The sequence below is a fragment of the Coregonus clupeaformis genome, chromosome 29 (assembly GCF_020615455.1).
Source record: "Coregonus clupeaformis isolate EN_2021a chromosome 29, ASM2061545v1, whole genome shotgun sequence".
Classification (NCBI taxonomy): domain Eukaryota; kingdom Metazoa; phylum Chordata; class Actinopteri; order Salmoniformes; family Salmonidae; genus Coregonus; species Coregonus clupeaformis.
Window position 1 is genome coordinate 30,409,432 of NC_059220.1, and position 288,358 is coordinate 30,697,789.

At 44.3% G+C, this 288,358-nt stretch overlaps 4 protein-coding genes and 1 non-coding gene across 12 annotated transcripts in view; 3 read left to right on the forward strand and 2 right to left on the reverse strand.

Annotated features, from left to right (window-relative positions):
- The first annotated feature begins 14,431 nt into the window (after positions 1-14,431).
- Positions 14,432-112,167, forward strand: LOC121545024 (rho guanine nucleotide exchange factor TIAM2). Of its 2 annotated transcripts, XM_045209156.1 has the most exons (27): positions 14,432-14,533; positions 45,065-45,174; positions 45,871-47,028; positions 50,478-50,940; positions 51,598-51,770; positions 54,524-54,748; positions 57,073-57,258; positions 57,542-57,688; positions 62,048-62,104; positions 67,944-68,111; positions 69,218-69,322; positions 69,460-69,538; positions 69,679-69,768; positions 69,894-70,127; positions 79,740-79,843; positions 95,770-95,964; positions 97,326-97,394; positions 98,905-99,030; positions 99,514-99,622; positions 103,187-103,366; positions 103,460-103,578; positions 103,942-104,050; positions 104,433-104,488; positions 109,551-109,653; positions 109,839-109,926; positions 110,183-110,328; positions 111,162-112,167. In XM_045209156.1, the coding sequence occupies exons 3-27, from the start codon at positions 45,877-45,879 to the stop codon at positions 111,875-111,877; spliced, it is 5,199 nt and encodes a 1,732-aa protein (XP_045065091.1). In that variant the 5' UTR covers positions 14,432-14,533; positions 45,065-45,174; positions 45,871-45,876; the 3' UTR covers positions 111,878-112,167. The 2 variants fall into 2 exon arrangements, with proteins under 2 accessions (XP_045065091.1, XP_045065092.1); XM_045209157.1 differs by lacking the exons at positions 14,432-14,533; positions 45,065-45,174; positions 45,871-47,028 and adding an exon at positions 47,898-47,976.
- Positions 112,168-114,910: 2,743 nt separating this feature from the next.
- LOC121545026 (dimethyladenosine transferase 1, mitochondrial) lies at positions 114,911-159,165 on the reverse strand. Of its 5 annotated transcripts, none has more exons than XM_041855356.2 (8): positions 158,577-159,165; positions 149,852-150,023; positions 147,839-147,990; positions 147,613-147,721; positions 147,296-147,447; positions 147,030-147,149; positions 116,501-116,628; positions 114,911-115,618 (listed from the first exon to the last, which is right to left on the reverse strand). In XM_041855356.2, exons 2-8 carry the CDS (start codon positions 149,982-149,984, stop codon positions 115,372-115,374), a joined length of 1,041 nt encoding a protein of 346 aa, XP_041711290.2. In that variant the 5' UTR covers positions 149,985-150,023; positions 158,577-159,165; the 3' UTR covers positions 114,911-115,371. The 5 variants fall into 5 exon arrangements, with proteins under 5 accessions (XP_041711290.2, XP_041711293.2, XP_041711292.2 ...); XM_041855359.2 differs by having other exon boundaries at positions 149,852-149,997; positions 158,491-159,165; XM_041855358.2 differs by having other exon boundaries at positions 149,852-150,000; positions 158,491-159,165.
- Positions 116,697-130,110, forward strand: LOC121545027 (claudin-20-like). Of its 3 annotated transcripts, XM_041855361.1 has the most exons (5): positions 116,697-117,728; positions 124,167-124,229; positions 124,462-124,517; positions 126,363-126,413; positions 127,032-130,110. In XM_041855361.1, exon 5 carries the CDS (start codon positions 127,185-127,187, stop codon positions 127,908-127,910), a length of 726 nt encoding a protein of 241 aa, XP_041711295.1. In that variant the 5' UTR covers positions 116,697-117,728; positions 124,167-124,229; positions 124,462-124,517; positions 126,363-126,413; positions 127,032-127,184; the 3' UTR covers positions 127,911-130,110. The 3 variants fall into 3 exon arrangements, with proteins under 3 accessions (XP_041711295.1, XP_041711297.1, XP_041711298.1); XM_041855363.2 differs by lacking the exon at positions 116,697-117,728 and having other exon boundaries at positions 122,948-124,517; XM_041855364.1 differs by lacking the exons at positions 116,697-117,728; positions 124,167-124,229; positions 124,462-124,517; positions 126,363-126,413 and adding an exon at positions 126,671-126,924.
- A 32,095-nt stretch (positions 159,166-191,260) lies between the features above and the next one.
- On the reverse strand, positions 191,261-191,336 carry trnat-ugu. Its single transcript has one exon. It is a non-coding gene; the product is annotated as a tRNA-Thr (tRNA).
- Positions 191,337-266,853: 75,517 nt separating this feature from the next.
- Positions 266,854-288,358, forward strand: part of LOC121544480 (AT-rich interactive domain-containing protein 1B-like) — a 257,508-nt gene continuing 236,003 nt past the window's right edge. Inside the window, 1 exon segment of the mRNA XM_045209158.1 lies at positions 266,854-268,403. Within this exon segment, the coding sequence (XP_045065093.1) occupies positions 267,144-268,403 (1,260 nt within the window). The 5' untranslated portion in view covers positions 266,854-267,143.

The window sequence follows — 288,358 nt, forward strand, 5'->3', positions numbered from 1 at the left end:
GGGGAAAAAAGTATTTAGTCAGCCACCAATTGTGCAAGTTCTCCCACTTAAAAAGATGAGAGAGGCCTGTAATTTTCATCATAGGTACACGTCAACTATGACAGACAAATTTAGAGAGAAAAAATCCAGAAAATCACATTGTAGGATTTTTAATGAATTTATTTGCAAATTATGGTGGAAAATAAGTATTTGGTCACCTACATTGAAAAAATTTTTAACAAGCAAGATTTCTGGCTCTCACAGACCTGTAACTTCTTCTTTAAGAGGCTCCTCTGTCCTCCACTCGTTACCTGTATTAATGGCACCTGTTTGAACTTGTTATCAGTATAAAAGACACCTGTCCACAACCTCAAACAGTCACACTCCAAACTCCACTATGGCCAAGACCAAAGAGCTGTCAAAGGACACCAGAAACAAAATTGTAGACCTGCACCAGGCTGGGAAGACTGAATCTGCAATAGGTAAGCAGCTTGGTTTGAAGAAATCAACTGTGGGAGCAATTATTAGGAAATGGAAGACATACAAGACCACTGATAATCTCCCTCGATCTGGGGCTCCACGCAAGATCTCACCCCGTGGGGTCAAAATGATCACAAGAACGGTGAGCAAAAATCCCAGAACCACACGGGGGGACCTAGTGAATGACCTGCAGAGAGCTGGGACCAAAGTAACAAAGCCTACCATCAGTAACACACTACGCCGCCAGGGACTCAAATCCTGCAGTGCCAGACGTGTCCCCCTGCTTAAGCCAGTACATGTCCAGGCCCATCTGAAGTTTGCTAGAGTGCATTTGGATGATCCAGAAGAGGATTGGGAGAATGTCATATGGTCAGATGAAACCAAAATATAACTTTTTGGTAAAAACTCAACTCGTCGTGTCTGGAGGACAAAGAATGCTGAGTTGCATCCAAAGAACACCATACCTACTGTGAAGCATGGGGGTGGAAACACCATGCTTTGGGGCTGTTTTTCTGCAAAGGGACCAGGACGACTGATCCGTGTAAAGGAAAGAATGAATGGGGCCATGTATCGTGAGATTTTGAGTGAAAACCTCCTTCCATCAGCAAGGGCATTAAAGATGAAACGTGGCTGGGTCTTTCAGCATGACAATGATCCCAAACACACCGCCCGGGCAACGAAGGAGTGGCTTCGTAAGAAGCATTTCAAGGTCCTGGAGTGGCCTAGCCAGTCTCCAGATCACAACCCCATAGAAACATCTTTGGAGGGGAATTGAAAGTCTGTGTTGCCCAGCGACAGCCCCAAAACATCACTGCTCTAGAGGAGATCTGCATGGAGGAATGGGCCAAAATACCAGCAACAGTGTGTGAAAACCTTGTGAAGACTTACAGAAAATGTTTGACCTGTGTCATTGCCAACAAAGGGTATATAACTCATGGGCAGCGCACAATTGGCCTAGCGTTGTCCAGGGTAGGGGAGGGAATGGCCGGCAGGGATGTAGCTCAGTTGATAGAGCATGGCGTTTGCAACGCCAGGGTTGTGGGTTCGATTCCCACGGGGGACCAGTATAAAAAATATATATATATATATATATGTGTATATATGTATTCACTAACTGTAAGTCGCTCTGGATAAGAGCGTCTGCTAAATGACTAAAATGTAAATGTAAAATAACAAAGTATTGAGAAACTTTTGTTATTGACCAAATACTTATTTTCCACCATAATTTGCAAATAAATTCATTAAAAATCCTACAATGTGATTTTCTGGGTTTCTTTTCTCATTTTGTCTGTCATAGTTGACGTGTACCTATGATGAAAATTACAGGCCTCTCATCTTTTTAAGTGGGAGAACTTGCACAATTGGTGGCTGACTAAATACTTTTTCCCCCCACTGTATACTAAGGTGAATTCCACACTGTACATCATGTCTCTTACTGTCAAATGTTTCATCAGTGAGGCAATATACTTACCTAGCACTCACATGTTGCACATTACATACATAATGCAAAAAGTCTTATTGACATGGCAGAGGATTGTTCCTCAGAAGATATGCATAAACCAGCCATCTGGTGCTGGCCGTAGCCATATGGACACATAGCAGAACAAAAAGAGAGGAGGGATAGGCTAGAGAGAGTGGGGGGAGGTTGCTGTGTTGCTCGCTGCACCTCCTCCACCACATAGCCCACTGCACCTCCTCCACCACATAGCCCACTGCACCTCCTCCACCACATAGCCCACTGCACCTCCTCCACCACATAGCCCACTGCACCTCCTCCACCACATAGCCCACTGCACCTCCTCCACCACATAGCCCACTGCACCTCCTCCACCACATAGCCCACTGCACCTCCTCCACCACATAGCCCACTGCACCTCCTCCACCACATAGCCCACTGCACCTCCTCCACCACATAGCCCACTGCACCTCCTCCACCACATAGCCCACTGCACTGCCAGATAGGCGCTCTGTGCCGGCTGGGGGAAGTGCTTAGTCAGCAGAGCTCTCTGTCTGTAAGCACATCTCCCCCTGTTTAACGGCAGGAAATAACATCCTTTATGAACTATAGTTAGCTTGTAGTGCTAATCAGATACATGTTAATCAGATACTGTCCCATAGATTTATGTGGCTAGTTATTGTAGGTTATTACTTATATATAGGTCTAGTAAACATTCTCTACCAACTGAGGCACGGTCCTGTGTGGCTCAGTTGGTAGAGCATGGCACTTGCAAGGCCAGGGTTGTCGGTTCGATTCCCACGGGGGACCAGTATGAACAAATATGAAAATGTATGCACTCACTACTGTAAGTCGCTCTGGATAAGAGCATCTGCTAAATGAATAAAATGTATAACAGCAAAGTTAAAAGAGCAGCCCATTGCAACTCGCAGTGTATCTCGATGCAGCATCCTGCATTGCAACCTACTACAGTTGTTTTTCTACCTCAGTCAGTCAATACAGATGAATTATGGAATCATGGCCAGGGTTTGTCATCTCATTCAAGAGGCTTGCACCTGAGTGCAAAGATGAAATCTGTACAGATGAATAGAGATGACTAAATCCTTCCTCCCACCTACTGTATCCCTCCAGGCAGGCAGGTCAGTTCAGTACTTACTTCCCAGCAGGAGAGAAGCAGGCTGAGACCCAACATCTGGCCTCGGGTGGAGGAGAGGAGGCTGCAGTGCACACACACAAAACACACGGGGCTATAAGTTAACATGTTTAATTGGTAGCACTGAATTAAAGTTAGGAGCACATCATACAATTTTGCACCAGAAACAATAATTGTTTAAATTGATTGAGATATAGCCTATATTGGGGCTATGAATTCTAAAGTACATATGGTGCCTTAGAAACGATGTGCTTAATTTGAGCCGGATACTGCCGGAACAATATCCTGCACCTCTGTTTTGGACTGCTGCGTTCCAGAACCTATTTGCCAGCATCCGTTACCTTTCGTGGCATGAACGATATTTCAAAAATCTGAATAAAAACGATCAGAGTTTAATCAGATTGACTCTTTAATTTTTCTGCAATGGAAACACGCAGTGGTGAGATATTCTGTAAGGTAATGTTTCAGCCTATTAATGATAAAACATTAAATAGATGCTGTTACTATATCAAATAGATATCACTATTGTAGGCCAACTACTCTCTATGTACAATCAATGAACCAACATCATCGCTACAGTGTTGTCTCCCAGCCTCATGGATAGAACGTTTAGTGTAGAATAATCTAACTAGTCCATACAGTTTGCATAATAATACATTCCACACTCTTAAGGCCATTTACTAGAGTTTGTTTAATTTTTCAGTAGACCGATTATGTACCAAATACATCTTAAATCTATGGCCTTTTTTGTTTTTCTGCCGCACATAATATGAGGAAGGCTATAGGCTATGTATGCTATTGTATAACAGCACAATACATTTTTAATTCAGGCTTTCTTTGGGGGCTTTGGCTCTAATATGCAAATGAGTGGTACTATATGTGAATTCATCAGGACCTTTTAGAAAGTGCTGTCCATTTCAGCATCATAATAGCCTACCTATTTGATTTGTCCGCTGTGCTGCTGAATTGGTAAAAAGAAAAATCATGCATTCCGGCACCTTGGAGCCCCCCCCCTCCCTCCAGGTCCTGTCTTTTGAACTGTTTGGGCTGGGAACAATACATTTTCTCTGTAGTAATGGTCTCTAACTAATCTCCGCTCACTTATTTTTCTCTGTGGCACTCGGAAACAAAGGTACAGCGAAGCCTAATCATTACATAAATTATCAGGGTGATTTTATTATAGGCTCACTGGTGCTCCCAAATAAACATTTCAGGTCTTACAGCAAAATATTTAGGAGCATATGCGACTAAAATGGTCGCTTTAGAGCCCTGCACACAAACACACACTCAGTAATACACACACGTATACACACATGCATGCACACTCATACAAAAACACAGGCCTATACACACTAAACACAACACACACAGCCAGCCAGCCCTCCCGCACACTGCAATAAAAGCTTAACATCCATGAGAACTCACGCTCTAACAGTATTAGCAGTTATTATGGGAGTGTGGGGGAAAAGGGCAGCCCTGATAATTGAATTCTGTTTCAGTTTGCCTCTGGAATCACTGGTATTCACAGATGGCATAACTAACAAAACACAGCGATTTGAAGGTTGTCTCAAACATAGTGAACTAAGATGTTTTGTTGTATTTTTCTGTAGTATAACCAACACAGCCGAAGGTGTTAATAGTATTAAACCATTTCCAAAGCCCTCCTTTTCCATGTGATTAAGAGCTCGATCTTCACACTAGATGAGGGTAGGAGGGAGATCAGCGTGGTGTCTGTAAATAAGAATGTAGCGTGGGAAGGTATGAAAGTGACTACACGTTTCCATGCTATGTTAAGCCTCAGACAATCCTAGTCCTTGATTACCATCCCTACAGTATAATAGAGCCTGTTTCTGCCCAGAGCCATAGACAGCTAATTTTACTGGAATCCTATGATATCCCAGTGCCAACCAGCCAGGGTGTCTGGTCTGTGCCAAGTGGGTTCATGCCACACACAACCCCCACACAGGCCCAGAGGGGCATAGTAGAGGCTGACCTCTGCCAGGCTGGAGTACCCAGCAGGGGAGGCTGGCACCAGAACTTCCCTAGCTGGCAGTGGTGCCCAGGTGGAGGTGATTATCTGTTGGGTTAGTTTGTGGTCTAATGCCACAAGACTAAGGCAGAGAAGTTCCCTATTGTGAGGAAATTCATTAGTGTTTGGCACACATACAGACTGCAGTAGGTCGTTTTGCAAAGAATGTTTTACTTTTGCATGAGGAGGAATCACCTTATCTCTTCTTCACAATCTATTCATAATTCCGTTTCACAATTGGTCTTTTTTCCCTCTCGGTTCCAGAGCTCTACGAATACTGTTTCTTCCTGTTTTCTCTGTACTAATGAGCATATGACGTCTACAGTACAAGAGTATGAGGACCCTGGATCAAGAACCCATTTTCTGTGACTGTAGTTTAGAAGACAGTGTAGGTACACTAGTTGCCCATTAGGGGTCAGTGTGGGGCTACTGCAGTCACATATCTACGGTATGTGGCTTTGTTCTTCAATCGTGACTTGTGTTGCAACAGACACAGTGCTGAAAATCTGCAGTGCTCACCTCTTATACAGATTGTCACAGTTTAATAGGGAGAATCTCGATTGCGTTTCCTGGATTCCTCGCATCCTTTCTCCTTGCCGCCCAGACAATCTTTACTGAAATCAGCCTGTGTATCTGTAGCTGTTCACTGCATTCCTATCCTGCCTCAGTGCTACAGGGGAGTGTATCAGAGAGAGAGAGAGCAGATAAGTCCACTGAGGATGGTCAGTTGATCGGTTGAATCCCTGTCTGAGCTCAGAGGCTGGCAGGGTAATTATTCCCTCTATGGGACTCAGTATAACTCGGCTGCCTCCAGGAGGACTTGGATGGGGTCTTTTATCACAAACAGCAGGATGGCTAGCTCACCAGCCCACAGAGCTGTCCGCACCTCACCTCACTCAGAGTTCAAGCCCAGTCAAAGATTCACACCTACCGCAATATCTGGGATGGCAAATTAACAGACAAAGAAAGGAGTAAGGTTTTTGAGTCGAGAGGGTAAAGAACATTAATCGTATCTAATTAGTATGGGTGTAGTATCTAGTTACCAAGGAGAACACTAATTTAAGTGAAGAGGGCTCGAATCGTACATTCAGAAGTACATAGTGAATAAGGTGAGCAGCAGTTTGATATTGCTCTGAGTGTGCTAGAGGTATTCAGCTACTCTTGGAAAATGGAAGTTCAATAAAAAAAATGATTTAGCTCTGAGCAGAAGCAGGCAGACGGCTCACAATCTCAGGAAAGGGCTCTGTTTGCAGATCAGTCTCTTAGGATGTTTGCAGAATGGTGGGGGTTTCTTATGAGTTCGCATGGTCATGTCTGCTATCACAGCCTGAATACAAGTGTGTGTCAATATTTCAGTCACCACAATTTAAACCCCTACTACTACACACGTGTGCACGTTCACTGTTAGTGACAGCCTTCTATCAGTTTCTGTGCATGGAATCTCTCAGTAGGGATCACTCCCCTATTCCCCTATCTAATGTGAGATGGCTGAAATATCAGTGAACACTTATCTCAACTATTTGCGTACGACCTTGTCCTCTGTATGCCAGACCGATACAGAGAGATGACATTGTCAGGGATGGTTGGTTTCTCCAACACTATTTAGGCTGTCAGTCTTATTAGTAAACCACCTCTCAGTGATCCTGTCCTTTGTCTGAAACGGACAGGCAGGTCTTAGGGAGAGGCCGGGGTTAGAGTTCAGGGTTCATCACCCCTTCCAGAGTTCAGCAGGTTCAGGGTGGAAGAGCAGAGGACTCTGGGACAGGAGCAGGGAGGTGACCGCAGTCAAAGAGACGATATTAACAAGCTTAACAGAGAGAGAGGGGAGGACTCAATCATATCTCTCTGCTGGCACAGGGTTGGGGAGCATATTAAACCTGCTCAGAGAGCGAGGGAGTGGGAAGGAGAGAAAGACAGGAGCGAAGGATGGAGAGAGGTGGGAAGATGCTGAGTAAGCAAGCAAGTGCTCAACACTACAGTAGGCTTGGAAATTGGGATATTCTAAACAAATGTTGCATGGCAAGACTGACAGAGAGGGATTGGCGATCCACAGTAGGACATTGGTGTCAGTCCTGCACCGACACAGTCACACACACACACACACACACACACGTATCCAATACAGGACCTCAGAACAACGAGTCTGTCGTGGTTTTTGAAGTAACAGTCTGTATAAGCTGCTTGTTATGCTCTCTGACTAACAGTGCCTCAGGGCATGCCACCTGGTGCAGCACCCTCTGAGCATAACGTTTCATTGTTTCCATTAGGGAATGGCTGTGTGAGCCCCGTCAGAGGCTGTCCCTTTCCCCTCACTGCGTTCACATAAAACACACAACTGGTGATTAGCCCTGGAGACGTGCTCATTTTGCTGTTTGTTTATAAGGGGCGGAGCAGATTGCCTCATGGGAATGGGACTTCGCTCAGCATAAACACACACTCTTAAAACGCCAACATCAACGTCCTCTGAGTCATTTGATTCATAAAAATATTGAGGTTACTGATGCAAAATCTGATTCTTTATACACAATTCCAGTTTCTAAGTCGAAAGTTATAGCATCTTTGCATGTTGTGCAATTGATTCAAACAGGAAAAGCCTTTTTTTGCTCAGTATTCCAAAAAGGATGGAGACCAAAGAAAACTCTCTGTCTGATTGGGAACCCTGAAGGTCAGTGTGTAGAGGTCTTCAGGAGAAAAGCCTGCCTTGTGATGCAATCAATTAAAGCCATATCTACCATCTCAATCTCAGTGCCCATGCTCACATGAAGCAGGAAATCCAATGTCGTGCTCATGAGTTAACCCCATGTGGAGTGCTTCAAACCACCTCCCCTCCCGTGGCTCGCTCCAATCTGGCATGTGTGGCTCGTCAATAGGGTTCCTCTACCCCACTGATGGGGATGAAACATTAATGATAATGTTTGTTAATGGCCAGCGGGCATCTGGGGTCCCCTGGGATCCCTTTCCCCCTCCATATTTAATCTGATTGGGCTTCCTTCTCCCTCCTTCACACTGATTAGTATCCATTTCCAATGAGCTCTGAGACTGGGAGTGCTGGAAATGGAAATGGCCGTCGTCAGTTAACGAGGCCTCAGAAATGTATCCACTCATCCGCTAAATAGAGACAGAGGAGCTTCCCTGGTTCCATCCTCTCTGAGGACTGGGGCTGAACTCTCTGAGGGGCTGAGGAATCCATTTGCTCTGGGATGACATCTGTGACAGTCAGGGCCTGTGGCTAGTAGTGTGACAGAAAGTAACAGGGCCTGATCTGGAGCAGATGCCATTAATGTAAGCCAGAGACTGACAAGCCAGAGTTGGTCTATGTCCTAGAGAGCATGGACGATTGAAAAACATGTCTATTCACACTGCCGCATTCTCCCCTCCTCTCAGCCTTACTCCATCCCCAGGGGCATTTTCTCCCATCATGCACTATGTATGTGGAAAACGATGCATGTGCCGGCACACATGGCATCTGCAAATGAGATGACGGATGAGTAATGGGATGACGTATTAGAGTAGTGCTGATGCTGCATATTGTCTACCCTCCCCTCCTCAACAGGTCGATTTATGACCAGACGCTCCTTGTCCCAGTCAGGTGGCCTGACAACAGGGACTTTCTCTGCGTGGGCTGCCTAGCATATTGATCGGGACGAGGAGGTGGGGTGGTAGTGGAGAGGGGCGGTGGTTAGCTTATGCATGAATAAACAGGTTTCTGCCCGGGCGTCTGTCTGCCGGCTGCACCCCTCCTTATACCCTCAGCCCATCCCCTTGTCCCTGGAGAGGTTGGCGAAAATGAGAAACATGAACCTGGCACACGCCAGCAGAGAGCTCGTCTCCAATAAGAGCAACTGTGAGGGGGGCAGAGAGGAGAGCGGGTCAGGCCTGGCTGGGAGGGAAGAGTAGACATTTGTCAAGCTGCTAGGGCCAATGTTACTGGAGGGGAAAGCTCTGTGCCCGATGAGAGGGAAAGGGCAGCAATAGGCTGCTGCAGTGGATCTGATGAATTGGCCTTCAAATACACAGGTTAAGTCCTGCTATATCTCCTACACGCATACAAAGATAACCACACACACACACCGGGTTGGAGTGAATGTCCCACACAGCGGTAGCCGCAGACCCTCGCTGCTGTTATTGGCTATCGGTCAGAGGAGAGGAGAGGAGAGTGGAGTCGGGTCCTTTGCCCTTCTCAAGGAGACTTAAGCGCAAGACACTCGCTCTCTTATCATCTGACTGAGTCAGACTGCCCAGCACAGCAGACAGCCAGCATAGCCCAGCGCAGCAGCTCCACCACTGGGAAGATAATCGGATTTCACAGCCTGAATGAAAACATTTCAGAGCCTCTTGTGTAGCACATTCATTATCTATTAACAGCATAATAAATAGGGTAAGAATTGGTTTGAAGACACAGTTGTATTAGGTATAAACACCTTTAAAATAAGCCTGTACTTATCTAAATTGTTTTCTGTTACGAATGTAGCTGAACTTGTTGGTGTTTCTAGGTTTTTTCAGACTGTAAACACAGTTGCCATGGACACCTCCACAATGCCTATAAACATGCAGGCTAGAGACAGGCTAGCCCAGGTCAGACCGTTATAGAGACCTGCTGGTGCCTTATTAACAACTAGCTCCTCCTGGTCAGTCAGTCATTTCCTATGTCTGTGAGGTGATCTGTCTCTGTGAGACAGACAGACGTGGAGGTTGAGTCATTACTCACTGTTTTCCATTGCCTCTGATTCTGAATTCACTTTCCATTCTTAGAGAGGATTTGATTCATTCTTCATTAGTGAAAGGGAAATTAACAGGGCCACAGTCAATTACTTTAATAAGGTAACTTAACAGGCCTCCGCTCTACTCATTTTGTATGGGTGTGAAAGTAGTGCTTAGCAGGAACTCTGGGTAATGGGGGTGGAGTGTTACTGTACAAAAAAAAACATACTGTCATAAAACAGAAGTCACAATTCTATCAAAACAGCACTTTACGTCCAGCCATTGCTTTATCTGTTTAGTCACTCAAATACCTACCCAGTTGAAATGCTCAATTTACCTCAAACATATTTTCCCTCTTTAGTGCAAGTCACTGTTTTACATTTTCCGTTTTCAAACATAATAGCCTTTTGAGGTTATTAGTTATTTTTAGGTTGTTGCTGCTCTTATTGAGTTACAATAGGGCATAATTGTGCCAATGCCTGATATGTTAAATCATATTAAGCTCCTACGTGTTTAGTGGAATTTAGCTCATTGGAATGAGGCTTGTCCAATTCTGACATAATGGAACCTCAGTTCCCAATCGCTGTTTATTTGCTCTATATGTCCTGTTGACTGTAAGCTTTGAATATTCTACTAACCCAATATTGGCTATGTGTCTATAGAGACACTGTATACGTGTGCCAGACCTGTTACACTAGCCCCTTATGGACTCCTGTGAACTAATAAACTATGTTGGGTTTATACAATATAAGTCATGTAACTAGAAGTTGGTTAACATGATAAGCTAGTCATTTCAACTCTCACGCTATCACTGACACATCTCCTAAGACACCAGCTATTTAAAAGGCTTCAAAGTATTTTGCTTTTATTGAAGTAACATTCTCTGGGCTCTGCAGTCTCTTTCTGAATCACAAATGGCCCTTATTTCAAGACTGAAGACTTTCTCATGCTAAATGTTATATTTGGATGTCTACAGGCCTCTGTGACGCTACAGGGATCATGTTGACTTATATATTAGCTGAGAGGGAATCAGGAAGGCCACTACTGTACATGGTCGTCAGGACATTTTTAGATTACTGAGTGATGTCATGGCCACACATCATGCTGACCACCAAACTTTATATTTTCTTTTCCCATTTTTGGACATGTCTGACCTGCTACTGTGTGCCACAGCATGAATGTTAAGGTCTAACGGCAAGACCAACAGCATTTTTCCGACGGGTAATTTCCAAGAGCGTCCATGGTAAAGTCATGTACCATAGGTTACCAGCAGTATTGCACTGAAACAGCATGGTACCTCCACTACAAAATTTCCCTCTAGAGACAATATCATATGTTTATAATGTAGTAGGCTTTGAGATCTCGACACAAGCAGTAAGGGTTACATTACAACTTGAGATTCTTATAAATAACTCAAACCTCCCAAAAAATCTTCCATTGATATAAATGCATGTGTGAGTGTATCTCTAGTCAGATCACGGCTCCAAGCCTGTAGTGTGGTTCAGGTGAATAGGTCACCTCATAACCATCAGACCTAAAAATATCATTGTACTGTATCTGCATCAATAACGTGACTTGTGGTATTGTGTCACTAGGGGAGAAGTCACACAAGCTTTCATTCTCTCTATCGCACGATCTCGCTCTCTGTCTCTGTCTCGCCTGTGTTAGTTATTGCTCCCACAACATGAGCACAGGGTATCAACATGAACACGTCCTCTCTCCCAGGCTCTCAGTAGTGACACAGTGATGGCTACAGTATATCACCCAGCTGACAGACAGGCAGCCCTCTGGACCAGACAGATCATGAGAGCCGTGAGAGCTAGGTCCATCAGGTCTCGGGGTGTCCTATTCACACTCATCCTGCTTATTGCGTATTTTTGTGTATTTTAACATGTATTTATGCATGGGTAGTTTTAAATGTGTTTATTGTATCTCAATGTGTATTGTGTACACAGGGCTTAATTGGAAAAGAGACCCTCGGTCTCAGTGTTGACTCCCAGTTAAAATAAAGGTTAAATACAAAATAAAAATCCATACAGTTTGATATGTCAGCCCTGACAGAAACCAAACACAATGAGGGATGTCACTCACTTACAAGGAAATCTACCACAGACACTGTCCTAAACCGTTTTACTGTACTGTACTGTACTGTACTTGAATGTCACTGTTGATAAGCTGCTTTGATGCACTTCGCTATTTGTCACCATTGATTCCTCATTAGTTGGCTCATTAGGAGACTGTAAGCTCTATCACTGGGATTGCATTTAAGACCTGTCTTGGTCAATTACATGCAAAAGGCATTTCGAAGGGGTTGGCTTTTACACCACACCCCTGGGTGCGTTCACAGACTTTGTACTGTTGTAGTCTATGCATAGATTCCTAGCTATGTCATTTGTAGTATACCGCAGATGCACAGAGGTTTTATATAGAAGGGGCTTTTTATACAGAATGCTCCATTTAGAAACGGGGACCCAGGCAACCAGTTGTTTTTGGGTGTGGTGAGTGACTTATGTGTCTGATTACAGTCATACAGTAGACACACCAGACCTGGGTTCAAATACTATTTCCGGTATTTCAATTCATTTTCAATGCATTTCAAAACCAGTACTCAACCTATATTTGAAAACTAGTTGTTGAATGTAAATACTCAAATATTTGGACTCAAATACACTCCCATGCATTTAACCCAGGTATTTGAAAATAGTATTTGAAAATACTTTCAAATTACAATTTGGTTGACTAATTGGTTTTTACAAATAACCATTCAAATACTCATACAAGTACTTGTTTTGGGCTGTGTATTAGAAAATACTAAAATACACAGAAAAATGTATTTAAATAACAAATACTCAAATACACATGTATTTTAACCCAGGCCTGACACACAAAGACACTCCCTTTGAAATGACTCTGCATCATCAGACAAAGGTCACTCATTTTTCCCAGATACCCTATTATATACTACATGATAAATTACCATGGCAATTACTGATAGTGAACAGCCCAACTATGGTGTAATAGTGAGTAATAATGACTGGATCACACTGTACAATAGCCACCGGCGAGAAGAGAAGGGTGAGAAAATCACTTAGCAGGGGGCTGCTCCCCTCCTGACGACCCTATTACAGCAGCCATAATTGGAGATTAAACTAGTGCCAGAAGTGAATGGTGGGACTGGATGTCCTGTGCCGGAGTCGTTCTCAAGTCTCAGCCTCAATTCAAACAGGGAAGGTTGATAGCTGGGGAGGGTAGACAGAGGTGTGTGCCTGTGCCTGTAGGGAGAGTGCTAACTGTCTAGCTGGCCTGGATTGGGACATGCCCAGGCTAAACCTTGTCCAGACCAGGACAGTGTTATTATCTGGGGACAGAGAAAGGGCCTGATAGGAGACAGGATGTCCATCAGAGCCTATTAGAGGTAATGAGATGCAGGGTGACTGTGAGCAGCCAGGAGCCCTCCTGAAAGCTGCCAGACGACAGCAGACAAAGGCTCTGCATGTCACTGTCCAGAATGGAAAATATTACAGGACATTACACATATAAAGGGGATCTGTGTCACATCATTTGTTGCCTATATGTTTTACTTATTATAACACCCATTATCTGTCAGTATATACATCAAGATTTCAATGACTATGTAATAAAGAAAATTGGTCCTATTTGAACCAATTATACACTGATTGTATTACTCCGAATAACAGAGCTACATTTTTTAAATTGTATGTATTCAGACATAACCTTTAGCGATTTATCATGTTAACATATTGTAATCCTTTTGGATTTCTAAGAGAGCATAATCAGATATCATATGAATAACATTATATAGCTAGTTTATTAGCCAGAGGGCTTTTTGTATAATCATGTAAATCGCCCCCATGGGCAGCTGTGTGCAGAATGATGATGGTCCTAAATTAAAGAGCAGAGCTAGACATACAGTATCTACCAGAACAATAGACCAGCCACAGATAAACATCTCCATTCAGACCTCAATAGCTGCTGTAAATAAGATGATATGCAGATTTCAGTACTTGTGGCTGCGAGGGAGGAGGCAAACATATAGGTGTGTGTTTGGTGGCAGTCGTGGCTCACAGCAGAACATGAAACACAAGGCCAGATAATGTTTATGAGCATGGGAGACCAGGAAGACCTGTCCTTCTGGTAGTGTTATCTGACAAGCATTTACTGCAGTTTACCTGAGTCACAGCCACATACAATGTATTGTTATCTATCTTCTTTGTCATTTGTCGTGAACAAAACATGTCTGTTTCCTTTTGGTGTGCTTATCTGTTAATCACACAAATGTTTATGTGACAGACAAGACACAGCTGTAAAAGGGATATGGAAAATATGTTCAGGCTGCACTCTGCTGGATTCTGCTTAGGGTCTTAGACAGCTGTAAAGTAGCCTTTATTACTAAGACAAGTTCTTTCAGTAAAAAAAAAAGAGTACCATGAATCAAAGTAGAGATGCATATGTTTCCATGTAATGTTGCATTTGCTCCATGACCGCTTGATAGTCTAGTCCAATTCTAGTGTCCATCAGCTAGAGGCGTGGTTAAGTCCCTCCACATCTGGGAGGAGTCCACTATCTTGGCGCTGGCGGTGACTCCTAACCTAGAGAAGAGACCCTGAGACAGCGCTGGTGTTAACAGCCAAATTACATAGAAAACTACGTGTAGCCGATGTTTATGATTTTACGAAAAATACGGAACACTATTCAACGAATATATTGTAAACCGGTAAGTTGATCAACGAACTTATTTTACTATTATTGTAAAAGAAGACGCGACTTCTTTCATTTAGTCAAGCGTGCGCGTCTCCACATCGTTCACACTAAACACATGATAGGCTAGTATTTCGTTGAATTGCGTTTCTTTGAGTTGCATTATTTCATGAATATTTGAAAATATTTCTGTAAACTTTTATGGAAACCAAAGTACTCAGTCATTGTAATTTTGCGCATTACAGCTGTTGCAGCAGTACCCAAACAATAAAGCTTTATACTTATTTGTGCATTAGCTACTAGCTGTAGACTAGCTGCTCACCAAGTGAACCTGAAAGTGACTATTTAAAAAAAGTTTTGTGGTGATCTCTCTCCCAAGAATGCGTAGATGTGTGTGCAAGTGTCCTTTCTTAGTGTACTTTCCACCACCACCAGAGTTCCTTCCCCTTGACCCCTTTGGTCTCTCTCATTCAACTAAAAGTTTAATCACTGGTGATTTGTCTGAGACAGTCTCTATATTTGCTTTCTTTCCATTCATCATTTGGCTTGTGTGGTTTAGAATGCATAATTTGAGTCACTTCAGGGTCTATACCAAATGATTCCTAGATTTTCTATGACAAACTTCAGTGTGCTGATTTTTTTTTAGCAGTGGTGGCAAAGTTAGGGGGGCGTAGTCAATCAAATCACATTTAGCAGATGTTATTGCGGGTGAAGCGAAACACCATAACTGCATTGAAATAATGGCGCAGTCTGACCAAATATTTTAGAGGCCTTCCTCTTGGCAGCAGAGACAACATTTTTATGTTTTAATGCTAATTTCCTGCAATATTATTTTGTTGTTGCCATGGGCAGAGAGACCCGTTTACAGTTTTAAAGCTAATTTCCTGCAATTCTACACATTTTGCCATGGTTTATGCCGTGTTCTTATGCTATATAAGTGACTCGAACGTTCTAACAAAATATCGCTGCTGCTAAGTGAATACTTTGCTGTAGGCCTTCATAATGATAAAATGCCACATGAGGAGCCCATAGTCAGTTGTAACTACATTTTTAAAAAACACTCACTTCATTGAAATAATTAGGCTATATGCAATAGCATTCTCAGTGCTTGACTTGGGCAGGAGCTCGCTGGCACCTCTAATTTTCTACGGCTTGAGTTCCTGCACCTCTTAAAGAATATTAGCTCAGACGTAATGTTCCTGCACCAAAATAAAAAAAAAGTACCAGCACCCAAAACGGAACCTATTTCAATCCAAGTCAAGCACTGGGCATTCTGCTATGCATAACAATGCCCCAATAGATCAGTGAAAATGCATTAACCTGTGACTATGAAAGGCCTGGGGATGTTCAACATGTAGCTGACATCAGTCTGAGAGGGTGTTTATTGTTTCCTTTTCTGTTTCGCTAATTTACGGGGCCAGAAATGCGCCCAGTGATGACCATAAACTTCCTGGTCCCTCCCTCTGAGTTGTGTTTGGGTTGATTTAAGGCGTCAGCATGCTTCAGTTCGGCTGGTGCCTAGCCAAACTCGGCTAGGCGAATCGAACGAGTGTGCTCGTATACTCCCCTTTAAAAGACATTTGCTTGAAAAACAATAATACTGTTTGTCCTATTTTGAGATGCCGTAGCCAGTATACACTTCTTCAAAATAGTCAGAATTAATCTAAGATAATTTAAGCAATCTGTCATTAATTTTGACGATTTTTCAGAGGAGATCTTAGTCGTGCAATTTTACATTAAAACTAAGATGTCTGGTGCAGTATTTCTCAATGAATGACATGAAGACTTTATTGAAGAATCCCTACTTTTGACCAATCACCGACGAAGGGGCGACGACTTCGGCTACAGACGTCGGCTTGCCACGAGAATTTTGTGTGTGCCCGAACAGCCGGGGGAAAAAGTCCAAAATGCCACAAAACTTTGTCATAATATATGCACAAACTCTTCCAAACTGTTTCGGCTGGGAAGCATGCCGACGCCTTTACCCTCTGTCTTTGATGTTGGGGAAGTGGGGTGGTGGCTGTTGCCCCGTGGAGGTGCTCCGGGGCCACAGAGGCAACAAAAGGGCCCCTGGAACCCTGTAGTGCAGGGCTGGCCAGAGCGAACACACCCAGGGAGCAGAAAGCAGGGACTGGAGGAAGGGCCAGGCATGCCTTTTGGCACAGTGGGCTCACTGTCATGGCAACCCAGCACCCTGGTGTCCGTTTGACTGTCACACACCCTCAGTACTACATGCTGCTGCTGCCTAGAGAAGGCTTTTCATTAAACCACAGGCTAATGTTTTACTGGGAGACTCCACTTATTATTGGTGTTTGTCTGTCTGAAGTCTCCTATGGAGTTATGAGTCCTTGTGGCGCATTCCATACAGGATTTACCCCAGTGTTTTACCCAAAAGGCTCAGACTTTTCTGTTTCCCTCTATGCGGGCCGGCACCCGTGTCTCACTGGGCCATGGCTCCTGCGGATCGGCTATCACTTGGGGCCAAAGCCAAGCCACTGGTACGTTTCAGCTTGCATTTACAAGCTGTTTTGATTATGCAGATGTTGTTGTTTCTGCTCTTCACAAGTCCTCACTGTCAGCCCTAGCTATGGAAACACAATTGCAAGAAGAGAAAAAATGTGCCCGAACAGCCGAAAAAACCCTTGCCGAAGTCCAAAATGAACAAAAACGCCACACAATGTCATCATAATATATGCACAAACTGTTTCGGCTGGGAAGCATGTGGACGCCTTAACGCTGATGTCACAGTTGAAAAGCAGCATTGGTACTGTATGCCTGGGTAGGGAACTGACCTGGCTGCCACTGAACATTTGCTCCTTGAGTTTTCACCCACACTCACACAAAGATGCATTTAAGTTAAACTGCAGAAGGGACCCCAATGCTTATTTAGAAGTTGTAAAGCTTGCATTAATGTCTGTCCAAAGAACATTGTCCAGAAATGAATGTGCAGTTCACTATTATCCAAGAATGTTTAGTGTTTGTTTATTTGAAGGGGTTTATATTTCAGCAGACAGCTCTACTCTACTCCCCTCCTAATGTTCTTTACACAGCACATGCTCATTGACATAATTGTTGTTATTGTCATGAGAAAATAGGAGCCAGCTCTTTCAGAGGGCATTAACAAAACCATAGGGTTAGAGACATGATCCGCATGCCTGGGTCTTTGTGGTTTTATTTTTTACAGCAGAGAAATGTGTGACCACAAGGAACATTGCATTCTATTTGTACTGCCCAAAAGGGTCTACAGTCAGAATTGCTATGGACAGAGTTCCATGATTTTCTTAATGGAAACATACCAAACCATATGATTGTTATTTTCGCTCACTTGATGTGACCTTTCAAGAATGGGATGTGGTCCCCTCGCATCTGCCCCTACCATTTGCTGTCAGAGTTGTTTACCTGTGACAAAGGAGTAAAGGTGGATTTACATTAGTAAAATATGTCTAGTGAGATCTATCTCTCTTCAACATCAGATTTGTTACTTTTCTGTTTGTACTATAGCCTTGGATGTGGTGTGAGCAAAGCCATATTCCTGCTTCATGTGTGAGTGCAGCTATTAGCATACCGTAAATACACTATATATATATACGTGGACACCCCTTCAAATTAGTGGATTCGGCTATTTCAGCCACACCCGTTGCTGACCGGTGTATCGAGTACACAGCCATGCAATCTCCATAGACAAACATTGGCAGTAGAATGGCCTTACTGAAGAGCTTAGTGACTTTCAACGTGGCACCGTCATAGGATTCCATCTTTCCAACAAGTCAGTTCGTCAAATCTCTGCCCTGCTAGAGCTGCCCCAGTCAACTCTAAGTGCTGTTATTGTGAAGTGGAAACGTCTAGGAGCAACAATGGCTCAGCCGGGAAGTGGCTCACAGAACGGGACTGGCGAGTGCTGAAGCACATAGCACGTAAAAATTGTCTGTCCTCGGTTGCAACACTCACTACCGAGTTCCAAACTGCCTCTGGAAGCAACGTCAGCACAAGAACTGTTCGTCGGGAGCTTCATGACATGGGTTTCCATGGCCGAGCAGCCACACACAAGCCTAAGATCACCATGCACAATGCCAAGCGTCGGCTGGAGTGGTGTAAAGCTCACCACTATTGGAATCTGGAGCAATGGAAACACGTTCTCTTGAGTGATGAATCACGCTTCACCATCTGGCAGTCCAACGGACAAATCTGGGTTTGGCGGATGCCAGGAGAACGCTGCCTGCCCCAATGCATATTGCCAACTGTAAAGTTTGGTGGAGGAAGAATAATGGTATGGGGCTGTTTTTCATGGTTCGGGGTAGGCCTCTTAGTTCCAGTGAAGAGAAATCAATGACATTCTAGACAATTCTGTGCTTCCAACTTTGTGGCAACAGTTTGAGGAAGGCCCTTTCCTTTTTCAGCATGACTATGCCCCCGTGCACAAAGCAAGGTCCATACAGAATTGTTTGTCAAGATCGGTGTGGAAGAACTTGACTGGCCTGCACAGAGCCCTGACCTCAACCCCATCAAACACCTTTGGGATGAATTGGAACGCTGACTGCGAGCCAGGCCTAATCACCCCAACATCAGTGCCCAACCTCTCTAATGCTCTTGTGGCTGAATGGAAGCAAGTCCCCACAGAAGTGTTCCAACATCTAGTGGAACGCCTTCCCAGAAGAGTGGAGGCTGTTCTAGCAGCAAAGGGGGGACCAACTCCATATTAATGCCCATGATTTTGGAATGAAATGTTTGACGAGCAGGTGTCCACATACTTTTGGCCATGTAGTGTACCATGGTATATAGACAAACAAAAAAAGAATAGCAATTCAAATTATACAGGATCTTCTCATCCAAACCATATTGCACATAATGTTGCACACTGGATTAATCCAACGATTCACACATGTGTGGATATTTTAAAAGCCTTCCATTTTCCAGAGGTAGTGTGGGAGACATCTCTTAAAGAGAGATTTTAGTCTAGATATGTCTCTTTACACTACACAAGTATCTCTCCTGGACCTAGTTTGTGTCGTCAAAGTCGTGTAGTGTAAAGAGACCCTAAAGTGTTGTTGTAATGTTACCCTCTCACTGGGTGGAACATATGGTCTCGAGAGGCATCTGCAACTCATCGCTCAAATTAATTAACTTAATCAGTGTTGACACACTATGGAGCAATAAAATAATTAAAACAAGCATTTTACACATAGAAAAGTTATTTCCTAATACATAGTGTGCTCATGTTTGTATTATCTGTTAAAGCTGAACCTATTTGGCTAAAGGGAAAGGAGCTATGGACTTCAACAGATAGTGTTTTAGGCCTATGTCAAGCTAGACATCTTGATGTATGGTTGTTCTCCTCCCCATAAGCCAGTTGGAAGGCTGTGTGCTGCGACTGCCCATCGTTAATTCTGAAGTGCTAGCAACTCTCAGAGAAACACAAATGTTTCATGTCTTCCCTCTGCACATTTTTCTCCATATAAGGGGGTCTGGCTGTGAATTATCAGGCGTTGGTAATATCTGTGCTTATTGTCACATTCCGCACGGCAGGAGAAGGCCTTTTACTGTCTGTAGGTAGAGGCACTGTTAGGGGAAACACATAAGCTCTCTCCCTCTCTGCTGTACACCCTGACCCTTACACAATGGAAAACGACCCTGTTTCTCTACTCTATTATTGTTGATAATCTATTCAAGGCAATTTCAAATGTTACACGATTGGACTAATGTACAGATTTATTTGAGCTACTTGGCTACCATGGAAAAGCATAATGGCCTGTATATTGCAGTTTTTTCCCCTGTGGATGAAATTATATTTGGCCTTTGAGGCAATGGGAGAAGTGTGGCATGTGTGCATGTTGGTTGGGAGGGTAGGACAGCAGTGTCTGGAGTAGAGCTATTAAAAGCAGGTGAGCTCAGGCTGGTGACAACAGTGTCCTGGCGGGGACTTCACCAGCGGCCTGGCCACCAGGCTGCCATACTGACAGGCAAATGACTGGCATGACCACCATTTCCTGTCCGTTGGCTCCCTCCCATCACGAAAAGGACACGGGACAACAAACCATAGTTTGTCATTGGCTCACTCATAGGGGCGGATGTACGGACCCAGATTAAGCCTAATTCTGGTCTGAAAAGTCCTTTCAAATCAATGGAGAGTCTCTCTTGTAAGATTCAAAATCTTCAATTTAAGATTTGAAAGTGCTTTTCACTCGAGGGGTAGGCTTAATATCCGTCTGTGAAACAGCCCTATTGATTCCTAAAATGACTTCTGCGAAAGGCCTTGTGTACCAGATGCCCTAGGACTAGGGTTTCTATTAATTTCATTTTGTTCATTGGTCAGACCGTTAAAACATGACCACAATGAAAGATTAACCCAAGGATTTCTTCAATACCTGCCGGTCCTCTATCCTGCAGCATGACTCTTTACATTACAGATGATCACAAATTCTCATCTATGTCCCCTCACATCCATTACCTGTCATAACATGGTAGATCATCTGAAAATACAATCCCAAACCAAGGCTATAGACTTCAGCTATGGAGTGGCAGCTAATGTAACTACAATGTAATATATGTGAGATAAGGCGTAATTTGTCACTGTGGTAAAAGCTCTACTTCAGCAGCAGGACTTCAGGTTGATATACACGCTGCAGTTATGGCTGAGCCCATACATGGTCAGCTCCACATGGTAACAATGGGATAGGGTTGGGGTATTGTACTGTAACGTTATGACATCCTGAGGGCTACAGGTAACAGCCATAAGGGTGCCTTGTGTTCCTCATCCGGTCACCACGCGGTCGTCTCTCAGGGAATCCAGGGGTGTAATACAGATAATGAGTAGCACAACCACTAACACAGGCGTGATACGCGCTGCATGCATATACTTGTCATTGCCAGGTGCGTGTTTGTGTATTTTGTGTGTTTAGGTTTGAATGTGTGTGTGACTGTATGGTATGTGTTTTTGTGTGTGTGTCAGGGAATATCTAAATATATGAACACTAGTCCAGACAGGATGAGGAAAGACAGTTGGTAGTTGCCATAGTGCACCCCCATCCCTGTTTCCTAAGCTACTTTACCAGTCAAGCACAACAATGGTAATTGTGATTGATCTAGCCTAACCCTCCACTATCCATCAGGCCCCAGTGACCATCTACCTCTATTGGAAGAGTAAACACAGCACAGCTGGGACGCTATTGGCTGAAGGGCTCTGTTAGGCGCCATGTGTTGTCCAGTATTGTTCTATGTAATGGATGCAGATGATGAAGTCCAGGGTGCTCTTCCCACCTGCTCATCAGTGGGGCTCTGATGACCTATCTCCATCGACTCACCCTGTCTTATCTCCACCATCAAGGCTAAGAGCAGACGATACCTCTAGTAATAAAACGGACCAAAGTAAACTGTCACGTGTAGGGCTACTGATGGGGGTTAATGATAAAGACTGGTTTTGTTTTGTCCATCACCTACCATGCAGATCAGCTTGCATGAGTCTTCAGCTCAAGGGTTATGGCTGTTTTGGAGACACGTGAAGTGCTGTGGAGACTGGATGAGAGCTTGGCTGCAGCAGCAGCAACTCGTGTGGAATGTGAGATGCATTTTCAGCCTCATTAACGTTGCTCTCTCTCTCTCCCTCTCACATTAGCAGCTTAGTTTGATGCAGGAGTGAAAGCTCCTTTTCCCCCCCAGTCTCAGGCTTTGTCATTCAGTCATTTGGCGTCATACCAATGTAAAGAGTGAAGGCCTTGATTGCTCTAGGTCACCAGCAACCCTGACATCTAAACACTGAATTAGCTCAATTAGAATTCTATAAAGGAGCAAAAGGTATCCAAGTCATGTTTCCTGGAGAGATACTGTCTTTATGGATGGTTTGGCCTGAAGCTCAGCTGCTGAGGGAGAGCCTGTTTGGCATTGGAGGAGCTTCAAGTAAAATTATTGCATAGATGGCTAGTTTAGTTTGCTTTGGCTTACAAACACAAAAACATACTGTTAGAAATGTTGAGAGGCATTCATGGGAAACGGGAGCTGTTAATGTGTATTTGTGTGGGTGTGTCTGTCTGTGCCCTCCGGATGTCAGAGGAGAGCGGCCCATCCTCTGGTTCTCACCACAGTCCACTTGTTTCCCTTCTCCTCACGGCTCAGCATGCACTGTCTGTGCCAAGGCCCAAGGCTGACCTCTTCTATAAGCGTTACATAAGACCAATTGACTCTATATCACTGTTCCCTGGCCAGCAGGACACAGCGGGCTGGCTCATAGTCTCTATACATCCATACCACCCTGCTCTACCCTCGGCTGGGTTCATTTTCTCAGCAGTTGCAGGTGTGAAGGGAGAACATTTAGTTAGTTCTTCTCCAGGAATGAATGAGTCCGTACCAGCTGAGCTGAGCCAGGAGAAGGTGTTCTGGATAAGTGGAGACAGATTTTTTTCTTGATTATGTTCGGAGTGCTACTGTGTGACAGAATATATTTTAGTCTGCACTCTGCAGTGCACGCAGTTCACCTGCTGAAATTGTATTCCACTTCATTTCAGCTACCACAGGAATTGTTCTCATGTAATTAATGGCTCTTGTATCTCAAATGATTTGTGTTCCAGATCAACAGAGTTAGGAAGGGAAGGGTGCTACCTTTAAACAGAATCAACTGGGTAAATATTACCATTGGCAGGTCCCCCTCCTGTTGGTGTCCAGCAGTGGAGGATCGTGCTGAGCCTGGGTGTTAGGCCTACCTTGATTGTGACTGACCCAGCCATTGGTGCAATATTAATGAATCTCATACCCTCAATTGATGTCATCACAGACAGCCGAGCACTTCCATTCTAAATGCCATATTTTAACATTTTAGTAGTCTAGCCAGAGAGGGTTCACTGCCGTGTCACTATTTAAGAAGTGACGGCTCTGCTTTGTGCCCTTTCATTGCCATAACAGTACAGTAAAGAGTAGACATTAACAGTACGTAACAGTACGTAACAGGTGTGTGTGGTGTATAGTAGCACAGTGCAGTATATGCCAGGCTATTCCTGTCTGTCGACATTCAGCCGTCATTTGAGACGGTGGCTCCTAATCTGTAGCCACTCAATCCTAAAGTTGTTAAAGGTATGAGGGCAAAGAAAGAGAGAGCCTCCTTTATCGACTGTCCTCCACTGCTCAGTCCAGCCACTGTCCCTTTAAGAGCAGAATGCTCACCTCTCGCTGAGAAGCTTGCAGTTAGTTGGAAGTGTCCATGCATTTGTGATGTAATACCCCCCTCTGCCCAGGCCTGACACTCTGCTGCCTCTAAGGATTAGTGGCTACTGGTCGTCTCTCACAGTCCCTCGTGGTTTGGTCCACACTCAACAGGCCCTTTGTTGGCAGCTCCAGATGGGCCGGCCTGGACGGGGGGACGGGGGGGACGGGGGGGGGTGTGAGGACACAGTGCCTTCAGTTTAGCCTGGCTCTTTTGGGGAAAGGAAGGACTGAGTCACAGGCGAATATATATTTTTTCATATCCTGTGTGCAATTAAGCAACTGCTGGCCATTGGAGAAGTGTGTGACTGAGAAGTGTGTGACCGTGTGTGTTTTTTCTAGTGAGAGAAACCCTCTCTTCAGAAGTGGTAGTAATGAGTGTGTGGGGAGCAGCAGTAGCACATGTTGTTATGTGGCACTGCTTCTAACTGCATTCCAACCAACTGAGAAATAGGGACTCTGTAAAACCCTGTGGCCTACCATGGACATCCCCTATGTAGATGGAACGGCTGTCATCCAGCCATATGGCTGTGGTTGCTATCTCCTCAATCCTCTGCTTCTCAATGGAAACTCCATTGCCAACTATGCTAAAAACTTTTTCTGAATTCTTTCATTTTGTGTGGTTCATACCCTCAGAACTTGTCTTCTTTTACCAATACAGATTACTCAACTGCAGTGCAATCCCAGATGTGTTTGTGAATGAACAGCAGACTGTTTACTAAGGATGCGGGAAGAAATCGATACAGTTACATATCGGGACATTATTTTTGACATATTGTATCATATCATTTTGACAATATCAGAATATTATTTTTGTGCTAGTTGGCTGTACCTGCACCAACACATAGCTTGTTCTCCATCTTCTTTTTAAATAGGGAGCCAATTTGTTTTCAGCACTTTTATTTCCATGACTGATCAAAACTCACTTTCTTGACCCTCTGCAGCAGACATATGGTGAGCAATATCTAATCGCAAATAAAATCACAGTATCGAATCACAATACATATAGAATCGTGAATTGCAATACATATCGTATCGGCACTTAAGTATTGTGATAATATACACTGCTCAAAAAATAAAGGCAACACAATGTAACTCCAAGTCAATCACACTTCTGTGAAATCAAACTGTCCACTTAGGAAGCAACACTGATTGACAATAAATTTCACATGCTGTTGTGCAAATGGAATAGACAACAGGTGGAAATTATAGGCAATTAGCAAGCCACCCCCAATAAAGGTTTTGCAGGTGGTGTCCACAGACCACTTCTCAGTTCCTATGCTTCCTGGCTGATGTTTTGGTCACTTTTGAATGCTGGCGGTGCTTTCACTCTAGTGGTAGCATGAGACGGAGTCTACAACCCACACAAGTGGCTCAGGTAGTGCAGCTCATCCAGGATGGCACATCAATGCGAGCTGTGGCAAGAAGGTTTGCTGTGTCTGTCAGCGTAGTGTCCAGAGCATGGAGGCGCTACCAGGAGACAGGCCAGTACATCAGGAGACGTGGAGGAGGCCGTAGGAGGGCAACAACTCAGCAGCAGGACTGCTACCTCCGCCTTTGTGCAAGGAGGAGCAGGAGGAGCACTGCCAGAGCCCTGCAAAATGACCTCCAGCAGGCCACAAATGTGCATGTGTTTGCTCAAACGGTCAGAAACAGACTCCATGAGGGTGGTATGAGGGCCTGACGTCCACAGGTGGGGGTTGTGCTTACAGCTCAACACCGTGCAGGACGTTTGGCATTTGCCAGAGAACACCAAGATTGGCAAATTCGCCACTGGCGCCCTGTGCTCTTCACAGATGAAAGCAGGTTCACACTGAGCACATGTGACAGATGTGACAGAGTCTGGAGACGCCGTGGAGAACGTTCTGCTGCCTGCAACATCCTCCAGCATGACCGGTTTGGCGGTGGGTCAGTCATGGTGTGGGGTGGCATTTCTTTGGGGGGCCGCACAGCCCTCCATGTGCTCGCCAGAGGTAGCCTGACTGCCATTAGGTACCGAGATGAGATCCTCAGACCCCTTGTGAGACCATATGCTGGTGTGGTTGGCCCTGGGTTCCTCCTAATGCAAGACAATGCTAGACCTCATGTGGCTGGAGTGTGTCAGCAGTTCCTGCAAGAGGAAGGCATTGATGCTATGGACTGGCCCGCCCATTCCCTAGACCTGAATCCAATTGAGCACATCTGGGACATCATGTCTCGCTCCATCCACCAACGCCACGTTGCACCACAGACTGTCCAGGAGTTGGCGGATGCTTTAGTCCAGGTCTGGGAGGAGATCCCTCAGGAGACCATCCGCCACCTCATCAGGAGCATGCCCAGGCGTTGTAGGGAGGTCATACAGGCACGTGGAGGCCACACACACTACTGAGCCTCATTTTGACTTGTTTTAAGGACATTACATCAAAGTTGATTCAGCCTGTAGTGTGGTTTTCCACTTTAATTTTGAGGGTGACTCCAAATCCAGACCTCAATGGGTTGATACATTTGATTTCCATTGATAATTTTTGTGTGATTTTGTTGTCAGCACATTCAACTATGTAAAGAAAAAAGTATTTAATAAGATTATTTAATTCATTCAGATCTAGGATGTGTTATTTTAGTGTTCCCTTTATTTTTTTGAGCAGTGTAGTATCGTGAGGTCCCTGGCAATTCCCTAATGTTTAATAGTTAAGTGTTCATCTCATCTCATCCTCACATTATAATGGATGTGACTCAACCACTGGCTGTGTAAAATCATTTATTCACAGTTTGATGAGATCAGTGATTAATGGAACACACCCTCTCTGGTGACTCAGAAGCCTGATGTCAGCTGGAACTGTCTGGGAGAGGAGACATGGATGTCTGACAGTACTAGGTGTGCAAGTCTTCATTTAAGTGAATATAGCATAAGCCCAGGCAGTAATATGTTTTGGCATTGGCTTGTTTCTGTCAATCTTAGCTTGAGCTTCAGTAGTCTCTATAATGCAGAGTTAGCAGACAGCTTTTATTAGTACAGATTTGCCCAGTTATCTGACATCCAATGCCAAACTGGCAAGCACGGAATCTTATTATGATAGAATGATTCCATTAGGTATTATTTTTGTCCGTCTAAGTCATTCTGAAGCCGATAGTCTGACTCCTGAGGGCTAATTTAGGCTGGCTGTGTGTTTTCAGTAGAAGTAGGCGGGCTGGGCAGTGGGCAGGAGACTGGAGGGAAAGCAGCAGGGTCTGTGGTTAGCTGCTCGCGTGGAGAGATCAGCCTCACTGGAAACTTTATACTAACAATGCTATTTTACAGTAAATAGGTTCATATCCATGTCCATTTACTGATAATAACAGTGTAGCGAAAAACGAAGGTTTCCTTAAGGTGTAGCCTCGGTCCGAAGCAAACGTTATAGATTCCTGCTATGTTATTACTTTCTGGCTGGTTGGTCTGTTCTACTGCTTTCATTCTCCAGATCAGTGTATTACCTTCATCTAAATGAGGTTTGATGAAAGAGAATGCTCTTACTGGAGAACCTCCTGGTCTAAGTTAATAGGAGAAGCCATTTTAATGCACTCAGAGTATGTATTGTACACCAGGTGGCTGTATCTGACATGGCGATGAGAATGTCGATGAGAGTTATTCTTCATCAGTGGTGGGATGGTTTAATGGCAGACCTGCCTGTTTCTGCTAATTATGCTATCCTATAGTGCTTCTCACAGCAAACCCCACTGGGTTAACAAGAGTATTAACAAGCTTCCATACTCATCTCTCGTCACCCCTCCTCCTCCCCCTTCCTGCCAAGTGTCTGGACTTTTAGCTCTGTCAGAACTGTGCTTACATATTTATAACACAGACACACTACTCTTCTACGCTACATTCCACAGTAGGAGCTCGCTCACTCAACATGCCTTGCATCAGACAACCACACACATTCATCAACAGAGAAACTCATAAATGCAGGCAGTCTGTACTTTAGATATTGTAGGCATACCACAGTGTGTGTCCGACTGTCCATCAGAGCTGGCAGAGTTGGACTGGACTGCTGTCGTGTATGCTTTTCTTGTGATGTCAAATTCCCTTATTTCCTGAGTTCCTGAGTTCCTGAGTTCAACTCCCTCTCAGGAGTCAATGAGTCTGAAGCTGGATGACAGAACACGCTATAGGCTAGTCTAGGGGCAGATAACCTGGAGCTAGAGAGAGAGGAGCTCTCTCTCTCTCTCTGGTTAGTGATGGACCAGTTGCCCTCTCGATCTGCCCACCTATGAGGAGCCAAACAGAATGTGTTCTGTATCAGCAGGGTGTTGGCCTTAGGGGCGGTTAAATAGCCCTCTCTACCCCCCTCCCCCAGATTAAGGAATGAAGGCGCAGAATAAAGACCCCCCTTGTCCTCTTATAAAGGATCAGCTTGACCCCTCTGACCTCCAGGGCTGAAGCATCTGCCTGACCATTACCAGTCTGCTCTATAGGACCACAGGCAGGCCAGTCTCTGGTGCATCTGCCAGAGCACAGTAATACGACAACCCTATTAATACATTAGTATTTATGACTTGGCTGATGATTTTTTTTGCTTTTGTCCTCTAAATGTTCCCTAAGCTCCGTTGTGTCATAGTATTCAACCCCTGTGTGTTTTCTTGTCAGAGTCCTTGCATGACTACCTAACGAGCGTGGGTCTCATTGACATTATTTGGGCTTTTCATGGATGGGTTAATAATGGTCTTGGCATTGGATTTAATTCAATCATGTCAGTTAAAGGCTGCACATGTGGCACAGCTGCTAGTGCTTACCCTCTAGCCGAGGTGCCAGTCTGGTCCTGCATTAGCAATGTCAGCTGCATTGTTGCCCTTTTGAAGTGATAGGTTATGTTCAGAGTATGAAATACTTTGTTTTGCATTGATGTGTTTGACTGTGGTTTAAATCAAATCAGCCTACACTCAGAGATACTGGTTTGGTTATTTTTTTGTGTCAGTGTTTGTTTACCTGTGTCGATCCCAGTGCTCGTTTACCGTCTAGCAGTTGTTTTTGGTTATAGGTTGAGAGGTCTATATATTTATATTTTAATAAATACACATACGCCTACATTGGAAGTGATAATTCAACAGTGAACTATAATTACATTTTAGCCCTGCTCTTTGGATTGGTTTTATGACATTTCTGCCAACTGAAACACTGAGGAGACAAAATGTGTTTCCAATTGAATAGAAGAGAGGCCTGAGGACAACTTCACACACACACGCACACAGAGCGAAAGTCAATAACATTGCATGAATACCAGTGTGTATAGCTTCAGGTCTAGCCTGGCCCTCACACCGTTCTTGTAAGTAACCTGTGTTGCTGGTTGGACGTGGTGCATCTGCTGTATAGTTCTGCAGGTAGTCAAGCTGTTCTGTCCATGAGGCTGAGCTGAGCACTCCTCTGTGGGATGGTCCAGCGTGGCCTCCTTTCTCAGACTGTTAACAAGCAGCCTACTGTATATCCATACAACCAGGGGCTCCCCAGAGCAGAGCTCCCACAACCTGGATGGAACATCCACTCACAGCTGTGTGTTTATGACCAGGTGGAATGAGGTAAAGTCCAATGCAAGTGATTTATAAATGTACTATCTGATCACAGATCTCGGTTAAAGAGCAGGTTGATAATGAGATGGTAATGAGGGAATCATAGTCGTGATTCTCCCATCTGATATCAAATGCATCAGCTTGTCAATAGAATGCGAAGGTTTTCGTTGAAATATTCTGGAAAATTCTCTATAATACAGAATTGCTGTGAGTCAGTGTCCCTCCGTTGGCGTGTGAAGATAGTTTTTACAGGCAGGGTAACCTCTCTTCAGAGAGAGACTCCGGTGTGGTCAGCAGAATTCCTCAGTCAGCTCAGCTCTGTGAAGCGTGTGGACAGACGGACTGAGGCTGGCTCCTGGCCAACACACATTCCACACCATAGACATGTTCACATTGCTGATCAGGCAGAGTGGATCACATTCCTAACCAATGCCTATAGTGCAGCCTGTATCTATTCATCTATCAGGTACACTGGACTTTAAACCGCAATATAGCAAAAGCTTGGTATGTGAAGACACCATTTTAATGACACATGACTAAATGGGTTTGATTAATTGCCTTGGAAATCTGTTTCATTGATGGTGTTTCACTTTCCATGTGTCCTCATTTAACACATATTTTTGTATTGTAGTCGGCACAGGGATATATGAAAACTTAACTCGTACAACTCCTGAGAATAGAGGCAGGTCCCATCATGCTGCAAACAGAACAGACGCATACAGCAGGTTTATAATGTAAGTTGTGCTTCTGTCACTATTTGTGTCAGAAGCTCAGCTACAGTGATTTACATGAATCTACAGAGATTTACATGAACTTTCTGTGTCTCTGGCTGTCTCCTGGGTGGTATAGAGTTCTGTTTACATCGTATTACTGTAACCATGACATCTACTAATTTAGCGTGTGTGTAGGCTCTTAATGTGTGTCTACTTGTCAATGTTTGTATGTGTACTCCAGAAGTGGTATAGACCAGGTGCAGCACGTCATGGCGTGGTATCTAAACAGCTTAAATTAGTCCTGATGGATGGTTTATGTTGTAAAGGGCTGACTGGCCTTTTGTTTACATAGCTCTGATGTAGACCCTGTGCTTGAGGCTGTCAGCACACCGCTATCCATCTAGCCATCTATCTACATCTTAGCCCTCTCCATTGAGGTAACCTAAAGTGTGTTCCATTACATGCATGTGGAACAGCCACAGCATACTGAGTGAGTCCCGGTCAGATCACGGTCAGGCCCCGAGCCACGGTTAGGGCTACACAAGTGCCATCGAGACCGCATAGTGCAGACATGGAAGGGTCTATGACTTTGACCGTTTCATTACCTTTGCCCTACTTTTCAGTTTCATTCATATATTTATCAATTCACATTTTGATTCATTCAATTAAATTATTCACAATCTGCTCGTGTGTCCCTGTCGTATAACCTGGTGCCTCTGGGGAGCTTGTGATCTAGCCAGTGGTCACAAATTGGATCATAGAGTGAATTTAGTGATTCATTGTCTGTGTGGCTTGACTCTGGCTCAGTTTAGAGCCAGAATGGTGACTCCTTTTCCTCAAAAAAGGAACAGAAACCGCCAACTGGAAACCTACAGGCAACATATGGATGCTCTTGGCACAGTGGAGCTGGAACAGTTAAGTCATCATCATTAACGTCAACTTGTCCTTTGGCCTTCCAGTCCCAAAGCCCCCCACGTTGCCAAGCCATCTCAGGGATGGTTCTAGGCCCTGGTCTGAATGTGTAAAACTGGGTCCAGGGCAATGGGTGCTGCTCTCAGCCCAGAGAGAAGCAGTTACCGTGGGGAAGGAAACGAGGGAAACTCCCTGGCGTCAGATCTCCGCGAGAATGTAGAGGGGAGGGGATAACGAATTTCTCTGGCAGTGATGGATGAGTTGGGGCCACGCACGCACACACAGACACAAGCACGCGCACAGCATCTGGATGTACAGTCTTTGGACTTCCCTGCAGCATTACTAGCCAGTGTAGCAGGTACACGTGGCTCTCTGCTGGGACAAAGGCTTGGTGGTCTGCCCTACTAGCCCAGATAAATGAGGAGCACTGCAGTTTCTTTATAACTTACACTAGCTGAAGCCTGAAGCACTCTTAATTGTCTTCAAGCTGTCAATCAATTGAATTGATCGTTTCGCATATCTTTATATCATAGGATGGTGACCACAATAATAACGATGAATGTCTGTGTACTCGTATGTCACTATGTGTGTTATAATCCTCTCTGTGTCAATCCAGTCAAGACTATATTGACCTCTCCCCAGTGCGTGCGTCTCCCTGACCTGTTTTGTTCTCCTCTGGTCAATGTGTCTGATGGATCACCGTAGCTCTGTAGTCTGTCTCCTAGCCTGTGTACTGCAGTAGGCTACACACCACTATGGTAATGAGTGAGTGAGCAGAGAGCTGATTGTATTAATGGTCTCTCACACCAGACGAAGTGATCGATCACCCTACAGCATACACAGGACACCCAGTCAACCTGATTCAATTTAAAGACAACAGTTTGGACACCCCCACCAGCACACCACACACGTGCCCAATGTGTTACATGGTAGTGGAGGGGAAGAGAGGTGGTAGTGGAGGGGTGATGATGGTGGTGTGGGCTGGGGATATTTCTGTATAGATTTGAAGAGTTGACCTTGAGGATTTGAAGAAAAGCTGATCTCACAGGTGTGAGCATCTGCTACAGCCTCTGTATCTCCATTTTCCCTGTAGAGGAGGAAACCGGCATGTTTGGCAGCCATGCCGTGTCTTCCTGGGCTGGCCCCACAGTGCTGGGTGGGGAACTGTTTCCCTGGGCCCCTCTAGCCTCTTATCTGGCCCTCTGGCAATCAGAGCACTCAGACCTAGACCATGGAGCCTGTGGCTGCACTGCTTTCCCATGGGAGGGATGTTGTGTAAGCTCCCAGACCTCAACCTCTGCCCCCCAATGCAAGTGGTCAGAGTAATACAAAGACCACAGGAAATATTCAGTGGTTTAACATACATTTAATACAGTTCAATACTTCTGCTGCAGACATCGAAAAGATTGATACATAATAGCTTCTCCCACAGAGATAATGAGATTGAAGTGAGTCTTTTAAGGCTCAGACTATGAGAGTAAAACATGTTCCAGCTTCTCTTCTGAGTGTCTGAGGGTGTCATCTTCCCCACAGCTGGAGAACGGAAGGTGCACATCAACATTCAATCCGCTTCAGTCCTCATTAAGCTGCCTAATGGACAAAGGTTGTTTTGGGGAAAACGTTTCACACACACGGCACACATACATTACACACACACGGTACACACACACGGTACACACACACGGTACACACACACACGGTACACACACACAGCTTGCTTTTGATCTAGGGCCAGGGTTGTCTGACCTACCCTTCGCTGATTGATTGCAACTTTGAAGGTGTAGATTTCCTATGCAAGCAGCATTCCCTCTCTCTGCTAAACTCACGCACTCGCCCACACACACACACTGCTGACAGCAGCCATGCAAAATGGATAGTGACACTCCTCGAAGGATCACAGGGCTTTCTCTCCACTGAACATGGCAGTAGATGTGCTGTTTACTCCCAGCTCTGACTTTGGGTCTAGTAACGTCTCTGTCAGTGGGGAGTAAAACACACAGGCTGCCTTGAAGTTCTGGGGCTAGAGCATCTCTGACATGCAGCTCTTTGTAGAACGCTGCCACTGGGGCTGTATCTGACAGGGGACTTGACAAAGATGGTTGATCTGGCTGTTGATCTGGGCTTACTGCTTCCACTTTGGTGTAACTGAGGAGAACTAACAGACAGTAGGAGAAGTCAACGAGGAAATAGAGTTCTCACAACATGGCACGGAGAAAGGGAAAGAGAGAGCGGGAATGTGATGACTCTTAGTGATTGGGCTTTGTTCATCAGACATGAATTCATAGCGTAGAATTGCCTCGTTTTTAAGTTGCTTTTTCCACATTAGAGCGCTTTAGTGTCAGGATGTGCTGAGATGTGGCTCTGTAGAGACGTTCTCCATCTGTCTCCACTTGTCTTCCTGAGGCTAACAGACAGACGGACACTAAGCTTAGCCCACAGACGACATCGTCCTCTCAGGAGGAGAGCCAGACCAACATGGCCAGAGACAGGAAGGAGGGAGTTCAGTTCAGAAAGGAACAATAGACCTGATTGACCTCTAAACTCTGATCCTGGATCATTGACATCATGGAGTCTGAATTCTATCTCTCCCTCTCTCCCTCTCTCTCTCTCTCTCTCTCTCTCTCTCCCCCTCTCTCTCTCTCTCTCTCTCTCTCTCTCTCTCTCTCTCTCTCTCTCTCTCTCTCTCTCTCTCAACAGAGTTTTTGTTGTGAATATTTAAATCCCGCTGGGTGTTGCTACTCAATCCCCCATGAGCTGTATAATCAATGGCATCAAATTACAAACAGCTACCAGAATGCATCTGTCACAGTGTTGGGGAGAGGCACTGGGTTATTAGCGTGCTGAGTTAATGCATCTCTCTCTGTTTTCTCTCTCTCCACCTCTCTCTTTGGGTGTATCCCATGGGGTTCAGTGTAAGCCGATAGTTTATTGTAGGGAGGTTTAGACATTATTAATGGGGCTGAGATGAGGTGTGAATTAATTTGACGGCTTTTCCATGAACTGCCATTACACAATCCCCTAAATGAAAGTGTCTACCGTTTACTGTGTCCTGTCTCCTGGAGCACACTGACCTGGAACGTCTGATTTAAGATGGCAAAAGCAGCACCAGCAGACAATTGCATCAGCATCCATACTGCTCTCACTTGGTTCTTCATGACAGTTTGGATATGGAGAAACAGTGATTCACTCCCTACTTTCCTTAACCACCACTCACTGTCTCAGTCTAGGACGAGAGGGCAAGCCGGGTTGGTTTTCTATTGTGATTTATACAGAGGGATGGGAGGAGAGGAGGAAGACTATCAATGGTGGGTGGGAATGTTGAAGTCTGGCCCAGTAGTGTGTCTCCTCTGACTGAGGGGGGTGATTGAACGGTAGAGGCTATCAGGGGTTGAGGGGTATCACAGGGTGCATTATCAGGGTGGTGTGTGAAAGGACTAAACCTACAGTTCACCAAACCTCGGACCTGATACACTCTTTGAACAATGTATCACCTCACACTCTCCCAGCCCTGCACTCCCAAACCCATTGCTATGTAAAGCACTTTTAGACCTAGCTAGTGAAAAGCGCCATATAAATGCAGTCCATTACTATCATTATGTACTACAATGTGCCTCTGCACTTTCAAGTACTTTATCTGTCAGGGTGCTGAGTAGGAGTCAGCCCAAATGGCATGTAGATGTACGTTACATGAGGCTCCTGGATGAGAGCAGAGGAGAGGGGAGAGATTATCCCCTGATTAGATCCTGCCCCCTCAGAGCTCATTCAGCCTGTTAATTGAGCTTAATTATGGTCAGTCCTTTCATTGAGCTCAATGGAATTACCCACACCTGCTCTGTATGAATATGTATTACACCACTCTATCTCTTCCTTCCTCCCTCTCTTTTCTTTATGGTTCTATGCTTCTGAACGTGTGTTTTGACTGTCACTGGTATGACCCTTTTTCTTTTCTTTCTTTCTTTCTTTCTTTCTTTCTTTCTTTCTTTCTTTCTTTCTTTCTTTCTTTCTTTCTTTCTTTCTTTCTTTCTTTCTTTCTTTCTTTCTTTCTTTCTTTCTTTCTTTCTTTCTTTCTTTCTTTCTTTCTTTCTTTCTTTCTTTCTTTCTTTCTTTCTTTCTTTCTTTCTTTCTTTCTTTCTTTCTTTCTTCTTTCTTTCTTTCTGCTTCTCTGCCTCTGAAAGTGTGTTCGCTAACCCTGCACTCCTCAGCCTCTTCAAAAGCCTTTGAGATTTCCCAGACTAGGCCACGAGGGCCATTATCCTGCTGACATTGTTGCTCTTATTGTTGCCAACATTGTGAACCTGACTACTTTTGCCCAAGCAGCCGGCCAAGAACAGCCTCTTATTTTACAGCAATTCATGGACAATGGGCCAACTACAAGCATCATTAGTGGATTTTTTTTGAACTATTAGCTTACAATGTTGGTATTTGTAAGAGTTTCACAAATCAGCTAATTTGGATTGGTCTCAAGTACAGTAGCGGTGCGTGGGTAAAATTACCGGGGAAGCCAAGCCAGGAAAGAAAGCCATATTACAACCTATGTGATGATTGCGTTGTTTGCTCTATAACCTGTTAGTTCTGAATGTGCCTTGCCACCGTGATATATAGGCCTAAGGCCGAGCCAATAAGAAAACACAATGGCAGAATAAATTCAACCACACGTTTGTTTCATCACAAAACCGGAGAGCAACGTCTGTCCGGTGATGTCCACAAAACATATTGCATGTAACAAACGGTTACATGACCTACAGCATGGTCAAGCAAGCTAATGTTTCTGACATTTTTTGACTACTAAACAACTATTGATTTAGAACCATGGAGAGTTACCTCAAGTCACAAATAAAACAGGCACTGCCTCCACTATTCCAGTACCATTTCAACTTCAACATTTCACCATAATCTAATCACCTCTTAGTATAATACAGTGACAACTAAAAGATACCAAAAACGATTTAGTCCAATCAATGTAAGCTTAATATGATGTGGCTGTCCATGGTACTGATTTCTGTGTGTGTGTGTGTGCATGCTTGCATGTAAGTAGAAAAAACATTATGTTGACTCACCCTACTTGTAAAGAAACACCAATGCCATCCTCCTCTTTCATGTTGCCTAAACTGTCCATGACTCTGTCATTCAGTACACGCTTTTACTTTTTGTTGTCTTGCTAGCCTAACTTCCTTTCATGGGAAACGCCAGCTAGTTAACATCTGCCTACTGCATCTAGCTACATGTTGAACTTCCATCCTCTCAGGTGAAGGGCACAATGTATGAAATTATAGTTGGATCAGAATCGCCGTTATAATCATTGGCCAGTACGGAGAATTAAGTAAAACCACAAGTCCAAATCCCTATCTCCATCCATGGCTAATTTAGGAAAGGGACGATTTTAGCTAGCTAGCCACCGGATGACAACGACACAATGAGATGGAACGTTTGGCTTCTGATGTCATGTGATTGGTGTGAAGCCAAATCCAAACTGGCTTCCCTTTACACTTTTTTTTGGTGCGCCAGGACCATTCACAGTTGAGCTCACTCAGTTTAGCTCAACGCTGATTGGCTATTATTTTATAGCAAAGATGATCAGGGCCGAATGCTCGCTAGCTTCCCTTGCATTCAATGCTACGGGCGGCAACAATGTCATACTCTTTTTGACCAGACAGCATCAGATAGATTGGCTACACATACAGAGACAGAGGGGCACTGTTTCGTTTGCTCGGACGCTTTCTCCGGTGAGATACATTCAGCCTCTTGCGAATTGAAGGGAATTTATGGAACACAGAGAGACGAAATATACATTATTTTGATCCTTTTTTTGTGGTCAATTTTTCGGGGAAGCCTGGCTTCCCTTAGCTTCCATAAATACACGCCACTGCTCAAGTGATTGGTTGGATTGTGTGGAGGTTGGCTGTGGTCAGAGAGCAGGGAGGATCATGGGAAGAGCACCCTCTATTGGGTCTGAGTAGGACCTCCACCTTATCAAATAACCACAAGCATTCCTATTTACAGAGGCGTATACTATCTTGAAGGGAATGGTCTTTATATAGTACATTGTATGAGCAGCATTATTGTTGTAAAAAAAAAAAAAATTGTGAGTCTACAAAATGGTGAGTCCCTTATTTTCTGCCCAACGTGAAAATGTTAGTCTTTTGGGATGGTGTTTCGAAGCCAGGAGTCGTGATAAACATTTCTAGCTTCTAATTACCTGCTGAACATCAATTTGCCAACAAATCCTGTGTGGTTAAATCTAAGCAATTAAGTTTGTTTGAGCACCAGAGGTCATTCTCTTCCTCTTAGTACTTAGAAAACCAAGGAGCGGCTCACAAATCCTGGAGGGGAAAAGAAGGAACAGCCTTTGGAATTGTCTGGCATACTTCAGACCAGCAACTGGCCCTGCTGTGCTGTGGCTTTCTCAATAGGCCAGTTTGCGTGAAGGTTCTGTGTAGAGGAGCATGTGTGTTTTAGAAAGGTGGTCACAATTTGGACCCGCCAGGAAAGCATACCATTTGGTCTGCGTTTCAGAGACGTTAATTCCAGGGAATGCATGTGGACTTTTGTCTCTGTGCCTTTTCTCATTCACCTTAATTAGCTTTTTAAAATGGATACAGATCTGGTCCTCTGGCTCTGCATACTCTTCATCCCAACCCCCTCATCCCTCCCTCTGTGTCTCTCATCACTCCTTCTCTTCATCCAGCCCTTAGTCTTTCTAGCTGTCTTAAGGCATCCGTATGCTTCCCATCCGAAATAGTTCGGAACAGTTTGTGCATATACACTGAGTGTACAAAACATTAGGACCACCTTCCTAATATTTTGCCCTCAGAACAGCCTCAATTCGTCGTCTCGGCATGGACTTTACAAGGTGTCGAAAGCGTTCCACAGGGATGCTGGCCCATGTTGACTCCAATGCTTCCCACAGTTATGTCAAGTTGGCTGGATGTCCTTTGGGTGGTGGACCATTCTTGATACACACAGGAAACTTTTGAGCGAGAAAGACACAGCAGCGTTGCAGTTCTTGACATACTCAAATTGGTGGCACCTACTACCATAACCCGTTGAGGCACACCCTCTGAATGACACGCATACACAATCCATGTCTTAATCGACTCAAGGCTTAACAATCCATATTTAATCTGTCTCTTCACCTTCATCTACACTGATTTAACAGGTGACATCAATAAGGGATCATAGCTTTCACCTGGTCAGTCTGTCATGGAAAGAGCAGGTGATCCTAATGTTTTGTACACTCAGTGTATTATGACAACATTTTGTGACGTTTTAGTCTTCGGCAAGGTTTTTTTCCGGCTTTTCGTGCACACATTTCTCTCGAGTCTACGCCCTTTCGTTGGTCATTGGTCAACAGTAGATATCCTTTAATGAAGTGTTTGTTGTCATTTAGCAATAGAGGACTCGTTTTCATGCACATGTTTTCACTTGAGAGATACTGCACCAAACATCTTAGTTAGATGTAAAATTACGCGACTAAGATCTCCACTGCAAAAACATCAACATTTATGACAGATTTCTTCAGTTATTTTAAAATTAATTATGACTATTTTGAGGAAGTGTATACTGGCTACGGCGTCGTAAGATGGACAAATAGTGCTATTGCCGCTTTTTTCTCGTTTATCAAGCTAATCTCTTTTAAAGGAGTATGCGAGCACACTCGTTCGGTTCACCTAGCCGAGTTCTGGTAGGTGCCAGCCGAACTGAAGCATGAGGAAGACTTTATCCTCCTTCTCTCTCTCTGCTCTGTGATCTCCTCAGCCTGGCTTCAGAGCGTTCCATCACAGTGCTCTCTTGGGGTCATTGTGGTATGTTGGGTTTAGTCAAGAGTCCCAGTCATAGCAGCATTCCCTGGTGCCTCGCAGGCATTATACAGCTTCATACGCCAACTTGTCTCGCCCAATAATATCTAGTGCCCATGGAAAACCGCTTTGGGTTTAAAAAAAGCTCTTGCATCCTCTACTGTGGCCAACGGAAAAGCAGGAGAAAGGAGAAACAACGCTGAGGGTGTTCCTATACTAAATAAAACATAACTGGGGCGAGTGAGTGAGGCTGGCTTGACCACTTTTCCTCCTCCTCACCTCGGTCCGTTGCCCCGCGTTACCCTGGAGGATTACGATTCGCTTTGCCTAGAATCTGGATGGAAGGAGAGGAAGTTTCCACATGTGCCTCAGCCAGTGTGTGTGTGTAGTGTGTGCGTGTCACTTTAAGACCGGCAGGCTGACTTCATTGACTCCACATTAAGATCAGAGAGCTCTAGATTCTCCTTGCTTGCTCTTCAAAGAGCTTTTAGATTAAAGCTTTGGACGGAGGTAAGGGACGTTTTTATCTCTCTATTTCATCCTTCCCTTTGTTTCCTCTATTACTAGGATTAAGATAAAACAGGGAAAAAATGTAACTAAGGTTGTCTTTTATCCAGGTGCACAGGTGTGGACATGTCTGTGTGTCTGTGTGTGTCTGGTGCTTTGTTTGTGTACAAGCAGACTTCAACACGACATCTATTGTACTGTTTAGGGATGTTGGCATGTTCACTGCTGTAGTGTAGGCTATAACTCTTTTGGCTCTGTTACTGTAGACCCCAGTGAGGGTGATTATGTAAGGTGATATTTTTCTCCCATAGAGGACCTCGTTATCAACTCTGTACATTTCACTGTTGTCAGCATTCTATTCATTCACAGCAGAGTCAGTCAGACTCACTGATTGTTGTTGCTGTTTGCTACGATGGATTCTTTACATTCTCTGTGGTGTTTCTGGTCTGTCGTATAGCCCAGGATTTAGATCCTATAGTAAAGTTGGCAACAGTACTTTTGGTATAATCAGTGCTCCATTATGTCAACTGTTTTGACTCTGTTGGCATTTGTCTGATTCTGAAATGACTCCCACATATCTCTGTAAATCACTCATAGGGCGTCATGTCATTCTTGGTTCAGAGGATCAGAGCACGTCGAAGGCCTTTAAATGTATAATGAAAAAGTCCAAAAGACACTAACAAGCAGTTTGATTGATGCTCAGTGGCTTTGGCAATACAGTATAATCTACCACACTGTAATATATGCCTGCACTCTATGATTCATGGAGTTTCCTCCTCATAACTGAATGGTCACAGGATCCTCTGTATTCAGCATGTATGACAGAGCTCAGGCAGAAACATATCTCCTTCTTACAACAACATTCTATTGACTTTTGTTTACTTCCTGTTTTTGTCAGTCCGTGTGAATTTGTCTTGTGAAAGTGGGTCTCACTCTCAGACAGTGTTTTCCTGCTTCTAAAACAGCCGTGGATCGATTATACTGTACTGCTCCTTTAAGAGTTAGCTGGGCATTAAGCTAGGCTCTGTGCCACAGGAAGGTGATAATTGATAAGGGAGGAGTCCCCTGGGTACTGATTTGACAGAAGGAAGGTAACATGAGGGAGAGCTGGATAACTCATTATAATAATAGATGACGGTATGGGTCTGAGGGAACAATGAAGTTCATGAGAATTGAAACCTTTTCAATACATCCATTGTGTCCTTTTACATGATTAATGAGACAGTAGTTTTACCTGTTTTATTTTTCTAGTGCACTTAATGTCAGATTGAAGCCAAAACCAAGCTGTCCGTCTGTTTGGATTGATAATTTCCTCTGATAGGGCTATGCAGATCCATTCTTCATGCTGGGATTTTTTCTTGTACAACAAGTTTCTGTGTCCACTTTTGCCTAGCCTTTGAGAAATGCTAAGTGAGTGGTTCCTAATCTATAGGGTTCTGTAGCTTAGTGGGTTAAAAAAGTGCACTAGCATGGAATTGTAGTGATGAGGCTGGGGCTGTGTCCTCCAAGGAAGGCCCAACCCAGCCCAATGTTTCATACTGCTGTGTCTAGGGTTTGCTGAGGCTTTGTTTCTCAAGTTTACCTTCAAGGACAAGAAGGTTTTTCACAGACAGCCTCAGCCTGGCTCAATATGCAACCCTGTGTGAAGTCTGATATAGACTTGGCCTTTTTTTTGTGTGTGTGTGTGTGTGTGTGTGTGTGTGTCTGCGCGCGATTGCAGAGGCATGCACGTGTCTGTAAGGAGTTATATGGGGGCTTTGTGGCTACTGTCTCAAGGTAATGCAGTTTGCTCATGAAGGAAAAATGCAGTGATGACATGGACACCCCACTACTACACCCCCTCCCACTCCTTTCTACAGCATAACTATGCAGTGTTTATACCCTGTGGAAGTGTGTCCTCACTGACTTGGCCCAAGGCTCCATCCCTGAGACACGCTGTCAGACTGAACAGGGAGAGGCGTGGGAGTCATCCTGGGGCATTAGCAGGAGAATGCCAGGTCACCGGGTGTTGGGGGAGGGTGGGCCTGAATAGATGGCCTATCGGAGGGGCTGTTGAGGGGTTCAGTGCTTTGGCTAAGGAAGATGTGTTCCCCTCACAAAACACTGTTACAATGCTCCGGTTCAGCCCACATCAGCAGGTTGACGTATGCATGAATGTGTGTGTATTTGTGGCTTTGAGGCTTTCAAACTTGCAGCCTTCCCTTGCCTGAATAAACAGTCAGAAGTTAGCTCTGTGTCAGAACTAGCATTGAAAGGAACTGGAAGCAGCCATTGTGACAACCTTTCTTCTAACTCCTGCTGCACGCCAGCTGCATTTGTCTATTTGCTCCCAAAGAGCTTTGTTTGGTTTCTCCTCATTCATTTTGAGGGGTTTGGAGCCATTTCCCTGCTTCAAACTCGATGGGCTAATCGTTGTCAATGCTAATCAGAGAGAAGGTTGGGAGGGGGGAGATGAGGAGACTATGGCAGATGGATGGTAAATTTGTCCGTGATAGATGGTGATCCGGTTTTCCCACAGATCCGGAAGGCTGTGGAGGGCAGGCCAGGGACTATTAGCCTAGTGGAGTGGTCAACTGCGGTCGACCAGGCACCCGTGACCTCTGCTGACTCTTAACCTTGGACACGTGGCCTCTGGCCTTAACTTGGCAACCCTGGGAACTCTGGCTGTTAGAGGTCTTAGACTTGGCAACCCTTCTTACTGCATCTGTCAGAGCTAAAGGCCTTAGACTTGGCAACCCTGAGAACACTTTCTGTCAGGAAAGCTGCTTTACCTCTTTGAAACTGAGAACAGCCTCATCCTGGCAGACACATTTAAATTGACCCAGTGGTGCCCTCTCTGTAACAAGTGTATCTTTATCTCTCTGTTATTTCTCATGAGAATAGATGCTAAAGTCTTATTTGCTCAGTTTACTCTCTCTCGAAGTGTCCAGTTCAGTATCATTAGCACCAGTGTCTCTGTACAAGATGTGAGAACATTTATAGCTGGTGATGGCTAGCAGCAGTTTGTAATACACTACATGATCAAAAGTATGTGGACACCTGCTCGTCAAACATCTCATTCCAAAATCATGGGCATTAATATGGAGTTGGCCCCTCTTTGCTGCTATCCTCCACTCTTCTGGGAAGGCTTTCCACTAGATGTTGGAACATTGCTGTGGGGACTTGCTTCCATTCAGCCACAAGAGCATTAGAGAGGTCAGGCACTGATGTTGGGGTGATTAGGCCTGGCTCGCAGTCAGCGTTCCAATTCTTCCCAAGGTGAGGTCAGGGCTTTGTGCAGGCCAGTCAAGTTCTTCCACACCAATCTCGACAAACCATTTCTTTATGGACCTCGCTTTGTGCACAGGGGCATTGTCATGCTGAAACAGGAAAGGGCCTTCCCCAAACTGTTGCCACAAAGTTGGAAGCACAGAATCGTCTAGAATGTCATTGTATACTGTAGCGTTAAGATTTCCCTTCGCTGGAACTAAGTGGCCTAGCCCGAACCATGAAAAACAGCCCCAGACCATTATTCCTCCTCCACCAAACTTTACAGGTGGCACTATGCGTTCTGGCAAGTAGCGTTCTCCTGGCATCCGCCAAACCCAGATTCGTCCATCGGACTGCCAGATTGTGAAGTGTGATTCATCACTCCAGAGAATGCGTTTCCACTGCTCCAAAGTCCAATGGTGGCGAGCTTTACACCACTCCAGCCGATGCTTGGCATTGTGCATGGTGATCTTATGGTTGTGTGCGGCTGCACGGCCATGGAAAGCCATTTCATGAAGCTCCCGATGAACAGTTCTTGTGCTGACATTGCTTCCAGAGGCAGTTTGGAGCTCGGTAGTGAGTGTTGCAACCGAGGACAAACGATTTCTACGTGCTTCAGCACTCGGCGGTCCCGTTCTGAGCTTTTGTGGCCTACCACTTCGCGGCTGAGCCGTTGTTGCTCCTAGACATTTCCACTTCACTATAACAGCCCTTACAGTTGACCGGGGCAGCTCTAGCAGGGCAGAAATTTGACGACCTGACTTGTTGGGAAAGGTGGCATCCTATGATGGTGCCACGTTGAAAGTCACTGAGCTCTTCTGTAAGGCCATTCTACTGCCAATGTGTCGTCTATGGAGATTGCATGGCTGTGCTTGATTTTACACACCTGTCAGCAACGGGTGTGGCTGAAATAGCCGAATCCACTAATTTGAAGGGTTGTCCACATACTTTTGAATATATAGTGTAGGTCAGGACTAAAAACAAACATGGCTAAACTGTTAACCTTGTGCCTGACTGACCCACTTCATAGAAACCTGATTATACACTCTCGTAACCAAGACTTAATGTCCAAGACTTAACACATTGGAAAGGTCACAGGCACCACAATAAAAACATTTTTGTGACCGTGACATCAGACTTATGCTACAGACCTCCTTTACTCTCAATCCGGAGCTTTGGATTCCCATTACCCTCAGCCTATATGCTACAGTACATTACATCTAGTCATTCAGCAGACTGTCTTATCCCCTGCTTGACTCTAAGATCTCTAAAGTCAAGGTACATAAGTATAGTAGGAAGGAGAGATTAAGAGCAGTAATGCCACAGATCAGTTAATCCCCTGGGTTAGGCTGTTGGCAGTGAGCTACATGCATGTAGAAGTTTAATAGTGTACTGGAAGGGTCGTGCTCTTTCCTCAGCTGAGCCCACAGCTACAGTAAGAAAGCTCTCCAGCGGTTTATGTTTTTCAGAATCCGCCCCTGGACAAATCTTGCTGTAGGGGCACAAAAGAAAATGGCTGGAATTCCAGTGTTTAAAAATAAACAGTGGGGCAAACTGTAGCCAGCTTTGGAAAAACTTTCCCAACTGATCAAAGAAGACGTCATTTGAGTTCTGCAGAATTGGAAAAAATGTTTAGGTTGGAGAGGGAAATCAGGAGGTTTTGAGTCAGAGGGGAGGAGTGAGTTTCTACAGTAGTCATAGAACCAGAATGGCACAGCAGCACAGACCTGGGCTGACTCCTTAAGGTTTACTGTGATGGAAATCTGGTGCAGGTTTGAGCCTAACTGGAAACATTTAATATATATATTTTGGGGTATTTTACCCCCTTTCTCTCCCCAATTTCGTGGTATCCAATTGGTAGCTACAATCTTGTCCCATCGCTGCAACTCCTGCACGGACATGGGAGAGGCGAAGGTCGAGAGCCGTGCGTCCTCCGAAACACAACCCAACCCAGCCGCACTGCTTCTTGACACAGTGCCCGCCCAACCCGGAAGCCAGCTGCACCAATGTGCCGGAGGAAACACCGTACACCTGGCGACCGAGTCAGTGTGCACTGCGCCCGGCCCGCCACAGGAGTCGCTAGTGCGCGATGGGACAAGAACATCCCTGCTGGCCAAACCCTCCCCTACCCTGGAAGGCGCTGGGCCAATTGTGCGCCGCCCCATGGGTCTCCCGGTCGGCTGCGACAGAGCTTGGAATCGAACCAGGATCTCTAGTGGCACAGTTAGCACTGCGATGTAGTGCCTTAGACCACTGCGCCACTTGGGAGGCCAATCATTGAATTTCTGTACTGTTTGTCTTTGACAGCAAAAGTTTTTAGTACTAATTCAATTTTAGTGTGTTGTATGCCAAGCATGCCCTTTCTTCGGGTGAGGTACAGTAGCCATAGTGTTATTCCTCTTGTAAACAGACATTGAGGATTTTGTCAAGTTAATCTGCTCCTCAGTATCTTAATGGAGAGTAGTCCTCTGATCAAAGCTGGATGTCCTCTTCTTAACCACTAAAAGACCAATGTCCTCTACCGACCACTGGATTAGGACTCAGCCCTAATTGCAACACCTGTCATCAAACATGGGGGTTTGTCGCAGGCAGTTAACAAAGCTGTGTTGTCATAGCGATAACCCAATCACTAATCCCAACCACTCTCCTTTGTGTGCCCCTCAGATGATCCTGGCTCTGCAGCAGAAGGAGATAGTGTCGTCTGAGAGCAGAGGAGTCCAGGACCACCATGCCCACTGGAGGACCACACTCTGACAAGACACTGTAGGACACAGGTGACTCTATAGTTCTGGCTTCTATAAGTGGTAGTGGTTGTAAGTAAGTCACTTAGCACGTTTAAGCAGTGCAGGGAGTGGAAAATTATAGCTAATGTAGTGTTGCCAACTAGACTGATAATGCATTGACGTTACAGTCAGTGAGCCGTAGCTACCTTCAGGAACACATTACAGTTGACAAACAGTTGTCAAATCAAGCCTCTATATCTCTCAAACCGCACCTTACTGTTCTTTGATTCACTTCCTTCAGATGTCTGGTCATGCCCCTCCTTCCCTAATCTAAAATCCTTTTGAGGTTCTCTGGAAGTCATTTCACACATAACAGCCATGAAGGCTTGTTGGTCACACTGGTGCTGACGCCGCCTTGGTACCTTTCCTGGAAAAGGTCTAAAATAAGAAGAACAGGACGTCTTTGTAATTATTAGATGCTCTCCTGCAAAATGAAGCCTTTTCTTTGGTCTTTTCACTCAGCTGTTATACCTAGTCCGTGACTGATGGCCTCCCATAAGAATCATTAGTCGGTAACAGTGGTGTGGTAATGTCTATTTTGACTGAGTCTGCTCAACCATGACCAATCTGAGTTACAGTAGCCTCTCAGCACAGCAGTGTGACGAGAACTGAAATTATGTCACCCAACAGATGTCTGCCTTGCCTTCCATAGTATCTCTGAAAGAATCTGTCTCCTTTGTCTTCCAGATCGCAATGGGAAACTCTGAGAGCCAGTACAGCCTTCAGGGGCCCAAGGGCACCAGCTTAATCCTCCCCGGGAAACAAAAACCCTACTCACTAAAGTTCCGCTCAACCAAAGAGGAGGTTCTTTCCCCCCATACGTGGTGGAAAGGTGGGCTGGGGGGCTCGGGTTACAAAGCCAGGGCTGTTGGCCGAGGCTGCCTCTCCCCCCCGCAGAGGAGAGGAGAGCCGTACGTCTCCAGACACTACGATTACGTCACCAAGGGTGTGAAGGGTAGTCCAAACTGCCATCGCTGGCATGGCTCCCCACCAGGAGGCCACTCACACCTCCCTGCTGAGAATGGCTGCTGCCCATTTGAGGGCAGTGGAAGCTTGTACAGTAAAGCATCAGGGGAGCTGAACGACCATACTCTGAACGGACACAGGACCCCAGAGAGGATGCGAGGAGAGGCTGAAGAGGGGCTGGAGGAGCAGAGCAGTCCCAGGGTGGTCATCAAGAAGGATGGTAGTCTGAGGGTGGAGTTCACCAACACTAACAGTGGTCTGCCCCTGGACGAGGCCTCTGGGCCGGTGCAGCTGCTCAAATTCTCCCCCACCCTGGAGTCCACCCCAAGCCTTCCTGGCAGCAGTAGGAGGCCTGAGGCCCACCACGGAGCTCCGCAGCCAGCCTCAACCTCCACCACCAGGACCAGCAAGGGCAGCTCGCTGAGCTCCGAGGGGTCCTGGTACGACTCTCCCTGGGGGCCCAGCGCAGAGCTCTGCGACCAGGACCAGTCCTGCTCCTCCAGTAGGACTATGGGAAACAGTAGGGCTGACCAATTGGAGGCCTTCGGCCAACAGTCTCCCCCGGTGTCCATATCAGATCTCTACAGGGACCCCAGTATGGCTGCCACCTTCCCCACTGCTAAGGATCTGTCGGCCCAGTACAGGGAATCCCCCCATCACATCCAGCACCGGGCCTCCTTTGTTTCGGCCCTGGACGTGCCTGCTGAGGAGGAGTGTCCGGAGGCCAGGCAGTACTCGTCCTACACCCTGCCCTGCCGTAAGGCCCGGCCCAGCGGAGAGCGCTCCACCCTGAAGAAGGGCTCTGGCGCTGTCAGGAGCCGCATGCGACGCCTCAGCGACTGGACTGGAAGCCTCAGCAGGAAGAAGAGGAAGACACAGGTGAGTGGGGCTGTCGTCTGGGGTTGTCTGTGTAGGTCAGGGTCCCAGTGCTCAAACAATCTAAGTGTTTTTTACAGTAACATTTGTCACAAAGTGTCCCTAAGTACTAACCCCACAAAGAGCAAGCAGAAGCGACAGTGGCAAGGAAATACGTCCACTGAGGTTCTAAACTGATGTTGTTCTTCACAGGCTGTATACAGATCTATGAACTATCTTCATCGCTTGGTATGTACAACCAGTAGGTCTACAGCTGTGTTTGCAGTTAGTTCTGTACCCATAGCATATTGCTAGTCTCCATGTCAACCTGTAGTCTGTAATAGAGGTACTGCCTTAGATTTACATTTGACATTTTTTGTCATTTAGCAGACACTCTTATCCAGAGCGACTTACAGTAGTGAGTGCATACATTTTCATATTTGTTCATACCGTGAGAATCGAACCCACAACCATGGCATTGCAAGTGCCATGCTCTACCAACTGAGCCACACAGGACCCCTTAGCTGCATGAGGTGTGTCTAGTCTCCTTTGGAATTTCCCTTTGAGATATGAGTGTCTGCAGCTCCACAGGAGAATATGGTTATTATGTGGAGTCTCCCAGTGCTTGGCACAGACCAGTGTTCCAACTATGTTAGTGTCCTGTTAGGGAGGGGGGCAGAGGAAGCAACTCTCTGTCAGATTCTTGGCTGGGGACTGTTACTGGTTATCTGGGCCATGTGCCTCAGCGGTCGGTGTCGTCTCGCCAGGAACACAACGTTGTCCCCGGTCCGAGTACCACAATACCAGCTGTCTGAGGACAGAAAACCACAGGGTACCGCAAAATGAAATGTGCGACGCGGATGGTGCATTGTGTAGGGACTAGAGATGCAGTAGTCTACCGGAGAGTAAAGCATGAAACAGAGAGAGAGGATGAGAAGCCAAGGGGTCTGCAGATTCCATGACTACGTCTGGGTGGGTACAAGAGATCATGTCAGTTTAGTGTTTTTACCAACCTCATGCTAATGGGGGGAATATGCTAAATGCCATGTGTTGGAAGCATAGCTTGCCATTGTAGGTCATTTGCTGTTGAGTGTGATGGTGTTGGTGTGATTGGTTGAAACGACATGTTATTTACCAGTTTACAGCAGGTCTGTATGACGTACAGTGTAGGTCAGTGTTGCAGCATGGGTCAGACAGCTGAGAACTGGACCTGTAAAATGGCACCAGACTGTTTTGTACAACATAAGAGGATAAGAATAACCATGACTTGTATGCCGAATCACTGGATAGTGTGTGTTTGTGTAAATCTGTGTTATGGTTCTGTAATAGCTTATTTAGAGCATTTAGCCTCATAAATGTAAACACCATAGTCATATTTTCTGCAACAAAGTCTAAGTAGGTAATTGCTAAAAATGTGCATTGTTAGATTTTCCCAAATTAGCTTCAAAAATGTGGCCCTCTGACTTTGAGTCTTGAAATCAAACATTATGCTCCAATTCAATAGCTCTTTTAAACTTGAACACACTTTTCAAACAATGCCAAGATAATTGCTGTAAACCTTTACAATCTCTGTTGGAGTGAAACTAAGTCCCAGCTGAAGATTTAGAAACCCTTCCCACTCTTAATTATGTGGTTGTCACGGTGATTAGAATTTGGTGGAGCTGCTCTGGCCTCTACTCACCACCCTGTCCTGCTCTCCAGAGAGCCAGTCCATAGTGTGTACTGTATGGATAGGTACTCGTTCATTAGGGTGTGACCTGTGTTGGCATGAGGGTAAACTTTGGGGCCAGAGCTTTCACTCTAAATTACTAGACCTCACTTAAGCCCTAATAATCTCCTGCCATGTGTTGGGTTTGGGAAGAGACTAGACCTAGGACTCTCAGCTTCCCTGAACTATTGAACTCGTTGACCTTTTCAATGAGAAGGAGGAGGGCTTGTGAAGGACTGTGATTGAAGTTGTTCTGGTTCCCAGCACAGCTTCATAGGTCCATGAGAAACTCTCCAACAAACTCTGGTCTATCAGATTAACACCCAAACACCCAAACCCCCATTCTCCTTTCAACTCCACCCCACCTCAAATATATGTCCTCTGTAGGCGTTAGGCAACCCCAGGCTTCAGGACAGAATAGTTATGAGCAGAGGGACATTTTTAGAAATAAATGGTCTCTTTCAGTGTTCTGACTCAAACTGTGAATTCTTCATGGGCAAATGTTGGAGCGTGATGTTTCCAACTGAGCTCTGGATAGTTTAATTGGAGCCATTCAGAGTTTTTATAGCTTCATGCTGACATGTTCACTGGGTCTCTCTGCACTCTGGTGACTGTGGAGTCCAGGACAGAGCCAGTTCAGGGGCCCACACTGGCCTTGTTCTGCCCCTGTCTGGAGCTCTCCACTGGGTCTCTTGTTTCACCAAGGCCACTTAATCACCCCCTGCTTCCAATTGGCTCATTGAACCATATATCACAGCATCGCAGCCCCTTTTCAATGAGTCAACCCAAATCAGGACTAATTACAGCTCTCGTTCCACTCCACCTGGGCTCCAGAGCTCAGCTTTGGTTTAGGGTCGCACTGTACTCTCCAAGCCAGCCTCTCAGGTCCAGTCCAGGTCCTAATGAGAAACAGCTGGGGAAGAGGGGGAGGAGAGATTAGGGTAGACTGATGGAAGAAAGGGAGACACGGGGTGACAGACTGACAGACAGGCGAGGAAGGGGGTGTAGATTGGGCGAGAGACTGAGGAAGGGTCGCTGGGAAGGGCATCGGAACACTGTTTGTGTTTGAAGTGCACTCAACCCCTGTTGCCAGGGGAGACTAGATGCTGCAATCTATTGGAGTGCAGGTGGGCTTTCATTACCCTTGAAAGAGAAAGAGTTCAATCCCATGAAGTAGTGGTCTACTGGGATCAGGAAACCAGGGTGCCCTCGCTGACTCAATTAAATTGTCTCAGTCTCAAGAACTTTAGTCGCCTGGGTGCCAGGCTCAGGAATTTAAGTGTTTTTGTTGTTATTTGTTGTGGGACTCCTTAGTCTCTCACCTCATCCCACCCTTTCTCCCTACACTCTCCTCACCCTCTCACCTCATCCCATCCTCTCTCCCTACCCTCTCCTCACCCTCTCACCTCATCCCACCCTCTCCCCTACCCTCTCCTCACCCTCTCACCTCATCCCACCCTCTCTCCCTACCCTCTCCTCACCCTCTCACCTCTCACCCTCTCTCTCACCCTCTCACCTCATCCCACCCTCTCTCCCTACCCTCCACTCACCCTCTCACCTCATCCCACCCTCTCTCCCTACCCTCTCCTCACCCTCTCACCTCATCCCACCCTCTCTCCCTACCCTCTCCCTCTCACCTCATCCCACCCTCTCTCCCTACCCTCTCCTCACCCTCTCACCTCAACCCACCCTCTCTCCCTACCCTCCACTCACCCTCTCACTTCGTCCCTCTCTTCACCCTCTTCTCCTCTCTATGCCCTTCCAGGAGCCCAGGTATAAGGACGGCAGCGAGGCCTTTGACAGTGGAGTGGATGGCCTGACAGCTGACACCAGCTCTCCCTCCCAGGTATCCAGCCTGTGGTACCCTGGCGGTGTGGGGGCCTCCCGGGCCCAGTCGGCAGGGGCCCTCCACCACAGCAACGATGCCCTTCGCCAGAACATCTATGAGAACTTCATGCGGGAACTGGAGACTGGACAGGGCAGTAGTGGAGGAGGAGGGGGAGCTGGTGAAAGGAGAGACCCGTCTACGGGGACAGAAGAGGGGGAGAGCAGCAGTGAATCTGCGGGGGGCTCTCTGGAGCAGCTGGACCTGCTGTTTGAGAAGGAGCAGGGGGTGGTGCGCAGGGCTGGTTGGCTCTCCTTCAAACCCCTCCTCACCCTGCATAAGGACAGGAAGCTGGAGATGGTCACACGAAGGAAGTGGAAACAGTACTGGGTCACCCTGAAAGGTGAGTAGGGGTGGGTGAGCAGAGGGAAACAGGGTTTGGGACATTGCCATCTAAGGTCCAGTCGTTCAGAATTTAATTGGACCTTGAATACCTCACTGAAGTCTAGTCGAGCTTGATGCTCTCTAGGTTGGGTCACATTGAAATGTGAGTTTAAGGTGTGAGGAAGAGTAGAGGACAACAGAAGGTCAGAGAGTATTCAATTCTCATGTCCAGTCGATATGACCACTGTATCATGGAATACATCAACTGAAATTTAATTTACGCTGGTAGACAGAGGGGAAGGACAGTTTCCAACTTTAAATCACATTAAAGTTCAAGTAAAACTCTCCTAGAGAGAGTCCAGACGTATCACTTAAGTGAGGGAGGCAGCTTCATGTGGTTTCTGTAGGAGACTAGTCCACCTCCTTTACTTAGCCTGTGCATTACATTTACCATAGACTGATTCTTCACTACCCTAAAAGCTTACAGGGAATTATACTGGTGTATTTATCTGCTAAATGGATAAACCTCAGGCCAGGTGTGTGTGTAGATGTGGACCCTCAGCCTTCCTTCCACTTTACTGTAAAATGACAGAGACAAATAAATGACAGTTTGAGGTCATTCTTCTGAGGTGTGTTCTTCCTCCCTCTAACAACCAACCTCTTCCTCTCCCTGCAGGTTGTACCTTGTTGTTCTATGAGACCTATGGGAAGGGTTCTCCAGAGCAGGAGCTGTCTCCACGCTACGCCCTGTTTGCAGAGGACAGTATCGTCCAGGCCGTTCCTGAACACCCCAAGAAGGAGAACGTCTTCTGTCTCAGCAACACCTACGGAGATGTCTACCTATTCCAGGTGAGGCGGTCCGACTTACCTCACTCTCCAAACTGAACAAAGTACTGTAGATGCCAACAGTAGTTACCCCAATTGACGGAGATGCTGTAGATGCTTAACTGTCTCTTCTGAAAGAAATTCCATGTGTTTTGTATACATACAGTAAGTCTCCATGTGCTCACAGAGGTCACACTACAACTGTTTGAACTGCATTGCTCAGTCCAGCTGGTCACTCCTCCATTTTACTGCCTGCGTGGCGTTAGCTTGGCGTTAGCTCCCTGAACGCATTGTGTGTTGACGGTCTGATTTCCCCCGTCACGCTGCTTGGCTCCCTGTCAAGCTGTGTTCCAGCCAATTCAACACACAATTAAGGAGCAGAAGCTGTTACTTAGTGGGGAATGTTTTGTGAACCCGGAAAGGAAAGTGTGTCCTGTGCTGCTGTGGCAGCTAGCCTGGTTTGATAGCCTCTTCCTGCTTGGCCAGTTAAGCGGAACGTGTTCTGGTGACGTGTCCACAGTGGTGTAGTCTGCTGTTAGATTACACTGACTGTGTCCGACTGTGTCATTTTGGGATTAACATGGGTAACCGGGATTCCGGGACTGTCCCGGGAACACTCTTCACATTTCCCTAAAGAATAAAAGGACAAGACCCGGGAAATAAAATGTTCCCCCAATATCGGAACTAATGCAATTCCAGAAAATACACAACATGCGCAGCATCAGATTATCAAAACAGGTTGTTTCGTGGAAGCCTTTAGTGTAGCGTATTTACGTCACACAAAGTCGCCATAAATTCAAAGCACACGCATAATTGACACTGCACACGCGACCATAATGCAGTTAATAAACCCTACAGGAAACCCCTACAGTATAGCCTAAAAATAGCGTGTGCCTCTTTGAGCTGACATTGTGACTCTTCAGATTTTTGGTAGGCCTATGCACAATTCACTACATAGGCATCTCTGTCAGACATGACGTCTGTTAACAAGTCAGAGGCATCAGGGAACATTCTATCTTCTCCTGTCCTAGAGCCTAGGCTATTTTCCTATCCAGTCCCAATTCCACTGAAGCCCCAAATCCTGACTCCTGTCTCATATGAAAATTCCTAACTTTATTCTGTAATCCATAGGTTGTATTATCAAAGCACGTCTCTTGCCGCAATAACATTTCCCCCACTTCTCTGCACTGTCTCGTACTAGCTGCCAATATGAGAGCTTCAGTGAAGAATGTGTGATCAACATACAGTATGAGAGTAGATATGGATATATTTTTTAAACAGAGTTGGTCCCCGTTAAGAGAGCTTGATATTTAAACTACTTCCACTCTTCATCTCCCTGTTATTAATCAGCTGATCTGTTATCTGTATAATCATCAACTAGATTTTGCCAAATTGAAGGAGGTTATCTAGCAAGCTTAGCAACTTTGGTCATTTGACTTTTTTTGACTGTCGTTACAAAGTTTGTATGATTCCACAGCGTTATACTCGGGATGCGCTCTGTGCGTCCTGAGCGCGCTCTGTGTCGAGATAACCTACGGCTGAATTAATTGAGGAACATGACAATGCTCAGAATTTATGAATGGCCTGTTTCGCAATTCACAACAATGTCATTGGCGATCAAAGATAGTTACTCTATAATGACTAAATATAATTTAATTTGCTCTGAAATCTTTACATAGTTGCGCAGCCAAGTCGAGAAGGTGGCGCAGCGCCCCTCTTGTTTGGAGAGAAATCTGGCATAGTGACCATATCTTGGTTTTAAAAGCTGTAAATGTGTACTGCTGATTTTTTGCTGTATTTCCCGGGACTCTCTGGATAAATATGAATTATTCCCGGTATTGAAACTTGGTAGCTTTTCAGGGAAATAGTTATCCCTAGAGTCAGCTAAACAATAGTGAACAAACACAATATTCAGCATATTCAGGCTGTATAGGAGTGGATGGAGATGTTTTACAAATATAGTCATACACACTCACACACACTTGTTGTGTATTTTTGCACTGTATAATCGAGTAGATCAAGTTAATGATTATAGCTCGTAAATGATTATAAGGAGAAGATTTAAACTCCAGCTGGAGGGTTTCTGTTTGTGTTCATATTTTGATTATCATCTGACTCGCTGACCTTATTTTCACTGTTTGATACAGAGATTCTTGAGGCCTTGACTTGCCCTCTGTAGTTTTCCCCTCTCACATTTACGAGCTTTTCTGAGTGTATCGCATGAAATCCCAGTTGTGGTGTTCGGAGTAAATCTAATAAAATGGTGAAGTGGACTTAACATCACTAGAGAGTCTAAAGAGGTCAGGAAACCACTGACAGTATAAACTGGAGCACTATAAAACCCTGTGGTCTGTGTTCTCTCTCATTGTGTCCTACACGAGTCACTCCTCCCTCATATTCCTAGCAGATTTCCTACCATGTCCTCTGATAATTTAATTGTTTTGTTAAGGTATATTATCCTTTCAAGATTGACTGTATTGACTGTGAAATTACGTAATAGCGTATAGATTGGGGAAATCTGGTATTGTGATGATATGCCATGAGGAGGCTAGGAACACAATATGCGTTAGAGCTGTCAATCATCCGGATATATAGAGCCCAACCCTTAACATGTCGTTCATGACGTCACGATCATCGCTGCGTCTTGCAAGTGTTCATACCATCTCATAAACCATTAAAGAACAAATTATTTTACAGTAATAATCTAGTTTGACCATTTATGGTCTAATCTCAAACCTCCATCATCTAATGTCCTACCTTCACCTCTGTGTGTTCAGGCCAGCAACCAGACAGACATGGAGAACTGGGTGACAGCCATCCACTCTGCCAGTGCCTCTCTGTTCGCTAAGCGTCATGGGAAGGAGGACACAGTACGTCTGCTAAGGAGCCAAATCAGAGGCCTGCTGCAAAAGGTAGACATGGATGGTAAGATGAAGAAGATGGCTGAGCTGCAGCTGTCCATCGTCAGTGACCCTAAGAACAGGAAGGCCATCGAGAACCAGGTGAGGAGGATGATTATGATGAGGATCAGAGGTTGTTATAGTGATAGTGTTGTGGTGTGTCACATGGAAGTATTGGTTAGTGTCCCTGAAAGAAAAACACGTTTTTGTTTTAATGTCCTGTTGTTCTGTTCTGTTAAGTGTGTTTGTTAGGAATCTAGCAGCCCTAAAAATACTTGAATCACACCATGCGACTAAAACCCCATGTCTTATTTTTGGAAGTGGTCTAAATGTAGCTAGTGGCCGTCAAAACACAATACTTAGGGGAGAGAAGAGGCAGGCTGCTTCTTCCCATTGCATCAGATTGGGAATCCAGATGTTGTTCTGTATAATGGCCTCTCAACATGCATTATCCCCTGTAACAGCCTGCCTGAAGAGAAAAACCAGAACCAATCACTGATTCTCACCACAGCTAAAACTGTCCTGTACATGTAATGTAGTGAGCCATGGAGATGGCCAAAGATTAGTTTATCAACTCCCCACCTACTTAAGAGTAGATGTCAGATTTATAGTGAATCTACCTCCACTGCAAGACATGAAAGCTCAACATCTGAAAGCGCACATTTTTCTAATAATCTTATCAATGAGGTAACATTGCTGTGAAAAAGATGAATGGCTCATGGGAATGGCCTGGAGGGCAGTCCCTGTCTTCCAGACTGACTTAGTGTCTGTTTCATGTTAGCTATCACGGCACCTCGGGACAGAGAGACATAGCAGTCTGGAGCCAGTGATAGGGTCAGAGGGGAAAGGGCGGGGTTAGGCCCCGAGACGGGCACCCACGGCTGATGATGGATTTGGGTTAGAGGGCAGGGGGTGCTACAAGGGGCACATTGATGTCTACCCTCCCCCTTCTCAAAATCAGTGCCAGCAGACATTTTTGAACTCTCTCTATTCCCCCTCCATAGTGAAGTCATAATCAGGTTGCCATTTACAACCATTAAGAGATAGAGGGGGCAGATGTTGGAGAGGAAAGTCAAAGGAGGCTGTATCTCTAAGGAAAGGCCCATTCCTGCCTCTTTTAATGGGCCTGAAATGGGAGTAAATAGAGACTAAGTAGGATTGCTCTAAGGCCAGATGGGTGCAATATGCCGTCACTGCGATGATAGTGTCTCTCTGCCTTAGTGCAGGTTTGCCAGCGGTACAGAGGCATACACACACACGCATACCTCTCTCTTAGTCTTAATCTGATAATGGCCATGCTTCTTTGATATGATGAAGGATTAACATTGCCTGACAGAATGTAAATAAGATGTAATCGATCAGACATGGGTTTGAGTGTGGCGCTTCCATTTGTGGCTATGCAGTGTCCAATATTAAACGGTATCAGCTATCAAACCCTAATCCACCTGTCTCCCCATTGTATCCTCTCCTGTCCCCCAGAATACACCATTGTTATGGCTTTAGAGAAGCCATGGGGATACAGGGTTATCGCTGCAGATTTACCAAGCATGACGCTTAGGACAACCTAACACAGCTCTGCCCAGACTCTGACCCTGGGATGACACTATATGAATGACACATGACCATGCACTAGATGTCTGCACACTGGCTCACATTGGCTCCTGAAGGGCATATGTTGATAATGTCATTGGGTTTAACCTTTACGTGTGTTAGCTCTGTCTGAACACACAGCATTGTGCAGCAGGCTCATTGTTGGTCTTTACAGTCCTGTTGTTGTAATGGTGGAATGTTCTAGGCTCAGACTGCTCCCCTCCCCAAGTCATTCCCAACCATGAAGAATTCCATCAATGTGAATCAGTCTTCATGGGAGGACTCCATCCTGTTCTGTATTGTAAATTAACTCTCTTCAGACCAACACTATTAAAGTCAATTGTATAGAGAGTCGTTTAACTCCAGTTTTCTCGTTAAAGTGAACCTCCCAAGCTAACAAAATAAGCACCCTCTCTCACCCTCTCATACTTTACAAAAGGGCATGTGTTCATTCTCTGTGCGTGTGTTTGTTGGTGAGTGTGCTGTGTGTGTATTTAGGGGGAAGGGTTATAGGGTGGTCTGGTGCTCGTCAACTCCCTTCCATGACTTTTATTGCAGAGAATAAGAGAGACTGCATTAAACACACACACACACACACACACACACACTCTACAACCCTCCCTCACTATCATCAACCTTAATGCCCTGCCCTCACCCAGCAGCAGCTTGTGCATACCCCCCCACCACCACATCTGTAAGCAATCCCAGTTTGATGGAATGCACCCTTAACTATCTCCCCGATCTCCCCTCTCTGCCTTTCCCTCCCTCCCTCTTCTCACCCCTCCAACTGTCCCTCTCTCCCTCATCACCCCTCCTCATTCCCTCCCTCCCTACAGATCCAGCAGTGGGAGCAGAACCTGGAGAAGTTTAACATGGACCTGTTCAGGATGCGCTGTTACCTGGCCAGCCTGCAGGGGGGCGAGCTGCCCAACCCCAAGAGTCTGTTAGCTGCAGCCAGCCGGCCCTCCAAGACCACCCTGGGACGCCTGGGCATCTTCTCTGTGTCCTCCTTCCACGCGCTGGTGAGACCCTTCATATGGCAGGTTGAGGGGTAGGGCTGTCTATCCAAATTATATAGAAAGTACTCTAGTTGACCAGAGTTTGTAGTTTTGAAGTCTGGTCTGGAATGAAAGGTTTTCTACAGTAGCTAAAGATGTTCAGTTAAGGTGTAAACTCTCAAAGGTAACCCTTTGACACACACATTGATTGAGTATTGCTATAGGAGACTGAAGTTGAAGCAGGTTGATTGATGTAAGTCTAACTGCTGCGTTTGATCCTAGTCCTGACGGTGTGTTATGTCGTCAGATCTGTTCCAGGGATGAGGCGACAATGAGGAGGCGCTCCATGTCCCTGAGCCAGAGATCACGTAACAAGAGAGGCCTCTTCTCCTCCCTCAAAGGCCTCGACAACCTCACCAAGAGGGGCCGCGACAAGAGACCGTCCACAGAACAGGTACAGTACCTGGACACACTGAACACACACAGACTCCCACACTGGCCCAGTGAGTCCATAACACTCCTGCAAGGAAATCTAATCAAGACTTTCTCACAATTCTTAGAGAAAGTTCCAATGTGGTGTGCGTTTTCCCCAATAAACGAGATTATGTTTATTAAACTCATATTCTTCTCTGGTGAGTTTTAAGTGCATAATCCCACTCTATGTAAACAGCGAGCATTCCAACCACAGGTGCAAGAGGGATAAATTCTCTGTTTAGTAATTACACTTCCACACAGGCTCATTATTTATTGATGTTTTCAGTCCACCCCCCTCTACCCTGAAGGTACTGCTCAGGAGAGTCAGTACAGTAGGTGGTCTATTTTAAGACAAGGAAAAGACCTGGTTTCCATGATCAAGTCTATTATGAAAACCCATACATTTGGATAATGGTGTGGGAATGAGAATGCCAGTACAACACTACAATCTTTCCTCTGATGTAGTTTGACAGTCTTCTTCTTTGAGTTGCATCTGTGCTGGAGGCTTCACTTTGAGGATTCATAAATGTTTCTGCTGCCATGTCTTAGCTGTTACTGGTGCTGACTGACTGACTGACTGGTGTATCTGTGATTGTAGGGAGCATAAAGCACCCATCTAAACTGTAGACACTGCTAACTGCCAGCTCCTTATTCTCCTTAGTCCTCTTCAGAAGAGGAGGCCATCTGTCCTTAATGCAGACAACAGGGTCTTCCCTGCTCCTCCCAGTACTCTCCTCACCCCTCCCCCTCCGCTGGGCTATATATGTGTGTGGTGTTATGTGTGATGTTGTTTAAGGTGTGTTTGGGAGCTCTAGCAGGTTAGCTAATGAGACCCAGTCTGTTTCACAGCGCAGAAGGCTGAGGTGGCGCACGGCGAGTGGGAACAGTGATGTAGCATGAATTATTAAAAGCCATATGTGGTAAATTGCAGCCTGCTGTACCGAGCCCTGCAGCTACAAACAGATGGTTTGTGTAAGTCCACTAAATATTAAACAGCTCCACGCTTTTTCACAGGTTTCACTCCTAAGCGTAGCTCTCCAGTTGGGATATGTTTCTGCCTTCCTATGATGGGCGGCAGGTAGCTTAGTGGTTAAGAGCGTTGTGCCAGTAACCGAAAGGTCGCTGGTTCTAATCCCCGAGCCGACTAGGTGAAAAATCTGTCTGTGCCCTTGAGCAAGGCACTTAACCCTAATTGCTCCTGTAAGTCGCTCTGGATAAGAGCGTCTGCTAAATGACCAATTATTTTTATTTTTTATGTTGATTCCCATTAAAAGAGTGGCTAATTGCTTCAAGGGGGTTGTAGAGTGATGACTCCAGGTACATCTGCTGTCTTGTGTGTGTAGGTAGGGCTGGTGTAGTGTGAGAATTAGTTTCCAATCTTTCCTAGAGACTAGTTGAGCCTCTGTGTGACACCATTGCTCATGACACGTGTTTATTACAGAGGGATTTAGACAGCAGGCTGATCTTTTATGCCAAACTCTCTCTTCTTTACTTTCTCTTTCTCATATCCCCTTTCCTCTTTCTCTGTCCTTAGCTCTCTCCCTCCAGCTCTCCCCTTTCTCTGTTTCTATAGTATAAACATTCACCACCTACCACATCTTCCCACAGTCATCTCATTGAGTCATCTCTGTTGACTAGGCCCAAATCCAATTTACTCTGCTTGGTCATTCCAAAATCAGAACCTCTCCCTCAGCACAGGACAGGCCCTCTTCTCTCCTCTGTCTGATAGACAAAGGGGTGTGGCGTTACCCTAGGAGCTACCTGGCCAGGGTTCAGTGGCGGCAGTAGACAAGACAGAGGAGGGCCCAGGGATTTGTGGGAGAGGTTTAAGAGTTCTAAAATGAGTGGGCTTGTCAGCAGTGTTTACAGTACTATAACAGGACCTGCTCTGTGCTGCATACAGCATGTGTTAGTTACCTCAGTAGCCAGAGGTCAGTGGAGGTCTGAATGTGTCACTACTAGGGCCATCTGTCTGGAGAGGCCATATTCATTTATCATCTGAGTTTCACCTGAAACAAGGCAGAGTGCTGGGTTTAGCTGGGTTGAAGGACAGTAGAGCGGTGGCGTCATCGGTCATCCCGCTGAACCTGCAGAGTCACCCTGCCTAGAGGGCTTAGGGACTCATCGAATGCTTTGCTGCCTGCCACAACACACCTTACGTCAGTCAGGCGGGAGGGAGGGGATCAAGAAGAGCGAGATTAAGGGCCTCTTTACGCTACACTACTTTGACGACACATACTAGTCCCAGGAAAGATATTAAAGGCTTTTAAAATATCCACACATTTGTGAATCATTGCATTAATCAAGTGTGCAACATTATGTGCAATATGGTTAAGATGAGAAGCTCCTGTATAATTTGAATTGCTATTCTTTTTTTTGTTGTCTATATACTATGATATTTACGGTATGCTAATAGGTGCACACACATATAGAGGCTTTGAATGTGGCTTTGGCCAAATCAAATTGTATTTGTCACATGCGCCGAATACAACACGTGTAGACTTTACCGTGAAATGCTTACTTACGAGCCCTTTCCCAACAATGTTGAGCTAAAAAGTACGAAAAAAGCAATAGTGACACAATAAAATAACGAGGCTATATACAAGGAGTACCGGTACCGAGTCAATGTGTAGGGGTACGAGGTAGTTGAGGTAATATATACATGTAGGTAGGGGTAAAAATGACTAGGCAATCAGGATATATAATAAACAGAGTAGTGTGTGTGTTGGGGTGTCAGTGTAGTATGTGTGGGTAGAGTCCAGTAAGTGTGCATAAGCCAGTGCAAGAGAGACAGTCCAACAAAAAAAAGGGGGTCAATGCAAATAGTCCGGGTAGCCATTTGATTAACTGTTCAGCAGTTTTATGGCTTGGGGGTAGAAGCTGTTCAGGAGCCTTTTGGTCCCAGACTTGGCGCTCCGGTACCGCTTGCCGTGCAGTAGTAAAGAGAACAGTCTGACTTGGTGGCTGGAGTCTTTGACCATTTTTAGGGCCTTCCTCTGACACCGCCTGGTATAGAGGTTCTGGATGGCAGGGAGCTCGGCCCCAGTGAAGTACTGGGCTGTACTCACAACACTCTGCGGCGCCTTGCAGTTGGAATGCCAAGCAGTTGCCATATCAAGCTTTGATGTAGCCAGTTGAGATGCTCTCAATGGTGCACCCGTATAACTTTTTGAGGATCTGAGGGCCCATGCCTTTTCAGCCTCCTGAGGGGGAAGAGGTGTTGTCGTGCCATCTTCACGACTGTGTTGGTGTTTGGACCATGAAAGGTTCTTAGTGATGTGGACACACAGAGAAACTTGAAGTTCTCGACCCGCTCCACTACAGCCCCGTCGATGTGAATGGGGGCATGCTCGGCCCTCCGTTTCCTGTAGTCCACGATCAGCTCCTTTGTCTTGCTGGCATTGAGGGAGAAGTTGTTGTCCTGGCACCACACTGCCAGGTCTCTGACCTCCTCCCTGTAGGCTGTCTCATCGTCGTCGGTGATCAGGCCTACCACCGTCGTGTCGTCTGCAAACTTAATGGTGTTAGTCGTGCGTGGCCACGCAGTCGTGGGTGAACAGGGAGTACAGGAGGGGACTAAGCATGCACCCCTGAGGGGCCCCCGTTTTGATGGTCAGCGTGGCGGATGTCTTGCCTATCCTCACCACCTGGGGGCGTCCCGTCAGGAAGTCCAGGATCCAGTTGCAGAGGGAGGTGTTTAATCCCAGGTTCCTTAGCTTAGTGATGAGCTTGGAGGGCACTATGGTGTTGAACGCTGAGATGTAGTCAATGAACAGCAGTCTCACATAGGTGTTCCTTTTGTCTAGGTGGGAAAGGGCAGTGTGGACTGCAATAGAGATTGCATCATATGTGGATCTGTTGGGGCGGTATGTGTAAATAGAAAAGTTGCAAATCGGATGTTGAAGAGGGATAGATCTTACTACACATATTTTACTAATGTAAACCCCCCCCACAGAGGTATAGTAAGAGAGAGGAGGGTCTGGAGAGGGAGAGGTGGTGTCTCCCACCCTCCTCTCTGCCCTGGTGGGCTGTCTCTCCTTTCATCTATTCCCTCTCTCTCTCTCCTGCCACACAGAAGTCTTATTAGCCTCAGTCCTGTTTCTGTATCTCCACACTGCTTATTACTGCCTTTTTCTGGGGCCTCACGGGCTGCCTCTGCCCCAGCCACCATGGAAATGGTATCAAAGCACCAGGCCCTCACTGCACACTTTTTAATTAGCTACATAATAACAGTGTGTGTGTCTGTGTAATACGTCTGCTGCTATGGGTCACTGCTGTTTAATAGATGACTAAGGGGATTTTTACAAGTCAAGTCAATGTGTGTTTCTCTTCGTTGCAGATCTTTGAAAGTGATGAAGGAGGACAGCCCTACTGCCTCCCACCCACTAGTTCTGAGGTGAGTTTATGTTACCACTTTTTATATGACAGTTTCATAAAATTGTATGACATTTTAAGAAATATGGATGTTAAAATACCATATTCTGTTTTTATGTCTGCTTCGGTTTAGATATCAAACAAGTGTCAAACTATCTTATAGTTCATTGACTGAGCGTCTACCGTCTAGATTCTATAAGTGAGTGCATATGGCTGAAACATGGAACAGCAGTATCATGTGTCTCAGCAAGCTTTATGGTTACGAATTACGATGACAAGCCGTGTGATGACATCTCCCACGTGTTATCACAGGTTAGGGGTCATGCCTTCATGTCATGACTGACTTTGCAGACTTAGTGCTGTGGTCTGTACCATACGTAGGGCCAGATCAGGATAAAAGCTGAGATTTCTCTAATGCCATCTGCAGGTGTCTGTCTCTCTCTACTGCCATATCTGTACATCAAAAGGAGAAAAACCTGCACCCCAGCGTATCTAAGGGGCAATACAAACCACAAAAAGAGATACTATACAAAGCCAAGATCATAGAGCTCAAAAGGGAGTGCCCAGTGCAAAAGTGAGTTAGTTAACCTACTGGAACCAATTGGTCATCATCAGCGTGTTACCCACTAGCAACGTTTAGACACCGTGTCCGATAGAAGCCCCCACTGACATTCTACCCCTCACTGTCTAAAGGTGTCAGCATGCTTGAGTTCGGCTGGCGCCAAGCCAAACCAAACGAGTGTGCACGCATACTCCCTTAAAAGACCTTCGCTTGAAAAACAAGAATAAAGCGGCAATAGTACTGTTTGTCCATTTTTTGAGATGCCGTAGCCAGTATACACTTCCTCAAAATACTCAGAATTAATAACTCAAGAAGTCTGTCATTAATTTGGACGTATCTGCCGAAGAGGTCTTAGTCGCACAATTTTACATCTAACTAAGATGTTTGGTGCAGTATTTTTCAATGAATAAATGTGCATGAAAACTAATCATCTCTAGTTGAATGCCAACAAAGACTTTATTGAAGTATCCCTACTGTTGACCAATCACCGACGAAGGGGCGTAGACTTCGGCTCCAAACTTCGGAATGCCTCCAGAATGTTTTGTTTTGTGCCTGAACAGCCGAAAAAACCCTCACCGAAGTCCAAAACTAACAAAAACGTCACAAAATGTTGTCATAATATATGCACAAACTCTACCGCAATGTTTCGGCTGGGAAGCATGCGGAAGCCTTAAGCAGCAGGGGTAAAATACCAGACGTTCTGGTGATGTATTTAGGGGCTCCTCTTTACAACGTGAAGGTGATAATGGAAAGTATTGAGAGACAGTGTTGAGAAGCTCTGTCAGTGTGAAAGTGTTGAGTGAATATCACAAATTCTCACAATCTGAGCGCTAACATAATGTAGCTGCAACAGTAAATCCCCTTGGATCACACATTTGAACTATTAGGTGGTTACAAACATGTTGTCAGGAAGTTCCAAATTGTCTGTGGCTCTTCTGCTCTCCTCTTCATCCATACAGAACAACTTGTCCTGAATGTGTTGGGATCTATGGGACAGATAGAGTTGTACATGTCAAGGGGTGGTCTGGTCACAATGAACACACAGAGAGAGCAGTAGATCTGTCCGGCAGCCTCGCATCACCCCTCTGGACACAATGCTCTGTATTGAGGCTGAATCAGAGAGGAGCGGACTAGGGTGAATGTGGCCAATGTTAGACCCATATAGCCACCTCTAACATGAATTGCTCCACCCAGCCACAGAATAGGATGAGGATGAAGAAGGGACAAAGATGGCCTTTCTTCAGGACGAGCTTTAATGTTGTTGTGAAAGTGTCACGATGTTCCTCTCTCCACAGTGCATTCGGAAAGTATTCAGACCCCTTGACTTTTTCCACATTTTGTTACGTTACAGCCTTATTCTAAAATGGATTAAATAGTTTGTAATGACAAAGGAAAAACCGTTTTTTAGAAATGTTTGCAAATATATTTAAAAAAAAGAACGGAACTATCACATTTACATAAGTGTTCAGACCCTTTACTCGTTTCCTCCAGACGTGACGCTTGGCATTCAGGCCAAATAATTCAATCTTGGTGTCATCAGACCATAGAATCTTGTTTCTCATGGTCGGAGAGTCCTTTAGGTGCCATTTGGCAAACTCCAAGCACGCTGTCATGTGCCTTTTACTGAGGAGTGGCTGCCGTCTGGCCACAGTACCATAAAGGCCTGATTGGTGGAGTGCTGCACGGATGGTTGTCCTTCTGTAAGGTTCTCCCATCTCCACAGAGGAACTCTGGAGCTCTGTCAGAGTGACCATTGGGATCTTGGTCACCTCCCTGATTGCTCAGTTTGGCTGGGCGGCCAGCTCTAGGAAGAGTCTTGGTGGTTCCAAACTTCTTCCATTTAATAATGATCGAGGCCACTGTGTTCTTAGGGACCTTCAATGCTGCAGAAGTTTTTTGGTACCCTTCTCCAGATCTGTGCCTCGACATAGTCTCAGAGCTCTATGGACAATTCATTCAACCTCATGCACTGTCAACTGCATGTCCAATCAATTGAATTTACCACCGGTGGACTCCAATCAAGTTGTAGAAACATCTCAAGGATGATCAATGGAAACAGGATGCACCTGAGCTCAATTTCGAGTCTCATAGCAAAGGGTCTGAATACTTATGTAAATACGGTATTTCTGTTTATATTTGTAATAAATTAGCAACAAAAACCTGTTTTCGCTTTGTCATTATGGGGTATTCTGTGTAGATTGATGCCATAGCCATAATGTGGCTATGCTCTCTTATGAGATGGGCTTCTCCACAGCTGTCTCTACAGGCTGGTGATCTGTTGACATTGCTTAAACAGGCTAGGAAGGAATGCTGCAAATCAGGGGAGCTTCAGCTTTCAATGGGGGATATGGAGGGCTCTGACAGTGGCTGCCAGCGAACCCTCACCACCTGTATCCCTTAGGAATGAATGTCATCATGGTGCTCCTGTACAAATCTTTGGCTCTCCAGAGACTGTGACAGACCATGTCAGTCCTGTGAGATCCCCCTGACCCCCATTCCCCCACCATCCCCCTTTCCACATGTCACCACCTCTCTTCAACCAGAGGCCCTCTCAGACCTGTTGTACTGTAGTTGACCCCTTCTCCTGCCCCTACCCCTGCCCCTGTGCTGTGTGCGCCCCCATCCCTCCTCCTATGCCACGCTCTGTTACCCATGAGCACCGTCACCTTACATGTGAGGTCAGAGGAAAGGAAGTGCCGCTGATGTTGTCAACTCCACACAGGGAGCAGCTAACGCTGGTCTTTTTTCACATTGGAATTGTGTGTTTTACGATTATGTTTGAAGAAAGAGTTTGGGGAAGATATTTTAAGGACTAAATGTACTTCTTAGAAGGCAGTGTGCTCCGATAACGGAAATACACTATGGAATTCTTTAATACCATTATATTTCCTCTCATAAAAAAATAAAAGTACATTTACATGTTACACAAAGATTTGCCTGAGCTGTAGTATTTGTATGTTAGCCTGTTGCTAGGAGGTGCTGTACAGAGTTGAGAGTGTTTTGGGGTGGTGGTTAGCTCTGACATGAAGTGTCTGTTACTCTTGATTCCATCTTTAGAAGGTACAGGGTGGTGGTTGGCTGTTATAAATGATTTCCCCTCTTAAGAGAGGAAATACTGAAGTATAGGTTTGGGTTTACACCCACACACACGTTAAGGGCCGACACATGCTGAGGCTTGGCAGTTCCTGTGGAAAGTTGACCAGGCCGTTACAACCCTACCTGGGGCCATGAATGAGTGCACAGTCACGCGGCAGCTACTGGGCTTGAGGTGAAGAGGCAGAACGTTTAGTTTCCAGTCACACCATGTTAGATCGACAGACAGACAGGGTGGTTGTAATGCAACCTTTCTCATGACAAAACGGTTTTCTCTCTGAAAGTATAAACATGGCCTCATTAACCCACAGGACTAGACAGAAAGTTGTGAAAGAACCAGCTCTCTGTTGCTTGTCTCCCCAAAGGTTTGAGCAACACATTGGACAGAACATTGGTAGGCTTTATGCTGGCAGTGTTCTTGTCAGGTTATTCTTCCCAATTGGACATGTTGCTGGAAAATTCAATGACTGTTTTCTTGTACATGTTTTTCCAGCCACCTTGGTCAGAAAGACACTTTGTTACCTTCGCTTGTGTGTGTGGGCTTGTGTTATTATCCTTGTGGGTACCGGAAATCCCCCAAAGTCCCCACAAGGATAGTAAAACAAGGAAAATTGTCCACACGAGGACAAAGGCTATTTTAGGGTTAGGAGTTAGGATTCGGTTAGTGTTTAGGGAAAATAAGATTTTGAATGGAAATCAATTGTAGGTCCCCACAAGGATAGTAAAACATATGGCGTGTGTGTGAGACGCATATGTTTATGCCCGACAAACACCATAGACCGAGTCAAAGAGACCTTAGTCTCCAAGTCAGACTGGTCTCTGGGGGAGAATGTCTCCCAAGGTTTTCCTCTGTGACACACCAGCAGACAAACAGACAGACAGACAGCATCCAGGAGCCACACACACCTCTGTATGCTCTCTAAGTGGTAGAACTCCACCTTTCTACTCCAGACCTTACTCACCATAGCAACTGTAAATGTCTGTCTCTAATTCAGCATTTTCATTGAAGTGCTGCTGAATCATTGGCTGGTTCTGCTGGTTGTGACTTTTGAAACATGTTTGAGTGTTTCCTCGCTATGTGGAGCCTGTATAGCAGCTGTGGTCTGTGGTGTTACTGTTGCGTCGCCCACAACCTCTTAATGCAGCAGTGGCTGTTTTCCCTTCAGAGACATGGAGTCGCAACCAAAACCCAAATACTGCAGCTTCTGAGGCCCAGTGGCAGGACAACCCAGCATTAATGCTAACCCCAACCTCATTGTTAATGTGGATAGGGAATAATTGGCCTGAGGGCCTCAGATGGCCTCCTGGAAGGAGCCTGTAAAGGCAGCCATTAATCCATCACTAAACATGAAATCATCTGGATGGCACTTAGAACTAAATGGGGCTATTATTATCATGATGATAGTGCAGTCTTTTTGTAGATCTGTGCAGATGTCGCCCGTCTAGACACGTTCCTCGCAAACTCTGCCAATAACCCCCCCGTAATCAATCCTCTTGTGTACACCATCATTATAATGGCTATTATATGAAATGACTCTGTCCTGCGATGTCTAAATGGCTAATTGCATGACATCTTTGCACTAAACTTTGAGCCACTGCCAGTTTCTGCATCGGTTTAATGGAAACCTATTGATTTGTCCACTGCCTGTTTTTCTCTCTCTCCCTCGCACTCTCTCACACTCTCTCTCTCTCTCTCTCTCTCACCATCTCTCTCTCTCTCTCACCATCTCTCTCTCTCACCTACTCTCTCTCTCACCTACTCTCTCACCATCTTTCTCTCTCTCTCACCATCTCTCTCTCTCTCTCTCTCACCATCTCTATCTCTCTCTCACCATCTCTCTCTCTCTCTCTCTCTCTCTCTCTCTCTCTCTCTCTCTCTCTCTCTCTCTCTCTCCTCTCGCTCTCTCGCTCTCTCGCTCTCTCGCTCTCTCTCTCTCTCTCTCTCTCTCTCTCTCTCTCTCTCTCTCTCTCTCTCTCTCTCTCTCTCTCTCTCTCTCTCTCTCTCTCTCTCTCTCTCTCTCTTCTCTCTCTCCCCGCTCTCTCTGCTCTCGCTCTCTCTCGCTCTCTCTCGCTCTCTCTCGCTCTCTCTCGCTCTCTCTGCTCTCTCTCGCTCTCTCGCTCTCTCGCTCTCTCGCGCTCTCGCGCTCTCGCGCTCTCGCGCTCTCTCTCTCTCTCTCTCTCTCGCTCTCTCTCTCTCTACTTTCAGAGACTGGACAGCTTGGCCAACCACTACTCTCTGGCTCCCCCTGAGGGTGGCCAGTGGGAGAGCAGTGGAGAAACACTGACCTGTGTGTACATGCCAGACAGCCACGCCATCCAAGTGCCAATGAGACGGGACCATACAGTGGCTGATGTCGTCTCCCTAGCCTGCAAGGTGAGAGTCACAGAGAAGGAATTGTTATGATGTTCACGTTCCCAAAAGTTAGCCCTGTGAGTGGTACTGTTACGGCAGACATCTTTGATTTGAACAGGGGCACTTAAGAGAAAAGCTTTTACTTGAGGTTATGCCTTGCTTTTTTTAAGCCTGCTTTTATGTATATAAAAAAACAACACTTTCAATGTAATCATGTTAAAATCTCCAATCTGTGAGTAATTTGACCAACCCACGCTCTACTGCCTTTTGTGACCCACTCATTTTTATTTATTGTTATGCCCATTGTTAGAGCTCTGGCTTATACAGTAGACAGTTCCATATGTTTACTGTGCTTGTCTGTCTGTCTGTCTCAGTGTCTGTCTGTCTCTCATTGTCTCTGTCTCTCATTGTCTGTCTGTCTCAGTGTCTGTCTGTCTCTCATTGTCTGTCTGTCTCCCGGCCCATATGCTCTTTACCCTGAGGGCCTTGTACACACACACTGCACTCTCTGACCTGTGTGTTGGCACAGGTGACACACACACACACACACACACACACACACTCACCTGCCCTCACTCTGTCTCTCAGGTGTGTGACAGAAGTGGATGGCTAGCTAGCTCATTCTCACACCCACACTTCTTGGGCCGGGACGATACCAGTACCGCGATACTCGTTAGTATCGTGGCAAGGAGACAAAACACAAAACTGATTTAACTTCTTTAGGAAAACAGCCCTAATGTTGGAAACAATCATCATTATGTTGTCATCCAGAGTCACATGTATTAGCACACAATGTTTTACATACAGCAGGTTTTTTAAGGACCAAAGAGTTAGGTCTGCTTCCTGTTTTCATCTTTGCCATATTACGACACTGGTATTGTCACAGCTTTACACACAGCACAGACACATGTACACACACACTTTATTAATCCCACAGGTCAAACTTGATGCCACTTCATCTTAATCACCTTTGAGCTGTAGTGAAGCCATCCCATGTCACATGATACAACAGCACAGATATAACCAAATTCATTTTTTGTGTAGACCAGGTGTCTGGCCTAGACTAGTTGTATTTGCTATGTATTGCTGCATTCAGGGTGTTGACAGATAGTGTTTCCCTGTCACAGTCGAAGCAGCTGGACCCTAGCCTGCACTGTCTCAGACTACACAGATGTTTGGCCCAGAACGTAGAGGTCCGCACCCCCACACCCAGTGAACTACTACATGACCTGGTGAGCCAACACAATATTCAGCATAATACTTTACTGGAAATGCATAGAACAATAGCATTGTTTTAGTTGTGTTTAACATCACTGGCTGATGTGTGGAGTTGTGGTTTCTAAGCTGTAGTTGTCCCTCTTTTGTGCAGTTGTATGACGAGCTTGAGGTGTTCTTACTGAATGTATTCACCCTGCACATGACCAGACCTGTCTGCACTGGGGACTTTGGTGAGTGTTGTGTTCTCTAGCAGATGAACAGTATGTATGTCATTGCCACAGACATCCTATAAATCATTGGCTGTATGTACTGATATGGTCATTGCACCCTACGAACCATCATTGGCTCAGTCTCTCGTCTCTGTTGTCAGGCTTTGCAGTGACAGGGCACATAGACGGACAGAGGAACAGCCGCATCTTTGTCAGTGAGGTGCTGTCTGATGGGCTGGCCTTCAGTGAAGGTATGTTCACTTAACTTTGACTTAAACATGATTCATATTGAAATATTTATACATATCGCCATGATACTGTTTGTACTGTGACCGTATTTCTTACTGTGTTTGTTTTGTGTGTGTTCCTCTCCCAGGGCTGAGACCAGGAGATGAGATTGTGGTTCTGAACGGTCGAGGCGTGTCCACTCTGGACCTGGGTCTGATCCAGACGCTGTTTGCTGAGCAGACCCTCCAGCTGACCCTCAGACGGGACGCCCCGTCCACCTCACCCCTGACCTCTGGTCCCTCGACCCCGACCCCACTGCCCAACCAATCACAGCTGCTGCAGGACTTCCTGGACACACACCACCGTGCCAAGTCCACCACAGGTGAGAAGGCCTACACACACATACTAACGCACATGCACACAACCAGTACTGTGTCTTTGCCAAAAGGCTGGTAGGCATCACTTCACAGGTCTAACACAATTACTGAAACCATACAGGACGTTGGGAAAATCACTGGCACAAAGAATTGGCATCAATTATATGGTAGAGCTCAGCATCAGCTGGTTTACTATGAAGCTGACTCAATCACCAACAATCACAGTAGACAACCAGATTGATAATACATTGATGTTGACCTTGGCTTAGTATTGGATACTGGAATTTACTGTGAAATGAGAGCAGTAAACAGACAGCAAGTATTCCTGGCTGTGGCAGGTGGCTAGTGAGAAAGAGTCAGGGTCATACTTCCACAGAATTGCTTCTACTTGGCAGATACTGTGTGGTAAGACTGAGCCTACTGTCAGCATGTGTGGGTTCCACCAACACCTTCTCTGGAAACGGTCTATCAGCAAGCTGTTGCCCAACCTTGCTTTTCTCCACCAGTGTGATCTCATAATTGAAATGATGCCAGAATATCAGAAAGATGCTGTAGGGTTCTGTGGAAAGTGTAATTTGATTTTGATATGAAATTACCATACCATTATTTTGTTTTTACCTTCATTTTAGCAGGGAGTCACCATTGAGACCACTGTCCAGTGACATTTCACCAGCTCTCTCTCTCTCTCTATCTCTGTGTGTGTCTGTAGAGATGAGAACTTAGATGATATTTTTCACTTACACCATATGAAGTCACCACAGACTTCCTGCTTTGAGAGTCAAATACTTCCTCAAAACCGATCAGCCCCATTGGCCCTTCAGAGTCAGGCAGACCGAAGTGAGCGGCAGAAAGGTATAGAAGGTTTAGAACATGTGTTCAGGGGAGAGAAGTAGTTTTAATAAGAACTGCTGCTCTTTAATTATTTGTTACTTTTATTTTGTATTATTTTATATTGTATTTTTTGTGTGTTTTATTTGTATTTTTTTGGTATTCTTTCTTAAAACTGCATTGTTGGTTAAGTATTTTTTTTTGAAATTGCACAACATTTCACTTCTCTGGTTGGCGATACTTTTTAAGGTAAGGTTATCATAGTATATGGTCATGTTTTCCTCTACTGTATATGTATAATGTCTTTTGAAGAAGTGTCTTTTATAGACTGGAAATTTTGCTGGTGATGCTTCAGTCTATAGTCTTTATACACTGAGTGTACAAACATTAGGAACAATTCAATTCAATTTTATTTTATATAGCCCTTCTTACATCAGCTAATATCTCGAAGTGCTGTACAGAAACCCAGCCTAAAACCCCAAACAGCTAGTAATGCAGGTGTAAAAGCACGGTGGCTAGGAAAAACTCCCTAGAAAGGCGAAAACCTAGGAAGAAACCTAGAGAGGAACCAGGCTATGAGGGGTGGCCAGTCCTCTTCTGGCTGTGCCGGGTGAAGATTATAACAGAACCATGCCAAGATGTTCAAAAATGTTCATAAGTGACAAGCATGGTCAAATAATAATCAGGAATAAATCTCAGTTGGCTTTTCATAGCCGATCATTAAGAGTTGAAAACAGCAGGTCTGGGACAGGTAGGGGTTTCGTAACCGCAGGCAGAACAGTTGAAACTGGAATAGCAGCAAGGCCAGGCGGACTGGGGACAGCAAGGTGTCATCATGCCCGGTAGTCCTGACGTATGGTCCTAGGGCTCAGGTTCTCAGAGAGAAAGAGAGAACGAGAGAATTAGAGAGAGCATACTTAAATTCACACAGGACACTAGATAAGACAGGAGAAGTACTCCAGGTATAACCAACTAACCCCAGCCCCCCGACACATAAACTACTGCAGCATAAATACTGGAGGCTGAGACAGGAGCGGTCCGGAGACACTGTGGCCCCATCCGAAGAAACCCCGGACAGGGCCAAACAGGAAGGATATAACCCCACCCACTCTGCCAAAGCACAGCCCCCGCACCACTAGAGGGATATCCTCAACCACCAACTTACAATCCTGAGACAAGGCCGAGTATAGCCCACAGAGGTCTCCACCACAGCACAAACCAAGGGGGGCGCCAACCCAGACAGGAAGATCACGTCAGTAACTCAACCCACTCAAGTGACGCACCCCTCCCAGGGACGGCATGAAAGAGCACCAGCAAGCCAGTGACTCAGCCCCTGCAACAGGGTTAGAGGCAGAGAACCCCAGTGGAGAGGGGAACCGGCCCGGCAGAGACAGCAAGGGCTGTTCGTTACTCCAGAGCCTTTCCGTTCACCTTCACACTCCTGGGCCAGACTACACTCAATCATATGACCTACTGAAGAGATAAGTCTTCAGTAAAGACTTAAAGGTTGAGACCGAGTCTGCGTCTCTCACATGGGTAGGCAGACTGTTCCATAAAAATGGAGATCTATAGGAGAAAGCCCTGCCTCCCGCTGTTTGCTTAGAAATTCTAGGGACAATTAGGAGGCCTGCGTCTTGCGACCGTAGCGTACGTATTGGTATGTACGGCAGGACCAACTCGGAAAGATAGGTAGGAGCAAGCCCATGTAACGCTTTATAGGTTAACAGTAAAACCTTGAAATCAGCCCTTGCCTTAACAGGAAGCCAGTGTAGGGAAGCTAGCACTGGAGTAATATGATCAAATTTCTTGGTTCTAGTCAGGATTCTAGCAGCCGTATTTAGCACTAACTGAAGTTTATTTAGTGCTTTATCCGGGTAGCCGGAAAATAGAGCATTGCAGTAGTCTAACCTAGAAGTAACAAATGCATGGATTAATTTTTTCTGCATCATTTTTGGACAGAAAATTTCTAATTTTTGCAATGTTACGTAGATGGAAAAAAGCTGTCCTTGAAACAGTCTTGATATGTTCGTCAAAAGAGAGATCAGGGTCAAGAGTAACGCCGAGGTCCTTCACAGTTTTATTTGAGACGACTTTACAACCATCAAGATGAATTGTCAGATTTAACAGAAGATCTCTTTGTTTCTTGGGACCTAGAACAAGCATCTCTGTTTTGTCCGAGTTTAAAAGTAAAAAGTTTTCAGCCATCCACTTCCTTATGTCTGAAACACAGGCTTCTAGCGAGGGCAATTTTGGGGCTTCACCATGTTTCATTGAAATGTACAGCTGTGTGTCATCCGCATAGCAGTGAAAGTTAACATTATGTTTTCGAATAACATCCCCAAGAGGTAAAATATATAGTGAAAACAATAGTGGTCCTAAAACGGAACCTTGAGGAACACCGAAATGTACAGTTGATTTGTCGGAGGACAGACCATTTACAGAGACAAACTGATATCTTTCCGACAGGTAAGATCTAAACCAGGCCAGAACTTGTCCGTGTAGACCAATTTGGGTTTCCAGTCTCTCCAAAAGAATGTGGTGATCGATGGTGTCAAAGGCAGCACTAAGGTCTAGTAGCACGAGGACAGATGCAGAGCCTCGGTCTGACGCCATTAAAAGGTCATTTACCACCTTCACAAGTGCAGTCTCAGTGCTATGATGGGGTCTAAAACCAGACTGAAGCATTTCGTATACATTGTTTGTCTTCAGAAAGGCAGTGAGTTGCTGCGCAACAGCTTTTTCTAAAATTTTTGAGAGGAATGGAAGATTCGATATAGGCCGATAGTTTTTATATTTTCCGGGTCAAGGTTTGGCTTTTTCAAGAGAGGCTTTATCACTGCCACTTTTAGTGAGTTTGGTACACATCCGGTGGATAGAGAGCTGTTTATTATGTTCAACATAGGAGGGCCAAGCACAGGAAGCAGCTCCTTCAGCAGTTTAGTAGGAATAGGATCCAGTATGCAGCTTGAAGGTTTAGAGGCCATGATTATTTTCATCATTGTGTCAGGAGATATAGTACTAAAACACTTAAGTGTCTCTCCCGATCCCAGGCCCTCGCAGAGCTGTGCAGATCCAGGACAGCTAAGCCCTGGAGGAATACGCAGATTCAAAGAGGAGTCCGTAATTTGCTTTCTAATGGTCATGATCTTTTCCTCAAAGAAGTTCATGAATTTATTACTGCTGAAGTGAAAGCCATCCTCTCTTGGGGAATGCTGCTTTTTAGTTAGCTTTGCAACAGTATCAAAAAGAAATTTTGGATTGTTCTTATTTTCCTCGATTAAGTTGGAAAAGTAGGATGATCGAGCAGCAGTGAGGGCTCTTCGGTACTGCACGGTACTGTCTTTCCAAGCTAGTCGGAAGACTTCCAGTTTGGTGTGGCGCCATTTCCGTTCCAATTTCCTGGAAGCTTGCTTCAAAGCTCGGGTATTTTCTGTATACCAGGGAGCTAGTTTCTTATGACAAATGTTTTTCGTTTTTAGGGGGTGCAACTGCATCTAGGGTATTGCGCAAGGTTAAATTGAGTTCCTCAGTTAAGTGGTTAACTGATTTTTGTCCTCTGACGTCCTTGGGTAGGCAGAAGGAGTCTGGAAGGGCATCAAGGAATTTTTGTGTTGTCTGAGAATTTATAGCACGACTTTTGATGCTCCTTGGTTGGGGTCTGAGCAGATTATTTGTTGCGATTGCAAACGTAATAAAATGGTGGTCCGATAGTCCAGGATTTTGTGGAAAAACATTAAGAGCTACAACATTTATTCCATGGGACAAAACTAGGTCCAGAGTATGACTGTGGCAGTGAGTAGGTCCAGAGACATGTTGGACAAAACCCACTGAGTCGATGATGGCTCCGAAAGACTTTTGGAGTGGGTCTGTGGACTTCTCCATGTGAATATTAAAATCACCAAAAATTAGAATATGATCTGCTATGACTACAAGGTCTGATAGGAATTCAGGAAACTCAGAGAGGAACGCTGTATATGGCCCAGGAGGCCTGTAAACAGTAGCTATAAAAGTGATTGAGTAGGCTGCATAGATTTCATGACTAGAAGCTCAAAAGATGAAAACGCCATTTTTTTTTTTTTTGTAAATTGAAATTTGCTATCGTAAATGTTAGCAACACCTCCGCCTTTGCGGGATGCACGGGAATATGGTCACTAGTGTAACCAGGAGGTGAGGCCTCATTTAACACAGCAAATTCATCAGGCTTAAGCCATGTTTCAGTCAGGCCAATCACATCAAGATTATGATCAGTGATTAGTTCATTGACTATGACTGCCTTTGAAGTGAGGGATCTAACATTAAGTAACCCTATTTTGAGATGTGAGGTATCACGATCTCTTTCAATAATGGCAGGAATGGAGGAGGTCTTTATCCTAATAAGATTGCTAGGGTGAACACCGCCATGTTTAGTTTTGCCCAACCTAGGTCGAGGCACAGACACAGTCTCAATGGGTATGGCTGAGCTGACTACACTGACTATGCTATTGGCAGACTCCACTAAGCTGGCAGGTTGGCTAACAGCCTGCTGCCTGGCCTGCACCCTATTTCACTGTGGGGCTAGAGGAGTTAGAGCCCTATCTATGTTGGTAGATAAGAGGAGAGCACCCCTCCAGCTAGGATGGAGTCCGTCACTCCTCAGCAGGTCAGGCTTGGTCCTGTTTGTGGGTGAGTCCCAGAAAGAGGGCCAATTATCCACAAATGTTATCTTTTGGGAGGGGCAGAAAACAGTTTTCAACCAGCGATTGAGTGCTGAGACTCTGCTGTAGAGCTCGTCACTTCCCCTAACTGGGAGGGGGGCCAGAGACAATTACTCGATGCCGACACATCTTTCTAGCCGATTTACACGCTGAAGCTATGTTGCACTTGGTGACCTCTGACTGTTTCATCCTAACATCGTTGGTGCCGACGTGGATAACAATATCTCTATACTCTCTACACTCGCCAGTTTTAGCTTTAGCCAGCACCATCTTTAGATTAGCCTTAACGTCGGTAGCCCTGCCCCCTGGTAAACAGTGTATGATCGCTGGGTGATTCGTTTTAAGTCTAATACTGCGGGTAATGGAGTCGCCAATGACTAGGGTTTTCAATTTGTCAGAGCTAATGGTGGGAGCCTTCGGCGTCTCAGACCCCGTAACGGGAGGAGTAGAGACAAGAGAAGACTCAGACTCAGACTCCGACTCGCTACATAATGGGGAAAACCGGTTGAAGGTTTCTGTCGGCTGAATGAGCGACACCGGTTGAGCATTCCAACAGTATTTCCCTCCAGAAGCCATGAGAAAGTTGTCCGGCTGCGGGGACTGTGCGGGGGGGATTTATACTAACGTTACTGTCTGTACTTACTGGTGGCACAGACGCTGTTTCTTCCTTTCCTACACTGAAATTACCCTTGCCTAACGATTGCGTCTGAAGCTGGGCTTGTAGCACAGCTATTCTCGCCGTAAGGCGATCGTTCTCCTGTATATTATGAGTACAGCGACTGCAATTAGAAGACATCATGTTAATGTTACTACTTAGCTTCGGCTGTTGAAGATGTTGACGAACCATGTCCAGATAAAGCGTCCGGAGTGAAAAAGTTGAATAAGGGAAAAAAGTTGCGATGGAAAAAAGGAAAATAAAGTAAAGTTGGCAGCTAAAACGCACAGGAAAATGACTCTTCTGTCTCGGGATAAAACGTCCGGGGTGAAAAAGTTTAACGAAAAAAGATGAGTGAGGACAAAACTAAAAAGTTGGTAAATTTGTTGAACACAGAGATTGATTAAACGTTTATTAAAAGTAAAACGTGAATAGTTTGGCAGGTAGCCAAGTAGCAACAAACAGCACAGCAGCACGGAGACAATGCGGAAGCGAGGAACACCTTCCTAATATTGAGTTGCACCCCCTTTTGCCCTCAGAACAGCCTCAATTCGTCAGGGCATGGACTCTACAAGGTGTCAAGCTTTCCACAGGGATGCTGGCCCATGTTGACCAATGCTTCCCACAGTTGTCAAGTTGGCTGGATGTCCTTTGGGTGGTGGACCATTCTTGATACACGCGGGAAACTGTTGATCGTTAAAAACCCAGCAGCGTTGCAGTTCTTGACTCACTCAAACCGGTGCACCTACTACCATACCCCATACTTAGATATTTTGCCTTGCCCATTCACCCTCTGAATGGCACACATACACAATCCATGTCTCAATTGTCTCAAGACTTAAAAATCTCCTCCCCTTCATCTACACTGATTGAAGTGGATTTAACAAGTGACATCAACAAGGGATCATAGCTTTCCCCTGGATTCACCTGGTCAGTGTATGACATGGAAAGAGTTCCTAATGTTGTGTAGTTTTGGTCGTTAGTGAAAGTATGATGGATTTCCATGAAGCAAGTTAAATATGAGGGATTTTCTCAAGATGCTATTTATACAGATAGGGTTTTCATGTAATTATGCTTCATTTATTCTGAGTATGAGAACTGAGAAAGTTTCTCTTTTTGAGTATTTGGGGTGTTGAGTTCTCACAGTGTACTAGAGAAGCAGTTCTCAACCTTTCCGTTCCGGGGACCACTGAATCACCATAAAAAAATGTATTTCCGTCAACAAGTTGAAAACCACTGTACTAGAGAGAGTGAAATACAGTAATTTATCACTACAACATTCTGAACCAAAACCACAGGCAACACTTCACACTACAGGACTGGTGATGACATGCAGTAAAACTTACCGAAAACTGTGTAGCCACTGGCTTATCACTTAGTTGAAGATGAAAGCATCTTACACAGTGCCACATTCTCACACTAGTGAGATATGAGATAGAGGCCAGCAACATGAGTGCAGTTTCCTCCTCTACCTCTAGAGGGGGTGCTATCCCAGTCAGGATGATGAGGGTGATGAGAGGTCTGAACCATCCTGGAGTGTGACAACATCAGGGTATACCACTCTATGGTAGAAGGCAGCACCCCTGGTGTGTGTTAGAAATGTTTTGTGACATGCTATATTGACTTGAGATATGCATAGCAGGGAAAGGGTTTGTCCATCTATACATCTCTGATAAGTGCTTCTGAATGCTGCAAATCTTGGAAAAACTTTACTTGACACCCAGCGTCATAACACGTTATGACACGGTCATAACCATGCCATAAATCAAATCAAATCAAATGTTATTTGTGACATACATGTTTAGCAGATGTTATTGCGTGTGTAGCGAAGTGCTTGTGTTTCTAACTCCAACAGTGCAGTATATCTAACAATTCACAACAATACACAACAATACACACAACCTAAATGTAACATATTGGAATTAAGGAATATATTAAGATTAATTCCATTCTTTTCCTTTTAGGTTGTGTGTATTCTTGTGAAAATTTTATAACAGCTGACATAACCTGTCATAATATGGTCATAACACTGTCATGACCCATATATTTACACCTGTTGTGACATATACTGCATTATTTTATGGCTGGTTATGACACCTACATCAAATGTGTTTTTTCCCTGCCAACAAGTTTCCTCTTGTTTGAAAGTTTGTTTCTTAAGTCCTTTGTTGTTGTTGTAATGAATTCTTTACAGTCATGTTTGTTTCATCATATTTTAAATAACTTATAGAAAATACACTTTATGACACTGTCATATAAAGCATTATAACCATCCTGTGTCACTTTACTTAGTGCATGTGTGTGCAATTACAATGAATTTAATATGGTCAATTTCAAATAAGATTATGTAACCTGAACACAAAAGTGTTGACAAATAGGCTATGGTGTTAATGGAATGTTTTGCCGTGTGGTAGGTTTTAGGTTTTATGGGTTTTAGGTTTTAGGTTTTATGGGTTTTGACACTCTCTTATGTAGGTGTCATAACCAGCCATAAAATAACGCAATATGTCACAACAGGTCTAAATATGCGTCATGACAGTGTTATGACCATGTTATGTCAGCTGTTATGACACATTATGACCTGGTTATAACCGTGTCATAACGTGTTATGACGCTGGTTGTCAAGTAGCGTGTTAGCCAAATCTTTATGTCCCAGAATACAATCAAAAGGTCAAGCCAGTTGATTGTGCTCATGTAGCTCCTGTAGCTCAGTTGGTAGAGCATGGCGCTTGCAACGCCAGGATTGTGGGTTCGTTTCCCACGGGGGGCCAGTATGAAAAATGTATGCACTCACTAACTGTAAGTCACTCTGGATAAGAGCATCTGCTAAATGACTAAAATGTAAATTGATTTCCCACAAGCCTGTGAGTTTGTTAGAAGCAGGAAGGGAGGAAGGCAGGGAGGGTCGAGGTCCCCACCAGACCCAGTGAGTGTAATCAGATCTCGCCCCACTTAATCCAGTCAGGTGCCTTTTAACCAGGGGCAGCGTGTGACTGAGCGCTTTCCCAAAATGGGATTTTCAGGAAAGATACAACAAGAGTATATTATCAACAGCTTTCTCCTAAGACCACGTCCAACAGACAGAGGGAACTGGAGGATTTGTTCCCTTGACTGACTAGTGGAAGAGCCACTTCTCTGGGATAATGTTTATCATTACTGTTTTTAGAATGCTGCATTCTAACACGTGGACATTGACCCATGGACGCCTATGACGGCGTGGTATACTGTTACTAGAGAAGTGTGTTTTATGTTCTGTGGTCAGTAGATAGATGCTGAACTGTAATCATCACTCCCTCTCAGAGGAAATGCTGTGACATGACTAGCCTCGATAACAACAGCACTTGGCTGTGCTTGTATGAATTGGCCAAGCCAGTTAACAAAAAAAAACACTGAACATCATCCAGTAAATGTGATGCTAATTGCTGTGTGTCTCTCCTCAGATGTGTCCTTGGTGCCAGAGGTCCCTGGTGAGTCGCTAGGCTCTGGGCTGGAGAATGGTCTACAGGACTCCCACCAGAGCCACAGGGCCGTACAACACAGCAAGGTAAGACTGAATGAACGCTGCGCCGCTGGCACTGCCCACACTGGGTTGAATGAGTCGGCATAAACATACAGAGAGGAAGACCGAAGGACAGAGTGAGATATAGAGGTAGAGCGGGGGAGACAGAATAATCAACAGATCTTTGAGACCATGAACAAACACACTACAGGCCCCAAGCAATTTTGAAACACAGTTACTAATGTACACACTTTATTAGGTACACCGCCCCGTTCATGAAAATAGTTCGCTCCTACAGACAGTGAGTCACGTGGCCATGGCTTGCAATATAAAGCAGGCAGACAGGCATCGAGGCATTCAGTTACTGTTCGATTGAACGTTAGAATGGGCAAAACGAGTGACCTAAGCGACTTTGGTGTAATGGTGTGGGGAATGTTTTCCTGGCACGTTAGGTCCCTTGATACCAATTGAGCAACAATTGGATGCCACGCCTTGTAGAATCCATGCCCCGTAGAATTCAGGCTGTTCTGGATGCAAAGGGGTTCCGACCCGGTACTCGATGGGTGTACCTAATAAAGTGTATATGTGTTCAAAATGAGTGTGTGAGCTGTGCATATAAATGTGTGCATGTGTGCTTGGCGCCCCTCATCAGGGACAGCTGTGGCAGCGGGCGGAAGACGTCTTGGCACCACACTTAAAGATCTCTATATAATTACACTGACCTCAGTCTAAAGACAGCTTATTACTGTCACACTCAGAGAGAGATGCCCTCAGTCTAATGGCCATACTGTCAACACTCCCTCTGCCTGCTACTAACCTTCCCTCTGTCACTGTCTGAGGCCCCAACACCCTAGATAGACACCCTGAATAGCAGGAAGTAGTAATGACAGAGTCAGGGTTGGCTATGCTGGGTCCTAGCCCTCAATAGAAGCAGCATAGGCATGGTACTGAACCTCAAAGCCTACTGCTAGCCTCATCTCTTCCATGGCTCTACCCCTGGCATAGAGGGAGAACAGACGTGAGGGCTGCTCTTTCTCTGTAGGTAATAGAATTAGAGCAGTAGATGGAGGTTGCTGTTCCTTCCTATCTTGGTAAATCATTGTTGGCGAGCAATTATACTCAAACCTACCTTTTTGATTTCAAAGAGTTTGTTGTGTGATCATGTTCCGATTTGGGATTCCATAGTGACTTCGTCAAGGAGGGGAACTCTAGGTTATCTCTGTATCAGGGAAAGGCTAGGTGATGGCTAGTGCACCTCGGCTTTCATCAATTCTAAACTGTAAAAGCTCCACATTTCCTACTGTAAGTATGCAAATGGCTGTCCAGTGATGATTCAATTGATGTTTATTTTTATCCCAGGGAGTTTTTGTTCTTGTCAGTTTTTTAATATGTAAATCATAATTTATTTAAGTCATTAAAGTGTGTTTATGCGTCATGTTGGAAAGCTTTCTACATTATGTTAATTAAACAGATTTAGAGATGGGAAAAGGGTCTATACCAAGCTTTATTATTGGGCTGCATTAATGACTCCAGTCATCTGGAGAGCCAGGTTTTAATGATCCACTCTTCAGTGGACTGAAAATAACATTGCAGCTCAGAGGAGAGAACGGTCTGTATGCTGTTTGATGCTCCTAAAATATCCCTCTCGAGACTGTAAACACTGGCTGGAAATACTCAATATCTAGGCTGGCTATTTGCCTGCACCCCTGTGTCCAGCACTTGTATACAGCAGGTTGTCAATGTGTTCCTATGTAATGCCCCAATACACTGTTACATTATACATTACAGTGAAACCATGCCTATATGGTTTAGTGTATAGTATGTCCCAGTGGGCTCTGTTAAGTCTCTGTAATAGAAGGTCTGAGGTCAGTAAGGAGGTGGATTAGAGAGGACAGGCTCCTCTGCTCGCTCTCTGTTTGCCCAGTGACAAGAATGAGTCCCGCTGCACTGGGATCTGCACTGCAGTACCTCTGACTGCTGCTGCTGCATCGGCCACTGTGTTTGTCTTTGTACCAGCGGAGAGGTACCGAGGCTGTGCAGGCGTGTGTGTAAGTGGAAGGTGTGTGTATTGTGTGTGTGTGTGTGTGTGTGTGGTGAGTGTACAATCGCATGCGTGTGTGAGCGAGAGATACTGAGACATATAGCTACATGTAGTAAAAGCGAGCAGCGTGAGATTTTGTTGTGGCAAATCTGATAGCTGTCAAGAACGGTTGGAAATTAGTCTTACTACCAGAGTCAGTTTGTGCCCCGGAGCGGAAACGCAGCAAAACAATCTAGTCAATGGGTAGAAAATGACCTGTGTATCAGGCAGGCAGAATAGGTGCCCACTGCAGCCAGCCTGCCTGTGACTAAATGGAGAGGGATGGGAAGGAAATACTCATTTCAAGCCTCTTGTCTCAGCATGTAATCGCCTGCTGCGGAACACTAACTGACTTTGATTAATTGGACTAGTGGTTTCCAATTTTCTCATATTAAAGCGGTGAGCAGCTGCTTACAAAGCATTGTTAACTCAGTATTTACCCTAGTGCTATGACACTGGATGAGATTCCCCACTGCCAAGTTGTTGTGTTTTGGGGACTTGTTGCTAATACTATTGGTCTCCCCCCCCCCCCGTAGTATGTTACTGTAGGTCCCATGTCCCTCCTCCTCAGTAGACAGATGGGATGGCAAGTGACTTGAGAGGCCAGGGGAGGGGTAATCTGGCCTGGAGCAGACTGACACCCTGGTCTGGTCAGCCCACACAGCAGCACCAGCACATCTCTTCCTGACTCAGGGAGCTGACTTACAATACCACCTAGATACCATCTGCTACAGCGATACTGTTTACATCAACACCATGACACAACAAAAACTATTTTTAAACCACATTTACCAGTTGTTGTAATACCAGGTTGTTTTAGTTATTAATACCAGTTTATTGTATCTTATTGGACGTTGTGAGGTTGGGGTAGTTTACCAGTGGCATTTCATTGGGTACTACACTACCATGTTTCTTTCATCAAATTGCTCCATATGGAATGATTTTGCATTGGTCAGTCACCTTATTATTTAGGACATCACTTTAGGTTCTGGTGCACAGTGTTCATATTAGTTTTACAGCTCCATGAAGTTGTGTAGTAACCCTCATAAGACACAAGAGGAGCTGTACAACTGTATGAAATGGCATATATCACACATCACCACCCTCTATAGGCTGGCAATGGCATGACGTTGTTGTGTTACAGATACTATTTGCCAACTGGCTGAGTAGAGTAAGCTCCTTAACTTCCTCCAACCCTTAACTAAGAGGGATTTGACAGGACAGAGAGCAGTAACCACATCCTTCCATTACTGTAGCCTCCCTTGCCGCCAATATCCAATGTAGGGCTGTCCCCAACCAGAAATAAATCTTGGTCGACCAAGAGTCGTCTGTCCTTTCGACCATTCGATTGGTCGAAATTTGAAAAATTGTATGTGTTTTAATCACATCAACTATATTAACTGAGCTTGTCATATGCTTTAAGCTAACGGTTTGATGAAATAATTAAGACACACAAATGACTAGACAGAGTCCGACCGCAATTGATTTGATTGTGCCGCCTGGCTCAGACTTGCTGCACTGTGTTAAAAAATGACAGCGAGTGACTGTGTGACTAGCACCTGTTGTCTCTCTCTCCTCTCTGCTGCAGCGACCACCACACGTCAACAGTGTGGATAGCGCTGTCCGTGTTTCTGAAGCTGCAACATAATTATAGCCATTTCTGTTGCACCATTGTTCTTACATAATATAACCATATACAATTTCTTAGACTGATGGACTGTGTCATCCCCACGGCCTCCACAATGGATCAGTCCACTCAGACAGGTGCGAATCAGACCGGTGTCTTGTGCACCATGATTTTTTGCTACTGCTCGACTAAAGAAATCTCGGTCAACCAACAGCCTATCGACCAAACAATCAATCAGTCGACTAAATGGGGTCAGCCCTAATCCAATTACTTGGTTTGATTCATTAATGATTTAGTGATTGTGGGAAAACCACAAAATGGTCCTTACAGGAACTGACTGGGCAGTTTACTGTAAATGGCAGCATGTATTTTGGGTGCTATACCCGTTAAGAATTCCGTTGCTCTATTCTCGGTTCTAGGCTAAGAACATCTGAAAGGTGTGAATGTGAGAGGTGAGACATGCTCTCCAATTACTGCATTATTACTACCCTCCTCTAGATGGTTTCTGGACCACATAACAGCCAGCAAAGACCAATGGACTCTAGAAATAAAGACCTATGGACTACAGCCTCGTTAAACTTCTCCCACCTACTTATCTCCTCCTTGGGAAGCTCCGACGATCCCAGTCCCTCCTCTTGGGCCTGCCTATGGGAGGAGGTGGAGTGGGTGGTGGTGATGATGACTAAGTCTGTCAGTCACCATATGGCTGTGACTAGCCTAATAATCTGGGCTTATGGCTGGGAAGTGGCCCCAGCGTCTGGAGCGGCCCAAATGCAGAGAGACAGAGGGAAGGAGGGATAGACCCATCGAGAGAGGGGTAGAGGCTCGCCAGAGGAGAAGAGGCGTGCTGGGGTGCATTGGAATGGCAGCCCTATACCATGGCTCAGGGCTGGGTGGAGGATTGATGGCTGAGAGGAAGGGGGCGGTGGTGGCAGAGGAGGAGGAAGAGGCCAGGCCCTGCGTCTACCTCACCACCCTGATCCAGCTGTTCATCAGGGACCAGTCCCCAGCCCAGGCCCTGTGCTCCATGCTGGCCATGTGCTGGTTTTGGCCTGGAGGCTGTGAGGCCGAGGAGAAGGACCTGTTTCTGGGCTCGGCCCTGCTCACCCTCAGACAGCTGTTTAAAGACAAGCTGGCCCTGCTGCTGGACGACATGGCTGGATGTGTGGCCTGTGAGAAACCTACGGTACCCGACCCACGCACTGGACTCCTGGTAACCCAACACTGCCTTTTCTAGTTGTTTGATCGGGGTTTATTGTAGTTAGTATGTTTAGTACAGGTCACATAGTGTTAGTAGGTATCAATGTTCTTGTGTGCTGACACTTCCCTATTTGTCCAACCTGCCTCTACTAATGATTTATTTAAGCAATAAGCCTGAGGGGGCGTTGCGTCATGCCTAAGAACAGCCCTTAGCCGTGGTATATTGGCCATGTACCACAAACCCCAGAGGTGCCTTATTGCTATTATAAACTGGTTACCAACGTAATTAGAGCAGTATAAATACATGTTTTGTCATACCCGTGGTATACGGTCTGATACACCACGGCTGTCAGCCAATCAGCATTCAGGGCTCGAACCACCCAGTTTATAATTAAGTATATTGTATACAGTACATGTAGCGGATCCCCACAGGAGAAATTATCAATTCACTCTCATACTACAGTAGGTCACGAGGGTGTGGTGCTACAACTGAGTCACTGTGTCACTCTTCTTACTCTATAGTATTATTTATTGTACTCAGGTGAGTCCACCTGGTTGTCCAGCCTTTCTCTGGAAGGTTGACTTGGCTGTTACAGTTTTTTGTGTGGTTTTGCTTTATTTCAGAGTCTGTCCTTTTCGTAGCCTGCTATATGTTCAGTCAGATGTTATCAGACATCCTCTGGACCAGCGGTAGGTAGTGTTTGCTATCACCAAGCTACATTTTAGGGCAACAGGTCATGTGGCTAGAAGAAGGTTTCCACATCACTGACTGCTCCCGACTGTGCTTTCAATTTCATTTCAGTTTCATGTTGAGGGAAATGGTTTGCTGCTATGTTACCTTTCCTCTGCTGTCATTTGATATTGATGTTGTTGGGGGGGTTATAATGTTCTTTGTCTCACTCCCCAATGGGGACTTATCATGAAACACGCACTCTGTAGTCTCCCATGCACTCTGAAGTCTCCCACACACTCTGAAGACCCGGTGGAATAATATTTGTTTAGAATGAAAAATAAAGCATATAATGGGAATAGCAGACTGGGGCCCTCCCTCCCTGTTTGATTTATGAGAAACTGTCTTTATTTATTGAGTTTTAAAAAGCGGATGGCAACATTGCACAATAGGCCTAACCTGAGGGATGAATCAGCCTCTGTCAGAGCCTTACAGTGGTGTGACAGAAAACTCTCCTTTGAGCAATGGGCTGAGCCGGCCCGAGGGACGCCCCATATTTTATCCCTGGCGTTACACTTTAGACTTTCCATTTGTGTTTGTTTATTTTCTTAAAGAGAAAGTATTTTGGCGCCGGGAGGATTATTTTCTTTCATTTGAAAGCGATTCATCTCTTAAAGTAGGCTGAGCACACTGCTTTTAATGACTCTATTTTAATGTCTGGCAGAGATAGGGGAGATTGAACAGTATCCGGCTTCACTCAACTGTTTGACAGCTCTTGTTTGTCTTTGGGCTGTGTTTGTTTCTAACCTCACTGTATTTGAATACTATTTGAATATGATGTCAGTGGAGGCCAGGTTGAAGTTGGCTTTTGACCTTGGATTAGGAGACACTTGGATGTGTTTGGCTGCCAATGGGTGTATGAGGGAGCGGAAGAGAGGTGTCGTGAATGACACCTTGCCCGTGGGTGGAAAATACCAGACTGGATAATCGTACCAGTTGGCACGTCAAGCAGGACTCTTCACAAACAGCTTCTTCTGACCTCTCCCATGTCAACACGCCTAGGATTTTACATGAACAATACCTAGCCATTGAGATCACATTGGAGTTCTCCAGTGTTATATGTTTAGTGAAGTTATCCACATACTTTCAGACATTCCGACAACTTTGCAGACACACATTCTTTGCTGCATTCTCAGAATGCTGTTCACTTCAAGGGGTGGGGACATAGTGGATCTAATGTAATATGTTGTGCATATACTGAGACCTTAGTTAGGCTAGTTAATTGTGTTGTTGTGTTGGAGTGGTCTGCCCACACAGGCCTGAGCCTCCAGTCAGGTGACCTGACCTGGATTTGGAACAGTCAGCTAGTTGTCACTCGGCTAATGACCTCAGGTAGCTTTGTCTGCAAACAGTAGACCCATATCCCCCTCAGCAGCAGGATACCCCTCAGTAAGATGTTGTTTACCATGAAGCATAGCTTCTAAACATAAGCTTGGACTCATGTTTTTGTTGAAAAGCACCCACAATAGTCCATAGAGGGCCCCTCCTCCTCCCTACAGTGTGTCCTGTGTTGTTGTCAGTGTAGATGTGTGCCCCTGAATCCCCCTGGCCTGTTGAACAGACACAGCTATTCCTGACCGTATGACAGTGCAACAGTGAGGCTGGCGGGCCAGAAGAGTCCTCATTGTGTTGATGGTATTGAGAGGCCAGGCTTCAGGCCTGTGGCAGCATGGCCAGTAACACTGGCAGCCTGGCCTCTGCATTACACTCTCTGGAAGCTGACAAGGGTCACGTGGACCAGAGATGGGGTGAGCGAGAGAGACAGAAAGAGAGAGCGAGGGAGGAATGCCCCTCCGTTTGCATTGTCCGCTCGGTCCGGCCGTCCACTCTGATTGATATGCAGATTGGTGCAGGCAGCAGTTTTTAGTCAAATGCCTACGCTCACAGAACCTCTAGATCCCATCAAACGGCCCCTGGCCCCTGGAGAGTGAGGCTTCTCCAGGTCTGGTGGTGGAGGAGGACGTGACAGTCACTAATGAGGAAGAGGCAGAGTGGGAGAATACTGAATGTGAGGAGGTAGAGCGAGAGAGGGGAAGGGAGAAGGACTATCAAGTACTGTCCAGTCAAGAACAACTCATTGCGGTCTAGTGGTCAGACCCAGTCCAGTCAGTCCAGCCGTGATGCCAGCGTCCAGGTCGGGTAGGCTGCATAAGAAAGGCTGTAACCTGGCCCGTAGGACCCAGAGACAGGCCACAGCAGCTTGGAGGCTCCTCTACAGACTGCTCTTCATGGTGAGTAGGACAGAGGGATTGAGATCGAGAGGATTGATGATTGTCGTGGGAGTACAGTTGACCGTTCATAGAGGGAAGGACAGTGTTAGTGGGTTATGGGGTTTAGTCTTTCACTGTCTAGTTGTTCAAGTGTGGCGATGGGTATCAACCTCAGGCTCAACATGTTTTAGGGCTGTAGGTGTTGTGACAGAGAGGTTAAAACTATTCCTCATGGGGAGAGGGAGAGAGAGATGTCTGGCTTTACAACAGGGAGAGCAGATGGGGTGATAGTCCCGAGTGAGCTGTCCAATTTGGGCTAATTGGCAGGATAGGATTTAGCTAATTCTTCCTAGAATCCCCACAGGCTTCATGGTTGTTCAATCAGAAAAACCCAGTCAGTTCCCTATGTTGCATAAGTGGGCTATAGTATAAGCACTAAAACTGTGAGAGGAGCCCAAATGCAGCAGAAGCTGTCAAGCGTAACCAGAATACGGAGGGAGAATTGAGACTAGCGCTGTTGGATGTGCTCGTCCATTCTCCAGCTGCAGTGCTGCCTCCTGCTCCCGGCTCCCCCTCTCCACAGCTCCCAAGCGGCCTGTTCGCAGATCTTAATTGGAAATTTGGGTTAGCCGTCAGGCGTTTGGCTCAGACCGTTGGTGGGATTGTTGTGAGATAGGGAGACTTCTGAGTCATGTCTCTCTCTCTCTCTCTCTTTTCCCCTAGTCATGTTCTCACAGGTCGCCCATATTAAGTTAATGAAAAGTAATGCTGCGAGAAAGGGAGACTCCTTCTGTCTGTCTCAGTGTGCGCATGCCTGTGTGTGTAGCTCAGTGTGTGGCTTCAGAAACAAACATTATCTGTCTGTGTGAGGCAAGTTTGCCTCTGAAGCTGCCGCAGGGTATCTGATTAATATGTAAACATCATCTCCTTCAGCCCTTTTTCCTCCTTGAGCTGGTCTCATAGCCTTTCAGCTGCAATATGGAGGAGCTTTGGTCTGTGTTAGTGTGTGGGTGAAACATATCCACTACATTCAGTGTGTGTGCTTGAGCTTGTGTGTGTGGGTGTCGATGCTTGCCTGCGTGCCTGAGTCTGTTCTTTTGTGTATCTACAGTATACAGCCGTACAGAATCCAGTCAGTGTAGTAGCATAGTGGGTCAGCTTAGTCTCAGTGTAATTATCATTGCTCACGCAGAGACCCAGAGCTGCTGGCTGGGTGGTCGTATCTAGAGGCCAGACCTAGCCTACCCCATGCCTGAATCCCCTTCCCCTCAGTGGGGGCCTGAGCCACCAGCCCCCTGTCCCTGTCCCTAGCCCCAAGACCACTGCCGTAGCCATGCTGCTCCCACGGTGCTGCCTAGTTCTCTATCCTCTCTACAGATTAGTATTGAAGCTGCTTTGGCACCCTCCTGAGTAACCATGTTATGATTAAGCAATAAGGCACAAGGTTGTATGGTATATGGCCAATATACCACGGCTAAGGGCTGTTCTTATGCACAACACAACGTGGAGTGCCTGGACACAACCCTTAGCCGTGGTATATTGGCCATGTACCACATACCCCCGAGGTGCCTTATTGCTATTATAAACTGGTTACTAACGTAATTAGAACAGTAATTGCAAATGTTTTGTCATACTCGTGGTATACGGTCTGATATACCACAGCTTTCAGCCAATCCGCATTCAGAGCTCAAACCACCCAGTTTATAATTACCTGATGAGCTACTGGCTTAGCTTAATAGAGGACTTGATTTGTCCTCTGTCTCTATGGTATACTCTGACACTATCTCGGTCCTGCTGGGTTGTTATACTGTGAGGGCTGTTTATTGATTTGGTTTGTGTATGTCGTGTGCGTGAATTTGTCTGCGCTGTTGCTGTGCAATATTGATGGTGACAGGCAGGGTATTTTCTGAGAATTGCTTATGTGTAACGATCAGCGTCTCTCACTTTTTTCTCTCACTCAAAAATGCATTCTCTTGCACTGACTCTCTTGCAGTGGCTCTTCCTTCTACACCCCCCCTCCCCCAGTGGCTCTTCCTTCTACACCCCCCCTCCCCCAGTGGTGGTTGTCCCACTGGCTATCCTAAGTTGAATGCACCAATTTGTAAGTCGCTCTGGATAAGAGCGTCTGCTAAATGATGTTAAATGTTATGCACACTCACTGGACTCTACCCACACACTCACACATACTTCACTGACACCCCAACACACAAACACACAGACACACACACACATCCAGAGTCATATTCCAGCAAAACAAATTATGACATCACCAACCAGAACGTTCACTAATAGGTCCGGTATCACATCATCAACTTGTATTGATCACATTTTTACTAACATGGCTGAACATTGTTCTAAAGCTGTATCAGTGGCACTAGGTTGTAGTGATCATAACTGGCTGGCCCTAAGGTCATCTACCGAAGGTCCTACAGAGGGTTCAATCAGGACTCATTTGTGGATGAGATTAAGAATGTGCAATGGTTAGAAGTGTGTAGTAAGGATGATCCTGAAATGTCACTAAGTTTTATGAAATTATTTATGAGTATTGCTGATAGGCATCCCCCTTTAAGAAAATGCACTGTGAGGTCAAACGGTGCCCCATGGATTGATGATGAGCTGAGAAATTTAATGATTCAACGTTATGATGCTAAAAAAGCAGCAGATAAATCTGGCACTCTGTTTGGTAAGCAAAGTTATTGTAAATTAAGAAATCTTGTGACCAAGCTAAACAAAGGAAAGAAGAAGGGATTCTATCAGCACAAAATTGATGAAGTAAAGGGTGATGGGAAAAAAACTGTGTAGAACGTTGAACGCTATTATGTGTAGGAATTGGAACATGTCCGCCTCTTTTGTTGAATCAGAGGGTATATTTATTACAAAACCACACGACATCGCAAACTACTTTAATGAATATTTTACAGGCAAAGTGGACAAGTTGAGGAATGCCATGAGTCCAACTGATGGCTCCATGTCATATACCCTTATAAAAGATTGCATCATGAAGGAGAGGCAATGCATGTTCGAATTTCACCAAGTAGAAAGGGAAGAGGTTGAAAGGATGTTGTTGTCTCTTTCGGATGACAAGTCACCTGGTACAGATAATCTTGACGCCAAATTGCTTAGAGTTACAGCTAACCAAAAACGATATTATAACCGCGATCGATAAAAGACAGTACTGCGCAGCCTTCTTCATCGACCTGGCCAAGGCTTTCGACTCTGTCAACCACCGCATTCTTATTGGCAGACTAAATAGCCTTGGTTTCTCTAATGACTGCCTTGCCTGGTTCACCAACTACTTCTCAGATAGAGTTCAATGTGTCAAATCGGAGGGCCTGTTGTCTGGACCTCTGGCCGTCTCTATGGGGGTGCCACAGGGTTCAATTCTCAGGCCGACTCTATTCTCTGTGTATATCAATGATGTCGCTCTTGCTGCTGGTGATGCTCGGATCCAACTCTATGCGGACGACACCATTTTGTATACATCTGGCCCTTCATTGGACACTGTGTTAACAAACCTCCAAACGAGCTTCAACGCCATACAACACTCCTTCCGTAGCCTCCAACTGCTCTTAAACACTAGTAAAACTAAATGCATGCTCTTCAACCGAACGCTGTTTGCACCCGCCCACCCGACTAGAATCACTACTCTCGGCGGGTCTGACCTAGAGTATGTGGACAACAACAAATACCTAGGTGTCTGGTTAGACTGTAAACTCTCCTTCCAGACTCACATTAAGCATCTCCAATCAAAAGTTAGATCTAGAATCGGCTTCCTATTTCGCAACAAAGCCTCCTTCACTCATGCAGCCAAACATGCCCTCGTAAAACTGACTATCCTACCGATCCTTGACTTCGGCGATGTCATTTACAAAATAGCCTCCAACACTCTACTCAGCAAATTGGATGTAGTCTATCACAGTGCCATCCGTTTTGTCACCAAAGCCCCATATACTACCCACCATTGTGACCTGTACGCTCTTGTTGGCTGGCCCTCACTACATATTCGTTGCCAAACCCACTGGCTCCAGGTCATCTATAAATCACTGCTAGGCAAATCCCTGTCTTATCTTAGCTCACTGGTCACCATAGCAACACCCACCCGTAGTCTGTGCTCCAGCAGGTATATCTCACTGGTCATCCCCAAAGCCAACACCTCCTTTGGCCGCCATTCCTTCCAGTTCTCTGCTGTCAATGACTGGAACGAACTGCAAAAATCTCTGAAGCTGGAGACTTTTATCTCCCTCACTAACTGTAAGCGTCAGTTGTCAGAGCAGCTTACCGATCACTGCACCTGTACACAGCCATTCTGAAATTAGGCCACCCAACTACCTCATCCCCATATTGTTATTTATTTTGCTAATTTGCACCCCAGTATCTCTATTTGCACATCATCTTTTGCACATCTATCATTCCAGTGTTAATTACGAAATTGTAACTATTTTTGCACTATGGTCTATTTATTTATTGCCTTACTTCCACAACTTACTACATTCGCACACACTGTATATATATTTTCTGTTGTATTTTTGACTTTATGTTTTGTTTACCCCATATATAACTCTGTGTTGTTTGTTGTTTTTATTGCACTGCTTTGCTTTATCTTGGCCAGGTCGCAGTTGTAAATGAGAACTTGTTCTCAACTGGCTTACCTGGTTAAATAAAGGTGAAATAAAATAAATAAATAAATATCTACCCCAATCTCTCATATTTTTAATAAGTGGTTGATTTATGGGGTGTGCCCAGAAGTCTGGAAAAAGTCAAAGGTTATTCCACTACCTAAGGATAAAACATTCTGAATTCACTGGTCCTAATATGCTTGCTACCTGTGTTAAGTAAATTATTTGAAAAAAATGTATCTGTACAAATTAAGGATTATTTCTCATGTAATGGTCTGATTACAGGTTTACAGCATCCATACAAAGAATGGCATTCTACGAGTACGGCCTTAGCACAAATGACAGATGATTGGTTAAAGAGTATGGATGACAGGAAGTTAGTTGGTGCAGTGTTGCTAGATTTCAGTGCTGCTTTTGATGTAATTGATCATGAACTGTTACTAGGTAAACTAAAATGTTATGGTTTTAAGTCTGCAGCTCTATCCTGGATGGAAAGCTATCTATCCAGAAGAAGGCAAAAAGTATTTAATGGTAGCTTTTCAAACAGTAAAGATATACGCTGTGGTGTTCCTCAAGGAAGCTGCCTAGGCCCACTTCTCTACTCTGTCTTTACTAATGATCTACCTTCAGTAATGAGCAAAGCAAGAGTGGTAATGTATGCTGATGACTCTACAATGTATAGCGCAGCATCAGAATGTAATGAGCTAACAGATGTACTGAGTAGTGAACTAAGAATGGTGTCTGAGTGGGTTGATATGAACAAATTGGTGTTGAACATTTCTAAAACTAAATGTATTGTACTTGGTTCAAGATATATGCTTGTTGATGATCCCCAATTGAATTTGTTGATGAATAGAACGCATGTAGAGCAAGTGAAAAAAACGGAACTACTAGGCATCATGGTCAGAACACATAGATATTGTTATTAAATGGGTAAGGGAATTGCTGTTACAAGAAAATGTTCAGGGTACAGTGGGGAAAAAAAGTATTTAGTCAGCCACCAATTGTGCAAGTTCTCCCACTTAAAAAGATGAGAGAGGCCTGTAATTTTCATCATAGGTACACGTCAACTATGACAGACAAAATGAGGAAAAAAAATCCAGAAAATCACATTGTAGGATTTTTAATGAATTTATTTGCAAATTATGGTGGAAAATAAGTATTTGGTCAATAACAAAAGTTTCTCAATACTTTGTTATATACCCTTTGTTGGCAATGACACAGGTCAAACGTTTTCTGTAAGTCTTCACAAGGTTTTCACACACTGTTGCTGGTATTTTGGCCCATTCCTCCATGCAGATCTCCTCTAGAGCAGTGATGTTTTGGGGCTGTCGCTGGGCAACACGGACTTTCAACTCCCTCCAAAGATTTTCTATGGGGTTGAGATCTGGAGACTCCAGGACCTTGAAATGCTTCTTACGAAGCCACTCCTTCGTTGCCCGGGCGGTGTGTTTGGGATCATTGTCATGCTGAAAGACCCAGCCACGTTTCATCTTCAATGCCCTTGCTGATGGAAGGAGGTTTTCACTCAAAATCTCACGATACATGGCCCCATTCATTCTTTCCTTTACACGGATCAGTCGTCCTGGTCCCTTTGCAGAAAAACAGCCCCAAAGTATGATGTTTTCACTCCCATGCTTTGGTGTTCTTTGGATGCAACTCAGCATTCTTTGTCCTCCAAACACGACGAGTTGAGTTTTTACCAAAAAGTTATATTTTGGTTTCATCTGACCATATGACATTCTCCCAATCCTCTTCTGGATGCACTCTAGCAAACTTCAGACGGGCCTGGACATGTACTGGCTTAAGCAGGGGGACACGTCTAGCACTGCAGGATTTGAATCCCTGGCGGCGTAGTGTGTTACTGATGGTAGGCTTTGTTACTTTGGTCCCAGCTCTCTGCAGGTCATTCACTAGGTCCCCCCGTGTGGTTCTGGGATTTTTGCTCACCGTTCTTGTGATCATTTTGACCCCACGGGGTGAGATCTTGCGTGGAGCCCCAGATCGAGGGAGATTATCAGTGGTCTTGTATGTCTTCCATTTCCTAATAATTGCTCCCACAGTTGATTTCTTCAAACCAAGCTGCTTACCTATTGCAGATTCATTCTTCCCAGCCTGGTGCAGGTCTACAATTTTGTTTCTGGTGTCCTTTGACAGCTCTTTGGTCTTGGCCATAGTGGAGTTTGGAGTGTGACTGTTTGAGGTTGTGGACAGGTGTCTTTTATACTGATAACAAGTTCAAACGGGTGCCATTAATACAGGTAACGAGTGGAGGACAGAGGAGCCTCTTAAAGAAGAAGTTACAGGTCTGTGAGAGCCGGAAATCTTGCTTGTTTGTAGGTGACCAAATACTTATTTTCCACCATAATTTGCAAATAAATTCATTAAAGCTCCTACAATGTGATTTTCTGGATTTTCTTTTCTCAATTTGTCTGTCATAGTTGACATGTACATATGATGAAAATTACAGGCCTCTCTCATCTTTTTAAGTGGGAGAACTTGCACAATTGGTGGCTGACTAAATACTTTTTTCCCCCACTGTATGTAACATCTAGCACTCTGAATCAGGTGATTCAATCCCTGGTCCTATCACACCTAGAGTACTGTCCAGTTATATGGTAATCTGCAGCAAAGAAAGATATAAATAAAAGCTAAATCACTCAAAACAGGGCTGCCAGATTAGCTCTTCATTGCTCTATCCGTATGAATATTATCCAAATGCATCAATCTCTCATGGCTTCACGTTGAAAACACAGTCCTATCCAATCTTCTGATTTTCTTTAGGAATGTTTTTTTAATTTTTTAATTTTTTAATTTTTTAACGGATTTATCAGACCAGTTAGTACATACTGGCAACACGCATAACCACCAAACCAGACAGGTAAATTCAGGGCATCTAAGACAACCCAAGCCAAGGACAAATCGCCTTCAATCTACAGTTTTAAATAGAGCCATAGCTGAATGGAACTCTTTACCAATCCATATTTCTCAGGCAAAAAAGTAAATCCACCTTCAAGAAAAAAATGAAAGAACATCTAATGCAATAGACCATATGACTGGACAGGAAATAGAAAGCATCAACTGAATGTTAAATGTGTTACCTGTCAGGTATTTTAATTGCCTGTATTGTCTACTTGTTAAATGTTGTAAAGTCTTTAATTTGTAATTGTTTGTAATGTCTTATTAATTGGTGTTGGACCCCAGGAAGATTAGCGAACGTTACGGCGTTAGCTAATGGGCATCCTAATAAAAATACTATCAGAGCCGATGACAGCCCTGAGCCAATCACACAGCTAGCACTGTGTGATACTGTATTACTGTTTAAGTTGCACTCTATGGTTTAGCTTTGTGTGCTGTGTACTGTATTCCAGCTTGTTATGATGGTTGATGGGGATATTGTTTTTGATTGATGTTTAAACAAGATAAAAGTCCTTGTGATCCTAATACGCTTTGTGTCTACATGTTACTGTGGTCCCTAACTGCTCTGTCTCTCTATCGCCCCCTGCAGAGCGTGGAGACTGTGTGCACGCTGTACCACACCTTCCAAGAGGGCTCCGGGGGCCTGATGGAGGGCCACAAAGAACCCCCGAACCCAGGGGCCGAGCCCACCCTGCTCAGAACCTGCCCCCGACACATGAGCGCCACCGAGAGGCTCAGCAAGGTCATCCAGGAGCTGGTGGACACAGAGAAGTCCTACGTCAAGGTAATTATTTGTTATCTTTCTTTTATAATTCTTGAAGGTAATAGCCAATTCAGTCTATTCAGTTGAGCCAGGATGAAGAGACAGGGCATAGGAAAGCAAAGCCACAGAAGAGTAACAAGACAATTGTCTATTTCTGTTGCGCCATGGGGAGAAACAAAGTAGCCTGCTTCATTATACTCTACAGTACACAGGCTCATAATTCAGAGGCCCTGTACAGCTCAAGTTTCCAACTCTCATGATCTTCACCTCGTCTCTCTGTGTGTGTCAGAGGAGTCTGCTGATTGTCCTACAGCGCGCTCTCTCTCTCTCTCTCTCTCTCTCTCTCTCTCTCTCTCTCTCTCTCTCTCTCTCTCTCTCTCTCTCTCTCTCTCTCTCTCTCTCTCTCTCTCTCTCTCTCTCTCTCTCTCTCTCTCTCTCTCTCTCTCTCTCTCTCTCTCTCTCTCTCTCTCTCTCTCTCTCTCTCTCTCTCTCATTTTGTGGGCAGTGTGCACATAGCCTGTCTTCTCTTGAGAGCCAGTTCTGCCTACGGTGGCCTCTCTCAATAGCAAGGCTATGCTCACTGAGTCTGTACATAGTCAAAGCTTTCCTTAATTCTGGGTCAGTCACAGTGGTCAGGTATTCTGCCACTGTGTACTCTCTGTTTAGGGCCAAATAGCATTCTAGTTTGCTCTGTTTTTTTGTTAATTCTTTCCCATGTGTCAAGTAATTATCTTTATGTTTTCTCATGATTTGATTGGGTCTACCATATCTCTCTCTACCCTATCTCTCTCTCTACCCTATATCTCTCTCTCTCTCTCTCCCTCTCCCTCTCTCTCCACCCTATCTCTCTCTCCCTCTCTCTACCCTATCTCTCTCCCTATCTCTCTACCCTAGCTCTCTCTCTCTCTCTCTCTCTCCCTCTCCCTCTCTCTCCACCCTATCTCTCTCTCCCTCTCTCTACCCTATCTCTCTCCCTATCTCTCTACCCTAGCTCTCTCTCTCTCTCTCCGGGCGGTGGGTGGGGGATTTGTAGGAGGGAGGAGAATGCCTTCCCAGCGTCCTCTGCTGCGGCTGTAACCATCTGTCTGTGATGTGCTGCGTTAGCTGGGCGGCGGGGCCATAGATCAGCCTAATGACTGAATCTCCAGTGACGCCCTGACGGGCCGCAGCCACATTAAAACACAGGGAGGGAGAAAGTGTGAGAGAGAGAGGACAAAAGAGAAAGGGAAAGATAACGGAGTAGTTTTGGGGGGGTTGGAGTAACTGTTGATACTGATACCACTCTATGATGCAGTGGTGGTGTATAAGTGGCATTGGTGTTGTCGGATTCACTAACCCACCTCTTGTGTCTCTTTCGCTTTGTCTGTCTTTCCTTCCTCCAGGACCTGAGTTGCCTCTTTGAGATCTACCTGAAGCCCTTGCAGAATGAGACCTTCCTCACTCTGGACGAGGTAGAGGAGGGAGGGGGGTTGGTGGGATTGGTGGAGGGGAGGACGGGGGATTGGAGGGGGAGTTAATAGAGAATTTGATGAGGTTGGTTCATGATGACTGATCCAGGCTCTGTCGTAGCCGGCCGCAACCGGGAGACCAATGGGGCGGCGCACAATTGGCCCAGCGTCGTCCAGGGTAGGGGAGGGAATGGCCAGCAGGGAGGTAGCTCAGTTGGTAGAGCATGGTGTTTGCAACGCCAGGGTTGTGGGTTCGATTCCCACGGGGGGCCAGTATGAAAAAAAAATATATATAATAATAATGTATGCACTAACTGTAAGTCGCTCTGGATAAGAGCGTCTGCTAAATGACGTAAATGTAAAAATGAAGATTGATAGCTTTATTAGATTGGGGTGGGGGTGAGGTTAAATTACCTCAGTAATGAACTCTCAGGACCTCTTCTTATTAGTCCCTTACTGACATAGGACCAAATATTAGAAAGTGTGGGTAAGATTCTGTTTATATCCCCAATTGCATTGTAGTCTTCCATTGTTCATCGATACAATTTACTCTTATCTCAGGTTGGGATTAGTCCTTGTGTGACTGTCCCTCTCTGAGCCCACAAGGCTATGGCTGGAGAATGCTAATGATAGTATAGCTTTAGTCCCACTTAGCTAGGGACATTGATGTGAACTGAGCCTAACCTCAGTCTCAGGACGACGCTCTCACAGGAGAGATCCATCGATACACACTGAGGAGTGTGGCTGATTAAACCACCATTAACAGACACTCAGACGTGTCTAGGCACACAGTGGACAAGAGAGCAAGACACCCTGAATATATTTTAATGAAGGTGAGGGAGTGGGAAGGAGAGAGCGAGAGACTGGGAGATTGTATTAGAGATGGAAGGAAAGAGAGGCTGTTCCTAAGTGCCTCTCACACCTGAGACATTAGAGGGGGTGGTGAACGAGTGACTGACTGCTGTCAAATCAAATGTTATTTGTCACATGCGCCGAATACAACGGGTGTAAACCTTACCGTGAAATGCTTGCCAACAATGTAGTTCAAGAAATAGAGTTAAGAAAATATTTACTAAATAAACTAAAGTAAAACATTTTTTTTAAATAAAAAGTAACAAGATAAAATAACAATAACGAGGCTATATACAGGGTGTACCGGTACCGAGTCAATGTGCGGGGGTACAGGTTAGTCGAGGTAATTTGTACTTGTAGGTAGTGGTAAAGTGACTATGCATAGATAATAAACAGCGAATAGCAGCAGTGTAAAAACAAATGGGGGGGGGGGTCAATGTAAATAGCCATTTGATTAATTGTTCAGCAGTCTTATGGCTTGGGGGTAGAAGCTGTTAAGGAGCCTTTTGGTCCTAGACTTGGTGCTCCGGTACCGCTTGCCGTGCGGTAGCAGAGAGAACAGTGAGTTGGGTGACTGGAGTCTTTGACCATTTTTTGGGCCTTCCTCTGACACCGCCTAGTATATATCTCTGACCAGGCCCATGTCTCTCCTTTCCTTCAGATGGATAGTCTTTTTGGCAGCCTGCCAGAGATGCTGGACTTCCAGAGGGTGTTCCTGCAGACACTGGAGGAGAGGATCGCCTCTTCACCTGACTTCAGAACGCTGGAGACCCCTGAGCAGTTTAAGGTATGGTAGCTTGGAGCACACACAAACACACGTGACCCCTATGTTACAGCTGCCTCTGCCAACCATCTCTTGCAAAATACACACATGACATGAAACCACATACTCATAGGTTTATTAACCAGTGAGCTATGATGGTGTCCTGTCACACCTTGGGATATTAATTATTGAAGAGATGTCACAGGTTCACACATGGTTGATTTACTGCATCGACATGGCAACATGTGTGGCCTATTGATTTTGCGATGTTGACTTGGAGAATTGTATCTTGATAAAAGCACTGTACTCAGGGGTTAGAGGGTGCGGGGCCTGGGGGATTTTAAACACTGTCCATGGGAGGGAGGTGAGAGTGGTCAGGTCACGACTTCACATGTTCTCTCCATCCCTCTCTCCATCACACACTCACACTCTCCCTCCATCTCTCTCTTTCTTTCTCACTCTCTCTTTCTCTCTCTCTTGTCTCTCTCTGTGTCTCTGTGATTCCAGAAGCTTCTCTTCTCTCTGGGTGGATCCTTCCTGTACTACGCTGATCACTTCAAGCTCTACAGCGGCTTCTGTGCCAACCACATCAAGGTCCAGAAAGTCTTGGAGAGAGGTACGGGTCTCCCCTCTACCCAACGCTGTCCCCCACCCCACATCTGCCCACAATATCCACTTGCACCTCCATTGCATCATCCCCACCATCCCCAGCACTCTATGTAAATGACATGGCTGACTAGGCTCCTACTGTCCAGCATCAATAATGTACTCCAGTAAAATGTCTCTGAGTGGAGCTACTCGCTTGGTAAAAGTAATGTGATGCAATTCCACTTTACTTCAACCGCCTCTTGCGTATTAACTCTATCAATCTGGACTCCCTGCATTCTCTTTCATATCAACTCAACTGTGAATGGCTTCCCATTGTAAAACTGTGAAAGTGCCTAGGCTAGCTGAAGTCCCCCCATTGCGCAGCACAGCTAAAGCTGGTCTATAATGAGAGAAAAACTATTAAACGCTGACAGGGGTAGCGCTAGTCATTTTGAGCACCCCTGTGTAATGATTGAATATAAATGTTGAACTTAATTTATTTCTATGACGTTGGCCTCCTCCGTTTTGGGCACACTGCCCAGCGCAGAATGAATGAAACAAGAGTGGGAAAATTGCACCCCTGTGCCTCTTAAATTCCTCCCATTACAAGATTATGTGCGGCGTTCCTAGAAGCAGGTACCGAAATTGAGTTTTAATGGCGCAGGGAGAATCTGGCAAGTGGTTTGGCCTGTTCCACCACAGTCTCTGATGAATCAGAATGAACTGGAGTAGGAAACAGCATAGTAAACATGATAAATCACTACAGCACTACTGTTACAGTGGCGTAGGGCATTAGAGCAGAACTCACAGTATAGTACAACACACAGCACAGGCCAGCAGTACACAGCATAGCCTAGCACAGTGGAACCCAGCACAGCTGAATGAGGGTGTTCACAGAGAATCTGTGGGTGTCTGTCAGCGGTTCTAGTAATTACACGTTCTCGTTCTCCCTGGGTTCTCGCTGCGCACACACTTTGTGTTTACTCGTTAATTGCCTGCCAATTACTGTGTGAAGTGTCAATGCGGCTGCCTGTCGGTCTGTGGCTCAGAGTGCTATAATTAATACTCTAATGGCCTCTCAATCGTTCCACACAGAGACGCACGGCTAGGTGGTGAGGAATGTCAACACCTGACCTCCAGAAAGCCTCTCTGTGTTACAGTGCTACACCACGCAGCACCCAATATTAGCATCTCTCCACTCTATACACTGTGAATGAAAATCACTGCAGTGATTCTTTTGAAACATAGTGTCTTTTGAATGGTAGTGTTTTGAGTGGAGTGGCAGTCTCATGTCAACACCATGTTTTACAGAAGCTACAGTGCATTCGGAAAGTATTCAGACCCCTTGACATTTTCCACATTTTGTTACGTTAGTCTTATTCTAAAATGGATTAAATTGTTTTTTTCCTGCTCATCAATCTACACACATACTCCATAATGACAAAGCTAAAACAGGTTTGCAAATGTATTAAACTGAAATATCACATTTTTCTTACATAAGTATTCAGACCCTGGCCTCCCGAGTGGTGCAGTGTCACTAGAGATCCTGGTTCAAGTCCAGGCTCTGTCGCAGCCGGCCGCAACCGGGAGACCCATAGGGCGGCGCACAATTAGCCCAGCACTGTCCAGGGTAGGGGAGGGTTTGGCCGGCAGGGATGTTCTTGTCCCATCGCGCACTAGCGACTGCTGTGGCGGGCCGGGCGCAGTACACACTGATTCGGTCGCCAGGTGTACAGTGTTTCCTCCGTTACATTAATGCGGCTGGCTTCCGGGTTAAGCGGGCATTGTGTCAAGAAGCAGTGCGGCTGGGTTGGGTTGTGTTTCTGAGGACCCACGGCTCTCGACCTTTGCCTCTCCCGAGTCCATACGGGAGTTGCAGCAATGGGACAAGACTGTAACTACCAATTAGATACCAAGAAATTGGGGTAAAAAAATCAAAAATCAAAATAAAACCTAAGTATTCAGACCCTTTACTCAGTACTTAGTTGAAGCACCTTTGGCAGCGATTACAGCCTTGAGTCTTCTTGGGTATGACGCTACAAGCTTGGCACACCTGTATTTGGGGAGTTTCTCCCATTGTTCTCTGCAGATCCTCTCAAGCTCTGTCAGGTTGGATGGGGAGCGTCGCTGCACAACTATTTTCAGGTCTCTCCAGAGATGTTCTATCAGGTTCAAGTCCGGGCTCTGGCTGGGCCACTCAAAGATATTCAGAGACTTGTCCCGAAGCCACTCCTGCGTTGTCTTGGCTGTGTGGTTAGGGTCGTTGTCCTGTTGGAAGGTGAACCTTCGCCTCAGTCTGAGGTCCTGAGCTCTCTGGAGCAGGTTTTCATCAAGGATCTCTCTGTACTTTGCTCCGTTCATCTTTCCCTCGATCCTGACTAGTCTCCCAGTCCCTGCCGCTGAAAAACATTCACACAGCATGAAGCTGCCACCACCAAGCTCCACCGTAGGGATGGTGCCAGGTTTCCTCCAGATGTGACGCTTGGCATTCAGGCCAAAGAGTTCAATCTTGCTTTCATCAGACCATAGAATCGTGTTGCTCATGGTCTGAGAGTCCTTTAGGTGCCTTTTGGCAAACTCCACGTGAGCTGTCATGTGCCTTTTACTGAGGAGTGGCTTCTGTATGGCCACTCTACCATAAAGGCCTGATTGGTGGAGTGCTGCAGAGATGGTTGTCCTTCTGGAAGGTTCTCCCATATCCACAGAGGAACTCTGGAGCTCTGTCAGAGTGACCATCGGGTTCTTGGTCACCTGCCTGGCCAAGGCCCTTCTCCCCTGATTGCTCAGTTTGGCCGGGCGGCCAGCTCTAGGAAGAGTCTTGGTGGTTCCAAACTTCTTACATTTAAGAATGATGGAGGCCACTGTGTTCTTGGGGAACTTCAATGCTGCAGAAATGTTTTGGTACCCTTCCCTGTGTCTCGACACAATCCTGTCTCGGAGCTCTACGGACAATTCCTTCGACCTCATGGCTTGGTTTTTGCTCTGACATGCACTGTCAACTGTGGGACCTTATATAGACAGGTGTGTGCCTTTTCAAATCATGTCCAATCAATTGAATTTACCACAGGTGGACTCCCAAGTTGTAGAAACATCTCAAGGATGATCAATGGAAACAGGATGCACCTGAGCTCAATTTCTAGTCTCATAGCAAAGGGTCTTTATACTCATGTAAGTAAGGTATTTCTGTTTTTTATTTTTAATACATTTGATAACATTTCAAAAAAACTGTTTTCGCTTTGTCATTATGGGGTATGTGTGTAGATTGATGAAGAAGAAAAAAATATTTGATCAATTTTAGAATAAGGCTGTAACGTAACAAAATGTGGAAAAAGTAAAGGGGTCTGAATACTTTCTGAATGCACTGTACCTACCTGCAGTGTTGCCATTTTACTGCAGTGGTCATGCTAGGGTGAGGAGTAGCCTATACTGCCCCCCTGTGGACAAGTATTATTGCACCAAGATACCATGATAGGTCTAATGCTAGCACCACTAGCACCATCCTCCAAGCTTGCGACAGTATGAGAGATGTGATTGAAAATACTGACGTACAGAGCTTGGTAAAGTAAGTCTAATGTTTGTCTGTTGTCTACAGCTAAGACTGACTTGGCCTTTAAGGAGTTCCTGGATGCGAGGAACCCAACGAAGCAGCACTCGTCCACCCTGGAGTCCTACCTGATCAAGCCAGTCCAGAGAGTGTTAAAGTACCCTCTACTGCTCCGAGAGCTAGTGTCCCTCACTGACACAGACAGCGAGGAGCACTACCACCTCACAGGTACATTGAAGATGCACACACACAAACATACACACACACACACACACACGCACGCACACACTAACACTTCCCTCTCCTCTTATGTACCCCCAGAGGCCCTGAAGGCCATGGAGAAGGTGGCCAGCCACATCAATGAGATGCAGAAGATCTATGAGGATTATGGCTCTGTGTTTGACCAGCTGGTGGCAGAGCAGAGTGGCCATGAGAAGGAGGTAGCTATACTGTACTGTACCCTGCTGCTCTACCCTCTGCTTCAATTACAGCAGCTTTCATCACACTCACTCATATCTTTAATCTGGACACGTACTTAGGCCAAAACCAGCACAGCCTACGTTTGCTGCATAACCATCAAGGTCAATTCAGTCTATTCAAGGGATCTTGGTGATATGTCTCTTACAGAAACTGGATGGAAATAGCTAAGTTCCCTTGTAGATACTTCCTCCTATAGGTACTCAACATCCACCCCACATAGATGGCACTTGGTTGTGGTAGCTGAAGCCCCATTCCCTGTACACATTACTTAGTACGTCCCTCACACACTGACTGTGGCCCATGGGGTTCCTTCTCTCTCCCAGGTCACAGAGCTTTCCATGGGAGAATTCCTCATGCATTCCTCTGTCGTCTGGCTCAACCCCCATCTCTCGCTGGGTCGCATGAGAAAGGATCCCGAGCTGACCGTGTTTGGTGAGTTGGAGAGACACTGTACCGCTACTGCGGCATTATGGGAAAGAGATTGCCTGGCCCCTGCCAGAGCCAGAGGCGGTTGGCAGTCTGTCTGCCTGGAATCCTATCGAATTCCATTTGAAATGCTGAGTCCACTGGCTTTAGACAAACACATGTAAACACAACACACATTTAATGACTAACTATTAGATAAATGTCTTGTATATCCACCTAAATATTAATGGTACTGTTTAGTGTTACACCAGTATAATTTGGGACTTTTATGGATATAGTGCCAATGTGCTGTAAACTCAGATGTAAAATGCTTCTGAGCGGATGGATTCCCTGTGTACATTCCCAAAGTTGTGTTCATAATCAGTGTTCATGTCCTTTCTCTCATCAGTGTTCAAGAAGGCAGTGATACTTGTCTATAGGGAGAGCAACAAGCTCAAGAAGAAGGTGAGACCTCTCTCTCTATCACTTTCATTTACTTTCATACAAGGGTGAAAGTAAGCCGGTATGGTATGGCATCCCGGCAAAAGAAATTGTGGAAGTACGCCGTACCGGTAAAACGTGATTAACACAAAATGCTAAGAAAACTATAGGCTATTACACCATTATGTAACATTACCGCATGTCAGCCGCATGAAAAATGAGCGAATTGACTTGAAACCGGGTGGTATACGCTCCAAATTGCATTGTGGTTTGACCAGAATACTTAACTTTCGCCAAGTTGGAGATGAGTGACCGAGGCGGGTGCGGAAAACAGTGGACGCAATTCAGGCTACAAGTGTAGGCCTAATGACAATCGCAGAATGTCATTACAATACATGTAGGTGTTTTGTAGCAGATGTCCCTTTCCATTCATCAAATTGCAGGTGCACAGTCTCGGGGTTGGATGCTGGAAATATTTTGTGAGTGGACAGTCAGATGAAAACATCATGACTGGTTGTGTTTATGCCACATTAAAAGTCATAGGTGGTGTGTCCATAAGGCTAGGGGAAGCTACGCTTTCCCTAAAGTAAATTTCCATTTCCAAAATTATATAGCCTACTCCTGTCTATACAGAAATAAATAAAATCACTCAAAATAGGCTACTACATCAGAAAGCATGATTTGGCCATGGATTGTTTTAAATCGCATAGCCTACAGTTGGAAGGGCCTGCAAATTGGGCAGCATGCGCTGCAAATACCAAATTAATTATTGTTGAGTTGTGACTGTCAGTGAAAAGCAGAGAGACTCAGCCAGGCATATTGCAATATTTAATAATACAACAGTTTGGAAAGCATATGGCTATTGCTGTAAAGAGAAGACAATGAAAGACTCCAGTCTGTCTTTTAGTTATCAAAATTCTCAACTTAATTGAGCAAACAGTAGCCTATCTTATTGGCACCAGCGGAAAACACCGGCCATATCCCCGGTGAGTGTGCATATTAACTTTATCATTGGGTCAGTGCCACTTTTATTTGTTTTTGGACAATCATTTCCTCCTCCAGGTTAGATGGACGTCATATTGTATTTGTGTCTCCCCTTTTCGTAGGCCGATTATATGGATCAGACAATGTTGTTTTTATTGATCTGTTTGTCAGTGTCAACAGAATAGGCTACCCTGTAATGTTTGTCATATTAAAAAAGATTCTGCTAATGTCTCCAGTCATATAAAGTGTAGTAGAATTGCATGACATTTGTTTATAAAAGGCCAATATTTTCCTGTGCGAAGAAAGGAGCAGAAATGTATCTGATATAGCCTAGGCCTACTCTACTCACCACTAGGCGCTGCATTGAACAGTATTTTCTGCGAACATTGAGTGTACAAAACATTAGGAACATGACAGACTGACCAGGGGAATCCAGATGAAAGCTATGATCCCTTATTGATGTCACCTGTTAAATCCACTTCAAGCAGTGTAGATGAAGGGGAGGAGACAGGTTAAAGAAGGATTTTTAAGCCTTGAGACAATTGAGACATGGATTGTCTATGTGTGCCATTCAGATGGTGAATGGGCAAGACAAAAGATTAAAGTGCCTTTGAACGGGGTATGGTAGTAGGTGCCAGGTGCACTGGTTTGTGTGTCAAGAACTGCAACGCTGCTGGGTTTTTCACCCTCAACAGTTTCCCATGTGTATCAAGAATGGTCCACCACCCAAAGGACATCCAGCCAACAGCAGGCCAGTAGTCGAAAACGGGTTATTGATGAAAGAGGACAAAGGAGGCTGGCACAAATTGTGCAACAGACGGGCTACAGTTAGTCAACTGACAGTCCAGTACAACACTGGTGCCCAAAGACCCATAAAAGAATGAACAACTCGTTGTACCTTGACACAAATGGGGTATGGTAGCCGACGACCTTACAGAGTTCCACTTCTTTCAGCAAAAAACAAGAAACTGCGGTTGCAGTGGGCTAAGGAATGAAAACACTGGAGAATTGGAAAAATATTGCCTGGTCTGATTAATACCGGTTCCTGCTGTCTCACGCTGATGGGAGGACTAGGGTATGGAGAAAACCACATGAGTACATGCATCCATCATACCGCATGTCAGCATTGCAGGCTGGTGGTGGTGTGTTGGTGTGGGGTGTGTTTTCATGGCACACATTGGGCCCCTTGATAAAAGTGGAGCAACGTTTGAATGCCACAAGATATCTGAACATCATTGCCAATCAGGTGCATCCCTTCATGGCAGCAGTGTATCCATCTGCAAATTGATTTTTTCAGCAGGATAATGCCCCATGCCAGAAGGCTAGGAATGGTTTCATGAACATGACAGTGAATTCAGCTTACTGCAGTGGCCTGCCCAGTCACCAGATCTTTAATCCAATTGAGCATCTGTGGGATGAGATGGAACGAGCTATTCAGAGTAGAGATACTAGCAGCCAACTTGACACAACTGTGGGAAGCATTGGAGTCAACATGGGCAAGCATCCCTCTTAGGGTTGAATGGCGGGAACCCGGTTACTGAGATTTACCAGAATTTATGGCGCAAAACCACTCCCTTTTCCCGGAATAAATAACTGAGAGAAACCGGTAAATTAAAATAAATTATTTATATGAATGGCATGAAATGGAATGTTAAATTTTATGCAATGTCTAAATCTGGCTTCTCTACGGCCTCTGCATGATCAATCATCAACGCTCAGGGTGGGGACAGACAGCCCATCTCAGTATGGAGCGCAGTTCACAATGCATTGTGATGTCACGAGAGGCTGTGTCCTGGAGGGACGTTACATCCCCTGAGATGGCTGCAAACCCAGACAGCTATGGCTCCATCTGCTGGTATGGTCGGGAACTCCAACCCTCTATGGCCAATCTTCCCACGCAGCTGAAACCAATCAGGAGCTGATGAGCTGAAGGTTTGGTTGAAGGGAAGAGACACACTGGGGGTGAGTGTGTGGAAGAGAAGAGACACGGTCTCGAGGTTGGGTCTGGGAGAGACAGAATGGTGTTATTATTTCGTTAGTTGCCGAAGACCTTTAATAAAATCCTTGTTTTGGTTGAACCTGGTCTCCTTGCACTACTTGGGCAATCCCGCTGGAAGCTGTAGCCTCTCGTGGCATCACAGCATGTAGACCTATCATCTCATCATGGTAACTTTTTTTCTTGTTGCAGATAGGCCTGCATTTGCTGCAGCAAAGTCTATGCTACAGTAATATAAAGACCGAACGAGTGTCTAATTTACACATCTCCATCTGGCTTTCGGGGGTCACCATATTTTTTTATTGTAAAGATTTTTTGATTGCAGCAGCAGAGTTTTAAAACAGCCTAAAACTAAAATATCGTTGCTTTAAATCAGTCTTTCTCTCACCATCAACTCCATTCAAATTGCATCCAAAATAGATAATCCTGTTCTAGATTGAGAACTAGACCTATATAGATGTCCTAGCCTACCTCTTTCAGGCAATAAATTCAATGCAGTATTAGCCTTATATTTAGCTAATTAATGATGGGTTATGCAAAATAAGCTTCTAACTTGCGCAAGTCTCTTGCGCAATAAGCAAGTACCTGTGCTCCTGTGGCCTCTATCCTTAAAAAAACGTCTTAACTCTTGGAGTCCCATGCAGGAAAAGCTAGACTAGAAAAGCTTGCTGGACATAATTTTTTTATACCAATAGACTATTTGAAGAGGGACTCAAGCTCTTGTTTGCTGAATGTTAAATACAGCAGCCAATAGAACTCACAGGTAGTTTGAAAGAAGAGCGAACATGCGATGGTGGTAGGCTATAGCAGTTATTTATTCTGACCCATAACCATTCAATCTTCGTGAAGAGAAGTGAAAGCCTTCTTTCTGCATCTAATTCTAGTCCTATATTATTCAAGGATGACAACGAAACGCATTTAATTTAACTGTTGAAAGCGAGGAAGGAATGAAGCAACAATAGAGAGAGAAAGAGGAGGTAGGCTAATAGCTTTAGGGGAAATATTATGAAAGGTATATATGCATCAGTCTACTAATTATACAAATAGGACCTATTATATTTCAAGTTCGCTAGCCTATACTTGTAACTTTGTAGGCAGCATGGTTTCAACGATGTGCATAATTCCAGTCCATATATATATTTATTTTTTATTTAACCTTTATTTAACTAGGCAAGTCAGTTAAGAACAAATTCTTATTTACAATGACGGCCTACACCGGCCAAACCCGGACGACGCTGGGCCAATTGTGCGCCGCCCTATGGGACTCCCAATCACGTCCGGTTGTGATACAGCCTGGAATCGAACCAGGGGGTCTGTAGTGACGCCTCAAGCACTGAGATGCAGTGCCTTAGACCGCTGCGCCACTCGGGAGCCCAATACAGTATAATACAATACAGTAATACTCAAAATGATTAGCCTACTGGAGCTTGTTTCATTTATTTACCCAAGAGAGCATATAGCTAGCATAGGACTATTTATATGCTTTTGAATGACACTTCCGGTTTTGGCTGGAAATACTGGGTTACCCGGGAGAAAAGTGATTTATTCTCGGGATGGAACACTTGTAAAATACTGGGAAAATGTTCAACCCTAATCCATGTGGAACGCTTTCGACATCTTGTAGAGTCCATGCCCTGACGAATTGAGGCTGTTCTGAGGGCAAAAGGGGATGCAACTCAATATTAGGAAGGTGTTCCTAATGTTTTGTACACTGTATATTATTAGCCTAAATTATGACTATCTAATCATCACATTAGTAATAGTAGGCTATCTTACATACGTCTGCAAATGCGAGGATGCATGAAATGCTTTATTATAAAAATGCATTTTTATGGGGAAAATGTGCTTCCCCGGACATGAAACCCACTCACCGCCTATGTTAAAAGGTATTACATGTTAAAAGTGATATGACCAATCTTTACTAGGCCCACAGACATCATATATGAAATTAATAGGGATTCTATATGTAATTCTATGATTACACCCCTAGGCTATATTTTTTAAAATTGTGCGAGAGCTTGCAGGTCCCGTACTGATAAGAAATGTACTTTCACATGCCTTTGATGTCAACAGTGCCTAACCTCTCTCTCTCTCGTGTGTGTGCAGACCGCCCCTCGCTCGGCGCACTCCCATGGAGACCTAGACCCCTTCAAATTCCGCTGGCTCATCCCGCTCTCTGCACTGCAGGTCCGACTAGGCAACGCTACAGGTAAGAGAGCAAGACACACACACACACACACACACACACACACACTCCTTTAGACAGACACACAAACATGCACATACCCTCCTGGCTCTCATTAACTATATAAGAGATCACATTCTCTTGGATTTTGAGTCTTTTGAATGTAGATGTGTTGATTAAAAGGAGCTTCTCCAATCTCTTCCCCCTAGGAACTGAGACTACCTGCATCTGGGAGCTGATACATACCAAGTCTGAACTGGAGGGAAGGCCAGAGACTGTCTTCCAGCTGTGTAGCAGGTAAGAGAGAGCAGCAGTTTTGACTGGAGACTATGGATCTATAGCTCTTGTCCTTGACTGCCTTCTACAAGGTTAGGGAGGTGCATGGACTCTCTAGCCAATCAGTGGTCCATTGAGTGTCAGGGGAAAATGATCCCCAGCAGGACAGTGGTCCCAGAGGAGTGGCGGGGTGCCCCCCTACTGTAAACTCACTGAGTGAATTAGCCCTTTTCTATCAGAGTATGGTATATAAAGATTCCCGCTGTCTCCCTCCCAGTGTCCCAGAGTGCAAAGTCAACATCATCAAGGTCATCCGCTCCATCCTCCGGGAAAACGTCAGACGGAACATGCTCCCGGCCGAGAGGCGGTGTAAGGAGCGCCTCACGCCTCTACGCAGCACCCTGCCCTCCTCTGCCAGGATAGGTGAGTCCCATCCCTACCCTGTTCCAAAAAATCACTTAAAATAACACTGCTTTGATTTCTATTTAAGTGATAATGCCCTCGAAGCCGGTGTTTGGAGGATATATTGGCACGGGTGTCCGTCGAGGGCCGGCAAACTGTGCCAATATATCCTCCTAACACCGGCTTCGAGGGCATTATCACTTTTATACAACGGGTTACCAACATATTCAAATAATGATTGACACATTTTCATTAAAAACGTTACTTTGATGAATTTATTCATACTATTTCATCCTTCCACAAGATATAGTCCCGACACAAATCTAGGGTTGCTTCCGAAGCCGGCTGGTCGTTTGTTCTATCGGTTCGGTTGCCAGAGACGCTACCCAGTCGTTCAGCTGGAGATTGAATTTGAATATTGAAACAATGTTGCAAATGTCGGAGAGCCAGACAGCAAGGTTTATACAAATCTCTGCTGTTGAAAACTAAATGTTAGTCCAAAAGAAATGTGACAATGTCTAGATGCTGTTTATAGTGGAGATTAAGTTTATAAATTACCTGGCTGGGCTGATGAGACAGTGGATTGCGCAGTCAGATGGAACAGAGTAAATAGGCATTTTAACATCATAGATTTAGTCGGTAGTAACTTGTGGAACAGACACCGGCTGGAATGCGGTTTTAACCAATCAGCATTCAGGATTAGACCCACCCGTTGTATAACTTTAAATAACATGACCTTGACTTAAAGATTATAAGCCCTCATTGACTTACATACACTAGTGTCTGTGCCCAAATATGAGTGAGTATATTGCTCAGTTAGCAATTCTCTCACTCTCTCTTCCATCCCCCACCAGGTTCGTCCAGAGCCACCTGGCTGTGTAAGCAGCCCAAGCTGGATCTCCCCACCCCAACCAGCACACTGAAACCTGGCCAGCCTGACTCTGACGAGGGCAGCCTGAGCAGCGGCACCCACAGCTCCTCTGGAGCTCCCCCAGCCAACGGTCCCACACAGCCCAAGACACTGCCCACCCGACAGGCCTGGTCCCGGGGCTTCCGGCATAGCCAGCGCTCCTCTGTCTCTAGCTCCGTGAAGGAGTCAGACATTCTGAGTGATGAGGACGATGATGAGTTCAGTGAGTCTGGGGGGCGGCAGGAGGGGCAAGGGAGCTCCCCGACGAGCGCCATCGAGGCCCAGTTTCTCAGTCTGAGGCTGTCGGAGGAGGCAGCGTCCTCCCGGGCGCCGGCCCCCCGCGTGCAGCCAGAGGGTGCGGAGGTGGACACCCCGGAGAGCCCGCCCAAACTGGTTCAGGGCCACCACTGCCCCGTGAAGAGGAAAGACAGCAGCAGCCAGCGGTATAGCCAGGGGGCGCTACTGAGCCTGAGGGAACACAGCCGTTCCATGGACAGCCAGACGGACGTGGCAGCGATGGACCTCAACACTCTACTGGAGAGAGAGTTCAGTGTGCAGAGCCTCACCTCCGTGGTCAACGAGGACTGTTTCTACGACCCTACGGACTCTTCAGACACCACAGATACCACATACACTGGCAGTGCCCCCAACTCCTCGTAGGGTCAGGGATGGACACAAGGAGAGGAAGAAGGACCAAACCTCTGCCCTGCCCCCGCTCCCTGCCTCAGGGCATGGGAAACCCTGGTTCTGTTCTGTCCTAGTCCCAGGGTCTCACAGGGTTCTGTTGTGCCTCAGCTCTGAAGTTAAACTGTGTTCCTGTGAGAGCGTGCAGTAGGCTGGTCATTCCATGAAATTAGTCCTTTTAGGTAGTGTTTTATTTCACCTAATTTTTACATTGTCATGAAGAGCACATGTTCAAATGAATAAAAAACATGTTTTTCCATCTCAAAAATGACTATAGTAAATGCCTATTAAGTGCCAAATAAAGTAACAGGGTTGACCATAACAGGGTTGATGATTTAATCTTAAATCAGAGATAAATCCCCTTGTGACAGGGGGAATGGAAGCATGCTGTGTGCAACTGGGAGGGACAATTTAATGCACGCAAAATATATATTTTAATTACCTTAAAATGAATAACTAATCACATGAAATGAATAATAATCTTCAGAAATGACTTTGTCAAAGCAACAAAATAACTAGGGCTTTATGTTGATGGTGAAAACCTGGGAGAAATGTTGGGGTAAGTAGGTTAACATCTTCTTAGAAGTCACATATGATACACAGAGGGACATGTCGATTTATTGAATGTTCCATGTTGGGCACTAAAGGGCACTTCATTTAATAGAACAGGATTTTAAAATTAAATATTGGTGCACAATTTCTACTGAAAATATCAAAGGAACGTAAAAAGGGACTCATTTCGTGGAACGACCAAGGCAGATCCCACCTGCTTAGCTATGCACAGGTGTAAAAGGACAGATGAGTTGCCTTTGACTCAGCGACATGGTTTTCCCCCTAGAGAGAGATGAGGTGACTCTGTCCCTGATAATGACTGCAATGAATCTGCTGAGCACTGATGCACAACGTAGCTCCGCCTCCACCCAGCGCTCTACTGTATATGCCTCACTCTGCCCAGCTCCCCTTCTCTAAGGGGCCATCTCAATTGGCTTCCTCCCGTCGTCTCCTTGATATAGGATAATTTGATGGATAGACTTTGCTCTCACCTGTCCACTTAATTCACATCAGTCAGATTGAGGAGAGGATGCCACTTGAGACTAATGAGATTCACCCTAAAAGCTTCACTTTAACTCAAAACTTCCTGTAAGAAGTTAGGGCTCTATTTCAATCCGTATCACCGGAAGTTCAGCGTTACAACGTGATTGAACTTTAAAGGCAATGTTCCTGCGTTAGCGGAGACTGCATTCACGGTAAATGCTGCATATGTCGGCTCAATCGGAAATTACCTTTACATTTCTATCGCTCAATCTGTAACGCTTTATCAATACAGATTGAACAGAGCCCTTAATCTGAATCAACGACACGACAGGATAGGACAGGATGATTGGACATTGATTTTATTGCGACTCTGCCTTGTTGTATTTTGTGCACTAAAGTACACTGTTTGCCTATATTTGAAACATCCTTTATTTGTACATTATGGGATTTTTGTTGTTTTTAAGCAATGTTTATTTATTGATAGTTGTAATTTTTTATTGATTTGCTAAATAAGTATGGGGTTAAGGCTTGAATTGACGAATCTGGAGAAGAAGAAAAAGTATTTTTCCACCCAATTAGTTTTATTTTCAGTGTATTGAATACGAGTATGGTTGTCATCCTCCCAAAGTGTAGCTTCCAATGTACAGGTGTTGTCAAAATAAAACGGCATGATTTAATTTAAACCATGTGTTGTCAACTTGCCCTGTTTGCAGCTCCCATACCCAATACTTTTCTTTATGTTCTTGTTTACATATTTTTCCAGAATAGCTGTACTGTAACTTAATTTAAATATTGTATATTATTACACATACTTGACATTGTACAGGTAGATAAGGCTGTAACTTGCAATAAATACAGTATCTAGTACAAAAGTGGTTTGGGCATATTTTTGTAAAGGTACTTATTATTTAGCCGTTGCATCTTGAAGATACTGGTGAGAGATCCTATTATCTGACAACTCACCACCACATACCCTCCCTCTGATTGCCCTCAACTCCACTGTAAACATGCCTTTAATGCTAGCGTACCAATGAATATGAATGTGAAAAGCCCCCTTTCTTATGGAACTGTTTTATAAATAAACTTTTTTATCTGTGAGATGCGGTCTTGTGAGAGCGCTTGTTTTATCCAGTTGTATTTCAAAGCTGCCTCAGTCTGGCTTTGAGAATCTATATTCTTCCTATGAGCTTATCTCATTGACAGGTAAAGCACAGGTAAGATGAAAGTTTTTATTTCCAGCTCCATCCTAAGGCTAAGCTTGCCATTCCTTGTTGATGAGCTGTCAGAAAAATGGAGAATCCTTGTTCTCTACGTTGGACCAATGATATACAGTGCTATGAAAAAGTATTTGCCCCCTTTCTAATTTTCTCTACTTTTGCATATTTGTGATACTGAATGTTATCAGATCTTCAACCAAAACCTAATATTAGATAAAGGGAACATAAGTGAACAAATAACAACAATTACATATTTATTTCATAAACAAAGTTATGCAACACCCAATTCCCCTGTGTGAAAAAGTAATTGCCCCCTTTCAATAACTGGTTGTGCCACCTTTAGCTGCAATGACTCCAACCAAATGCTTCCTGTAGTTGTTGATCAGTCTCTCACGTCGCAGTGGAGGAATTGTGGCCCACTCTTCCATGCAGAACTGCTTTAACTCAGTGACGTGTGGGTTTTCAAGCATGAACTGCTCGTTTCAAGTCCTGCCACAACATCTCAATTGGGATTAGGTCTGGACTTTGACTAGGCCATTCCAAAACTTCCAATTTGTTGCTTTTTAGCAATTTTCATGTAGACTTGATTGTGTGTTTTGGATCATTGTCTTGCTGCATGACCCAGCTGCGCTTCAGCTTCAGCTCACAGACGGATGGTCTGACATTCTCCTGTAGAATTCTCTGATACAGAGCAGAATTCATGGTTCCTTGTATTAAGGCAAGTTGTCCAGGTCCTGAGGCAGCAAAGCATCCCCAAATAAAAAAATAAAGAAATTCCTTGTACATGTGTGAAATATGACAAATATAAGCACCCACCAAATTATTATTACATCTCGCAATAAAATCTCCTTCTGGTCACTTCACACACTCTATTCTTCCTTTACAACTGGACTGGAGTGCCTGAGCTCTAGTTAAGTATGTGTGTTAGCTACACTAGCTGTTCCAGTTTGGACCGAGGCCCATAGTCTCTCCCTCTCCAGCCAAAGGCAGTGTTCAGTTCTCCCCCCTGTTGTTTCCACCACAGTCCCTCTCTATTCTATTCCATCTAGGATTCATTGTCTCACCCAGTGCCTCTGGGACACCAGTGAAATGGTGTTTAAAAATGCATGCGTGTGCCATGTGGAAATGTCAGAGCTAAGAGCAGTCCGTTGTCTCTCTCGTCACTAACAGAGACCATTAGGCGTTCCTTCCACTCCGCCCTTTAAGTGTCTCTCTCTGTCAGACGGGCTGCTGAGTACCATTAGTGCTGCTGCCCGGTCGCCGGTTAAGGTGTTTGAGTCGGAGTTCCTCTCTGAAGTCGTAGGTGAGGAGACCCTGGTTCTCAGAGCAGAGGTGGCTGTAGGCGTCCGCCAGGGCTCTGATGTCAAGGATGGAGAGCTCCGTGGGGCGCAGGGTGGGGTCCACGTCCGCCTCACGCATCATCACCTCCGCCAGCTCCAGCCGTTGCGCCTCCGGGAACAGCATTCTGGGAAAAGAACACAGATATAGTCTCAGGTGGCTTCCTGTCCATCATGGCCACTCATAGGTACAGTACAGGGCCAGATGGAATCTGCTGAGTTTTTTCCTTAAGCTTTCAGCAATCATTTTCTAAATAAAAAATATCAGGAGTTAATATAAATCAAACAAAATGCTGCCACAAAGAGCATAAATAAATAATGTAATTGTGATTAAATATGCAGACAAAGCTGTTAGGGTGTTAAAAAGAAGATTAAAAAAACATCAGCAAAGAATCCATCGGACCGTACTGTAGATGGAAATAACTAATACAAATGCTTTCTATTCAGTTCTCCTGTCATGTCCTCTCAGATCATTGGTCACGGAAAGGAGATGAGAAGAAACAATTGAAGACTATAGACTAGACTTAGCCCCAGATGCCCACACCAACGTCATGGGTTTTCACAGAGTTAGCATACAGAACCCAACTTCAAGAGCATCATAGCACAGCCAAAACACCCACATACCCAGTACAGATGCTTGCTTAGCGCTTCAGCTCCAGAGAGCTCATACACAAGCTGTTAAAGCTGCCTCTCCGCCCCCTGTAGTTACATAATTTATCATGCTTTGTCTTCCTATGACACCCCAATGACTCATAACTGCTGCTCTCTTATTTTGTTCTCTGGGCCTACTCCTCACAGGCATGGTGGCGGCAGGGGACAGAAGGAGTGAGAGAGAGCCATGAGGAGCTTTGTATAGAGCTGGTCAAGGATGAACAGAGTTCACTTAATGTGGAATGTAACAAAGAGAGCGTGAGTGAGTGAGTGAGTGAGTGAGTGAGTGAGTGAGTGAGTGCGTGAGAGAGAGAACTTGGACCGTGTGAAGTAGAAGGAGGGGTAGAAATATTGCTTACTCAAGTCCTTTGCGGCAGTGCTTCCTCCGGAATTGGAAGACGTTCCTGACTACTTTCTCCACCAGCTTAAAGGGCTGCTGGATCTGGGGCTGAGTCAGAGGTGTGAAGTGTACCACCCCCACGTCCACCTACACACACAAGCAGCAGGGGTTCAAATAGATCTGTAGGCAACACTGAAGAGAATCCGCTCCTTGTAGCAAAAAGACAGTGGAGGAGAGGGAGAAGAGAGACAGGGTGGAGAGAGAGGGAAACAGGTGACGCAGCATGCGATGGATGGCAAGCCAGTTCCTGTTGCCACAGTAACAACTGTGCAAAAGAGCAGAAAAAGCCAGCCCTCTTCCTGTTAATGCTGCCACTCAGCCTGCGTCGAGACACGAGGTGACACATTCAAACGCACTTCTTCTTCCCTAGCCTTCCTCTCCATTGTTTCTGTGGGGAGTCCAGCGGCTTGCTGTACTGTAGCTTCAGCCTCAGACCCAGAGGGATGGAGGAACCAGACAGGGGAACACAGAAGGCAGGGTTGGCCCAGCACACAGATCTTCCAAGGGGGAGCGCTGGGCTAGTGTGAATCCTGGCTGTGGTTCCCCTCTCTAGCCGCCTCTCTGCCTCCCAATCCTCCTGTCATAGCTAAGCTGACATGACAAACTGTTGGAAGTAATTGTGCCAGACTCCGCAGAGCCTAGTCCTACTCAGATCTCTCCTCCTCCCAAACTCCCCCTCTCTCTCTGCCCCTCTCTTCCTCACTCGCTCTCTGCCTGTCTGAGGGTAATAAAGGGATTGAGCTCAAAGACCCACAACACACAAAAGAACAACTTTTATTTTGGTGGATCTGTGAATGTGCAGTAGGAAAGCAAAGCTTCCTCCCTCTCTCTTACATTAGGCTTCCAGGGGGGTCTAATGCAGATCAGGAACCAGACTTACAGCACAGCCAGTCTGAGGAGTGGAGTGGAGCTATGGACCAATGACACGGCAGCACCAGCGAGACACTGGGCAACAGAGCATTCACCTGGTAATATCCGTATTTCTTTGGTGTGAGCGCCGCTCAAGGGAACCACTGACTGACTGACTGACTGACTGACTGACTGACTGACTGGCTCTGGGGACCAGCGCGGCTCACTTCTCTGTTCACAGGGAGGGGAGAGGAGGTGCAGCCTGAGACAGCCGAGGACACCACAACACTGCCAGAAGGATACAGTCTGGACAGACGGACACACAGACATTTACACAGGTATGTGAAAGAGAATACAGAGGATACAATGCGAGGCAGATGATACAGAGTGGATGGATAGAAATAAAACAACAAACACAGGTATGTGAGTGCCAGCACAGCTCTTTTACAGCACAGCTTTCCTGTTGAGACAACCTACCCCAAGGTACTACCTCCAGCAGCATCTGTGTTGGTTGTGACTCACCTTACTCTATCTTCCTTTGTTATTCTGGGCTGGTGAAGGGGATGGGCAGGATAATTGGGGGAGGAAAACTAAAGTGGTCCAAGGACGTGATGGAGGCTTTCTAATGAGCCGTTTAGATTCTGTCCCTCCCGTGCCTTGGCATGCTGCAGTGTCTGGATGGGCTTGTAAACCAGGACCGATATCTACTATCTCATCTGATCTTTAGCTCTGTATGTTGCTGCCTGCCTTACTGTCTGCCTGCCGCAGTGGCATGGGACACCACCGCTAGACTGGAGCCTAGTTGTCAGAGAAGCCAGCTATATTGTAGACTATAGAGTACAGCTAACTCATGGGCTGCTCCCTTCACTATACAGTGCATTCGGAAAGTATTCAGACCCCTTGACTTTTTCCACATTTTGTTACAGCCTAATTCTAAAATGATTATTGTGGTCCTCTGTAGCTCAGCTGGTAGAGCACGGCGCTTGTAACGCCAAGGTAGTGGGTTCGATCCCCGGGACCACCCATACACAAAAATGTATGCACGCACGACTGTAAGTCGCTTTGGATAAAAGCGTCTGCTAAATGGCATATTATTATTATTATTATTATTTTCCTCAAACTATACGCAATACCCCATAATGACAAAGCGAAAACAGGTTTTTTGATTTTTTTAGCAAATATATTAAAATAAAAAACAGATACCTTATTTACACAAGTATTCAGACCCTTTGCTATGAGACTCGAAACTGAGCCCAGGTGCATCCAGTTTCCATTGATCATCCTTGAGATGTTTCTACAACTTGATTGGAGTCCACCTGTGGTAAATCCAATTGATTTGACATGATTTGGAAAGGCACACCTGTCTATATAAGGTCCCACAGTTGACAGTGCATGTCAGAGCAAAAACCAAGCCATGAAGTCGAAGGAATTGTCCGTAGAGCTCCGAGACAGGATTGTGTCGAGGCACAGATCTGGGGAAGGGTACCCAAAAAGTTCTGCAGCATTGAAGGTCCCCAAGAACACAGTGGCCTCCATCATTCTTAAATGTAAGAAGTTTGGAACCACCAAGACTCTTCCTAGAACTGGCCGCCCGGCCAAACTGAGCAATCAGGGGAGAAGGGCCTTGGCCAGGCAGGTGACCAAGAACCCGATGGTCACTCTGACAGAGCTCCAGAGTTCCTCTGTGGAGATGGGAGAACCTTCCAGAAGGACAACCATCTCTGCAGCACTCCACCAATCAGGCCTATAGAAGCCACTCCTCAGTAAAAGGCACATGACAGCTCACGTGGAGTTTGCCAAAAGGCACCTAAAGGACTCTCAGACCATGAGAAACAAGATTCTCTGGTCTGATGAAACCAAGATTGAACTCCTTGGCCTGAATGCCAAGCATCACATCTGGAAACCTGGCACCATCCCTACGGTGAAGCATAGTGGTGGCCACATCATGCTGTGAGGATATTTTTCAGCGGCAGGGACTGGGAGACTAGTCAGGATCGAGGGAAAGATGAGCGGGGAAAAGTACAGAGAGATCCTTGATGAAAACCTGCTCCAGAGTGCTCAGGACCTCAGACTGGGGAGAAGGTTCACCTTCCAACAGGACCATGACCCTAAGCACACAACCAAGACAACGCAGGAGTGGCTTCGGGACAAGTCTCAATGTCCTTGAGTGGCACAGCCAGAGCCCGGACTTGAACCCGATCGAACATCTCTGGAGAGACCTGAAAATAGCTGTGCAGCGACGCTCCCCATCTAACCTGACAGAGCTTGAGAGGATCTGCAGAGAACAATGGGAGAAACTCCCCAAATATAGGTGTGCCAAGCTTGTAGCGTCATACCAAAGAAGACTCAAGGCTGTAATCGCTGCCAAAGGTGATTCAACTAAGTACTGAGTAAAAGGTCTGAATACTTATGTAAATGTGATCTTTCAGTTGTTGTCGTTTTATACATTTGCAAACATTTCCAAAAACCTGTTTTTGCTTTGTTATTATGGGGTATTGTGTGTAGATTGATGAGGGGGAAAAAACAATTTAATCAATTTTAGAATAAGGCTGTAATGTAACAAAATGTGAAAAAATTCAAGGGGTCTGAATACTTTCCGAATGCACTGTAAATTAGAGCAGGGGTTCTTCAACGTTTTCAGCTCAAGACCCAAATGTAAAATGTACTGTCCTCCCGTGACCCAAATTAAGAAGAAATTGTGTGTGATTATAGATGTATTCTCATAACTCGCGACACACCTCTCACATGCACACTTTTGGTCCCGACCCATAGTTTAAGAAACCCAGAGTTGGAGGAAGACGAGAGGGTTTTGGACACCAGTTACAGTAGACTTTCAGGGCAGGGAGGAGAAGCGCTGCATTGCTTTGTGATATACTGGGGCTGAAAATAATATTTGTGACAGGAGCTTTCATGAGAAATTGACTCATCTGCATCAATTGGGCGGAACGAGGCTGACATTAGGAAAATCAATTCTTCCACCGGTCACCTAAAAATGCTAGGATGATGGGATGAGGGGTGGTCTCATACCCTGGTACTGCAGTATGCCTTTAGCAGAATACACACACACCACACACACACACTGAGTGATGCAGCATCAGACCACCATCTGGTCTCGAGAAGTAATAGAAAATAATGGCTTTAATTTCACTCTCCTGGAGTAATTAGGCCATTTATTTTCCACACTTCATGATTTAAGAGAGGAGCAGGGGGCTGTCGATATTCAGACTATACAGGCAGCAGCATTTCAGCCGTAGGCTTGTCCGACTCACTTTGCCTTATGATTTATGAACGGCCCGCTACATGGCCTCACTAGGTGCTCTGCTGTAATATATCCCCCTCCTGCCATTAATCCTCCTCTGATAACCTTAACACGCAAGAAACTTCAATCTTAAATCATACGCCGCCGCCTCCACCCTGCACGCCAGCGCTTTGAAAATGCTCCTGCTCAAATAGTTTGCATGTGGTGGGAGATGGTGAACTAGGAATCCGAGACTGACTTATTGACCCTGTGACAACCTTAATATCTCTCCCTGGTTCTCCCTCTCACTCTCTTCCATCATCCTCCTTCCTTTCAGCTGGTGGGAGGGTGTATGATGAGGCCTGGTTGGATGAAAGTCTGATGATTGGAATGTAAATAGGACTTCATGTTGTAACGAACATGCTTTTTAACAGCGCAGAAAGAAAATCATAACCCCTAATGATATCTAGATTAATTTTGCTACTCCAAATTGGCTCGTTATATAAGGATCTACATAAAATGTATCCAGCTCTCTCCATGGCTAATTTAGTCCTCCTGCCTTTTTTCAACTTCAAACATTTACAGAGAATTTGAACCAACCAACTTTCCCTCTTGCACACTAATCCTGTATGCTAAATAATCTTACTAACTCAACCTTTCTTTTACACACAGTAGTCTTTCCATCCATATCTGGCAAGGTATCACGATATACAGTGGGGAGAACAAGTATTTGATCCACTGCCGATTTTGCAGGTTTTCCTACTTACAAAGCATGTAGAGGTCTGTAATTATTATCATAGGTACACTTCAACTGTGAGAGACGGAATCTAAAACAAAAATCCAGAAAATCACATTGTATGATTTTTAAAAGTAATTAATTTGCATTTTATTGCATGACATAAGTATTTGATACATCAGAAAAGCAGAACTTAATATTTGGTACAGAAACCTTTGTTTGCAATTACAGAGATCATACGTTTCCTGTAGGTCTTGACCAGGTTTGCACACACTGCAGCAGGGATTTTGGCCCACTCCTCCATACAGACCTTCTCCAGATCCTTCAGGTTTCGGGGCTGTCGCTGGGCAATACGGACTTTCAGCTCCCTCCAAAGATTTTCTATTGGGTTCAGGTCTGGAGACTGGCTAGGCCACTCCAGGACCTTGAGATGCTTCTTACGGAGCCACTCCTTAGTTGCCCTGGCTGTGTGTTTCGGGTCGTTGTCATGCTGGAAGACCCAGCCACGACCCATCTTCAATGCTCTTACTGAGGGAAGGAGGTTGTTGGTAAAGATCTCGCGATACATGGCCCCATCCATCCTCCCCTCAATACGGTGCAGTCGTCCTGTCCCCTTTGCAGAAAAGCATCCCCAAAGAATGATGTTTCCACCTCCATGCTTCACGGTTGGGATGGTGTTCTTGGGGTTGTACTCATCCTTCTTCTTCCTCCAAACACGGCGAGTGGAGTTTAGACCAAAAGCTCTATTTTTGTCTCATCAGACCACATGACCTTCTCCCATTCCTCCTCTGGATCATCCAGATGGTCATTGGCAAACTTCAGACGGGCCTGGACATGCGCTGGCTTGAGCAGGGGGGACCTTGCGTGCGCTGCAGGATTTTAATCCATGACGGCGTAGTGTGTTACTAATGGTTTTCTTTGAGACTGTGGTCCCAGCTCTCTTCAGGTCATTGACCAGGTCCTGCTGTGTAGTTCTGGGCTGATCCCTCACCTTCCTCATGATCATTGATGCCCCACGAGGTGAGATCTTGCATGGAGCCCCAGACCGAGGGTGATTGACCGTCATCTTGAACTTCTTCCATTTTCTAATAATTGCGCCAACAGTTGTTGCCTTCTCACCAAGCTGCTTGCCTATTGTCCTGTAGCCCATCCCAGCCTTGTGCAGGTCTACAATGTTATCCCTGATGTCCTTACACAGCTCTCTGGTCTTGGCCATTGTGGAGTTGTTGGAGTCTGTTTGATTGAGTGTGTGGACAGGTGTCTTTTATACAGGCAACGAGTTCAAACAGGTGCAGTTAATACAGGTAATGAGTGGAGAACAGGAGGGCTTCTTAAAGAAAAACTAACAGGTCTGTGAGAGCCGGAATTCTTACTGGTTGGTAGGTGATCAAATACTTATGTCATGCAATAAAATGCAAATTAATTACTTAAAAATCATACAATGTGATTTTCTGGATTTTTGTTTTAGATTCCGTCTCTCACAATTGAAGTGTACCTATGATAAAAATTACAGACCTCTACATGCTTTGTAAGTAGGAAAACCTGCAAAATCGGCAGTGTATCAAATACTTGTTCTCCCCACTGTACATCTGAAATATCACAGCTCTGCCTTTGTCCCCCTCAACGACCCTGACCCAATTAATCTCAATAATATGGAGTCATGCACGTATACATATTAACACTTATACATTTAATGTCTATGACCTTCTCAGAGTTTTGCAGGAACTCTAATTACACGGGCTTTACCCTGTAGCTCTCCAACTCCCCTCATCCCCTTGCCCATTTCCACCTTCTACTCCTTTTCCCCGAGCCTTCTCTTCACCCAATGGTGTTTAAGCAGTAATTTGTCATCTCCCTCTGAGCGTAACCAAGATGAGATGGCAGGCCCTCAGGGTGGCTAGCCGATACCACCTGAGCAACCCGCAATTCCCCTTACGTAACTGCTGCAGGTTCTGAGGGGGGAGGAAGGAACAATGGAATACTCAGCTGGGGAATACAGAAATGAAAAGAAAATAAAAAAGCTAAGATTCCTCCAAGGGGAAAGAGATGCATTAATCATAACAATACCTTCAGAAGACAACATTACATCAGCAGCTGGGGAGGACAGGACAGGCACTCAGGAGGAGTAGGCACTAGGCAGTCAGCACCACTAAATCTAAAGCTATAGGCAGATCTTGCTGGAGGGGGCCCTGCCTGTACTGCCTGCCAGGGCTTCCCACGCCGCAGATCAGCCCTGGGCACACAGCACAGGCAAACCAAGAACATCTCCATCTCATTCTCAGGTCCCCCGAGATGTTTTCCCAAGGAACACTCTCCAACATCACAGTGGAGAATTCCACTAGGTCACGAGAAGAGAGATGAGGACTGTGGGAAAAATGTGCCTACTAAACAAACAAAACTGAGTCTTCACTGTTTTTACACTAAATGTAAAAACACTCAAAATGTCTGATCACTTGGTACATTTGGGAGTAAATGTAGGCCTTGCAAGTTAAGCATTTCACTGTACTTGTGCATGTGACAAATAAAACTTGACCTTCAACTAATATAGAAAACATTATACCAACCCTGGGTAATTTCACATTATGTCTTTTTTCCCCCGTGATGGTTTACAAATGTTCTGCATGTTAAAAATGGGCATGCCCAAACATGGAACAAGATTGTGTTGATAACTACATGGCACTTATCAGATGACACTTCTGACCATAACTGAATAACAAGGCTTCTACAAAATGATGAGCACAAAAGCAATTACACCACGAAATAAAGAATATGCAAATTGAACAATAAAATCCCTCATTTCAGGAAAGGACAATCTCAACGTCCAGTCATGCCTTGGAGCTATACTGTGGAGGACTGAGCTATGAGGTGAGAAAATTAGGAACCATGCTTATAATAGCCTGCCATGTCTTCACACATCACAGCATCACACATCACTCCCTGGGTACATGTTAACTGCGGTTCCTCACCCCACTCTCTCCCCTCCCTGTTATTTATTTATTTGATTCCCCATAGAACAACATCAGAATCAGCGTCGGTAAAACACACTCAAACACACTACTGTGTAGAATTAATGTGGATATTTCTCATCCTGCCGCAGCAACCCACAAGGGCCTGGAGTATGAAGTCTTAAGGTCAGCAGCAGCGCCAAGTCAGGTAATACTGTGGTATTGTGTCTGTGTCTGTGTGTGTGTGTGGCTGTGTGCATGCTGTTATTGTGTTGGTGATGTCTTATCTGCAGAAATGGTCTCTGAGCACTATCTTGCGGGACGAAATGGAGGTAGACCATTGGACCAAATTAAGCAAACAGATCAATCACCAAAACAATCAATCACTGAACTCCCTTTTGGTCATTACTGGTGGGGAGAGAGAGGGGAGATCATTTCCCTCAGGATGGCTGTTCATGATGATCTTACCCATGCAGCAAAATGATGGAAACACACATCTGCGTTATCATGGCTATCATGTATTTTAGCCCGGTCTGTTTTTCGCTCTCTTTGTCATTCTAGACTAGACGTCCTCTGCAGGGGAGTGGAAGAGGGATGAGAGGGGGTAGCAGCTGTGAGTTTAGCCTCCCGTTGAGTGGTTGCTGATGCTAACTGCTCTAGGGAGTATCAGTTTTGGCATAGTGGGGTGGGGTGTAAACAAAACGCGTTGCTCTGACCCGCTGATGGACTCGCTACCACACAAATAAAAGAGACACTGCCAGAACAGCCACTATGGATTTTCTTATGGTTATTATTCTAGGCCTATTGTTTTGTGCCCAATGTGTAATGCAATCCGTAGTTCAGGACCAACATTTAAATGTGTTCATTTAGGCTAGAATATCTGACATGAGGTTGTAGGCTAGCTAGGTGTTTGGTAGGCTGGTAAAAATCATGTTGATTAAACAATATTTTCCGGGGTTCAATGGGTTATTTATTATGATTCCCATGGTTGAAAGAAACGCGGCAGCTCGTGGGCCGTTATTTGGTGGTTGTGCTGTCCGGAATCCTTAGGACGTCCCTGCCCTAAACCCTACCCTTACCCTAGACCTAACCTTAACCATAACCCTTCCCTACCATTAACCCTAACCTTAATCCTTACCCGTTTTAAATGTCAACTTCAATTGTGTGACGTCGGAGTTGGGACGTCCCAAGGACCCCGTTTAGGCTATTCCGTTATTTTTGGGTTTCTCTGGTGGTAAGTAAAGTTAGCCAAAGTTGTAATTTATTTTGCTTAAACATTTCGGAGTATAGAGGTAAGACCAGCGAAGCATGATCAGTGTCATTATGAAAACAGGGGTATCTGTCACATTATTAGCCTAAATGTAAAAAATGTGTGAACGGTTTAACTAGCTATCTAGGCTAACGTTAACAGATCATTAATGTAACGCTAACGTAAGGCAACAGTGCGCACAATGTTTCAGATCAATAGCTATCTAGCTAGTTATTGCAAACAATCCGGTAGCTAGATGCCACGTCTAGTAGCGAGCTAATAATATGGGTCAATATTGGAATTAAGCAGCTCTGGCTCATGATTGATTGCGGTTTTACTGTGGTGCGCTTAGCTGGTCCATAACAACACGTCTGCTTGTCTATCATCTGCTGCAGATATGAAGCATTGAGTGACAAGTGCACTGCCAACACCAACTCAATTAATTATAATGTAACGCAAATAGACAAATAAATATAGTAGCTAGATGAATGTTTACACACACAAATACAAGTGTGAGTGTGTCAGTGTAAAGCTGGTGCACGTTTTGCCGTAGTGAACTTATGGTCCACACTATTCTGTATTAGCTCAGCTCACGAGCCAAGTGACGTAGAGAGAGTATACTACGTAATTGAAAGTAAAGCAAAGCAACCCCTCTTCAGAAGCGCAAAGCAAGCATGTGTGGTCCACGACTGGCTAGGATATCCTTTAATATACTGTTGCTAAGGAAATTGATGAAATGAATGGATCCCTAAGGCTTAAATCCTCCTCGCCCCCTCCTCACCCCGTGTTTTTGTGTGTTTACAGAAATCACTGCGAACAACCTGACGCGTCAAAAGGAGCTCTGCACCAGCCGAGGTAAGGACCTTAATAACATTGCTCTCTCTTGCTGTACATTGTAAACAATTCAAATGTACTGATGTTTGCCCTTGTACACTTACTGCAGGCAAGAATAATCAATACATTTGAAATGAAAAAGCAATGCTGGCAATTTTGTGAACGTCTTAAAAGGAGAAAAAAACGGTCTAATTTCAAAGTTTTACCATTAAAAAAAGAAGAAAATCTATATTATTGTATCAGTTTAAAATTATTTCAAAATGGAAGAATTTACCTTGTGTTAATATTGAAGTCACTGTGGTGGGGTAACCTTATTGTAGTGAGGTGAAGAGGACACTGCAGCTTTAAGTCCACATATTGAGCGTTGCAAAAATCAGAAACTCATTCTCCTCTCCAGTAACAGTTGAGGCGCTGGCATAAGGAAGAGGCAGGCACAACAGAAAATGCACACACACTAAAACCTGTCTCCTCCAATAATCAGCCAGAGCGGTTTCTCTCTCCAATTGGTCCGGCTTCACGCTCCTTTGTTCTTGTAAGAAAAGTCTGTGCGTGTGTGGGGTGAGTGAGGGGAGAGAGAAAGACTGAGACGGAGAGACCTGCTCAATTCAATTTCTCATTCTTGTCTCCTTTCCTCTACAGTCCATTGGAGCCGGCACTGAGCTGAGGGGCTGAGGATCGGCTGCTGCCAGCTCTAGCACCAGAATCCTCTACAGCTGTCTGGGGTGAGGAGCTGAGGTGCCTGGCTGGGTGGATGGTGCCTGGAGGAGGGGGGGGCACGGCAGCAGGAGGAGAATGGCATCCACAGGCATGCAGATCTTCGCCTTTGTCCTGGCGCTGCTGGGCATCATGGGGGCCATGGTGGCTACGCTGCTGCCCAATTGGAAGGTGAGCGCCGATGTGGGTTCCAACATCATCACGGCCATCTCCCAGATGCAAGGGCTGTGGATGGACTGCACCTGGTACAGTACCGGCATGTTCAGCTGCACCTTGAAGTACTCAGTGCTGTCGCTGCCCGCCTACCTGCAGACTGCCCGCACCACCATGGTGCTGTCCTGTGTGATGGCTGCCATGGGCCTGTGCCTGGCCTCCCTGGGGCTCAAATGTACCCGCTGGGGGGGCAGCAGGCGTTCCAAGAGGCACGCAGCCATCGCCAGCGGGGGCTGCTTCATCGCTGCTGGCTTCCTGTGCCTGGTGCCCGCTTCCTGGTTCACCAAAGAGGTCATCACTAACTTCCTGGACCACAGCGTGCACGAGAGCAATAAGTTTGAGCCCGGGGGGGCCGTGTACGTGGCCTTCCTGTCGGCAGGCTTCCTCTTTGTGGGGGGGTCCATCTTTTGCGTGTCGTGCTCGGGGAAGAGGCCCGGCCACCAGGACATGATATTGCTGCCGCCCCCTGATAAACTCTTACTGCAGCACCAACAGCAGCTCCTACAGCAACAGGACCAGCTCCAGCACCAGTACTGCTCCCTCTCCCCACTAGACAATAAGACAGGCTACAGTCTGCAGGACTATGTGTAGGCTAAAGCAACACGCCATGCGCTACTGTTAGGCAGACCAGTTTGGGAAAACCGCTGCGTCTTACATGTAGTAAACCAACCAAGCTCTTAAAGATTAAGAGATGGAGGAGGAGGAAATGAGAGAGGAGGGGAAGGACTTTGGTGTTTTTTTCTCTCCCCTCTTTTCTTTCTTTACTTCCTGTTCTATGAGCACAAGCAGTGGATGTATTCCCTGAGCAGCCCCTTGGAACAGACAGACGGATGATGAATGTGAAATGCAGCTCAGCCGGGGGACGAAGGAAGGCGCTGCAGAATGGGAGGGGAGCCGCAGCTGAACAAATGCAGATACCCCAGCAATCATCAGTAAATCATATTAGCTCCCGGGGGAATGGGTTAGCTGATAGCAAGCCTCCCGTACACTTCCTTTTCTTCACCAAAGGTTTGAATTGATAAGCATTCATTTAGTTTGGTAAGTCAGCAATATTGATATTATTGTCTCAAAAGAGGCAATAACAGTACGTGGAATTCCCTTTTCATTAGCAGGCCATTGTAGTTTTCAACCATCCACTAGATATGGTAGTTGTTGGGACTGATTTAATAAATTGTCTTATTTTTGGTAGCGAATAGACTGATTGATATTTTGCCTAAGCATGCTGTCTGGAGCCTGTCTGTGTATAATGCAGAGGAATGCCTGCCTGGTAGCGACTGAGACGTACGTAGTGTAACCAACACAATGCCTGTTAGAGACTGAGACGTACGTAGTGTAACCAACACAATGCCTGTGCTTAAAAATATGTAGTACATTATCCTTCCCGGGGAAATTGTTCAAAGAGGACTGTCAGGATGAGTAAATAGGGTGCTGGGCTTGGAGATGGAACAGAACTGCAGACAAACCGAACCCTGGATCTCACCCTGCAAGTAGAGAGAGACAGAGAGGGAGAGAGATTGAGAGAGACAGACAGAGAGAGAGAGAGATAGAGCCTCCTCCCTCCATTAGAGTGGACTGTCTGACATGTTTCTTGTTGCATTCCCATTTAGCTCCAAAAACAAAAACAAGCTGCCATCTTCAGATAGGCTACACGCTACTGATTGTATGCATTAGGCATACAAATTAACACACACACACCCACAGACATACTGTTCACACCCACATATAGAGTACACAATTATACACAAAACACACACACACACAGATACAAAAACCCACACATACACACAGATACAGAAACTCCCATACACATGCTCACAAACACACAGAAACATAGACTGTACCCTTTGACACACTGGGCTGCATGTGCTTTTCATCCTGCTGTCCGCCTCCTCACTGCCATGGAAACGGAATCCTGTGCCCTAATGTCTTTATTGTCTGGGGTGTGTGTGTGTCATTCAGTGCTTTGAGGTTGGTGAGGGGGGCATCTCTCTCGCTCTCTCTCTGCATGGCCCCATAAGCCTTGTGCTTATATCCATATGTGACTTGTTTACCAAGGGCGTCAGCAGTGCATATGCTACCGTTTAATACCTGCAGGAGACCCTGCAGCTGAAGTTCAAGGACATTCTATGTACCATTCTGTTCTTTCCTTCCTGTCAACCTCTCTCTTTTACCATTTCTCTCTACCTATATCCCCCTTTTCCTCACGTCACGTGGACTTTCTCTTTGACTGACAGGGAACACTGTTGCATGTTGAGAGCATGCTGGCCAGCACACACACACACACACACACACACACACAACCCCAGCTGCCTACTCGTATGTCAATGGTGCTATTGCACATTAACACAGTCACATTCTCATGTGTGTCTAACACGGCTGAGAGGAGAGAGAGGTATGTCGTCTCCGGCCTGAAATGGCTGCTCTGATGACAGGCCCTGGCAGTGGCCCTCTCACACATTGTTTCCTACGGGGAGAGCAGATGGCTAAGCCCAGCTCGCCACCTGCAGGCGGCTGCCTGCACAACGGGGGCATCACCACGGGCATCACTGTAGGCCCTGGCAGCCCGGAAGGGGCAGGTTTCACACCCCAAGCACCATGCCAGGGGTAGAGCAGAGGGGACCGGACGGGCATCCGTACAATAACACACTTTCCCAAACCCAGCCACCCCTTACGAATGCAATAAACGAAGACAAGAATGTGAATGTGCCCTCGTGAACAAACTGAACACATACAACACATACACTACCAGTCAAAAGTTTGGACACAACTACTCATTCAAGGTTTTTCTTTATTTATACTATTTTCAACATTGTAGAATAATAGTGAAGACATCAAAACTATGGAATAACACATATGGAATCATGTAGTAACCAAATAAGCGTTAAAACAAATAAAAATAAATGTTATAGTTTAGATTCTTCAAAGTAGCCACCCTTTGCCTTGATGACAGCTTTGCACACTCTTGGCATTCTCTCAACCAGCATCACCTGGAATGCTTTCCCAACAGTCTTGAAGGAGTTCCCACATATGTTGTGCACTTGTTGGCTGCTTTTCCTTCACTCTGCGGTTCAACTCATCCCAAACCATCTCAATTGGGTTGAGGTTGGGTGATTGTGGAGGCCAGGTCATCTGATGCAGTACTCCATCACTCTCCTTCTTGGTAAAATAGCCCTTACACAGCCTGGAGGTGTGTTGGGTCATTGTCCTGTTGAAAAACAAAGGATAGTCCCACTAAGCGAAAACCAGATGGGATAGCATATCACTGCAGAATGCTGTGGTAGTCATGCTGGTTAAGTGTACCTTGAATTCTAAATAAATCACAGACAGTGTCACCAGCAAAGCACCAAAAATCTCAAATTTGGACTCATCAGACCAAAGGACAGATTTACACTGGTCTAATGTCCATTGCTCGTGTTTCTTGGCCCAAGCAAGTCTCTTCTTATTATTGTCCTTTAGTAGTGGTTTCTTTGCAGCAATTCGACCATGAAGGCCTGATTCACGCAGTCTCCTCTGAACAGTTGATGTTGAGATGTGTCTGTTACTTGAACTCTGTGTAGCATTTATTTGGGCTGCAATTTCTGAGGCTGGTAACTGTAATGAACTTATCCTCTGCAGCAGAGGTAACTCTGGGTCTTCCTTTCCGCGGTCCTCATGAGAGCCAGTTTCATCATAGCGCTTGATGGTTTTTGCGACTGCAGTTGAAGAAACTTTCAAAGTTCTTGAAATTTGACTGACCTTCAAGTCTTAAAGTAATGATGGACTGTCATTTCTCTTTGCTTATTTGAGCTGTTCTTGCCATAATATGGACTTGGTCTTTTACCAAATAGGGCTATCTTCTGTATACCACCCCTAGCTTGTCACAACACAACTGATTAGCTCAAACACATTAAGAAGGAAAGAAATTCCACAAATTAACGTTTAACAAGGCACACCTGTTAATTGAAATGCATTCCAGGTGACTACCTCATGAAGCTGGTTGAGAGAATGCCAAGAGTGTGCAAAGCTGTCATCAAGGCAAAGGGTGATTTGAAGAATTTGGATTTCTTTAACACTTTTTTGGTTACTACATGATCCCATATGTGTTATTTAATAGTTTTGATGTCTTCACTATTATTATACAATGTAGAAAATAGTAAAAATAAAGAAAAATCCTGGAATGAGTAGGTGTGTCCAAACTTTTGACTGATACTGTATGTGTTTGAGAAAGTGCCAAATCGACTCATGTCAAGTTTGATCCTGTGTTGTAGTTCATGCGGTTTACTTTTTATTATATTTGTTTGTATGTAAATTATATATTTGCAAATGTTTTATGGATTAATTCTTTGTTGTGCAAGACTAAGTCTTGAGTAAACTAGGCACTCGTGTACAGTATGATGCAACTTTCCAGGGTTGTTTTTTTCAACCTTATTATTCCAATATATTCCAAAGCACACAATTCCAGAGGCATAAACCATTTTAGTTTCATCGGGAAAGACTTGCACACTATTTTATTTTTAAATGTTTAAATCATGCTTCAGGATTTCTTACTCATTACAACTCTGCAGAAAACTGTACACATTTGTCTAGGAAATGTGTGGACCTAATTATTATAATAATTTTCTGGGCAAGGTAACATGCTTTCCTATTTTGTTCAAATGTCTATTGTCATGTTCATACACTGGATCTTCTTTATATGAATACTACTCAATTGCATCTTTGCTTGTGTTACCTTGTTTGACAGCAGTTTGTTTCAAGTGGCTGAGAATTGCAAAGTCCTCTGGACCGGTTCAAGTGTACATAATACAACTGGCAGTCTGAAAAACAGTAAAGCCATTTATGTCTAATGCAATTTGAGCTGGCCAATGTGAGCTGGAGATTTGTTTCGTTATATAGATGTGCAGCCTGTTCATCAGCCAGCGCACCATTTCATTAACTTCAAATTGCCTGGGAACAAAGAACAGCCTCTAGATGTCTAAACAGTTGCCCCTCTCCTGCAGAAACCAAGACGAGAGCTATCATTTTGATAATTGCAGCTTATTTTTGTGGATGCTTTAGCACTTCTTAATTTGCCAGAGGATTATCAACAGTTGTGTTCTGGTAACTGTTGTCTCAATGTGCTTGTGCAAGTAGGCAAGTTATATTTTTTACTAATAAAACTATTTTGTGGAAGCAACACGCCTTTATTCAATTGTGTGTGAGAACAGTTGGGGATGGCTGTCGGCTTCCTGCAAAAAAACTGATTTCCGGAAGGTATGGGATGTACTGCGTGTAGGCAGGCTTGCAGGCAGGCTGTTCAGTGTTCCTATATCCTCTATATATATATATATATATATATATATATACAGCAGCTGTCTGAAAACAGCTCAATTAGACAGAAGAGACAGAGGTTTCACTCCCTTTATAACACGTGTTCATAAAACATTACAGACTGTCTGCAAATGGGATTGAAAAAAGCAGAACCACTCCATAAAGCATGTTCAGAATCCAGTTATCTCTTACTGCTAATTTCATTAGCAAGTGGCATGAAATAACTAACCCTAGGAGAGTTGTTACAAATGGGGATTATTTTGTCTGGTGTATGTCGGTCTGAGTCTGAACATAATCATAATGAATGACAGCATGTGTAGGCTAGCTGCTGCTGCATTTATACAACCAGAGTGGAATAAAAAGCAACAGCTGTTGGAGCCAGTCAGTTAGCATGGGTACCATGGAGGAGAGTCAATCTGTATCCCCCATCCCTTCCTCTGGGTCCACCGAGCATCCCATCAGCCAAGCCAGCATCAAAACAGCCTCGCTAACTTGAAATCTGACTTAAATGAACAGGAATGCCAAGTCAGACTGGAGAGAAATATACCATGCTAAGAACCCCAAAATACTGGTCTTACTCCCAGCTGGGGACTAAATCCATGCTTCTCATAGAGTAAGTGGAAGTCTTAAGCCCCCATATCTGTGCTAGCCTGTAGTGTACGATATATAATATTTGTAGGTATACCGGTATGGATCCACATACCGGTATGGATTTTTACAATACCGTCTATAAAGGTATTTTGATACAGTGCTAAATAAAAACACAGTTCTATCAATTTTACTACTTCACTGTCAGTTTTGTCCTAGTTTGGTTGAGTATAAAACATTCAGAATGGAGAAAGGCCATTAAAACCACTAAGAATTCATTTGTTGCCATCCTAGGGTCATGCACGGGAGGGAATGGCCGGCAGGGATGTAGCTCAGTTGGTAGAGCATGGCGTTTGCAACTCCGGGGTTGTGGGTTTGATTCCCACGGGGGGCCAGTATGAAAAAAATATATATAATAATAATGTATGCACTCACTAACTGTAAGTCGCTCTGGATAAGAACGTCTGCTAAATGACTAAAATGTCAATGTAAATGTAATGCACTACTAATAAAACATATTAAGAACTTTTATTCAGAATCATAAAATACCGTCAAATCTCACCAAAAATAAGAAAGATATTTTGATATATTTTGGCATTATCGTCCAGCCCTACTAGCCTGTAAAATTAGAAACATACAGTATGTTCCTCAATGTATAACTGTCAAGTATCTATGGTCTTCCTACTATAGAAGATATTTGTTTAGCTGGTCGACCTCTTTCTGACTTTTTACAAAGAATCTGGTTAAGTTGACATTACAAAGAAAATACACTTTTTCAGAACCCCTATTTGCACTTGAATCAGTCATGTATTTTCTAATTATTTTAAACACCTATACACATGGTTTATTTTCCATTGAAAAAATGTGACTGCAAGAGGACTCCGATAACAATCTCTTCTCATTACAGCTGATTACAGCCAAGTCGGCGGTGGGATGTTAGGAGATATGTGCTTTCCTGAAACAAACATGGATTATTCAAGGCTCTCTCTCCTCTTGGTTATACAACAGAGGGGAGATGAAATAGCTCCCCTCTTGGGTAAACGCTAATAAGATCCGCTCCTCTGTGTATTTAACCTACATTTCCTTCAAAGGCTCTCACCCCGAGTCGCCGTCATGACAGATCAGGGATGTGGGCTCAGCTCTGGGATAAGAGCTTTGAACCCTGCAGACTTCCAGGTACAGGGTTAATCTAACTGTATATACCACCTTGAGCATCCGTATAACTTGAACAGAGATCAACAACAAGCGATGCATGATATAGGTTGTATAGACGTAGGTGGTTATGAGACTAAAACTAAACATCTGCGCGTAAATCAGCTCTTTATCGATAACATTGTTATCAATAACATTTTACAGCTAGTATCTTAATGGTTCACCACAGGTATTAAATAAAAGTGCATGATTCATAGGAGCAGGTGATGATGATATCCCTAGCCATGTTGCCATGAAGCACCTCTGGAGTCATGATGTTGGCAGGTACAAAGACAGATATAGGCTGGGCCAAGAATCTCAGTCATGAAAACCAAATCGGCAATAACCGCAGTGCTGTAATGCGTCGCTGAGAACAATCATCCAAAGCGCGCCAATATTTCACCTTAGTTAATGCGAGGCATTTTCATCCGGACAACCATCATCTTCATGAGAGTCCATATTGGAGATATATGGTCATCAACAGCAGCTGAAAATGACCTTGCATTGTCCAAGACTATGCCCCTCCTGTTCCAGCCCACCCCAAGGCTGGGGGAGTAATGGCAATGACCTTGCTGCTGCAGTAAAGTGCTGAGAAGCAGTATGAGCTACGCTAGGCTAGATGACAAACGGGTGCCTGTAAAAAAACAAGACACCCTGACAGTTCAAAGGAGCGTTTTAATATTTCAGATCATCATAAGCATCAGAAGAGTTATGGCACTAAAAAGATTGGCTAAAGGACTACACAGTGGGAAATCTGAACTATTGAAACAGGCCTTTCCCTCACACTTCATTATTAGGCATTGTTTCAAGAGGGATTCATCAAAATTAAACAAAGCTGGTAAAAGACCGGTTTCGAAAGTGTTAAAGAAACAGAAACGCAGGGCTTGTATTCACATTTGTGGAATCTGCAAAACATATATATTGTTCGTGAAATGCAGAGATACTTCTTTTAGCTACAGTACTAGCATTAGTCTAGCTAACCTGAAACAAATTAATAACAAATGATGATTGTTTTTGCAGCACAATGTTTTTTTTTCTTCTCCAGAAGCTGAGGCTTACTGTATTGTGTGTTTGGTGAAAAACACATGGCTCAATTGAAGCGCCCACTGAACAGGCTGAAAATAAATTGTAAAATCACAGCGCTTGAAGTTTTTTATTAGAATCTTCAAAAAACACAGAGTTAACAGTTTATGGATTGATCCTTTCAATACTATAGCTCCTTTTTCTCCGACTTGCATAGTGTTTCACAGAACCCGCCTGCAATTGCCTGTTTGAAGCTGACCTTATTTTCCTGGAACATGGCCAGGATTCCTCCACTAGCTTGTTTTCAGAATACCTACATGTTTCTTGGCGTGGATGTTGTTCATGTTAAACTGCCAGGATTTAGAAAACACACGACATTGAATCACGGCTAAACCTGCATTCATTTCAGATAAGAGGGGCAATATATCTCTCAAGATATTGATAAGCAAACCTAGGCATTTTGTTTTAGGGAGGGTGAAGTATTTTTAGCTTTTTTTACCTTGGGACTATGATGTATCGAGTCCAAGCCTTCAGGCATTTTCCACTCTGCACCGAGTCATTGAAATAACTTTCCTATACTCTTGATACCATGGTTGACCCCGTTTATAGGACAGGAATAGGCCTAGATGAATTGTGCTGTAGTATGTGCTCTAGGAGAAACACCTATACAGGCTCACTGTATAAAGCTATTGGTTATATTTGTTGTGGAGAGAGTTAGGCTATTTCCTTTACAAAGACACTGAGAAATACAATGATCTGGCATCATTGTCCCTACCACTATACAAAACAAAAAAACTAACTACAGTACATTTTACTGGGGGGCATTGGTGTGTCAGGACAGAGAATAACTTTAACTGGGCTGAGTGGGAGCTGCCCTCCCATAGGGGAGGGCCAAGAGACCTAAGATGGAAGAACGGAGTGCTCGGGTTGGGGTGTAGGGTTTGAGCAAAGCCTGAAGGTAGGGAGGGGCAGTTCCTCTTGCTGTTCCGTAGGTAAGCACCATGGTCTTGTAGTGGATGTGAGCTTCGACTGGAAGCCAGTGGAGTGTGCGGAGGAGCTGGGTGACATGAGAGAACTTGGGAAGGTTGAAAACCAGGTGGGCTGCTGCGTTCTGGATAGGTTTTAGGGGTTTGATGGCACAAGTGGGGAGCCCAGCCAACAGTGAGTTGCAATAGTCCAGACGGGAGAGGACAAGTGCCTGGATTAGGACCTGCGCCGCTTCCTGTGTGAGATAGGGTCGTACTCTACGGATGTTGTAGAGCATGAACCTGCAGGAGCGAGTCACTGATTTGATGTTTGCAGAGAACGACAGGGTGTTGTTGTCAACCGTGATGAGAGGTCTCTGAGCGGGCAGGCCTTCCCCGAGAGGAAGAGCAGTTCCATCTTGTTGAGGTTGAGGGCTGACATCCAAGTTGATATATCTGCCAGGCACGCAGAGATGCGTGTTGCCACCTGGGTGTCAGAAGGGGGAAAGGAGAAAAGTAGTTGAGTGTCATCCGCATAGCAATGATAGGAGAGACCATATGAGGACATATGACTTGGTGTATAGAGAGAAGAGGAGAGGGCCTAGAACCGAGCCCTGGGGGACACCAGTAGTGAGAGGACATGGTGCAGACACAGATCCTCTCCACGTCACCTGGTAGGAGCGGCCTGCCAGGTAGGGTGCAATCCAAGAGTGTGCATAGCCTGAGACGCCCAGCCCTGAGAGGGTGGAGAGGAGGATCTGATGGTTCACGGTGTCAAAGGCAGCGGACAGATCTAGGAGGATGAGAACAGAGGAGAGAAAGTCAGCTTTGGCAGTGTGGAGAACCTCCATGACACAGAGAAGAACAGTCTCGGTTGAGTGACCCGTCTTGAAGCCTGACTGGTTAGGGTCAAGAAGAGCGTTCTGAGAGAGATAACGAGAAAGTTGATCAGACACAGCATGCTCAAATGTTTTGGAAAGAAAAGAAGGGATACAGGTCTATAGTTTTTGACATCAGATGATTTGAGTGTTGGTTTCTTGAGGAGGGGAGCAACTCGCGCCATTTTGAAGTCAGAGGGGATGCAACCAATGGTCAGGGATGAGTTGATGAAGGAAGTGAGAAGGTCTACAGAGATGGTCTGGAGAAGGGAGGAGGGGATTGGGTTGAGCGGGCAGGTTGTTGGGCAGCCAGACCTCACTAGTCACAGGATGTCATCTGGAGAGAGAGGGGAGACAGGGGTCAAGGCGTAGGGTAGTTCTGTGTGAGTGAGACCAGTGAACTCAATAGGCTGAGTGAATGAGTAGCGGATGTCGTCAACCTTTTTTTCAAAGTGGTTGATAAAGTCGTCCGCAGATAGGGAGGGGGAGGATTAAGGAGGGAGGAGAAGGTGGAAAAGAGTTTCCTAGGGTTAGAGGCAGAAGCTTGAAATGTAGAGTTGTAGAAAGTGGCTTTCGCAGCAGATACAGAGGAAGGTAGAAAGGAGGGAGTGAAAGGATGATAGGTCCTCCGGAAGTTTATTTTTCCTCCATTTTCTCTCAGCTGCCCGCAGCCCTGTTCTGTAAGCTCGCAATGAGTCACTCAGCCACGGAGCAGGAAGGGAGGGCCGAGCCGGCCGGGAGGAAAGGGGACAGTGCGAGTCATAGGATGCGGAAAGGGAGGAGAGTAGGGTCAAAGAAGCAGAATCAGGAGACAGAAGGGAGAAGGATTTAGCAGAAGGGAGAGATGATAGGATAGAAGAGGAGAGCGTAATGGGAGTGAGAGAGCGAAGATTTCGACGGCGCATGACCATCTGGGTACGGGCTGCGTGGTTAGAGTTGGAGGAAAGGGAGACAGAAAAGGAAACAGATTAGTGATCAGAGACCTGGAGGGGGGTTGCAGTGAGATTAGTAGGCGAGCAGCCTCTAGTAAAGATGAGGTCAAGCGTATTGCCTGCCTTGTGAGTTGGAGGGGATTGGGAAAGGGTGAGGTCAAAAGAGGCAAGGAGGGGAAAGAGAGAGTTGGAAAGAAATGAATCTAAGGCAGACGTCGGGAGGTTGATGTCGCCAAGTACGAAGAGCAGTGAGCCATCGTCAGGAAATGAGCTTATCAAGGTGTCAAGCTCATTGAGGAACTATCCAAGGGCACCTGGTGGGCAATAGATGACAATAATGTTAAGCTTGAGTGGACAAGTGACAGTGACAGCATGGAATTCAAATGAGGAGATGGACAGGTGAGGGAGAAAAGAGAAATCTCCACTTAGGAGAAATGAGTAGACCTGTGCCACCACCGCGATGACCAGATGCTCTCGGACTATGAGAGAGTAGCTGGAGTAGCAGTGTTCTCTGGGGTGATCCATGTTTCCGTCAGGGCCAAAAAGTCAAGGGACTGAAGGGCAGCATAGGCTGAGATGAACTCTGCGTTCTTGACCACAGATAGGCAATTCCAAACGCTGACAGGGCCCCGGAATTCCACATTGGCTGTGCGCACAGGGTACACTAAATAAGAAGGGTTGCATCCAAGGGGTGGGGAGCGTCTGTAAAGCCTACAGGGAGAGGTGCGAACAGGTATAGAAAACACACACATAGTTGACAAAGCTACAAAAGAGCAAAATGAGAATCTGTAAATAACTAGGTAAGATACTGAAGTGAGAGAGTGATGTGGAGCCTTCCTCTCTTTCCTTCCTCTAAACAACTCCACAGAACAACTCGATAGAACTATCTTTGTTTTGGCGACGGTCTTAGTTTTGCGACAAAACCGCCACTGACACGACCACCGCTTAAAGATGCCACTGAGAAACCAGGGGAGACTGATGAACTAACAATAATTGCTAATTGCCTAGCAGAGGTGGAGAGCACACCTCCCTGTACTAATTGCTGATTGCCTAGGAGAGGTGAAACCTCATTCTGATTGGCTGGGCCAGGCTCCCCAGTCATGTGAAATCCGTAGGTTAGGGCCTAATGAATTTATTTCAATTGACTGATTTCCTTATCTGAACTGTAACTCAGTAAAATCTTTGAAATTGCTGCATGTTGCATTTATTTTTGTTCTGTATACAGTACATTTATGGTGAATAGCATACTGAATCTGCATCTATGGCAGTTTGGAATGGCTCTACATTGGCCAAATCTCAGTATCTGACACCAATGAGCCACAAGAGATCCACAATGCAGAGTGAGCAGTATTCATTTCAGCATCAGTCATCTGGCCCGTGGTCCTCAGTAGGGGCTGTGTACAAGGAAAACATCTGTACGGCCCTCCCCCTCAGAGACAGAGACTGGGGAGGCAGTGTGGGTTTGCCACTACTCAGAATGGCTGATGACAGCCCCAGACAACCATCTGCGGAAGGTACGCTTCACTCTCCCTTCAGATCGATCAAAGTCATGAATCTGTCTCCAGGCGTTCTCCTCTCCTACGGCGTGTGGAGGACACACTGACTGCAAGCCACAGCATTCCCACTCATCTCCTACCTCTGTCTCTCCCACTCTCTTCCAATCTCTCCAGCTCTGTCTCTCCCACTCCCTCTCTCCACCTCCCATTCTCTCCCACTCTCTTCCAATCTCTCCAGCTCTCTCTCTCCATCTCCCATTCTCTCCCACTCACAGCTCTCCATCTCTAAATCTCTGTCCTACCGTCTCCCCATGCTGGGCTGTGTGTGGAGCTTGGAGGCCTGGGGGTCTACTGTGGAGAAGCAGCACTCTAGGACGTGATGGATTGGCTCTTATAGACCCGTCAATTACAGGCAGATTTTAATCACATTCTGCCAGGAAAGAACTGTGCAGGCTAGAAGAGAGGATGGAGGGGTGAAGTGGATGGGCAAGTCTCACTGACATGCTTTCCACTCTTAGTACAAACAAACCTCAATTTTAAGTAAGGCAGTGAGAAATGCAGGGTTGGCTGAAAAACAACATGCAGGATGGGCTATGATGTTGAAAGCAAAGGAACATGATCTCCAGTCTCTGTAGCTGAGGTCACAAATTCCTTGACCCTCCGTCAGAATATTAATCAGAGACACAGCCATTAATGTACTTTATGTGTTTTCCATTAAGCTAATAAAACCGGTGTTTATTTTTTCGGAACATAAAAATGTAATTAAAAAACGTTAAAATTACCTATATCGCCATTTACCACCGCACTGGCTACCTCTATAACATTGGTTGCGTTTAGACAGGCAGCATTATTCTGATATTTTTCCACTAATAGGTCTTTTGACCAATCACATCAGATCAAAAGACCAAATAGTTAAAAAAAGATCAGAATTGTGCTGCCTGTCTAAACGCAGCCAATATTACAGAGGTAGACGGTGCGTTCATTCCAAAGGTGAGAGAATGCATGGTAACAGATTAAACAACACAAAGGATAAGGCCTATCTCCTCACGACACGTCAATATGGGCCAGCAGCTGCTAATGTAAAATGGATTCAACGTTTCCTCCCATCTTATCACCAGTCAGCTACAATGTGCCTCTCTTTCCCTCAGGTTAAAATGTATTATAAACTGGCTGGTTCAAGCCCTGAATGCTGATTGGGTGAAAGCTGTGGTATATCAGATCGTATACCACGGGTATGACAAGAAATTAATTGTTGCTGTTTTAATTACGTTGGTAACCAGTTTATAATAGCAATAAGGAACCTCTGGGTTTGTGGTATATGGCCAATATACCACAGCTAATTGCTTTACCAGGCATTCAGCGTTGCGTCGTGCTTAAGCACAGCCCTTAGCTGTGGTATATTGGCCATATACCACACCTCTCCGAGCCTTATTGCTTCATTAAACACTCCAATAATTGAAATTTTCTCTCCATTGGGTTTTAAAATGTTCAATGGATTAATTGTTGTTTGTTGGTTAGAGCATACAACTATTAAATGCATTTTCACAACTAAGATGAGAGGGGTCACACTGCTAATTGCTATATGGCTAACATGGCCCCTGCTTCTTTTGATTTGATGTACTGTAAAAATGGGAGATAGCATAGCAGTGTGTTGTGTGGGGCGTGTCGGGCCGTCTGGTTCTTTGTGACACATTTTCTTAGAACTGTCGACGAGCATAATTACAGCTATGCAGTAGCAATGTTCCTTCATCTGTATAAATTAATTGATCCAAAGCTACAGAGAGAGTAAGATAATACCAACAATTAGATTTGATTTGTTGGATTTGTCTAGCTTGGCTATGTGAACGGTCCCCTCTATCTAAGAACTCACTCTGCTCCACCAGGCCTCATCAGACAGAGGCACAGCCTTCAGCAATACAGCTTCACTCTCCAATACCCATCCTACTTTATATGCATTGCTTCTTAGCAATTGTTATGGCCAGTAGTAGATTTATTGGCCGAATAACTCCCATTGATGTTACTGTACTGCCTCAGAAGCAGTTCATATCAGTCCTACTTCACAATATTGATAAGACTAACACTATCTGGGTAAGTGGCTATGAACAAAGACTTTGTACAAATCCAGTTATATATATATATATATATATATATATATATATATATCAGGCCTCTGGGGACATGAAAATGAGAGTAATCGCGCTCTGCCTTTTGGTAAAACATATGGACCTATATTTACACAAAACATAAATATATACAGTATTGATTTATGGTCCATTTGACTGTTAATCCAAACATGAATCCCTGTAATACCCTTGCCTTCCATTAGGCTAATAAACAAAGCAAGAGTCAGCGCATTATGAATTATTATACTATTTACATTATCATGTGAAAGCATATGCATTATTGGGTATAATAGCAGAATGAGCTCAACAGCGTGCTGTTCAGTATTTTATGTAATCAGCAGGAGGAGACCAGCTCATGAAATACCCATCGTCTGTCTTAATGACAGCCATTCTCCCTAGTGACCATTATCACCTCTCCATCACGGTTGACAACTCCACAGTGTTGCCCTCCCTGAGTGCAAAACACCTTGCCGTGCCGCTGGACAACACCCTGTCGTTCTCTGAAAACATCAAAGCAGTGACTCGCTCCTGCAGGTTCATGCTCTAGAACATCCGTAGAGTATGACCCTACCTCACACAGGAAGCGGCGCAGGTCCTAATCCAGGCACTTGTCTTTTCCCGTCTGGACTACCGCAACTCGCTGTTGGCTGGGCACCCCACTTGTGCCATCAAACCCCTAGAAGTTATCCAGAACGCTGTAGCCCGCCTGGTTTTTAACCTTCCCAAGTTTTTAACCACCCCGCTCCTCTGCACACTCCACTTATTGTTTTCTTTAAGCAATGGCTTTTTTCTGGCCACTCTTCCGTAAAACCCAGCTCTGTGGCATCTCTTTGTTGCCTCTCTGATTAATGCCCTCCTTGCCTGGTCCGTGAGTTATGGTGGGCGGCCCTCTCTTGGCAGGTTTGTTGTGGTGCCATAGTCTTTCCATTTTTTAATAATGGATTTAATGGTGCTCCGTGGGATGTTCATTTTTTTATAACCCAACCCTGATCTGTACTTCTCCACAACTTTGTCCCTGACCTGTTTGGAGAGCTCCTTGGTCTTCATGGTGCCGCTTGCTTGCTGGTGCCCCTTGCTTAGTGGTGTTGCAGACTCTGGGGCCTTTCAGAACAGCTGTATATATGCTGAGATCATGTGACACTTAAATAAAGTCCACCTGTGTGCAATCTAACTAATTATGTGACTTTTGAAGGTAATTGGTTGCACCAGATCTTAATTAGGGGCTTCATAGCAAAGGGGGTGAATACATATACACGCACCACTTTTACGTTATTTATTTATTGGAATTTGGACTATTTTGTGTATGTCCATTACATGAAATCCAAATAAAAATCCATTTAAATTACAGGTTGTAATGCAACAAAATAGGAAAAACGCCAAGGGGAATGAATAGGTACTGTATGTGGTTGTCTCACCTAGCTACAGTATCTTAAGATGAATGCACTAACTAAGTTGCTCTGGATAAGAGTGTCTGCTAAATTACTAATGTCAATTTAAATCACAGATACCCTACATAAACATGCATGAGCACAAATTAACAACTGCAGCACAAACACACACTACTCAGACCCACATACACGGATGCCTGCGCACATATACACACGTATGGCACGTGTACATTCAGACACACACACACAAGAACACACAGAGATAACGTAAAAGCCGCCTCTGTGTGATGAAATAATCATTGAAGCAATTTCTTCTAAGAGAATGAACAATCAGCCCTAGTTTCATTCATGTCACTGCTCTTCTCTGTTCTTCCCTTACCCCATCCATTCCATACAGATGAAATATTTACTAACAGAGGGCTTTCAAAGACGAACTACTTCTTCAGGGGGCCCAAGTCCAACCTAAAGCCCATCCCCAAGAACAGAGAAACATCATTCTCAGTAATCTGTCGCCTAGGCCTATAATTGTACATAATAATCATTCCCCTCACCAGTTTCACAGACCTAAGACTGTGAAAGGGACCGAGATCTCATTACTGCTCTGTGTGATAGCACTGCATCTCAAATACCCACCGGGCATCATTACCCAACATGTCACAATTCTGAAGACACTTCTGAGACAACATTGATTTAACGCAGCCGTAATGAACCCTTGTACTGTACGTGTCTCATAAAGAGTCTAGTGACAGCAGCAGAAAGACTTGAATGACAAAGAAATGGGGGCAATGGAGGAAGGGGAGAACAGAGAGTAAATAGGAGTCACACTTTATTTGGATAGTCCGGATTGTCCATCTGTAGACGCTCTACTGATGGTCATACTATCAACAAACTATTTGTTGATAAGCAACTGCTTGTTAAGGTTACGGTTAGTGTTAGGTTTAGAATAAGGGTAAGGTTAGAGTTAGGGTTAGTAGATAGTTAGTTGAAATGTTATGTGTGTGTGTGCTCGACAAAAGGAGCATTAGAGCTGGGACGATACACCGAAAATTAACGATACCGACATTGCCTTCCTCTTACCAAAGCATTTTGCTGTACATTTGTCTGTAATTTTCTGTGACTTTGTGTGAAAGACAGTTTTCAAAGTAACTACTGTTATTCTAGTTGCAGAGAGGAGAGTCACAGCTTTCTGTGAGTACATGTATTTAATGTATTTCTCACCTAAAGTATTCAGACCCCTTGACCTTTTCCACATTTTGTTACGTTACAGCCTTATTATAAAATGGATTAAATAAATACAAATCCTCATCAATCTACACACACTACCCCATAATGACAAAGCGAAAACAGGTTTATAGACAAAACAGAAATACCTTATTTACCTAAGTATTCAGAACCTTTGCTATGGAGACTCGAAATTGAGCTCAGGTGCATCCTGTTTCCATTGATCATCCTTGAGAAGTTTCTACAACTTGATTGGAGTCCACCTGTGGTAAATTCAATTGATTGGACATGATTAGGAAATGCACACTTGTCTACATAAGGTCCCACAGTTAACAGTGCATGTCAGAGTAAAAACCAAGCCATGAGGTCAAAGGAATTGTCTGTAGAGCTCCGAGACAGGTTTGTGTCGAGGCAGATCTGGGGAAGGGTACCATAAAATGTTTGCAGCATTGAATGTCACCAAGAACACAGTGGTCTCCATCATTCTTAAATAAAATAAGTTTGGAACCACCAAGACCCATCCTAGAGCTGGCAGCTCGGCCAAACTGAGCAATCAGGGGAGAATGGCCTTGGTCAGGGAGGTGACCAAGAACCCGATGGTCACTCTGACAGAGCTCCAGAGTTCCTCTGTGGAGATGGGAGAACCTTCCAGAAGGACAACCATCTCTGCAGCACTCCACCAATCAGACCTTTATGGTAGTGTGGCCAGACAGAAGCCACTCCTCAGTAAAAAGCAAATGACAACCCGCTTGGTCTGATGAAACCAAGACTGAACTCTTTGGCCTGAATGCCAAGTGTCACATCTGGAGGAAACCTTCCACCATCCCTACGGAGAAGCATGGTGGTGACAGCATCTTACTGTGGGGATGTTTTTCAGCAGCAGGGACTGGGAGACTAGTCAGGATCGAGGGAAAGATGAACGGAGCAAAGTACAGAGAGATCCTTGATGAAAACCTGCTCCAGAACGCTCAGGACCTCAGACTGGGGCGAAGGTTCACCTTCCAACAGGACAACGACCCTAAGCACACAGCCAAGACAACACAGGAGTGGCTTCGGGACAAGTCTCTGAATGTCCTTGAGTGGCCCAGCCAGAGCCCGGACTTGAACCCGATCTAACATCTCTGGAGAGACCTCCTGAAAATAGCTGTGCAGCGACGCTCCCCATCCAACCTGACAGAGCTTGAGAGGATCTGCAGAGAACAATGGGAGAAACTCCCCAAATACAGGTGTGCCAAGCTTGTAGCGTCATACCCAAGAAGACTCGAGGCTGTAATCGCTGCCAAAGGTGCTTCAACAAAGTACTGAGTGAAGGGTCTGAATACTTATGTAAAATATTTGTAATACATTTGCAAACATTTCTAAAAACCTGTTTTTGCTTTGTCATTATGGGATATTGTGTGTAGATTGATGAGGGAAAAAAACTATTTAATCAATTTTAGTAACAAAATGTGGAAAAATTCAAGGGGTCTGAATACTTTCCGAATGCACTGTATTAACATTAAGTTAATGGCACCCCTTTACAACTGGAGTAGGTTGTAGTTAGTATGGTTTTGATGCGCCCGCGGAACGGAGCAGAGCCGAGCGTGCCATTTGCAGTGAATAGGCCGACATCAATAGCCTAGGCCTAGCACTGGAAAGTTTTTGTAGGACACTAGCCTACATTTACTGATAGATTAATCAATTAGCCTACATGGCTATCTAGCAACAATATCAAATTTAGAGTTAGCAATCTAGCTAAGTGTTTTGAGTTCCCACTTCCTCAGGTGGTGAATACCTAATATACACTGAGTGTACAAATATTGAGTTGCACCCCCCCCCCCCCACCTTTTGCCCTCTGAACAGCCTCAATTTGTCGGGGCATGGACTCTACAAGTTGTCGAAAGCGTTCCACAGGGATGCTGGCCCATGTTGACACCAATGCTTCCCACATTTGTGTCAAGTTGGCTGGATGTCCTTTGGGTGGTGGACAATTCTTGATACACAGGAAACTGTTGAGCGTGAAAAACCCAGCAGCGTTGCAGTTCTTGACACAAACCGGTGCATCTGGCACCATACCCCGTTCAAAGGCACTTCAATATTTTGTCTTGCCCATTCACCCTCTGAATGGCACACATACACAATTCATGTCTCAATTGTCTCAAGGCTTAAAAATCATTCTTTAACCTTTCTCCTCCACTTCATCTACACTAATTGAAGTGGATTTAAAAAGTGACATCAATAAGGGATCATAGCCTTCACTTGGATTCACCTGGTCAGTCTATCTCATGGAAAGAGCAGGTGTTCATAATGTTTTGTACACTCAGTTTAATTATAGAGCCCTGGTGCTAACGTCAAGTAACTGTCCATTAAAACATTATTTTTTATCATTGTATTTGTTGTTATCGAGCAAAATAGTTACATTTATCGTAATATGACTGTGTCCATATCTCCCAAAAATAATTGATCGTAATTTATAGCAGATTTATCGTTAACGCAAAAAAGTATCAATTTATTGCGATATGGATTTTCTTCATCATCAACTGTCACCATGGAGCATTGTCATCATCAACTTCGATATACAGCCAAGATGGTGTGTGCGCGTGTGTAGTGGGCAGAGTAAAGCAGAGCGTGGGGTCCTACCTCAGGTTTGGGGATGAAGGCCCGTCCAGGGATGGTGAAGCAGCTCTTTACAGTACAGAGGTACTGGGCCATGATGGACAGACGACTCCTCTGTCTGCTGGTTGTGCTGGCTGTCAACCTCTGGAGAGGGGAACCCAACACATTTGGTCTGTATAATATATAGCCCTGATAAGTAGATCAAGGCTTAATAATACAAACGGAAAAGCAGTTCCTGATTCAGGAAAAACGACTGAGAGAGAATAAACAGTACTGAACAGCACACATACGTCTGCCACCTCTTTCTGGAAGGTAAGGGTGAGTCTGGTCCGGCCGTAAACAAAGGGTCCAGTTCTGTTGGATATGTTCTCCAGCCACTTGATGATGAGAGGTGTGGACACACTGAAGGGAAGGTTCCCTATGATATGCAGGTCTGGTGGATCTGAGGAGGGACAGTTGAAGTAGATCACACTGTTGCGTGTTGCAAAACTTTGCACAAAATCAATGTAGTTTGTTCCAGACATAAAGTAATCTAGTAGGTACTTCCATCAATCAGGCAAGTGACAAATCTACCTCAATACTAAGTCAACTTTTTCCTCTCACTCACCATCCTCCCATGCCTTGGTTATGACTTCTGGGAATCCTCTGTCCATTCTGTATGAGAGTATGTCACCATGGACAACCCTGAGCTTCCCTGGAGCTGCTTCAGACAAGAGCTGTGGAAACGGACATAGCATCTTACAGGTACTTGAGAATTTAAACTACTTTACTGTTTCCAATTTGGGCAATTCTTTGAAAGACAACCCCTTCCTGCATGTTCTCCTATTAGGTACCTTTAGTCCAGGTATAAAGTGATTGTCCTTCTCCACCACCAGCAGGTCTACAGCCCCAGCGTTGAGGATGGAGCGGGTCAGCCCTCCAGGTCCAGGACCCACCTCACACACATGGGTATCCCTCAGACTGCCTGCCTGGCGCACAATCTTATCTACACAGTTCAGAAAACACAGTGACCAGGGTGTACTACTTACTCACATTGGAATGGGTTGGATATAGTAAAACACAGTGACCAGGGTGTACTACTTACTCACATTGGAATGGGTTGGATATAGGAAAACACAGTGACCAGGGTGTACTACTTACTCACATTGGAATGGGTTGAATATAGTAAAGTGAACAATGTACATGTAACTGCCAAAATACAGGAAACACTTGAGTAAATTAGGGATACAAACTATATTGAAAGCAGGTGCTTCCACACAGGTGTGGTTACTGAGTATATTAAGCAATTAACATCCATCATGCTTAGGGTCATGTTTAAAAATTCCCAGTTGCCCATTCTTTTGGCTACCATGGCTAAAAGAAGAGATCTCAGTGACTTTGAAAGAGGGGTCTCAAAGGAGCATGGTGGGTTTAAAGTGTGTGTGTGTGTGTGTGTGTGTGTGTGTGTGTGTGTGTGTCAGTCACCAGATCTCAACCCAATTGAACACTTGTGGGAGATTCTGGAGCGGCACCTGAGACAGCGTTTTCCACCACCATCAACAAAACACCAAATTATGGCATTTTTCGTGTCACATCCCTGCAATAGAGTTCCAGACACGTGTAGAATCTATGCCAAAGCGCATTTAGGGTCCTATAAAAGGAGAACGTGGACGGAATCACGGAATCCAGACATTAAAACGGAATTCAACAATATAAATAAATGTATTGACCTTAGTAGGAAATCAACTTAATGCATTGAACTTCAGAAAATTCATAAATTTTTCCAAGTTAATAATAAGACATGAATAAAATGCATCAGATTTGTATTTTCCTGCAACTTTCTGAAACGACAGAGGAATGCCCGTCTGTGTGCAGTGCGCGCATATCTCTACACTTTGTGTAGCCATTAGCAATGATGCTAATGATAACCTTCTTCTGGTAGAGATGGAAAGGCTTTCCCAAAAAAACATCTAAATGAAATGTGAACTACTATAATCCACTGGCCATTTGTTTTTCAAACTCTGCAATCACGAGCGCTACAGAAACATCGCTAACCAAACAACCCGCTCTTGCTGGTGCGCACTTGCATTAAAGGGTAACTAGGCCTACACCCAAAAATCAACATTTCTTAGACTTTTCCCAGACCTCAAAAGTGGTCTCCTGATGTGGTTTAATCATTGCTGTGGACTTAAAACATAACATTTTGTTATTTTTCTATTTTTTAAAAGTCTGATTTTGAAAACGATAACCTGAAAGAACTTGGAAAACTGAAACCTGGAAAAACAACATAAAAGAGAAAACGGATTAAAATAAATTAAACAGAATCAGGGCAAAAAATACAATCGATTTAATTTTAATTAGGCCCTAAGCTGTTCTGGTGGCCCAACTCCCTATTAAATCACTTTATGTTGGCGTTTCCTTTATTTTGGCAGTTACCTGTATCAATGCACTATCTAGTTGATGTTACATGCATCTTTTATTATGACATTTTGACATTCAAGAATAGTGTCTTCCATATGTATATGACTTGCATGCTAAATAAAGGTTGGCAGTGGCATTGTATTTTAGCATACGCCTGGCTCCTATCTCTCCTTGGCAAAGCTGGCTATGCTTCTTTAATGCTTTTATCTAAAAACAGAAACCTTGTTCAAGGGCATCAGATCAGATCTGCAGCACTGCATCACTGATATAATCACATCAGTAGTGTCTGCTGCTTGTGGACAAGCCTATGTGGGCACTTCAGTCCAGTACACTGAATGTGTTGTGAACAGGGGGAAGAAAAAACCCCATTGTGTCCTCATTGTGTAGAAGACAAAGTGTACCAGGTGTTGGTGCATTGCAGCTAAAGGAAGAGGAGGCTGACTCACCTGTGAGCCTCATGTCCAGTAGAAAGTTCTGGGACAGCTGTTTCTCTGCTCGCAGGTTGTACAGTTTGATTACCTCCCCAATGGTGGGCAGGGGAGGCAGGCGAAATGCCGCTATCTTTGTGGGAGCCGCCATCCCTCAAACCGTTCTGCTGTGCAAATATAAAGGGGGGTACTGTAGTAGGAATATGATGATTAATGCACCTCTTCAATAGGGGAGTAATTACACTGAGAGGGTAAATGTCAGAGTAATTAGTGATAGTTTAGAGATCTGGGGATTATCTGCTAATCTCCCATAATGAAGATAAACATGCTAATGCATCCAGGTTCCATTTTAGAGCTCAAAGATCATAGAATTAGGAATTCGAATAAGATACTATATTAAAAGCACAACTGCTATTGTCAAAGAATGCTCAATGGTAGCGAGAGAAAATACAGGGTGTAACATCTGAGGATTAAAAACATGACCTTGATCGCCGCCCAGTGGATAAATTACCAACCTACATGGTGTTATGAAATTCATATTGGGCAGTTATGGATGTGTCCTGCCAAAGACAGTGGAATGACTCTGGTGGTTCTGCCCCATAATGTCAAACCTATTACAACAGTCATATGCTAAAACATTCAAAGTCAACCCAGTGTCATCAATTTAGCTTTCATTTTGAATAAGTGAATCAGAGCATAGGACCTAACGTTACAACAGACATTCTTCCAACTAGCTGAGGAACGCTCAGCTCCATTCTCTTATATCGAGGCAGAGCTGAGTATTGATACCTGGTCGAGCGATTTGCTAGCAACAACATTGAGTCACCATCAGTCGATACTGGTAAAAATGTCAATTCTGAAAATGCTTGTTTGTTCTGTATAACTGTGGTCCTTACGCGGGGTGCTGAAATTCATACTTTTGATACAACCACTGACTTTTTATTTTAAAAAGTATGAATTTCAGCACCCCGCGGAAGAACCGCAGTTGTACAGGACAAACCTAAGTAGGCTACAGGTAAGGGACTGTACTATATTTATAATGAGAGATACCTGGAGGAAATCTGACCTCTCTGAAATAAAAATGGATGGCCCTCCCTTTAGTAAAATATAATTCTACCTGACCCTCCCTGAATGCTTGAAAAACCAAAACAACTGACCCCCCCATACCCCAAATAATAATTAAAACATCAAATGGATAGCAGAGAACATGCCTACCCTTTACCCTTTACCCAGACCAGAGCCTTCGATATGCAGTTTTGTAAGCATTACATGGCAAAGTAGCCAGAAGATTGTGGATTCGCAGACCACTGCAGACAAGGGTGAAAATATCCCTATTATAATAAAAATACTGCATTAATCTATCATCTTATTTGCAGTCCGAAAAATTAGCATTTTATAAACGCATTTCATGAAATTCTGTCATTTTATATGACTGTACACAAGCAGAATCCTTTTAGGTTCCACAACAGAGCCTGAAAACAAATGAGCGCAGGCTGCAGCACCAGATACGTTTTGATTTCTATACAGGCTATTGTTAAAAAAGAGGATAGTCTTAAGTTTGGAACAGTTCTTAAGTTGGCTATCAACTGTAGAAATTGAGTGCAACAGAAGTATCTGATCATCAATGAATTCAAGAAAAAGCCATTTGTTTTTTAACACAGCAGCCGCATAACATAAAGTAGGTCTACACAGAGTGTACAAAACATTAAGAACACCTGCTTTTTCCATGACAGACTGACCAGGTGAAAGCTATGATCCCTTATTGATGTCGCTTGTTAAATCCACTTCAATCAGTGTAGATGAAGGGGAGGAGACGGGTTAAAGAAGGATTTTTAAGCCTTGAGACAATTGAGACATGGATTGTGTATGTGTGTCATTCATTGGGTGAATTGGCAAGACACAAAATGTAAGTGCCTTTGAACAGGGTATGGTAGTAGGTGCCAGGCGCACCAGTTTGTGTCAAGAACTGCAACGCTGCTGGGTTTTTCACACTCAACAGTTTCCCGTGTGTATCAAGAATGGTCTACCACCCAAAGAAAATCCAGCCAAATTGACAACTGTGGGAAGCAACATGGGCCAGCATCACTGTGGAATGTTTGACACCTTATAGAGTTGAGGCTGTTCTGAAGGCAAAAGGGGGGGCGGGGTGCGCAACTCAATATTAGGAAGGTGTTTCTAACGTTTGGTATACTCAGTGTCTATGCACTTGTAACTTTTTCTTTATTTGGGAAACTATAATTTTCTAATTTATTCCATGATATTGCTGTTACAAAATAGATTTGTGTTGACTGTGATTAAGGCATGGGAATATAAAAGCATCTGCTAGGTTAAATTAACAAACTAGGCATGCATAGCTCAGGGATGATCCTCAAACCAAAGACAGGCCAAACTCATGTTTCTAAAAGTGAATTCAATGGCACTGTAGAATGACTGTATGCCTAATAAGGCAATTGTTGTTAAATTAAATGTCATTTTATACAGCCTAAATGCGAAATGTATAGGCATGTTGAAGTGCTGTTGTTGATGTGTTGTTGAAATGCTGAGCGCTCCTGCCAGCCTATAGCTGTCACAAACGCTTCACAGTTGATTTCTTAAATGGCAGGCTATAGCCTTGAAATAATATAACCTAAATAATTTATTTGTGCTCCTTCTTAGGCTACCAGATTTGCTCCCGACTGATTTAGAGTCAGTATGTTGTTTAATAGCATGTTGAAACATTGAACGTCAATTGAGAGTGACAAAATATATCCCATATGCATCTGAGTCACATCTATCCCCGGCATTTTACAGCTTGTTTCTAGCATAAAGCATTGCGGACTAAAGCGTCGCTATAGATCGCCTTACAGTGCATTCGGAAAGTATTCAGACCTCTTGAGTTTTTCCACATTTTGTTACGTTACAGCCTTATTCAAACATTTATAAAATAACATCCTCACTTATCTACACACAATACCCCATAATGACAAAGGAAAAACAGGTTTTTAGAAATTCTTTCAAATGTATTAAAAATAAAAAACAGAAATACCTTATTTACATAAGTATTTAGAACATTTGCTGAGACTTGAAATTGAGCTCAGGTGCATCCTGTTTCCATTGATCATCCTTGAGATGTTTCTACAACTGGATTGGAGTCCACCTGTGGTAAATGCAATTGATTGGACATGATTTGGAAAGGCACACATATGTCTATATAAGGTCCCACAGTTGACAGTGTAAGTCAGAGCAAAAAACAAGCAATGAGGTTGAAGGAATTGTCCGTAGAGCTCCGAGACAGGATTGTGCTGTGAGTCTGGGGAAGGGTAGCAAAACATTTCTGCAGCATTGAAGGTCCCCAAGAACACAGTAGCCTCGATCATTCTTAAACTCTTTCTAGTGCTGGCCGCCCAGCCAAACTGAGCAATCAGGGGAGAAGGGCCTTGGTCAAGGAGGTGAACAAGAACCTGATGGTCACTCTGAATGAGCTCCAGAGTTCCTCTGTGGAGATTGGAGAAACTTCCAGAAGGACAACTATCTCTGCAGCACTCCACCAATCAGGCCTTTATGGTAGAGTGGCCAGACGGAAGCCATTCCTCAATAAAAGGCACATGACAGCTCGCTTGAAGTTTGCCAAAAGCCACCTAAAGGACTCAGACCATGAGAAACCAAATTATCTGGTCTGATGAAACCAAGAATGAACTTTTTGGCCTGAATACAAAGCGTCACGTCTGGAGGAAACCTGGCACCATCCGTACGGTGAAGCATGATGGTGGCAGCACCATGCTGTGGGGATGTTTTTCAGCGGCAGGGACTGGGAGACTAGTCAGGATCGAGGGAAAGATGAACGGAGCAATGTACCGAGAGATCCTTGATGGAAACCTGCTCCAGAGTGCTCAGGACCTCAGACTGGGGCGAAGGCTCACCTTCCAACAGGACAAAGACCCTAAGCACACAGCCAAGACAAGGCAGGAGTGGTTTCGGGACAAGTCTCTGAATGTCCTTGAGTGGCCCAGCCAGAGCCCGGACTTGAACCTGATCGAACATCTCTGGAGAGACCTCCTGAAAATAGCTGTGCAGCAACGCTCCCCATCCAACCTGACAGAGCTTGAGAGGATCTGCAGAGAAGAATGGGAGAAACTCCCCACATACACGTGTGCCAAGCTTGTAGCGTCATACCCAAGAAGGCTCAAGGCTGTAATCGCTGCCAAAGGTGCTTCAACAAAGTACTGAGTAAAGAGTCTGAATACTTATGTAAATATGATATCATTTTTATTTTATTTTAATTTTTCTTCTAAAAACGAGGTTTTGCTTTCTCATTATGGGGTATTGTGTGTAGATTGATGAGGAAAAGCAACAATTTTATTAATTTTAGAATAAGGCTGTAATGTAACAATGTGGAAAAAGTCAAGGGGTCTGAATACTTTCCGAATACACTGTATATAATCAGGTCTATGCTTTTAGCCATTTACCCTCACATACCCCTCAATTTGAGCCCTGGTTTTAACTTAACTACAGGATCGGTGTCCCTATACCGGGAAGGTTGCTGCTCAATATGCGATATGTGACTAGAATGGAGTTGTAAACAACAGCCAACTTTCCCGGGACATAGACATGTCTTATAAGGGCAGAAAGCGTAAATTCTTGTTAATCTAACTGCAGTGTCCAATTTACAGTAGCTATTACAGCAAAAAAAATCCATGCTATTGTTTGAGGAAAGTGCACAACAACAAAACACTTTTGTCACGGCAACTGGTTTTATACATTCACCTCTGAAGGTAAATAATGATTACATTCAGTAATCTTGCTCTGATTTGTCATCCTGAGGGTCCCAGAGATAAAATGTAGTATAGTTTTGTTTGATAAAATCAATGTTTATATATAAATGTCTCCCCCCGGGCCATCTAGATGTGTGAAAGTTAGTGTATTTTCTGTAGGGAAGCTAACGATCCATCATGTATGACATTCCTGGGAGTGTGTAAACTTAAATGTTTTATTACCATAGCATTTTTGTGTGTTCTCTATAATTCTGCACTTTAAAATGTATAAATTGACCAATTCGGAACATTTGGGAAAACTCCTGGCTGACTTGATACAAAATATTGTGTAGTGATGTAATCCTTCACTGGATCAGTCTGAAACTTTGTACACACAATGCTGCCATCTTGTGGACAAAATTTTAATTACACTGATTCCTACATCACTCTCTGGCCTTTCTCTTGCATTTCAAAGCTGATGCAAGAAAACAAAAAATTGAAAATGCATGTTTTTTTGTTTGTATTATCTTTTACCAGATCTAATGTGTTATTCTCCTACATTAATTTCACATTTCCACAAACTTCAAAGTGTTTCCTTTCAAATTGTATCAAAAATATGGATATCCTTGCTTCAGGTCCTGAGCTACAGGCAGTTAGATTTGGGTATGTCATTTTAGGCGAAAATTGAAAAAAATAGTCCGATCCTTAAGAGGTTTTAACACACCAAGCCCTTCACTGATACTGAGATACTTTTGTATATATAGTGTATGTGGACACACCTTCAAATTAGTTGATCCGCCTATTTCAGCCACACCAGTTGCTTACAGGTGTATAAAATTCGAGCACACAGCCATGCTATCTCCATAGACAAATATTGGCAGTAGTATGGCCTTACTGAAGAGCTCAGTGACTTTCAACGTAGCACCGTCATAGGATGCCACCTTTCCAACAAGTCAATTTGTCAAATTTCTGCCCTGCTAGAGCTGCCTAGATCACCCGCTGAGTGGTGAAGCACGTAGTGCGTAAAGATCATCTGTCCTCAGTTGCAACACTCACTACTGAGTTCCAAGCTGCCTCTGGAAGCAACGTCAGCACAAGAACTTCATGAAATGGCATTCCATGGCCGAGCAGCCGCACAAGCCTAAGATCACCATGCGCAATGTCAAGCATCGGCTGGAGTGGTGTAAAGCTAGCTGCCATTGGACTCTGAAGCAGTGGAAACACATTCTTTGGAGTGATGTATCACGCTTCACCATCTGGCAATCCGACGGACGAATCTGGGTTTGGCGGATGCTAGGAGAACGCTACCTCCCCCAATGCATAGTGCCAACTGTAAAGTTTGGTGGAGGAAGAATAATGGTCTGGGGCTGTTTATGGTTTCGGGATAGGCCCCTTAGTTCCAGCGATGGGAAATCTTAACGCTACCCTGGACAACACCCTGTCGTTCTCCGCTAACATCAAGGCGGTGACCCGATCCTGTAGGTTCATGCTCTACAACATTCGGAGTACGACCCTGCCTTACACAGGAAGCGGCACAGGTCCTAATCCACGCACTTGTCATCTCCCGTCTGGATTACTGCAACTCGCTGTTGGCTGGGCTCCCTGCCTGTGCCATTAAACCCCTACAACTCATCCAGAATGCCGCAGCCCGTCTGGTGTTCAACCTTCCCAAGTAATCTCACGTCACCCCGCTCCTCCGCACACTCCACTGGCTTCCAGTTGAAGCTCGCATCTGCTACAAGACCATGGTGCTTGCCTACGGAGCTGTGAGGGGAACGGCACCTCCGTACCTTCAGGCTCTGATCAGTCCCTACACCCAAACGAGGGCATTGCGTTCATCCACCTCTGGCTTGCTGGACCCCCTACCTCTGCGGAAGCACAGTTCCCGCTCAGCCCAGTCAAAACTGTTCGCTGCTCTGGCACCCCAATGGTGGAACAAGCTTCCTCACGACGCCAGGACAGCGGAGTCACTCACCACCTTCCGGAGACACTTGAAACCCCACCTCTTTAAGGAATACCTGGGATAGGATAAAGTAATCCTTCTACCCCACCTTACCCCACCCCAAAGAAGAAAAAAAAAAACATATTGTAAAGTGGTTATCCCACTGGCTATAAGGTGAATGCACCAATTTGTATGTCGCTCTGGATAAGAGCGTCTGCTAAATTACGTAAATGTAAATGTAGACGATTCTGTGCTTCCAACTTTGTGGCAACAGTTTGGGGAAGGCCCTTTCCTGTTTCAGCATGACAATGCCCCCATGCACAAAGCGAGTATCATTCAGAAATGGTTTGTCGAGATCGGTGTGGAAGAACTTGACTGGCCTGCACAGAGCCCTGACCTAAACCCCATCGAACACCTTTGGGATGACTTGGAACGCCGACTCCGAGTCAGGCCTAATCGCCCAACATCAGTGCCCGAACTTACTAATGCTCTTGTGGCTGAGTGGAAGCAAGTCCCCGAAGCAATGTTCCAACATCTAGTGGAAAGCCTTCCCATAAGAGTTGTTATAGCAGCAAAGGGGGGACCAACTCCATATTAATGCCCATTGTTTGACGAGCAGGTGTCCACCACATACTTTTGGTAATGTAGTGTATTTAAGAGTGCATGGTGATTGAAGGAATTGGTTGACAAAATCTATGGATAGTAGACTATAATTTTGTCTGTCAAACAGGTAGGCATACCTCTTATTTCTTGAATAGGAAGAAATAGGCTCCAACACAAAGCCTGCTTGTTGTTAGTAGCCTAAACTCAAATTAAATTGAACACTATTTAAATCAATTAGTCCTTCTCGAATAAGCCTACTTTCAGTACCCATGCGCTGTCAATCTCCGCAGCTGCTGTTTCATAGCAATGTAAGTTACTCTAATATGGTTTATTGTGAAGTCAATAACTCTTATAAATAGCTTCATTATGGGCAACAAAACATATTGTTTTTATTCAAATCAATTATAGCAGTAGCAAGCTTACCTCCAGTCCTCCTTATATTTGCGCTCTCCCTCTCAAACGGAACATCAGTAGGCCTTGTCCGCGCACACAGATATTGCATTTTTGGGACAAATAAAACATTATTTTCAGAAGAAGCCTTTGACTCGCCTCCTGAAGTGCCACTGTACACAGCCCAGCCATAGGTTAGGCCGCACAAAAGGGTCTACACCAGCAAGAACAGGGCAGGCCAGGGCTCATGATTGGGATAGCCTATCCACACAGAATATCAGATCTCAACAATGATTGGAGAAGTGTTCAACATCACCAGTAGGCTTATCTACCAAATCCTTATGATATATGTTTTCATAAGCGCAAAGTAACTGCAAGAGACCGGTTATAATGTCTGACCAAAATACAGGACAAATAAATAAAAATGAGTGGAGTTTGTTGATAAAATGAGAGACATAATTGTTTGGTTGCGGGCCAAAATTCAGGACTGTCCCCGCACAACGCCGGACATGTGGTCACCCTAGACCCTGCCCCTGACTGAAATTAAAAAAGCACGGCCCTCCCCCATTTTTCTCCGGGTAACAATTGTGTACATTTCGACCGCTCCCTAAGCCTTTTCATAATTTATATTTTTACAAGTATCGACTGATGGTGACTCAATGTTGTTGCTAGCAAATCGCGCGATCAGTTATCAATACTCAACTCAGCCTCAATATAAGAGAATGGAGTTAAGCGTTCGTCAGGTAACCTTCAACTGGCAACGTGATACATTGTAACTAATGATTGACAGTGTGACCAGGAAGACATCTTGCTCTTTACTGAAACCAGTTTCTAAACCATACTAAACCAACTTTGCTGAAACTGTAGTTAGCAACTCAAAACATGTAACTATGTATTTATACTAGCCAACTGAGAAGCCAGCAGCATGTAGCTACGTTTTGCTTCTTTTTCGGGCAAAAGCCTCTGACCTGAAACAGTTGTAACATATTTACGTTCACAAACTCGTCCGTGCAATATTTGACTGCTAAAACCAAAAGCGAACTTCAAAACACAAGCCAAGAAAGGTAAACGCGTTGACCTGATAACAAGTTTCTCATCAGGTTGTATGTCTCTTCCTGAAATATAGCTGTCGTCAGGAAACTGGCAGGTTGACATCCAATGGGATTGCAACAATTGCTTCTGCAACCAATCAATTTGGGAGAGGCGGGACTTAAGGTTGCCCTTGAACGTCCATATTTTGTTGATGTAATGATAGATTATGGCCAACAGGGGAAAGCCTTTTGATAGCAAGCTTCTACATTTGACATACCGTGTAATTCAAAAGAGAAATACTCTTTTGACGCTACTTCCATACAGCTACGACCAGAAGTGACTTTTTCGTAACACGTTAGGATAATTTACGCAGCAGGTTAGGATAATTAGGTTAAGGTTAGGAAAAGAGTTATGGAAAATGCTTTCCTAACCTGCTACGAAAATCCCTTCCGGTCGTAGCTGTAGCGAAGTGCCATGAGAAGTGTGTCCCTAATCCAAAAGTGTGCATTACATACAATATACATTATTGATTGATGTATTCCGGGGAGAACAATTCATTGTGGTTCTGTCATGATTTCTCATTCTCAGCATGTTTGATCTGTCTGCTTTTTACAACTTTGGACAACATTGACTCATCTTTGTGGGTGGGTATATAACGCGAACATCTAGCAATCCAAAGATGTTTTGAAATAAAATAAATATTTGACAGATGCATGGTGCTCAAAGCAGAGCAGATTTTGTCATGTTTATTGTCTAAATGTATAATGATGCAAATGCACCACTACATGAATCAGACATGGGATGAGAATGGAATATATATATTATGATCCAATTTCCATACAGTGCTATTACTACTAAATGTAACATTGTATTGTACTAACACATTACATCATAAACAGCTCTTTTTCAATGTCCCCACAGACAGAAGCAAACGTTTATGGATGAGTAGCCTATTCAGCATATGGGAAGATGCATAATTTAAACATTTACTCAGGCACTTATTATAAAGATTTCTAATAACATTTTGGTATAAACATCATTATAAATTCAGTTTCAGACTTTACAACACATTCAGATAATTACATTATCCTCTCAGCAAGATGGCACTACTGTAGGAGAGAGATTCATATCAGGTTTTGGCTAAGGAGGATCCATTGTGCACACGCAGCTGTTGGTTAGAATGAACCCTGTGGCCCTGAGTCCCTCATCTCCCTGGCAGCTCTGTTCACAGTACAGGGAGGGTCAGGGTGTCACAAACTCTTTTTGTCGAGATGGAAACGCTCCCCTCGAGGGTCTATGGATGAGTGGCAGTTACAGATCCCGCTGTGGCCGACCTTGTGGAGAGGAGAGAGACAGTAAAAAGCAGTCTGTCTGGATGCTGCTGCTGCTATGGAAACAAGTCGACCAATCACGTACTTCAAAGAATGCTTCATATGGACCTACTGTCTTCCCTGTCACTCCCAGAAAGTCACCTTTCTGACAATGTATTCTGTTAAGATGCCATTATTCAATTAGCATTGACTAGCATGGGACAAATCAATTGCCCCCCAGACTGAAAGTGCTGTATGCATATTTTAGAGGTAGGCCTACCTCCATTTATGATAGATGTGAACACTGAGAATCATACATTTAACAAGTGTTATCTAAATGTGTACATTTTTCAAACACCTGAAACTGCTTTTTCTTGCAATCTAATCATTATGCCTAATTCTATGTAAAAAATAAAACAAATGCATTGTTTATCTTAGCATACCTCTTTACCTGTTCAACTGTCATTTTAATTAATGATGCACATTGATTATTTAAGAACTTTTATGCCTTTAGTACAGGAGTTCAGTACAACTGACACACTGGTATATGTAAGGGTTGGTGTGAGGTGTGGCCCAGGTGCGGTGCAGGATAGACAGTAGGCAGTAGGCAGAGATGGTGAAACAATGATATTTACTGGTGGTCCCGAAGCCAGGATACAAAACAACGGACTTAACACGATAACAGAAAGGTGGAGCAAATAAATCTCCAAAAACAGTCTGGCAGCCAAAATACGAAATAGTAACTACGACTGAAATAATAAAGAAACAGGGAGAACACTTCTCGAGTACCTGTACATACTTCTCCGATCAGACACTGATTAGTACTGCTGAGCATAGAGAAACTAGCAGAGAAAACTGAGCAAGGGAACACAGGGAAGTGAGGGCATAAATACACAGGTGAACAGGTAGACACAGGTGACACCAATAGGATCATGATTAGTCCAGACTGTGAGTGAGAAGGTGCCTAAAGTTATCGGAGGAGGACACCTAGTGGATCGCTACGGAACTGCGGACCCCTCCTGTAACAGGTTTATAGTATACCCTGATGAAGACAACTTGGCTGTCGTAAAGTTGGTTATTAAATTATTGCATCTGAGCTCCTAGTGTGCAGCTCTCCTTTTCTTTTACACTGGTGTATAGTATCATAACCCAAGAATTAAAGCCATTTTAGTATTTTTTAGTCTACCAACCTTGCCAGTAGGCATGCCAGCTAAGATGATTAGAAAAGCTACTCTAACTTGATTGATAGCCTGAAATGGCTTGATAGCTAGTTATAAGGTTGGGAGATTGGGAACCTATCTGGCTAGCTAAAGCCAACAATAAAATTGCTAGGTGGCTAGTAATATCTTAATAGTAAAATGTTGTCAATTTTAGCATTGAATACAGTGAGGGAAAAAAGTATTTGATCCCCTGCTGACTTTGTAAGTTTGCCCACTGACAAAGAAATGATCAGTCTATAATTTTAATGGTAGGTTTATTTGAACAGTGAGAGAAAGAATAACAACAAAAAAATCCAGAAAAACGCATGTCAAAAATGTTATAAATTGATTTGCATTTTAATGAGGGAAATAATTATTTGACCCCCTCTCAATCAGAAAGATTTCTGGCTCCCAGGTGTCTTTTCTACAGGTAACGAGCTGAGATTAGGAGCACACTCTTAAAGGGAGTGCTCCTAATCTCAGTTTGTTACCTGTATAAAAGACACCTGTCCACAGAAGCAATCAATCAATCAGATTCCAAACTCTCCACCATGGCCAAGACCAAAGAGCTCTCCAAGGATGTCAGGGACAAGATTGTAGACCTACACAAGGCTGGAATGGGCTACAAGACATTCACCAAGCAGCTTGGTGAGAAGGTGACAACAGTTGGTGTGATTATTCGCAAATGGAAGAAACACAAAGTAACTGTCAATCTCCCTCGGCCTGGGGCTCCATGCAAGATCTCACCTCATGGAGTTGCAATGATCATGAGAACGGTGAGGAATCAGCCCAGAACTACACGGGAGGATCTTGTCAATGATCTCAAGGCAGCTGGGACCATAGTCACCAAGAAAACAATTGGTAACACACTACGCCGTGAAGGACTGAAATCCTGCAGCGCCCGCAATGTCCCCCTGCTCAAGAAAGCACATATACAGGGCCGTCTGAAGTTTGCCAATGAACATCTGAATGATTCAGAGGATAACTGGGTGAAAGTGTTGTGGTCAGAAGAGACCAAAATTGAGCTCTTTGGCATCAACTCAACTCGCCATGTTGGAGGAGGAGGAATGCTGCCTATGACCCCAAGAACACCATCCCCACCGTCAAACATGGAGGTGGAAACATTATGCTTTGGGGGTGTTTTTCTGCTAAGGGGACAGGACAACTTAACCACATCAAAGGGACGATGGACGGGGCCATGTACCGTCAAATCTTGGGTGAGAACCTCCTTCCCTCAGCCAGGGCATTGAAAATGGGTCGTGGATGGGTATTCCAGCATGACAATGACCCAAAACACACGGCCAAGGCAACAAAGGAGTGGCTCAAGAAGAAGCACATTAAGGTCCTGGTGTGGCCTAGCCAGTCTCCAGACCTTAATCCCATAGAAAATCTGTGGAGGGAGCTGAAGGTTCGAGTTGCCAAACGTCAGCCTTGAAACCTTAATTACTTGGAGAAGATCTGCAAAGAGGAGTGGAACAAAATCCCTCCTGAGATGTGTGCAAACCTGGTGGCCAGCTACAAGAAACGTCTCACCTCTGTGATTGCCATCAAGGGTTTTGCCACCAAGTACTAAGTCATGTTTTGCAGAGGGGTCAAATACTTATTTCCCTCATTAAAATGCAAATCAATTTATAACATTTTGACATGCGTTTTTCTGGATTTTGTTGTTGTTATCCTGTCTCTCACTGTTCAAATAAACCTACCATTAAAATTATAGACTGATCATGTCTTTGTCAGTGGGCAAACGTACAAAATCAGCAGGGGATCAAATACTTTTTCCCTCACTGTATAACAAATTAAAATGAGTCACAAAACATTACTAAACGTGGACAGATAATTTCTAGTCATCAGTCTCAAGTCAAAGTCGAGTCCCAAGTTTTGAGCCTCCAAGTTCGAGTCAAGTCTCAAGTTATTTTATTTTATATCAAGTCAAGTCTCAAGTCATCAAATTTGTGACTCTAGTCAGACTTGAGTCCAAGTCATGTGACTCGAGTCCACACCTCTGTGTAAAAATATTTCACAAATTAAACTATAATCTATGAATATGTACTAATATTTCACAAATATTCATCATATGTCACAAATAAATTAATGATCTGTCAATATGTTCAACATAGCTCACAAATAAAACTACAATTTGAACAAATGTAGAACGATTTGTGAGCAATTTGTGCACTCAAAAAGTGCTTGTGGATCTGGATCTGTATTCTGTGTTTACAGAATTGTAAAAAAAATTCTGCCTGTCGATGTATTACAATCCACAAATGTGGTTTCAGATGAATCGAATATCTCCATTCATTGGGATAATCTTTGTGTCACATGACCCGCAGAGTGAAGCTGTGTCTCATTCTAGCTAGAATAGCTATCTAATAAAGAAAAATGTCATGAAATGTGAGTAGAACGTTTATTTATTCAACAAATTATGTTAAAATGTTCAACAAATGCCATTCATATGAATGTTAAATTCGACCACTGGGGCATGCAACGCCGAGTGTGTAAATTCCAAATTAGCCCACTAGCCAAGCTAGCTAGCTAGCTAACTGGCTAACATTGCACACTACCGATAGCTAGCAGGCGATCTCGTCAGCTGTTTAGATGAACAACCAAAGTTAAACTACCTAGTTAATGATTAATTCAGGAATGTGTCAATTATACTAAACAAAAATGTAAACGCAACATGTAAAGTGTTGGGCCCATGTTTCATGAGCTGAAATAAAATATCTACACACAAAAAGCTTATTTATCTCAAATGTTGTGCACAAATTTGTTTACATCCCTGTTAGTGAGCATTTCTCCTTTGCCAAGATAATCAGTTTTAAGGGAGTGTGCAATTGGCATGCTGACTGCAGGAATGTCCACCAGAACTGTTGCCAGAGAATTTAATGTTCATTAAATTCAAACACAGATTCAATCACAAAGACCAGAGAGGTTTTCCAATGCTTCGCAAAGAATATGGGTAAGAAAAAAAGAAGCAGACATTGAATATCTCTTTGAGCATGGTGAAGTTATTAATTACACTTTGGTTGGTGTATCAATACACCCAGTCACTACAAAGATACAGGCGTCCTTCCTAACTCAGTTGCCAGAGAGGAAGGAAACCACTCAGGGATTTCACCATGAGGCCAATGGTGACCATAAAACAGTTACAGAGTTTAATGGCTGTGATCGGAGAAAACTGAGGATGGATCAACAACATTGTAGTTACTCCTCGATAATAACCTAATTGACAGAGTGAAAAGAAGGAAGCCTGTACAGAGTAAAAATATTCCAAAACATGCATCCTGTTTGCAACAAGGCACTAAAGTAATACTGCAAAAAATAAAGCAATTAACGTTTTGTCTTGAATACAAAGTGTTATGTTTGGGGTAAATCCAATACAACACATTACTGAGTACCACTATCCATATTTACAAGCAATAGTGGTGGCTGCATCATGTTATGGGTATGCTTGTAATCGTTGAGGACTGGGGAGTTTTTCAGGATAAAAAAGAAACAGAATGGAGATAAGCACAGGCTTACCAAGTTGCTTACCAAGAAAACAGTGAATGTTCCTGAGTGGCTGAGTTACAGCTTTGACTTAAATCTACTTGAAAATCTATGGCAAGAACTGAAAATGGTTGTCTAGCAATGATCAACAACCAATTTGACAGAACTTGAAGAATTTTGGGAAAATGTTGCACAATCCAGGTGTGGAAAGCTCTTATAGACTCACACAGAAAGACTCAAGACCGTAATCACTACCAAAGGATTTCTACAAAGTATTGACTCAGTGGTGTGAATACTTATGTAAATGAGATATTTCTGTTTTAAATGTTCAATACATTTGCAAATATTTCTAAAAACAGTTTGGCATTATGGGGTATTGTGTGTAGATGGGTGAGAAAAAAATATATTTAATCAATGTTGAATTCAGGCTGTAACACAACACATTGTGGAATAAGTCAAGGGGTATGTATACTTTCTGAAGGTACTGTACCACAAGATGTGCAAAGTATTCCTAGAGGATAGAACTTAAAAGTATTAATTATTAAGTATTAATTAAACACTTATTTTACACATGGCAATGGGTGACACAAGCACCTGTCACATCCGGGCTCTGGGACTCTATATGTTGAGCCAGGGTGTGGTCATTCTATGTGTCGTATTTCTATGTCGGGAGTTCTAGTTGTGCTGTTTCTATGTTGGCCAGAGTGACTCCCAATCAGAGGCAACGAGTGTCAGCTGTGGCTGGTTGTCTCTGATTGGGAGCCATATTTAAACTGTCTGTTTGCCCTTTGTGGGATCTTGTTCGAGTTGGTTTGTGTTTGACCGTTGACTGTCACGTTATCGTTTTCTTGTTTGGTTCGTGCTTTCACTTAATAAAGAAGTATGTTCGCAACTAACGCTGCGCATTGGTCTACTCCATACGACGATCGTGACAGAAGATCCCACCAAAACTGGGTCAAGCAGCGTGATGAGGAGAGAGGTTGGAATTGGGAGCGGTGGAGTGAGAGTTGGGCGAGAACCATGGAGGCCTGGTCCACGGGGGAGAGACAAGCCCAGAAAATTTTTAGGGGGGGGCTCACGCCGTGGACGACGGGGCAGCAGGAGTACGGGATAGAGTGGTTCAGAGGGTTGGCAGAGGAGGCCGCCAGGTTACAGGAGTTACTGGACACCAGGGGGAAGGAGAATGTAGAGGCACGGCGAGAGGTACTGGGGTGTGTTGCCAGTCCGGTCCGGCCCGTTCCTGATCCCCGCGTAGGGCCAGTGGCGTGTGTCCCCAGTACGGTCCGGCCTGTTCCTGTCTCTTGCACCGAGCCTGTGGTGCGCGTCGCCAGCCCGGTCCGGCCTGTTCCTGCCTCTCGCACCGAGCCTGTGGTGCGCGTCGCCAGCCCGGTTCGGCCTGTTCCTGTCCCTCGCACCAAGCCTGTGGTGCGCGTCCCTTCGCCAGTTCCTGCCCCCGCACCAAACCAGTGGTGCGCGTCGCCAGCCCGGCGGCCTTCTGCCCCCCGCACCAAGCCATTGGTGCGCATCACCCGGCCCGGCCTGTTCCTGCTCCCTGCACCAAGCCTGGGGTGCGCATCGTCAGCCCGGTCCGGCTCGTGCCTGCTCCCCGCACCAAGTCTGTGGTGCGCGTCGCCAGCCCGGCCCGGTCCATTCCTGCTCTCCGCACCAAGTCAGTGGTGCGCTTCGTCAGCCTGGTCCGGCCCGCTCCTGCTCCCCGCACCAAGCCAACGGTGTGCGTCGCCAGCCCGGCCCGGCCTGTTCCTGCCACTCGCACCAAAGCCACGGTGCGCGTCACCAGCCCGGCCCGGCCTGTTCCTGCCACTCGCACCAAGCCAGGGGTGCGAGTCGTCAGCCTGGTCCAGCCCGTTCCTGCCACTCGCACCAAGCCAGGGGTGCGAGTCGTCAGCCCGGTAAAGCCCGTTCCGGCTCCACGCACCAAGCCAGGGGTGCGCGTTGTCAGTCCGGCACAACCCGTGCCTGGGTCACCGGTGCCTGATCAGGTACCGGTCAGCTGCTCCACAACGGAGCTGAAGCTACCCGCTCCTACAATGTCCAGTTCAGCTCCAGCCAGCGGGGACAGACCGGACCAAGGGCGCTATGGGGGGATTATTGGAGGGTGGTGGGCAAGCCCGGAGCCAGAACCGCCGCCGAGGAGGAATGCCCACCCAGCCCTCCCCTGTTTGGTTCTAGTTGAGGTGCGGTCGCAGTCCGCGCCTTTGGGGGGGGGTACTGTCACATTCGGGCTCTGGGACTCTATATGTTGAGCCAGGGTGTGGTCATTCTATGTGTCGTATTTCTATGTCGGGAGTTCTAGTTGTGCTGTTTCTATGTTGGCCAGAGTGACTCACAATCAGAGGCAACGAGTGTCAGCTGTGGCTGGTTGTCTCTGATTGGGAGCCATATTTAAACTGTCTGTTTGCCCTTTGTGGGATCTTGTTCGAGTTGGTTTGTGTTTGACCGTTGACTGTCACGTTATCGTTTTCTTGTTTGGTTCGTGCTTTCACTTAATAAAGAAGTATGTTCGCAACTAACGCTGCGCATTGGTCTACTCCATACGACGATCGTGACAGAAGATCCCACCAAAACTGGGTCAAGCAGCGTGATGAGGAGAGAGGTTGGAATTGGGAGCGGTGGAGTGAGAGTTGGGCGAGAACCATGGAGGCCTGGTCCACGGGGGAGAGACAAGCCCAGAAATTTGTTAGGGGGGGGCTCACGCCGTGGACGACGGGGCAGCAGGAGTACGGGATAGAGTGGTTCAGAGGGTTGGCAGAGGAGGCCGCCAGGTTACGGGAGTTACTGGACACCAGGGGGAAGGAGAATGTAGAGGCACGGCGAGAGGTACTGGGGTGTGTTGCCAGTCCGGTCCGGCCCGTTCCTGATCCCCGCGTAGGGCCAGTGGCGTGTGTCCCCAGTACGGTCCGGCCTGTTCCTGTCTCTCGCACCGAGCCTGTGGTGCGCGTCGCCAGCCCGGTCCGACCTGTTCCTGCCTCTCGCACCGAGCCTGTGGTGCGCGTCGCCAGCCCGGTCCGGCCTGTTCCTGTCCCTCGCACCAAGCCTGTGGTGCGCGTCGCTAGCCCGGTTCGGCCTGTTCCTGCCCCTCGCACCAAACCAGTGGTGCGCGTCGCCAGCCCGGTTCGGCCTGTTCCTGCCCCCCGCACCAAGCCATTGGTGCGCATCGCCAGCCCGGCCCGGCCTGTTCCTGCTCCCTGCACCAAGCCTGGGGTGCGCATCGTCAGCCCGGTCCGGCTCGTGCCTGCTCCCCGCACCAAGTCTGTGGTGCGCGTCGCCAGCCCGGCCCGGTCCATTCCTGCTCTCCGCACCAAGTCAGTGGTGCGCTTCGTCAGCCCGGTCCGGCCCGCTCCTGCTCCCCGCACCAAGCCAACGGTGTGCGTCGCCAGCCCGGCCCGGCCTGTTCCTGCCACTCGCACCAAAGCCACGGTCATGGTTCGAGGTTGACTCTGAATGGACAGATCTGTAGGAATAGTAGGAATAGAGTTAGATGTCAACTGGGTAGCACACACCACTTTTTACACAGAACAAGACATTTAAAATAGCATGTTATTAAGCTATTTGATCAAGCTTATAAACAGGAGTCACTCAAGAAAAGGAGGCAAGTGGACCTCATGCTGAAACCCAAGCCAATAGCACACGCTTGCTGTTCCTGATGACTTGTTAACTCTTTCCCTGTGTGTGTGTGTGTGTGTGTGAATGGATGACAGGAAGTGTCAATGTGTGTGAATGGATGACAGGGTGTGTCAATGTGTGTGAATGGATGACAGGGTGTGTCAATGTGTGTGAATCGGTGCATGTAGTCTTGCTGCACTTCAATGCGCCATCATTATGCAGTTTTACATATTCATAAGATGGATGAAGTTGTCACAGGTTTACTTTTAATTGGTAATTTCATACTTCAAAACATTTTCTTCATAACAATTATCAGATTATCTTGAACCATTATCCTAACATGGCCTGTGCATTGTTATATAATTAAACCCTCACATAATTATAGTCAGGTTAATCATTTTGACTGATAAAAGTCTTTACAGTATGAGTAGAATAACTTTGCCTTTGCCCCTCAACCCAATATTGCAACACTATAAAAATAAGTATTGAATTGACAGTAATCAGACACGGAATACATGCATCGACTAGGAAACACCATATCAATAAATGTAGCTAAGGATGCACAACAAATGACTTGGCTAGCTAGCAAGCCAGCTTACATGGAGCAGAAAACAGCTAGCTGAATTTCTAAAGTTTTTAATCAGATAATTTTACAATTTCTTACCTCCACCTCAGTCAGGAAAGAGTGCTTTGTTTTGCCAAAGCATCAATTGCCCTGTGTAGTCTCTGGAGCTCTGCTGGTCGGCTACTGCGTAGCAACCTTGCAGTGCCAAAAGCCCTGGTCTGCCCTAGAAAGCCTATGTAAATTAAGATCGCCAGAACAGCCAAACAGACAATTTTTAGACTGCCGTTTTGGCCTCTAAAATTAGTTTATTATGATCAAGCTCGATGTTTCTAAACACTTCTACATTAATGTGGATGCTACCATGATTACGGATAATCCTGAATGAATTGTGAATAATGACACACAAATCGTGGTAAACATTATAGAAGAAAGAAACAAATCTCACTCTGTACAAATAGCTCCTTTTTGTGTGTATTAGTGTGGCTTTTTAGCTTCAATATTCAAACTGCAAATTACTGTGCTATTTTTTGACTACTACAGTGGCTTGTGAAATTATTCACCCCCCTTAGCATTGATCCTATTTGGTTGCCTTACAACCTGGAATTAAAATGGATTTTTTTGGGGTTTGTATCATTTGATTTACACAACATGGCTACCACTTTGAAGATGCAACATATTTTTTATTGTGAAACAAACAAGAAATAAGACAAAAAAACAGAAAACTTGAGCGTGCATAACTATTGACCCCCCCCAAAGTCAATAGCTTGTGGTGCCACCTTTTGCAGCAATTACAGCTGCAAGTCTCTTGGGGTATGTCTCTATAAGCTTGGCACATCTAGCCACTGGGATTTTTGCCCATTCTTCAAGGCAAAACTGCTCCAGCTCCTTCAAGTTGGATGGGTTCCGCTGGTGTACAGCAATCTTTAAGTCATACCTCAGATTCTCAATTGGATTGAGGTCTGGGCTTTGACTAGGCCATTCAAAGACATTTAAATGCTTCCCCTTAAACCATCCAAGTGTTGCTTTAACAGTACGCTTAGGGTCATTGTCCTGCTGGAAGGTGAACCTCCGTCCCAGTCTCAAATCTCTGGAAGACTGCAACAGGTTTCCCTCAATAATGTATTTAGTGCCATCCATCATTCCTTCAATTCTGACCAGTTTCCCAGTCCCTGCCGATGAAAAACGTCCCCAAAGCATGATGCTGCCACCACCATGCTTCACTGTGGGGATGTGATGAGAGTTGTTGGGTTTGCGCCAGACATAGCGTTTTCCTTGATGGCCAAAAAGCTCAATTTTAGTGTCATCTGACCAGAGTACCATCTTCCATATGTTTGGGGAGTCTCCCACATGCCTTTTGGCGAACACCAAACATGTTTGCTTATTTATTTCTTGAAGCAATGGATTTTTTCTGGCCACTCTTCCGTAAAGCCCAGCTCTGTGGAGTGTACGGTTTAAAGTGGTCCTGTGGACAGATACTCCAATCTCTGCTGTGGAGCTTTGCAGCTCCTTCAGGGTTATCTTTGGTCTCTTTGTTGCCTCTCTGATTAATGCCCTCCTTGCCTGGTCTGTGAGTTTTGGTGGGCGGCCCTCTCTTGGCAGGTTTGTTGTGGTGCCATATTCTTTCCATTTTTTAATAATGGATTTAATGGTGCTCCATGGGATGTTCAAAGTTTCAGATATTTTTTTATCTAATCTGTACTTCTCCACAACTTTGTCCCTGACCTATTTGGAGAGCTCCTTGGTCTTCATGGTACCACTTGCTTGGTGGTGCCCCTTGCTTAGTGGTGTTGCAGACTCTGGGGCCTTTCAGAACAGGTGTATATATATACTGAGATCATGTGACACTTAGATTGCACACAGGTGGACTTTATTTAACTAATTATGTGACTTCTGAAGGTAATTGGTTGTACCAGATCTTATTTAGGGGCTTCATAGCAAAGGGGATGACTACATATGCACGCACCACTTTTCCGTGAAGTTATTTTTTCCATTTCACTTCACCAATTTGGACTATTTTGTGTATGTCCATTACATGAAATCCAAATAAAAATCAATTTAAATTCCAGGTTGTAATGCAACATAATAGGAAAAAACGCCAAGGGGGATGAGTACTTTTGCAAGGCACTGTACATGGAATAGAAACCCTACATAGCCTAGCAACATTATTATTTGTAGTGGCAGTTTAGACACAAAAATATCATCCCCCCACCCAGAAAATGCTAACCTCCCCTGTTATTGTATGCATGTCTTGGGCGTATGATATTTGTGTGTCTGTATCTTTCGTACTCATCATTATTCACTCCAGCAGCACTACACCCTTGATTATACTCAGTTTTCCAAAATGACCACCAACCAGCTCCATTGGTAGATGAAAAAATAAGAATTAAAAGCAGACATTGAATATCCTTTTGAGCATGGTTAAGTTATTAATTACACTTTGGATGGTGTATCAATATACCTAGTCACTACAAAGATACAGGCGTCCTTCCTAACTCAGTTGTTGGAGAAGAAGGAAACAGCTTAGGGATTTCACCATGAGGCCAATGGTGATTTTAAAACAGTTACAGTTTAATGGCTGTGATAGGAGGATGGATCAACAACATTTTACTTACTCCACAATACTAACCTAAATGACAGAGTGAAATGTGTCATTTTGGAGTCACTTTTATTGTAAATAAGAATAGAATATGTTTCTAAACACTTCTACATTAATGTGGATGCTACCATGAATTATCCCTAAAACATGCATCTTGTTTGCAATAAGGCACTAAAGTAAAACTGCAAGAAATGTGGCAAAGAAATTAACTTTATGTCCTGAATACAAAGCGTTATGTTTGGGGCAAATCCAACAAAACGCATCACTGAGTACCACTCTTCATATTTTCAAGCATGGTGGTGGCTGCATTATATTATGAGTATGCTTGTCATCGTCAAATCAAATCAAATCAAATTTTATTGGCCACATGCGCCGAATACAACAGGTGCAGACATTACAGTGAAATGCTTACTTACAGCCCTTAACCAACAGTGCATTTATTTTTAATAAAAAAGTAGAATAAAACAACAAAAAAAGTGTTGAGAAAAAAAGTGCAGAAGTAAAATAAAATAACAGTAGGGAGGCCATATATACAGGGGGGTACCGGTGCAGAGTCAATGTGCGGGGGCACCGGCTAGTTGAGGTAGTTGAAGTAATATGTACATGTGGGTAGAGTTAAAGTGACTATGCATAAATAATTAACAGAGTAGCAGCAGCGTAAAAAGATGGGGGGGGGCAGTGCAAATAGTCCGGGTAGCCATGATTAGCTATTCAGGACTCTTATGGCTTGGGGGTAGAAGCTGTTGAGAAGTATTTTGGACCTAGACTTGGCACTCCGGTACCGCTTGCCGTGCGATAGCAGAGAGAACAGTCTATGACTAGGGTGGCTGGAGTCTTTGACAATTTTGAGGGCCTTCCTCTGACACCGCCTGGTATAGAGGTCCTGGATGGCAGGAAGCTTGGCCCCAGTGATGTACTGGGCCGTACGCACTACCCTCTGTAGTGCCTTGCGGTCGGAGGCCAAGCAGTTGCCATACCAGGTGGTGATGCAACCAGTCAGGATGCTCTCGATGGTGCAGCTGTATAATTTTTGAGGATCTGAGGACCCATGCCAAATCTTTTCAGTCTCCTGAGGGGGAATAGGCTTTGTCGTGCCCTCTTCACGACTGTCTTGGTGTGTTTGGACCATGATAGTTTGTTGGTGATGTGGACACCAAGGAACTTGAAGCTCTCAACCTGTTCCACTACAGCCCCGTCGATGAGAATGGGGGCGTGCTCAGTCCTCTTTTTTTTCCTGTAGTCCACAATCATCTCCTTTGTCTTGGTCACGTTGAGGGAGAGGTTGTTATCCTGGCACCACACGGCCAGGTCTCTGACCTCCTCCCTATAGGCTGTCTCATCGTTGTTGGTTATCAGGCCTACCACTGTTGTGTCGTCGGCAAACTTAATGATGGTGTTGGAGTCGTGCCTGGCCATGCAGTCATGGCAGTCATGGCAGAGTTTCAGTCTGCTTTCCAACAGACACTGGGAGACAAATTCACCTTTCAGCAGGACAATATCCTAAAACACAAGGCCAAATATACACTGGAGTTGCTTAACAAAACGATATTGAATGTTCCCGAGTGGCCTAGTTACAGTTTTGACTTAAATTGGCTTGACAATCTATTGCAAGACTTGAAAATGGCTGTCTAGCAATGATCAATAACCAACTTGACAGAATTTTTCAAAGAATAATGTGCTAATATTGTACAATCCAGGTGTGAAAAGCTCTTAGAGACTTACCCAGAAAGACTCACAGCTGTAATCGCTGCCAAAGGTGATTCTAACATGTATTGACTCAGGGGTACAGTGCATTCGGAAAGTTTTCAGACCCTTTGACTTTTTCAACATTTTGTTACGTTACAGCCTTATTCTAAAATGGATTAAATAAAACAATTTCCTCATCAATCTGCACACAATACCCCATAATGACAAAGCGAAAACAGGTTTTTAGACGTTTTTGCAAATGTGTAAAAAAAAAAAAAAAAAAAAAACGTATTTACATAATTATTCAGACCCTTCGCTATAAGACTCTAAATTGAGCTCAGCTGCATCCTGTTTCCATTGATCATCCTTGAGATGTTTCTACAACTTGATTGGAGTCCATCTGTGGTCAAATTCAATTGATTGGACATGATTTGGAAATGCACACACCTTTCTATATAAGGTCCCACCATTGACAGCGCATGTCAGAGCAAAAACCAAGCCATGAGGTCGAAGGAATTGTCTGATCCTTCGACCATCTCTGGAGAGACCTGAAAATAGCTGTGCAGCGACGCTCCCCATCCAACCTGACAGTGCTTGAGAGGATATGCAGAGAAGAATGGGAGAAACTCCCCAAATACAGGTGTGCCAAGCTTCTAGCGTCATACCCAAGAAGACTCGAGGCTGTAATTGCTGCCAAAGGTGCTTCAACAAAGTACTGAGTAAAGGGTCTGAATACTTAAGTAAATTTCATATTGTCATATTTTTGTTTACAATACATTTGCAAAAATGTCTTAAAACCTATTTTTGCTTTGTCATTATGGGGTATTGTGTGTAGATTGATGAGAAAAATACATAATTTAATCAATTTTAAAACAAGGCTGTAACGTAACAAAATGTGGAAAAAGTCAAGTGGTCTGAATACTTTCCGAATGCAATGTATATATTTTTTATTTTACAGGAAGTAGTGGCTTGTCATCATGGTTCTTGCAACGTTCATCAATTTCATCAGAATTCCTCTAGCTGTGAGCTTTTTCACAGAGGTTCAGTAAAGCACTTCATGGATTGTAAGGAATGTGCTGATAGACATACGTTTTATAATGGATCTTGCCCAGAAGTTCCATATTCGGTTCACCATCAATGACATCGAGGTAGGTGAAGTCTGCAATTTCCAAATAAATGTTTATTAAAGCTATTACATGGTTGTAAATACCTGTGGTGCAACAGACAAACACAAAGTATTGAAATAGTTTTTCTATTTTCTTCAAGCTCGCATTGCTTTTTGTTCTATCTTCCTAAGGTTGTCATGGACTTGGATCAAATAAGGAACCATTACTTGAAAACCTGGTTCTTTCCAGAATAACTGGCAGTGACTCCTATTGACTATTGTCTTCTGATCAGTGGAGTGAGTATATTAATGAAATCATTGGTTGTAACCCCTCATTTATTTGTTACATTTCATTACTTTAAACTAACATTTCTTTACTGTTTGCAGGCTATTGGAGCTTTTGATCCCAGTGCGACTGGGATTGCTGGAGTCCAAATGTTGCGCTTGATCAAGCTGACCCGATTGTTCAGCTTACTGTGTTTATTGAGGTTCTCTAGACTGCTGCTGTGTGCTCGCAGTTGGGAAGAGGCAGGTGAACTTTGCATGTGTTATATATCTGCCGAAACTGTCCTCCACTGTGTGTGTTCAACTGTTATGAATATCTGTCTATTTATATTTTAATATTGTCTTTCTATCTATGTGTCTGTGTGTGTGTGTAGATTAATGGCTGGAATGTTAGAGGAATATAGGCTGTCGTGCAGTTCGTGCACATGATTGTGATCATCATTCCACTGGAACGCCTGCTTTCAGTTCGTGGTTGCTACTCCCATGGAATTCCCTGAGAACAGCTAGATTTAGACACATCAAACTAACACACTACCTCTATATTACTTTCGAGTCTGTACTAATTGCTCCAGTCCAGTCACCTTACATTTTGACATAGCAATAGCAATGAGTAACACAGCAATTTGAATTGCCATGTTGTCAGGGTAAATCAATCAGCATTCAAAATACCAAGTCCGTGTTTTGTTCCTTATGTCATATGATGACTCTGAACTATGGGTCCATCGGAATTCCCAAAGGTAAGACCATTCACTATAGGCCTACACATTTCTTAGTTGTTTTATAGGCATTGTTAAATTGTGTTATACAGTGTAAATGTACAACTAATCTGGATAATACCTTTTATCTCCCTCTTTGATTTCAGGAGTACCAGAACTGTGGGTAGTCATCATGAGCATGATGATTGGAACAGTGATGTATGCTTTGATTTTGGCCAGAATAACTGCCAAAGTGACCAACTCCAGCGTCAGCGAGCGCGTATATGATGACAAGGTACAGTTACACATTCATCTCTTAAACACTGGAGGGCAGTATAAGCATGATGATAAGATGATGCTTTGTTATTGTCTCACAACTTTGCCCATGCACTCTGTCCACAAGCTCATGACAACAAGATTCATATGAGTTTCTCAAGACGTAAATACTTTCCCCCAGGTTTATACTCTACACAACCACACTAGCACAGATTATAGCTTATTGTGTGTGTGTGTGTGTGTGTGTGTGTGTGTGTACTGTGGTGCAGGTTAACAATGTGAAGGAGTACAGGAGACACTACCGTCTGCCCGGCTCTCTGCGCCACAGGATCATCAGCCACCTGGACAGGGGCGGCCTGTTCAATAGGGCGATATGGGCGACGCACTGCCAAACGGGAAAAGGAAGGGATTTTTTTTCTAATCAATTATATCACGGCAACAGTAGTTATCAGTGTTGTAATCTATACGTCTGATCTGCCACAGTGCCACACTGCCACTAAATGTTGAATCAGGCTAAAGTCGTGCTTCAAATGGCTCCCCCCCCCTTTTGGGGCGATTTCAGTCAGGTTGAAAATCGCCCAGAAGTCTGTCATAGACTCCCATGTAAAATCTATTTTTTTCACATTTCAGAGCCTTCAATACAATCTCAATGGGTGTCTGTGGGCTTGCACTTACCGCTTTCGTCATACGTTACGTAACCATGAACGTAACTGAGAAAAGAGCGGATTGTTTGAAAGAAGTTCCTTTTTGTCGGCGAACAAATAAAGATAAATTGGCAACGAAACAATTAGGACCTCCCAGACCAAATTTAATAATTCAACAGGTTTCTACTAAAGGCGGAAAGTCCTACACCCGAGGATTTTCCAAAAATTGGTACGAACGAAAAAAGACATTGCCACACACTCAACTGGATGAGGGATACAGGCTAGCTGTCCGCCGCCACAACGATGAGGTTAGTGTTGATAATCACAAGTTTACTGGAGAACTGAGACCAAGTAGAGACTTTGGACAGGGTGGATATGGTATAATAAAGGCAGTTTATTCAGAGGTAAAGATATCTGGAATCGCATTCACGGACCCGTTCTTAGGGAGCTATAAATTAAGCCCCATTACTTACCATATCAGATAAGAGAAATTGCTGCAGCTACATATATTTTACATCCTGGCCCTACATAGTTCACTATTTGCATCACTTACCAAAATATTACATGTGGTCATATATGCTTGGAAAGTGGAGATGCCATAGAACGTCAAAAAAGTAAACATTGCTGGAGACACATTGCCGTTTTTGTCACGATCGTCGGAAGGAGCGGACCAATACGCAGCGCGTGGAGTGAACATGATGACTTTATTTATAAAGCAACCACGAAAAAACAACAAAAGACGATAGTGACGTCCTACAGTGACAATATACTGAACTTGGAACAATAACCCACAAAACAAAGGTGAAAACTGACAGTTTAAATATGGCTCCCAATCAGAGATAACGAGCCGACAGCTGACACTCGTTACCTCCGATTGGGAGTCTTGACTACAACATACAACACCTAGAAAAACAACCCACAGACCTGCAAACATAGAAATACCCCCGACAGAACTACCAACATAGAAAAACACCCAAATCCCCAACAAAACAACATACACTCTAGCTCACATACAAAAGTCCTAGAGCCAGAGTGTCCTCGTCCCCCTAAAGGTGCGCACTCCGGGCGCACCAGCATACGCTCTAGGGGGGGTCTGGGTGGGCGTCTGTCCACGGTGGTGGCTCTGGCCCCGGTCGTGATCCCCACCCCACCACAGTCACAAACTGCTTAGTAGGCAGTACCGGACTAAGGGACAGCACCTGACTAAGGGGCAGCACCGGACTAAGTGGCAGCACCGGACTAAGGGGCAGCACCGGACCAAGGGGCAGCACCGGACCAAGGGCAGCACCGGGCTAAGGGGCAGCACCTGACTAAAGGGCAGCACCGGACTGAGGGGCAGATCCTGGCTGGCTGGCTCAGGCGGATCCTGGCTGGGCGGCTCTGGCGGATCCTGGCTGGCGGAAGGCTCTGGCTGATCCTGTCTGGCAGAAGGCTCTGGCTGATCCTGTCTGGCAGAAGGCTCTGGCTGATCCTGTCTGGCAGAAGGCTCTGGCTGATCCTGTCTGGCAGAAGGCTCTGGCTGATCCTGTCTGGCAGAAGGCTCTGGCTGATCCTGTCTGGCAGAAGGCTCTGGCTGATCCTGTCTGGCAGAAGGCTCTGGCTGATCCTGTCTGGCAGAAGGCTCTGGCTGATCCTGTCTGGCGGAAGGCTCTGGCTGATCCTGTCTGGCGGAAGGCTCTGGCTGATCCTGTCTGGCAGAAGGCTCTGGCTGATCCTGTCTGGCGGAAGGCTCTGACCGGCGTTGGGCAGACGGGCAGTTCCAGGCAGCGTTGGGCAGACGGACAGTTCAGGCCCCGTTGGGCAGACGGGCAGTTCAGACGGCGTTGGGCAGACGGACAGTTCAGCGGCGTTGGGCAGACGGACAGTTCAGGCCCCGTTGGGCAGACGGGCAGTTCAGGCGGCGTTGGGCAGGCGGACAGTTCAGACGGGCGTTGGGCAGACGGACTGTTCAGGCCCCGTTGGGCAGACGGCAGACTCTGGCCGTCTGAGGCGCATCGTAGCCTGGTGCGTGGTGCCGGAACAGAGGTACCGGGCTGAGGACACGCATCTCAGGGCTAGTGCGGAGAGAAGCAACAGGGCTTGCTGGACCCTGGGAACGCACATGACGCCTAGTCGCGGGGAGCCGGAACAGGGCATGCTGGACCCTGGGGACTCCCATAACGCCCTAGTGCGGGGAGCCGGAACGGGCATGCTGGACCCTGGGGACTCCCTACCCTAGTGCGGGGAGCCGGAACAGGGCATGCTGGACCCTGGGGACTCCCAAACGCCCTAGTGCGGGGAGCCGGAACAGGGCATGCTGGACCCTGGGGACTCCCATAACGCCCTAGTGCGGGGAGCCGGAACAGGGCATGCTGGACCCTGGGGACTCCTATAACGCCCTAGTGCGGAGAGCAGGAACAGGCCGGGCCGGGCTGGCGCCACATCCTGGTGCGTGGAGTAGGAACAGGCCGGGCTGGGCTGGCGACGCGCACCGTATCCCTGGTGCAGTGGCCGGAACAGGCCGGGCCGGGTTAGCGACGCACCGTATCCCTGGTGCGAGGAGTAGGAACAGGCCGGGCTGGGCTGGCGACACCCACCGTATCCCGGGCGCGAGTGGCCGGAACAGGCCGGGCCGGGTTGGCGACGCACCGTATCCCTGGTGCGAGGAGTAGGAACAGGCCGGCTGGGCTGGCGGCGCGCACCGTATCCCTTAGTGCGAGGACCGGAACAGGCCGTACCGTCTGGGGAACACACACTACTGGCTGGACCACGGGACTAGGAACGGGCCGGACCGAACTGGTTACACACCCCAGTACCTCACGCCGTGCCTCAACACTTTCCTTCCCTGCTTTACCCAGTTGCCCCCTTGACCTGGTAGCCCACTGAATCCGTCCCTTCTCTGCCTCCGTCAGCCCCCTTAACCTGGCAGCCCTCTGACTCTGCCTTGTGGCAGCCTCCTGCTGCTCCGTCGCCCAAGCCATGTGCCCCCCAAAAATTTATTGGGGTTGCCTCTCTCCTTCCGACGATGATGGCCTGCTGATGCCGTTGCTCCTCTCGCCGTCGCCTCTCCACCGTCTCGCTCCAAGGACGGCGATCCATCCCATCGAGGATCTCCTCCCAAGTCCAGGACCCTTTACCTTCCACCAGTTCCTTCCATGTCCAGACCCTTTGTTCCTGGACGCGCTGCTTCGGTTCCTTTATGGTGGGTTATTCTGTCTACGATCGTCGGAAGGAGCGAACCAATACGCAGCGCGTGGAGTGAACATGATGACTTTATTTATAAAGCAACCACGAAAAAAACAACAAAAAGCGATAGGTGACGTCCTACAGTGACAATATACTGAACTTGGAACAATAACCCACAAAACAAAGGTGAAAACTGACAGTTTAAATATGGCTCCCAATCAGAGATAACGAGCCGACAGCTGACACTCGTTACCTCCGATTGGGAGTCATTGACTACAACATACAACACCTAGAAAAACAACCCACAGACCTGCAAACATAGAAATACCCCCGACAGAACTACCAACATAGAAAAACACCCAAATCCCCAACAAAACAACATACACTCTAGCTCACATACAAAAGTCCTAGAGCCAGAGTGTCACAGTTTTGGAGAAGACATCGCGTTTGCTAGCGAAGAGATTTGTTGTGGCAAATGAACTTGGGCTGGGAATTGCCAGGAACCTCACGATAAGATATATGCATCAGCATTGCGAGTCTCACGATTCTATACGTATTGCGATTCGATACTGTGATTTTATTGCGCACCATATGTCTGTTGCAGAGGGATCAGAAAGCCATGAGAACGAGTTTTGATCAGTCATGGAAATAAAAGTGCTGAAAACAAATTGGCTCCCAATGTGAAAAGATTGAGAACAAGCTATGAAGGAACAATAATGGTGTTTTGGTGCAGGTACAGCCAACTAGCGCTAAAATATTGCGATATTGTCAATACAGTATATCGTAAAGTATCACTATGTAACTCGATTTCTTTCACCCCAATCCCTCAAATTAACGGTAAATAACTGAATTGTTTGCCCCACATTTAGCTAAGATGATTAGCTAGCCAGCTAAAATGTTTTATTTAGTTAGCAGTCGCATCTACAATAGTTTACTGTCAATAACGTCTCCAAAAATGACGTGGTGTCTCCAATTGTGTTGACATTTTACAATTGCGATGCGCATCCATGAGTATCCACTTTCTGTAGCTCAGCTGGTAGAGCATGGTGCTTGTAACGCCAAGGTAGTGGGTTCGATCCCCGGGACCACCCATACACAAAAATGTATGCACGCATGACTGTAAGTCGCTTTGGATAAAAGCGTCTGCTAAATGGCATATTATTATTATTATCTGAAGAGAGCCCCGAAACATTGTGTGCAGACATTTTATGCAATAAATGAAGTAGGTTGAATCTAGTAGTTCTGATCTTCTGATTGGTCCTGATGAGTTGGGCGAGGTCCCCTCCAGGCTACTGTCACTGTTGCATTGGCTCTGAGTCGGGTTCTCTGTCTTCAAATGTTCAGCCTAAGAGAGGGGATTTGTGTGTGTGTGTGTGTGTGTGTGTGTGTGTGTTTAACAGTGATGATGTGTGTGTGTGTGTGTGTGTGTGTGTGTGTTTAACAGTGATGATGTGTGTGTGTGTGTGTTTGTGTGTGTGTGTGTCCTCAGAGCAAGAACTCGTGAGTTGGAAGAACTGAGAGGCCTATGGCGTGGGTGTTGTCCTTGGCCACCTGCTGACAAGGCTGACAAGATAGGACCCTTTTGTCCATTGTTATTGGATAGGAACAGAACTTATAACCAGCTCCTGACCTAAATAGATCTTAGCACAACATTTTACTCAACATATCATATTCCATATTCACTATAACAAATATATTTACTACGACATTAGCAAGAACCGCCACATCCTCAGCCGGCTAATCCAGTGTGTGAAGTTTTGCGGAGTGTTTGAGTTAGCTTTGCGAGGCAAAGATTAAACTGAGGGCTCCACCAACCCTGGTAAGCCAACACTTTTGAGATCAGTCAATAAATGCTTCTGGTATTGACTTATATGCTGCCCCTGTCTTCATGTTGTTGCTGGACATATCTTTTTTAAAATGTGTGTAGGTCACCTAAATCATCAGAAAAATTGCCCCTCCTGAGAATTTTTTCAGGAGCCGCCACTGCACCTGGAGAACCAATACCAGGGCAAGTGGTTCGATGAGAACGCCATCCTCATGGAGCTCTCAGCACATCTCAGACTTGTACAAACTGGAATAATGACATCCAAATAATAATATGCACTTTTACAATCCTGTTAACACAACATAAAGAACAACAAATTGCTAGAGTTTTGCACTGACACATTTTGTAATTTTGGTCTTCCTCAGTATCTGGTTTTCATAATGGATTTGTATTACATGATTCACTTCATTTCTCATGCTGTGTGTTTTGTCTCAACAGGAGGTGATCAGCTAAAACTGTACCAACCTCATCTCCAACATGCCTGTGTTTAAAGATTCAGACCACTTCGTCTCTGAGCTGCCGGAGGTGCTGCAGTTTGAAATTTACCAAACGGGGGACCTGATCATCTGCAAGGGGGCTCTGGGAGACTGCATGTACTTCATCGACAGGGGTACCGTGGAGGTAGAGACCTTCAAATTCACTAAGAGACTGTCTGATGGAGCCTTCTTTGGAGGTAGTTTCAACACAGCATCACGGCACCACTATCAAAGGTTAATCAATGTTGGGGTTTAGGTAGTGCCTCACTATTTGACTTTGTGGACCAAGAGTCTAAAATTGTAGTAGCTCACCCAAAACAAGTAAGGTTATAAATCTGTTTGGTTTTGTAAAGCACATGGATCATTAGTATTCTAGATTAGTACTCTGTACTAGACTGATCTGTATGCACGCATGACTGTAAGTCGCTTTGGATAAAAGCGTCTGCTAAATGGCATATTATATTATTATTATTATTATTATTATTATAGATGAGCTGTTGCACATAGTGCGGCTCATGTACAGCACTCTATAGATTGAACATGTTTTAATGGGAAAATTCTAGTGAAAGATTTCCAGTTGATTGTGTGTGACTAAAAGAAAAAATGTGTACCCATTTAATAAGCCAAATGTGAAACATCAGTGATTTTTGTTGTTGATTTAGAGTTTAATAGTAACATGTACAATGTTGCAGGTGTAATTACAGGGTACAGTGAAATTATTGAGCTCCAAGCTCCAGCAATGCAGGCCAAAGTGAAATAAACAATACAAATAACATGTTAACAACTGTGGCAATGATAAATGTCCATTGCAGTGGGGGCAGGGTAAATGTCAGATGGGTGGGGGGGGCATGTGGAGAGCAGCAGGGGGAGCAGGTTGCTGACCAGTGGTGGCTGTTCAGCAGCCTGATGGTCTGGGGGTAAAAGCTATTGGCCAGTCTTTTAGTTTTTGCCATAATGCTCCTATACTGCCTGCTTCTGAGTGATGGAAGTGGGGAGAACAGGGCATGGCTTGGGTGGCTGGAGTCCCTGATGATCTTCTTGGCCTTCCTGCGACCCTTGATGTTGTAGGTGTCCTGGAGGGCAGGCAGTGAGCACCCAATGGTATGTTTGGCTGAGCGTACCACCCTCTGTAGTGCCTTGCGGTCCGCGGTGGTGGAGTTGTCGTACCAGGCTGTGATGCAGCCCGACAGTATGCTCTCGATGGTGCTCCTGCAGAACACTATGAGGGCCCACGGGAACAGGCCGGATTTCTTCAGCATCCTGAGGTTGAAGAGTTGCTGTTGTGCCTTCTTTACCATGGTGTCCATGTGGTTTGACCATTTCACCTCCTCTGAGACCTGTACGCCGAGGAAGTTTTTTACCGTCTCCACGCCAGCCCCGTTGATGAGGATGGGGGTGTGCCCAGCCTGGTTCTTCTTGAAGTCTACAATCAGCTGCTTTGTTTTACTGACGTTGAGAGAGAGTTTGTTTATCTGGAACCATGCCATCGGAGTACCTACCTCCTCCCTGTAGGCTGTTTCGTCATTGTTGGTAATCAGGCCTAATACTGTCGTGTCGTCAGCAAACTTGAGGATGGAGTTGGAACTGTGTGAGCCCACGCAGTCGTGGGTATAGAGGGAAAATAGCATCCTGGGGGAAACTGTTGTAATGTGCTTCAGCATATCCACCTCACACTTTCTCCATTTAAATATAAACAGAATTATTTACACCTTCAAGGCAGCTCCGATTGAACTGCACATCAGTCAATTAGGAAATCAGAAATGTTCTATGATTCCAATTTAGTGTGCAGTCCTTGGCTCCCTTTGGTTCTCCCCTTTTAGATTTTCACCCTGACAGTGACAAATTACTCCTCTGCTTGGCGAGATTGAAAATTAAAAGCATTTAGAGTTGCTCATGCATTTATGCTAATGAGAAATTCAGATATGATTTGCATGCAAAAGAGGCCAGTCTGAAAGCTCATCATTTCCCCCTCTCAGCCCCCAGCCTCTTTGCGTTTCTCTGGGCTTTCTTTGACTTTTTATGCAAGCAAAGAAAATCTGCACACTGTGTATACACTTCAAAAGTGACATGTCATAACCCAAAGTTGCATTATGTGCATACAATTCTGTGATGACTGTGAGGTGATGTTAGTTTTTACATAGCCAAGTATTAGTGGCAAGGTTATTAACATAGCTATTTAGTATGGTTAGTCACACTCGCTACAAAACATTGGGGTTTATTTACTTCATGCTGTGAACATTATTATTACATAACATTTAAGGACTAAAAATGTTTATTTTATGCTAAACATTTATAGAGCCACTGAGATCATTTAGGTTGAAAAACGTAGCTGACCTGTGTTTTTAGTGAGTCCAACCACTTCTTCTCTTCACAGCAAATGCATTTGTTCTATTAATTTGTTTTGTTTCAGTTTCTATAATGATTGTAACCTTGGCAAAATATGCATTAAAGAAGGTAGAAAATTAAATGCAGGCTTAATTAGTTTTTGTGTTCATGGCTTCCGCAAAATTTATTTTATTTTATTGAGGAATTTGATGAGTAGGGAAAGCGGTGCCATGACACTTGTATTTGTCATCATGTCATTTCAAGGAGGATGGTGCCGCAATTATGAATACGGGTGCACAGCAATTAAAAACTGTAGCATTCATTAATTATTTGTATATTAATTTATCAGCACAGACTGAAATCATTGCTACTGCACTGGCTTTCCAATTACGCTGCTTAATTAGAAATGTCAATATTAAGAAATAATTAAACTTAGGAATAAATTAAGGTTGTCACATTTACTTCTTAAAAAATGTTTACAACCATCACTCAAATGATATCTCCTGTAATGTGTTATGTGAGAATATAAAAAAAATAGGGCTTATCCACTCAGAGGCCTCTCCTGAGTATTTTCAATAAACTGATTTAACAATAGCTGTTCTTCTCTCCTCTGTTCCTGTTCTGACCTCTAATCTCTCAGAGCTGTGCCTGGTGATGCCGAACGGCAAGCGCAGTGCCAACGTGACAGCGCTGACCCCCTGCCGGCTCTACTCCCTGTACGTCAAGGACTACAGGAGGGTCCTGATGCGCTTCCCTGAGCTCAAAACTCAGATAGACAACGTGGCCAAGCAGATACTCAAGAGCCTCTCAGGTACAGTCACAGGGGATTCTTACAGTAATACATAATTGTATAGTACTGAATATGACCCCTTACTGTCTTAGAATGACCCTAACATTGCAATAAAGTACCGATTTCCTATTGCTTCTCAGCAACTAGGCTACCACTGAGTTGCTACTAAGTTGCAGAGGGTTCTACACCAGGCAATGATTGTTTATTCTGACGCGATCCTAATGTTGTTTGATAACATAATTTCCATGGTGTCTTGTATGTAGTGGTTGTTAGGGTGACCTGAATCTGTTCTAGTGTATCTTAGTACATTTTAGTCATTTAGCAGACACTCTTATCCAGAGCGACTTACAGTAGCAATTAGGGTTAAGTGCCTTGCTCAAGGGCACATCGACAGAATTTTGACTTTGTCGGCTCGGGATTCGAGCCAGCAACCTTTCAGTTAACCGCTAGGCTACCTGCTGCCCTAGTTTACACTTGTCATTTTACTATTTTAGATTCTGAGCTGAAGTCCGCTGAGTCTCACAAAGCTGGATCCAAAGTGGATAACAAGGACAAAGCTGGATCCAAAGTGGACAACAAGGAAAACGTTGGATCCAAAGTGGACATCAAGGAAAACGTTGGATCCAAAGTGGACAACAAGGTAAAAGCTGGATCCAAAGTGGACAACAAGGATAAAGCTGGATCCAGAGTGGAGGTCCATCAAGACAAGGATGCATAAGGATCCCCATATACCACGTGGTAAGTCTTAAATATCTGTCTTGAATGAGGTATTTATCACTTCTATGATGTTGAGGGTGACGCTGGGCTTTTAATGGACTTTTAATCAGTTTAAACCAATCTCCTAAAAGCACCTGTTGGATGCAGTGCAACGGATGAAACGAAGGAAGACTTGAAAGTGTTTCTTGCTCAAAGGAAGGAAGGCTGATCTCCAATGATAGGATCAGTCTCTGGGCTGCAGCATTTTCTCTAGCTAGCTTTGTGTAGCTCAAAGCACATGTGGCAGCACACTAATTACACTGCACTATTCCCTCAGTTGTAAAATGTTATTAGCACCGGCCTTATTGAAGTTGTTGCCGACTAATTACTTTGTTATTTACCATAGTAAAGGAAACCTTAAACTCATGGAATACTGTTAGCTGAATATGTTTATATATGTTTAAACAAGGTTGTTTTGATACTCCTATTATACTATTAGAGGCATTTTAAATACTATTAAATCATGGTATTTATCTTCCCATAAACAAACAGATACCAAACACCACTCATGCATAAAAAGTGAATGAGGAACAAAGACTGTTTTGGGTGTTATATTTGAGCGTTGTTTGTTTCAGCAGAAGGTAATTTTCAGAACCTTGTACAATTACATTTCTGTTCACACGAGTCAATATCCATGTTTTATGAATAAATGTGAAAATGGTCTCAATGCCTCTCTCTCTCTCTCAACCAGAATGTGATACTGATAGAGGGGAGTATGATGTTCTGCTGTTATGAACACACCATGACCATGTGAGGTTATTGCCTGACCCTGATGTTTTCCATCTGTCATCATGGCTTCTCTGCTTTTCCCTGCTGAACCAACAGGGAGAATAAAGAGACCCTGGCGACTGAAAGGCTGTATCAGTCAGGAGCGAGAGAGCGAGAGCGAGAGAGAGAGAGAGAGAGAGAGAGAGCGAGAGAGCGAGAGAGAGCGCGAGAGAGAGCGCGAGAGAGCGCGAGAGCGCGAGAGAGAGAGAGAGAGAGCGAGAGAGCGCGAGAGAGAGCGCGAGAGAGAGCGCGAGAGAGCGCGAGAGAGAGAGAGAGAGAGAGAGAGAGAGAGAGAGAGAGAGAGAGAGAGAGACCATCTCTTCTCCAGCCAGCGGCCCCAGATTAGCTCTGAGAGGCAAAGGAGTGCCCCCGCTCTTTGACAAATGAGAAAATCCTCCGCCGGCCTGGCCAAACTGACAGGGCAAATGGAAGCAATTCCTCCCGAGGCGGGGGAGAGCAGCTGTGACCAAGGCCTGGTGTTCCAGTGCCACTCCAGATGGGGGACAGCCTCGCCACAGCGGCCTTGCTGCTAGACAATTGGCATTTCTCTCACGGTGGCGAGCGGGTGAGCAGGCGGCCCTGGGAAGCGGTGTGTAACGCTGACCTGTGTGAAACCCCATCAGTCGCGGATCACCGTCCCCCTTTACCTGCCGGGGGAGCCGCCACTGTGTGTTTGTTTCTCCCTCCCACCCCCTTTGAGAAAGACACGTTTGTGTGTGTGTGTGTCATGTGAAGGCACCAATACAGAGACTTGTATTAAGCGAAAAGTGTGCAGTATAGCCACATGTGGTCGGATAACTCATTGACCTCATGCTAGATTGGGAGAAGCAGCAGTTTCCAGTGTCAGGGCATGGTAACCCAGTCTCAGCCCAGCCCAGAGCCCTGTGATTTACACTGAGACCCTGATGGATTAAACAGTCCCCTGGTGAGATGTACTGTCTGCTGCTATCACCGTAGCCTACTGTCACCAAGGAGACACTCACAGAGGTGACTGGGATGGAAGGGTGAAGGGAAGGAGAGGAGGTGGGTGGAATGGTGGAGCGATAAGGATTAGGAAAAGGGGGAAAGAAGAAGAATGGAAGAATAGAGGCTATAGGGGAGCAGATGAGGATAGGGCAAGGAGGGAAAGGAGTGGAGTGGGAGATGTCCAAGTAAATAGGAGACAGGGTTTGTGGGAGAGGAATGGAAGTTAGCTAACCTTTAGTTACCCTGTCGGTGTTCAGTGCGTGGGTGTTGAGGCTGACACTGGGGAGGTGAGTGAGCAGAGTGCTGCATCATGGGTGAATGCTGCTTTACCCAGGGCCAAATGGTCCCGGCTTCATGAAGACACACAGCCACTATAATTATCTATACCCACCTGAGGAATCAATTGTAGCTAAGCACCATTCTTACCAGACGGAGATCCTGGCATTAAAGTTTAAAAACCTCAAAATATTTAAAAGTCATGCTTTCAGGGACACGCACAGAATATTTACTGTTAACAAATAACTTAATAACTTGCAATTATTTATTCATGGTCTGTGCCGAATTTGACTCGAGGTTAATTTCTCTGGTTTTATACATTGTTTAAATATGCATCGCCTCTTGACTCTTGTATAAGTGTGGCTGACAGATCTATCAGCTCTGTGCTGACTTTGAGGGAAAAAGCTATGGTCTTATTGCTCTTTATAGACCTTACAGACTGGTTTAAATAGTGAGTCTATACAAGTGTAATTACCGTTATGCGTGTTCGCTCCCCAAGCTAATGCCCATAGGCTTTAGCTCAGTGGGGTAACACAGTCCTGAGGCCAATAGACATCTGCGACCAGTTCCAGGATAATCTTATTCTGATTTGCATATTCATATGAACTCAATAATTCAGCAAGGGACTAAAATGGGTCAGGAGGTGATGGAGGATCAGGAAAGTGGAGCTAGCTTTCTGTAGCCCCGGTCCCGCTGAACGCATGAGAAACAATGTGGCAGACCTGAAATAGTTCACAGCTTCAGAACATTCCCCGGGGGGTGTAAATTGGCTCTCAGAAGAGTAAAAAGAAACAATTGCCCTTTACCTTTGAGGTTGCATGTCATCTCTCAACCACTCACCGCTGGGCAGATTAAGGTCAAGTAGACCATTTTCCTTCTTTCTCTGCTCTGAAGGCAGAGCTAGAAAGGGGGGAGAAACAGAGAGCAAATTAGAGGGAAAGAGAGGGATTCTGAAGGTCTTTCAAAGAGGTTTTTACAGCCATTTTCTTCCTTTAAACGTTGATAATGGCTGCTTGTCAGAGACGATGAACTCAGAACTCACCTGCTGTTTCTCAGGCCGACTATGAAACCTCCTTTTACACACATGAATTATGAATAGAATGCCATGTTGATCTCATTGCTGTTGAATGTGTCTCGCACAGTTGTCCATGAAAGGGGGGGGGATAATGCAAATAGTCCAGGTAGCCATTTGATTAGCTGTTCAGGAGTCTTATGGCTTGGGGGTAGATTAGGATCTATAGTTATCTATTTCATAATTACGATTATGTTTATTGATCAGAAATTATGCATTTTACCACCATTTCCACAACTACCAACGCAAAAATTCTCATTACCGCAGTAGTTTTCTATGTCCAAAAAAGTAATAAACAAATCAATTTCTAATATTTTTTGACATTGCTGACCTAATGAAAAGGCCTGAATTATACATAACACTAAAAACAAATATATTTAAAATATGTTTCTCATTACTGCAACACACAACATTTTCTAAATCTAGTTTTTTGTCATAATGACTTGTGTGTACGTGTTATTTTATGTATTTGGATAGAGAACTAAAGCCACACTATCAGATTGACCCAAAATTACTCAAGTATACATTTTACGTTTCATAATATTTCCAAAATATTGGTACATTACGCTAATGATAAGTAGGTTTCGGAGAGGAGAATGCATGTTTCGGTAATGAGTGTTGCATAGTTTGCCATTGTAAAACTGTACTGAGCTCTAGAGATTCAGTAACCCAATACATCATCAAACTGTGTCATTTGTTAATCCCAAATGGCTTGCATAATACTAAAATCACTGATCTTAATGGAATTGACTAAAATACCCCTTAACTTAGCATAAGTATAAGTACTGTAATTACGTGCATGTACAAAAACATATATATAAATGCAACATGTAAAGTGTTGGTCCCATGTTTCATGAGCTGAAATAAAAGATCCCAGAAATTGTACATGTTGCATTTATATATATATATTTTTTTTACAAAAAGCTTATTTCTCTTCATTTTTGTGCACAAATTGTTTTACATCCCTGTTAGTGAGCATTTCTCCTTTGCCAAGATAATCCATCCTCCAACAGGTGTGGCATATCAAGAAGCTGATTAAACAGCATGATCATTACACAGGTGCACCTTGTGCTGGGGACATTAAAAGGCCACTCTAAAATGTGCAGTTTTGTCACACAACACAATGTCACAGATGTCTGAAATGTTGAGGGAGCGTGCAATTGACTGCAGGAATGTCCACCAGAGCTGTTGCCAGAGAATTGAATGTTCATTTCTCTACCACAAGCCGCCTCCAACGTTGTTTTAGAGAATTTGGCAGTACGTCCAACCGGCCTCACAATCGCAGACCACGTGTATGGCGTTGTGTGGGCGAGCGGTTTGCTGTCAACGTTGTGAACAGAGTGCCCCATGGTGGCGGTGGGGTTATGATATGGGCAGGCATAAGCTACGGACAATGAACACAATTGCATTTTATTGATGGCAAATTGAATGCACAGAGATATCATGATGAGATCCTGAGGCCCATTGCCGTTCCATTCATCCGCCGCCATCACCTCATGTTTCAGCAAGATAATGCACAGCCCCATGTCTCAAGGATCTGTACACAATTCCTGGAAGCTGAAAATGTCCCAGTTCTTCCATGGCCTGCGTACTTACCAGACATGTCACCCATTGAGCATGTTTGGGATGCTCTGGATCGACATATACGAAAGTGTGTTCCAGTTCCCAGCAATATCCAGCAACTTTGCACAGCCATTGAAGAGGAGTGGGACAACATTCCACAGGCCACAGTCAATAGCCTGATCAACTCTATGCGAAAGGAGCTGTCGCGCTGCATAAGACCCACCTGGTCACACCAGATACTGAATGGTTTTTAAAGGTATCTGTGACCAAAAGATGCGTATCTGTATATCCCAGTCATGTGAAATTCTTTGATTAGGGCCTAATTTATTTATTTCAATTGACTGATTACCCTATATGAACTGTAACTCAGTAAAATCTTTGAAAAATGTTGCATTTATATTTTTGTTCAGTATATTTTCTATAGTCAAAAGTGGATTTAGGCATCGAAAGGTGACCTTTTTAGAAAAAGTAATTTCTCCAATGTCTTTACAGGTAATATTGGTGTATTACGGTGTTTTCCATTAAAACTGGCCGTCAGCTAATCAGCCGGTTACAGACTCATTTTCAGCCGGCTACTTTTTCCACTTAATATTAACTAGGCTGTTTTTCATTTAAAAACTTCAACTCACTAGTCTGTCGAGCGTTCTAGAATGAACGATATGCATCTTCTAGCAATCTATTGATATGAAAGGCGCTTGTTAGTCACAAAGCGAGCGATGGCAGGGAAACGCAGTCTGCTGTCTGTCCCGCCTCCAGGTAAAATTTGTGTGTGCTGTGGTTGGTTGGAGTCACATTTCTTTACACGGAGGAGGGAGAGAGCATGATGCTCGTGAATTTGCATGTCCCATGTACAGTAAATGGTAACCTAACGTAGCAGGCATAAAATAAACGCCTGAAACTAGATCCCCCTACATACTAGTCTTAACGAGAATGAAAAGAACTGTCAGGAGTTTCTCTCCTGCACTGCTCAACCAATCCAGTAAATGGGGAGGAGGAGTTAAGATGGACTGTCGCCTTAGTGTCCAAAAGCGGAAGTTGCGTCACAGGCTCTCTTTCCATTTCCCCTGAAAACCGGAACATCTGGTTGTTGGGGACTCTGCACAGTGCATTCGTAAAGTATTCTGACCCCTTGACCTATTCCACATTTTGTTACGCTACAAACGTATTCTAAAATGGATTAAATGTTTTTTTCCCCTCATCAATTTACATTTTAGTAATTTAGCAGACGCTCTTGTCCAGAGCAACTTACAGGTAGGGAGTGCATACATTTTTCATACTGGCCCCCCGTGGGAATCGAACCCACAACCCTGGCGTTACAAGCGCCATGCTCTACCAACTGAGCTACAGGAGGCCCCCACACAATACACCATAATGACAAAGCAAAAACAGGTTTTAAGACATTTTTGCAAATGTATAAAAAAAACAACCCTGAAATATCAAATTTACATAAGTATTCAGACCCTTTACTCAGCACTTTGTTGAAGCACCTTTGGCAGCGATTACAGCCTTGAGTCTTCTTGGGTGTGACGCTACAAGCTTCGCACACCTGTATTTGGGGAGTTTCTCCCATTCTTCTCTGCAGATCCTCTCAAGCTCTGTCAGGTTGGATGGGGAGCGTTGCTGCACAGCTATTTTCAGGTCTCTTCAGAGATGTTCAATCGGGTTCAAGTCCAGGCTCTGGCTGGGCCACTCAAAGACATTCAGAGACTTGTCCCGAAGCCACTCCTGCATTGTCTTGGCTGTGTGCTTAGGGTTGTTGTCCTGTAGGAAGGTGAATCTTCGCCCCAGTCTGAGGTCCTGAGCGCTCTGGAGCAGGTTTTCATCAAGGATCTCTCTGTACTTTGCTCTGTTCATCTTTGCCTCGATCCTGACTAGTCTCCCAGTCCCTGCCGCTGAAAAACATCCCCACAGCATGATGCTGCCACCACCATGCTTCACCATAGGGATGGTGCCAGGTTTCCTCCAGACGTGACACTTGGCATTCAGGCTAAAGAGTTTAATCTTGGTTTCATCAGACCAGAGAATCTTGTTTCTCATGGTCTGAGTCCTTTAGGTGCCTTTTGGCAAACTCCAAGCGGGCTGTCATGTGCCTTTTACTGAGGAGTTGCTTCCGTCTGGCTACTCTACCATAAAGGCCTGATTGGTGGAGTGCTGCAGAGATGGTTGTCCTTATGGAAGGTTCTCCCATCTCCACAGAGGAACTCTGGAGCTCCGTCAGAGTGACCGTCGGGTTCTTGGTCACCTCCCTGACCAAGGCCCTTCTCCCCGATTGCTCAGTTTGGCCGGGCGGCCAGCTCTAGGAAGAGTCTTGGTGGTTCTTGGGGAACTTCAATGCTGCCAAAAAAAATTGGTAGCCTTCCCCAGATCTGTGCCTTGACACAATCCTGTCTCGGAGCTCTACGGACAATTCCTTCAACCTCATGGCTTGGTTTTTGCTCTGACATGCACTGTCAACTGTGGGACCTTATATAGACAGGTGTGTGCCTTTCTAAATCATGTCCAATCAATTGAATTGACCACAGGTGGACTCCAATCAAGTTGTAGAAACATCTCAAGGATGAGCAATGGAAACAGGATGCACCTGAGCTCAATTTCGAGTCTCATAGGGTCTGAATACTTATGTAAATAATACATATTTTTAACAAATTTGCAAACATTTCTAAACCTGTTTTCGCTATGTTATTATGGGGTATTATGTGTGGATTGATGAGGACATTTTTTTATTTAATCCATTTTAGAATTAGGCTGTAATGTAACAAAATGTGGAAAATGTCAAGGGGTCTGAGTACTTTCTGAATGCACGCCATAGCTCCATTCTTGTGTATTTTATTGTATTCCTCTTGTATTACTATTTTTAAACTATGTATTGTTGGGAATGGCTCATAAGCAAGCATTTTACTGTAAAGTGTACACCAGTTGTATTCGGCGCATTTGACAAATAACATTTGATTTGATTTCTTTCATTCATTGAAGAATTTGAATGACATAATGTCTGGCCTTTTCATGTCAAGGGCAGTCACAGACTGCTTACAATTAAAGAATAATAGTAATTGGCTGAGTCTAGCATGGAGACATAAATATGCAGCAACTTCTTCAGCTCAAATCGAAATTATGCTTATCGGGTACCTCACCTCACAGAAGGTGAGAGGTCAGTCTGAGCAGGCAGCCAGCATTTCTCTACATAATTGAGAGGAGTTTTGAATTAATTGTATAATTAATCTTGTCAATTTAAGTTACACAGAAGTCTGACCCTGAATTAGGCAGTCTGGAATATTCCAAATTGCCTTAATGTGAAATCTGGCTTCATAATGCACTTTGTTCTCTCATGATGAAATGAGGCAAGTTATTAGCAGAGATAAAAAGTGTATATTGTAATAACCAGTTATTAGTCCTTATCACGCTGTGCCTTTATGTGATTCATTTCCTCACAAAGTAATTCAAATGTTTTTTTTAAAGGACGGCTTATTTCATTAGGTCTATGTACATGAATGAAAGTAAAAAATTATGTGGTGGAATTTATGAAATACAAATTTAACGTCACATTCAACTTGTTGAAATACTCTAAATACTTTGCATAAATAATAGATTACTTTCACTGTGTTCATTGAGTAAAGAAAAGTGCTAGAAGTGTTGTCTGCTCCGCCTCCTCCCTTTCTGAACTTACTTTATGGTTCTTTAGCATGTACACCATGTCACTCAAGCTTTTCTGCAGTTTCATATCAATATTGCTTGGTCCTCTGTAGCTCAGCTGGTAGAGCACGGCGCTTGCGACGCCAAGGTAGTGGGTTCGATCCCTGGGACCACCCATACACAAAAAAAAAATTATGCACGCATGACTGTAAGTCGCTTTGCATAAAAGTGTCTGCTAAATGGCTTATTATTATTATATTCAAACCTTTTAGCACATAATCTAAGTCCCTCCCACCTGCCTACCTGCCTCCCCCCTCTTCCCCCTCCAGCCCTGGCTCCCAGCCCTCAGTCTGGACCAGGAGAGAGGAGAGCACTAGCAGGTAGCCTAGCAGTTAAGAGTGCTGTTCCAGTACCCGAAAGGTCACTGGTTCGAATCCCTGAGCTGGCAAGGAGGAAAAATCTGCTGTTCTGCCCTTGAGCAAAGCAGTTAACCCCCAACAACAAGTGATGAATTGGACGTTGATTAAGGCAGCTCCCAGCAGCTCTCTGATTCAGAGGATTAAATGCGGAAGACACATTTCGGTTGAATGCATTCAGTTGTGCAACTAACTACGTATCCCTTCCTCCCTTCCCTGTGTGGAGGGGACTCAGCAGGGGCAATAAAAACTCAGCGTGCAAACACCCTGTTTGCCTAAACGACACCCATTATCACCTGCTTAGCAGTGATGGAGCACTACTTGTTAGGCCCTGTGGCAGGCAAGCAGCTTCAGAGGCCTGGGAGGGAGGCAGTTTCAGAGGCCTGGGAGGGAGGGAGGGAGGGAGGGAGGCAGCATCAGAGGCCTGGGAGGGAGGGAGGGAGGGAGGCAGCTTCAGTGGCCTGGGAGGGAGGCAGCTTCAGAGGCCTGGGAGGGAGGGAGGGAGGGAGGCAGCTTCAGAGGCCTGGGAGGGAGGCAGCTTCAGAGGCCTGGGAGGGAGGGAGGGAGGGAGGCAGCTTCAGTGGCCTGGGAGGGAGGCAGCTTCAGTGGCCTGGGAGGGAGGGAGGGAGGCAGCTTCAGAGGCCTGGGAGGGAGGGAGGGAGGGAGGGAGGGAGGGAGGGAGGGAGGCAGGCAGGCAGGCAGGCAGCTTCAGAGGCCTGGCAGGCAGGCAGGGTCACATTTGTGCCTGGGTCTCTCTGGTCATATTGGGTTACTGTATTTTGGAAGCCCATACTGTACCACAGGAAACTCAGCACCCCTTACATTTAACAGCCTCCATAATGTGTAATCATTATCTCTAATGGGGCACTTGTGTTAAATGTCTGAGTTTTGGTTTGTGGGGGAGGGCGTCTGCAAACCCACTGGGGTTGGAGATCATTAGATATACTGGCGGTGGACGGGCCCCAGTGCAAACTCTCCAAGCAGGCTGGATTCTAAACTGTGTGTGTTGTAGCTGTGGGTACACTTAGTATAACATACTTAATTGAACATTTTATAGCACACTTGGCTCAATAGTCAGTCCTCACCTATCTCTCTGCCAAATCTGTTACTGCTCAGTTTATTAAACATTTATATATGTCAAGGTCAAAACAAGGCCTTAACAGCATGTCACACATCACTCAATCACGTATAATGTTAGGGTCCAGTAGGGCTGACCCCTATTAGTCGACTGGTTTATTTTTTGGTCGATAGGCTGTTGGTCGAGCAGTAGCAAAACAACAACAACAAAGAATATCATGGTGTACAAGACACCTGTCTGATTCACGCTGAGTGGACTGATCCATTGTGGAGGACGTGGGGATGGCACAGTCCATCACTCTAAGACAAGTGCTACTATGGTTATATTGCATAGGAACAATGGTGCAACACTAATAAAAATAATGCGCTTTCTCCCGCGTTGGATAGTGGTCGCTGTCCGCGGTTCTGAAACACAGATGAATTGGCGCTTTTTCCTAGACCATGTTGCTATGTGCATAATAGCAAGGTTAACCAGCATATTGGTGTTGAGAACAATGTGGCGGAGGCAGCAGTAGAATGAGGAGATGAGAAAACAGCCCTTGCCTTATTGTCTAAGAAAAGTGAGGAGAGAGGAAACCCCAACTTAATTAGGTCTCTAATCAATAGCCTAACTGTAAAATGTGCCTGGCTTGGGGCCTCCCGAGTGGCGCCGCGGTCTAAGGCACTGCATCGCAATGTTTGAGGCGTCACTACAGACCCGGTTCGATCCCAGGCTGTGTCGCAGCCGGCCTTGACCGGGAGACCCATGAGGCATCACACAATTGGCCCACTGTCGTCCCGATGTCCTTGTCCCATCGTGTTCTAGCCACTCCTTGTGGTGGGCCGGGAGCATGCACTCTGACTTAGGTCGCCAGATGTACGGTGTTTCTTCCGACACATTGGTGTTGCTGGCTTCTGGGTTAAGCGAGCAGTGTGTCAAGAAGCGGTGCGGCTTGGCAGGGTCGTGTTTCGGAGGACTCATGGCTCTCGACCTTCGCCTTTCCTGAGTCAGTACGGGAGTTGCAGGGATGGGACAAGACTGTAACTACCAATTGGGGAGAAATAAAACATGTGCCTGGCTTTATAAATCATGCATATATATCTACCACAGAAGGTTGGTGGCACCTTAATTGGGGAGGACAGGCTCATAGTAATGGCTGGAACGGAATCAATGGAATGGTATCAAACACATGGTTTCCAAACCATTCCATTTACTCCATTCCAGCCATTATTATGAGCTGTCATCCCCTCAGCAGCCTCCTTTGATATCTACAGAAATAAGACAGATCCTGCTTTTGTTGCCTGTTTGAGTGTTTGTTTAATAGCCTTCTGATTCTGTGAGCACCAAGCCTCACGCAACGACATGTCAAGTAAAAAAATTCACAAATTCGCAGTTTTTTATCTTTGCTTTGCTGTAATAAAGGCTTTACACTTTTTTTTGTTAGAACAGCCTCTGGTATTATTATTCTCCTTATTGTTATTATTACTATTATTACTATTATTACTATTATTATTATAATAATAATAAGTAATGTATTTATCATTAGTAGGCTTAGTATAGCAGCCTTGTATAACCACCATTGAGCTGTAGGCCTAAGAGCACATCCTGTTTAGTCTTAATACCGTAACTTATTTAGGCCTATATTTCAATACTTATATAGGCTCAGTGGCGACCCATCATTCAGGGCAGGTGGGGTTATTTTGGAATTAATACGTGTCACATATCAGTTTGCAAACAATGTTTAAAAAAAATCATTGTGTTAATAAAGCCGCGTACAAACATGGTCTCTTTTTTGATTTCTTGAGTAAGGTATCTCCTAGCTCAGTGTTTTCTGTGGTGGTGGGGCAGCCAGAGGAAAATACAGAGCGTAGGGATTGGTAATGTTCTCTAGTTGCGGCATGATTGGCTCAGTGTTCTGTCACTCATGGGGACACTACGTCATCGCAAAATCTACAGGGAGAGCTAGAAAGTTCAAGCCCCTTGGGTGCTGCCATAGATTTACATTAGAAGTGCCCATCCAAAAAGGCTCAAGGTCATTGGCCACAGATAAAATGACGTCAAATCACGCTATATCTACCATAGCTTTGATTGGGCTGATCATGTCAACATCATACTTTCAAAATCTTAGCTAGCAAGCTAGACAAGCAGTCATCATCATGAAACATCATGAATCAAGTCGACAATCTACTGGCAAATCCTTTTCAATTCTTGTCATATCGTATCGGTGCTCATTGGACATAAACATTACACAACAAGTTGGAAATCAAAAAATTCAACAATGAGTGGTTTGAAGGAATCAGTGGCTAACTACAAGCATTGCAAAGCAATCACTAGCCTGCTATTCAGTGGAAAGGGTGTGTGGTCCAAGTCTGGGTTTAAGGGTCTCTTTTCCAACCTTAAAAGGATAAACATTCACATGCAACACCATGGGCCAGAAAAGGTTGAATACATTGGCCATGCTGTCAATCCAGAGAATGCCAGACTTTGATGACAAATTTTGATGACAAAACTTGCCCACAAGAAGGACCACCGCGCCACCTTCCTGTTCGAGTGAGCACAACACAACAAGGTGAGTCTGAAAATGTATTGTACACTGCTGCATAAATGATGTAATATGCCAGGGAGATATGTATACTGTAGCTAAGAAAGTAATACTAAGTGTATATTGTGTAGTAAGCTGGTAGTAGTCCATGTGCCTCATCCTAATAATTTGGTCGCTTTCTCCCTCATAACTTAGCCTACTGTTCTTACTTGGTGGTGCACATGTAGCCTATAGCCTGTTTTAGAGAAATGTAATCATCAAATATTGTAAGAGTTTTCATTGTCTGCTTATATGCCCCCTTTATTTATCCTACGGTTCTGACTTGGTGTACAGGGAGAATACTGTAAGAACGGCCCATGTTCTGAATTCTGTCACTGTACATTTCAAAAGTGCTGAACAAATAGTTATATTGACTACGTCTGTCTTAGCTCGCTCATTAATGTCTTAATCGAAATTGAGGATTGCCTCTTATCCGCTCATTGTTCCCTAATGCCATAGTTTGTACATCTCAATTGTCAGAAGAAACCACATTTGTTTAAGCAAGTCAGCCATATCAGCTATGTTTTTTAAAAAGGCAGTAAATGAGGCTGAATGAACTGTTTCGCTGCCAGACAAGGCTCCGCTGATAGCCAGGTGTAGCGGTGGTAAGGATTCACTCCATGGTGCTGAAAAGAAAGCTCTGCTGTTGGGAAAGCTTTATATAGGCCTTAACAGTTTGTGGGCACAGTTTGTCCCCGTTATAGTGTAATTAATGTATTGTTTAGTGTTGTGTTGTGTAGTGGCTTTGCTGGCATGTATAACAATTTTTTTTTTTTTTTGGGGGGGGGGGGGGTTTGCCACACCAAGATTTACATGCTAAAATTGCCATTGTATAGGCTACTGTATCAATCATTCATTTGTTCATGTCATCACACAGCATAGGAGTCATTCATGATTTGAAATGCAATCAAGCATTTTAGTTTTTAAATAAAATAAAGCGAGCCTTAAATAATTAGCTTAAACAATAATTAAACTGTTATGGTATTATTTTATGTATCATTAAGGCAAATGTAGGGAGAGGTCAAAGGTAAAATAATAATATTAGTAATAAGCATGGATATGTTGTAAAATTAAAAACCTATATGCCTTAAAATGTTTATGGATTGAGAACCAGTTGAAAGGTTAATACAGAGCAGAGACATTTATGTGTTTTTCATGGACTCTCTGCAGCTGGTCTGGGTATGTCTATGACATGTGATGTACATACAACTCCTCGTGATGGCTGTGTGGAGATTGGAGTAACAATGGACCTAGTGTTATCATTTGTTTTGCTTATGACCCTATGACCTGACACATGGCCACATGCACATAATCTCAAGGGCCAGGGAGGATGGTAAATGATAAATGTTTAAATCATGTTTAAGTATTAATGGATATGTTTTATAATGTGTTATGAAATGATAATGGTGAAACAGAATTAACATGATTGATACTTTGTACTCCAGATGCATGCCTGTATAGTGAATATAGTCAATACAGAGTGTGATTGTTCTTTAACGTACGTATGTGCATAATTTTTTGAGTCATGCCACTAATAAGACACAGTGGCCCCACTTAGAGAAGCGCAAGTAGCCCTCGTGAGCAGCCAACATGTGATACTGAAAGATGCTATTGATTCACATAGGGAGGTGTAACCATCAGTTGTATCAGTGTGACTGTATAAAAAGGAGCACTCCGGTTCAGGACAAGCAGTTGTTCCATGGAGCAAGCTCAGGCTTTGTTATGCAATAAAGTCTAATTCTTGAATTCACAAGCTCCGGTGTCTTGAGAGATATTTTTGAGTTCATTGTCTCTTAGTCAAATATTTCCACGACATAATCGGCGAGCTTGCCAGGAGTTGACAATAGGGGCCAGTGACGGTGTACATCTGCAGTTATGAAACGGCTTGGACGGACCATACAAACATAAGCGGCCGCTTTTAAAAAGTAAGCCAAGTTCTTACTTATATAGTATAACGTTTGTGTGGGCCGATCCGGGGCACGGTATCAGCAGCAGAAATACCAAAGTAGGTCTCTCCAAATTTAAGAACCAGAAAATTAGACACTAGGAGCTTTTGAATTTAAGAATACATGTCGCTGTTGTTTGTCTGAACCGTCTGTTCAATTGATTTGATTCATTTGATTCATTTGATTCATTTGATTCATCTTGCTGATTGCTTTGTCTGGGTCATTTCGACACGGGTGGTTGTACAGCTGGTTGAGCGATCAGACAATAACATGTTAAGTCCTGCAGATACCGCTTTAGACGTGTTGGGGGAAGTGAATCGTCTTGAGGACTGCTTAGGTAGGCAGAAATCCTGTGTAATACCGCTCCTTTTTCTGTGTTGAGAAAGTGTAACAGAAGAAATAGGGCAGAATTGACAGGTCGCTTAGGAAAGCGTAGTAGAAGTCCAGGTGTGTTGAGGAAGTGTAATACCTAGGGGGCTAAATAAATAGAAATCCTGTGGATACCGCTTTGGAGAGCTAAAATTAGCATTCCAGAGGACTGAACGGGCAGGTGGCTACCTACGGTTACCGCTCTGATGAGGAATTATTTGTTGGAGGTCTGCTCAGGTAGGTAGGGAATCATCCTGTGTTGTGGTGATGCCAATATTAGGTAGGTAGGGTCGATCAGGTAAAAAAGTTAGGTCATCCGGCGTAGGTGACACCGTAAATTGGAGTAACACCGGTCATCCTGAGTAGGTGAATGGGTTAAATAGCTACAAGGGCTTCAAAATATAGAGAAAGTGTTAAATAAGAGTAGGTCTGCTCATCTCGTATGGTGAATGGTTTGCTTGTGCGGCTGTGAGTCATTCAACTGTCTGATTCATTTGGGCACAAGTGGCTGCTCATCTGTGTGAGTGAGAATAATAAGAAATCCTGCAAGTAAATAGCCTTTCTGTAAGGAAAGGAAATATATTTGAGGTTGTTTGAAGCTTCTGTCTGATGGAGAAAGGGTGTGCCCAATCTCACATTAGGAAAGAGAAGAATAAATGGTGCGTGGATATTCATTGACCAACTGAGTGTAGAAAATTCACGTTCCCAGGAGGGGTAGAATAAATCCTGTTGGAGGAACAGGTCACGTGTATCGGTGTGGTCATATGACGTTTATGCATTGTATTTTGATAAATCTGTTAGGGTATGTTTCTGACATTATATTTAGAAACTTTAGAGGTGATGCAGTATTATGATAAATTGACCTCAGTAAAATAATAACTAGGATAGGGTTAACATTCCAAATTTGGGCCCTTTGATAGAATAAAATATTCCTGTAGGTTATACAAAGTAATTAAGGGCGTTTAAGAACAACATTGTATAAATATGGAATAAGAGTGGTATAATGATGTAAATTAGTCGCACTCTGAAGTTTGAATGATGAGATATAGAGGTGTGTTTGATAATTATATATACATTGAAATAATAAGCTTTTCTTGTAAATTATATCTTGGAGTTTCGTACAACAATGCCTGTCATAGAATTTTGTAAGATCAGGGAATAGTGACCAGCATATATGATTCTAGGAGGATTCTATGACTGAGGGAAAGGATTTGGGTAATTTGTTGTTTGTTCCGCTGAGACTAGATGGTGATTAACTGTTTTGTGGCAATAAAGAATAATTATAAACATGAATGGTTTGGTAGATATGAATATATTGGGATATAATGAATTTTATGTGAGTGTGATTTAATACGAGGGATTGGATAAAATGATAGGTGTTGACTTGCCCAAACACGTAGACGTACGTGGAAATGGGAGAGAGTACATAGGACATGTGGTAGAATTAAGCATTGTAATAAACTATCTATTATTTCAGAAGCAGATATATAATTCATTTGGTTGGTCGTTAGATCTGTTTCCAAATCAATGAATGTGGGGTTTGACTTGTTGACTGCTAAGTTGATTACGTTGAGCGTGTGAGATCTGTGTCCTTCAAAGCTATTTTCTGATAAAGTGTGGTATGTGCCAGATACTAAAACTACTGACCATTATCATTGGAATAAAAGAGGATTAACTTGTCATTTCAATAAAGCATGGATTCTGCATCGCTGAACAGAGTCTAGGTTTTCTAAGTATAGTTTAGCTATAGTTGTGGGTTGTTTAGATTGAAGGAACAGTCAGGATAAGATTGGAAGATCTAGTAGCCTGCGTCTTTTCAGACTGAAGGACTCACTTATTCAACGGGAAGGAGTGAGGAGTGACTATAGTCTGAATAGCGTACTGGCAATTGCGATAGAGTTATGGCCATAATTTGAATTGTTTAGGTAGACTGGAATGAAAGTAAGATATTTTAATAATATGAATATACATATATTATTAGTTATTGTTGGGATGTGAATAGATTTTACTAATGCCATGAATTAGTTTCCGGTAAAAAGAGAGTCATACTTGTTTGACTGTATCGAGCTGAAATAGTTATTTAAAGAAAGTTTGAATAGTTGGATGGAAAACATTTATTTGACAAAATTCAAATTGTTATTACTTTATTCTATGGTTTGCGTGACATCAGTAATGTATGCGAATAGTTGAATTCTAGAATGATAATGTATTTTCGTTATGTGAATTAGGGGATGCAAGAAGCTTTGGCTATTATGCTATAGTGGGTTCTAGATTTGTTGAATAAACAAACTTATATTTTAAACAAAAGTAATGCAATAGGTACAATTATAATATTATCAGAAAAAGGCACTATACGCTCATCTGTGGTCCTCTGTAGCTCAGTTGGTAGAGCGCGGTGCTTGAAAAGCCAGGGTTGGGTGTTCGATTCCCAAGGGGGGCTAGTATAAGTATAATAATGTATGAGCACACTAATTGTGAGTCGCTTGGAATAAGAGCATCTGCTAAAGGACTAAAATGTTAACGGAGAGGAGACTACGTGGTAGTAATTTTTAGTCATTGAATGAGGTTTTGCTAGATTAAACGAGTGACAATGGTGAAATATGTCTATAGATAAATTGGATTGTGATAAATGGATTATTTCAATATATGATGGTAAACTACAGCAAGTGTTTGGTGTTACTTGTAGCTTGCTTAGAAAGGATAGTTAATTCATTCTGTAATGGCGGGGTGATGGTTTAATTGCGTGGCTATGATTTTAGTTGATTACAGGAGAAATAGGATATAGTTTACGACGCATGGAGAAGTGAATGTCTTATATGGTAATAGATCAACTGAACCAAACATGACGTTACTACGGCAATTTAGGATGGTTAATGTTGTTAAGTTCGTTTTTAAACCCTATGATAGAGGTAAATGCAGAACGCTGTTTGAAAGTGGTTTATTAGGTCTGCTAGGAAAAATGGAAGAATTTCCATTTTTGTCTGTGGATGTTGGACATTGGGGCTTGCTGAAACGTGAGAGCGCTATAAGGGATATTATGGGTTACGTTAAGTGTACAAGGATCGCGTATTTTGTAGGAAGTCATAGGAGATTGAATATTACGACTGTTGGTCGCTTTGGATAAAGGCGTCTGCTAAATGGCATATTATTATTATTATTGTTATCGACAGGAGATTGCTAGCTAGTTAGCGGTAAGAGCTAGTGTGGTTTTCGTTGGGTGACGTCACTTGCTCTATGAACTGGAAGTAGATGCTTTGTGTGGCACTGGTGGAGCGACGGGTAACGGTGCTTCGATGGTGAATGTTGTCAATGTGTGCAGAGGGTCCCTGGTTCGAATCCAGTGAGGGACAGAAAGCAAATCTTTTACATTGATGTTATTGATGTGAATTACTGGTTTCATTGATAACATTATAGGAAAGATGTTGTCCTACCAATCCATGTTGGATAGGATAACATAGTAATTGAAATTGCATATTGGTGAATTGGATGTTTTATTGGTTTTTACTATAAATATAAAATAATTTGTCATCTGTTGAGGTACCATTATGAGGGAAATTAGCGGTAGAGTATGATAGATATTGTAGAGGGTTTAAAAAATAAGTTAATTGGGTGATGAGACAGGTTGACTTGATGTTGAATGGGATTGTGTAATAGAAGTAATTATTTATATTTAGGAGAATGAGAATATGTTATTAGGTAGTATTGCTTTGTGGAGACGATTAACTAATGAAGAACATGTCTCGATAGTTGAATAAGGAACGATATTTGATAATTGATCATTTTATTATGACATTATATAGTTTGTTTAAACAGCAGTGAGTTATGATGATGTTTTATTACTTCAGATAACGATAATTTGTTTATAGTACGTTGAACCTGGGGAGGTAGTTGTTGCTGTTGACTTGATGGATTAAGTAGACATCTTTTTATGGGTTTTGGATTATGAAACAATAAGTTTATATTTAGAGAAAAATAAATAGAAGAAAACATCAATGCAACAGTTTGCGACGTTTAAATTACTAAAATGGGGTTATAGGTTTATAGTGGAAGGTGTAGTTAACTTAATAAAATGTGTTATTATCTAGTGTCTTCTAAGTGGGAGTTTTCTTTTAATGATTGATGGGAGTCTCCTATAATATTATGTTAGGGGTAAGGTAGGACAAGACATATCAAACAATTTTAAATCGATGCTGGGGTTAATGATTGTTGATGAGATAGGACTGGGGATATATGTATGATGTTTTGTGTGTAATTACTATCTTTGGATTGTTGATTATATGTTAACGACATGTATACTTTCTCTTCCAGGAACATGGGGATTTCTTTATTGGGAGGTTAAAAAAGTCTGTAGGCTAGGGTGGAGCTAGTTAGTAAGATTAAGTAGTTTTATTTTTAGGTTGTCATAGGTAGCTACCAAAATAAATAAGGCCTGGCCATTTTTGTTTGTTTATTGTTTTACTATATGGTGTTCAAATAACCACAAACAAACTACTTAGTATGAAATGTTAGTTGTATAGGATTTTTATTTCTATTTGTTTTTTTTGATGGGATGGAAGTGAAATATCTTAAAGGGGCATACACATGTAATTTGGGTTTTATTTACTGAGGGATAAGTAAATATGTGTGATTTATTTTGAAAAGAGCTGTACTAAGGAATTACAACATTTATGAAAGGTTTTGATGGTTGTTAGAAGTAGTATACTATAGGATGAAACAATTCATTGAATGATTTCAATGACCTCTGAAATCTGTCCTGGCTTTATAGTGCGACCTGATCACCCGCACTATGAATTCTAGAGGCATGCTGAATTAGGGGGTTAGATAAAATAAGGATAATTGTGAAGAAGTTTATAATTTGGAAAAATCCTATATATAAATTAGTCTAAACAGGACAAGGATGAAGTGAGAGAGTTAGTCCTGAAGGAGAAGTATTCCTTGAATAGTGTTATGGAATACAGTTAAGTAAAGATATGCTCAAGGGTTGTCATTTTAAGGTTAGTTATTATTTTAGGTTTGATAGGCAATATTGTTTTGTTTTGTTTTTTGTACACATGAATCACGATGTGATGCATGTGTCCAAGGGGGGAAGTTGGGATTACAGAGGTTTTAATGGTTTATTATGGTTTTGTGGGGAAATATGCAAGGTGTATTAAGGATGTGAGCAGTAGTAATAATGTGTTATGGGTTAGGTTAAATCATTTTTGTTTTTGTGATAGGAGGCATGGTGTAGAGGCGGTCTGTCTATGAGATAAGTGGACTACAACAAGCTGGAAGCAGGTGTGCTTCATAATCTCAAGGCTTCTCTTGACGGATGAGAGGACATAAGTAGCATACTGTGTCTCACCTAACCTAACAATGTTCTTAAGATTTTCTTTTCATGGGTGAAGATAACTCTGCCCAACTGAGTAGGAGAATCTGAGTATTTTCTGTGCCCTGGAGACTATGTGATGGCAAAAGACTACAGAAGAAAGAACTGGAAAGACCCTAGGTGGAGGGGCCTGTACCAGGTGTTGTTGGCTACCTTAATGATGGTAAAAGTGGTGGAGATTCATGTTTCCCACTATAGGAGTGTTCCAACCTCAGCCATTGGGTAGCATTGTTGTCTTTTGTGTGTGTCTGTGCTTGTGTCATTGCAGCAGTAACTCTGAGCTTCCCTATGGGTAGGCTGATTGAAGGACACTTTTCACAGACCGATGTCGATAGATTGAGAGGGACTCTGGCTGATCCGGAGACCCTAGTGACGGGGGAAGGTTAACAACTGAAGTAACCATACACATCGTTGTCCAGGTTATACCAACGATGGTACGGATAGAGGGGAGTATCGGGTATCATCTTAACCATTGTACCAGAGTGAGGGAACTGATGATTAAGAGACTTTAAGGACCTTCCAGACCGCCGAGAGATTCCAGACCACCGAGAGATTCCAGACCTCCAAGATGCACCAGATATCCTTATCATTGATTTCTCTACACTTGACTAGTTACCTGATAATAAGGGGAATGGAGTACTGATAATAATAAAGAGCAGAAGAACAAGACATAGAAGGGATATAGACAGGATTAGAATGTATATTCTTGCACAGGCAAGAACCATAACTAAAAATACAGGAAGGGATCACTATTAAAATACAAGGGTTAAAATATTATTGGTGTATGAGAAACCAGCACAAAGAGTATGGGGAAGTCACATGGGGTAGTGTGACCTTAAGGTAATGAAAGAAAGAGACAGGTGAATCATAGACATAAGGAAAACAGTCCAAGACTTAGATAAACAATTTGATGTAGTATTTGGTGTTAGATTTCCAGGGGAAAGTGTTATTAGAAGAGAGAAGTGTAAGCAATTGTTAGAATAGGAACAAGGAAAGGGAAACACCAGAGTAATGTCAAATAGAGTATGAGCAAAAATATAGGAATGTTACAATAAAACAATTGGGTTATATAATTTGGGAGAATTCAAGGGAGAATGTGAAACATAATGATTTGTCATGTAGACAATGTTAATAGGGATGTTTTGGATTGGAAATTAACTCAACTGAACTGTTATGATCTGTCCTTTCCTGAGGTTACTACGGATGGTGTCGTAATGCATTGCAGAGATCAATTGGCCCAGAATGGTGTAAACCTCAATAAAAACCAAAAATCCTCTACTCGGCAGAAGAGGAACAACAAAGGCGTTGAAGACGTTCCTGTCTGACCCACCTCTGCCAGGAGACCTGAATCTCTTTTGTGCTTTTTCTTTCAAGAATGTGAGGAAAGAGGTCTATGCAAATGCAACTTTCTTCCTAGTTTGGGTATACTAGTTTGCACATGGACAAAGCAGGATGATGGTGGAGGTGTGGCGGTTCAGGTGTGACATTGGAATTGGGACAAATCCAAGATGAACTATGAAGAACATAATGAAGACGCCGGAAGATTGAGTGCCGGTAGAGGAAGGGAGTGTTAGTTGAGGTAGTATGTTGATAAAGGAGGTATTATACACTACTAAATTTATAGTAATTTGGACAATGCATTAAGGTACTGATCTGTTGTAATTCTTGTTATGAGGAAGTTAATGCTAGAATTAGTATAATATAAATATACATTGGGCCAGTATCAATATGTGCCAAGGTGAGAGGTTTAACTTTGAATGATGGAACAAAGGTGACTAATTAAGAATTGTCATTCTAAAGTTGTGTTGGGTAATTAATTTGATTATGATTATAAATTATAAGTGGACTGACTGATCTGAATAACTTATTAATATTAATGCTTAGTGATGTTGACATGGCAATTACTTGATTAGATATGGATATTGATTATTTTGATAGTTATAATACTTGTGATATGGGTGATTAATCTTTGTATTGATGGGACATTGGTGGAATGTCCCATAGGGGGATTATATGGTATTATTTTATGTATCATTAAGGCAAATGTAGGGAGAGGTCAAAGGTAAAATAATAATATTAGTAATAAGCATGGATATGTTGTAAAATTAAAAACCTATATGCCTTAAAATGTTTATGGATTGAGAACCAGTTGAAAGGTTAATACAGAGCAGAGACATGTATGTGTTTTTCATGGACTCTCTGCAGCTGGTCTGGGTATGTCTATGACATGTGATGTACATACAACTCCTCGTGATGGCTGTGTGGAGATTGGAGTAACAATGGACCTAGTGTTATCATTTGTTTTGCTTATGACCCTATGACCTGACACATGGCCACATGCACATAATCTCAAGGGCCAGGGAGGATGGTAAATGATAAATGTTTAAATCATGTTTAAGTATTAATGGATATGTTTTATAATGTGTTATGAAATGATAATGGTGAAACAGAATTAACATGATTGATACTTTGTACTCCAGATGCATGCCTGTATAGTGAATATAGTCAATACAGAGTGTGATTGTTCTTTAACGTACGTATGTGCATAATTTTTTGAGTCATGCCACTAATAAGACACAGTGGCCCCACTTAGAGAAGCGCAAGTAGCCCTCGTGAGCAGCCAACATGTGATACTGAAAGATGCTATTGATTCACATAGGGAGGTGTAACCATCAGTTGTATCAGTGTGACTGTATAAAAAGGAGCACTCCGGTTCAGGACAAGCAGTTGTTCCATGGAGCAAGCTCAGGCTTTGTTATGCAATAAAGTCTAATTCTTGAATTCACAAGCTCCGGTGTCTTGAGAGATATTTTTGAGTTAATTGTCTCTTAGTCAAATATTTCCACGACACTGTTTCATTTCGGGAATGGCATTCACGAATGAATGCGACTGTTTTTAGTCTTTGCTGTAATAAAGGCTTAACAAAAAACATGACTCTCTGATATGCTTATAATGTATTTACTGTTGTTTGCATTATTCCAAACGATCAGAAAAATTATATTGTGATCTATACAGCACCTGTTTGGCACACATATGTACTCAGCGCTCGCTCCTTACCTTATTTTTCTTGATCTCCACAACTAGTCACATTTATTCCACACATCTGACTTCCCCTTTACCTCATGAGCAACCAGTAAACATTGCCCCGTTTCTGCATCCATTTTGCTGTTATGGTGTTCGGAGTTTGTTATAACCAATTTATTGATGTAATTATGATACGCTATAGGTCGGGCCCTATCAGTCACGTGCATGTGATGCATACATGTTTCACGTAAAGAGAGCAAGGGTTGAGGGAATAGGGAATGTTTTTCCTAAACAAATGAGGGATTTTGGTAACAGAACTTTTCAGTCAGAAATGGCTGTAATTATGTTGCAGCTTCAGCAACACGGACAGCACGATAAACACTTTGATGGTCGCTGCATTTTTTAAACATTTTAGTCATTTAGCAGACGCTCTTATCCAGAGCGACTTACAGTTAGTGCATACATTTTCATACTGGCCCCCCGTGGGAAACGAACCCACAACCCTGGCCTTGCAAGCACCATGGTCTACCAACTGAGCTACAGGGGACCTGCAGCAGGGAGGAGAGAGAGACAAAGGGTGCTAGTCACACAGTCACACGCTGTCTTTTTTTTAACACAGTGCAGCAAGTCTGAGCCCGGCACAATCAAATAAATTGCTGGTCGGACTCCCTCTAGTCATTTGTGTGTCTTAATTATTTAATCAAACAGTGTGCTTAAAGCATCAGACAAGCACAGTGAATATAGTTGATTTGATTAAACACATAGGCCTTGGTTTCTCAAATGACTGCCTCGCCTGGTTCACCAACTACTTCTCAGACAGAGTTAAATGTGTCAAATCGGAGGGCCTGTTGTCTGGACCGCTGGCAGACTCCATGGGGGTGCCACAGGGTACAATTCTCGGGCCGACTCTATTCTCTGTGTATATCAATGATGTCGCTCTTGCTGCTGGTGACTCTCAGATCCACCTCTATGCAGACGACACCATTTTGTATACATCTGGCCCTTCATTGGACACCGTGTTAACAAACCTCCAAACGAGCTTCAATGCCATACAACACTCCTTCCGTGGCCTCCAACTGCTCTTAAACGCTAGTAAAACTAAATGCATGCTCTTCAATCGAATGCTGCTTGCACCCGCCCGCCCGACTAGAATCACTACTTTTGGCGGGTCTGACTTAGAATATGTGGACAACTACAAATACCTAGGTGTCTGGTTAGACCGTAAACTCTCCTTCCAGACTCACATTAAGCATCTCCAATCCAAAGTTAAATCTAGAATCGGCTTCCTATTTCGCAACAAAGCCTCCTTCACTCATGCTGCTAAACATGCCCTCGTAAAACTGACTATCCTACTGATCCTTGACTTCGGCGATGTCATTTACAAAATAGCTTCCAACACTCTACTCAGCAAATTGGATGTAGTCTATGACAGTGCCATCCGTTTTGTCACCAAAGCCCCATATACTACCCACCATTGTGACCTGTACGCTCTCGTTGGCTGGCCCTCACTACATATTCGTCGCCAAACCCACTGGCTCCAGGTCATCTAAAAATCACTTCTAGGCAAATCCCTGCCTTATCTTAGCTCATTGGTCACCATAGCAACACCCACCCGTAGTATGCGCTCCAGCAGGTATATCTCACTGGTCATCCCCAAAGCCAACACCTCCTTTGGCCGCCATTCCTTCCAGTTCTCTGCTGCAAATGACTGGAACGAACTGCAAAAATCTCTGAAGCTGGAGACACTTATCTCCCTCACTGTCTTTAAGCATCAGTTGTCAGAGCAGCTTACTGATCACTGCACCTGTACACAGCCCATCTGTAATTAGCCCACCCAACTACCTCATCCCCATATTGTTATTTACATTGTTATTTATTTTGCTCATTTGCACCCCAGTATCTCTATTTGCACATCATCTTCTGCACATCTATCACTCCAGTGTTAATACTCAATTGTAATTATTTTGCACTATGGCCTATTTATTGCCTTACCTCCATAACTTACTACATTTGCACACACTATATATAGATTTTCTATTGTGTTATTGACTGTACGTTTTATTTATTCCATAAGTAACTCTGTGTTGTTGTTGTTTTTATCGCACTGCATTGCTTTATCTTGGCCAGGTCGCAGTTGTAAATGAGAACTTGTTCTCAACTGGCTTACCTGGTTAAATAAAGGTGAAATGAATAAAATGTGTCTATATATGGAAAAATACACGTTTAAAAATGTTGACCAATCGATTGGTCGAAAGAACAGACGACTCTTGGTCGACCAATATTTTTTTTTGTCGGGGACAGCCCTAGGGTCCAGCACACTGCATGACAATTCCAAAAGGCAACATATTACCTGTGGAGGGGTGTTGGAAGGTCAGTAGAATCCTCCATTATGTTGGTTGTCGTAGGAAGCCTAAAAGGGTACAATGTTGGCGGAGGGAATGGCCTGATATATACTGCTGATGTTGTTTTACAAGTCAAGACTTATACAAATCTACTAATTGGAACCTATAGGTTTACTGTATGTTTTACTGTGTTTTACATCCATGCTATTCTTTATCTAACTCTAATGACAATGATTTGAATCTGTATAAAAATGCATGCACAGCCGTCTCTCTCCTGGAAAGCTTGAAGCCCCTGGGGTAGGCCTATTTGCAAGCATAATTATATTTTTTAACGCAATGACCTAGCTCTGTCCGCTCTTTTGTCATTCGATTTAGTAGCATGAGAAAATAGGCGGTAAAACATCTCCCTCAGTCGGTTTGTGTGGATGCCAGTTGTATGCCTTTTCAAAGGGCCTTTTTATGCTGTGACGTACAGTACCGCTGTACTGTTCTCTATAGATGCCATCTCTCTCTGGGAGAGAACTGCTATCCCAGCAGAACACTGTCACCCAGAATACAGATGGAGAATCTGTCCTTGTGCACTTCTGAAGTACACTCACATGGATAGCTCTATCTTGTAATGGGGAATGTACTTGTGAATAAAATACATAGTATTTGCATGAGAATATATATGAGAAAGTTTTGATGTTCTGTCTCTGTAGTCTGTGCCAGTCCTTCTCTCCTCCACCAAGTGTTTAGTTCTCACACAGGGTCTGCTGATAGCTCATAGCTGTGGTTTGCTCTCCTCAGGCCAGGGTGAATAGTTTCCTCCTTCTTCTTAAAGAGCACATCAGGATCTTATTTAGGCCCTATGGTAGAGAACATAATCCCAGGCTGAGAATCCAGGCACTGTGACCCAGCATGTCTGCCCCATGACCACTGGCATGTTGAGAACAACCTCTCTCCCCTCTTCCCTTACGACATCCAGTGCCAATGACGTATTATTCACATATTATGCCCATTTTATTCCCATACCAGGCACCCTGCTGGTATCCATTGGAATCACAGTGCACCTAACTGTCTTTGGCTTTATTTTTTTCTATTTTTTTGTTCTCTTTGATTGTTCTGGGAAATCTTGTAAATGAAAATGGGGCCAAATAGAATGTAATTGCTGCTGTGTGATGATTAGGAGAGCAAAATACTGATTTCCCAACCGTAGGGTCAGCCCGGGTTTAATTAGGGGAAGCACAATCAGTGTAAATCCTCTCGGTCTCCTGCCTGCCTGCCTGGGCCGTGCCAGTACAATCACACTCCTTTCAAGAGGATCGCAAGAAAATGGCTGCTGAGGAAATAAGAAAGGTGAGCAGCAGTGGCTTATTTTATCCTGGACAGGATTGTTTTGGAAATTGAGCTTCTGAAGAAGCAAAGGCCTGTCTTCTGGAAGAGTTCAGGGTTAGGAGCAAAATGGAAAAAAGGTCTAGCTACTGTACAGGCTTAGATATCACTCTTTTTAAGAAACGCTGCTGGTGAAAGACAGTGGGAAAGCTGAATAGGACAGTCTAACAAGGGACTAGTATCATTAGACTGTCTATCATACATTTTTTGAATACCAAATTGTGCACAGCAGGACAATAAATAATTTAACGGCCAAAAACCCATAAAGAAATCCCCAAATACTTCTCCTCTCACTAATACACATAGTGAAAACAGTACCGTTAGGACCCAGGCTGGACAGATGAGTGAGACCCGCCAGGTAAAATGACTGTGACCAATCTTCATGATTATCCAATCAGTGCTCTGAAACGTCAATTGTTCCCAGTCGATAGATAATTAAGGGGGATAATTGGCGGGGTATACTCTGTGGACACTAGAGTTGGTGCTGTTCCATGCCTTACCACAGCATCCAACTCACAGCATTACCCCTAGCCCCAGCTCTCCCTCACTGGCTGTAAGGAGACAGAGAATTACAACATCATCAGCCCGACATCCTTAAGTTGTCCACTGATCCTTCACTGTGCCCTGTTCCCTGCCTGCCTGCCTGCCTGCCTGCCCTGCTCTCTTTTTTTAACCTTCATTTTACTAGACAGGTCAATTAAGAACACATTCTTATTTACAATGACGGCCTGGCAAGGGTCAAAAGGCCTCCTGCGTGGCAGGGGGTGGGGTTTAAAAGAAAGTGTAAGACAAGATGGACGACCTAGACAGAACACACTTGGCAAGAGCACAGATACATCAGCAGACAGACCATGGAAACAAAGCACATCACGATAAGAGAGACACCACCATGCTACATGAAGAGAGACTTATGACAACAACACAACATCTCTCGGCCTGCTAAATGGAAAGTTCCTTTAATACGTAAAGATCAACTGGAAAATGAGCCTCTCTTGGACTGCAGGTACTGTAGTCTAGTGGTTAAGAGCATTGGCCCAGTAACCGAAAGATCGCTGGCTCAACTCCCCGAGCCGACTATTTGAAAAATCTGCCTGTGCCCTTGAGCAAGGCACTTAACCCTAATTGCTCCTGGAAGTTGCTCTGGATAAGAGCATCTGCTAATTGACTAAAATATCAATCTAGGAGGTGTCTGGGCTTTGGTAAAATGCCTCTGTAGAATTAGCCTGGATTAAGACTGAGCAATTGGACTGTAATTCCTTTCCAGCTATTAGCCCGTCACAGTTTGCCGTTTCTTGCCCCAACCCCAACCGCCTTTGATTAATTCATTAATTCACAAACAAAGCTGAATCGCATCTTGGCCCGGGCACCTCAAGTTCGCTTGACAAAATATGTGCTCTCATTTGGCTTAATTATTTGTGGGTTTACCATGTTTTGTTTATGCTCTGAGGAACAGCTATGGATCTCGTATATACAGCCCAATGAGGCAAATCAGTTGTGCTGTACTGATTTAGTTGGACTGTGCACCCCTCCACCTCTCCTCCACCTCTCCACCACACCCCTCTGCACCTCCCTCCCCACACAGTATGCATCCGTCTGGGCTTAGCCCTAGCCTTCAGACTGGCTCTTATTCAAAGTCTAGCAGCTCCCGGGACACAATTCAGTCCCCATCATTCAATATCCCCATTATCAGACTCATTAGTTCAGTCATTGTTTTGCTCTCATTAAGGAGAGATCCATCGTCTCGGACACCTCAGAATTAACATGTCAACCTATTGCTGCTTCTGGAATATCAGCAATACGCTATAAGCATAGTCTGAGCACATCCTACTGTGTGTGTGTGTGCCACGTCGACCTTGAGTTTGCTGACATGCAGGCCTCTCTAGAAACCTGCTGACACACTTCATGCATGCAGATGTGCATACCCCCACCCCTCACACACACACACACACACACACACACACACACACACACACACACACACACTGGATTTGCACAAACATCAACAGTAAGACAGGAGACGGCGGGGCAGGGCAGGTTTAAGATGCGAGGCAGGTCCTTGTGTGTGTTTGTGTGTGTGTATCGATCCTGTGAGGGCTCTCAGGCTCCTTCCCCAACAGTGGAGGCCATTCATCATGGAGGCCATGACTGGAGGCTGAGCCGCCTCTCTCTGTCAGGGTAAGGCAGACCTAGGCTGGACTGGGTGTTTCACAGGAGCCGGCTGCTGACATGGACTGGCTCACTAACTCATCTCAGAATGCACTGTCATGGGTAAACTCGGTTTCTGTTATTTGTGCATGATGTGGGTGTACTTTAGTCTAATGTAAATGAAACGTGACATTGAAAATCCTTCTCAAATAGCCATCATCCTAAAAGCCCTATGTCTAAAAAGAATATAGCATATTCATTTGTCTTTAGAATTATTTTGCTTGGGATTTACTGTATGCATGTCTCCCGCAGTCCCTTCATCACAACCTGTTGCACCTTCGTAGTCTCTCACGCTCTCCCAGAGACGCTTTGATTGCTAGCGTCTTCAGGAGCCACGGGAGACATTTGTCCTGTCTGTACATGGCTGGCCTTGGGTAGGCGGTGACGAGGACGGAGCAGAGCGCAGAGGGAGAGGAGCGTGGCCCGGCATCAGATGTGTTCTAAATAAATTTGACAGAGGAGTTTTACTGTCTCTCAGGGCTGCAGCTAATCTAATGTGAGGGAATGACCCACGCTGAGGCAGAGACAAGACACGGAGAGAGAGCGATAGAGGCAGACGTTCAGCTGGTGGGAAATCTGCCCTCTGAATCTCTCCCTCTCTCTCGCTCTTTCCAGGCTCGCTTACTTTCCTGCCTCTCCCTCTTTACAGATTATTTGGTAAATCAGCCTTTCCCTTCCATTTATGAAATTGATTATGTACTTTCTCTCTCTCGCTCTCTCTCTCTCTCTGCCTCGCTCTCTCTCTCTCTCTCTAGACGCTGGTGGGAAATCTGCCCTCTGAATAGGGTTGCAAAGCTACTGGTAATTTACCTGTTACCGGAATCTTCAGTAATTTTGGTAATTACCAGGTCATCTATCTGTTAACTTTGGTAATTTATTCTTGAATATGTACTCGTATATAGTATAATTTTTTATATACAGCACCAGTCAAAAGTTTGGACACACCTACTCTTTTAAGGGTTTTTCTTAATTTTTACTACTTTCTACATTGTAGAATAATAGTGAAGACATCAAAACTAAGAAATAACACATATGGAATCATGTAGTAACCAAAAAAGTGTTAAACAAATCAAAATATATTTTATATTTGAGATTCTTCAAATAGCCACCCTTTGCCTTGATGACAGCTTTGCACACTCTTGGCATTCTCTCAACCAGCTTCATGAGGTAGTCACCTGGAATGCATTTCAATTAACAGGTGTGCCTTCTTAAAAGTTAATTTGTGGAATTTATTTCCTTCTTAATGCGTTTGAGCCAATCAGTTGTGTTGTGACAAGGTAGGGGTTGTATACAGAAGATAGCCCTATTTGGAAAAATACCATATTATGGCAAGAACAGCTCAAATAAGCAAAGAGAAACGACAGTCCATCAGTCAATACGGAAAATATCAAGAACTTTGAACGTTTCTTCAAGTGCAGTCGCAAAAACCATCAAGCGCTATGATGAAACTGGCTCTCATGTGGACCGCCACAGGAATGGAAGACCCAGAGTTACCTCTGCTGCAGAGGATAAGTTAATTAGAGTTACCAGCCTCAGATACTGCAGCCCAAATAAATGCGTCACAGACACATCTCAACATCAACTATTCAGAGGGGACTGTGTGAATCAGGCCTTCATGGTCGAATTGCTGCAAAGAAACCACTACTAAAGGACACCAATAAGAAGAAGAGACCTGCTTGGGCCAAGAAACATGAGCAATGGACATTAGACCGGTGGAAATGTGTCCTTTGGTCTGGAGTCCAAATTTGAGATTTTTGGTACCAACCGCCGTGTCTTTGTGAGATGCGGTGTGAATGAACGGATGATCTCTGCATGTGTAGTTCCCACCGTAAAGCATGGAGGAGGAGGTGTTATGGTGTGGGGGTGCTTTGCTGGTGACACTGTCTGTAATTTATTCAGATTCCATATGTATTATTTCATAGTTCATAAGTATTCAGATCCTCTTCTATGAGACTCGAAATTGAGCTCAGGTGCATCCTGTTTCCATTGATCATCCTTGAGATGTTTCTACAACTTGATTGGAGTCCACCTGTGGTAAATCCAATTGATTGGACATGATTTGGACAGGCACACACCTGTCTATATAAGGTCCCACAGTTGACAGTGCATGTCAGAGCAAAAACCAAGCCATGAGGTCGAAGTAATTGACCGTAGAGCTCCGAGACAGGATTGTGTCGAGGCACAGATCTGGGGAAGGGTACCAAAACATTTCTGCAGCATTAAAGGTCGCCAAGAACACAGTGGAAAATAAGTTTGGAACCACCAAGACCCATCCTAGAGCTGGCTGCCCGGCCAAACTGAGCAATCGGGGGAGAAGGGCCTTGTTCAGGGAGGTGACCAAGAACCCGATGGCCACTCTGACAGAGCTCTAGAGTTCCTCTGTGGAGATGGGAGAACCTTCCAGAAGGACAACCATCTCTTCAGCACTCCACCAATTAGGCCTTTATGGTAGAGTGGCCAGATGGAAGCCACTCCTCAGTAAAAGGCACATGACAGCCCGCTTGGAGTTTGCCAAAAGGCACCTAAAGACTCTCAGACCATGAGAAACAAGATTCTCTGGTCTGATGAAACCAAGATTGAACTTTTTGGTCTTAATGCCAAGCGTCACGTCTGGAGGAAACCTGGCACCATCCCTACGGTGAAGCATGGTGGTGGCAGCATCATGCTGTGGGGATGTTTTTCAGAGGCAGGGACTGGGAGACTAGTCAGGATCGAGGCAAAGATTAACGGAGCAAAGTACAGAGATCCTTGATGAAAACCTGCCCCAGAACGCTCAGGACCTCAGACTTGGGCGGCGGTTCACCTTCCAACAGGACAACAACCCCAAGCACACAGCCAAGACATTGCAGGAGTGGCTTCAGGACAAGTGGCCCTGCCAGAGTCCGGACTTGAACCCGATCGAACATCTCTGGAGAGACCTGAAAATAGCTGTGCAGCAACGCTACCCATCCAACTTGACAGAGCTTGAGAGGATCTGCAGAGAAGAATGGGAGAAACTCCCCAAATACAGGTGTGCCAAGCTTGTAGCGTCATACCCAAGAAGACTCGAGGCTGTAATAGCTGCCAAAGATGCTTCAACAAAGTACTGAGTAAAGGGTCTGAATATTTATGTAAATGTATTATTTACGTTTTTTTATTTTTAATAAATTAGCAAACATGTCTAAATACCAGTTTTTGCTTTGTCATTATGGGGTATTGTGTTTAGATTGATGAGGAGAAAAAACAATTTAATCAATTTTAGAATAAGGCTGTAACCTAACAAAATGTGGAAAAAGTCAAGGGGTCTGAATACTTTCCGAAGGCACTGTATTTAGGATAATGTTTTACAGCTTTGTCATTCTATTGTTCATTTTAAAATCAAGTTATTTTATATTATATATATTTTACATGTGATAAACCTTCACAGAGGGCCAGAGATTATTAGACACCGGTGATAATCTGCAGTACCCAAAAAGGCCACTAGATGTCTGATAAAATTCCCCAAAAAACGTGAAAGTTACCAAAATGATGGTAGTTTACTGGTAAACTTCATTTAGTCACATTTTAGTCACATCACATTTGTATTGCCTCATGAACCTATAGTAAATATAAATCCCTGGCAATGTTCGAATACTAATTCTAGTATACTACATACTTAAACTGCATACTATGTACTCATCGTCGCATACTATTTAGCACGTACCGTTTTGTAAAAAATATGTAGTATGCCACGGCCGCAACATCTCCTGACTGGCTGAGTAGGTGGAGCGGGCCCGAGAGCAGGTGGATTTTTCCAAATTTAACAGATAAGCTTTGCATTAACCAAGCTGATTATAGCCAATTTCCAAATAGCCTGGTACACACACCAACACTTTTAAAATCAGAAGGCTATTGCACAGAGAAATGTGGACAGTCGGCTGCATCGCATATTCTGAATTGCTGGACAGCAACTTAATAAAGTAAAGCACTGATCATTGAGAACGAGATCAGAATGACTGCTAAGGCTTGATCCATAAATGTAGTAATTAAATAGGTAGCCACAAAACTAAAATAATCCATATTTTCAAATCAAAAGGTCTGATTAACATGACATCAATAACGCAGTGTCACGATTGTTTACGAACGAGAAGGACCAAGGCGCAGCGTGATAAGCATACATGTTTATTTTAACGAACGCGCCAAAACAACAAACAAAACGTGAAGTCCAAGGTAGCATACAAACAACATACCTTACACGAAACAAGATCCCACAACTAACAGGTGCCAAAAGGCTGCCTAAGTATGGTCCCCAATCAGAGACAACGAGCTACAGCTGCCTCTGATTGGGAACCACACCGGCCAACATAGATCTACACATTCTAGATCTAAACATAGACAATCAACATAGCACAACACGACACAGAAAATACACACCCTGACTCAACAAATGAGAGTCCTCAGAGTCAGGGCGTGACACGCAGCCACATTCGAGTCCCAGGTGCCGTCACATTCCGAAATAAAAAGATGGTTTAGTATTTTGTTTAAAAGTCCAAGAGAACAAGATACACTTTTCTTCCCAATTAAGTAGCCTCGTTTTGTTGTTTGGCTACTTGAAGAGAACTAGGGCCTATCACTCGCAGCCCACCTCTTCCAATTCATTGTGGAAAAGTGTGCATCGAATTCTACTAGATGAAGAGCCGAAATTGGTATAACATCCTGGCATTTAAATCATACTCGATTGTTCGACAAACGAATATAAAAATTATATTATATTATATAAGAATGATCTGACCATGTCAATTCCTAATTCAGCCAGAGCGAGAGAGCGAGAGAGAGAGACACACACAGAGCAAGAGAGACACACACAGAGCGAGAGAGACACACACAGAGAGAGAGACACACACAGAGCGAGAGAGACACACAGAGCGAGAGAGACACACACAGAGCGAGAGACACACACAGAGCGAGAGAAACGCACAGAGCGAGAGACACACACAGAGCGAGAGACACACACAGAGCGAGAGAGACGCAGAGAGAGAGAGAGACACAGAGAGAGAGACACACAGAGAGCGAGAGAGACACACAGAGCGAGAGAGACACACACAGAGCGAGAGACACACACAGAGTGAGAGAAACGCACAGAGCGAGAGACACACACAGAGCGAGAGACACACACAGAGCGAGAGAGACGCAGAGAGAGAGAGAGACACAGAGAGAGAGAGAGACACAGAGAGAGACACAGAGAGAGAGCGAGAGACACACACAGAGGGAGAAAGACAGAGAGAGAGAGAGACACAGAGAGAGAGACACACAGAGAGAGAGACACAGAGAGAGAGAGACAGAGAGAGAGAGAGAGACAGAGAGAGAGAGAGAGAAACACCCAGAGAGAGAGAGACAGAGAGTGAGAGACACAAGACAACAGACGGTAGTATGTGTTGCCGTAAAGTAGTATGGGTTTTACCTCCATCACTTGGTCGAGTCATTGCCATTGTTATCAACAACAGTCACAAGTCCCCTGTGCTCGAGTCCAAGTCCGAGTCTGAGTCACGTGTCCCTATGGCTGAAATCCGAGTCTCAGTGCTCGAGTCCTAGTCCAGGTGCTCAAGTCTGAGTCACTGGATACACATTAACTTAAAGTTATTTACCCAGTCAGATATAGCTTAATGGCAAGAGGAATTTAGTCAATAAATAGTTTGCTATCCCTTTTCCTTTCTTTCTGTGCCACCAAATGTTTGCATGTAGGCTACTGGTAATGTACCAGGGCCACGTTCAGTTGCAGATAGAAATACCATGAATAGAGCCAACGTTATTCCTTATTCAACATGTGAGAGGCATGTTTGTTCTACATAGCATGTTTCTATCTGAACGATCCAAAACGTTGCGTCCTGCTGAACGCGCCCCAGGTTGTTAGCTATAGCTAGCTAATGAGGTAACATGACTGAATAGGGTGTAGCCTAAACAAATGGTGAACAGTCCGGTCCACAATTAGCTTAGTTTTAGAATGGCCCGCAATATGCTTTATGAATGTAAAATGCGGCCCGCAAAAGCACAATAGAAAGAAAAAAACATAGCGTGGTATTACAGGCCATGTCTTTTGAACGGTACCCTAAGGGCTAGAATCAAGCCATTTTCTCTGAGGAAAAGATGGACACTTGGCTATGTTGGCTACAGAACCTGTATAGGAAATGCAATGGGAAAAGTGGGAGGGTTGAGCGAGACTACAAATTCAAAGACAGCCTACTTATCTATAGCCTACCAAAGGGAAAGAAAAACATAGCTAGATAGACTGTTTAACTATTAAACTCAATGCTACTATTGTCCACACTCATCGCTTGCTCCCCTGCAGCTCACCAGCTGATGTACAGTGCCTTGCAAAAGTATTCATCCCCCTTGCGGTTTTTCCTATTTTGTTACATTACAACCTGTAATTTAAATGGATTTTTATTTGGATTTCATGTAATGGACATACACAAAAAAGTCAAAATTGGTGAAGTGAAATGAAAAAAAGTAAATAACGGAAAAGTGGTGCGTGCATATGTATTCACCCCCTTTGCTATGAAGCCCCTAAATAAGATCTGGTGCAACCAATTACCTTTAGAAGTCACATAATTAGTTAAATAAAGTCCACATGTGTGCAATCTAAGTGTCACATGATCTGTCACGTGACCTCAGTATATATACACTTGTTCTGAAAGGCCCCAGAGTCTGCAACACCAATAAGCAAGGGGCACCACCAAGCAAGCGGCACCATGAAGACCAAGGAGCTCTCCAAACAGGTCAGGGACAAAGTTGTGGAGAAGTACAGATCAGGGTTGGGTTATAAAAAAATATCTGAAACTTTGAACATCCCACATAGCACCATTAAATCCATTATAAAAAAATGGAAAGAATATTGCACCACAACAAACCTGCCAAGAGAGGGCCGCCCACCAAAACCCACGGACCAGGCAAGGAGGGCATTAATCAGAGAGGCAACAAAGAGGCCAAAGATAACCCTGAATGAGCTGCAAAGCTCCACAATGGAGATTGGAGTATCTGTCCATAGGAACACTTTAAGCCGTACACGCCACAGAGCTGGGCTTTACGGAAGAGTGGCCCGAAAAAAGCCATTGCTTCAAGAAAAAAATAAGCAAACACGTTAGGTTCGCATTCCAGCAGGACAATGACCCTAAGCATACTGCTAAAGCAACACTTGAGTGGTTTAAGGGGAAACATATAAATGTCTTGGAATGGCCTAGTCAAAGCCCAGACTTAAAGATTGCTGTACACCAGCAGAACCCATCCAACTTGAAGGAGCTAGAGCAGTTTGCCTTGAAGAATGGGCAAAAATCCCAGTGGCTAGATGTGCCAAGCTTATAGAGACATACCCCAAGAGACTTGCAGCTGTAATTGCTGCAAAAGGTGGCTCTACAAAGTATTGACCCTGGGGGGGGGGTGAGTAGTTGTGCACGCTCAAGTTTTCTGTTTTTTTGTCTTATTTCTTGTTTGCTTCACCCAAAAAAATATTTTGCATCTTCAAAGTGGTAGGCATGTTGTGTAAATCAAATGATACAACCCCCCCCCCAAAATCAATTTTAATTCCAGGTTGTAAGGCAACAAAATAGGAAAAATGCCAAGGGGGGTGAATACTAGATGCTGTTCTTCTACTAATCTCACTGCAACTCCCCTCCATGTCTCCGACCACTACTTTGTATCCTTTTGTCTCTCGCTCTCCTCCAACACTACTCAATATGCCCCTACTCAGATGGTAATGCGCCGTCGCAACCTTCGCTCTCTCTCTCCCGCTACTCTCTCCTCTTCCATCCTATCATCTCTTCCCTCTGCTCAATCCTTCTCCCTCCAATCTCCTGATTCTGCCTCCTCAACCCTCCTCTCCTCCCTTTCTGCATCCTTTGACTCTCTATGTCCCCTATCCTCCCGGCCGGCTCGGTCCTCCCCTCCAGCTCCGTGGCTTGATGACTCATTGCGAGCTCACAGAACAGGGCTCCGGGCAGCCGAGTGGAAATGGACGAAAACTAGACTCCCTGCGGACCTGGCATCTTTTCACTCCCTCCTCTCTACATTTTCTTCATCTGTTTCTGCTGCTAAGGCCACTTTCTACCACTCTAAATTCCAAGCATCTGCCTCTAACCCTAGGAAGCTCTTTGCCACCTTCTCCTCCCTGCTGAATCCCCCACTCCTCCCACTCTGTGGATGACTTCGTCAACCATTTTGAAAAGAAGGTTGACGACATCCGATCCTCGTTTGTTAAGTCAAATGACACTGCTGGTCCTGCTCACACTGCCCTACCCTATGCTTTGACTTCTTTCTCCCCTCTCTCTCCAGATAAAATCTTGCGACTTGTGACGGCCGGCCGCCCAACAACCTGCCCACTTGACCCTATCCCCTCCTCTCTTCTCCAGACCATCTCCGGTGACCTTCTCCCTTACCTCACCTCGCTGATCAACTCATCCTTGACCGCTGGCTATGTCCCTTCTGTCTTCAAGAGAGCGAGAGTTGCACCCCTTCTCAAAAAACCAACACTCGATCCCTCTGATCAATCAATCAATCAATCAATTCTATTGAGCGTGCCGTCTTTAGCCAACTCTCTTGCTATCTCTCTCAGAATGACCTTCTTGATCCAAACCAGTCAGGTTTCAAGACTGGTCATTCAACTGAGACTGCTCTTCTCTGTGTCACGGAGGCTCTCCGTACTGCTAAAGCTAACTCTCTCTCCTCTGCTCTTGTCCTTCTAGACCTGTCTGCTGCCTTTGATACTGTGAACCATCAGATCCTCCTCTCCACCCTCTCCGAGCTGGGCATCTCCGGCGCGGCTCACTCTTGGATTGCGTCCTACCTGACCGGTCGCTCCTACCAAGTGGTGTGGCGAGAAGCTGTCTCCGCACCACGTGCTCTCACCACTGGTGTCCCCCAGGGCTCAGTTCTAGGCCCTCTCCTATTCTCGCTATACACCAAGTCACTTGGCTCTGTCATATCCTCACATGGCCTCTCCTATCATTGCTACGCAGACGACACACAACTAATCTTCTCCTTTCCCCCTTCTGATAACCAGGTGGCGAATCGCATCTCTGCATGTCTGGCAGACATATCACCACCTCAAGCTGAACCATGGCAAGACGGAGCTGCTCTTCCTCCCGGGGAAGGACTGCCTGTTCCATGATCTCGCCATCATGGTTGACAACTCCGTTGTGTCCTCCTCCCAGAGTGCGAAGAGCCTTGGCGTGACCCTGGACAACACCCTGTCGTTCTCCGCTAACATCAAGGCGGTGACCCGATCCTGTAGGTTCATGCTCTACAACATTCGGAGAGTACGACCCTGCCTTACACAGGAAGCGGTACAGGTCCTAATCCAGGCACTTGTCATCTCCCGTCTGGATTACTGCAACTCGCTGTTGGCTGGGCTCCCTGCCTGTGCCATTAAACCCCTACAACTCATCCAGAATGCCGCAGCCCGTCTGGTGTTCAACCTTCCCAAGTTCTCTCACGTCACCCGCTCCTCCGCACACTCCACTGGCTTCTAGTTGAAGCTTGCATCTGCTACAAGACCATGGTGCTTGCCTATGGAGCTGTGAGGGGAACGGCACCTCCATACCTTCAGGCTCTGATCAGTCCCTACACCCAAAACGAGGGCATTGCGTTCATCCACCTCTGGCCTGCTGGCTCCCCTACCTCTGCGGAAGCACAGTTCCCGCTCAGCCCAGTCAAAACTGTTCGCTGCTCTGGCACCCCAATGGTGGAACAAATCAAATCAAATCAAATCAAATCAAATTTTATTGGTCACATGCGCCGAATACAACAGGTGCAGACATTACAGTGAAATGCTTACTTACAGCCCTTAACCAACAGTGCATTTATTTTAAACAAAAAAAGTAAGAATAAAACAACAACAAAAAAAGTGTTGAGAGAAAAAGAGCAGAAGTAAAATAAAGTGACAGTAGGGAGGCTATATATACAGTAAAATAAAGTGACAGTAGGGAGGCTATATATACAGGGGGGTACCGTTGCAGAGTCAATGTGCGGGGGCACCGGCTAGTTGAGGTAGTTGAGGTAATATGTACATGTGGGTAGAGTTAAAGTGACTATGCATAAATACTTAACAGAGTAGCAGCAGCGTAAAAAGGATGGGGTGGGGGGGCAGTGCAAATAGTCCGGGTAGCCATGATTAGCTGTTCAGGAGTCTTATGGCTTGGGGGTAGAAGCTGTTGAGAAGTCTTTTGGACCTAGACTTGGCACTCCGGTACCGCTTGCCGTGCGGTAGCAGAGAGAACAGTCTATGACTAGGGTGGCTGGAGTCTTTGACAATTTTGAGGGCCTTCCTCTGACACCGCCTGGTATAGAGGTCCTGAATGGCAGGGGAGCTTTGCCCCAGTGATGTACTGGGCCGTACGCACTACCCTCTGTAGTGCCTTGCGGTCAGAGGCCAAGCAGTTGCCATACCAGGCGGTGATGCAACCAGTCAGGATGCTCTCGATGGTGCAGCTGTAGAATTTTCTGAGGATCTGAGGACCCATGCCAAATCTTTTTAGTCTCCTGAGGGGGAATAGGCTTTGTCGTGCCCTCTTCACGACTGTCTTGGTGTGTTTGGACCATGATAGTTCGTTGGTGATGTGGACACCAAGGAACTTGAAGCTCTCAACCTGTTCCACTACAGCCCGTCAATGAGAATGGGGCGTGCTCAGTCCTCTTTTTTTTCCTGTAGTCCACAATCATCTCCTTTGTCTTGGTCACGTTGAGGGAGAGGTTGTTGTCCTGGCACCACACGGCCAGATCTCTGACCTCCTCCCCTATAGGCTGTCTCATCGTTGTCGGTGATCAGGCCTACCACTGTTGTGTCGTCGGCAAACTTAATGATGGTGTTGGAGTCGTGCCTGGCCATGCAGTCATGGGTGAACAGAGAGTACAGGAGGGGACTGAGCACGCACCCCCTGAGGGGCCCCCCGTGTTGAGGATCAGTGTGGCAGATGTGTTGTTACCTACCCTTACCACCTGGGGGCGGCCCGTCAGGAAGTCCAGGATCCAGTTGCAGAGGGAGGTGTTTAGTCCCAGGATCCTTAGCTTAGTGATGAGCTTAGAGGGCACTATGGTGTTGAATGCTGAGCTGTAGTCAATGAATAGCATTCTCACGTAGGTGTTCCTCTTGTCCAGGTGGGAAAGGGCAGTGTGGAGTGCGATAGAGATTGCATCATCTGTGGATCTGTTGGGGGCGGTATGCAAATTGGAGTGGGTCTAGGGTTTCTGGGATTATGCTGTTGATGTGAGCCATGACCAGTCTTTCAAAGCACTTCATGGCTACAGACGTCAGTGCTACGGGTCGGTAGTCATTTAGGCAGGTTATCTTAGAGTTCTTGGGCACGGGGACTATGGTGGTCTGCTTGAAACATGTTGGTATTACAGACTCAGTCAGGGACATGTTGAAAATGTCAGTGAAGACACTTGCCAGTTGGTCAGCACATGCTCGGAGTACACGTCCTGGTAATCCGTCTGGCCCTGCGGCCTTGTGAATGTTGACCTGCTTAAAAGTCTTACTCACATCGGCTACGGAGAGCGTGATCACATAGTCATCCGGGAACAGCTGGTGCTCTCATGCATGCTTCAGTGTTGCTTGCCTCGAAGCGAGCATAGAAGTGGTTTAGCTCGTCTGGTAGGCTTGTGTCACTGGGCAGCTCGCGGCTGTGCTTCCCTTTGTAGTCTGTAATAGTTTTCAAGCCCTGCCACATCCGACGAGCGTCAGAGCCAGTGTAGTATGATTCAATCTTAGACCTGTATTGACTCTTTGCCTGTTTGATGGTTCGTCAGAGGTCATAGCGGGATTTCTTATAAGCGTCCGGGTTAGAGTCCCGTTCCTTGAAAGCGGCAGCTCTACCCTTTAGCTCAGTGCGGATGTTTCCTGTAATCCATGGCTTCTGGTTGGGGTATGTACGTACGGTCACTGTGGGGACGACATCATCGATGCACTTATTGATGAAGCCAGTGACTGATGTGGTGTACTCCTCAATGCTGTCTGAAGAATCCCGGAACATGTTCCAGTCTGTGCTAGCAAAACAGTCCTGTAGCTTAGCATCTGCGTCATCTGACCACTTTTTTATTAACCGAATCACTGGTGCTTCCTGCTTCAGTTTTTGCTTATAAGCAGGAATCAGGAGGATAGAGTTATGGTCAGATTTGCCAAATGGAGGCGAGGGAGAGCTTTGTATGCGTCTCTGTGTGTGGAGTAAAGGTGGTCTAGAGTTTTTTTCCCTCTGGTTGCACATTTAACATGCTGGTAGAATTAGGTAGAACGGATTTAAGTTTCCCTGCATTAAAGTCCCCGGCCACTAGGAGCGCTGCATCTGGATGAGCGTTTTCCTGTTGATTAATGGCCTTGTACAACTCATTCAGAGCAATCTTAATGCCAGCATTGGTTTGTGGTGGTAAATAGACAGCTATGAAAAATATAGATGAAAACTCTCTTGGTAAATAGTGTGGTCTACAGCTTATCATAAGATACTCTACCTCAGGCGAGCAAAACCTCGAGACTTCCTTAGTATTTGATTTTGTGCACCAGCTGTTGTTTACAAATATACACAGACCGCCGCCCCTTGTCTTACCAGAGTCAGACGTTCTGTCCTGCCGATGTAGCGTATAGCCTGCTAGCTGAATGTTATTGTTGTCGTTCAGCCACGACTCCGTGAAACATAAGATATTACAGTTTTTAATGTCCCGTTGGTAGGATAACCGTAATCTTAACTCGTCCATTTTATTCTCAAAAGATTGAACGTTGGCTAGTAGGATTGATGGGAGAGGCAGTTTACTCGCTCGCCGTCGGATCCTTACAAGGCACCCGGATCTGCGTCCGCGATATCTCCGTCTCTTCCTCACGCGAATGACGGGGATCTGGGCCTTGTCGGGTGTCTGTAGGATATCCTTCGCGACCGCCTCGTTGAAGAAAAAATCTTCGTCCAATGCGAGGTGAGTAATCGCTGTCCTGATATCCAGAAGCTCTTTTTGGTTATAAGAGACGATGGCAGAAACATTATGTACAAAATAAATTACAAATAACGCGGAAAAACACACATAATAGTACAATTGGTTAGAGGGCTGTAAAACGGCAGCCATCTTCCCGGCTCCCTCACGACGCCAGGACAGCGGAGTCACTCACCACCTTCCGGTGGTGAGGATAGGATAAAGTAATCCTTCTACCCCGCCCCCATACCCCCCCTAAAAAAAAATTGTAAAGTGGTTATCCCACTGGCTATAAGGTGAATGCACCAATTTGTAAGTCGCTCTGGATAAGAGCGTCTGCTAAATGACGTAAATGTAAATGTAAATGTACTTTCGCAAGTCACTGTAGGCTGTGTGCCGGCCGGGTGTGACACGTCCTTCCCAATGCTGAACAGAACTGCACTGTAAAATAGGTGTTTTGACCAATATTTTAGTCAGTATTTTTGTTGACCAAATTAACACTGTTGTAGATGCACCCTCTCAGAGAGAGCAGCTCTCCAGAGAGAGCAGCTCTGTGGGCGAGTGCTCAAAATTCATAGCAGGGTAATCCTTTCTCCCCGTGGCATGACTGGCCCTGACATTCCCCCTGTATCACCGCCGCTCACCCTTCATCCGCACCCGTGCCCTCGTATCACAACTAAGGACAGGCTCTGTGGTTTTAATGGCTGTAGTATTGTCATTGTTTGTCAGTGTTTGGAGTGGTCAGACAGGGAGATTTAAAGGACCTTGAGTGCCAGTCTCTGTTTGCATGACAGACTGTTTCAGGGCCTGTGTTAGAGGGGAAAGGGAGAATTATGGTTTTACATTAAACGGGATGACAGAGGCTGTCTGAATGACAGAGGGAGAGACTCAATTGTATCTGTGTATTTGTGAGTGTAATTCAAGCTTGAGTGTATATGTGATACACAAAGAGAAACTGAATGAAATGGTGAATGAGTGTGGGATTGAAAGCGGACCCCATAAGGAGAGAGAGATGCCTGTCCTTGTGCCTCTCCGCTCCTCATGCATCATTACCTCTCGCCAGCAGGCTGCTCCCTGGGTGTCGGGCCGGCCTCAGCACTGACCTCCAGAAATTAATCAACACACAAACCCCATGAGCACATCCAACGGACAGACTTGCCACCATGTCTACGCACATGCCTGCAAATGAGCCAGTCCACTTCACAGTGGAGGAGGGGACGATATAAAAAAGTTTGATGGGGGACAACATTTTTCTTGCAAGTGAAGAGAGAGTTGACATTTACAGAAGAGTGAGTACACAGACAAACATACTGTACCTCTTGACAAATCCATATTCAAGACAGCTGAGTTCAGATCTCCCTAAAGTGATTGATTACCAATGGTAGACTGTGTATGCATTGGCTTGTCTGTTTTAAACTTGTGACAGACTGCCAGGTGTGCCCTCACCCAGGAGACATGCCCAGTGTAACTGGGCAGAGTGCATGGATGCCAGTGTGGGTACAGAATGACTTGTCATTGACAGAGAGAATGTGAAGATCCTAACATGTTCTGGCTGACTTCCCTCTCCTCTCGATCCCCAGGACTGTATTCACACTGACTGTATAAGTGACCTCGTGTCTCCGGTAGACAGACTCTTTGGCAGGAGATCAGAATATGAAATGATTATATTATTAAAGCTGTACCTTTGACCTTGTCCTCTGGTCATGTGTCTGTTGCAGCTAGTTTTTCTAGCATTGATTTAAATGCATGCAGCTACTCTTTACAGTGACCTGAAACTGTATCCCCAGAAATCATTTGGGAAAGACATTGGGTAATTGATGTTCAAGTTTAGAGTTTAGTTTAGAGAGTTTATTAGTCACATGCACAGGGTCACAGATGTAATTGCGGGGCACAGTGAAATTCAACAGTGCAGGTCAAGAGTAGTGAATGGGACAATAATAAAATAATAATATATACATGTTTACATCTACGCACCAAGCCTACGGTGTGCGTCGCCAGCCCAGTCCGGCCTGTCCCTGCTCCACGCACCAAGCCTACGGTGTGCGTCGTCAGCCTGGTAAGGCCCGTTCCTCCTCCACGCACCAAGCCAGGGGTGCGAGTCGTCAGCCTGGTCCGGCCCGTTCCTACTCCACGCACCAAGCCAGGGGTGCGAGTCGTCAGCCTGGTAAGGCCCGTTCCTCCTCCACGCACCAAGCCAGGGGTGCGAGTCGTCAGCCTGGTAAGGCCCGTTCCTCCTCCACGCACCAAGCCAGGGGTGCGCGTCGTCAGTCCAGCACAACCCGTGCCTGGGTCACCGGTGCCTGGTAAGGTACCGGTCAACTGCTCCACTACGGAGCTGAAGCTAACCGCTCCTGCTAAGTCCAGTTCAGCTCCAGCCAGCGGGGCCAGACTGGACCAGGGGCGCTATGGGGGGTTTATTGGAGGGTGGTGGGCAAGGCCGGAGCCAGAACCGCCGCCGAGGAGGTATGCCCACCCAGCCCTCCCCTGTTTTGTTCAGGTTGAGGCGCGGTCGCAGTCCGCGCCTTTAGGGGGGGGTACTGTCACACCCTGGCTCTGGGACTCTATATGTTGAGCCAGGGTGTGTTCATTCTATGTGTTTAATTCTAGGTTGGTAATTCTGTTGTGTTTATTTCTATGTTGGCTAGAGTGACTCCCAATCAGAGGCAACGAGTGTCAGCTGTCGTTGGTTGTCTCTGATTGGGAGCCATATTTATACTGTCTATTTTCCCTTTGTGTTTGTGGGTTCTTGTTCCAGTTGGTCATTGTTACCGTGGACTTCACGAGTCGTTTCTTGTTTTGTTGGTTGTGTATGTTATCACTGAAGATAATAAATACCATGTTCGTTCAACACGCTGCGCATTGGTCTCTCCCTGACGATCGTGACAATACTGTATGTCTATTACTTATGTTTTAAATGGGCATATATGGTGGAAACATACAGTGCATTCGGAAAGTATTCAGACCCCTCAACTTTTTCCACATTTTGTTACGTTGCAGCCTTATTCTAGAATGGATTAAATCGTTTTTTCCCCTCATCAATCTACACACAATACCCCATAATGACAAAGCAAAAACTGTTTTTTGCTAAAATAAAATAAAATGAAAAAAATGAAATATCATATTTACATAAGTATTTAGACCCTTTAGTCAGTACTTTGTTGAAGCACCTTTGGCAGCGATTACAGCCTTGATTCTTCTTGGGTATGACGCTACAAGCTTGGCACACCTGTATTTGTGGAGTTTCTCCCATTCTTCTCTGCATATCTTCTCAAGCTCTATCAAGTTGGATGGGGAGCGTTGCTGCACAGCTATTTTCAGGTCTCTCCAGAGATGTTCGATTGGGTTCAAGTCCGGGCTCTGGCTGGGCCACTCAAGGACATTCAGAGACTTGTCCCGAGGCCACTCCTGCGTTGTCTTGGCTGTGTGCTTAGGGTCGTTGTCCTGTTGGAAGGTGAACCTTCGCCCCAGTCTGAGGTCCTGAGCGCTCTGGAGCAGGTTTTCATCAAAGATCTCTGTACTTTGCTCCGTTCATCTTTCCCTTGATCCTGACTAGTCTCCCAGTCCCTGCCACTGAAAACATCCCCACAGCATGATGCTGCCACCACCATGCTTAACCGTAGGGATGGTGCCATGTTTCCTTCAGACGTGACGCTTGGCATTAAGTCCAAAGACTTCAATCTTTTCATCAGACCAGATAATCTTGTTTCTCATGGTCTGAGAGTCCTTTAGGTGCCTTTTGGCAAACTCCAAGCGGGCTGTCATGTGCCTTTTACTAAAGAGTGGCTTCCGTCTGGCCACTCTGTCATAAAGGCCTGATTGGTGGAGTGCTGCAGAATTGGTTGTCCTTCTGGAAGGTTCTCCCATCTCCACACAGGAATTCTGGAGCTCTGTCAGAGTGACTATCGGGATCTTGGTCACCTCCCTGACCAAGGCCCTTCTCCCCCGATTGCTCAGTTTGGCCGGGCGGCTAGCTCTAGGAAGAGTCTTGGTGGTTCCAAACTTCTTTCATTTAAGAATGATGGAGGCCACTGTGTTTTTAGACCCTAGATCTGTGCCTTGACACAATCCTGTCTATGAGCTCTAAGGACAATTCTTTCAACTTCATGGCTTGGTTTTTGCTCTGACATGCACTGTCAACTGTGGGACCTTATATAGACAGGTGTGTGCCTTTCCAAATCATGTCCATCAATTTAATTTATCACAGGTGGACTCCAATCAAGTTGTGGAAACATCTCAAGGGTGATCAATGGAAACAGGATGCACCAAAGCAAAGGGTCTTAATACTTATGTAAATAAGGTATTTCTGTTATTGTTTTTTTTTACATTTGCAAATGTCATTATGGGATATTCTGTGTGAATTGATGAGGAAAAAATATAACTCAATCAATTTTAGAATAAGTATCAAAAATCAAAATGTATCAAAATGTGTAAAAAGGGAAGGGGTCTGAATACTTTCCGAATGCCCTGTATATGCCCATACAGTTGAAGTCGGAAGTTTACATACACCTTAGCAAAATACATTTAAACTCAGTTTTTCACAATTCCTGACATTTAATCCTAGTAAACATTCCCTGTCTTAGGTCAGTTAGGATCACCACTTTATTTTAAGAATGTGAAATGTCAGAATAATAGTAGAGAGAATTATTTATTTCAGCTATTATTTCTTTCATCACATTCCCAGTGGGTCAGAAGTTTACATACACTCAATTAGTATTTGGTAGCGTTGCCTTTAAATTGTTTAACTTGGGTCAAACATTTCGGGTAGCCTTCCACAAGCTTCCCACAATAAGTTGGGTGAATTTTGGCCCATTCCTCCTGACAGAGCTGGTGTAACTGAGTCAGGTTTGTAGGCCTCCTTGTTCGCACACGCTTTTTCAGTTCTGCCCACAAAGGTTCTATAGGATTGAGGTCAGGGCTTTGTGATGGCCACTCCAATTCCTTGACTTTGTTGTCCTTAAGCCATTTTGCCACAACTTTGGAAGTATGCTTGGGGTCATTGTCCATTTGGAAGACCCATTTGTGACCAAGCTTTCATTTCCTGACTGATGTCTTGAGATGGTGCTTCAATATATCCACATCATTTTCCGTCCTCATGATGCCATCTCTTTTGTGAAGTGCACCAGTCCCTCCTGCAGCAAAGCACCCCCACAGCATGATGCTACCACCCCCGTGCTTCCAGGTTGGGATGGTGTTCTTCGGCTTGCAAGCTTACCCCCTTTTTCCTCCAAACATAACGATGGTCATTATGGCCAAACAGTTCTATTTTTGTTTCATCAGACCAGAGGACATTTCTCCAAAAAGTATGATCTTTGTCCCCATGTGCAGTTGCAAACCGTAGTCTGGCTTTTTTATGGCGGTTTTGGAGCAGTGGCTTCTTCCTTGCTGAGCGGCCTTTCAGGTTATGTCGATATAGGACTCGTTTTACTGTGGATATAGATACTTTTGTACCTGTTTCCTCCAGCATCTTCACAAGGTCCTTTGCTGTTGTTCTGGGATTTATTTGCACTTTTTGCACCTGAGTATGTTCATCTCTAGGAGACAGAACGTGTCTCCTTCCTGAGCGGTATGATGGCTGCGTGGTCCCATGGTGTTTATACTTGCGTACTATTGTTTGTACAGATGAACGTGGTACCTTAAGGCGTTTGGAAATTGCTCCCAAGGATGAACCAGACTTCTGGAGGTCTACCATTTTTTTCTGAGGTCTTGGCTGATTTCTTTAGATTTTCCCATGATGTCAAGCAAAGAGGCACTGAGTTTGAAGGTAGGCCTTGAAATACATCCACAGGTACACCTCCAATTGACTCAAATGATGTAGTCCCCTGTAGCTCAGTTGGTAGAGCATGACGCTTGCAACGCCAGGGTTGTGGGTTCGTTTCCCACGGGGGGCCAGTATGAAAATGTATGCACTCACTAACTGTAAGTCGCTCTGGATAAGAGCGTCTGCTAAATGACTAAAATGTAAAATGTGCCAGGCGCACCGGTTTGAGTGTGTCAAGACCTGCAACACTGCTGTTTTGCTTTACGCTCAACAGTTTCCCGTGTGTATCAAGAGTGGTCCACCACCCAAAGGACATCCAGCCAACTTGGCACAACTGTGGGAAGCATTGGAGTCAACATGGGCCAGGATCCCTGTGGAACAGTTCTTGTGCTGACGTTGCTTCCAGAGGCAGTTTGGAACTCGGTAGTGAGTGTTGCAACCGAGGACAGACGATTGTTAGCCGTTGTTGCTCCTTGACGTGTCCACTTCACAATAACAGCACTTACAGTTGACCGGGGAAGCTCTAGCATGGCAGAAATTTGACAAACTAACTTGTTGGAAAGGTGGCATCCTATGATGGTGCCACGTTGAAAGTCACTGAGCTATTCATTAAGGCCATTCTACTGCCAATGTTTGTCTATGGAGATTGCATGGCTGTGTGCTCAATTTTATAAACCTGTCAGCAACGGGTGTGGCTGAAATAGCCGAATCCACTCATTTGAAATGGTGTCCACATACTTTTGTATATATAGTGCCGTGGTTCCCAAACCTTTTATAGTCCCGTACCCCTTCAAACATTCAACCTCCAGCTGCGTACCCCCTCTAGCACCAGGGTCAGCGCACTCTAAAAAGTTGTTTTTTTGCCATCATTGTAAGCCTGCCACACACACACTATACAATACATTTATTAAATATAAGAATGAGTGTGAGTTTTTGTCACAACCCGGCTTGTGGGAAGTTACAAAGAGCTCTTATAGGACCAGGGCACAAATAATAATATAATAATAATCAATAATTTTGCTCTTTATTTAGCCATCTTACATATAAAACCTTATTTGTTCATCAAAAATTGTGAATAACTCACCACAGGTTAATGAGAAGGGTATGCTTGAAAGGATGCACATATCTCTGCAATGTTGGTTTGTATTGGAGAGAGTCTCAGTCTTAAATCATTTTCCACACACAGTCTGTGCCTGTATTTAGTTTTCATGCTAGTGAGGGCCGAGAATCCACTCTCACATAGGTACGTGGTTGCAAAGGGCATCAGTGTCTTAACAGCGCGATTTGCCAAGGCAGGATACTCTGAGCGCAGCCCTATCCAGAAATCTGGCAGTGGCTTCTGATTAAATTCAATTTTCACAGAACCGCTTGTTGCAATTTCGATGAGGCTCTCTTGTTCAGATATTGGTAAGTGTACTGGAGGCAGGGCATGAAAGGGATAATGAATCCTGTTGTTTGTGTCGTCCGTTTCGGGAAAGTACCTGCGTAATTGCGCACCCAGCTCACTCAGGTGCTTCGCCAAATCACATTTGACATTGTCCGTAAGTTTCAGTTAATTTGCACACAAAAAATCATACAATGATGGAAAGACCTGTGTGTTGTCCTTGTTAATGCGGACAGAGAAGAGCTCCAACTTCTTAATCATAGCCTCAATTTTGTCCTGCACATTGAATATAGTTGCGGAGAGTCCCTGTAATCCTAGATTCAGATCATTCAGGCGAGAAAAAACATCACCCAGATAGGCCAGTCGTGTGAGAAACTCGTCATCATGCAAGCGGTCAGACAAGTGAAAATGATGGTCAGTAAAGAAAACTTTAAGCTCATCTCTCAATTCAAAAAAACTTGTCAATACTTTGCCCCTTGATAACCAGCGCACTTCTGTATGTTGTAAAAGCGTTACATGGTCGCTGCCCATATCATTGCATAATGCAGAATATACACGAGAGTTCAGGGGCCTTGCTTTAACAAAGTTAACCATTTTCACTGTAGTGTCCAAAACGTCTTTCAAGCTGTCAGGCACTCCCTTGGCAGCTAGAGCCTCTCGGTGGATGCTGCAATGTACCCAAGTGGCGTCGGGAGCAACTGCTTGCACGCGCGTTATCACTCCACTATATCCGCGTCATGGCTTTTGCGCCATCAGTACAAATACCAACACATCTTGACCACCAAAGTCCATTTGATGTCACAAAGCTGTCCAGTACCTTAAAAATATATTATCCTCTTGTCCTGGTTTCCAGTGGTTTGCAGAAGAGGATGTCTTCCTTAATTGACCCCCCATAAATGTAACAGACATATACCAGGAGCTGTGCCAGGCCCGCCACATCTGTTGACTCATCCAGCTGTAACGCATATAATTCTCTGGCTTTTATGCGAAGCAGTAATTGTTTAAAAACATCTCCTGCCATGTCACTGATGCGTCGTGAAACAGTGTTGTTTGCTGAAGGCATTGTCTGTATAGTGTTTTTGGCCTTTCCCCCAGCATTGTCCCTGCCATATCCGCGGCAGCAGGAAAAATTAAGTCCTCCGCAATAGTATGGGGCTTGCCTGTCTAGCCACTCGGTAGCACAACATATAAGACGCTTCTAGTCCCTTCTTATTAATAGTATACAAGTCTTACAACTCGACAGTCGTCTTAATTATCGCTAAAAAAACTCCTGTGGCTTATTCAAATTGGCATGTTTCGTTTTTAAATGTCTGCGCAAGAGTGAAGGTTCATTGAGTTGTACTTTTGCACATATAACACACTGTGGCTGAGGAAAGGCACTACTCCCAATATAAGTGAACCCCAAATCAATGTAGTTCTCATCTTATTTACGCCTCTTCGATGGTCCAACGTCCCTGTCTGTTGTTCGGTGCTTTCCTGGGTATGGGGGCAGTAGCTCTTCGGCTGTTTCAGATCCACAACTGTCAGTGTCCATGCTAGCTGGGCTGCAACAAATGTAGAATTACTGATGCTAGCATTGGATGTGCTCGTGGAAGCAGAACAACTTGTGTCGTCGACAGGTGCAGGTGTAGTACTGCTGGTAGTGGCAGTACTACAAGTAGAGCTGGTATGTGTCTCTATGGATGCGGGCCTTACTTTTTTTTAACCATTTATCCATTTTAGAGCAAACGGAATGAGCAGCAGCTACGTTTGGCTACATACGGACCGTTAGTGGAATTCCAGAGAGAGAGTAACGGTTAATGTGATTGGATGTTAATTATTTGACTAGGCTACCTATATTTGACATTGTGTTGTTATTTCGCTGAACACTAGATCGTTTAATTTTATTTTTGGCAGTGAAACAAGGCTACTCAGGCGAGAAAAAACATCACCCAAATGGACTGTTTGAAAATGTGAATCACATTTTTATTTGGCGTACCCACGACAGCATTGCGCGTACCCCAGTTTGGGAATAGCTGATATAGTGTATATGTATCCACACATGTAAGTACATAGATGTCTCATATCTGTTGAAATATACAAGAATTGGCTGTATTCAAATGTTTATTACATGTACACTGAGTGTACAAACCATTGAGAACCTGCTCTTTCCATGACATAGACTGACCAGGTGAATCCAGGTGAAAGCTATGATCCCCTTATTGATGTCATTTTTAAAATCCACTTTAATCAGTGGAGAGGAGATAAGTTAAAGAAGGATTTTTGAGACAATTGAGACATGGATTGTGTATGTCTGCCATTCAGAGGGTGAATGGGCAAAACAAAAGATTGAAGTACCTTTGAATGAGGTATGGTAGTAGGTGCCCTGTAGCTCAGTTGGTAGAGCATGGCGCTTGCAACGCCAGGGTTGTGGGTTTGTTTCCCATGGGGGGCCAGTATGAAAAATGTATGCACTCACTAACTGTAAGTCGCTCTGGATAAGAGCGTCTGCTAAATGACTAAAATGTAAAATGTGCCAGGAGCACCAGTTTGAGTGTGTCAAGACCTGCAACACTGCTGTTTTGCTTTACGCTCAACAGTTTCCTGTGTGTATCAAGAGTGGTCCACCACCCAAAGGACATCCAGCCAACTTGGCACAACTGTGGGAAGCATTGGAGTCAACATGGGCCAGCATCCCTGTGGAACGCTTTCGACACCTTGTAGAGTCCGTGCCCTGACGAAATGAGGCTGTTCTGAGGACAGTTCAGCCATTTGACTGTTTTAAGCCATTCCCACTTATCCCTTTGTTGCATCCGGGAAGCGCATCATGACAGCATCTGTGGGGGGAAAGCAACAAATGGAAGATAAAGAGCACATAGAACAGTTAGGGGTTGGGTTTGGGGTCATAAATAAAAATAAAATAAAATGGAAAAACCTTTATGTGAAAAGCTTATCAGATTCAGTTGAATAAGAAACCCTTGACCATTAATGCCCTGTTTGCAATTATTGATTGGTAAATTCAATTAAGGGATAGTTCACATTTTTACACCTTAGAGTCAGTCAGATGGTTCCCTACCCTGAAAGTAGTCCATGGGCCAGGAGAAACTGTAATCCATGATTCAGAGTTGCTTAAATAACCGCTATTAACTTGAGTGAATTTGGCCCCAAACATTGAACTTTGACTAATTGCCCCCATCACCCCCATAGTTTTTTTGTTAGCCATCTGACTTTAGACTATAACGTGTAAAAAAGTGAACCTTTAACATTTTCAATTTATTGAATTGAAATTGACCCCAACCCTGTTATGGTGTATACATTGTTTTATAGAATTCAGCGAGATATTGAGATTTACAGGAGGTCATTTTTCTACTTCCCCAGAGTCAGATGAACTCATGAATACCATTTTTATGTCTCTGCCTACAGTTAGGAGATTATTGAAGTTAGCATATCTTTAGCTTAGTACAACTGCTGGAAGTCTGCCGGTATAGTAGCCAGCAGATCGCAACGTTGTTTCTGTCTGAAATGCGCTTCCCATGCGCTCACAGACACCGTAATGAGACAGATACAACGCTGTGATCTCTATGCAACAATGGGACAGAGAATGAGGACGTGGATAGAATCTTGTTTCATATGATTGTCAGTAAAATTCACAACTTTATAAAATATTGGAAAAAAGTATTTGATCCCCTGCTGATTTTGTACGTTTGCCCACTGACAAAGAAATGATCAGTCTATAATTTTAATGGTAGGTTTATTTGAACAGTGAGAGACAGAATAACAACTACAAAATCCAGAAAAACGCATGTCAAAAATGTTATAAATTGATTAGCATTTTAATGAGGGAAATAAGTATTTGACCCCTCTGCAAAACATGACTTGGTGTTTTGCAGTACTTGGTGGCAAAACCCTTGTTGGCAATCACAGAGGTCAGACGTTTCATGTAGTTGGCCACCAGGTTTGCACACATCTCAGGAGGGATTTTGTCCTATAGGATTAGGGATAGGGATAGGGATAGGGATATTTTCTATGGTCCTCTGTAGCTCAGCTGGTAGAGCACGGCGCTTGTAACGCTAAGGTAGTGGGTTCGATCCCCGGGACCACCCATACACAAAAAAAAAAACCAAAAAAAAATGTATGCACGCATGACTGTAAGTCGCTTTGGATAAAAGCGTCTGCTAAATGGCATATTATTATTAAGGTCTGGAGACTGGCTAGGCCACTCCAGGACCTTAATGTGCTTCTTCTTGAGCCACACCTTTGTTGCCTTGGCCGTGTGTTTTGGGTCATTGTCATGCTGGAATACCCATCCACGACCAATTTTCAATGCCCTGGCTGAGGGAAGGAGGTTCTCACCCAAGATTTGACAGTACATGGCCCCGTCCATCGTCCCTTTGATGCAGTGAAGTTGTCCTGTCCCCTTAGCAGAAAAACACCCCCAAAGCATAATGTTTCCACCTCCATGTTTGACGGTGGGGATGGTGTTCTTGGGGTCATAGACAGCATTCCTCCTCCTCCAAATACGGCGAGTTGAGTTGATGCCAAAGAGCTCGATTTTGGTCTAATCTGACCACAACACTTTCACCCAGTTCTCCTCTGAATCATTCAGATGTTCATTGGCAAACTTCAGATGGGCCTGTATATGTGCTTTCTTGAGCAGGGGGACCTTGCGGGCGCTGCAGGATTTCAGTCCTTCACGGCGTAGTGTGTTACCAATTGTTTTCTTGGTGACTATGGTCCCAGCTGCCTTGAGATCATTGACAAGATCCTCCCATGTAGTTCTGGGCTGATTCCTCACCGTTCTCATGATCATTGCAACTCCACGAAGTGAGATCTTGCATGGAGCCTCAGGCCGAGGGAGATTGACAGTTATTTTTTGTTTCTTCCATTTGCGAATAATCACACCAACTGCTGTCACCTTCTCACCAAGCTGCTTGGCGATGGTCTTGTAGCCCATTCCAGCCTTGTGTAGGTCTACAATCTTGTCCCTGACATCCTTGGAGAGCTCTTTGGTCTTGGCCATGGTGGAGAGTTTGGAATCTGATTGATTGATTGCTTCTGTGGACAGGTGTCTTTTATACAGGTAACAAGCTGAGATAAGGAGCACTCCCTTTAAGAGTGTGCTCCTAATCTCAGCTCGTTACCTGTATAAAAGACACCTGGGAGCCAGAAATCTTTCTGATTGAGAGGGGGTCAAATACTTATTTCCCTCATTAAAATGCAAATCAATTTATAACATTTTTGACATGCGTTTTTCTGGATTTTTGTTGTTGTTATTCTGTCTCTCACTGTTCAAATAAACCTACCATTAAAATTATAGACTGATCATTTCTTTGTCAGTGGGCAAACGTACAAAATCAGCAGGGGATCAAATACTTTTTTCCCTCACTGTATGTATAGCTTTGTAAGACTATAAATTACTAACCACCTAGCTTTGGAGTACTTAGAAGGTCTAGTTCCCTGTTTTTGAGAGGAGCTGGCTACTGTGGGAGACTTCTAGTAATTGCACTAAGCTAACGGTATGCTAACTTCAATCATCTCTAAACTGCATGCAAAGACATACAAATGGTTTCCATGAGTTCGTCTGACTCTGGGTAAGTAGAAAAACAACCTAAATCTCAAAATCTCGCAGTATCCCTTTAAGCCATGTCAGTGTCTGGAGTAATATTTATTCACCATTCTTTCTGCTATGAGTCATTTATTAGTCATATTATTTTTAAAACAATATCATGACGATATCCGAACACTGTCAAATGCTCATTTGCAATCAATGAACAAAACCCTACTCACCAATTACTGCGGTCACCTTTTCAGGATCCAATCAGTCTTTTTTCTCCCCATCTTCTCCCCGTTTAGCTTTGCCACCTACAATTGTTCAAATGAAATAAGTTCAATGTGTCAAATAATTATCCAAAGTCATAATGACACAGCCAGATATTTAAATTTGAGTTAGGTCTGAAGATGACTCTGACTAAGCTGTACAATGCTACAAATAATACATACATACAGTGGTGGAAAAAGTACTCAGTTGTCATACTTGAGTAAAAGTAAAGATTCCATAATAGAAAATTACTCAAGTAAAAGTGAAAGTCACCCAGTAAAATACTGCTTGAGTAAAAGTCTAAAAGTATCTTGTTTTAAATGTACTTAAGTACAGTGGTGGAAAAAGTACTCAATTGTCATACTTGAGTAAAAGTAAAAAGTAAATGGTATACATCAAATTCCTTATATTAAGCAAACCAGACGGCACGATTTACTAGTTTTTTTTATTTACAGACAGACGGGCTCACTCCAATACTCAGACATCATTTACAAATTCAGTATTTTGTGTTTAGTGAGTCCGCCAGATCAGACGCAGTAGGGATGATGACGCGTTATATTAATAGGTGCATGAATTGGTGTTGATGTCCTTCCTGAGCATTCAAAATGTAATGACTACTTTTGGGTGTCAGGGAAAATGTAATGGAGTAAAATGTACATATTTTCTTTAGGAATGTAGTGGAGTAAAATTAAAAGTTGTCAAAAATATAAATAGTAAAGTACAGATAACCCCCCAAAATACTTAAGTAGTACTTCAAAGTATTTTTTACTTAAGTACTTTACACCACTGCATACAGTGGCTTGCGAAAGTATTCACCCCCTTGGCATTTTTCCTATTTTGTTGCCTTACAACCTGGAATTAAAAATGGAATTTGGGGGGGTTTGTATCATTTGATTTACACGACATGCCTACCACTTTGAAGATGCAAAATAATTTTTTTTGTGGAACAAACAAGAAATAAGACAAAAAAACAGAAAACTTGAGCGTGCACAACTATTCACCCCCCCCAAAGTCTATACTTTGTAGAGCCACCTTTTGCAGCAATTACAGCTGCAAGTCTCTTGGGGTATGTCTCTATAAGCTTGGCACATCTAGCCACTGGGATTTTTGCCCATTCTTCAAGGCAAAACTGCTCCAGCTCCTTCAAGTTGGATGGCTTCCACTGGTGTACAGCAATATTTTAGTCATACCACAGATTCTCAATTGGATTGAGGTCTGGGCTTTGACTAGGCCATTCCAAGACATTGAAATGTTTCCCCTTAAACCACTCAAGTGTTGCTTTAGCAGTATGCTTAGGGTCATTGTCCTGCTGGAAGGTGAACCTCCGTCCCAGTCTCAAATCTCAAGACTGAAACAGGTTTCCCTCAAGGATTTCCCTGTATTTAGCGCCATCCATCATTCCTTCAATTCTGACCAGTTTCCCAGTCCCTGCCGATGAAAAACATCCCCACAGCTTGATGCTGCCACCACCATGCTTCACTGTGGGAATGGTGTTCTCGGGGTGATGAGAGGTGTTGGGTTTGCGCCAGACATAGCATTTTCCTTGATGGCCAAAAAGCTCAATTTTAGTCTCATCTGACCAGAGTACCTTCTTCCATATGTTTGGGGAGTCTCCCACATGCCTTTTAGTGAACACCAAAAGTGTTTGCTTATTTTTTTCTTTAAGCAATGGCTTTTTTCTGGCCACTCTTCTGTAAAGCCCAGCTCTGTGGCGTGTACGGCTTAAAGTGGTCCTATGGACAGATACTACAATCTCCGCTGTGGAGCTTTGCAGCTCCTTCAGGGTTATCTTTGGTCTCTTTGTTGCCTCTCTGATTAATGCCCTCCTTGCCTGGTCTGTGAGTTTTGGTGGGCGGCCCTCTCTTGGCAGGTTTGTTGTGGTGCCATATTCTTTCCATTTTTTTAATAATGGATTTAATGGTGCTCTGTGGGATGTTAGAAGTTTCTGATATTTTTTTATAACCCAACCCTGATCTGTACTTCTCCACAACTTTGTCCCTGACCTGTTTGGAGATCTCCTTGGTCTTCATGGTGCCACTTGCTTGGTGGTGCCCCTTGCTTAGTGGTGTTGCAGACTCTGGGGCCTTTCAGAACAAGTGTATATATACTGAGATCACGTGACAGATCATGTGACACTTAGATTGCACACAGGTGGACTTTATTTAACTAATTATGTGACTTCTGAAGATAATTGGTTGCACCAGATCTTATTTAGGGGCTTCATAGCAAAGGGGGTGAATACATATGCACGCACCACTTTTCCATTATTTATTTGTTCGAATTTTTTGAAACAAGTTATTTTTTCCATTTCACTTCACCAATTTGGACTATTTTGTGTATGTCCATTACATGAAATCCAAATAAAAATCCATTTAAATTACAGGTTGTAATGCAACAAAATAGGAAAAACGCCAAGGGGAAATGAATACTTTTGCAAGGCATACAGCGATTTTCCCATAGAATTAGAGTAGAACGGACATTCCCATCCCAAACAGTGTTGGTTTGAGTGAACAACAAGTAGCCTCTTTTCACAGGTGATGTATCTCTGACACAACACCTGTTATCCTTATACAGTATGTGCATTCTAAATTGGAGACCCCCCAAAAAAATTACCCAACGTGATTGGATCTTCATCCTTGGAAACAAAATTCTATTGCGCTTGAGAAAGCTATTCCCTCATCCCCAAGGCCGAGCCCCTCCTAGCCATGATCTCAACAAAACAGAGCTGCTATTCCTCCCAGCGAAGGCCTGCCCGCTCCAAGACCTCTCCATCATGGTTGACAACTCCGCCCTCCAGACGTTCTTTGGGACAGTAACGTTCGAGCCTGGGTGAATTTCGATCTGTAAAACATAAATAATTCACACAGATGCTGTAAAAAAACTACTGTAACTAAGTACAGTAACATAATACATCCTCTGTATTAAAATGTCATACTACACTGAACAAAAATATAAACGCAACATGCAACAATTTCTAAGATTTTATAGTTCACATCAGGATAAATTCATTAGGCCCTAATCTATGGATTTCACATGACTGGGAATACAGATATGCATCTGTTGTTCACAGATACCTTTAAAAGAAAGGTAGGGGCGTGGATCAGAAAACCAGTCAGTATCTGGTGTGACCACCATTTGTCTCTTGCAGTGCGACACATCTCCTTCTCATAGAGTTCATCAGGCTGTTGATTGTGGAATGTTGTCCCACTCCTCTTCAATGGCTGTGCAAAGTTTCTGGATATTGCGGGAACTGGAACACGCTATCGTACACGTCGATCCAGAGTATCCCAAACATGCTCAATGGGTAACGTCTGGTGAGTATGCAGGCCATGGAAGAACTGGGACATTTTCAGCCTTGAGGAATTGTGTACAGATCCTTGCTACATGGGGCCGTGCATTATCATGCTGAGTCAGATGGATGGCACGACAATGGGCCTCAGGATCTCATCATGGTATCTCTGTGCATTCAAATTGCCATTGATAAAATGCAATTGTGTTCATTGTCCGTCGCTTATGCCTGCCCATACCATAACCCCACCACCACCATGGGGCACTCTATTCACAACGTAGACATCAGCAAACCGCTCGCCCACACGACGCCATACACGCTGTCTGCCATCTGCCCGGTACAGTTGAAACCAGCATTCATCCGTGAAGAGCACACTTCTCCAGCGTGCCAGTGGCCATCGAAGGTGAGCATTTGCCCTCTGACGTCGGACAAGACCCTGGTGAGGACGACGAGCACTCAGATGAGCTTCCCTGAGACGGTTTCTGACACTTTGTGCAGAGATTCTTCGGTTGTGCAAACCCACAGTTTCATCAGCTGTCCGGGTGGCTGGTCTCAGACGATCCCGCAGCTGAAGAAGCCGGATGTGGAGGTCCTGGGCTGGCGTGGTTACACGTGGTCTGTGGTTGTGAGACCGGTTGGACGTTTATTGTCCCCAGCACAAGGTGCACCTGTGTAACGATTATGTTGTTTAATCAGCTTCTTGATATGCCACACCTGTCAGGTGGATGGATAATCTTGGCAAAGAAGAAATGCTCACTAACAAGGGGTGTAAACTAATTTGTCCACAACATTTTTGTGAAATAAGCTTTTAGTGCATATGGAACATTTCTGGGATCTTTTATTTCAGCCCATGAAACATGGGACCAACACGTTTATATTTTTGTTCAGTATAGCTAATACATTGACTTATATTTAAAAATATACCTTCTCAGTATTTATGTTAACCTCAGATGATATAAAAGTTAACAATAATGTACTATGTTTCAATAAAAAGGAATACACATATAAGGAAGCAATACTGAGCCAGCTAATGGTAGCTGCTAAGCAAATAGCAACCCTATAGCCTAGTATAGGCTTGACAGGCTTGCGATAGCGTATTTAGCTTAGCATTGGCATATACAGTATTTTTCTAAAAATACAACTCTGTAACCTATAACACTTGGGTGAGGAGATGTCAGGGCCTATAGCATATACAGTGGGGAAAAAAAGTATTTAGTCAGCCACCAATTGTGCAAGTTCTCCCACTTAAAAAGATGAGAGAGGCCTGTAATTTTCATCATAGGTACACGTCAACTATGACAGACAAAATGAGGAAAAAAATTCCAGAAAATCACATTGTAGGATTTTTAATGAATTTATTTGCAAATTATGGTGGAAAATAAGTATTTGGTCAATAACAAAAGTTTCTCAATACTTTGTTATATACCCTTTGTTGGCAATGACACAGGTCAAACGTTTTCTGTAAGTCTTCACAAGGTTTTCACACACTGTTGCTGGTATTTTGGCCCATTCCTCCATGCAGATCTCCTCTAGAGCAGTGATGTTTTGGGGCTGTCACTGGGCAACATGGACTTTCAACTCCCCTCCAAAGATTTTCTATGGGGTTGAGATCTGGAGACTGGCTAGGCCACTCCAGGACCTTGAAATGCATCTTACGAAGCCACTCTTCGTTGCCGGCGGTGTTTGGGTCATTGTCATGCAAGAAACGACCCAGCCACAATCCCCTCGATCAATTCCAAGGATTTTCACTCAACAGATACATGCCCCATTCATTCTTTCCTTTCCATCCCCTTGCAGAAAAACAATAAATTTCTCACCCCCATGGTTGAGAGGTTTTACCAAAAGTTCTATTTTTGGAATGTGCTGTGTGGAATGTCTTCTGGATCATCCAAATGCCTCAACAAATGGAAATATACTGGTTTAAACAGGGGAACGCACGGAGGTTTACTGTGACTTGTACTTTGGCCCCTCTCTGCGGCTCTTTCGCTAGGTCCCCCGTGTGGTTCTGGGATTTTTGCTCACCGTTCTTGTGATCATTTTGACCCCACGGGGTGAGATCTTGCGTGGAGCCCCAGATCAAGGGAGATTATCAGTGGTCTTGTATGTCTTCCATTTCCTAATAATTGCTCCCACAGTTGATTTCTTCAAACCAAGCTGCTTACCTATTGCAGATTCAGTCTTCCCAGCCTGGTGCAGGTCTACATTTTTGTTTCTGGTGTCCTTTGACAGCTCTTTGGTCTTGGCCATAGTGGAGTTTGGAGTGTGACTGTTTGAGATTGTGGACAGGTGTCTTTTATACTGATAACAAGTTCAAACAGGTGCCATTAATACAGGTAACGTGTGGAGGACAGAGGAGCCTCTTAAAGAAGAAGTTACAGGTCTGTGAGAGCCAGAAATCTTGCTTGTTTGTAGGTGACCAAATACTTATTTTCCACCATCATTTGCAAATAAATTCATTAAAAATCCTACAATGTGATTTTCTGGATTTTTTTTTTTCAATATGTCTGTCATAGTTGACGTGTACCTATGATGAAAATTACAGGACTCTCTCATCTTTTTAAGTGGGAGAACTTGCACAATTGGTGGCTGACTAAATACTTTTTTTCCCCACTGTAAATGGAGTAGAAAATAAACCACAATATTACCTCAGAGGAGCTATAAATTAATAAGTTCAAACCAGAATATTATCTGGAGCCATTTTTTATTATTATTATTCTCTGGGCTAGCCTTTCTTAGCAGCAAACCCAGTCATCTCTATGTCAAGATCACTAACAGTTTCACTAGATCAATTTACACATGTAAACTTAAAGATTTCAACATACAAGGTAAGTATCACTCAGATACCATTTTGACTCTAACATTTTCTATAGATAATGTGCTTGTGTACACCACAGACCTGTTTAAGAGAGCAAATCAAAAAGAGAGAAGAGGAGAAATGTTTAGGCGTCAAAGGCGTCTTCTTCTAGTGTTGTCAAGGGGAGGGAAGACATAAACCGCTGTGCACCCACAACCCCTGCTGGTGTCAACAGGCATAAACAATTCCCAATGGAAATCCTTGGAGGACTCAGCCCAAAGTAATAGTGTATTACAACCTATACAATCATTGATTACAAATTCCAATATCTAAACAATGTTTAATAAACAGAATGTGATTATATAACCTTATGGGCAGCAACAACTATAGTGTACGAAAATAAACATTCACACTTTCTGTGTGTTTTCAAAACTTGTACATCACAAATTATAAACCTACAATTGTCTACGCCAGGGGTGTCAAACGTACGGCCCGCGGGCCGGATCAGGCTCGCAAACGGGTTTAATCCGGCCCGCGAGATGATTTTGGAAAAAAAAAAACAAGTATAAAAATGCGCTGCAATTTTTCAATAAAATAAACTGCTGTTCCAATTGCGTCCACTAGATGGCGCAATAGCAATTGTGTTAAGCAAGCAAACTGTTTATACCGGGGCAGAGCAAGTAGGTCAAGCACGTGCAGCCAATGAGCTACTTTGTTTTGCCCGCGATATTTATTACGGCTTCTACTTTTAACATTATGTGCTTTGGCACCCTCATTGCCCCAATATGTCTCTGTCAAAAAAGAGAAAAGTGGACGCAGAGTGCAGAGTGTTCCAAGAAAAATGGTCATCCTATTTAATCACGGAATTGAATGGGAAAGCTGTATGTTTGGTGTGTTCAGAGCATGTTGCAGTGCTGAAAGAATATAACCTTCGATCGCCACTATGTGAGTCTTCATGCCGACAAATATGACAACTTTCAAGGACAGCGGAGATGAGAGAAGGTGAATGAACTGTTGGCGGGTCTGAAGAAACAGCAGTCTGTGTTTACTCACAGCCGAGACATCAGTGACGCTGCAGTGAAAGCTAGCTACCTCATTGCTAATGAAATCGCAGTGGCTTCAAAACCATTTAGTGAGGGTGTATTTGTAAAAACATGCATGATGAAGGCAGCGGAGATTGTGTGCCCTGAAAAGCGGCAGGCTTTTGCAAATATCAGCCTGACAAGAAACACAGTTGCAGACAGGATTTCCGATCTTTCAGTGGATTTGGACAGCCAGTTGAAGCAAAAAGTAAAGTCATTTATTGCGTTTTCGGTTGCAATTGATGAAAGCACGGACATTACAGATGTTGCACAACTGGCCATTTTTTCATCCGCGGAGTTGATGACACATTGACCATCACCGAGGAGTTTGTGGAGTTGGTGCCGATGACAGATACAATGACAGCAGCTGATATTTTTACGCACTCGTCGGGGCGCTGGACAGGGTCGGAGTGGACTGGTCCCGCGCTGTCAGCCTGGCTACAGATGGTGCGCCCTCAATGATCGGGAAAAAAGCAGGCGTTGTGACAAAGTTCAGAGAGAAAGTGCAATCTGCAAATGGAGGACGTGATTTTTTGACTTTTCACTGTATTTTGCACCAGGAGGCTTTGTGTTGCAAGTCATTAAAGATGGATAACGTCATGAAGGTGGTCATCCAAACTGTTAATTTCATCCGATCCAGAAGCCTGAATCACCGTCAGTTTGACAGCCTTCTCAGAGAGAAAGACCACATCTATGGCCTGCCATACCACACTGAGGTAAGATGGTTAAGCCGAGGTGCTGTGCTGAGGCGTTTCTTTGATTTACGAGAAGAAATTGAACAGTTCATGGAAGAAAAGGGCAAACCAGTGTTAGAATTTCATTCCGCAGAATGGATGCCGGACCTTGCATTTATGGTGGATGTTACAGAGCACCTGAATAAAGTTGTCACGCAGTATTATGACAGCATACGTTCTTTCAAGTTGAAGCTGTCATTGTGGGAGACGCAACTTGCCGGTGGTGATGCAGCTCACTTCCCCTGTCTGAAAAATGTGTGCTTGACCCAACATGTGGCAGACATGAAGCGGTTCAAAGATAAAATAACTGGACTGTTACGGGAGTTTGAGCAACGCTTTCAGATTTATGTTTATATGTTTTTATGTTGATGTGCTATTGTTTTTAATTGATTTTATTTTATTTGTATATTTAACCTATTCTTGACTCTGTGGTTCTTGCACTTGTTTGGGGAACAGGATTTCATTATTTTTATCTACATTTCTGCCTGAGAAATGACACCCTGATATAGTTCTGTGATCTGTGATATACAGTGCCCTCCACAATTATTGGCACCCCTGTTTAAGATGTGGTCGAGGACTTCCAAAAATTCTCATTTTTTGTTAAACAACATAGAACCCAAATGCAAAAAAAAGAAAAAAATCCAACCTTTTATTTAAGTACATTACTTTGGTGTAAAAAAAAAAATCACACATTTAGAAAAAAAAATACTTGAAATCATGTGTCCCACAATTATTGGCACCCCTGATGTTAATACTTTGTACAACCCCCTTTTGCCAACAAGACAGCACTTAATCTCCTCCTATAACATTTCACAAGATTGGAGAACACAGAGAGAGGGATCTTTGACCATTCTTCTTTGCACAATCTTTCTAGATCATCCAGTGTCCTGGGTCCTCTCTTATGCACTCTCCTCTTTAGCTCGCCCCCACAGGTTTTCGATTGGGTTGAGGTCTGGGGACTGAGATGGCCATGGGAGGACCTTGAGTTTGTGACTGCTGAACCATTTTTTGTGTAGATTTTGCCACATGTTTTGGATCATTATCCTGCTGAAAGACCCAATGACGACCCATCTTCAGCTTTCTGGCAGAGGCCATCAGGTTTTTATTTAAAATGTCCTGGTAGTTCAAAGCGTTCATAATGCCATGCACCCTAACAAGGTTCCCAGGGCCTTTGGAAGAGAAACAGGCCCACAGCATCACAGATCCTCCACCATACTTCACAGTGGGCATGAGGTTCTTGACTCTGTGGTTCTTGCACTTGTTTGGGGAACAGGATTTCATTATTTTTGTCTACATTTCTGCCTGAGAAATGACACCCTGATATAGTTCTGTGATCTGTGAAACAGTTCTGTTAATCACTGAGGCATTGTGTGTTTGTGTGTTCTTTTTCTTTAGAATTTTCAAATAAACTTGACGTGTTTTATGATTAATAGTGATGTTGTGCTTGTACTATTTTGGACACACTGTCCTCAGGCTCCAGCTTTATGTTGTATGTTGATCGTATTAAAACAAAGAAAACAATCTGAAGTTGTTGTTTTTAAGTTATATATACCATGATTTTTCCGGTCCGGCCCACTTGGGAATAGATTTTCCTCCATGTGGCCCCTGAGCTAAAATGAGTTTGACACCCCTGGTCTACGCCATCCAAATGTTTATCTCAAAATGAGATGGCAAGTATCATCTACAGTAGATACAAGAAACAACATAGTAGTTATAAGGTTGCCTAACACTAAATGCAATAAAAAATAATTAATTCCTGTGTGTGAGATTTATGTATTGTTTTTAAATATATGGCATGAAAAAAAAACTTTCTAGAATATATTTCAAAGCAATAAATGCATTGAACAAAAAAAAAAAGGTTCTGAGTACATCTTGCATGATGAAAATACGTATCCAAATTATAATTTTTTGTATGGGGGGTGTGAGATTTATGTTATTAAAATATACGATCATACATTTTAAAATATATGTCACATTTATATATGGGTTTTACATATATGATCATACAGTGCATTTTGGAAAGTATTCAGACCCCTTCGCTTTTTCCACATTTTGTTACGTTACAGCCTTATTCTAAAATTGCTTAAATAGTTTTTTTGACCTAATCAATTTACACACAATACCCAATAATGACAAAGCAAAAACAGGTTTTTAGAAATGTTTGCAAATTAAAACAAATATGTAAAACAGAAACCTTATTATATAAGTATTCAGACCCTTTGCGATGAGACTCGAAAATTAGCTCAGGTAAAACCTGTTTCCATTGATCTTCTTTGATATGTTTCTACAACTTGGGAGTCCACCTGTCGTAAATTCAATTGATTGGACATGATTTGGAAAGGAACACACCTGTCTATTTAAGGTTTCACAGCTGAGAGTGCATGTCAGAGCAAAAACCAAGTCATGAGGTCGAAGGAATTGTCCGTAGAGCTCCGAGACAGGATTGTATCGAGGCACAGATCTGGGGAAGGGTACAAACAAATTTCTGCAGCATTGATGGTCCCCAAGAAACAGTGGCCTCCATCATTATTAAATGAAAGTTTGGAACCACCAAGACTCTTCCTAGAGCTGGCCGCCCAGCCAAACTGAGCAATCGGGTCAGGGAGGTGACCAAGAACCCAATGGTCACTCTGACAGAGCTCCAGAGGTCCTCTGAGGAGATGAGAGAACCTTCCAGAAGGACAACCATCTCTGCAGCACTCCACCAATCAGGCATTTATGGTAGAGTGGCCAGACGGAAGCCACTCCTCAGTAAAAGGCACATGACAGCCCGCTTGGAGTTTGCCAAAAGGCACCTAAAGGACTCTAACACCATGAGAAACAAGATTCTCTGGTCTGATGAAACCAAGACTGAACTCTTTGGCCTGAATGCCAAGCGTCACTTCTGGAGGAAACCTGGCACCGTTTTTCAGTGGCAGGGGACTGGGAGATTAATCAGGACTGAGGAAAAGATTAACGGAGGAAAGTACAAAGAGATCCTTGATGAAAACCTGCTCCAGAGCACTCAGGACCTCAGACTGGGGCGAAAATTCAACTTCCAACTGGCCAACAACCCTAATCACACAGCCAAGACAACGCATGAGAGGCTTCGGGACAAGTCACTGAATGTCCTTGAGTGGCCCAGCCAGAGCCCGAACTTGAACGCGATCGAACATCTATGGAGAGACCTGAAAAAGCTGTGCTGTGACACTCCCCATCCAACCTGACAGAGCTTGAGAGGATCTGCAGAGAAGAATGGGAGAAACTCCCCAAATACAGGTGTGCCAAGCTTGTAGCGTCATATCGAAGAAGACTCGATGCTGTAATCGCTGCCAAAGGTGCTTCAACAAAGTACTGAGTAAAGGGTCTGAATACTTATGTAAATGTAATATTTCCATTATTTGTTTTTATACATTTGCTAAAATTTCTAAAAACCTGTTTTGCTTTTTCATTATGGGGTATTGTGTGTAGATTGATGAGGGGGGAAATAAAACAATGTAATCAATTTTAGAATAAGGCTGTAACGTAACAAAATGTGGAAAAAGTCAAGGGGTCTGAATATTTTCCGAATGCACTATATAATTTCAAATATACAGTACCAGTCAAAAGTTTGGACACACCAACTCATTCAAGGGTTTTTCTTTATTTGTACTATTTTCTACATTGTAGAATAATAGTGAAGACATCAAAACTATGAAATAACACATATGGAATCATGTAGTAACCAAAGAAGTGTGAAACAAATCCAAATATATTTTATATTTGAGATTCTTCAAAGTAGCCACCCTTTGCCTTGATGACAGCTTTGCACACTCTTGGCATTCTCTCAACCAGCTTCATGAGGTAATCACCTGGAAAGCATTTACATTAACAGGTGTGCCTTGTTAAAAGTTCATTTGTGGAACTTCTTAATGCGTTTGAGCCAATCAGTTGCAGAAGATAGCCCTATTTGGTAAAAGACCAAGTCCATATTATGGCAAGAACAGCTCAAATAAGCAAAGAGAAACGACAGTCCATCATTACTTTAAGACATGAAGGTCAGTCAATACGGAAAATGTCAAGAAATTTGAACGTTTCTTCAAGTGCAGTCGCAAAAACCATCAAGCGCTATTATGAAACTGGCTCTCATGAGGACCACCACAGGAAAGGAAGACCCATAGTTACCTCTACTGCAGAGGATAAGTAAATTATAGTTAACTGCACCTCAGATTGCAGCAAAAATATGTCCTTCACAGAGTTCAAGTAACAGACACATCTCAACATCAACTGTTCAGAGGAGACTGCGTGAATCAGGCCTTCATGATCGAATTGCTGCAAAGAAACCCCTACTAATGGACACCAATAAGAAGAAGAGACTTGCTTGGGCCAAGAAACACGAGCAATGGACATTAGACTGGTGGAAATCTGTCCTTTGGTCTGTTGAGTCCAATTTTGAGATTTTTGGTTCCAACCGCCGTGCCTTTGTGAGACGCAGAGTAGGTGAACGGATGATCTCGACATGTATGGTTCCCACCGTGAAGCGTGGAGGAGGAGGTGTGATGGTGTTGTTGGTGACACTGTTGGTGATTTATTTAGAATTCAAGGCACACTTAACCAGCATGGCTACCACAGCATTCTGCAGCGATACGCCATCCCATCTGGTTTGCGCTTAGTGGGACTATCATTTGTTTTTCAACAGGACAATGACTCAACACACCTCCAGGCTGTGTAAGGGCTATTTGACCAAGAAGGAGAGTGATGGAGTGCTGCATCAGATGACCTGGCCTCCACAATCACCCGACCACAACCCAATTGAGATGGCTTGGGATGAGTTGGACCGCAGAGTGAAGGAAAAGCATCCAACAAGTGCTCAGCATATGTGGAACTCTTTCAAGACTGTTAGAAAAGCATTCCTCATGAAGCTGGTTGAGAGAATACCAAGAGTGTGCAAAGCTGTCATCAAGGCAACATCATGATTTGTTTAACACTTTTTTGGTTACTACATGATTCCATATGTTTTATTTCATAGTTTTGATGTCTTCACTATTATTCTACAATGTAGAAAATAGTAAAAATAAAGAAAAACCCTTGAATGAGTAGGTGTGTCCAAACTTTTGACTGGTCATGTATGTCACGTTCTTTGATATATAAGGCCATCTATGGCCATATATTACTTTTCCGTATCTGTATACAGGGAGTACAGGAGGGGAATGAGGACGCACCCTTGTGGGGCCCCCGTGTTGAGGATCGGTGTGGAGGAGGTGATGTTGCCTAACTTAACCACCTGGGGGCGGCCCGTCAGGAAGTCCAGGACCCAGTTGCATAGGGAGGAGTTCAGTCCCAGGGCCGTGATTTTTGTGGTGAGCTTAGAGGGCAATATGGTATTGAAGGCCGAGCTATAGTCGGTGAACAGCGTCCTCACATTCCTTTTGTCCAGGTGGGTGAGGGCAGTGTGCAGTGCAATGGCGATTGCGTCGTCCGTGGATCTTTTGGGGCGGTGGGCAAAGTGTTGAGTGTATGGGGAGGGAGGAGGTGATGTGTTCTTTGACTAGCCTCAAAGCACTTCATTATGACGGAAGTGAGTGCTACAGGTCGGTAGTCATTCAGTTCAGTTCAATACATAGCTATGTCTTCACTAGCTATTGGTAAACATTTTCAAATGAGTGCATTCAGTTTACAGTATATGTCCATGTCTTATTTACAGTAGCTATTGTTATATAAAACAATGTGGTGCATGTAGCAAAGGTTCTTTATCCATTTCCTCCAGTATTACAGATCCCCCCCCAAAAAAAATAATAATAAAAAATAAAAATAAATTGTAAAGTGGTTATCCCACTGGCTATAGGGTGAATGCACCAATTTGTAAGTCGCTCTGGATAAGAGCGTCTGCTAAATGACGTAAATGTAAATGTAAATGTAGTAATAGATATAGTTATGTTGTATACCATTCTAATGGCTTGTCGTCCAGTGCTGTATGTCTTTGGTAAAGGCTTGGACATAGTTCTGTTGTATACCATCATAATAGCTTGTCCAGTGCTGTCTCTCTTTCCTGGGTGTTCCTACAGCCTCTCTGTTCTGATGGACTGGATGGACACGGGGGAGTCGCCTTTTCTTTTCACCACCACACTGTGCAATTTAAACCTGCCTCGGGCATGTAGATATTACTCCCCAGCGATACGGACGAAAATTAATGGAAATTGTTTTCGAGGGATCATTATTAACATTCTCCTTTGGATGCGTTTTTTTCACATTACCACAGATTCTCTTCACTATTCTTTTTATTTTTCCATTTTTTAGAAATAGATATAGATTTTCCTGGTGGGGTTGGTGCTTGAGGTATCATCGTGTCTGCATGAGCAAATATCAATTATTATACTGATAATTAGTAACTGTGCTATCACTTTTATTTAACTTTTTCACTTAATGTTATATCATCATGCCAGTTTGGTCTACAAATGCTCAAAGTTATACAGTACGTTTAGGAGCAGTGATGAACATTTAATACCTTCTTTTTAGGTAGTGTTTTCTTCTCTAGTGTGTGTGCATCATTGCATATAGTGACACATCTTCCTCATGTCAGGCGATGGAATGACATTCCCTCCATACTGCTCTGTGTGACACCTCTGGCTAGATAGATTAAGAGGCGTCTTTGCTCAAGGCCTGCTTGGGAAAGGGTAAATATCACCTTTGTTCCTGTGGCAGGGAAATCCGCTATTTAAATGGTACGTAATATAATTGACATTTTCCAGTTCATTATGCAGCCCCTGACCTTCAGGATATATGACTGGGATCATTCTGCAGCGTGTGTACTCACACTTCCCTCTAATGGGAAATGTTTGACCTTGTCAGAGACGCAGGGAGGTCATGAATGAAGGAGGCGGAGCTTCACTTCACTCTAGAGAGAGAGGAAGTAAAGAGGAGGTAGTGGATGAGAAGATATCAATAACACCTAGAACAACCTTCCTTGAGAGATGTTACATGGCCAAGACATGCCAACATGTCATTTATGGGGAATGAACTAAATTTGATGTGTGATGCGTGATTTGAAGGAGTCAGGCGCAGGAGGGTAAATCACAGTATACAGAGTTTATTCCGTAATCCAGCGTAACCAGTCCAGTGTGCAAAACAGGCACACTGGAACAAACATGCACACAGGAAAATACCCCGGCAATACAAAATACTGAGCTCAACTGAGCTACTAATCCTCACAATGAACAATCACCCACAAGGACAAGGGGGGCAGAGGTAACACTTAAACATGTACTAATGAGTGGAATATGAACCAGGTGTGTGTAATTGACAAGACAAGACAAATGGAATGATGAGATATGGAGCGGCAGTGGCTAGAAGAATGGTGATGACGAACGCCGAAGCCTGCCCGAACAAGGAGGTGAGGTCGTGACATGATGGTACCAAGATTGCAGTCAAACACACATTTTTGACATTTGTAGCATTCTTATTACATTATAATAAGAAAATGATGCGTAAATAAGTACACTGTACATCTGAATAATATATTATTTTGAAATTATTGTAATTCTCTGGTGTATTTTGTGTTTGTATTTATTATGTGAAGTGTCTAGTATGTTAGACCTTGGTCTTGGTTGGTGTCTGTGTTTGCCTGTTTGTGTGTTTGTGTACAGAACCAGGAAGATTATGCCTGTTGGACCAGTAGTATCTTCATTCATTCAACTTCAAATTCAACTGAACAAAATCTTTAACTGAGTTTTCCTGTTGTGTTTGGTTGTATTTTGAAATAGTAAGACTCTCACTTATGGATTTAGTGTTAAATCCATCTCTCTCTGTTTCCAAACTTAATGAAAAATAATCATATTGGAGTCTTTCATGGATTAGGGCATTTTGAATGTGACTTGTAAACTCTCCCATTTGTATGAAACACAATGATGTCCACTGGCCGCTCTCTAGAGATAATCTTATTACTTGGTCGTCTTTTGTTTTTAGCTCCCTGCCTTTATTCTTTATTAAAACATTTTGGTGCATTAAACATGCTAATTTGTAACTGTGCGTAATTGAGGTCCGCTCCCCATTTGTCAGAAGATTATGAATTTCATTCTGTGGATTACATTTTGGTAGAGTTCAGTTCCATGAAATGGACTTGGTTCCAATTATTTCTAAGGCTATTCAAGCTTATTAATGTAAAAAGAGCATTTGTCATACCCAAAGGCCTTGTCATACTAAATGTGATGGTGTGCCATTTACACTTCATTTCCCCTTTGGTTTAAATAATTGAGTTCAGTTCTGGTTTAGGCTCCAGATAACAGGTGGATGTTGGTGATTTGCTGGTTGGCATTCTCAAACCGATCAGTTGATCAACATTCAGAAGGATCACGTCAACACTGTAGTATGTGATCTTTGTCCCAAACATCTATACTTGTATGTGACTAGATTAGAAGATGAGGTCTTATCAATAGCTAGTCCAGAATGGAGTGACCAGCATCCTATGGATGTTTGAACTGGTTTAAAAACAGGTATTACACAAAAGTCCTCATTGATCATTGGATATTTTTATTTCATGGGACTTAGATGTTAGGAGATCGGCAATGAATGTGACTAGGAGATGATAGCTCATTTTCAAAAAAAAAAAACATTCATATCTGGTGAAGACGTCAAAGGGTCTATCAGGGTGTGTTGTTCAGGTTGTCTGTCTGATTCACGCTGCGGCTTAACAAATGATCATATGGATCAGGGAATCTCTCTATTCAAATATTGATCAACTTTTGTTTTTGTGTCAAAACATATTTACATTTTAACACCACCGCCGTGTCTCCTGTGGAGGGATGCCTCTCTTCTTGGTTGTCACTAGAGGTGGGGAGCGTGCAATTTCCCTAAACCAGACTGCTTTCATATCCTGGGTGACATAAGTGCCAGTGTGATACAAAGGGGCTCTTTTTTAATTGTTTGGACAGATCACTCAGGGGAGAAGTCTTTGATTATGTGTGTTGACAGAATAGGCACAGGCTTGCAGAGTGACTGTAGTGTCTGCATGTCTGCCTGCTCCTCTGCTGCTCTGCTATCATTGATTGTGATAGGTTGATTGTTTCAGTCCTCCTCACCAGGCTAAAGGGCAGCCATAGCCCAACCCTCTGACACACTGGAGTTTATGAGCCTTCTCTTAAAATTGTTTACAATGGGGAAATTAAAATGTAATGTGAGTGAGTGGCGCAGTGGTCTAAGGCACTGCATCGCAGTGCTAACTGTGCACTAGAGATCCTGGTTCGAATCCAGGCTCTGTCGCAGCCGGCCGCGACCGGGAGACTCATGGGCGGCGCACAATTGGCCCAGGGTAGGGGAGGGAATGGCCGGCAGGGATGTAGCTCAGTTGATAGAGCATGGCGTTTGCAACGCCAGGGTTGTGGGTTTGATTCCCACGGGGGGACAGTATAAAAAAAAAATGTATTCACTAACTGTAAGTCGCTCTGGATAAGAGCGTCTGCTAAATGACTAAAATGTAAATGTAATGTTCTAAGAATGAACCAACTGGACTTATTTAGCATATACTCAATTATCAGTGGGCCTAATTATCAATCTCTTTTTGGATGAAATGACTGACTGACAGAAGACTGAGTACTGTATATGAGAAAAGGTATGAGAGCGTACCTAAAGATGAAGGCTTGTGAATAACATGTGGTGTTTATGTCGACACCTGTTGATCCCCTATGATCCTGTCTGTCTGTCTAATAGGAGAGAGCGGAGCGGTCCATGTCATTAGTATTCTACAGCTGAACCCGTGTCTTCGCTCTTTGCTCTCTTGTCTCAGCAGCACTGGGGAATGATTAGGTTGACAGGCAATAGGTGATGACACAAGAAAGCAACAACCCCTCCTCCTCTCTCTTCCACTACCACTCCCTTCCTTCCCTTCAACACATTAGCCTCAAATTACCCACTTTGATCTGAATATTATCAGACCAATCGTCCCTGTTGTAATTACAGTATCTGTGTCGCCTAGCCTCCATTAGCCTAACAAAAGGGCCTCAGAATTAGGCCACTTTCGGCAAATAACGTGGAGCACACTTGACTTTTATGGAGAGATCGTTGTTCACATCTGACGCCATTAATGAACAAAAAGCCTTGAATGCCTGGCTGTGGCTGGCCAAATCTTTGGCGCCACCGTGAGAGAGGCAGACAGTGGAATTTAAACTCTGCTCTGGATGTACTGCTGTACACACAGAGAGGCATAGGTATTGTATAGTAGGCCTCATACAGTGACAGCATTTTCTCTCCATGCTCTTTCATTCCTTTGACAGCAACACAAAAACAAATATCATCAAACTGTATCCTGAGCTAGTGGAGCTTGTATTTCAATCACACTGCGTTAGATGCTGCGTTAGATGAGTTACTTTCTCTCAGGCTATAGAGAACGCATTTTGTATTCTGAAGCGTGGCGTGTGTTTGATCTCAGCCATATCCCTCTAAGACATCCTTGTGTAACACTGTAAAAGCAGAGGGATACAGAGCGTATGAAATATCAAGGAAGTTATTCATAAATATTAGATAAGATCAAAACAGCCGCTTGCTCTCCTGCGGCAAGTTCCTGGGTCAAGCCATCGAGATCCCTTTGATTTGTCCCACATGGGCTGTGTGGTAGACTACACAGTAGGCCTGAAAAGAAAGATGCACTGAACTAAGATGGAAGCTCTGAAAAACATTAATCCAATCTCACGCAGTCAAATTGTGTTCCTAATAATAAAATGGTAATAAAGCCAAAATGTTTCTATTTTGTTCCATTTTCGGATCATTTTTTATTATTATTTATTATTATTTTGTTTTGATTGTGTCCCTAGCATAAGCCCAACCTGAGGATATTAATCATCTGCATGCATTCTCTCAACCCTTCCTTTCCCATCCACCACAGCTGCTGACACAAATTGGTGAAATATCACTTTGATCATGCCTCCTGAACAACAAACAAAACACAAACCTAATTAGCTTAATTCAGAATCGTTCCAAATGCCCTGGTTTGTTATGAAAGTGCTCTATGAGTTGGAGGAGATGAAAACAGGAGTTGAAACAAGTCCCTCTCCCTTGTATAGATTCTCTCTCTGCAGCTAGGTCCTTGACATGGTGTGGGAACTGTTGGCGGACATGCCCTTAAACTGTTGCGTTACTATACGACCTTTGAACGCTAGGCTCTGTGTAGGCATGATCACTCCAAGAGGAATATCTAAATGAAAGACAAGTATCTACACTACCGGTCAAACGTTTTAGAACACCTACTCATTCAGGGTTTTTCTTATTTTTACTATTTCCTACATTGTAGAATGAAGACATCAAAACTATGAAATAACACACATGGGATCATGTAGTAACCAAAAAAGTGTTAAACAAATCAAAATATAGAGATTCTTCAAAGTAGCCACCCTTTGCCTTGATGACAGCTTTGCAAACTCTTGGCATTCTCTCAACCAGCTTCATGAGGTAGTCACCTGGAATGCATTTCAATTAACAGGTGTGCCTTGTTAAAAGTTAATTTGTGGAATTTCTCCAATTTGGACTCCAGACAAAAGTACACATTTCCACCGGTCTAATGTCCACTGCTTTTGTTTCTTGGTCCAAGCAAGTCTCTTCTTCTTATTGGTGTCCTTTAGTAGTGGTTTCTTTGCAGCAATTCGACCCTGAAGGCCTGATTCACATAGTCTCCTCTGAACAGTTGATGTTGAGATGTGCCTGTTACTTGAATTCTGTGAAGCATTTATTTGGGCTGCAATTTCTGAGGCTGGTATCTCTAATGAACGTATCCTCTGCAGCAGAGGTAACTCTGGTTCTTCCATTCCTGTGGCGGTCCTCATGAGGGCCAGTTTCATCATAGCGCTTGATAGTTTTTGCGACTGCACTTGAAGAAACTTTCAAAGTTCTTGAAATGTTCCTTATTGACTGACCTTCATGTCTTAATGTAATGATGGACTGTCATTTATCTTTGCTTATTTGAGCTGTTCTTGCCATAATATGAACTTTGTATTATACCAAATAGGGCTATCTTCTGTATACCACCCCTACCTTGTCACAACACAACTGATTGGCTCAATTAAGAAGGAAATACATTCCACAAATTAACTTTTAAGAAGGCACAGCTGTTAATTGAAATGCATTCCAGGTGACTACCTCATGAAACTGGTTGAGAGAATGCCAAGAGTATGCAAAGCGGTCATCAAAGCGAAAGGTGGCTATTTGAAGAATCTCAAATATAAAATATATTTAGATTTGTTTAACACTTTTTGGTTACTACATGATTCCATATGTGTTATTTCATAGTTTTGATGTCTTCACTATTATTCTACAATGTAGAAAATAGTAAAAATAAAGAAAAACCCTTGAATGCGTAGGTGTTCTAAAACTTTTGACCGGTAGTGTACATTCAGTGTTCTTAAATCATGTCAGTAAACCATGCCTGTGATGTATTTAACTTTGAAGTATACAGTGCCTTCAGAAAGTATTCATACCCCTTGACTTATTCCACATTTTGTTGTGTTACAGCCTTAATTAAAAAAAATGGAAGACATAATTTTAAAAATCTCACTCATCTACACACAATATTTCATAATGACAAGGTGAAAACATGTTTTTAGATTTTTTTGCAAATTTCTTAAAAATTAAATACAGAAATATCTCATTTGCATACACTACCATTCAAAAGTTTGGGGTCACTTAGAAATTTCCTTGTTTTTCGAAAGAAAAGCAAATTTTTTGTCCATTAAAATAACATCAAATTGATCAGAAATACAGTGTAGACATTGTTAATGTTGTAAATGGCTATTGTAGCTGGAAACGGCTGATTTTTAAGGGAATATCAACATAGGCGTACAGAGGCCTATTATCAGCAACCATCAGTCCTGTGTTCCAATGGCACGTTGTGTTTGCTAATCCAAGTTTATAATTTTAAAAGGCTAATTGATCATTAGAAAACCCTTTTGCAATTATGTTAGCACAGCTGAAAACTGTTGTGCTGATTAAAGAAGCAATACAACTGGCCATCTTGAGACTAGTTTAGTATCTGGAGCATCAGCAATTGTGGGTTCGATTACAGGCTCAAAATAGCCAGAAACAAAGAACTTTCTTCTGAAACTCGTCAGTCTATTCTTGTTCTGAGAAATGAAAGCTATTCCATGCGAGAAGTTGCCAAGAAACGGAAGATCTCATACAACGCTGTGTACTACTCCCTTCACAGAACAGCGCAAACTGGCTCTAACCAGAATAGAAAGAGGAGTGGGAGGCCCCGGTGCACAACTAGTTTGAGAAACAGAAGCCTCACAGGTCCTCAACTGGCAGCTTCATTAAATAGTACCCGCAAAATGATCAGCCTTGTAAAATGATAAACTTGGATTAGCAAACACAACGTGCCATTGGAACACAGGACTGATGGTTGCTGATAATGGGCCTCTGTACGCCTTTGTAGATATACCATTAAAAATCAGCCGTTTCCAGCTTTTCCAGCTACAATAGCCATTTACAACATTAACAATGTCTACACTGTATTTCTGATCAATTTGATATTATTTTAATGGACAAAAAAATTGCTTTTCTTTTGAAAACAAGGACATTTCTAAGTGACCCCAAACTTTTAAACGGTAGTGTAAGTATTCACACCCCTGAGTAAATACATGTTAGAATCACATTTGGCAGTGATTACAGCTGTGAGTCTTTCTGGGTAAGTCTCTAAGAGCTTTGCACACTTGGATTGTACAATATGTGCATATTATTATGTCTGTCAAATTGGTTGTTGATCATTGCTAGACAGCCATTTTCAAGTATTGCCATATATTTTCAAGCCAATTTAAATGGAAAGTGTAACTAGGCCACTCAGGAACATTCAATGTTGTCTTGGTAAGCAACCCAGTGTACATTTGGCCTTGCGTTTTAGGTTATTGTCCTGCTGGAAGGTGAATTTGTCTCCCAGTGTCTGTTGGAAAGGAGACTGAACCAGTTTTTCCTCTAGGATTTTGCCTATGCTTAGCTCTATTCCGTTTATTTTTATCCCAAAAAAACTCCCTTGCCCATGCCGATGACCAGCATACCCATAACATGATGCAGCCAGCACCATGCTTGAAAATATGAAGAGTGGTACTCAGTGATGTGTTGTGTTGGATTTGCAACAAACATAAGGCTTTGTATTCAGGACACGAAGTTGATTTCTTTGCCACATTTTTGGCAGTTTTACTTTAGTGCCTTATTGCAAACATGATGCATGTTTAGGAATATTTTTATTATGTACAGGCTTCCTTCTTTCACTCTGTCATTTATGTTAGTATTGTGGAGTAACTACAATGTTGTTGATCCATCCTCCGTTTTCTCCTATCACAGCTATTAAACTCTGTAACTGTTTTTAAAAGTCACCATTGGCCTCATGGTGAAATCCCGGAGGGGTTTCCTTCCTCTCTGGCAACTGAGTTAGAAAGGACCCCTGTATCTTTGTAGTGACTGGGTGTATTGATACACCATCCAAAGTGTAATTAATAACTTCACCATGCTCAAAGGGATATTCGATGTTAGCTTTTTTTATTTAATCCATCTTCCAATAGGGGCCCTTCTTTGCGAGGCATTGGAAAACCTCCCTGGTCTTTGTGGTTGAATCTGTGTTTTAAATTCACTGCTAAATTGTGGAACCTTACAGATAATTGTATGTGTGGGGTACAGAAATTAGGTTGTCATTAAAAAATAATGTTAAACACTCACAGAGTGAGTCCATGCAACTTATTATGTGACTTGTTAAGCACATTTTTACTCCTAAATGTATTTAGGCTTGCCATAACAAAGGGGTTGAATACTTACTGACTTAAGACATTTCAGCCTTTCATTTGTATTAATTTATAAAAATGTCTAAAAACATAATACGATTTTGAGATTATGGGGAATTGTGTGTAGGCCAGTGACACAAAATCTCAATACATTTTAAATTCCATAACATAACAAAATGTGGAAAAAGTCAAGAGGTGTGAATACTTTCTGAAGGCACTGTAAGTGAGTATGGTATAGTCTTGTATGGACTAAGCTGCATACTCCACTTTACAATGACTGCTGGCAAGCTCTCCCCATTATGTTTTGACATCAAAAGCAGTAGAAGTTCTTCCCAGGCAGTTAAAAGTGGGCTCAGCTCGGTGTGGATCTTGTAAATGCAGTTTTTGGGTGTGTGCCTCTCGGGGGACACTTCACAAAGTGCTCTGCACAGGAGTCTCTGTGAAGAGAGGACCAGTGACAGCCATCAGGGAGGGAGGCTGTGGGGTCTGCCACCTCACCACATGGACAGGAACTCTGTCTTTCCTCTCACCATCTCTCTCTTTCTTTTTCTCTTCCCCTCCACTCTTCACGTGGAGAACAATCAGTATTCATATTGTTTGTACACATGCACTGAACATACTGAAATGTAGTGTTAGTAAGCAGTATGGCACACATAGTCACATAGTCCTAGAATCACAGTATGAAAAATGTATGCACTCACTAACTGTGGGTTGCTCTGGATAAGAGCGTCTGCTAAATGACAAAAATGTAAAAATGTCGTCTCCCAGTCTGGTTAGGTTTTACTCACTTTATTCATGTTTTATCAAATAGTATGTAATGTATTGTTTATTGCATTCCAACTGCCTGGGGACTAAAGCTCCCTGTTTGTGGTTGCAGACACAAACACACACACAATAACACACACACACACTCAGGTCCTCACTGCCTCCCTGCCTGTTCTTGCAGACTGATCAATGCAAATGCTGTTATTTATCCAACCCTGAAATTAGAAGACTATGGATCAATCTGACTTGCTTCCTCAAGCCAAGGTGTGCTAACAATGGCAAGCTGCCTTTTTACATGTACTAAAAGACCCATAGTCTGAAACGGCTGCCGTTTTATTCCTATCTCTTACACATAGAGACACATGCACACACCTCATACCACTCTGTTTTCCTCTTACACATTCACACAAATGCGCACGCGCGCACGCGCGCACACACACACACACACACACACAACACATACACACACACACACACACACACACACACACACACACACACACACACACACTGGCACTGTGGAAGAGGGCTGCATCCTGAGCTGTTTTTCGGGCTGACCCACTTTCTGTGCTTGGCCAGGCAGGAAGGCTTGTGCTGCTGCTGTGCTGTGTTCTCTGCTGGGGGAGATCCCTGCAGATTCCCCCTGAACAGCCCCCAGCCTCCTGACAGACTAGAATAGTGGCATGTTATCCCCCCATGGATTCAAGGCCTACGCCTGTCTGTTTCTGTGTGTGTGTGTGTGTGTGTGTGTGTGCTTGTCTTACTCTCTCTCTGTGTCTGTCACACACACACACGTACGCACAGACATTGAGAAATACATTCAATCCCAAATCTGTATTAATTTGGTCCCACCCCTTCACTGTGTTTGTGTGAAATTATTGTTTCAATCTTGCTGCATCAGGAGGCCCTGAAAGTTTTAAATTAAACATAAATGCAAATGCGCTGAGCCATTGTTCCTCTTCCCATTCAAACAGATCAGTGTGTCTGCGGATTACTGCGAGAACAGTGTGCTTGATAATGAGCAGAGTGGAATATTTTATTTGCAAAGCTACCATGACACACCCAAAGCAACACTTTCATATACAAGAGCAATGTATCATATAACCACATATAACTATAATATTCTTAATGATTTGTAACACCCTCAATATAACGCTGTTACAGCCAGATGCATAGCATAACATATGCAGCTGTTTGCACATAAAATCTGGTGTTGGTTGTTGGATTGCACCTCCTCATATGCTCATGTAAGACAACAATAGGCAATGCCATTGTAATCAACAATACATGACACCATATGCATTGACAGCTTTTCTATCCTGACGATTTACATGGAAAATGTCCTTTGCGAATCTTCACACACACACACACACACACACGTACATGCACGCACACGCACACACACACACACCAACGTAAAGGTGAACTCTACCCAGGGTGTCCTAGAGTCACCTGATCAAGCTGTTCCTTCACTGCCATCTGCTCTTGATGCTGTGAAGTCTGGGCAGGCAGGCAGTTCTAAATGCTAGATAGTGTCAGGACTGTGTAGTTTACTATCATGATCTAATCTCTGTTACTCTTTACTATATGGACCCATCAAGACTAATAGGGAAGAGACTCTCTTGATGTCTTTTCTTTTCACTCTTCTGCTTTCGAACAAGTGTCTGTTTGGAGTGTATGCAAGGGATCTAAGCCTACCTTTCCATTATTCATATTGCCATGTTATAAACAGTGCCTGAATTTCTATAAATTGTGTTATAAACTGGGCCGTTGGAGCCCTGAATGCTGATTGGCTGAAAGCAGTGGTATATCAGACCGTATACCACCGGTACTTGTTTTCTGTTTTAATTACGTTGGTAACCAGTTTATAATAGCAATAAGGCAATTCGGGGGTTTGTGGTATATGGCCAATATACCACGGCTAATGGCTGTATCCAGGCACTCCACATTGTGTCGTGCATAAGAACAGCCCTTAGCCATGGTATATTGGCCATATACCACACCCCCTCAGGCCTTATTGCTTATTATACCATCAGGTGCACTTCAATGTTATTTTTCATGTCTGGTCAACTTTTGCTTACACTCTGTCTCCACCAGGGGTCTTTCTAGGTTCCTACTGTTGATGGGGACTGCTGATGACGGTGAGGGAGAGGAGACTAATTCACTCTCAGCATTTATGTCAGATTATCAAGTTCAAAAGCTTGCTATGACATGGGATATAATGTACACTACCCTTGCATTTACGAGAAATGTGTTCCTCAATTGGGTGCCATCATCATCATCATCAGCATTATCTTCACCATTATTTCTATCATCATCATCATACTTCTGTAATAAGCCGTCTCCATATCTATTTTATACAGGGTTGCCACTGTTAATAATCTCAATCAAATGAGCTGCTCTCCCTCTACCCATGTAAAACTCAAAGGATTCTCACATCAAAAGCTTTTACTATATTTAGCTAAATGTTACATTAATTACATAGGCCCTGTCATTATTGTAGGGAGATACCGGGGAATAATTTATGCAATTATATTGTAGTAAGAATGGTAAGTGCAGTCTGTTACATAGTACTTACTATTGTGAATTCTGTTTTCCAAGAAAATACAAAAAGAGGATTACATCAGGTAATCCACTGGTAGTTACTCTGTTATAAAGGCCTGTGTACTGCGAGGTGCAAGCCTTTATGTGTTAAATCGTTAGATAAATGTATACATTTCACCCAAAATATAACAAACTGATGAGAGAACAGACAAAGGAAAAATAAAAGGACCTAATAGGCAAGGGCAGTGACGTCACTTATATTTAAATTCAGGAGCCTATTTTAGCTCAAGATGATAAAAAGCAATGTGCTCATAACTGCTGAAGATGATTAAAAAGTGTGTGGTTACATTTCACATCTCGACTAGGGCAGTTACAGCGTGTGATTACATACTTGTTCTGATGGCAACATTATTGCTCTCAGCAGCTTCTGTGGTTGCGTGTCTGTCTTTCAGAGCTGCAGAAACTGGATTGAGCCGAGGGAGAGCAGAGCAGAGTAGAGCAGGCAACACTCAAACCCAGATCTGGAGTCTTGGCATGAATTTAAAATGGAGCTGCCAGTCTTTGGAGGACGCAAGCCTCTCTGAGAAGTAGGCATAGCCTACGTTCCAACATAATAAAGGAATAATTCCTTCTGATACCATGCTCTAATTCAACATTTGTCTATTGCAAAATAATAGTGACTTTCCTTCACTGGATAACATAGGAGAATCCAGTCCGGGTTTTCCATGTGATGCGCGTTGGACCCTGGAGGGGGATAATAGCTGGTGGAGCCTGCTCTCTCTCATGCCATGCTGGGCCAGAAGGGCTCCGGGAGACATGCACTTACCCATATCCGGGTTGGAGGAGAGGAAAAAAGTTTCGTTTAAACCTGGACGACAAACTTTCAGCATGAAGCCTCACTGACAGCGCCACAGCAGCGGCTGTCAGCGACTCATTTCACCGCCGATTTTTACAAGCATTACAGCGCTATAACATAGCTTCGTTTTTCCATTGAAGATTTTTTTCCTGCTTGAGTTTTTCCTCTGTCTGTATTTTTTGTGTGAGAGTGTTCTGTTCGTGGGTCAGTGGCCCTGTCTGAAATGTTTAAGTGACAATGGCTGCGCAAGTGGCATCAGCACCGACGACAACTAATAATAAGAAAAATAAATTGTCTGGCAGTTTGGGTCAAGACATACATTCGGGGAAGTCGGGAGGTGGAACTATATCGAGATCTGGAGCAATGCTTGGTGCTGGAGATGGGACTAACACAATGAATAATGTAGACCATCACCACCGAAACGAGCTCAACATGGTAAATTCAACTTCTCCGAATAACAATTCTGACACACGGGAGAAGGAGAGTGGAAATAACATAATATCGTCAAATTCGACGACCACTTCGGAGGGAATGGAGACGGGTTTGATAGCAAACCATAAACTGAAAAATGTGAGCGGAGATCCACCTCAGCACCTCACACCGCCGCAACAGCAGTCACAATTTAACACGTTTCCTCAGCATCAGCAGCGCCAGATACAAAGTAACAACATCAACAACAGCCAAGCGACAAGGGGAGAGAGTGAGGATCAGCACCACGGAGGGAAGAGGGGTGTTTTGGGGAGCCAGACAGAGCAGCAGATGCTGAGTAAAGGTGAAGGGGATCATACCTGTAAACCAGGGGAGCGAATGGGTGCCAGGTATGAACATGCCAACTTGGGACCAACGACTAACAACATCAGCAACCAGCCCCAGAGCGCAGGAGGAAACAGCGCTATTTCTGAGTTGAATAACTACTATGGCACTTCCAGAGTAGGGGCCTGCTATGATCAACATGGCGGACAAAGCACTGGGATGGGGATGATGCACTCCTCGGGACCCAACAACATGGACCCAGTGCACAACTCCCACGAAGGATACCACAACAACCAGTACAACCACTACCCTGGCTACCGGCAGGGCTACGGTGGAGCGGGCTACGGTATGATGGCCTCGTCCAGACAGGGCAGTAACATGATGATGGGCTCTGGCAGCAACACTCCAGCTGGCCATGTCAAGGCTGCAATGGGAGCTGCTGCCTCCGGTTCTGGTGGAAGTATTGGGGGCTTTCAGAGATTCCCAGGACATACTCAGCATCCCTCGGGGGCCACCCCGACTCTAAACCAACTGTTGACGTCTCCAAGTCCAATGATGCGAGGTTATGGCAGTGGCTATCATCAAGACTATAACAGTCCCTCTGCACAACAACAAGCTGGCATCGGCTTGGGCAAAGACATTACTTCTCAGTATGGCTCCACAACCCATGGCTGGCCAGGGCAACAAAGAAATCACCCGTCCATGAGTCCTGGAAACGGAGGGCAAGGTATCAGCAGACCACAGGTAAGTACTAGATTTACAAACTCAGCTGTAGCTCATTAACTTGAGAGGCACTCTGAGTCACACCTGTCATGAACTGTCTGGCAGAGTTGTTGAAATGCACTAGGCCTAGGCTACATGTATTATTACACTGTCAAACGACTTCAAATTAATATGCTGTGTGCCGGTGAATATTGCACTTCTAATATTCATCTACAGGTAAAGTAATTGTAGAAGCGAATACTGTCTGGTTTCAGATCTGCTCAAGGTCACTCTTGCGAGAAAAACAATAGCCTGTCAGTCACGTATTTGTGCAATACATAGTCATTCATAACATATATTTTACACAATTAATTTATTAGTCCATAAAGCGTAAATAAAGGCTTGAAAACTAAATATCATTTTGCGCGTAAAGGCGCGTAAAACGGAGTAAAATGATAATTATTCATATTTATTTAGTTAAAATCAATGCAATGCATTTGCTTACACTATGTGTTGATTATTTACCACAGCTTTTTGTATTGAAGAGCTTTATTTGTGTAAAATATTATGCTATTATTATTTTAAAAATTAAAACAATTATTGATGTTGGAGATTCGCCCTCTTGCTGACGTGGTTGGAGACACGTTGCAAAACGCCCTCTGGTAGGACGCGCTTTATAGGCTCTCGTCGAATTATAGACTTTATACATGAATATTGGTTTGAATTACAATAATGTCATATTGCTATCTTGAAAATGTCATATATATTTTTTTTTTATTCGATGTTTGCACAAATAGAATAGCCCCTATGACTGTCAAAGGCTAGACGTGTCTGTGTATCACGCTGTCCGCCTGCGCTATTAGTCTCCATCGCAAGGTTTGGAATTTGAATTGGAGGTAAAGTGGCTGTAATACTCTCCAGACCGCTGCCTCTGAGTTGACATCAAATCTGCCATCTGATTGGCTCTCAATCTCCCCACTGGGTGCTGAGCGCTGCTAATGTAAATCGAGCTGAACCCTCTGTTCAGGTGCGCGACCCGGGGCATGGTGAGGGGGACGGACCATTCACAGAATAGAATGTCGTCTTCTAATAGGGCTGGGCGATATATCGAATTAATTCGATTAATTCGAATTTATGTTATAGGGCAATGTTCCAAATTAGGTTTTTATTTTTTGTTCGTTTTTATGAGCATTCTATGTCTTTTTGGTCTCATCTCCTTCGCTCCTTCTGTGCTGTGTGCACTGTGCACCTTCCCACTTGCACACAGACACCAAGCCCCTCCCTCCCCCTCGCACTCACAATAAAGACGAAACATAACTTCTTCCTTTCTGACAACAAGCAGTTTAAACTCCCTATTTCCATTTGAGGTTTGGTCCAACAGAATCGGTCATATGCACACTGAAACACTTAGATACATTATTTTACTGTAATAGGTGAAAACCTAACCTTTCTAATGATACCCTTTTTATGTCTCAACTCCCAAAATGTAGAACAGAGCAGACCCTACGAAAACGAGAGAATGAATGAACATGTTGTGGAAAATTAATGCTCAGTTACTGTTGTCTGCTGCATTGCTGTACCACATACCACTAGCAGCATTTTAGCCACACACTCTGGGCTGGCTCCAGGCGACATAAGTGGTTGCTTAGGGCCCTGGGCCGCCAGGGGGGCCCTGTTTTTTTACTCATTCGGGTCTCAATTTACTGTTGAAAGTTAGAATAGTGGAATATACAAGGTGCAAGTTCGAAATTTGATTGTGCATCAGCAGTTTTGTTCTTGTTTTATCAGTCACTGACAGTCACTTAATTAGCCATGTCAGCTAACAATTTTTAGATTGTTAAGTTAGTCTAGCCAGTTATCTAAACTGGGACCTCCAGTGGGCACCCATTGATGTGTTATTAAATTTCTAAAATTTCTCTCTGCCCCATGCCAAAATATAATGTGTAGAACTGCAGAAAACGTGCTTTATAGCTGTAAAAATATCTCTCCGCCCCACGGCAAAATGTGTAGAACTGCAGAAAACGTGCTTTAAAACTCAAATCAAATCAAATGTTATTTATCACATGCACCGAATACAACAGGTGTAGACCTTACAGTTAGATGCTTACTTACAAGTCCTTAACCAACAATGCAGTTTTAAGAAAAATAAAAGTTAAGAAAATATTTACTAAATAAACTAAAGTAAAAAAAAAAAAAAGGGGGGTACCGGTACCGAGTCAATGTGTGGGGGTACAGGTTAGTCCAGGTAATTGAGGTAATATGTACATGTAGGTAGGTGTAAAGTGACTATGCATAGATAATAAACAGTGAGTAGCAGCAGCGAAAAAATTCATAAGGGGGGGGGGTCAATGCAAATAGTCAGGGTAGGCATTTGATTAACTGTTCAGCAGTCTTTTGGCTTGGGGGTAGAAGCTGTTAATGAGCCATTTGGACCTAGACTTGGCGCTCCGGTACTGCTTGCCGTGCGGTAGCAGAGAGAACAGTCTATGACTAGGGTGGCTGGAGTCTTTGACAATTTTTGGTGCCTTCCTCTGACACCGCCTGGTATAGAGGTCCTGGATGGCAGGAAGCTTGGCCCCAGTGACGTACTGGGCCGTACGTACTGCCCTCTGTAGCGCCTTGCGGTTGGATGCCGAGCAGTTGCCAAACCAGGTGGTGATGCAACCAGTCAGGATGCTCTCGATGGTGCAGCTGTATAACTTTTTGACTGCAACATTTTCTCTACGCCCCATGGCAAAATGTGTAGAATTGCACGAAATTCACTTTAAAATGTACATTTTTCTCTCTGCAGTCAAGAGGGGGAGCACAAAAAAAAGAAAAGAAAAAAAGGGTAGAGCCGGCCCTGCACAGACTGTTTTGTGCTAACTGTCTAGTTAGTCTGTGTTTTATAAATGTGCAATCAGCATATAAATATGCATTTATATAAGGAATTGCCAACTCGTTCTCATGCTGAGAAATAAGCATCTTCTTATCCCCGTCGGCCACTTGATTTCAATATCTAAACAAAGTGAACAGGCTATGTTGTTCATAGTTGGAGACGGACAGGAGGGTCTATTCAAAACAGTTCAACTGCTCTACCTTGTTAGCAAGCAAATAGATCCAATTTGGCTAGACTTGAAATATAAAGATTAGCTGGCTATTCACTAGCACGTGAGCTTGTGCTTGAGAGATTGTTTGAGACCTGTGTTAATTTTCTATAATGCCTGCTACAATAAGTTGGTCATTATTAGTGGATGTGCATCGTTCTGGTTAAATTTGTAACAAAAATGGCATATACAGTGATTATTGCAAAAAAGCAGGTTAAACTATTTTGATAAAATAATTAAATTATGCCTCCCGAGTGGCGCAGCAGTCTAAGACACTGCATTGCAGTGCTTGAGGCGTCAATACAGACCCAGATTCGATCCCAGGCTGTGTCACAACCGGCCGTGACCGGGAGTCCCATAGGGCCCAGCGTCGTCCTTGTTAGGGGAAGTTTTGGCCGAGGGGGGCTTTACTTGGCTCATCGCGCTCTAGCGACTCCTTGTGGCGGGCTGGGCGCCTGCAGGCTGACTTCGGTCGTCAGTTGAACGGTGTTTCCTCCGACACATTGGTGCAGCTGGCTTCCGGGTTAAGTGGGCGGGTGTTAAGAAGCGTGGTTTGGCGGGTCATGTTTAGGAGGACGCATGACTTGACCTTCGCCTCTCCTGACCCCGTTGGGGAGTTGCAGTGATGAGACAAGATCGCAGGTGGATATCACGAAATTGGGGGTAAAATACAAAAAATATATATAATTAAATTATTATTGGGTCTTATAGTTGTAGAAGGCTTATATTTAGCCTAGGTATAATTCATTAGATTATTCCTGACTGTTTGAAATGCAGTGTATTGACCTTTAATTGTGCAACAAATCTTATGTAGAGAAAACATACAAAATAATCTAGATATGATTTTATATGATATGATGATATATAGATATGACATATCGCCCTATCTTCTAAGCTATAGAATAAAGAAGAGTGGTATACATACAGTATGCCTCTGGTTGTGTTATTATGTGTGAATACATTTTTGTTCTCAATGATGCGCTCTGCTGAATATGACCCAGATATTTGACCCCAGGGCAAAGTGGAGGTGTAGCCTACTCTCACTCTGTCTCCCTCTTCCAAACAAAACGGTACAAAACGGTACAAAACGGTACATTACTGTAGTTCCCAGACCTGTTTACATGGGGGATTTTGATTACATGTATCATTGTAGTAGGCCTAGTAATTCCATAGTAATTATACCCCATATTTTGTATCTTAGACATGTAATTCAACAGATCATAAATTATTTGTCTGAAGTAGTTTTAGTACAGTCATAATTTAGGAAATGTGAAGGCCTATATTACCACATGCCACAATAGTTTTCAAGCCACAATTGTTAATAATATTTTTGGATGCACAACAACCACTGTGCTATGCATCTACAATACATCATACACCACACATTGTCATGCATTTTGTCTTACATTACTGTACAGGAAAATAATTCAAAGTCATTTGTAAGATTATGTCAGGTTTCAGAATAGCTATATAATGTATTTATTACAATTTTCCGTGCCATCCAAACATTATGAACTGCAGTGGCTATAATAATAGTTAGTCCTTGGAAGGTAATGATTGGATATGATGCATACCGTAGCCAAGCTGTGCAGCCATTTAGATAATAAGCCTTTCATTTAGCCTCAGAGAATAACTCCTTTCAAATTGTAATTGGTAAATACATTTTAGTAATGATATTTGGCCCTATTACTTAAAGACCTCTGTTGGTTAAAGATTGGATAATGTGTGCAGAAAAGTACACAAGATCATACACATGAATGTACAGGCAGAAGATATCTCTAGAGGATATCAATGAAAAAAATATTGTATTATTATAATAATGTACAATATGTTATGCACAGGTTGCTTGTAATTGAACTCAGGTTATAACATATATATTTTCATACAATAGTATAATGTATTTTATTTCAACCCCAAAGTAGAGGTTGTGTGTTTGCCGTTCCATATCAACAAAGATACTGTATTTGCGTGGAAAAACAGGTTTGTAATCGACTGTGAGCTGTACCTCAGTTCACCCACAGGGGCTTTATGTCAGGACCAGTCTAGTGTGGATTCTCCAAATTGGCCCATGATCTGGGTTTATGCACCTCAAATTGTGTGTGTGTGTTTGTTTAAACATGCCTAAATCACCTGTCGGCAGAATCTCTCTCTTTCAAGTTAAATTTCCCCCCACTACCTCTCTTCAGGAGCAAGCTGTGTGAGGAGAACACTTTTCTCATTTACAAGCCTGTTTCCCGCTCTCTTCTCTGGCCAGCCACCAACAAACAGACTGGGAGGCAAACACACACACACACACACACACACACACACACACACACACACACACACACACACACACACACACACACACACACACACACACACACACACACACACACACACACACACACACACACACACACACACACACACACACACACACACACACACACACACACACACACACACACACACACACACACACACACACACACACACACACACACACACACACACACACACTCACACACACACACACACACACACACGTTTAAATGGCGTTTAAATTTTAAATTACTCTGGCCTTTTTGTTTGAGGAAACGGGAAGAGGAACAGAGACCCTGTTCATTTATTGGTCCGTATGCACAGGACTGGTGCTTCATCAAATAGGTCAATCAGAATACCTTAGTCAATAAAGAAAAAAAAAAAAGTTATTTGAATAAAAATCAACTGTTCTCACTTTAGTATTCACTGATTTAACACAGTGCTTAGTTTATTATCTGTCTAGTAATGCCTTTTTGTCTTTTAAACTTATTTTCAGTAGTGTGTATGTTCGATTGTGTGTCCTTGTATGTCTAGCTTTATGTTCATATTCTTGTTTGTCTGTCTGGGTTTGTGTGCACATTATTTTGTATTTAATTGGTGGGGGGGTGTTTGAATGTCTGTGTGTTTGGGTGTGTGCTTGTGTGCGTGTGTTTGTGTGACAGCGCAGTGGGTTTCAGACAGAAGTAGCCTGGTCAGCACTAGTTTACCAGGCCAGCCTCAACTCCAGTGCTCGCTCCTTCCCTTGCTCGTCCTCCATGCTTTGTTTATACTGGTTTGTTTACATCTCAGGCTCTCCTAGCCCAGTTTAGCTCAGCCTAGCGCTGGCTGATTAGGAACAACACAGTGAAATGTTAATTTACTCTGTTGCTCCCGATAAGGGGCTGACAGACGGCCAGGTTTTTTTTTACAGGATAAAACACAATGCTCAGGAGCGTAATTGGCAGCTAAGTTATCCCAGGACTGCCCGTGGTTTTCTTAAAATGCCAATTAATTCCGATTTGCTATAAAAAAATTGACCAGTCGGATCATCGACTGTGCGTATAATTAGTTGCTAATAAAATAATTGTAGCTTTTTGTTCAGGCCTGTGATGCGCTTATAACAAACAGAGTCAAAGGTTAGCAGACAAATGACTTGAAGCAGAGCAGTTCCCTAATTATAAAAGATCGGTATTATTTTTGTTTGGGTTTTGGCTGTTTGGAGCATAGGATGCTAATTTATTCAACCCAATATCACAGATTATTGTGAAATAGACACAAATTGCTTAAAAGTAAAAATGTTTGTGTGCAGTACACGATTTTGTATACTGTGCGTTTCAATTACAGATAAAGACAGTAGGTTACTTACAGTTTTTTCCAACTACTTACACACGTTTTCAAAACTATGTCGCCTTTTTTCAAAACTCTACACACAATTCCCAAAACTGCACACACAAAATCCAAAATGACTCACATCTCCTTCAAAATGTAACACTGCATTCAAAATGCCATAAACACATGTCAGAATGAAGCATTTGCATCAAATGGCAAACACTACTTTCATAATAATAAATTTTTTGATATACCATGTAAACACTGTTGTTCTAAATCTAAAGCTCTTAGGTCTTTCATAGGCTTATATATACATTTCAATACAATGTTCTACAGTGAAAGTAATCTGCTGAGAGGGGTAACAAGTAATAATATAATAATAATAATAATATGCCATTTAGCAGACGCTTTTATCCAAAGCGACTTACAGTCGTGCGTGCAAACATTTTTTGTGTATGGGTGGTCCCGGGGATCTAACCCACTACCTTGGCGTTACAAGCGCCGTGCTCGACTTACAGTCGTGCGTGCAAACATTTTTTGTGTATGGGTGGTCCCGGGGATCTAACCCACTACCTTGGCGTTACAAGCGCCGTGCTCTACCAGCTGAGCTACAGAGGACCACTGTAAACACCAATGCAATGTAGAAACAGAAAATATTTATTAGGCCAAACATTACTGTTGTATACAGTAGCATACAACAAAACCATAAACATATGTAAACCAAAAGTATATTCTGTAGAATACAGTAAAGAACACAATTGTGTGTGGGGGTCCCGGGGGGGGCAGTCCAGGAAATGGTAGGGGGGGCAGTCACCAGTGCTAAGCTACGCTTCATCTCTTCTCCGGGCTGGGTCTGGCCACAATACTTCGTCCACATCACAAGATAAGTTTTCTCTTGCCAAACATCGAGGGAAGTATCTCCTAGCATGGCGTATCCAACCTTGGACAGAGGCAACCTCTATGTCCCCACATGCGTCCTCCATTGCCTGGGGAAGCGGCATGCGGGCATAGGGTTGGCAATCATACACTTTCCAGCGCCAGGTTGAGAATAATTCCTCAATGGGATTTAGAAAAGGTGAATATGGGGGTAGGTACAAAACTACAAATTGTGGATGGGTGGCAAACCAGTTTTGGACCAGAACAGCCTGGTGAAAACTAACATTGTCCCATATAACCACAAATCTAGCAGGCTCCTGATCTGGATCAGGGACAAGCATTGTGTAAATTGCATCCAGAAAAGTGAGCATATGGCCGGTGTGGCATTGTGATGGAGGACCCCGTTTTTCGCAGATTCTTGACTCTGTCAGAGTTTCTCTCAAATGGCACCTTGTAAAGTTGTTTCATCGTCACTTGGTGCCATTGGAGGATGCGTTAGCATGGTCGACAGGCTTACAGCATTGATGTTGTTAAATATGGTGTCATTTTTCAAGATATGCTCTCTTATCTCTCAAATCCTAATTGCATTGTTGGCCAAAACCATATTTATAATTGCAGTCTCTTGTACATCTGTAAACAAGCGTCCTCGTCCTCCATGATGTCTTTGCCTTTCCACTCTGTACAGAATTCAAACACAGTATGTGTTCAGCATAGGAACTGTAAACAATGTACACAAAAATGTAGTACAGCATGATAACCAACCTCATTCATTCAATGCAGTACAGTAAATGGATGGCTTAGAGTTACAAATGTTTATGTAATACTATGCAGTCATACGTATTTTACAGTACATTACTGTAATGCTAAAATAGTCATTAGATAGTTGCATACCTGTTCTCATTTCTGAAGGTTCGAATTATGGACGCCACTGTAAATCGACTCAAGTTGGGCTGGACTCTCAGTCCAGCCTCTCTCATGGTCAAACCGTGGTTGATCATATGATCAACAAGTGTTGCCCTAATCTCATCAAAGATGGCTCTCCTTCCTTCTCTTCTTTGCCCCTCGTCCTCTTCTTCATCTTCCTCTTCCTCTTCGTCCTACTCCTCCTCTTCCAACTATTCGTCTTTGAATTTGTCCTCGTTGTTGTCCCCTGCCTCTCCCTCCTACTCCTCTTGCTCTCTGTCCATTGTTGGCATCCATTGTTCAAAACAGTCCTATACTACAGTAAAGCAGTGATTGGTTAGTGATCAGTTAAGCAATTAGTGTTTGCACATGTGAGGAGAGTGTGTTTGACCTGGTGAATAAGTGTAGCATTTTGATTGGTTGTGTTTGCAAAAGGAAAGCAAGTCACTTCCTGTTAGATTTTTGTGTTTTAGGTAGAGAATTGTGTGTAGTGTTTTGAAAAAAGTGTTTTATGCAATTGACAACTGAGTCAAAGGCTGAGAAATAGTTTATGGTTTTGGAGATTTGGTGTGTAGGTTTGCACTTTGAGTGAGAGGTTTCAAAAATCGTGTGACATGAAAATATTTTGTGTGTAAGCAGTTGGAAAAAACTGTAAGACAAAAACGATAGGAGGGACATTGGTCGGGGAGGATGGAAGGGCGTATAACGTGAACGTCTAGCAACCCAAAGGTTGTGTGTTGGAATCTCATCATGGATAACTTTAGCATTTTTGCTAATTAGCTACTTTGCAACTACTTACTACCTTTTAGCTTCTTAGCAACTACTTAGCATGTTCACTAACCCTTCCCCTAACCTTAACCCTTTAACCTAAATCCTAAACCTTTAACAACTTAGCTAGCATGTTAACTAACCCTAACCTTAACCCCTAACCCCTAACCCTAACTTAATCCCTAACCTTAACCCCTAGCCTAGCTAACGTTAGCCACAACAAATTGGAATTTGTGTAATGTATACAAATGCGTTATGAAGAAAGAAAAGCGTGTCATACACACAAAATGCATTGTGATGAAAATCGTGTAATAACACATGAAAAAGTTGACTTTTTCGTGTGCATGTCACGAATTTCGAATAAGTAATTTGTGTCTATTTCACAATAAACTGTGATAGTGTGTTGAGTTTATTCCCAATCCCAAACTGCACTGTCTGTCTGTGTCTGTCTGTGTCTGTCTGTCTGTGTCTGTCTGTCTGTGTCTGTATGTCTGTGTCTGTCTGTCTGTCTGTGTCTGTCTGTCTGTGTCTGTCTGTCTGTGTCTGTCTGTCTGTGAGACTTCAGGGAAGCTCTTGTCACCACCGCCTCAGCTCCACCAGCCAAGCTTCTCTCTGGTTATTCCTCCCAGCAGGGGTGTGAAGAGGGTATTTTCTGGGGAGAGAGAGAGAGAGTGAGGCAATCGGAAAAGGATGGAAATATAGCGGCGAGCGACAGCCGCATTTGAACTCACACCGGGCTACTGAGGCATGGGGCTGACTTCAGAGACGGAGAGAGGGAGAGAGAGAGTTGTGAACAGGGGAGTATTTAAAGCCCTCCATGTGAAACTTGCCCCAGCCTCAAAAGAAAGTCAAAAGAAAGTGATGGAAATACAGTAATGTGTGTTTACGACCAGAGTGGTTGGTCGGGTGATTTTAGCCCGGCCATGGTTTCCCCTCTCTCTCTGGTACCCTGGAGCTATCATATTCCCTTCCAGCAGTGGGGTGCTGTGTGTGTGTGGGGCAGGCGGCTTGGCTGGCTGGCGGGAAGGAGGGAAGGGCTGGGCAGGGAGCCAGTTCGGTGGCCTCACTCACCTCCCACAATCCCCCTGACCTTCACGCATGCAAATTAGCCACGTGCGGCCGGTGAAAGGGAGGAGAGCAGAGCACACACACCCCCTCCTCTCAGAGGAAAAGGGATTTCTCTCTCTCTCTTTGCTTTTAATTTTTCTCTCTCTCTTTCTTGTTATTGTTACAGCCCGCCTGTCTCCCCCACTAGCCCTCTCTTGCTCCCCCTCTCCTCTCCTCCTCTCTCTATTCTCTGATCCCCTGGGTGTTTTCTAAGCCTGTGGTCCTCCAGTGGAAGGTTAAAGGGAGTGGAAAGGAGGGGATATACCCCAGTGGGGCTGTCTCTACCGCTATATCCTTCCCTCTGCATCTCTCTCTTCCTCTCTCTCTTCCTCTCCCTCTGCCTCAGTACAGGAGATAGGCAGGGGTTTCAAGGAGAGGAGAAAAGCAAGAGGTGTTTGTATGCTACAATATGTATACACAGAGTATATCAGTATCATTCTGACATCATCCCCTTCCCCTTTGCCCATGGGGAGAATGCTAGATGATATGCCGGCACTCACTTAGTGTGTGTGTGTGTGTGTGAGTGTGTGTGTGTGTGTGATGATCGGCACACTTCTCTGCCTGGCTGCTGTAGACTTTAGTTTGTTCATCTGTCACATTGAGACATGGCAGTCTGGCAGGCAGTTTGTTTGTCTCCACGAGGCTTTATGTGTCTGATGAATAATATTCAACTGTTACTATTGCTTTGGTGACCGTATGTGAAGGTGTGATGATGATGATGATGATGATGAGAGATGATTTAGAGTCTGTGGTCAGATGTGGGACTGTGTTGACCACCTCTGTCTGAACAGGCTGTCATTTACACCAATTCAAACTGTAATTATATCATCTAGATCCCCACACACCGTAGGCCACAAAAGCACTGACTGACTGGACATCAGCACAAATGCATGAGAAAATATGGATGTTGTGTCTTTGTAAAGAAAATATGGATGTTGTGTCTTTGTAAAGAAAATATGGATGTTGTGTCTTTGTAAGTGTGCTCGCAAACAAACTCAATAACCCTGTTCAAGTGTTTCTGTGCAATCTTGAGAAATAATTTGGGAGTAAGGGAAGGATTTGTTTGGAAATACGCTTGCAGATATATCAATATGTAAATTCACTGAAAATATATTGTTTTAGCAAAAGCACCTAGAACTGATTTAAAATGGAATGCAAAATCAGAGTTTATAATAGGTTTATGGTATATTTTCACTAAAAGCTAACTGAACTGGGAACATGAAACAGAAGCTTGCTGTAACACTACCTCCCTCCACGATACCATGTTGTGTCTTCTTGATGAACATCTATTGGTATTGTTGAATCAACATGTAAAGGTTACTATAATGTCAGCTGTATGTCAGAGGGGATGCTGGTTGCTCTGATGTAGATTACATTAGCATAATCCATAGTTGGGCTATCAACGGGCTGCTCTGCCCAGTGGGGAGGCTGTGACATGCTCTGAGTTAGAAGGGACCTGGGTGTCTTCAAACTGATGTGGTAGCGGGTGATGATGACACCCTGAGACATTTGACATTTAACCTAAATGGAGTTGACTGTAAGAGAAGGCTTTTTATACCAAATGTACAGTATTATATTACACCGCATGCAGAGTATTATAATTTTTCTCTGTGTTTGTGTAGCTATTTGTTTATGTGTTGGAAACCACAGACATGCACATTTCTCAGAAAATTCTGGAACACCCAGTGACATTGACAGAATTGCAGACATAGCTTTAGTGGTTGTTGCAATCTGAAGGGAAAGCATTTCTAAAATGTCTTCCCTCTGTCTCCCACTGTCTCTCTCATTATCACTCTCTGTCTCTCTCTAGCTCTCTCTCTCCTATTTCTCCACCCTTCTCACTCTCTGTCTCTCTCTAGCTCTCTCTTCTCTCTCTCCTATTTCTACACCCTTCTCACTCTCTGTCCTCTACTATTGCTCTCGCCCTCTTTCCCAAAATGTTGTCAATTCTCCTCTCCGTCCTCCTCCCCAGTCAGTCAGCCAGTCTTTGGTGTTGACCTTCAGTGCTGTAGTTAGTTAGTGGATGACTGTGCTGTGGTGCTGCCTGCTGCCTGCTGCACTCATTAACCATCAAAGATGAATAGTTCCATTATAGGAGAGGAGGAAAAAAGACAATCAGTTCAATTAGAGATAATTAAGAGCTTGGAGGGGTGAAGAGCTGGAGGACGAGGGGACCTGGGCTCTGGAGGTCCTTAGCCTGTGTGTGTGTGTGTGTGTGTGTGTGTGTGTGTTTGTGTGTGTGTGTGCTTGGCGAGTCACTGTGGTTTGGGGGTCAGTGGAAACACCCCTTGTTGACCTGTGACCCCTAACCCTGTGTCACTCCCCCCGACAGCCCTTTGGCATGATGGGCGCTTGTTAAAGAGAGGATGTTTGAAATGCCAGGCCAATACCATCACCTTAATGAACATCTTCACATTCCCTTATTTTCTTAATTAGGCCATATATTTTTATGCTGATATGCACTTTCAATATTTATATAGTATGTTGGGATGAAGGAGAAATCCAGGGTCAGAGTCGTCTCTCTCTCTGTCACGATCGTCTAAAGGAGCGGACCAATACGCAGCGCGTGGAGTGAACATGATGACTTTATTAATTAAAGCAACCACGAAGAAAACAACAAATGACGATACGTGAAGTTCAAATACTGATACAGACTAACAGCAACACGGAAACAATAACCCACAAAACACAGGAGAAAACACACAGAATATATATGGCTCCCAATCAGAGATAACGAGCCGACAGCTGACACTCGTTACCTCCGATTGGGAGTCATTAACCAATCACCAAAAACACAAACAAATGAAACTCACCCAACCCAACACCACCAAATGAAATACACCCTGGCTCAATAATAAAGTCCATGGAGCCAGAGTGTCACAGTACCCCCCCCTAAAGGTGCGCACTCCGGGCGCACCAGCATACAGTCTAGGGGAGGGTCTGGGTGGGCGTCTGTCCCCGGTGGCGGCTCTGGCCCCGGTTGTGATCCCCACCCCACCGCAGTCACAACCTGCTTCGGTAGCCTCCTCCCAATGACCACCCTCCAACTAACCCCACCTGGACTAAGGGGCAACACCGGACTAAGGGGCAGCATCGGACTAAGGGGCAGTACCGGACTACGGGGCAGTACCGGACTAAGGGGCAGTACCGGACTAAGGGGCAGTACCAGGCTAAGGGACAGCACCAGGATAAGGAGCAACACCGAGCTAAGGGGCAGCACCTGACTAAATGGCGGATCCTGGCTGGCTGGCTCTGGCGGATCCTGGCTGGCTGGCGGATCCTGGCTGGACGGCTCTGGCGGATCCCGGCTGGACGGCTCTGGCGGATCCCGGCTGGACGGCTCTGGCGGATCCCGGCTGGACGGCTCTGGCGGATCCTGGCTGGACGGCTCATGGCTGGCTGACGGATCTGGCTGCTCATGGCTGGCTGACGGATCTGGCTGCTCATGGCCGACTGACGGATCTGGCTGATCCTGTCTGGCGGAAGGCTCTGGCTGATCCTGTCTGGCAGAAGGCTCTGGCTGATCCTGTCTGGCGGAAGGCTCTGGCTGATCCTGTCTGGTGGAAGGCTCTAGCGGCTCCGGTCTGGCGGACGGCTCTGATGGCTCATGGCAGACGGGCGGCTTTGCAGGCTTTGGGCAGACGGGCAGTTCAGGCCCCGTTGGGCAGACGGCAGACTCTGGCCGTCTGAGGCGCATCATAGGCCTGGTGCATGGTGCCGGAACAGGAGGTACCGGGCTGAGGACACGCATCTCAGGGCTAGTGCGGGGAGAAGCAACAGGGCATGCTGGACCCTGGGGACGCACCGTAGGCCTGATGCGTGGTGCCGGAACTGGAGGTACCGGGCTGAGGACACGCATCTCAGGGCTAGTGCGGGAAGCAGCAACAGGGCATGCTTGGCCCTGGGGACGCACCGTAGGCCTGATGCGTGGTGCCGGAACTGGAGGTAACGGGCTGAGGACACGCATCTCAGGGCTAGTGCGGGGAGTCGGAACAGGGCATGCTGGACCCTGGGGACTCCCATAACGCCTAGTGCGGGGAGCCGGAACAGGGCATGCTGGACCCTGGGGACTCACCTCACGCCTAGTGCGGAGAGCAGGCACAGGCCGGGCGGGGCTGGCGACGCGCACCGTATCCCTGGTGCGAGTGGCCGGAACAGGCCGGGCCGGGCTGGCGAAGCGCACCGTATCCCTGGTGCGTGGAGTAGGAACAGGCCGGGCTGGGCTGGCGAAGCGCACCGTATCCCTGGTGCGTGGAGTAGGAACAGGCCGAACCGGGCTGGCGACGCGCACCTTACACTTAGTGCGAGGGACCGGAACAGGCCGTACCGTACGGGGAACACACACTACTGGCTGCACCTCGGGACTAGGAACGGGCCGGACCGAACTGGTTACACACCCCAGTACCTCACGCCGTGCCTCAACACCTTCCTTCCCTGCTTTACCCAGTAGCCCCCTTGACCTGGTAGCCCACTGAATCCGTCCCTTCTCTGCCTCCGTCAGCCCCCTTAACCTGGCAGCCCTCTGACTCTGCCTTGTGGCAGCCTCCTGCTGCTCCGTCGCCCAAGCCATGTGCCCCCCCAAAAAATTTCTTGGGGTTGCCTCTCTTCCACGGGCTTCCAGCCTCGCCACGCGCTGCCTCCTCGTACCACCTCCTCTCGGCTTTGGCTGCCTCCAGCTCTTCACGAGGGCGGTGATATTCCTCCGGTTGTGCCCAAGGACCCTTTCCAGCCCGAATCTCCTCCCATGTCCAAAAATCCTTAGGAGGCGTCCATAACTCCTGTGTCCAGACCCTTTGCTCCTGGACGCGCTGCTTGGTCCTTTTATGGTGGGTTATTCTGTCACGATCGTCTAAAGGAGCGGACCAGACTGGGAACATGATGACTTTATTAATTAAAGCAACCACGAAGAAAACAACAAATGACGATACGTGAAGTTCAAATACTGATACAGACTAACAGCAACACGGAAACAATAACCCACAAAACACAGGAGAAAACACACAGAATATATATGGCTCCCAATCAGAGATAACGAGCCGACAGCTGACACTCGTTACCTCCGATTGGGAGTCATTAACCAATCACCAAAAACACAAACAAATGAAACTCACCCAACCCAACACCACCAAATGAAATACACCCTGGCTCAATAATAAAGTCCATGGAGCCAGAGTGTCACACTCTCAGTTTTTTTACCAATCAGGGCCCTTTATTTGTTTATTTGTACTTTGTTATCACTTAGGTCTACTGTGAAATATATTTACTTAATTTCTACCTTCATATCTTCATCAGCTGTAATCCTCTGGGTGTTGCACATGTAGGCCGATAAAAACCATCTGCCACATGGAGAAATGAGAGGGAAATGAGGCCGGGCACATAGAAGAGGGAGAAAGTGAAGTGATTGTGTTCCTAGGATGGGCCTTCTCCAATGAGAGCACTGCTGCTGTCCAACTGGGAAATTCAGCTGGGTCAATATTACATTGTTCAGAGTGGCACTGAGGAGCAGGAAACTAAGGGTAAGAGGCGTCTGTCACTTGGCAGATAAATTAGATAGAGCAGAAGAATCTCAATTACAGAAGAGGACACAGATGATATAATATGTCCTAATGGATGAGTATTGTGGAGTCCTGTGAATGTGTGTTTCAGAGATAAATAGTGCATGAGAGCGGTCCTATTCTCCTTGTGTTAAGGTCCCCCCTGCCTTCTGCCTTGTGCTGATGTTTAGTTGAGCATGCAGCTAGCTCTGGTTTCTGCATGTCGGGCGCCTCCGCCCCATCTATTCCCTGTTGGTTCCCTGCTCAGGCCTGTCACGTGCACCATTGGGCTAAACTATGGGCCCTGTGTGCATCAGAAACCATTATGCGTAATGGACTTTCCGCATATCATTCTCCCCGTGTTATGACACTTATTTTATGACTGCTTACATATCAAATATTTAAATAAACAGAATAGGGGCTGGTTGATGCCGGGGGGAGAGACATTCATTTCCAAGCGCACAGGCAGGCAGGCAGGCAGCGAGAAATAAAGAGGGTGGGGGGCAGAGGAGAGGAGGAGAGGAGAGGAGAGAGAGAGAGGAGAAAAGGGGTGCAGACGCGGGGAAGAGAAATGCTTCACTTGCCTCCAATCAAAGTGGCGGAGGACGTTTTTTTGCTAATGCCTCGCAGCAGTGGCAGGCGGGTGGCGGGCGGGCGGCGGCAGAGGGGCCATCCGTCAGCGTTTTTCCCGGGCTGGGGCTGACGGCGGGCCCCAGTGGCTCATAAAAGCAGCCCAGCGTAGTAATATCAATCGTGTGCCAAGGAGAGCGAGTGGGAGAGAAAGTGGAGGTAAAAACAGAATATAACACAACAATGTAAAAAAAAAAAAAAAAGAACAGAGAGGGAGAGAATGGTAGAAGACTGATTTATATATCTATGTTTTCTCTAGAGAGAGAGAGAGAGAGAGAGAGAGAGAGAGAGAGAGAGAGAGAGAGAGAGAGAGAGAGAGAGAGAGAGAGAGAGAGAGAGAGAGAGAGAGAGAGAGAGAGAGAGAGAGAGAGAGAGAGAGAGAGAGAAAGCGAGAGAGAGAGAGAGAGAGAGAGAGAGAGAGAGAGAGAGAGAGAGAAGCAACAAGGTCTTGTGGCTGAGCCGAGCCGTCTTGCGTCGGGCAGCGTTGGTGGCAAGCCCATTACTGTCAGGCTAATCTTAAAATAATTAATTGCGAAGTCGACGCTTTTAAAGACTATTGTAATTGAATCCTAAATTAGGCCTGGGAAAGAGGACACGTCCTGCTTTACTGTGAGCCTGCTCCCATTTCCTCCCTCCCTCCCTCCCTCCCTCCCTCCCTCCCTCCCTCCCTCCCTCCCTATATCTCTCCCTCCTTCCCGCATGTGGTTGAGAGAGAACATGAGACAGGAAATGCTAATGAAATGCGTATTTGGGGGAAAATCATCTATAATTTAGATGTTTCTTTGAATTTGAATGATGTGTGAGTGCTGTGATTTATTTTACTTGTGGAGAGGATCATTCTGTCAGGATTTTATTCTTGTAAACAAATGCGAGAAAAAGGAGAATAAAAGTAGAGTAATAAAGTAAACAGAATGGAATGAATAAATTGAGCTTTTGTCATGAATAATTTGTGAGATGGAAGAGAAAGCCATGTTTCCTCAGAGAGATGGACATTTTGTTTTTATATTGTTACTTGTGACTGACTTGAAAGATATTGGAGATTGACCACAACAGGAATTGTAAATTGTTTTGCTCTACACACACACACACACACACACACACACACACACACACACACACACACACACACACACACACACACACACACACACACACACACACACACACACACACACACACACACACACACACACACACACACACACACACACACACACACACACACACACACAGTTGAACTCTCTGTAGACTCCAAGCCTCCATCTGACTGAGGTATGTTTTGAGTGGAGCCCTCAGCCAGTGGTCCTAGCAGAGGAATGGCGGCTTGCTCGGAGCCTTTAAACTGTAAAAGCAGCTCAATGTGCTTCCACTTACCCCTGCTGCCTCCCAGATGGGCTGCCTGCCTGCACCACAACCCCTGTCTGGCCTGCTGGATCAAAGCTCCGGGACGGGGCTGCCCTCCATAAAACGTCTGCATTCTCTGTGACTTGACGATGGTGTTGGCTTTGAGGTTAGATAGAGGGTTTGAGCTCCATGGGGAAACATGGGAACCCTTATGGTGAGACCTGAACCATTTGTGTTGGGTGTGTAGTTTACTGCTGGGTCTGTATTGGGCGTACTGAGACTATGGGACTATTACAGTAAATTGTGTAGGACGGACTCTTCTCCCTCTTATTGTCTTTCTATCTATGGATGAAACAACACATTCTTCCTACAGTAGAAGTATTGCCAAGTGTCTGTCCACTTTCCAAGACAAATACACATGGTAAAATGAAACAGACCGTGCAGTGCAATTTAAGGATTTGCTTTGGACTTTCTCAATGCTTTAATATGTCTATGCTTTAAAAACACAGCAATAAAACATGTTATAGTTGTAGTCTATTAAAAGTAACAGAAATGAAGGTGATTATTTTTGTCACCTAATTGCTTGTCCAGAGCAGGGCGCATATTGACAGTGTAAGTGTTTATGAATAAAGGATTAGTTAACTGTTCCACAGCCTTAGTTCCACAGCCTTAGGCTTCTTCAGGCTGAGAGAGGCCTGGGTGTGTGGCTGGAGCCTGGGTGTGAGGGTGGAGCCTGGGTGTGAGGCTGGAGCCTGGGTGTGAGGCTGGAGCCTGGGTGTGAGGCTGGAGCCTGGGTGTGAGGCTGGAGCCTGGGTGTGAGGCTGGAGCCTGGGTGTGAGGCTGGAGCCTGGGTGTGAGGGTGGAGCCTGGGTGTGAGGGTGGAGCCTGGGTGTGAGGCTGGAGCCTGGGTGTGAGGCTGGAGCCTGGGTGTGAGGGTGGAGCCTGGATACGTGGCTGGAGCCTGGGTGTGTGGCTGGAGCCTGGGTGTGAGGGTGGAGCCTGGGTGTGAGGGTGGAGCCTGGGTGCGTGGCTGGAGCCTGGGTGTGTGGCTGGAGCCTGGGTGTGTGGTTGGAGCCTGGGTGCGTGGCTGAAGCCTGGGTGCGTGGCTGGAGCCTGGGTGCGTGGCGGGAGCCTGGGTGCGTGGCGGGAGCCTGGGTATGTGGCTGGAGCCTGGGTGTGTGGCTGGTGCCTAGATGTGTGGCTAGAGCCTGGGTGTGTGGCTGGAGCCTGGGTGTGTGGTTGGAGTCTGGGTGTGTGGCTGGTGCCTAGATGTGTGGCTAGAGCCTGGGTGTGTGGCTGGAGCCTGGGTGTGTGGTTGGAGTCTGGGTGTGTGGCTGGAGCCTGGGTGTGTGGCTGGAGCCTGGATGTGTGGCTGGAGCCTGGGTGTGTGGCTGGTGCCTGGACATGCATTAGGCTTTAGGCCAGCTGTCATTGATCGCTCAGCACCAGCAGCCCATGTTCTCATCCAGCTTGCTGATTGATTCAGAGGTCTTAAGAGATTGGAAGCGGCCTGCGCTGAGCACGCTCGCATGGGGTGGCGTGGAGAGGCTGTGGGAGTCACAGCCAGCCCATTTCCGGGGCACTCCCAGGTCGACCAGCCCATTCAGCCAGGGGCACAAGGCATTAGGAGGACAATCAACCCCCTGACGCTCTCACCTTGTGCCACTTGGGAGGGGGGTGGCAGGGGGGGACCTGCTTTATTGTTACACGCACACACACATACACATACACACACACCCTCTCCAACCCCCTCTCCATCCAGCCTCAGTTTCTGAACGCAATGAGCAGTGCGAGTGTGCAGTGCGATCAATTCACCAGCCTGTTGTTGCCTCATCCATACAATGTCCTGGCAGTGATACACGAACAGCAGCCAGCACATAACGTTTATGAATGGAAAAAAATTAAATAAATGAAAATATATTCTTTTCTAATTAACTTTGTACATTTCCCGCTGAGCTATCAGACGGTCGCTGTGAGGAGTCCGATAATGAAATCAATTTGGTTTAAATTGTTTCAGGTGACTTTTAATGAGTATCTAATAGCCACCAGAGGATAGAAGGTCAGGATATCTGTTTGTTGTTTTATAAGTGATTGATCGCTCCGCTGAAAAAATGGACATCCAGAGAGGACTGGGCTG

Excerpts from the sequence above, each read along its gene's own strand:
- LOC121545024 (XM_045209156.1), top strand. The coding sequence starts at position 45,877 with ATGGGAAACTCTGAGAGCCAGTACAGCCTTCAGGGGCCCAAGGGCACC. Across the intron at positions 68,112-69,217 it reads TCGTCTCCCTAGCCTGCAAG|TCGAAGCAGCTGGACCCTAG; the intron begins GTGAGAGTCACA and ends TCCCTGTCACAG. Across the intron at positions 69,769-69,893 it reads TGGGCTGGCCTTCAGTGAAG|GGCTGAGACCAGGAGATGAG; the intron begins GTATGTTCACTT and ends TTCCTCTCCCAG.
- LOC121545027 (XM_041855361.1), top strand. The coding sequence starts at position 127,185 with ATGGCATCCACAGGCATGCAGATCTTCGCCTTTGTCCTGGCGCTGCTG.
- LOC121545026 (XM_041855356.2), bottom strand. The coding sequence starts at position 149,984 with ATGGCGGCTCCCACAAAGATAGCGGCATTTCGCCTGCCTCCCCTGCCC. Across the intron at positions 147,722-147,838 it reads ACTTTATACCTGGACTAAAG|CTCTTGTCTGAAGCAGCTCC; the intron begins GTACCTAATAGG and ends CCGTTTCCACAG. Across the intron at positions 147,448-147,612 it reads AACCAAGGCATGGGAGGATG|ATCCACCAGACCTGCATATC; the intron begins GTGAGTGAGAGG and ends GTCCCTCCTCAG.